Below are 288,358 nucleotides of genomic sequence, written 5' to 3' on the forward strand. Positions count from 1 at the left end.
ATTGATGTATACAGAGAAAAGAGTCGGCCCAAGAATTGAACCCCGTGCCACCCCCAAGAGACTGCTACAGGTCCGGACAACAGTCCCTCCGATTTGACACACTGAACTCTGTCTGAGAAGTAGTTGGTCAACCAGGCGAGGCAGTCATTTGAGAAATCAAGGCTATTGAGTCTTCCGATAAGAATATGGTGATTGACAGAGTCGAAAGCCTTGGCCAGGTCGATGAATACGGCTGCACAGTATTGTCTTTTATCAATGGCGGTTATGATATCGTTTAGGACCTTGAGCGTGGCTGAGGTGCACCCATGACCAGCTCGGAAACCAGATTGCATAGCGGAGAAGGTACGGTGGGATCCGAAATGGTCGGTTATCTGTTTGTTAACTTGGCTTTTGAAGACCTTAGAAAGGCAGGGTAGGATAGATATAGGTCTGTAAAAGTTTGGGTCTAGAGAGTCTCCCCCTTTGAAGAGGGTGATGACCGAGGCATCTTTCCAATGTTTGGGGATCTCAGATGATACGAAAGAGAGTATGAACAGTCTAGTAATAGGGGTTGCAACAATTGCGGCAGATAATTTTAAGAAGAGAGGGTCCAGATTGTCTAGCCCAGCTGATTTGTAGGGGTCCAGGTTTTGCAGCTCTTTCAGAACATCTGCTATCTGGATTTGGGTGAAGGAGAAGTGGGGGAGGCTTGGGCAAGTTGCTGTGGGGGGTGCAGAGCTGTTGCCCTGGTAGGGGTAGCTAGGTGGAAAGCATGGCCAGCCGTAGAAAAATGCTTATTGAAATGTTCAATTATGGTGGATTTATCGGTGGTAACAGTGTTTCCTAGCCTCAGTGCAGTGGGCAGCTGGGATGAGGTGCTCTTATTCTCCATGGACTTTACAGTGTCCCAGAACTTTTTGGAGTTTGTGCTACAGGATGCAAATTTCTGTTTGAAAAAGCTAGCCTTTGCTTTCCTAACTGCCTCCATACATAGGTTCCTGAATTGCCTGAAAAGTTGCATATCGTGGGGGCTAGTTGATGCTAATGCAGTACGCCACAGGATGTTTTTGTGCTGGTCAAGGGCAGTCAGGTCTGGAGTGAAACAAGGGCTATATCTGTTCCTGGTTCAATTTTTTTGGAATGTGGCATGCTTATTTAAGATGGTGAGGAAAGCACTTTAAAAAAATAACCAGGCATCCTCTACTGACGGAATGAGGTCAATATCCTTCCAGGATACCCGGGACAGGTCGATTAAAAAGGCCTGCTCGCTGAAGTGTTTTAGGGAGCTTTTGACAGTGATGAGGGGTGGTTTGACCGCAGACCCATTACGGACGCAGGCAATGAGGCAGTGATCGCTGAGATCCTGGTTGAAGACAGCAGAGGTGTATTTAGAGGGCAGGTTGGTCAGGATGATATCTATGAGGGTGCCCGTGTTTACGGATTTGGTGTTGTATCTGGTAAATTCCATGATAATTTGTGTGAGATTGAGGGCATCTAGTTTAGATTGTAGGTCGACCGTTGTTGATTGTGGCCTTTCTAGGAATTCTCTGTGTGAAGTTGATGGATATTTTGGTAGGAACTGGAACATGCTGTCGTACACATCGATCCAGAGCATCCCAAAAATGCTAAATGGGTGACATGTCTGAGTATTCAGGCCATTGAAGAACTGGGACATTTTCAGCTTCCAGGAATTGTGTACAGATCCTTACGATATGGGGCCATGCATTATCATGCTGAAACATGAGGTGATGGCGGCGGATGAATGGCACGACAATGGGCCTCAGGGAAGGGATCTTGTGCATTCAAATTGTCATCGATAAAATGCAATTGTGTTCATTGTCCGTAGCTTATGCCTGCCTATACCATGACCCTATTGCCACCATGGGGCACTCTGTTCACAACATTGACATCAGCAAACCGCTCGCCCACACAACGCCATACACGCTGTCTGCCATCTGCCTGGTATAGTTGAAACCGGGATTCATCCATCAAGAGCACACTTCTCCAGCATGCCAGTGGCCTCGAAGGTGAGCATTTGCCCACTGAATTCGGTTACAACACCGAACTGCATTACATTTACATTTAAGTCATTTAGCAGACGCTCTTATCCAGAGCGACTTACAAATTGGTGCATTCACCTTATGATATCCAGTGGAAACCCACTTTACAATAGTGCATCTAACTCTTTTAAGGGGGGGGGGGGGGTTAGAAGGATTACTTTATCCTATCCTAGGTATTCCTTAAAGAGGTGGGGTTTCAGGTGTCTCCGGAAGGTGGTGATTGACTCCGCTGACCTGGCGTTGTGAGGGAGTTTGTTCCACCATTGGGGTGCCAGAGCAGCGAACAGTTTTGACTGGGCTGAGCGGGAATTGTACTTCCTCAGAGGTAGGGAGGCGAGCAGGCCAGAGGTGGATGAACGCAGTGCCCTTGTTTGGGTGTAGGGCCTGATCAGAGCCTGAAGGTACGGAGGTGCCGTTCCCCTCACAGCTCCGTAGGCAAGCACCATGGTCTTGTAGCGGATGCGAGCTTCAACTGGAAGCCAGTCAGGTCTGCAGTCTGCAGTCAGGTCTGCAGTCTGACCTGCAGTCACGTCAAGACCCTGGTGAGGACGACAAGCACACAGATGAGTTTCCCTGGGACAGTTTCTGACAGTTTGTGCAGAAATTCTTTGGTTGTGCAAACCCCCAGTTTCATCAGCATTCAATTCTCTGTCAACAGCTCTGGTGGACATTCCTACAGTCAGCATGCCAATTGCACACTCCCTCAAAACTTGAGACATCTGTGGCATTGTGTTGTGTGACAAAACTGCACATTTTAAAGTGGCCTAAAAAAAAAAGATCATCAGCACGAGGTGCACCTATGTAATGCTCATGCTGTTTAATCAGCTTCTTGATATGCCACACCTGTCAGGTGGATGGATTATCTTGGCAAATGAGAAATGCTCACTAAGAGGGATGTAAACAAATTTGTGCACAAAATTTGAGAGAAAAAATATTTCTGTGCGTATGGACCCTTTCTGGGATCTTTTATTTCAGCTCATGAAACATGTGACCAACACTTTACATGTTGCATTTATATTTTTGTTCAGTGTATTTACAGACACCAAGGCTGTACAGTGCATATACTGTATGTATTACCCCAATGCAATTATGCAGTCATACATCCACAGTTGGATTTGACATGTTTTACTGTTTATTGTCAAATTAATTCATTATTGTATTTATTTTTAAGTTAAATAGAAACACCATTTGTATCAGTTTAGATCAGTTTCAATGGGGGACTATTATTTTGAAGGCCAACCGCAAACGCCACTATTGTGGCCAAACCTTATTGTGGGTAGCTTCACACAGGTCTCGTCAAGCATACACGGAGTTAAATGATTGCAAACCAGATAACAGGAATGCCTTTAGTCTTGATTCTAAAGAAAAGGTGGGTGGCTTTACTGGACAAATCGGTTAATTCTATCAGCAGCGATTCGTCACAGAGAAACGGCAAGCTGTTGAGGACTCTTTTCTTCAGCTCTCGATAAGATTTGACACATCAGCGATTTTCTCTCATGCATGAGTATTTTGATTGAAGATTACAAATAATTTCTGATTCGACTACTAAAACAGGGCAGTCAAACGAAGAAACAGTATAAAGCTTTCCATTTATATACGAGACAAATTTAAGTTTGGTAAAATACCAGTAACCTAGCAAACACGATACCGGTTTACCTTTACGAAAAGGAGAAAGGCGACCAAATTGAAGGATTAAGGTGTCAAAATCTCAAGAACGAGTGAAGAATGGCAGCCAGTTTGTCAGCGGAGGAAGAACAGGTAATTTTGAATAGATTGCTAAATATTTGTTCATTCCGTAGTAAGAATGCATGATATGTGTCAAGTTGTTGCATTGTAGTCAGCCTCCACCACTGCAAGTTATATGCTCTTTAAATAGATAAATTGTTGCGAAATCATCGTCACAGACAGGCTTAACGAACACAAACATTGTATCCATCTACATTGTCAACATTGTAGCCTACCTTGAAGATACTTCTAACATGAAATGTCAAAATATTACATTGATGATTTGTTTATGTAAATAATTAAAAATGATCAGATGTAATGTTTTGACTTATGAAAAACACACCATGCAATGGTAATTTGATTTAATAATTTCCGCGAATGTAGACCAAGTGTCTATCAAATGATATAGAATTATAGATCAGTATTAGGGCAAGAATCTAAAAAGCTATGATTTTTCCATTTGCATTGATGCACTTACTTAGCCCACACATCTCCCTTTACATACCACACAAACAACAATATGGCTAGTACAGATGTAGCTCTCAAACTCTAGGCGGCATTCTGCCTTCACCCTACAGTTTTCAGCCATTAGCTTTGCCCATACTCTCTGAAGGGAACTACAATCCCGACGCTGTTTTTATGTTTAAAACGTCAATAATCATTGCTTGCGATACGGCTTTCGAAACATTTGGCCCATATCTTTCATCAGCTAGAAATAATCCTTCAAATAAAAAAATACAGTGTAGCGTCTTTGCACAGATCCATACAGCTATGCTTACACACAGCTGTTTGGCGTACACTGGATAGCTTAAGTCTGTTTTCTGTAAACAAGCGCTGTAACATGGATATATGGCCGTGTGGGAACACTAACCCTACCATTTGAGGTTGTCGGAACAGGCTTGTGGTAATGGCTGGAGCAGAATTAGTGGAACGTTATCAGGTCATTCCATTCGCGCCGTTCCAGCCATTATGAGCCGTTCTCCCCTCAGCAGCCTCCTCTGATTATACCCAATCAAGGTGTGTATTAATTTAGCCTTTTTGTTTTTTTGAATATTACTTCTCGCTGATATGAAAGATAAGGTTCTTATGCTTCCCGAAACAATACCACAAGTGAGACGTGTTCAGATTGAGTGTAGGGGGGCTCTTAACCCCCTTACAGAAGATGCCTTCATCCAATGACTCTTGTGTGTAATGTAATGGAACTGAGTCATGATCAAGGGCTAGTACAGTCGTTAATCACATGCCAAGCTGCTCTCACTGCCTCTTGTGTTTTTCCAACCACGTCCTAAAAGGCAGGAAACGGATATTATATAATAATCTATTGCTAGGAGGGTGAAGAGTAGTACCTCTTTCACATGAGTTTGAGAGAGATCAGCTTGTTTATTCTCTCTCTGTCTCCCTGACTGGTTTTTCCAGCCTGGTGGTAATGATGGTCTTTACACTTTCCAGGCCCTAATACCCTTTCCCCATGGCTCATCTGGACAGCAGGCAGTGAGTCTTAGGGCTGATTTTTATACACTATGGAGACGGAAGGTTCGTTTTACTTCACAAAAGGGGTAATACGCTCCGGCATTCAACATACTTTTTGTGATACCTGAAAATTGAGGTGCACCGTATCATTCCTTGCGAAGACTTGAGGGGCAGTATTGAGTGAGTTTTGCAACGTAAATCCCACCTTGTGTCTACATCATCCCTTCTGGTATAAACATGGAAGCAATGGATGTGTTTCTACTTTAATGCTACTGCTAATCTACTTGCAAGCTTTTTTTGTGCTTTTATTTCAATATTTGCTACGTGCAATTATACATCTACAATCCTTCGATGCAGGTTGTATTTGGACAATAACACAAAAGATAACAGCTAGGTAGATATCACCGATATCAAAAAAAAGTGGAGAAAAATTTGGGACGGATATGTTTGCAATCTGAAAGAGATGAGTGTGGCTGCTGCTGTCGGTGTGTCCCGTAAATTGTCCGACAACTGACTTGGCTTCGTGTTTACGTGAAACGTCGTCAGACAGACACCTACAGTGCATTCGGAAAGTATTCAGATCCCTTGACTTTTTCCACATTTTGTTGTGTTACAACCTTATTCTAAAATGGATTAAATAAATAAAAAAAACTCAATCTACACACAATGGCCCATAATGACAAAGCAAAAAACAGGTTTTTAGAAATGTGTGCAAATGTATAAAAAAAGAAAAAAAAGAAACTTATTTACATACACTACCGTTCAAACGTTTGGGGTCACTTAGAAATGTCCTTGTTTTGGAAAGATTTTTTGTCCATTAAAATAACATAAAATTGATCAGAAATACAGTGTAGACATTGTTAATGTTGTAAATTACTATTGTAGCTGGAAACGGCAGATTTTTATGGAATATCTATATAGGTGTACAGAGGACAATTATCAGCAACCATCACTCCTGTGTTCCAATGGTACGTTGTGTTAGCTAATCCAAGTTGATCATTTTAAAAGGCTGATTGATCGTTAGAAAACCCTTTTGCAATTGTTTCCACAGCTGAAAACTGTTCTGATTTAAGAAGCAATAAATCTGGCCTTTAGACAGGTTTAGTATCTGAAGCATCAGCATTTGTCGGTGTGATTACAGGCTCAAAATGTCCTGAAACAAAGTACTTCTGAAACCCGTCAGTCTATTCTTGTTCTGTGAAATGAAGGCTATTCAATGCGAGAAATTGCCAAGAAACTGAAGATCTCGTACAACGCTGTGTACTACTCCCTTCACAGAACAGCGCAAACTGGCTCTACTCCGTTAGTTAGCACCTCTCCTAAACAGGTCAAGGGCTAGTACAGTTTCTTTCGCCTCCAGAATCTCCAATGAACTTATCTTCTGTGGCAGTCCTCATGAGAGCCAGTTTCATCATAGCACATTATGGTTTTTGTGACTGCACTTGAAGAAACCGGATTGACTGACCTTCATGTCTTAAAGTAATGATGGACTGTCATTTCTCTTTGCTTATTTGAGCTGTTCTTGCCATAATATGGACTTGGTCTTTTACCAAATAGGGCTGTCTTCTGTATAACACCTCTACCTTGTCACAACACAACTGATTGGCTCAAACCCATTAACAAGGAAAGAAATTCAACAAATGACCTTTTTTAACAAGGCACACCTGTTAATTGAAATGCATTCCAGGTGACTACCTCATGAAGCTTGTTGAGAGAATGCCAAGAGTGTGCAAAGCTGTCAAGGCAAAGGGTGACTACTTTGAAGCATATCAAATATACCATTTATTTTGAATTGTTTAACTTTTTGGTTACTACATGATTCCATATGTGTTATTTCATAGTTTTGATGTCTTCACTATTATTCTACAATGTAGAAAATAGTAAAAATAAAGAAACACCCTTGAATGAGTAGGTGTGTCCAAACTTTTGACTGGTACTGTATATTTACGCAAAATATATATTGGGGATGCAGACAATTACATTGATGGAAGCCACAATCTATCTGCAATATTAAAGCTGATCTGCCCCCTTAAATATATATATATATATTTTTAAACAAATACCTAACTCAACAATGTTGATTTGCCATGTATATAAAGCGCTCCGCACGTCATTGTTGTGTACAGTTGGAAAAATGGCACAGTGAGAGACAGGGAAGCAACTGCAGCGAAGTTCTGTATGGCAATACTTTTTGAGAAGTTAAATGAGAAGGTGATGAAATGCAAACTTTGCAAGGTGGATTTGAGCTACAGTGGCGGTACAGGTGCAATGCTGAAAGGGAGGCACCGTGATTCCCAACCCTTTGCTGGCATCAGTGCGATAAGGGACGGAGTGAGAATCCCAGTGCTGATTACAGAAAAGATTGCAGTTGATATGCAGCCATTGTCAATGGTAGAGGATGTCTGCTTCAATACCATAAGGGCATATCTAGAACCAGACTACAAGATGCCATCAAAAAACCAAACCTTGCTCTGCAAGTACAAAGCGCAAGCTCTGTACAGATTGTTGGGACGTCTATGAACATCACTCCAACAAGCCATCACATTTTTATTTATTTATTTTATTTCACCTTTATTTAACCAGGTAGGCAAGTTGAGAACAAGTTCTCATTTACAATTGCGACCTGGCCAAGATAAAGCAAAGCAGTTCGACACATACAACAAGACAGTTACAGTAGAAAAATTAGTCTATATACAATGTGAGCAAATGAGGTGAGATAAGGGAGGTAAAGGCAAAAAAAGGCCATGGTGGCAAAGTAAATACAATATAGCAAGTAAAACACTGGAATGATAGATTTGCAGTGGAAGAATGTGCAAAGTAGAGAGACATAATGGGGTGCAAAGGAGCTAAATAAATAAATACAGTAGGGGGAGAGGTAGTTGTTTGCGCTAAATTATAGATGGGCTATGTACAGGTGCAGTAATCTGTGAGCTGCTCTGACAGCTGGTGCTTAAAGCTAGCGAGGGAGATAAGTGTTTCCAGTTTCAGAGATTTTTGTAGTTCATTCCAGTCATTGCCAGCAGAGAACTGGAAGGAGAGGCGGCCAAAGGAAGAATTGGTTTTGGGGGTGACCAGAGAGATATACCTGCTGGAGCGCGTGCTACAGGTGGGTGCTGCTATGGTGACCAGCGAGCTGAGATAAGGAGGGACTTTACCTAGCAGGATCTGAGTATGAAGCGAGGGCCAGCCAACGAGAGCGTACAGGTCGCAGTGGTGGGTAGTATATGGGGCTTTGGTGACAAAACGGATGGCACTGTGATAGACTGCATCCAATTTATTGAGTAGGGTATTGGAGGCTATTTTGTAAATGACATCGCCGAAGTCGAGGATCGGTAGGATGGTCAGTTTTACAAGGGTATGTTTGGCAGCACGAGTGAAGGATGCTTTGTTGCGAAATAGGAAGCCAATTCTAGATTTAACTTTGGATTGGAGATGTTTGTGAGTCTGGAAGGAGAGTTTACAGTTTAACCAGACACCTAGGTATTTGTAGTTGTCCACATATTCTAAGTCAGAACCGTCCAGAGTAGTGATGTTGGACGGGCGGGCAGGTGCAGGCAGCGATCAGTTGAAGAGCATGCATTTAGTTTTACTTGTGTTTAAGAGCAATTGGAGGCCACGGAAGGAGAGTTGTATGGCATTGAAGCTCGTCTGGAGGGTTGTTAACACAGTGTGCGCAAAGAAAGAACAAAGAAGCGCCAGAAGTATACAGAATTGTGTCGTCTGCGTAGAGGTGGATCAGAGACTCACCAGCAGCAAGAGCGACATCATCGATATATTACATTGATGAGAAGACCCACGTACTGAGAACATGGAGGAGAGGCACACAACAGAGAGCCTAAAACTGCATTCATACCATCGTTGCTAAGTTGAGTGCCATCTGGTAGGTAGCCAGGACTGCGGTAGATTTAACTGCACTGCCCCCTAGCAGTCATACACAGGACCATATATGAATTCATGTCATTTGATGAAATCAGTTAAAATGTTAAGATTATTATATATATTTTTTTTACATTTGTCACATCCCTAGCATGTATACTCAACAAAAATATAAACGCAACATGTAAAGTGTTGGTCCCATATTTCATGAGCTGAAAGATCCCAGAAGTGTTCCATATCCACACAGATGTATGGCTCTCAAATTATGTGCACACATTTGTCAAGATAATCTGTCCACGTGACAGGTGTGACATATAAAGAAAATTATTTAACGGCATGATCACTACACAGGTGCACTTTGTGCTGGGGACAATAAAAGGCCACTCTCAAATGTGCAGGTTTGTCACACAACACAATGCCACAGATGTCTCAGGTGTTGAGGGAATGTGCAATTGACATGCTGACTGCAGAAATGTCCACCAGAGCTGTTGACAGAGAATTTAATGTTAATTTCTCTACTGTAAACTGCCTCAGTCATTTTAGAGAATTTGGCAGTACTTCCAACCAGCCTCACAACTGCAGACCACGTGTAACCACACCAGCCCAGGACCTCCACATCTGGCTTCTTCACCTGCGGAATAGTCTGAGTCCAGTCACCCGGACAGCTGATGAGTATTTGTGTCTGTAATAAAGCCCTTATGTTGGGAAAAATCTCATTCTGATTGGCTGGGCCTGGCTCCCCAGTGGATGGGCCTATGCCCACCCATGTCTGTGACCCTGCCCAGTTGTGAAATCCATAGATTAGGCCTAATGAACTTATCTCAATTGACTCACTTCCTTATGAGCTGTAACTCAGTAAAATCATTGAAATTGTTACAAGTTGCGCTTAGATTTTTGTTCAGTATAAGTTCTATATTGGTATAATTTTCACATATGTATAACATGGCAATCACAACGCGCTTCAAAAGTCAAACGAGCAATACATTATCATGATTAGCCTAGCTATAGTTAGTTCCACCAATAGAGGCCAAGTCTTTGAATGCATACATCCTCCAAAGATGGAGAGGGACAGTTCATGATCAGAAGAAGGTGGTCTTAGAGATGGTTAATGAAGCATCTGGTGATGATCATGTAGAGGGCTACTCTGGGAACCAGCCAGTCATGTAGCTTCTGGACCTCACCTCCTTCACTCTTTGTATCACCCACTTGGGTGATGCCTCAGCAGCTCTGGGTGACAGAAAGCTCACCACCCACAGTTCAGAGTAGTAGCTAGTCGTTCTCACTACGAGCCCTCTGCCTAAGCACTGCATTTCTACTGCATCTCCCATTCCTCTCAAGCTTCATGTGACTCTTCAATTGGTGTTTTAAAAATATCAGGAACCAGCAGCCAGGTGAAACAATAAAGCTGGTACAGTGTGCAGATGCATCATTTAAAAGAAAAATGTATTGCCAGCTAGCCAAGCCAAAAAGAGTTGACCTGCCAGTTCATCTACAGATCTGTGGGTCAAAGCCACCATAAATATACAATAAAACTCAATGTTATCGAAAACAAAAAAGCTGATTTAAAAAAAAAAAAAAAAAAAAGATATGTACATATTTCTCGGCTTAGGCTGCTACTAGGGCGCCATGGCAACTACAGAATTCGTATGCACATGTATAGTAACACGCTAAAATGTATCTTTCCTGGATATGGTCGCATCATGATTACCCTCCGAGGGAATGCCTCGTCTCACATGAAGATATATTGTCTCGGTGTCTGGGTCTCCGGCAAGCACTTAGGTAGCGGCAACTGGCCTGCAATGAGTTGGGAGCTGAACTTGCCTCGCAAGAAGATTCCCGCATCTCCCTCCTGACCAAATGCGCCCACGTCGATCATGGCGAAGCGGTACCTTGCGTTGCAGACTGCCATCAGGACCATTGAGAAAAAGCCATTGTAGTACCCGATTGCCCGAGTTTACCGGAGCTCATATCCAAATATGTTTTCCGACAGCTCCTGCACAAAACTGATCATTCCATTGGCCCTCAAATTTCTGCCCATTTTACAGCAATTGCAATTCAAAAAGACACGTTTGCTTGTAACTGGCATTACACCAGATCGGAAGTTCAAAGTTCGATTCCAGCCCATTTTGCTGCTGAGGAATAAGCAACAAAATCCTGTGTTGTCTCATGCGAGATGTGAGGGGCAAGCTACTGTGAAGCAAGTCGTCAAATCTGGCAGCCAACGTCCAAAAGTATTGAAAATGTCTTTCCTCGACAATGCTTCACATAGGTTGGACAAGAGACCTCTCTTCTCCATTGTCCTCTCATGTAGTTTTCAGTGGACAAATGTAATTTTCTCCCTCGTTTTAGGGTAGTAAGAGCATTTCAAGCTCTTCCAAATTGTAGAGATGTGTTTGCTTCTGTAGCTAGTTAAATCCTTAAGTAGCATCAAAAAGCATAGAACACCATACTATCCATACATGTAGCTAGCTAGTATTTGTAAACAAAGGGCATATAACACACCGGATCCGGAACTTAAAATGTCGTCACTAGCTACAATCAAGCGCTTCAGACCCTCTTGCTTGGTAAGCTACTCGGGAACCCCAAGCCCCTTAGCGGATATACACTACCCAAGGCGGACTTCCTCTCTGGGTGGAACACACTGATGAATAGGACAAAAGTGCGTGGTGCTAAAAAACATCTGACTCCGCCCATGCGCACTCACGTCCATCAGCGGCGTGAGGTGTGTAGAGACTCTTATCTGGGCACTTAATTTCCTCTGCAGGCCCAGCCATGGTGGAGGGCTGGAGGCTTGTAGGCTGGGTTATTAGCGCCTCAACTTGGCTGTGTCCGGTTGTAGCAGGGGGCCTCTGGGGGACTGTGCTAGTATGGTGGATCTTCACTTTCAGGCAGCTGTTGAAAGCATTTCGACTGGACTGGAGTGATACTGCCATTGTGGGGTTAATTTGTGTGTGTTGGGGGAGGGGCAGGTAGTTGTCTACCAGGAACCATCACAGGAAGAAAAAGTGGGGGATAGAAAGAATGCAACATGACACTTCCTGTTTAGTATCAACTCGTGCCAAGTGGGACTGACTGAACTGAACATGATAGGATGGCACTTTCCACATGTGGCTAATGTCGAGAGAAGTGGATCAGCAATAATCATGATCACGTTACGTATGAATCACCCTTAACATTGTTATACTTATCAGCTCAAACATTTAGCAAGACTATAAGGCCTGGCTTGTTTCTTTTAGATTCTGGCCTGTATGTCTTATGCTGTCAACGTAATCTATTTTTTAACTTTCCTAGACAATGTAGAATGAAGATGCTGATGTTTTAAGAGCCAATAATTTAAAACATTTTCAACGACATTAGACTAGAACCTTGCGCTCGTTTCATAGCCTATATCTGTACTATGCAATTCTGGCCATTGCTCTGCACTTCTTTGTTGTGTGCAATACTTGCATCACATCGTGTCCTAGCTTTGGGGTTTTAATTGAATGAACAGGTCAGTCTTCTGGGTGATATGAGTCTTCTCAACACCACATTGCTTTGAAATGGAACTCTTTAGATGAACTCTTTAGAGGAGTCGCATATCTTAAGAGAGCTAGTGTGCCAAAATATTCGATCTAATTCGAATCATGTTTCTGGGATAAGTACAAGGTTTAAGTGGTTTTCCACAGTAAGATTGCATTTGGATTTAAAAAAAAAACATTTTACAGTGTGAGACAAATAATTGTAACGGCATGGGCTACATGTAATTTTCTGCTTCATCTTGTAAACTGGTGACCAGTTTTGATGGAGTAGCCTAAGTTGCAAACCATTATCCTTAGAATTGGTTTAGATGGCGCTCTGCAGGATAATTTAATGGTTACCTGCATTAATCTTTTGATCTCGTGGAACTGTTTAATGGCTGTGTAGGCATTAATTAGCTAGCTTTGGGGTTTCATGTTTTTCACTCTCTCGGAAGCAAGGGAATTTTCAGCTAAATTTGACCCAGTGAGATCAAGCTAGCACGTGACATCATATCAACCAAAGTGTCACCGCCAGAAAGAATGAAAATGTACATGTACAAAAAAGTATTTTGGGATTTGAATTCTTCCTGAGCCTTTTGACACTATTTTTGTCGCAGGTCAAGGTCACCTTGTAATGGAGTCACACTCCCACTAAATATAAATGGCCATATATTTTTTGCAATCAGGGCCAAGTCTTAATGTGATATACAGTGCTTTCAGAAAGTATTCACACCCCTTTACTTTTTCCACAATTTGTTGTTACAGCCTGAATTTAAAATATTTTTTTCACTAGCCTACACAAAGTGGAATAATGTGTTTTGACATTTTTACAAATGAATTTCAAATGAAAAGCTGAAATGTCTTGAGTCAAGTATTCAACCCCTTTTTGGCAAGACTACAGTGGCAAGAATATGTATGTGATCCCTTTGGAATGACCTGGATTTCTGTATAAATTAGTCATAAAATGTGATCTGATCTTCATCTTAGTCACACCAATAGACAAACAGTGTGCTTAACTAATAACACACAAATTATTGTACTTTTCTTGTCTATATTGAATACATAATTTAAACATTCACAGTGTAGGTTGGAAAAAGTATGTGAACCCCTAGGTTAATGAATTTTCCAAAAGCTAATTGGAGTCAGGAGTTTGCTAACCTTGACTCCAATCAATGAGATTGGAGATGTTGGTTAGAGCTGCGCTGCCCTATATGAAAGTTTTGAGTTTGATATTCACAAGAAGCATTACCTGATGTGAACCATGCCTCGAACAAAAGAGATCTCAGAAGACCTAAGATTAAGAATTGTTGACTTGCATAAAGCTGGAAAGCGTTACAAAAGTATCTCTAAAAGCCTTGATGTTCATCGGTCCACGGTAAGACACACTGTCTATAAATGGAGAAAGTTTAGCACCGTTGCTGTTCTCCCTAGGAGTGGCCATCCTGCAAAGATGACCGCAAGAGCACAGCGCGGAATGCTCAATGAGGTTAAGAAGAATCCTAGTGTCAGCTAAAGACTTACAGAAATCTCCGGGACATGCTAACATCTTTGTTGACGAGTCTACGATTCGTAAAACACTAAACAAGAATTGTGTTCATGGGAGTACACCACGGAAGAAGCCGCTGCCGTAAAATATTCTGTGGACAGATGAAACTACAGTGGAGTTGTTTGGAAGGAACTATGTGTGGAGAAACACCTACATCAAAACCTCATCCCAACTGTAAAGTCTGGTGGAGGGAGCATCATGGTTTGCGGCTGCTTTGCTGCCACAGGGCCTGGACAGTTTGCTATCATCGACGGGAAAATGAATTCCCAAGTTTATCAAGACATTTTGCATGAGAATGTTAGGCTACCTGTCCGCCAATTGAAGCTCAACAGAAGTTTGGTGATGTAACAGGACAACGACCCAAAACACAGAAGTAAATCAACAACAGAATGGCTTCAACAGAAGAAAATACACCTTCTGGAGTGGACCAGTCAGTCCTGACCTCAACCCAACTTAAAATGCTGTGGCATGACCTTGAATGCGGTTCACACCAGACATCCTAAGAATATTGCTGAACTGAAACAGTTTTGTAAACATTAATGGTCCAAAATTCCTCCTGACTGTTGTACAGGTCTAATCCGTAACTACAGAAAACGTTTGGTTGAGTTTATTGCTGCCAAAGGAGGGCCAACCAGTGGTTAAATCCAAGGGTTCACATTCTTTTTCCACCCTACACTGTGAATGTTTACACGGTGTGTTCAATAAAGACATGAAAATGTATAATTGTTAGTGTGTTAGTTTAAGCAGACTGTTTGTCTATTTTTGTGACTTAGATGAAGATCAGATCACATTTTATGGCCAATTTTTCATGCAGAAATCCAGGTAATTCCTCGATTCATGTAATTTTTCTTGCCACTATATATACGTTTCGGACTACAAATTTACTGAACAAGTCGCATAAGTTGCATGGACTCACTCTTTGTGCAATAATAGTGTTTAACTTGATTTTTAGATGACTACTTCATCTCTGTACCCCACACATACAATTTATCTGTAAGGTCCCTCAGTCGAGCAGTGAATGTCATACACAGATTCAACCACAAAGACCAGTGAGGTTTTCCAATGCCTCGCGAAGAAGGGCACCTGCTGGTAGAGGGGTGAATTTAAAAAGCATGGTGTGTGTATATAAAGCATATAATTACACTTTGGATGATGTAACAATACACCCAGTCACTACAAAGATACTGGCTTTTTCCTAACTCAGTTGCCGGAGGGGATTTCACCACTAGGCCAATGGTGACATTAAAACAGTTTGTTTAATGGCTGTGATAGGAGAACTGAGGATGGATCAACAACATTGTAGTTATTCCACAATACTAACCTAATTGACAGAGGGAAAAGAAGGAAGTCTGTACAGAAAAAAAATATTTCCAAAACATGCATCCTGTTTGCAACAAGGCACGAAGGCCCCGATTCCAACCTGAGTTAAGCGTAAGTAAATAGAACGTAATTCGCTTTTTATGCACTTTTCTCTTCCTATTCTGACCTTGAACTTAAGCATGCGATTCACCTGCTATTCATTTGAGGTGGGGCTAGAACAAATTAAGGTGTGGTGGAAATCTATCTACAGATAAGCCGTATTTTGACCGTTACTTAATTCCCTCTTTCCACCACCTTTACGCATGTGGAAACTATGAATAAGGTTGATCGAACCTGCCGGTTCCAAGTGGAAAAAGCTTTTTCTTATAATTTTTTATTATAAATAACCGCATTCTCCATGCACTGTAATTTAGAAATTGTTAAGAGCTGGGTAAATTAGTAATCCATTTGGAGAAGGGGATTGGAAAATACACATTTTTCCCTTATTATCCCTGGAGACAAATGTGAAACCAGCCATATGGAAGCGAACTGAAAATCATATCAACAGGACATGTATTGCGGCCCCTTTTCCACAGGATATAAATAGATGTGCCGTTATTCCGAATTTTTATCGTGTGCCCTCATAACGTGTGTGGATGAACATTTGGTGACCTCGGCTTCTGTAGGGCTGGACCTGTCGAGGTTGACGTGCTTTGGAATGTTTTGATTACATGCCAGGGTTTTTCTCAGTTTTATTTTACAATTTGAATTCTGTTAAATACTAGCCACTATCAGGAGCCACAGTCAGTAATACCACATACATTTATTTTTGCATCATTGCATTCCATTTACTTTTCTTTCCTCCGTCACGTCCTTTTCAGTTGTTCCTGAGGTTTTCTAGCAGTAGTGGATCATAGTAGTCCACGTGTCCCAATAACATGTAAGCCTATTTGATTCATTGTGGAACTCAGACCACACGTAGCAGGTTAAACCTGAAGCCTGGCGCACGGTTCATGACGAATGGACCTGTGTTATACAGTTCCACGAGTAGTGAGAATTAGGGTATGATTATTGTTCAATCCCTATTGTATACTTTTTTTTTGTTGCCCCCACCTTCCAATATTTTATGGGTTGAATTTGAATATGAAAATTTTCAGGATGAATCAATCCATTATTTATTTTATTCATCAATTTATTTTCTGTGAAGGCTCTCCAACCCTTTTTTTTTTTATTATTCATACAGACTTTCCTAACCCTAAGATTTGCCTAAACAATCTACAAGATCAAAGTATTTTAAAATCTACCAGTTGGTGTTGAAACAGACAAATATGCATAGATTGCTTCTTTCATTGATCCCTATATTCTGGCCTGTTCTCTCTATGTATTCTATTGTCTGACAAAATTATAACTAAAGATGCACTGTATTTAATGGGATGGCTTAAGCTAAATGTACTGAAAACTCCACGAGAAAATCTGTTGGCCAGCAAGTGGGATGGTTTTTAGCGGTTGAGTTACATTTATTCAGTGTGCAAGGTAGTCACACCTGCAGAGCACGTTACGTCATTGAAAAAGGTACGTCTAAATACCAAATACTGAGAAGTGCATAGGTGCCTTTTCTAAGTCTGGAACGTGGCAAAGCAATTCACTTTTTGTCCTGAATACAAAGTGTTGTGTTTAGGAAAAATCCAATACAACAAACACATTACTGAGTACCACTCTCCATATTTTCAAGCATAGTGATGACTGCATCATGTTATGGGTATGCCTGAAATTGTTCAGGACTGGGGAGTTTTTGAGGATAAAACATTTTACGGAATGGAGCTAAACACAGGCAAAATCCTAGAGGAAAACCTGGTTGTCTGCTTTTCATCGCATACTGGAATAATGGGAAATGTTGCACCATCCAGGTGTGGAAAGCTCTTCGAGACTTAAACAGGAAGACTCACAGCTGTAATTGCTCCCAATGGTGACTCTAACATGTTTTGACTGAATAAATTTCCCAAACTTTCTACAAACCTGTTTTTGCTTGAGAGGATCTGCGGAGGAGAATGGGTGACACTTCTGTAAAAGGTACATGGATTGGACTGCTGGTAAAGTAATTTTCTCTGAATCCCCTTGACGATTGTTTGGGGCATCCGGAATTAAAGCTTGTCCGGAGAAGACAAGGTGAGTGCTACCATCAGTCCTGTGTCATGCCAACAGTAAAGCATCCTGAGGCCATTCATGTGTGGGGTTGCTTCTCAGCCAAGGGAGTGGGCTCACTCACAATTTTGCCTAAGAAAACAGCCATGAATAAAGAATGGTACCAACACATCCTCTGAGAGCAACTTCTCCCAACCATCGAGGAACAGTTTGGTGACGAACAATGCCTTTTCCAGCACGATGGAGCACCTTGCCGTAAGGCAAAAGTGATATTTAAGTGGCTCGGGGAACAAAACATCGATATTTTGGGTCCATGGCCAGGAAACTCCCCAGACCTTAATCCCATTGAGAACTTGTGGTCAATCCTCAAGATGCAGGTGGACAAACAAAAACCCACAAATTCTGACAAACTCCAAGCATTGGTTATGCAAGAATGGGCTGCCATCAGTCAGGATGTGGCCCAGAAGTTAATTGACAGCATGCCAGGGCGTATTGCAGAGACCTTGAAAAAGAAGGGTCAACACTGCAAATATTGACTCTTTGAATCAATTTCATGTATTTGTCAATAAAAGCCTTTGACACTTATGAAAAGCTTGTAATTATACTTCAGTATTCCATAGTAACATCTGACAAAAATATCTAAAGACACTGAAGCAGCAAACTTTGGAAATTAATATTTGTGTCATTCTCAAAACTTTTGGCCACGACTGTATAAGCTTGGCACATCTAGTCACTGGGATTTTTGCCCATTCTTCAAGGCAAAACTGCTCCAGCTCTTTCAAGTAGGATGGGTTCTGCTGGTGTACAGCTATCTTTAACCTCTCTAGGGTACGTGAGACAGTAGTGTCCCACCTCTTCAACAGCCAGTGAAACTGCAGGGCGCCAAATTCAAAACAACAGAAATCCCATAATTAAAATTCCTCAAACATACATGTATTTTACACCATTTTAAAGATACATTTGTTGTAAATCCAGCCATAGTGTCCGATTTTTCAAAAAGGCTTTACGACGAAAGCAAACCAAACCATTATATGTTAGGTGAGTGCCTATTCACAGAATAACACAGCCATTTTTCCAGCCAAAGAGAGGATTCACAAAAAGCAGACAGATCAAATTAATCACTAACCTTTGATGATCTTCATCAGATGACACTTACAGGACTTCATGTTACACAATCCCTGCCACTGAAAAATATCCCCACAGGATGATGCTGCCTCCACCATGCTTCAAGCGTGGTGGGGGCAGCATCATCCAATGGGGATATCCTTGAGTGGTCCATCCAGAGCCCGGACTTGAACCTAATCGAACATCACTGGAGAGACCTGAAAATCTCTGTGCAGCGACGCTCCCCATCCAACCTGACAGCTTGAGAGGATCTTCAGAGGAGAATGGGAGAAACTCCCCAAATACAGGTGTGCCAACTTTTAGTGTAATTCCAGAGAAGACTCTAGGCTGTAATCGCTACCAAAGGTGCTTCAACGAACTACTGAGTAAAGAGTCTGAATACTTATGTAATTGTGATATTTCAGTTATTTATTTTTAAGAACCTGTTTTTGCTTCGTCATTATGGGGTATTGTGTGTAGTTTGAGGTGGAAAAAAACAACAATTTAATCAATTTTATTATAAGGCTTTAACATAACAACATGTGGAAAAAGTCAAGGGGTCTGAATACGTCACGAATGCACTGTAAATCCATGGAAATGTTTTTTAAACATTCAGGCTTAAGTCTTGAGTGTTTAATGTTTGGTGGCTGACTAGATTTGGACTGGATTGAGCATTGTATAGACAGCGGTGGCTGCTCAAATACAGACTAAAATGTACTCCTATTGCTTGAATGGATACTCCGATGGTGTCAACAAAAGATATGTTTTGACCTCTAATGTGGGTGAATATAATTGGGCTGGGAATGGTCAACATTAATGCTCAACTGATGTTTGAACTAGAGCCAAACAGATGCATCCTTTCACCGATATTATCGGCCACTGTTGGCCTTTTACCGATACCGGACGATAATTCCACCAATAACGGATATTCAATAAATATGATGGAAAAAGGGAATCTCATGCTTATCTGAACCCTTGCAGCCGTTCCTATGGTGTCACAATGTAAGAAGTCAACATTTGAAGTATATTTCTTGGATAATTGCTGTTTTGGATGGCAATTTATGAGAACTCTGTGTGGAAAAGATGTTTCTTTTTTAATTTCCCTGCTTTTAACAGTATATCGTCAGATGTGTAGGTATTGGAAAGTCCCCCCCCCCCCCCCCCCAAACAAATCAGAATCGTATCGGACCCAAATTAAAATAAAAAATAAACATATTGGTCGGGCTTTAATATGAACTCTGTCGCTTGCGGTTCGTATATCGTTCAGACTGGTTAAAATGTGCACTCTCTGTCTATTCACTTGATATTGATTGACTCTCCCCTCTACGTGTGAGCCAAAGATAACTTCCTGACTAATATTAACCTAACTACTAATGTCTGATAGCTACTCTCTCTCCCTCAAGCTCTCTCTCCCTCCCTCTCCCTGATATCTTAGGCTTTTAAGGAGAATCAACAGACTTTGGGCAGAGCATATGGGAAGGCTGTGACCTCTTCATAGAGAAAGCAGTCAAGTTTGGCTTCATGCCGAGGGATCGAGATCCGTGAGAGCGGAAGACTTGCATTGAAAAGAAAATGTCTCACAAATGATTGTTTTTATTACAGCATGTGTAACCAGCAGAACCCCCATTTTGAGGAAGTGCGTACTGAATTCCTCAAAGATATGTAAATATTTGCACGTATCGTCTTGATTCACAGAATTTGTGCCAAAATATTTCCTTCGAAGTAGAACTCTTTGTTTAGACCTAATTCTCATGACTGCTATAAACTGTAGCTAAGCAAACAGGCCCAGAATCTGTGTTGGGGACAGTCAGGGTCCATAGACTACTTTTTAGGAGTCCATTCCTGCACCTAGGTACATTTCTAATTCAGGTGAACTGTCTTGAAGTCAGTAATGGGTCCTCCTCTTGGTTCAGCTTCAAGTGTGAACTGTGAAGGTTCAATGTTTTTTTGTGAACCAGAAAGTTCGAGAATATTTATGAATATTGAACCACGTTAATTTTCCTTAGTTTATTCACACACAAAAACCTGTTTCGGTAACATTTTGTTTGGATAGTCCCAAGTACACGGTTTGTAGATCTTCAATAAATGTCAACTTTACAACTATCCCTAGCTGTTACTCTAACCTTAACCCTTATCCTAACCCTAAACTCAAACCTGATTTTAACTGTAACCTTAGGCTGGAGTTAAACAAAGCAACTTTCCCACAATTTTGGGTTTCTTGCAACTGAGTTACTACTTGATTGCTTTGTGAAACACCCCAATGCAACTCATCTGCAACTTGGTTGCATCCAACTTTGTGCTAGTGAAAATAGATTCCTCGACTCTTTGCCTGTCAACTCCCGATGTCGACTCCCATTTCTGGGTGACAAGCTTCGATTCCTCTAGGAATCAACTCCTAAGATTCAGTATTTTTGCATCTGCGGAGACTGAGTATTTAGTAGTGGTTTCTTTGCAGTAATTTAACCATGAAGGCCTGAACGCATTAAGGAAAGAAATTCCACAAATTAACTTTTAACATGCACACCTGTTAATTGAAATGCATTCCATGTGACTACCTCATGAAGCTGGTTGAGAGAATGCAAGAGTGTGCAAAGCTGTCATCAAGGAAAAGGGTGGCTACTTTGAAGAATCTCAAATCTAAAATCTATTTTGATTTGTTTAACACTTTTTGGTTACCACATGATTCCATATGTGTTTTTTTTTTCATAGTGTTGATGTCTTCACTATTATTCTACAATGTAGAAAATAGTAAAAATAAAGAGAAACCCTTGAATGAGTAGGTGTGTTCAAACTTTTGACTGGTACTGTACATCACAACTTAGTGAACTGGAATCGAATCCTGGTATTTGGGCTCTTTGAATAGCATCAGGACTAGCATCCCTTCATCTGCTCTGGGAGTCCAGGGTTCCTGGTTGAATTTTATGTAGAGTCAAACCGATATATAAGTTGACCAATATTATCGCCCGATATTAGCTATACATTTTTTTTTGACTGATTTACATCGAATTTGCATTTAAACCACCAAGATTGTTTACATAGAGTTAACAATAAAGTATCATGTCAAATCAGAGCACTTTAAAATGTACTGATAATCTGATATTAGATATAGGCCCACCTCCTTTAGTTAAACACCACCTGCATCCAGAGGAAATGCTTTGTACATGAGATGTCTTAAAGGACCGGGCCAATGTGACGCTTGCTTTGATTTATCAGTTAAAATAATTGAATGATACACAGGGCAACAAACATCCGAATGAGAATGAAACAACCACATGGTGAAAACTCAACAATGCAGCCACACAGTGAGAGATTTTTATTTTTTTAACAATTATGTAGTTAAGTTAGCTTCCTCCTCCGGATATTAGCGGTTTGAATAGTATTGGAGCCTCTGACATGCATCAGTTTGTCTTTGAAATCCCGAGCTTTGTGAGAGGAGGACAGTGGCATCCTGTCCTTTTCAGCTCTGCTCATCAGTAGCTTTCTGTATTCGTGAAGAGATTCTGACTCCCCATAGTTGACTTCCCCCTCTCGCTGGCTGGGGAAGCGGAACTTGCTCTGAGCGTGAGCTTTCATTAGCCTCTATCTTCTGTGACAGCTCGCTGGTGCTGCCTGGCTGGGCTCGCCCACCAACAAAATTCCGGAAGCCTTTTGGGAGGACATAGATAGAGGGTGTGCACGCTTAAATTGGTCTCTTTGCTAGCTGAAACATAATATAGCTGGTGGTTCTCTAGTGCCTTTTTACACTACTGTAGATTTCAATACTGATAGTGTTATTGAACAATTTTTGTCCAAATGTGTTGGTTAAATATTTAGTTATTCTATTGAATGGGTATAATGGGGAAGTTTGAATGAGCTTTGAATGAGCACCTTCAGGCCTGGTGTCTGGAGTGGAAGATGGCGTGATATGAGAGACAGGAAATTAATGGTCCACCTTGACAGTCAGCTATCAGATAAAGGGATGAAATTCTGAAAAGACTCCATATTGAAATCTAGCACCTAGGTAATGTTATTTTTCATAGCATTCTTCTATAAAACATGATTAACTCTATGCACATGACATTTTACTCTATGAAAAACATTACGTTGATCTTGTTTATCTCGTATGCTTGTTTATTCCATGTGTAACTCTGTGTTGTTGTTTGTGTCGCACTGCTTTGCTTTATCTTGGCCAGGTCGCAGTTGTAAATGAGAACTTGTTCTCAACTAGCTTACCTGGTTCAATAAAGGTGAAATAAAAAATATCTACTCAGCCTTGTAGTTCATGGAGAATGCATAGGTAACTGAGCTGAGTGCTGAAATGGGAATTTTGTGTACATAGTTATATTGGGGTAAATCAACATGAGAAAAAACAGTCCCAGGCATTGTTCATGTAAAATGATGCTGCCGTAATCACTTACCTAAAGGTAATTTTGCTAAACCTTCCTAGTGGCCAAAGGGTGTGTCTGTCTGTCTTTGTGTAAAGTGTGTGTGTGCACATGGGTGTGCGTGAAATCTATAGTGAACAAAAATATAAATTCAACCTGCAACAATTGCAAGATTTTACTGAGGAGCCAGGCCCAACCAATCAGTGAGTTTTTCCCCACAAAAGTGCTTTATTGCACGCTCCCTCAACTTGATACATCTGTGACATTGTGTTGTGTGACAAAACTGCATATTTTTAAGGTCGCCTTTTATTGTCCCCAGCATAAGGTGCTATGTAATCATGTTTAATCAGCTTCTTGATATGCCACACCTGTCGGGTGGATGGATTATTTTAGCAAAGGAGAAATGATCGCTAACAGGGATATAAACAAATTTGTCCGCTAAATTTGAGAGAAATAAGCGTTTTGTGCGTCAAGAACATTTTGGGGATTTGTTTTATTTCAGCTCATGAAACATGGGACCTACAATTTACGTGTTGCGTTTTATCTTTTTATTCAGTGTACATCCATTTTTGTTTTAAGACCCCATTCCTTAAATCAAGTGCAAGAACGCACATAATTTCTTAAAGCTGATGGTGCAATCTTAGATCTCAATAATTTAACCATAACTATTCAAGATTGGAGGACTGCAAGACTGTTTTCTGCATACAAGCTCCGTGTATTTCTTATGGCAGGTTTGATAGAGGTAGGGTTTATGGAATCCAAATTGTTCTGATTAGATGAATAGCCCAGTACTTTTTACTCAACTGCTAGTCCCAGCTAACAAAAGGCTTGGAAGTACAGAAATGTGGAAGGACAACGTGCTATACCTACAAGTTGAACCTCTGTTTTTGTTGGTATCTTATTTTTTTCATGCAGCCAAGTCACCTCTGTCTTCCAACACCCTTTCTCTCTTTATGAAATTAAATGCTCTCTCATGGTAAAGGCCATACAGACACCAACACCACTTCCTCATAGGATGTATCACTTTTAACTTCTTCTTTCACTTCTTCTAGTCTCTTTTATTATCTCTGTGGAGTGAGTACATAGGTTGTGTCCCAAATGGCACCATATTCCCTATATAGTGCACTACTTTTGACCAGGGCCCATAGGACTCTGATCAAAGGAAATGCACTATATATGGAAAAGGGTGCCATTCAAAAGCAGTGTGCTAGGGAATATGCTGCCATTTAGGACACAGTCATGGTGTGTGACCGCATCTCTGTGTTTTTAGGCTACCAAACAGTTTCTGGAGGAAATCAACAAGTGGACCACTCAGCATGGAGTGTCCCAGTTGTCCTGGGAAGTGGCCGTCAAGTTCCTCATGGCGCGCAAGTTCGACGTGCTGCGAGCCATTGAGCTCTTCCACAGCTACAGGGTAAGTGTGTGTATGTAGGTATGCATGCGCTCGTGCATGTCAGTGGTGGCTGGTAACTTGTAAAGTTAGGGAGAAAGATGGTTAATTTATTTTTAAATAAACATTTTAGTTTAAATTTATGTATTTTTTCCCCTCAATTTTGAGGGGGACAATCCTCCTCTTCCTACTTTATCTTGGCAAAGGAAGAATTCTCATTAACATGGATATAAACAAATTGGTGCACCAAATTTGAGAGAAATAAGCTTTTTGTGCATATGGAACATTTCTGGGATCTTTTTATTTCAGCTCATGAAACATTGAACCAAAACGTTACATGTTGCGTTGATGCACTATATATACATAGTATGTGGAAACTTAGCCAAATCCACTATTTTAGCCACACCCGTTGCTGACAGGTGTATACAATCCAGCAGAAAGCCATGCAATCTCCATAGACAAACATTGGCAGTAGAATGGCCTTTCTGAAGAGCTCAGTGACTTTCATTGTGGCACCATCATAGGATGCCACTTTTCCAACAAATCAGTTTGTGAAATGTCCTCCCCACATTCTGAAATTGCATTTTTGTCCCCCCCCCCCCCCTCAGTTTTATCATTGGAATGTGATACAAAACGAGGCAACGGTGTGCATTAGGACCATGCGGACGCCTCCAAGCGGTCAGGAAGGTTGTTTGGAGGTTTTATCCGACTGGATAAAAAAAGTAATAGGTCCTACCCCCCCCCACTTGTAAAACCAGAGTTGCACCCCTGAAGTGGAAACATTTAGGAGCAACATTGTTAGGCCACACAAGCTCACAGAACGGGAACGGCGGGTGCTGATGCGCGTCTGTCCTCGGTTGCAACACTCACTACCGAGTTCCAAACTGCCTCTGGAACAGCCTCAGCAATACTGTTCGTCGGGAGCTTAATGAAAGGGGTTTCCGTGGCCGAGCAGCCGCACGCACACAAGCAAAAGATCACCATATGCAATGCCAAGTGTTGGCTGGAATGGTGTAAATCTCGCCACCATTGGACTCTGGAGCAGTGGCAACGCGTTCTCTGGAGTGATGCTTCACCATCTGGCAGTCCGAAGAACAAATCTGGGTTTGGCGAATGCCAGGAGAACACTACCTGCCCGAATGCATAGTGCCAACTGTAAAGTTTGGTGGAGGAGGAGTAATGGTCTGGGGCTGTTTTTCATGGTTCGGGATTGGCACCCTAGTTCCAGTGAAGGGAAATTTTAATGCTACAGCATACAATGACATTATATATAATTCTGTGCTTCCAACTTTGTGGTAACAGTTTGGGGAAGGCCCTTTCCTGTTTCAGCATGACAATTCCCCTGTGCACAAAGCGAGGTCCAATCCCCCCGTGCACAAAGCAAGGTTTATTCTTATTTACAATGACGGCCAAACCCGGACGACGCTGGGCCAATTGTGCGCTGCCCTTTGGGACTCCCAATCACAGCCGGATGTGATGCAGTCTGGATTCGAACCAGAGACTGTAGTGATGCCTCTTTCACTGAGATGCAGTGCCTTAGACTGCTGTGCCACTCAGGAGCTCCCATCCACTACATAAATGGTTTTGTTGAGATCGGTGTGGAAGAACTTGACTGGCCTGCACAGAGCCCCTACCTCAACCCCATCGAACGACTTTGGGATGAATTGGAACACCGACTGTGAGTCGGGCCTAATAACCCAACATCACTAATGCTCTTGTGGCTGAATGGAATCAGGTCTCCGTAGCACTGTTCCAACTTCTAGTGGGAAGCCTTCCTAGAAGAGTGGAGGCTGTTATAGCAGCAAAGGGGGGACCAACTCCATATTAATGTCCATGATTTTGTAATGAGTTCGACGAGCATGTAGTGTATTCTTGTTCAGTGTATAAGCATGTTAAGTAATACGTCATGATTCTTGAGCCCACGGGTATCCAATTGTTTGCCACGGTAGTCAGTTTAAGCTCTGCTCCACGCGGATCAAGGTAAAGGCTTTCTAGTCACTTGGACAGGTAGTTCTTTGTAAATATACAGTACTGTCGTGTAGCCTACAAGGTTCAATTCACAGCTTCCTACAGGTATTTATACCTTATCTGCTTGGCTATCACGGTATCACTGCAATACCATACATCCTGAAAATCTCCTCAGAAATGGTTTCCTTTCCTTTTCTCTTTCCTTTCAGCTAAACTTCCCTTTAATCACATGACGGTTGAGCGCACACTTGCTGGTAGGACTCATCCATATATTGCCTGCGAAGACATGGATGTCGATTTTAGGCAGCCCCCCCGCACCGCTCTGATTCAGAGGGGTTGGGTTAAATGCGGAAGACACATTTCAGTTGTACAACTGACTAGGTATCCCCCTTTCCCCTTTCATCCTTTCATCAAACCAATGCAGATGAAGGAAAGACCAATCACTGAAGAGTTCTGAGACACACTAGGTCTGGGATGAGGAAATGCTGTCCTGCACTACCACACCTGATTCAACTGATAGTAGTCGCCTACATTGAAGACGGTTTAGGTGGATTTGGATCATTTGAATCAAGTGTGTTAGTGCTGGACTGGAACAAAAGCCTGTAGACTTCACAGGCCTGATGTTCCCTTAACTCTTTTTTTTTTTTTCATGTGTCTAGGAGACGCGTCTGAAAGAGGGCATCGTTAAACTACAGCCTCAGGAGGAACCTCTGCATTCGGAGCTGCTCAGTGGGAAGTTCACTGTGCTGGTGAGTTTAATAGTGTGTGTGTTGTGTTTTTGTGTGTGCAAAGGCGTATGGCAGCTTTGGCAACCCTCTGTGGCATTAAGCCTACAACAACCATCTTAACCATCTCTTCGTTTCACTCCGTGTCAAAATGTTTTCTTCCGCGTCGTGCCTACTGAACACGACCCAGATGCTGAAAAAAGATGAACGCTAAAACAACTCCAGGACCAGACTCATTGCGTTGGTTGTCCTCTATGTCTGGAGCGGGTAGCGGATGTCGATTCCCCTCCCCGGGGCCGTTAGTCAGTCAGTGCAATGGGCCATGCACGGCTCGCAAGACAGAGACGGTAATGTCATGACACATACCGTCTCAACGCCTCTCACTCCCATTCCATTAGGAGGATGCTCTCGTCAGGATGGGGGGGGGGGGAACAGTGCAGGAAATGCTCTGGGATCATCTGTTTTTTCTTTTACGACTGGGATTTATGGAGCTGTGCCGACTAGGCTGCTTTCTGCTGTAGTAGTTACGCAGACAGTAGTAGGTGGGGTGTGGGGGTTGTGGCAAATTTTGGTTAAACTATCCCCAATTCAATGGAATTGCAACCCTCTGCATGCACAGTGCACTCTTCCATCACATGTGCAGTGCACTTTTCCATCACATGTACAGCTGATTCTCAAGATCTTGCACACTGAGATGCTATTGAGCCCACTCTACTACACTGTCTGAGTCAAGGACTACATGCTTTCTGGTAAGTTTTGATTACAATACTGGGTGGGGTATATTTTATATGACATACATGATTTTTTGGTAACTAGTAAATAGTAGCCTATAGCAAAGTGTGTTTAAATAATTTAACTTGTTAATTTTTGCTACCATGTGGGTTTTAGCTTGCTTGCGCCTGCTAACTGAGGAGTGTTAATTCACCTGTCTCCATACATGTTTAATTTCAAAACATTTATCTTACAAAGGAGTTGTTTAATCTAACTGCTTAACTATTTATCTGTACATGGAATTGTATTTGTTATTTTTTACTGATTTCTATTTATTTATTTGAAATCTTTACAGAAAAATGCCACGGGCACTATCTGATGTGTGGAGACATTTCACTGCAGCTAATGTAAAAGGAAAAGCTGTGTACATTTGCAAATACTGTGCCAAATCATATGTGAAGAATGCAACAAAGATGCAGAATCATCTGGCCAAGAGCATAAAGTTCCCTCAGCGCTCACAAAAAGCAACCACTGACAAAAGTCCCTCTACTTCTATTTGATGCGAAAATTATGGATCAGACACCTTATCGATAGCAACAGCTCATGGTCCTCCTGGAATCAGAAGTTTTTTTGGGTTGAAACCTCTGTTTATTCAGTCTTACAAGACAACACAAAACAATATAAATAATATACTCAACTAGAAAAAAGATACCGTACTTTAGACAAGTTAAACACACCGGGCAGAAGGCTACAAAGGTTAAAGGGCAATCTGTAGTACAGAGACAGAGCAAACACCTCACCATTGTTCCTGTAAACAGTCAAGGGATAGGGGTGGAGAAATGCAACCACTCACAGACAGTCATGGCCACAGACCGACCATCCACTGGACCAAAAATAAAGTTTACAAAGCTTTAAAAGAAAAAAGGAATAATCATTTTATGTAAGCGTGAACAAAACAAAAAAAACAGGGCAAAACTAGCTCACATTTTAGTCTCTGACCGGGCAAGATGAACAAGGCATCCACAGGTAACAATCAATAAGCACATCATCAACCTTAATGACCCCCCCCCCCCCCAAAAAAACCCCACAAAGAAATGCTCATCCAACCCTTGAGTCACAGGGGAGTCAAATACAGACTTATTTTTGTTTTAATATGAATGCCATCAGAGGATGGACTGTTTAAAAAAGGACCGGAATGGAGCCCAAGCCCCATAAAACAGTTTGGGGTTCCCACGTCTCTCACCCAAAATGTATACGATGGGGGAGATGCCATCTTGCAGTTCTGAAGTATTAGCCATCTAGCTAAAAGAGTTGTATAAGCAACAGTGTCCGACTGGATTCTTGACAGGGGGGTACCTATGGTCAGTACACCAAAAAGGGCTGTAGAGACTGATCTATAACAGTGTCATATATATCAGAGAAACATTTCAATATTAATTCCCAGAAACCTGACAGTTTATGACAGCCCCAAAACATATGCAACAGTGTGGCTGGTTCCGTTTTACATCTGACACAGGTAGGATCAAAGTTAGAGAATATTCTTCCAAGTTTGGTCCCAGACCAGTGGCTACGGTGAACCACCTTGAATTGAATGAGGCTGTGTCTAGTGCTAAAAGAGGATGAATGCACCCTGTGTAGCACAAGATTCCGAGGTATCTTCCCCAAGTTCCTCCCCCAAATCCTTTTCCCATCGAGTCTTTAAAGGCACCAAAGAAGGGTTCTGTACGTCATTAATGATTGCATATACATCTGAAATTGCGCCCCTAGGAAGCTTGTTCAGCTCAAAGATGATCTCTATAGCTGTATTCGCAGGCCTATGGGGAAATTCAGGTGTGTTAGCTCTGACAAAGTTCCTAGTCTGGAGATAGTGGGATTGGGGGAGGTTGAACTTCTCCTGTAGCTGAGCAAAAGAGACAAATGTATCATCAAAGAATAATTGGGCTAGTGAGGAGAGGCCTAGTGAGTGCCATTTACGTCCTGTAAAATTTGGTTGGAAAACCGTCCGGACCTGATGATTTACCACTTTTCATTGCGGACACTGCTGTTGCAATCTCCTCAGGTGTAGATTCTTCTTCTAGACAGTCATGGGAGTCTGTATCAATTGAAGGCATATTCAGGCCATTAAAGAATGAATCAATCAGCAAAGGGTCTTGAGGAGATTCAGAGGTGTATAGCGCAGAGTAAAATTGTTTAAATTGATCATTGATCTCTTTATGTATAACTGTGGTGGCACCAGACAGGGTCCTTATTTGTGGGATTAAACGTGAGGCCTCAGATTTACGGATCTGATGTGCAAGGAGTTTACTGGCCTTCATACACTCTGTATCGAGCTCGCAAGAGTAAATGTTCAGCTTGCCTGGTAGAAAGCTCATCAAATTCAGATTGGAGTAGTTGGCGCTCTTTATGTAGATCAGAGGAAGGAACCGTAGCATACTTCTCATCCAATGTGGCTAGGGATTCGCTCAGGTTCCGAAGCTGCTGAGAGCGAACTTTGTTTTGGTTGGCTGTAAAATAAATAATTTGGCCAGACTCCCATATGGTAGAGCAGGACATACCTGGCGTTGAATTAGTTTCTAGGAATAAGGTGATTTCAGAAGAAATGAAATTGACAAACTCCTTATCTGAGAGTAAAATGGGGTTAAGACGCCATTGATAACACATAGGAGATCGCTGGGGAAACTCTAGTTCAAGCACTAATGGTGAATGGTCAGAAATAACAATACTCTCGTAAGTACACCGCCGAAGGTTATGCAGAAGTAATCAATGCGGGAGTATGTTTGATGAACATGAGAATAAAAGGAATACTGTCTATCTGTAGGGTGTAGGAAACACCAGGCCTCACACACAGCATATTTCTGAAGGAAAGATTAAGTAGGGCACATTTAGATGGCCTGTAGTTCTTTGTGAGGACTTGTCAAGAACTGGGGACATTGTACAGTTGAACCCCCCCCCCCCCACTCCCCCTAAAATCAACAAATGGGAATCTAAATTAGGTATAGCAGATAAAAAGTAAGAAATAAAACTTGTGTCATCCCAATTGGGAGCATAAGCACTAGCCAAAACAAGTGGGGTAGGAAACAGTTTACCAGTTACTATGACGTATCGTCCCTTAGGATCACCAATAACCTCAGAAGCTACAAAGGGAGTAGATGTATCAACCAAAATGGCAGCACCCCTTGATTTACTATGAAAGTTAGAGTGGAACACTTGACCAACCCAGTCCCTACGCATCCTAAAATGCTCACCAGTCCTCAAGTGAGTCTCTTGTAGAAATGCAAAATTTGCATTCAAACCCTTTAAGTGTGTCAACACCCTCTTACGCTTCACAGGATTGGTAACCCCTTTGATGTTCCACGAAATGTACTTGATCGTATTGTTTTGGCCACCATGAGCACTCCCGTTATACAACTATGTCATTAGAGCATAGAGTGGAAAAGCAATCAGTACCCAAAAACCCCAGATTAACTTGTCTCAGAGTAATAATGTACGCTGCAAGATATTTGGAAAAAGCACAGAAAAAAAACTAAAAAGACAGAACGACAACATTAGAACTAAACAATTCAACCTCCCTCCTCCCCCATCCCAGACAGTACCTCCCCAAACGAGGTACAAGCATAAATAGAACATGTTCTCTTTGCACAGTATGTCTGTGAGAGTGCGGTGTTAAACCCAAACCTACAGTCCTGCTCTTTAAAGTCGCGTTTTTTGTTAGTGGATCAAGCAGCAAAAAGAGAGAAATAAAAGTGAATCTAATGTATATAATTATATTCCCAGTCTTATAACAGGCATTGAGAGAGAAAATAAATAAAATGTATAAAGGCTGTCAACCAAAAACATAATTTGAAGTAAGCAAATCATAGTAAGACAATCAAAAAAAAAAAAAAAATTGCCTAGTTTGACGATAAGACACCTTACAGCTAAGACCAAAAAACTATGTGTGCGCAACGTTGAACGTTTTCTGGGCATAAATGACGTTCAAAACCTTTAAAATTGAAGTGAAGACCCACAAAGTGTAGCCTCGGAGCATTTACTGTTTTACTGGGTCGTTACAAATGGATGCAGTAAACAAATAACCCAAAAATATTTTGAGTCACTGAGACACAATGTAAACAAACTGAGTAGCTGAATATGAGAGCCTAGAAACACAGGAGTTAAGTAAAACCTTAATACAATGAAATTAAAATGACTGAATGCTTGTAAGGCAAGCACACTAGATGATCAAAACATTAGATCACATCAAATAAGCCCGAATGGGTTCGCCAACTCCCCAATTATACAAGAATAGTATGTTATAACTAAACATAATTGTACCACAGGTGGGCTACTTACTATCCACAGTTCGCAAGGAACAATTGCTGATCTATGAGCAAGATCAAGACTTCTTGAGCCATAGCCTCATCCGGAGACTCAAATGTGTAGTATTTACCATCATGAGATAGCCGGGAATCGCAGTCCATACTTCACACGTGGATGGTCCCGTAGGAGTTGTTTGGCCTGCCCGAAAGCTGCGCACTGCCTGGAAACAGTGGGAGAGTAGTCCTGGTAGATAGAGAAGCTCTGTCCTTGAAAGCTCAGAGTGGTATTGCGGGGTCGGAGAATCTCCATCTTCTCATGGAAAAAGTGCACTCGAATGTCACGGGGCCTCTCACCATCCCGGGGCTTTGGTCGCGGCGACCGGTGGGCACGATCAATCAGGGGCTTCTCATCCAAGGCAAGAACATCCTTCAGCAGCCCAGAAACAAAATCAGTGGCGCGAGGCATTTCCGCTGCCTCTGGGACCGATACCAGTCTCCGGTTATTGCGGCGAGAGAATCCCTCTAAACTCAGAACTCTCCTGCACCTTTTTCAAATCCGTAGCTAGGTGTTTCACGTCATCCTCTAGGGATGTCGTTAAATCGGAGACATTAGTAGCGGAGGTCTCCAGTGCTGCAATCGTTGTAGTGTGCAACTCTGTTGTTGTTTTGAGTGATGTGATTGCTGGCACTGTCTCGTTCCGCAGGATGGTTAGATCTGCTTTTAAAGTATCAGAAACCTCCTGTATTCGGGCCTCAATCGTAGCAACTACCTCCGTTTTCATTTCAACTATCTCAGAGCATAGTAGTTTGATGGCCTTGAATGTTCATTTCAGCGCCGCCAAGCTGCACCACCAGGTAAAGTGTGAGTCCCCAGTCCCAGGAGAGGGCGGTGATGAGAGTGGGTATTGTAGGCCGGGTTTCCTTAAAGTCATGTTTTTGGCCTTATGTTTCGTCGACATGCTGACATTCGAAAGCAAAGTAGTCTTGGTTTTTAGGGAGAGGGATCACCGAACTAATATTTGAAAATAAATGCGGTTCTGCTGCAAAATTCACAAACTTTAAGAATACTGCGGGAGCAAACGGAAAACACGTCAGTCGCACATGGCGTCCCTCCAACCCCCATCAGAAGTGTTTTTGATTCAATGGAGGAACGTAGTTGGAGAAATGCTGATGAATGTCTTGCTTGAGCTGTGTATGCGACTGGTTCACCTCTGATGCTAACAGGCAATGTGTATTGGAGTAGATTTCTGAATGTTCTTCGCCCAACATACACCCCTCCAACCAGACATGCTTTTGCTGCATGCAGAGTTTAACAGAGTTCAAGTGAAGGTCGTGTGCAAGGAATAATTAACTACATAATCTCCACCCCTCAACCAATATTCTACAAGAGCACAGACACAAGGGACAACAGACACCGGTCTCTACATTGCAGATGAGCTGAAGGCAGTCATCAATGACCTTGGACCACAGAAGGTATTTGCACTGGTGACAGACAATGCTGTGAACATGAAGGCTGCTTGGTCTAAAGTGGAGATGTCCTACCCTCACATTACACCCATTGGCTGTGCTGCTCATGCATTGAATCTGCTCCTCAAGGACATCATGGCACTGAAAACAATGGATACACTCTACAAGAGAGCCAAGGACATGGTTAGGTACTTGAAGGGTCATCAAGTTACAGCAGCAATCTACCTCACCAAGCAAAGTGAGAAGAATAAGAGCACCAGATTGAAGCTGCCCAGAAACACCCGTTGGCGGTGGTGTTGTCGTCATCATGTTTGACAGTCTCCTGGAGGGGAAGGAGTCTCTCCAAGAAATGGCCATATCAAAGTCTGCCGATATGGACAGCCCCATCAAGAGGATCCTCCTGGATGATGTAAGGGCTTTGGGATGGAGGTGCAATATGGCAGTCGTGCCAACATATCTCATCAACCACCTGGTGGAAGGGACTTTGTGGCTCTGAGGCTCTTTCCCCTGTTGCCTCCATCCTCCAAATCCCACCAACATCAGCCACCTCAGAGCGCAACTGGTCCTTGTTTGGGAACACACACACCAAAGCATGTTAACAGGCTGACCAATACAAGGGTTGAAAAATTGGTGGCCATCCAGGCAAGTTTTTGGCTTTTTGAGCCTGACAACTGACAAGTAACAGTGAAGATGGGGCCTTGGAGTCTGATGTTCAGGAGGTGGACATTGAAGATGTCCAAGGAGAAGACATGGAAGCCTGAGAGAAAGAAAGTCTAGAAACTAAAGCTTTTGTTATCATTTTACAGATGTATGTTAAAAACGTTTTTGGGAGATGCGATGGATCATTGGGGATCATTCAATATTCCCTTTTGTTGTTCATTGAAATCATCCCATGTGAAGAGTCAATTCATTTAATTAAAGTTTAATTTGTAACTCAGTTTTTTTAATTTATATTGGAAGGATTTAATAATTTGCAAATCTCTACTTATGATAAGGTCAAAGGTTTGTTTCTGTCTCCATTTTATATGGTAAATATATTCAATGCAAAAAACATCTACATTTAAATTGTAATATTAATTTGCATATATTTCCATTAATTCACACGGAAAGTTTCCACCTTGAATATTCCCCAAAATGTGCAACCCTACTACCTAGTGTTCATGTTTCCAAGTTTCAAACGTGTTCTCAAATTCCATTGAAATGGCAGCAGCGGTATGAAAACCAGCACATTCATGAGCATGCAATACGACTTTCCTCAGTACGAAATCCTCAACGACCCACTGTGCTGTCAGACTCGGCATGCTCATGGGGCTGATATCGCTGGTCCAAATGTCAGTTGTGAAGCTAATAGCAGTGACGCTATTACTGTGTATCTCCGGTAGGGCAACATCTGAAAAATAGCGCAGTTGGTAGTGTGTACTGGTGCTCGACCAGTCGGCGAAAGCTGACATCACCCCCGACAGAGAACGGTTGATTGTCAAGGGCAATGAATTCCATTATCTTGGCATTAATGGATTTTGATTTTGAGTTGTCTCGCTGAAATGTTCTTACTCTTTCAAATGACTGCTTGACTTGTTGACTGCTCGATCCACACAGCAGACATTGTGGTCTAGGTTAGGAATGCTGTGTTACACATGTGTAGCGCAAAATTTTACGTGGCGTCATTACGTCGTGTACCTACGTTATATAGGTATGCACGTAATCTTTGACATCGGTTTTGCACATCGCCGTTGCACTAGACATCGGGCCGATGTTGGCATTTTTAGCTAATATCGGCTGATTCCGATATGTTCACCGATATATCGTGCATCCTTACTTTTTATTATTGCCTAGTTATTGCCTAGTCAAACTAAGTCACTCAACCTGCTTTTTGGATGCTGGGGTAAGAGTTAATTGTGGAAAAATGTATTGTATGCTCTTCAGTGTTGCAGTTCAGACTATAAACTATTCTATACTACTCAGTTGAAATTCAATCATTTTTAATAGGTCACACAGTAACTCACAGTGAAAGAATGTGCTAATCCAGTGACCGGTGACCTGTTTTAATTTAATTGAATGGGGCCCTGTTTTTCACAATTGTTGTGTCTTTAGTTAGATGTTCCATTCATACTGACAGTTTGTTTCAGAGATGTGAGGTGGCGCCCATTTTAAATCTACTGACTTTGAACGCAGGTGCCTCCCTGTGGCCAAACTTCTCATTGCTTCTCATGGTCATGTCCACATTACCATCCTGTGGTCAAACTGAACACCAGACCCCATTTTAGATATTTTGATATGCAGGCTGCCATGACTTCACATGTATTTGATGATTGCATGTTGGATTCATTGTGCAACTAGTCTAGACTAGAGTTTTGCCTCAAACCTTTCTGTATGCACCTCTACTGTAAACTAGTGATGGGGGGGAAAATCTATAGTTACAATTCCGGATATTATTTTTGATGATATATAATTTTGACAATATCGCAATATTCTTTTTTGCGCTAGTTGGCTGTACCTGCGACAAAATGCCAGTATTTTTCATTCATAGCTTGTTCTCCATCTTTTTTTGGTTTTGAGCACTTTTATTTCCATGACTGATCAAAACTCGTATTCTCATGACTCTCTGTTGTCCCTCTGCAGAAGACATATGGTGAGCAATATGTTTGGAACATCGTAACGCAATATAATCACAGTATCGAATTGCATTACATATAGAATAGTGAGAATCGCAATACGTATCTTATCGGCACTTAAGTATCGTGATAATATTGTATCGTGAGGTCACTGGCAATTCCCAGCCTTACTGTAAACTGTATACACCTCTGGTATTATGCCAATGGAGAAAAATAGAGATGTATACCAAGTGATAAACTTGCGGTGACATTTTAACACTTTTCTATGTTTGAATTACTTTCGTGATGCGTTACTGCTTATTTGCTTCATTTTTTTCTCACCCACAGGTACTATATAGAATCGTATTTGAATCAGGACGTTGGACTTCAGTGCCCCACAGGGCAGCTAAGAAGCACACCCTAATCTCTCCTCACTCTGTCTCTGTTCTGTTCAACCAGAGTGTGCGAGACCCATCAGGCGCCTCCATAGCCTTGTACACAGCCAAGCTCCACCACCCCAACAAGACAGGCAACCATGTTGTCCTGCAGGCTCTCTTCTACCTCCTGGACCGGGCTGTGGAGAGGTGAGAACAACGAGATACATATTTTAGTATTAGCCTATTATGTGTTCTGTTCAATTATGTAGGTGAGACTCAGTCTCTGTCCCAATTGTCTTAGATTACCTAAATGACCAATTGTCTTAATTGATCAAGACCATTGGGTAAAGGCAGGCTTAGTTTTACAACGCAGCAGACAAATTGAGACAGGATGTTGGCATTGCACGGTGACAGTTTGTTGTGAAAGTGTGTGTAATTTTTATGACCTGATGAGAGATTTTAGAATCCTTTTTTACTCCGTTATTGATGAGCAGTTATGAGCACCTATGTCATGAATTATAATGATTTACGTATAGCACATAAGGCATTATAATTAAGCAATAAGGTGTGGTATATGGCCAATATACCACAGCTAAGGGCTGTTCTTATGCACGACTTAACACCGAGTGCCTGGGTACAGCCTTTAGCCGTGGTATATTGGCCATATATCACAAACACCCGAGGTCCCTTAGTGTTATTATAAATTGGTTACCAAAGTAATTAGAGCAGTAAAAATACATATTGTCATATCTGTGGTATACGTGGTCTGATATACCATGGCTGTTAGCCCATCAGCATTCAGGGCATGGACCACCCAGTTTATAAATATGGTTATAATGCATTATGAAGAGGGCATTCTTAGAGTTGTATTCTAAAAAATGAAATAAAAATGTATAAATGGCCACTCCCATTAGCGGGTGCTCTGGTCAGTGGGTGCGCTCGCACCCACCCGCACCGAGACGCCGGCAAGGCACTGCCCCCAGCCCAAAGGGATTTTCCAAGGGCGGGAAAAACCAAGGCCCGCCACATGGAAGCGAGCACACCCGTAACTACCAAGACCAGAACAAACACCGCTCACAGCATCAAAACAAACAATAATCCCATCCACACCCTCACCGCTGATTGGAGGACCTCAAACTTTTATACTGTACATACATTTGTATATATAGTTATTCCAACACTCTTCAAACAGCCACAGATCAACCCATCTTTCCCAATAAATCATAATTCTCCCATTTCCAACTCGCAATACATCCCTCCATTCTCTGATGATGTCTCACTAGGGACTTGAACCTTCCCATCTGCAACATTTCTGCCGAAATTGCCACAAAAATAATATATTCACCCAAGAGCACAATGATATTTCCTATTAACTTACTGTGGTCCTTCACATCCCCCAGCAGTACAGTTTGCAGGTTCAACCTCGCCCTGATATTATGGCATAACACCCGTTCCTGGACCACACACCAAAAACAAGCCGCTGATGGACAGCACCAAAAGAGATGCTCTATTGATCCTGTTTCATCATGGCAGTCTGCAGCGGTCTGACTGTTGAATACCCAGCATTCTTTTTGAAGCAAGAATTTTATATAATAGCTTAAATTTAAAAGAACAAATTGATGGATCAATTGTCGTTTTATATATCAGTTCATAAACCCGATGCCATGGTATTGGGACATCGAAAATCTGTTCCCAACTACAGCATCTTGAATTTTATGCGGCATAGTTGTCAACCCTCTTGACCGTAAGTGAAACTGGTACATTTTATGATTTATTTTAAGACATTTATGACTTTTATTTGGTGGCAGACAAACGAATTATTTGCTTTCTCTATTAAGTAATTTCCTTTTCCATTTTTGTGGCAGAGCTGCGATGAGTTGTTTATAATTTTCTACTGAGAATACCTAGAGCTGGCCGCCCGGCCAAACTGAGCAATCAGGGGAGAAGGGCCTTGGTCAGGGAGGTGACCAAGAACCCGATGGTCACTCTGACTGACAGAGCTCCAGAGTTCCTCTATGGAGATGGGAGAACCTTCCATGTTCATAGAAAGTGTTAAACATTTTCTCTCTCTCTCTCTCTCTCTCTCTCTCCCCCCAGCTTTGAAACTCAAAGAAACGGCCTGGTGTTCATTTATGACATGGCGGGCTCCAACTATACCAACTTTGAGCTGGACCTCAGCAAGAAGATTCTCAACTTACTCAAGGTTAGAAAGTATTGAGGCGGCATATTGTCGTATTTTATCAATATCTGTTTACCGGGCTAATATGTTGACTGATAACAGACAAAAATGTACACTCCATGTGTATGAATGAGAGGCCAGGATTGCGAAGTGGTGTTCCAAAACTGCTCTGTTCTACACCAGGGTGCTTTTCCTGCCAGGCTAAAGAAGGTGTTGATAGTGGGCGCCCCTGTCTGGTTCCGCGTGCCCTACAACCTGCTGAGCCTGCTGCTTAAGGAGAAACTCAGGGAGAGGGTGAGTGCAATGGTACTATCCTCACTATGGGTAGAATTGTATCTTCAAAAACAAGCACTAATTGCAACTATAAAGACCTGTCAAGAATGTGACTGTAGTAATGATCATTTAGCTGACGCTTCCATCCAAACCGACTTAATGCTTTCGGAAAGTATTCAGACCCCTTAACTTTTTCCACGTTTTGTTACATTGCAGCCTTATTCTAAACTCAATCTACACACACTATCCCATAATGACAAAGCAAAAACATGTTGTTATTCAGACCCTTTGCTATGAGACTTGCAATTGAGCTCTGATTCATCCTGTTTCCATTGTTCATCCTTGAGATGTTTGTACAACTTGATTGTTGTCCACCTGTGGTAAATTCAATTGATTGGACATTATTTGGAAAGACACACGCCTGTCTATATAAGGTCCCACAGTTGACAGTGCATGTCAGAGCAAAAACCAAGCCATGAGGTCGAAGGAATTGTCTGTAGAGCTCTGAGACGGGATTGTGTCGAGGCAAAGATCTGGGGAAGAATACCAATACATTTCTCCAGCATTGAAGGTCCCCAAGAACACAGTGGCCTCCATCATTCTTAAATGGAAGACGTTTGGAACCACCAAGACTCTGGCCACCTGGCCAAACCTAGCAATCGGGGGAGAAGGGCCTTGGTCAGAGAGGTGACTAAGAACCCAATTGTCACTCTGACAGAGCTCCGGAGTTCCTCTGTGGAGAAGGGAGAACCTTCAAGAAGGACAACCATCTCTGCAGCATTCCACAAATCAGGCCTTTGTGGTAGTGGCCAGATGAAAGCCACTCCTCAGTAAAAGGCACATTACAGCCTGCTTTGAGTTTGCCAAAATGCACCTAAAGACTCTCAGAAACAATATTCTCTGGTCTGATGAAACCAAGATTGAAATCTTTGGCCAAGTGTCACACCTGGAGGAAACCTGGCACCATCCCTACAGTGAAGCATGGTGGTGGCAGCGTCATGCTGTGGGGATGTTTTTCAGCAGCAGGGACTGGGAGACTAGTCAGGATAGAGTGAAATATGAACGGAACAAAGTACAGAGAGATCCTTGATGAAAACCTGCTCCAGAGCACTCAGGACCTTCTACTGGGGTGAAGGTTCATCTTCCAACAGGTCAACGATCCTAAGCACACGGCCAAGACAACGCGGGAGTCTCTGAATGACCTTGAGTAGCCCATCTAGAGCCTGGATTTGAACCCGATCATACCCAAGAAGACTGAAGGCTGTAATCGCTGCCAAAGGTCCTTCAACAAAGTAAAGGGTCTGAATACTTGTGTAAATGTGATATTTCAGTTTTGTATTTATAGGACATTTGCAAAAAAAATAAAAAAAATAATGTTTTTGCTTTGTCATTATGGAGTATTGTGTGTAGATTGAGGGAAAACAACTATTTAATCAATTTTAGAATAAAGCTGTAACGTAACGAAATGTGAGAAAAGTCAAGGGGTCTGCATACTTTCCGAATGCACCGTATGTGGCCCATGTAGGAATAAAGTCACCTCCTTGGTGTTGCTTGCACCAAGCAATTTAGCCGTCGAGACAATGTTTTTTTCTGATGCAGCATGATAGAGACATGTTCTGGCATGGTGCAGAAGTAGGACCTCACAATGTAGAGCCAAACATGCCCCCTATATCTCTCAGACATTGCTTCAGTAACCCCCTGTCCCTAGTTTGGGAAATCAACAATATTAGAAGCAGATAAACACTCCTGGGACCTGGGCATGATCGTTATGCTCCCTTCCAGTGTATAACACCTGACATTGGAGGGCGAACCGCCGTCCAGCCCTGCAATGTAATTGATACACAAGGCACTTCCTCAGCTGTCAGATGATTTTTATTTTTAATCCCAACCCCTGTCCCCGTAGGAGGCCTTTTCTCTTTTGGTAGGCCGTCATTGTAAATAAGAATTTGTTCTTTACTGACTTGCCTAGTTAAATAAATACATGATTGATGGATGCAAGGCGTTTCCACTGTGACCTTTACTCAGGAACTAACTCCTCCCAGGGAAAGCTAACGTTTGGAATCGCACCCTATACCCATACAGTGGGGTGTATAATGTATGACACCATTGATAAAGATGAGCAATAATGACTGTATAACATAAATCATTCAAATACTGAGCTATATTGTATGCTCCAGAAAATGGTGAAATTATTCTTTAATACTATTACAATTGCCCAGAGAAAGAGATTTTGTTTAACAAGTAATACTTTTTTTCTCAAAAATGTAAGGGTCAAAATTATTAACACCCCTAAAGATTCTTATAAATAAAGAGGTCAAAAGTTTAGTATTTGGTCCCATATTCCTAGTATGCAATGACTACATCAATCGTGTGACTACAAACTTGTTGGATGAATTTTGCAGCTCGTTTTGGTTGTGTTTCAGATTATTTTGTGCCATTTTGGAGTCACCTTTATTGTAAATAAGAATATAATATGTTTCTAAACACCTACATTAATGTGGATGCTACCATGATTACAGATAATCCTGAATAATGATGAGAAAGTTACTGTGGTCAAAGATCATATCCCCAAGACATGCTAACCACCCCTGTTATTGGTAATAGTTAACATGTCTTGTGGTTATGATCTTTGGCCCTCTAACTTTCTCACTCATCATTATTCACTCGACACAATACATTATTTACCATTAATTTCTATTGGGCACAAAATAATCTGAAACGCAACCAAAACAAACTGCAAATGCATCCAACATGTTTCTAGTCGGTCACAAGTAGGGTTGCAAATTTTGGGGAATATTCAGGAGGTGGAAACATATGGAAATATATGCAAATTATTATTAATACCTTTTAAATGTAGATGTTTTTTGCATTGGATATATGTACCATATCATATGGAGACAGAAACATAAACCTTTTACCTTATCATAAGTAGACATAATTGCAAATTATTAAATCCTTCCAATAGAAATTAAAAAAACGATTTAGTTACGAATTGAACTTTAATTAAATGAGTTGACTCTTCACATGGGATGATTTCACTGAACAACAAAAGGGAATATTGAATGATCCCCAATGATCCATCGCATCTCCCAAAAACATTTAACATCTGTAAAATGAAAGTCTAGAAACTACAGCTTTGGTTGTCTTCCTCTCAGGCTTCCATGTCTTCTCCCTGGACCTCCTCAATGTCCACCTCTTGAACATCAGACTCTGAGGCCTCAACTTCACTGTCACTTTCCAACCTTGTTGAGGATGGCTCGTTGTCAGGCTCAAAAAGCCTAAAATTTTGCCAGACTGCCAAGAACCTTGCCTGGTGAGACACAGTAGTGATGACACCATAGGCCTTGTTGATCTCTGCACCAGACAGGATGTTCTTGCCTGCATACTTGGGGTCCAACATGTGCTCTGCGGAGTGTATGGGCTTCAGGCAGAAGTCTTCATGCTTTTTGATCGATTTCAGAACTAGTTTCCTCTGCTTGGAGCAACAGTGAAGTGGGCAGGGCAGTACAGATTTATTCTCTTATATCTGCAAGCCGAGTCTGAACATCAGACAGGATGTCATTGTCTCCCTCAATCTGTGCAATGGCTACTGCTATAGGTTTCAGGAGTTTCAGGCTGCTTACCACTCTCTCCCAAAATGCATCATCCAGGAGGATCCTCTTGATGGGGCTGTCTGATTCATCATTTTCACCTCGAATAGAGGGACTTTTGTCAAAGGTTGATTGTTGTGAGCGCTGAGGGAACTTTATGCTCTTGGCCAGATTATTCTGCATCTTTGTTGCATTCTTCACACATGATTTGGCACAGTATTTGCAAATGTACACAGCTTTTCCTTCTACATTAGCTGCAGTTAAATATCTCCACACATCAAATAGTAACTGTTGCATTTTCATGTAAAGATGAGAAAACAATGAGTAAAAAAAACCAAATACAATTTCATGTACAGTTAAATAGTTAAGCAGTTAGATTAAACAACTCCTTTGTAAGATAAATGTTTTAAAATTAAACATGTATGGTAGAAGAAATGATTGAAACACAGTTTGCTGTAGGCTACTATTTACTAGTTAACAAACACAAAAATTGTGTATGTCATGTATAATATATTCACCCCACCCGGTATTGTAATCAAAACTTACCAGAAAGCATGTAGTCCTTAGCTCAGACAGTCTAGGAGTGTGGGCTCAATAGCATCTCATTAGTGTGCAAGATCTTGAGAATCAGCTGTACATGTGATGGAAGAGTGCGCTGTACATGTGATGGAAGAGTGCGCTGTGCATGCAGAGGGTTGCAATTCCATTTAATTGGGGATAGTTTAACCAAAATATGCCACAAGACCTAGAATTGCCTTCGCTGTTATAAGCTAACTTTTTTGATGAATTTAATAAGCAAAATTCCCGGGCTTAACTTCCCATGGAAGGTTTCTGGAAAAATTACGGAAATTTACCAGAAAGTTTCCAACCCTTTGCAACCCTAGTCACAAGTTCGATGTAGTCATTGTGTGCTAGGAATATGGGACCAAATACTAAATTTGACTACTTTATCTATAAGAATCTTCAGGGGTATCAATCATTTTGACCCCTATCTTTTTGAGAGAATAAAGTATGACTTGTTTAACAAAATCTTTCTCTGAGCAATTGCAAGAATATAATTGTGCATAAAAATTTTGCTCAGATTTAGAATTACTTATTTTATACAGTCACTATTGCTCATCTATATCAAGGGTGTAAATCATTTCGATCCACACTCTACCCCTATGGGCCCAGGTCAAAAGTAGTTCACAACATGGGGAATAAGGTGCCATTTATACTCAGCCCAAGTCACTGTTGATTTCACAAAAAAATAGATGTAACAGATCGTTCACATGCCTCTGATGGACTTGCATCTCTTAAAGCAGATTAGTTAAGAAGGAAGTAGGCCAGTGATTAAAAAAAATATATATACTAAATTGATTTAGTCATAAATGATCTTGTTTAACTATGACTTGAGGAGGTCATGAGATTGAACGCTTGGTGTTATCACATTATTCATTGATGAGATGACATTTGTAAAATGGCTCTAATATGCAATATCAAATAGTAATCCATTTATTGAACAAGGCACGGAGCATAATTCAAAAGCACACTGTTTGATTCCTTGACGTTGATTCATTGACTGTCCCAGTGATTCATTGACTGTCCCAGTGATTCATTGAATGGGAATGAAATCAACCTAAACCCCTATTAATGCATGGAATCCAGTTTAGGACATCCTCAATTCTTAGTCAAGACTGAAACCTACAGCTTACGAATCAGGATGTCCTAAAAAGGATTCTGTGGTGGTCCAGTTTTAATATATATATATATATATTTTTTTTTTAAACGGAGCAAGGACTTAAGATCAGATGTTATCACTTGACTTTGGAAGTTGAAGCCCTCACTCTCTCCTACCTCCTTCTCCTCTCCCAGGTCCAGATGGTCAAAATGTCTGACCTCTGCCAGCACCTCCCCCGGGATTGTCTCCCAGAGCACTTGGGGGGGCTGCTGCCCCTGGATGCCCACGGCTGGAACGAGCAGCTCCTGGCTGGGCAGAACGGCCGTGTGGACCCCGTTGACGAGCTTGTAGGCATCCCACTGGCGGACTCGTCGGTCCACACCCCCGGGCTGGAGGCCATGTGCCTGCCGGAGTTCATGGCCCACCTGGGCAGGCTCCAGCGCTCTGGAATCCACCTGGAGTACGTGGAAATCCGCAAGGAGCAACCGCCAGGGACCTTCCACTGTGCCCTGTGAGTAGATGAGTACAATCACTTCTAAAGGGGTTGCTTTGTGTTGATCTACATTTCCAGGCATTTGAGCTGCATGGGGAGAAGCCTAGAGAGTTCTGGTCCTGTATTCACAAGGTGTCTCAGAGTAGAAGCTGATCAGAGCTTTTCTTGGATCAGAACCCTCCTATCGATTTATAATCTTATTTTTTATTATCTAAATGGCTAAACTGATCATATACCAGCAATCCTACTCTGGCCCTTTGTGAATACGGGCCCCTCAGCCCTCACTGGGTTGAAAAGGATGAGACTTTGGGTTTGTCCATTAAACTACCAAGGAAAGCATCAAACTGTGTGGAAAAACTTTGCATCAGTCCCTTGGAGCAGTAACTTGATACGGATTCATGATATTCTTAAATTACCAATGGTTGATTTATGTCTGTCATTCTCTCCAGTGCTGCATACAACCAGGAGAGGAATCGCTATGGGGATGTCCTGTGTCTTGACCAAACAAGAGTTTGTCTGAAAACTAGACAAAACGAGGTGTGTACTTCTCAAAAGTCATATGACAATGTCATCAATGCAGTTAAAGTGTACAGTATCATAACATAAGAGATATCAGTAACACTTTCTAGGAACCACATGTGCATATATTGCCTTCTATCAAGCACTTGCTGTCACCATTCACAACAGCATAATATGGCTCCATACAGTATTTGTAAATGCACATATACCTGCACATTACATGTGGTTCCTAGAACTTGAAATATGAATTCTATATTTTATTTATATTCATCTTGAATAGGCTGTTAAGAGGACAAAAAAACACACAAAAGAAGTGCGCAATATTGCCATATGTGAATGCTCTCTTTCAGCCTCATAGAATGTCAAAGGACATCTTTGGTTCATGTGTTTGTGAGAAAGCCTCTACTTTTACACTCAGCGGGCTCACCAAAGGCCTCTGATAAACGGCTTAAAACCACCTTGATAGCCCCCTCTTTTTATTCGCTCAATTTATTTGGCATTCATCCAACAGGGCTCTATAATGTTATCTGGATTGCTACTGTACAGCTCTGATGTTTATAGGACCCCTATTCTCTCGGTCGTTGTGACAAAGGCCTGTTTGTTCCCACAGAGATCGGACTACATCAACGCCAGCTTCATGGACGGCTACAAACAGAAGAATGCATACATCGGTACTCAAGGTACAACGATGGCCGTCTATGAAAGGACATCTGCTAGTTTCACCATCAGAGACTTTTGCACTAGTCATTTTGATGGAATATTCATTCATAAGAGGTTCTTTTGGTTCTCAAACTATTGGTGTTTTGGTAACACTAAGGTCGACCGGTATAAAGCATTATAATGTGCTTGATACATTGAAAGACTTGTCATAAGCATGCACACTGTGTACAAAACATTAGGAACACCTTCCTAATATTGAGTTGCACACCCCTTTTTCCCTCAGAACAGCCTCAATTTGTAGGGGCATGGACTATACAAGGCGTCGAAAGCGTTCCACAGGGATGCTGGCCCATGTTGACTCCAATGCTTCTCACAGTTGTGTCAAGTTGGTTGGATGTCCTTTGGGTGGTGGACCATTCCTGATACACACGGGAAACTGTTGAGCGTGAAAAATCCAGCACTGTTGCAGTTCTTGACTCACACAAACCCGGTACGCCTGGCACCTACTACCCCGTTCAAAGGCACTTAAATCTTTTGTCTTGTCCATTCACCCTCTGAATGACACATACACAATCCATGTTTCAATTGTCTCAAGGCTTAAAAATTATTCTTTACCCTGTCTCCTCCCCTTCATCTACACTGATTTGAAGTGGATTTCACAAGTGACATCAATAAAGGATCATAGTTATCACCTGTATTCATCTGGTCAGTCTGTCATGGAAAGAGCAGGTTCATTATGTTTTGTACACTCAGTGTATGACCCCCTGATGATCCAGCCTAAATAATCATTTTGAGTCGGTTGAACATTTTATACATAAAGACCTCAGTGTGTATGAGCCTTGATGTAACAAGTAGATAATTCCTTTCATTCTACTCTACATAGGACCACTGGAGAAAACCTATGGTGATTTTTGGAGAATGGTCTGGGAGCAAAATGTGCTAGTCATTGTCATGACAACACGGTAATTACTTTTCTTACAGCTTACCTTTACCCAGTGGGAGTTGAAATTATATCAAGTCTTTGTCATGGCATGAAGTGGAGGATTGTTGTTAAATGATTCACTGACATTTGGAAATGCTGATATGTGGTGACTGTTGTGAACCAGACCCATATATGTTACAATAGGGCACTTCTTGAATTCTAGAGAGATTGTAATTTACCCTCCTGGAGATAATAAATCTGTGTGTTGCAGGACGAACGAGGGCGGTCGGAAGAAATGTGGTCAGTACTGGCCTCTGGAGGAAGGTGGCCAGGAGGTGTACAGTCACATGGCTGTGGTCAACCAGAGAGTGGACAACCACTCCCACTACAGCCAGACCACCCTGGAGCTGCACAACATGGAGGTACAGTAGCTAGCTACAGGTCTAAAGTGACCTCTGCTCCCTTTACACAAGGAAGAACACATTTCCTATTGCTGATTTGTTAAGGATGAAAATCTGAGATTATCTGTAGCACAGGCTAGCTGCATAGGGATGGCTGTTCCCTTTAGCTGGAACAATTTTCACTGTGCAACACTACCTTGGTGTTGGCTAACATCAAAACTTCCAACACGTTAGAACTCGTGCATATCAGTGATTTTTATTTTATTTTATTTTTACCACAATTTACCACTATTATCATGGTGTGTCTATCCCGTACCTACCAGAAATGTGAGCAGAAGCAGGTGACCCACTTCCAATACCTGAGCTGGCCTGACTACGGCGTCCCCACTTCGGCCTTGACGCTCATCGACTTCCTGGGGGCCGTCAAGAGGCAGCAGAGACAGGCGGTGAAGGGCATGGGGCCCCAGTGGAGAGGCCACCCCCTGGGACCCCCCATGGTGGTTCACTGCAGTGCGGGCATAGGCAGAACAGGTGAACTATTAAATTCTCACTGATGACCACCACTCCTTTCGTCTATGCATGTCAGACTTTACTCCAGTCCTTGAGACCAAAATAAAGACACACAAAATATATTTAGGCTCTGTATTTTGCTCAGTCATGTGACATGGCAAGATTTTATCCTGTATTTTAAGCCTTATCCAGAAGGAGAATTACACCAAAAGGGAAAGCAATTGTCTGAAGATGCAGCTGGACCATCTGCTGGGACAGTTTGATGAAAAAGCTATAAAGGTTAAAAATCCAGGCATGTCACATGATTCCACAAACCACAGGGCCCTAATAAGACAATATAAAGGCTCATACATGCTTATAACAAGTACGTTAATTCCCCCCAGATCACCTCAGTAACATGTAATGCACACAATTAAATATCATCTCTATGATGTGATAGTCATAGGTGTCACCCCCATTTCTCTAATAGGGATTATATTTCTATGGCTATCATCTTGGCTATAATGTATGGAGTCCATAGTGAACTGATGTTATTCCTGCATCTTCCCCACTTTATAATATATCTGTTGATAATGATGTCTCCCGCCTTCCTTCTCCCCAGGTACCTTCTGTGCCCTGGACATTTGTCTGTCCCAGTTGCAGGACATGGGGACACTCAATGTGTGTCAGACGGTGCGGTGGATGAGAACACAGAGGGCCTTCACCATCCAGACCCCCGACCAGTACTACTTCTGCCACAACGCCATCCTGGAGCATGCTCAAAGACAGGGCCTGCTCTCAGCCAGTCAGTGATGCCAAGGGGGTCGCCTCGTAGTTCTCGCAGCCAATCAGTGAAGCCCTGGGTGTTGTTCTCGCAGGCAATCTGAACATCCAGGGGACACTTTGTAGCCAATCAGCATGTCTGCTTCTAGGGATTGCCATCACTTATTCTACCCTTTAAGAGGCCTCTAAGACAGACTCATTCCTCCGGACTCTCTCACATTTTAACGACTAGTAAGACGGATTTGTAGTGTCTCAATAAGTTACGGTCCAAGTTATTGTTGTTTTCTACGCATGGACCACCATTTATTTGTTTTGGTAGTTTGGGCAATGTAAACCCCATGTCCTACCAAATAGAAATCGTTTAGCTACATTCAAGTCTACTTTCCTATATTATTAGTTCTGTGTCCTCACTGAAATCTGTATTTTTATTTTGTCAATAATATCCACATAGGGACGGTGAGCCAATCTTGCATTGTTCTTGGAAAACTCGAGAGGAACATTTCCTCTTGACTTAAACTTCTCCTGGAGCTGATATAAATCGAATGGCTACTTTTAGAAGTCCTGATATGTATGCGGACTTCTCATCTTGCCCTACCCCAAATCCAAGCCTCAACCACGATAAAATGCATAGATGACCTTAAGTTCCACTTAAAGTAATGCTACACCTTAAAAAATTTGCGAGCTGCTAATAATGTTGCCATCTCAATGCATTTCCTGCAGATTGAAGAATTAAGGGCTGCCCTCACAACACAGACTTCATTACGTTATTCACATTGGCTGTTCGAAAACCTTGTGATCATGACATTAAATGTTTGGTCGCCGCAATAGTCGTTACGTATGCTTCAGTGAGACACTGTCATGTACTTCTGTTGAGCCGCCAATGCTGCGATGAACATGATGTAGGAAGGCCATAACCCTGCTTCCGCCTTAAGACCCCAGTCTTAGACCTCACCTCAGTAAAGTGCAATATACTTTCATACACAGCCATGTTGAAGCACTTTGAAAAGGCTCTTCCCATCGTGCTTTAAGATATTGCAGTTCTTGTGGTGGTATAGTGCATTTAAGGTCAAATTGCAATTATGGGAGGTTCTAAACATGTGATATAGGCATAACTTGATTGGACCTTTGACCTTCAGGCTTGTCTGGTTGTTCAATGGACACTTATAGAGACCATCTTGTCATGATTACATGTAGAATATTACCGTTCCCATTGCTGAACAGTATGTGTGCATCATATTACATGATATCTTGTTGGATGAAAGAATTTGTTCTTTGCTACTGAATTCATATTGAATTTGCATGTAGTGGAGCCTCGTTTAAGTCTGCCATCCTCGTGCACTCTTAGTGATTTTATAATGATTACTTTCAATGAAGGACAGTGTGACCAATTGTATTTTTCTATTGTATTAAACAACTTTTTCTTACAAGTATTCAGACTTTAAAAGTATACATTAAAATTGCATTATATTTGCTCTGTTACTATTAGGTAGTATGATTGAGGACAATTGAATCAGATGTTGCTGTATGGAAAAACCATTTGTCTACACATGTACATTTCAAATGCTTCTGTCTTATGACCCAATAATTTTTTTGGCCAATTACGTTTTCCAACCAAAGGAGATTGGGATATGTTCAATAACATTTCAAAGGAAGACCAAACGTGTATTCAGCACATTAAATGCTAAATGTTCATTCCTAATGGATTGTGTGTGCTTTTGTCATATTTTAGTCTGGTTTGTGTCTAGACAAATCATCTTTCTGAAAAATCTTGAGTTTAAATGCACAGTGCAGTCAAATGTGAATTCCGGTGTTATATACAGTGGGGAGAACAAGTATTTGATACACTGCCGATTTTGCAGGTTTTCCTACTTACAAAGCATGTAGAGGTCTGTAATTTTTATCATAGGTACACTTCAACTGTGAGAGACGGAATCTAAAACAAAAATACAGAAAATCACATTGTATGATTTTTAAGTAATTAATTTGCATTTTATTGCATGACATAAGTATTTGATACATCAGAAAAGCAGAACTTAATATTTGGTACAGAAACCTTTGTTTGCAATTACAGAGATCATACGTTTCCTGTAGTTCTTGACCAGGTTTGCACACACTGCAGCAGGGATTTTGGCCCACTCCTCCATACAGACCTTCTCCAGATCCTTCAGGTTTCGGGGCTGTCGCTGGGCAATACGGACTTTCAGCTCCCTCCAAAGATTTTCTATTGGGTTCAGGTCTGGAGACTGGCTAGGCCACTCCGGGACCTTGAGATGCTTCTTACGGAGCCACTCCTTAGTTGCCCTGGCTGTGTGTTTCGGGTCATTGTCATGCTGGAAGAGCCAGCCACGACCCATCTTCAATGCTCTTACTGAGGGAAGGAGGTTGTTGGCCAAGATCTCGCGATCCATGGCCCCATCCATCCTCCCCTCAATACGGTGCAGTCGTCCTGTCCCCTTTGCAGAAAAGCATCCCCAAAGAATGATGTTTCCACCTCCATGCTTCACGGTTGGGATGGTGTTCTTGGGGTTGTACTCATCCTTCTTCTTCCTCCAAACACGGCGAGTGGAGTTTAGACCAAAAAGCTCTATTTTTGTCTCATCAGACCACATGACCTTCTCCCATTCCTCCTCTGGATCATCCAGATGGTCATTGGCAAACTTCAGACGGGCCTGGACATGCGCTGGCTTGAGCAGGGGGACCTTGCGTGCGCTGCAGGATTTTAATCCATGACGGCGTAGTGTGTTACTAATGGTTTTCTTTGAGACTGTGGTCCCAGCTCTCTTCAGGTCATTGACCAGGTCCTGCCGTGTAGTTCTGGGCTGATCCCTCACCTTCCCCATGATCATTGATGCCCCACGAGGTGAGATCTTGCATGGAGCCCCAGACCGAGGGTGATTGACCGTCATCTTCAACTTCTTCCATTTTCTAATAATTGCGCCAACAGTTGTTGCCTTCTCACCAAGCTGCTTGCCTATTGTCCTGTAGCCCATCCCAGCCTTGTGCAGGTCTACAATTTTATCCCTGATGTCCTTACACAGCTCTCTGGTCTTGGCCATTGTGGAGAGGTTGGAGTCTGTTTGATTGAGTGTGTGGACAGGTGTCTTTTATACAGGTAACGAGTTCAAACAGGTGCAGTTAATACAGGTAATGAGTGGAGAACAGGAGGGCTTCTTAAAAAAAAACTAACAGGTCTGTGAGAGACGGAATTCTTACTGGTTGGTAGGTGATCAAATACTTATGTCATGCAATAAAATGCAAATTAATTACTTAAAAATCATACAATGTGATTTTCTGTATTTTTGTTTTAGATTCCGTCTCTGACAGTTGAAGTGTACCTATGATAAAAATTACAGACCTCTACATGCTTTGTAAGTAGGAAAACCTGCAAAATCGGCAGTGTATCAAATACTTGTTCTCCCCACTGTATATAGTTGAAGTCGGAAGTTCACATACACCTTATCCGAATACATTTAAACTCAGTTTTTCATAATTCCTGACATTTAAGGACCAAGTTTGTGAAATCCTGCCATATACAACAGGGTTCCCTGATCCTGTTGGAAAAAGAAAAGGTTTCTCCCTCCCCATATTGACTGATACCATTCAATTCAATAATTTAAAAAAGACAATACAAGTAAAAGTTGTCTAGTAACATTTGAAGGCAGAGTCCAGGTCTCTCCATTCAGAGACATCAGTATCAAGCCCATCTGTCTGGACTTCATCTCTCCATGTGCTGGCTCCCATACATATTTCTGTTCTATTACCAATGGCAGTTAGTACTTGTTTGTGTCAGATATTACCTATCCTATGTTGAAGTTTGAACAGGCTTATAAAACCTACCCAATTATGGTTTCCACATAACGAGTGAGGCTGCCATCTGGCAAAAGCATCTCCAGTCCATCCTGTAGAAATCGGCAGTTCATCAGTGGAACATGGAATGAAAAGGGTGTTGCTATTACTGGACATTTGTGCTGTACCACATACTATGTTGAAGTTTGAACAAGTCAGACTAAATCTACCTAATGCTGTTCTCCCCATCGACGACCGTTGGTGAGCAGGCAAGCTGTGATGCTGGAGGTGAGCTCTTTGCCAGAGCCACATCGATGGGCATAGCAGTGTCGATCAGCTCCTGGGCCATCATCAAAGATACTGGTTGGTCACACAAACACACACAGCACTGATTATATTATCAATGGTGGCGACGATTAGCCTGGTGGTACCAACCTGAATGCTGCGTTCACCTTTCTAATTAAAATGGGAAGTGAAATAGAATGGTGAACACAGCGATCAGGCTATATTATGCACTGGACATTATATGCATCTTAAAAGTAGAAAATAAGAAACATACTGTCTACATAAAGTATGTTTCACAATTGGGTTAAGAAATGTATCAAAGTAATTTGTACAAATGAGCCTGTGAAAGCTGTTGCCGCTGACAGGTCAAGGTTGCTGGCCGGATACTTGCCAACATGTGGCTGACTGTTCAATTCACAGGAATACTTACAGCGAGAGCATGTCTGCATGATGCTGAGGGCCCCCTTACTGGTATTCTCTATGCTCCATGTTTGGCTGAAAACTGGACATCTCTCGAACAACTGCAGCAGGCAATCTTATGAGGTGGTGTTGACTCGGAGGCCTGTGAAAGGGTTATAAAATCAGCAAAAAAAGAAACGTCCCTTTTTTAGGACCCTGTCTTTCAAAGATAATTCATAAAAATCCAAATAACTTCACAGATCTTCATTGTAAAGGGTTTAAGGGCTTGTAAGTAAGCAATTTCCGGTAAGGAAAAGGAAAATACCTGTTGTATTCGGCATATGTGCCAAATATTTAATTATTTAAGTTTATGAATTTGTAAACATTTCTAAAAACCTGTTTTGCTTTGTCATTATGGGGTATTGTGAGTAGATTGGGGAGGGACTATTTTAAAAAATTATATTAAGGCTATAACGTAACAAAATGTGGAAAAATTGAAGGGTTCTGAATACTTTCCGAATGCAGTGAATGTATTGGAGTTGGAGTGCCATCTATTTTCAATTAGGATTTTCCATTCTTGGCTATTTCAATTGACTAGAACTAGATGAATGTATTCAATTGACCAGTATAACATTTACTGAAACAGGGAAGAACTACTTGAACTTGTCCAATAAGAAATGCTAGTTTACTTTTTTTGTTGGCAAAACGTTTTGCCATGCACTAATGAATGTGACCCTGATGTGATTATTGGTCTCTCTCTCTCTCTCTCTCTCTCTCTCTCTCTCTCTCTCTCTCTCTCTCTCTCTCTCTCTCTCTCTCTCTCTCTCTCTCTCTCTCTCTCTCTCTCTCTCTCTCTCTCTCTCTCTCTCTCTCTCTCTCTCTCTCTCTCTCTCTCTCTCTCTCTCTCTCTCTCTCTCTCTCTCTCTCTCTCTCTCTCTCTCTCTCTCTCTCTCTCTCTCTCTCTCTCTCTCTCTCTCTCTCTCTCTCTCTCTCTCTCTCTCTCTCTCTCTCTCTCTCTCTCTCTCTCTCTCTCTCTCTCTCTCTCTCTCTCTCTCTCTCTCTCTCTCTCTCTCTCTCTCTCTCTCTCTCTCTCTCTCTCTCTCTCTCTCTCTCTCTCTCTCTCTCTCTCTCTCTCTCTCTCTCTCTCTCTCTCTCTCTCTCTCTCTCTCTCTCTCTCTCTCTCTCTCTCTCTCTCTCTCTCTCTCTCTCTCTCTCTCTCTCTCTCTCTCTCTCTCTCTCTCTCTCTCTCTCTCTCTCTCTCTCTCTCTCTCTCTCTCTCTCTCTCTCTCTCTCTCTCTCTCTCTCTCTCTCTCTCTCTCTCTCTCTCTCTCTCTCTCTCTCTCTCTCTCTCTCTCTCTCTCTCTCTCTCTCTCTCTCTCTCTCTCTCTCTCTCTCTCTCTCTCTCTCTCTCTCTCTCTCTCTCTCTCTCTCTCTCTCTCTCTCAGATGCCCAGGCTCTGAGTGGTGCCGGTTTCCTGAAGATGATCAACAGGGCTAGACTCCCTCAGCAAGATGAAAGAGTCGGACGGGGTGAGTCTCCCTCCACTGACCACTGTGACACGCACACGCTGTCGCCTCAGTTAGTTTTACCTCGCCTAGGGCCCCAGTCGGCGGAGTATGCTCGTTTTAAAGTGAAATCTTCACCCGGGGCGAATGGACCTACTGTCACTAAAACAAATGGACCCACTAACTATCTCGCACTATAGTCAAACCATTGCAGCTCTAATGCTGTGCGGTTGCCTGTGTCATGGTGTGTTGCCAGTGGTTCGAGGAGAAACTGCAGGAGGTGGAGGCTGAGGAACAACAACTGAGGAAGCTCCACATCATGATGGACTCTCTGGTCGGACACAGGAACGGTACGGAATAGAATAGGTGCTTAATCGTACATTGTGAAATGGAAATAGGCTTCAAATAACATAGTCAGCATTTGGTAAACTCCCTTTTTCCCTATCTCCCAGAGTTGTCAGTGAACACAGCAGGGTTTGCCAAGAGCGTGGCGATGCTGGGTAGGTCAGAGGACAACACAGCCCTATCCAGAGCCCTCTCCCAGTTGGCCGAGGTGGAGCACAAGATGGAGCAGCTGCACCAGTAGCAGGCTGCTTCGCCGAGCTGCTCGCCACCTACATCCGCCTGCTGGGATCTGTCCGGGTACGTACAGAGTCATGGTGGCTAAACAGGCTGCGTCTGAATGTTACAAGCTGTGTAATCCTTGCTTCCTCGTTCCTTGTATCCTTCATTCCTTGTCCCTTTCTCAAAGTACATTGGAGGAAGAGGTCAGAGGTGAGGGACCTTAGATCATCTCCTCCAATGTGCTTGAGTGAGGTTTGGAATTTAGGAAGCAAGAGTTTTCAGACGCATCCATAGGCAACACACCATAGTTAACTGTACATGTAAAACCTAATTTAAGATTAGTCACCTAATTTAATTAGACCTACCGTAAAACTTAAACTAATAGCCCGGGTGTTTATTTGCTTAAATCACTGGACACAACAGGTGGTTATTAGAGACAGGCTTCTATTTGAGCCATGGTCTATTTCCTTAATGCGCACAGCTTTTGCTCATTTACATAGTTGATTGTTTAATTCCAGCATTCACTTCCAGCATTTTTATCAATTTCTTAATATCATGCACCGTGTTATCATTTACACACTGTATCACATTTATTTTGTCTTAGTATGCCTCTATTTAAAAATTTAAAAATAAACTTCCTTGACAGAATAATTATTGTCCCGTTTGACTGCATTTTCAGCAGTTCTTACTTTCGCCACTAGATGGTGATTGGCCGATTTCTTGGGGTCTGTGCTAGAGGTCTTCACGGTCCAAAAAGTTGGACCCGTTCTGAAAGGGACCTGGGGCTTTCCCACCCTGACCCGAAATGCATAAATATTTTCATTATTATAGAGACCAGTTCCGAACGGACGTGGGGCGCCAGGTAGCATAGTGGTTAGAGGTTGCTGGATCGAATCCCCGAGCTGACAAGGTAAAAATCTGTCGTTCTACCCCTGAACAAGGCAGTTCCTAGGTCGTCATTGAAAATAAGAATGAGTTCTTAACTGACTTGCCTAGTTAAATAAATGTAAAAATAAAATTCAAATAAAAACTAGACCCATTCTGAGTGAGGGAAGCAGCAGAAAAGTAATTTTTTAAGCTACTTTTAAATCGGAGCTAATAATGCACGAGAGGAGGGGGAGAGGTGCCACTCTACAGGCGAGGAGGGGCTGTACTGTGAGCGAGTGACATGGGGAGTAGGAGAGAGACGAGACATCAACAAACCAAGCCAACTTGCACTATAGCAGACTAATAGCTGCCATAGCTAGGTTATTTATCATAAAATATGATTACATAGTACCGGTCTTGGACAGCATCAAACCAGGAGAAGCTAGTTAACCCCCCAAGGTTGATGTCCATGCACCCGCGGAAATTGAATTAGCATAACAGAAAAATCCATCAGTTTAACCTAGAGATATATTCAAACTTTGACAGTGTTACTAGAGACATTTCAGTTGCATAACGGACTACATAATGTATTTCAAACAGAGGTACAATAGGATGCGCAAGTACGACATGGTTCTCCCGGATGCAGTGTTAGCTTTCAAGTTGCTAGATACTGCCTGTCTAGATGGTAGGGAGAAACAGTTGGCTTTGACTGCTTGTACTGTGCTGACTTTTGCGTCAATGAAGTCGGCACTAACACATTTTTGTCGCTGAAAACACGTCTATCGCGCCAATAACAGATGGAATGCAAGTGTGTGGCGCAGCATATTACACTGAGCAGCAGAGAAAAGGTGCCAATAAATCACATTCAAGACAACCAGATGAGGGCGCCATTGCCCGGCACAATCACTGGACAGGTATGGAAGGAGATAAAACTGTGCTATTTGTCGAAGCACTTACCATTGGGTTAAAGACTGTCCTCATAAAAATGAACAAGTTCAACTAACAGAGGAAAATGTAAACACAGAGATAGAGCAGTGTAACATTACACTGTTTTCAAACAAATCTGCTTCTGATACTGACATCTTTATAGTTGAATCCTTAGGATCTGCTGTGATTGACACTGCATGTACACGAACAGTGTGTGGTGCAAAATGGCTTGAAAGCTATGTCAATGAACTAAATATGAAAGAAGTACAAAATATGATTGACACACCAAGCAACAAACCTTTCAAATTTGGAGATGGGAGAATCGTCCATTCTACCAAGATACCAGAAAAAATGTATCAGACTAATTGTCACATTGAAACAGAGGTGGTCTCTGCAGATATCCCCATACTATTAAGGAAACCTTCCCTGAAAAAGGCAGGGGCAGTACTAGACATTAAAAAATGACAAGGCAGTGATGTTTAAACAATCAGTGACCCTTGAACTTATTACCTTTGGCCACTATTGTATAAACATTTTAGACAAAGACATCACACATGTAGAAATTAGATTCTGATGGACACAGAGCACATGGAGATTCTGACAGTCAAAGAGAACATAAACACAGAGGAAAAACACAAAGTATTGTTAAAACTTCACAAACAGTTTGGACATGCTACAGTTGACAGACTTCAGAAATGACAGTTCTGGGAATAATGATGATGAAACCACATATCCTGAGGCGGCATTTATTGTAGCTGGGGATTTTAACAAAAGCAAATTTGAGCAAAACGCTATCAAAGTTCTATCAACATATTGACAGCGGTACTCGCGCTGCTAAAACACAAATTACTCATCTCATATGTATATGCTGTATTCTATTCTACTGTATCTTAGTCTATGCCACTCTGACATTGATCGTCCATATATTTATATATTCTTATTTCCATTCCTTTACTTAGATTTGTGTGTATTGTTATGAAATTGTTAGATATTACTGCACTGTTGGAGCTATAAACACAAGCATTTCACTACACCTGCAATAACATCTGCTAAACACGTGTATGTGACCAATAAGATTTGATTTTGTGAGACATGCCAGAAATACAGCACACCTAAGCCCAGACCAACTCTTGGTTTGCCACTGGCTTCCTAGTACAATGAAACAGTGGCTGTATGTCTACATGAGTTAGGACCAAGTGTGTGGTACCTTCACATAATCAACCACTTCACACGTTTCAGTGCTGGAAGCATTGCGAATACAAAGAAACCCCGTGAAATCGTCAAGCACTTCATTCATTCCTGGATAAGTGTGCATGGCCCGCCCCAGAAATTGTACAGTGACAATGGAGGAGAATTCAATAATGAAATAAGAGAAATGGCTGAGAAATTCAACATGGTAGTAAAGACAACTGCTGCATACAGTCCATGGAGTAATGGACTTCTGGAGAGACATAACCAAACACTCAGAGATTATGCTGAAAGTGAAGCAAGACAATGGATGTGACTGGAAAACAGCCCTGGATTGGGCTTTGATGGCAAAAAAACTGGTGTTCATGGCTACAGCCCATACCAACTAGTGTTCGGACAGAACCCTAATCTTCCCTCTACTGGTTGCCAAGCCACCAGCACTAGAAGGGACCAGTGTGAGTGCATGGGTGGGACAGCACATTTCAGCACTACATGCAGCGAGAAAAGTAGTGTTCAGAGAGAATTCGCAGGGCTCTGCGTAAACAGCTTCGACCCACCGATGAGAAGTACGAGACTGGAAATAAAGTGTACTACAAACGAATTGACTGTCAAGAGTGAAAAGGACCGGGAGTAGTCATTGGCCAAGATTGTGTGGTGATATTTGTGAGGCACGGAGGCACCATTGTCAGGGTGCATCCCTCAAGATTGCGGAAAAGTAAATTATCAACAAGATGGAGGGGCTGTTGCTGAGAATCAGCCTCCTACTGAAAATAATAAAAAGGACACATTTACAGACACAAACCTCCCAGATGTCACATCCAATGATATGGACACTGAAACTGACACAGGAAATGGAGCAGAGACCTTCAAACATGACAGGTAATACTGTTGAGGGTTCAAATGAGGAAAACATTCAACAACAGCAACATGTGTTAAGACAACATGGCTGTTCCAATTTGAAAACTGGATAAACTGTTATATACATGGACAGAGAAAGTGGTATTCCACACATTGCAACCGTCATTGGACGAGCAGGAAAAGCCAAAGGGAAAACACAAGAACTGGTACCTTGCAGTACTCTGAACCAGCTACACTTTCTGGAACAACAGGGTCAGCTGACCTGTTACTTGTAGATCATCTCAGAATTGAACCAATGGAAAATTGAGAAAAACAGAATGACATGCAAAATCATGATGTACTTGAAACAAAGGACGTGTCATTTGACTCAGCTAAACTAGATGAGCTCAGTAATTGGATGAAAAATGTAGTGTTTGAGGAAGTCAAAGACATTGGCCAAAAATGTCTTTGAGGTGGGTGTGTACCCTTAAAGAATCCTTAACTGGAATAGTGCCAAAAGCACGTCTCGTGGCAAAAGGTTTTGAGGAGCTGGCTGCTAAAGAACTCCCAAAAGACTCACCGATGTGCGCCTCAGTTACTCAGATTGCTGACGATAGTGATCTGCTAGAAAAAATAGAAACTTAATTCCATAGACATCAAATCTGCAGGGAACAGAGCTGTCAAGAGACATTCACATCCGACCTACGCCTGAAGCTAAGAACGAATGAACACTGTGGAAACTAAAAATGCTTGTGTGTGTGTGTGGCCTGCATCACTCTACTGGTACAACAAAGTCAAGGCAACAATGCTGAGTACAGGTGGAAAATCTCACAAGTGGATCATGTAGTCTTCTATTGGCTGCAATGTGACTGGAGTATTTGCCTGTCATGTTGATGACTTCATCTGGGGTGGCTCACAGACCTTTGATACAACTGTGATTCCACACTTCAAAGCTGTTTTCCTGGTCGGCCGTGAGGAGCATGATAGTTTTTGTTATGTTGGCGTATGCTCTAGTCGGCTGGCCCTCACTACATATTCGTCCCCAGACCCACTGGCTCCAGGTCATCTACAAGTCTATGCTAGGTAAAGCTCCGCCTTATCTCAACTCACTGGTCACGATAACAACACCTACCCGTAGCACGCGCTCCAGCAGGTATATCTCACTGGTCATCCCCAAAGCCAACACCTGCTTTGACCGCCTTTCCTTCCAGTTCTCTGCTGCCAGTGACTGGAACGAATTGCAAAAATCGCTGAAGCTGGAGACTTACATTTCCTTCACTAACTATAAACATCAGCTAGCTGAGCAGCTAACCGATCACTGCAGCTGTATATAGTCCATCTGTAAATAGCCCACCCAATCTACCTACCTCATCCCCATATTGTTTTTATTTACTTTGCAGCTCTTTTGCACACCAGTATCACTACTTACACACCATCATCTGCTCATCATCATCTGCTCATCTATCACTCCAGTGTTAATCTGCTAAATTGTAATTACTTTGCTACTATGGCCTATTTATTGCCATACCTCCTCATGCCATTTGCACACACTGTATATAGACTTTCTTTTTTTCCTATTGTGTTGACTGTACACTTGTTTAGTCCATGTAACTCTGTGTTGTTGTTTCTGTCGCACTGCTTTGCTTTATCTTGGCCAGGTCGCAGTTGTAAATGAGAACTTGTTCTCAAATAGCCTACCTGGTTAAATAAAGGTGAAAAAAATCTAAGAAATTGAGGTTATTACAGCTGACAGAACTCTAAAGTTTCAGCATGTTGGAAAAGATGACTCTCCAAAACGAGTTGTCTTCAGTGATGCTTCCCTAGGGAACCGTACACATGGAGGCACACAAGGTGGACATGTAATCTTGTTATTGGGTGAAGAAGGAAGATTCTCACATCTGTTGGCAGTCAAAAAGCGTCAGAAGGGTTGTCCGAAGCACACTTGCTGGAGGAAACCTTGCTCTTGCGGATGGAATTGACAATGCCATCATTTACATTTACATTTAAGTCATTTAGCAGACGCTCTTATCCAGAGCGACTTACAAATTGGTGCATTCACCTTATGATATCCAGTGGAACAACCACTTTACAATAGTGCATCTAACTCTTTTAAGGGGGGGGGGGGGTTAGAAGGATTACTTTATCCTATCCTAGGTATTCCTTAAAGAGGTGGGGTTTCAGGTGTCTCCGGAAGGTGGTGATTGACTCCGTCATCGTCACCAAATCATCTGGCAACTCTGTTCTCAGAGCTTACCACTGGTGAGACAAAACGGCACATTCTACCTGTAGTTTGTCTCACTAACAACTACTTCTTAGTTGATGCTGTCAAGTCAACCAAGTCTGTCACAGAGAAAATATTTTGTCTTGAGATTGGCAGCATCAAGGAACTTTTTCAAGCACAGAGTATGCAGCGGATCCTGTGGTCGGCCACAAAGGAACAGCTTGCTGACTGTCTGACTAAAAATGGAGCATTTGGTTTATGCTCCTAAAGGCACTCAGTAAATGAAAGTGGCAGCTTGAGTAATAAAAATAAGAACTTCGTCACACAACCCATTTGTAATGGGTAACTTAAACAATACTTGGGACATTTTATTTTGTTGATGTTTTGTCTTTATAGAAAAGTGGGAGATTGTTAAGTTCATGTTTTAAATATCCCTATATTTCTGTTATTACGGTGCGATTACTCTGTTATTAGTATGCCTGCGCTGTAGTCTCACTGTTGATTGACCTGGCCTGAGTACAATGGCAACCATGTACTGTGGAAATACGGTGAAGTAAACGCTGTTAAACTGAAACCTAGTCGTTGTCATTTTAAGTTAACATGGATAAGAGCGTCTGCTAAAATGCTAAAATGTACAAATTAATTTTCTGTCGGTGGCATCTTTTTGTCCAACAAAAAGCAGATAATCAAATACCTGGAGTCTCTGCTACAGTCACAGCAACAGGTAGCAGTTTCTGCTCATTGGAGTAAACCTGGGCCTGTATTTATAGTGTCTCAGAATAGGAGTGCTGATATAGGGCTCCGGGCAGCCGAGCGGAAATGGAGGAAAACTCGCCTCCCTGCGGACCTGGCATCCTTTCACTCCCTCCTCTCTACATTCTCCTCTTCTGTCTCTGCTGCTAAAGCCAATTTCTACCACTCTAAATTCCAAGCATCTGCCTCTAACCCTAGGAAGCTCTTTGCCACCTTCTCCTCCCTCCTGAATCCTCCTCCCCCTCCTCCCCCCTCCTCCCTCTCTGCTGATGACTTCGTCAACCATTTTGAAAAGAAGGTCGACGACATCCGATCCTCGTTTGCTAAGTCAAACGACACCGCTGGTTCTGCTCACACTGCCCTACCCTGTGCTTTGACCTCTTTCTCCCCTCTCTCTCCAGATGAAATCTCGCGTCTTGTGACGGCCGGCCGCCCAACAACCTGCCCGCTTGACCCTATCCCCTCCTCTCTTCTCCAGACCATTTCCGGAGACCTTCTCCCTTACCTCACCTCGCTCATCAACTCATCCTTGACTGCTGGCTACGTCCCTTCCGTCTTCAAGAGAGCGAGAGTTGCACCCCTTCTGAAAAAACCTACACTCGATCCCTCCGATGTCAACAACTACAGACCAGTATCCCTTCTTTCTTTTCTCTCCAAAACTCTTGAACGTGCCGTCCTTGGCCAGCTCTCCTGCTATCTCTCTCAGAATGACCTTCTTGATCCAAATCAGTCAGGTTTCAAGACTAGTCATTCAACTGAGACTGCTCTTCTCTGTGTCACAGAGGCGCTCCGCACTGCTAAAGCTAACTCTCTCTCCTCTGCTCTCATCCTTCTAGACCTATCGGCTGCCTTTGATACTGTGAACCATCAGATCCTCCTCTCCACCCTCTCCGAGCTGGGCATCTCCGGCGCGGCCCACGCTTGGATTGCGTCCTACCTGACAGGTCGCTCCTACCAGGTGGCGTGGCGAGAATCTGTCTCCGCACCACGTGCTCTCACCACTGGTGTCCCCCAGGGCTCTGTTCTAGGCCCTCTCCTATTCTCGCTATACACCAAGTCACTTGGCTCTGTCATATCCTCACATGGTCTCTCCTATCATTGCTATGCAGACGACACACAATTAATCTTCTCCTTTCCCCCCTCTGATAACCAGGTGGTGAATCGCATCTCTGCATGTCTGGCAGACATATCAGTGTGGATGACGGATCACCACCTCAAGCTGAACCTCGGCAAGACGGAGCTGCTCTTCCTCCCGGGGAAGGACTGCCCGTTCCATGATCTCGCCATCACGGTTGACAACTCCATTGTGTCCTCCTCCCAGAGTGCTAAGAACCTTGGCGTGATCCTGGACAACACCCTGTCGTTCTCAACTAACATCAAGGCGGTGACCCGTTCCTGTAGGTTCATGCTCTACAACATTCGCAGAGTACGACCCTGCCTCACGCAGGAAGCGGCGCAGGTCCTAATCCAGGCACTTGTCATCTCCCGTCTGGATTACTGCAACTCGCTGTTGGCTGGGCTCCCTGCCTGTGCCATTAAACCCCTACAACTCATCCAGAACGCCGCAGCCCGTCTGGTGTTCAACTTTCCCAAGTTCTCTCACGTCACCCCGCTCCTCCGCTCTCTCCACTGGCTTCCAGTTGAAGCTCGCATCCGCTACAAGACCATGGTGCTTGCCTACGGAGCTGTGAGGGGAACGGCACCTCCGTACCTTCAGGCTCTGATCAGGCCCTACACCCAAACAAGGGCACTGCGTTCATCCACCTCTGGCCTGCTCGCCTCCCTACCTCTGAGGAAGTACAGTTCCCGCTCAGCCCAGTCAAAACTGTTCGCTGCTCTGGCACCCCAATGGTGGAACAAACTCCCTCACGACGCCAGGTCAGCGGAGTCAATCACCACCTTCCGGAGACACCTGAAACCCCACCTCTTTAAGGAATACCTAGGATAGGATAAAGTAATCCTTCTAACCCCCCCCCTTAAAAGAGTTAGATGCACTATTGTAAAGTGGTTGTTCCACTGGATATCATAAGGTGAATGCACCAATTTGTAAGTCGCTCTGGATAAGAGCGTCTGCTAAATGACTTAAATGTAAATGTAAATATAGGATACATTTAGCCTTTTAGATCATAATGAATAGGATTATATGGATGGAATTTGATCCTAAATCAGATCTTCTACTCTGAGACATGTTTTGAATATGGACCCTGGTAAATAAAGACTTGGTCAGATACACATGATATAGTACATGAGGTATTTGGTATACAAAGGCGTTTTCTAATGGCAAGAATATCTGAATTGATTTGGGAACATGGTTGACAATGTTTGTGTACAGGAGGAGGCTGACTTTTTTTAATACACTTTACCTCGCGCCTATAAACCAACGTAAGAACCTAGAGAGCACTGCAAAGGGAGAAATTTGATACAATCAGGTACCTTTTTTTTTTAAAGCACCCTAAACCTATAGCTCTTCTGTTGTATTAATAATTGTATATTTTAATTATACCTTCCACATATATTTTCTTAATGGCAAAAAATACCTTTGCTCGTGTGATTGTGTGTCTGTACTTCTTGCAAAAGATGAAAACAATAGTTAATTATAGCTCACATGAATGATTCCACTTGTTTCCACTTCTTCACTTCAGAAGAGCAGCCATTGTTCTCATGGTTAATATAAGGATGTACTCATTATGCCGATTCTGTTGCAAAAGGTTTCTTAAATGGAAGTACCTAAGTTTGTCATAACTTTTGTTTTGCTGTTTAGTTATTATATGGTTTACATAATGAATACACCCCTGGTCGCAAAAACAATGACTGATAGGCAGTTTAAACTTTTTTTTCAATTAAACCATTTATTGGGTTAAAATACAAATTATACATTTGTGATGAGCCATCCACAATAACCACAATCCGTAAGGCGCAAATAGCGAAATGACAGAGCAGCAGTGTGATTCACATCAATGCGCTATGTAGCCTAGATATCAATAATAAGTGATATCCGTATCGCCCGTAGGCTATACCACCGCTGTGGTCCTTACCGCTAAGCGTTTATTCAAGTTGGATAATCTTTGGATGCTGACAGTAGTCGCACCATTGGAAGACAACTTGGACTGTAGTTGGACTGTAGTTTACAAAAGCCTATTCCTGCTCTTTTCCCACCATCCATAAAACGTATTTGGTGTCATCATAGTGGTCTCTGATTTATGGTCAGACTCGCGCAGGCAGAACAAATTTAAACGTGCACCTTTTTTCAATGCTGATTTGAATGTCATTGAGAAAACAAAGGTGTCTATTTTTAAAGTAATCATAGAAGTAATCTAGTTTTTCAAAAGTATCTAATTACAATATCTTTGCAGGTAATGTAACGTATTATAGGTACAGTTTTCTTTTCTTTTTTTGTAATCCGTTACATGTAATCTGTTACTCCCCAATCCTGCTCCCATCACACAAAGCAGTGTCTGGAGCTTTCAAGGGGACCTAGATGAATGAGATGCCCAATTCCAAATTGAACACTAGCACCCTACTCCTCTTGCACTTCTTAAAAATCAAGATACAGGATTGGATAGAAGTAAGCAATATTAACAGAACATCCACCTATTCTTCCAAAAGGCTATATGTAGTTATTGCTAAAAGCTATCTTTACCTTTTCAGATTTAGTGTCTAGGGTTAGGGGTCTGGGGGATCATTTAGAATTGAGTCAGACACGTGTATAGCCACATTCAGCATGTCAAGTTTGGGAGGATCCTTAACTGTCTGTAGTCACAAGTTGACACGCCAGTTGAATTTCTCAAGTTTGATTGTATTTCTTTAACCCTATTTTTGACATGATCGGTTCAACTACTGTGCTATTGTAGACACTCGCGGACATAACCATAGTGCAAATGGACATGAGATTTTAACCTTCCAAAATGAATGTAAAGAAAATAAGTTAGAACCATACTAGAAAGATTGATTAAAGTGTGAAAATAATGTAAAATGTTTAAACTACGTTGGTAACTGTTGAAAGGGCAACCACATCTGAGGATGTTCTGTTACATGTTGAGGCAATAGCACACATACCTCCGGATGAGTAGATGATTTGTTGATCTTGGCAGGCTGTAGTTTACAGTAGGTCAAGTAGGCTTTCTCAGCCCCCCTTGAGTCACTGAAAATAGTGGTTCGTTGGAAAAGTGACTATTTTCACCTTCTAGAAAAAGTCATTCATTTCAATGGAAGCTGTCTTTATCTGACAGTTATTGCCGATTTGTGTGATTATTTTGTGGCTAGATGGCATCAAATGTGAAGGGGGGGGGGGGGGGCTGTTGTTCAAGGAAATATTCATACATCAACCCCCAGTGAAATGTTCTCAATGTACATTCATTGGCTAGTTAATTAGGTACACTAATCTAGTACTGGGTCGGACTCCTTTGCCTCCAGAACAGCCTACATTCTTCAGAGCATGGATTATACAAGGTGTGGTGTTCTCACGCTGCTCAATTGGTTACAAGGGACCTAACGTCTGCTAGGAAAACATTCCCCACACCATTATACCACTGCCACCAGCCTGTACCGTTGACACCATGCAGGTTGAGGCCATGGACTCACACTGTTTACGCCAAAACCTGACTCTGCCATCAGCATGATTCATTGTACCAGGCAATAGTTTTCCACTCCTCAATTGTCCAGTGTTGGTGATCGCGTGCCCACTGGAGCCGCTTCTATTTGTTTATAGCTGATAGGAGTGGAACCCGGTGTGGTCGTCTGCCGCAATAGCCCATCCGCGACAAGGAACAATGAGTTGTGCATTCTGAGAGGCTGTTCTGCACACCAGTATTCAAATCAAATCAAATGTATTTATATAGCCCTTCTTACATCAGTTGATATCTCAAAGTGCTGTACAGAAACCCAGCCTAAAACCCCAAACAGCAAGCAATGCAGGTGTAGAAGCACGGTGGCTAGGAAAAACTCCCTAGAAAGGCCAAAACCTAGGAAGAAACCTAGAGAGGAACCAGGCTATGAGGGGTGGCCAGTCCTCTTCTGGCTGTGCCGGGTGGAGATTATAACAGAACATGGCCAAGATGTTCAAATGTTCATAAATGACCAGCATGGTCAAATAATAATAATCACAGTAGTTGTCGAGGGTGCAGCAAGTCAGCACCTCAGGAGTAAATGTCAGTTGGCTTTTCATTAAGAGTATCTCTACCGCTCCTGCTGTCTCTAGAGAGTTGAAAACAGCAGGTCTGGGACAGGTAGCACGTGTGGTGAACAGGTCAGGGTTCCATAGCCGCAGGCAGAACAGTTGAAACTGGAGCAGCAGCACGGAAAGGTGGACTGGGGACAGCAAGGAGTCATCATGCAAGGTAATCATGAGGCATGGTCCTATGGCTCATGTCCTCCGAGAGAGAGAAAGAAAGAGAGAATTAGAGAAATTAGTATTGGACTGCGCTGTTATTTTCCTGTTTATGGCTCGCCTATTTGCGTGCACGATTCTTGCCATTCTCCTTCGACCTCTTTCTACGAGTTGTTTTCACCCACACCAATTTCGGTAAACCCTAGACACTGTCGTGTGTGAAAAGCCCAGGAGGCCGGCCGTTTCTGAGATACTGGAACCTAATTAACTGGCAACTGAATGTACATTGTAGTTTTCACTTTGCATGCAGTTGATGCATGAAAAACGGCTTCCGTTGAAATGAGCAACTACCTGTTTTCTATGTGGAACAGAGTGGTGACATGTTACTTTACCAGAACAATAGGCAATGGGTCTTTAATTCAGTAGACTAGGTAGTAATGAGGTTGGGTTTGTCATCCTGGTTGAGTGAAACCTCCTGGACCTTGGTCAAACCGTTGATCATAAGTTATTTGCTCAAAGCAGAGCAATTGATATGCACAGAAAGTGATTTTAAGATCATGTTTTGACAGCTGAAAGCAAGTCCTTAGCCCTATGCAGTAGACAATTGCTTGCAATTCATTTTGATTCTACTACGCAAATATAAGCTTCTTGCGCAGTGATGCTTCAACTTTGCACAGCAATGTCAACTGTAATTTCAAGGGAATCCATTTTGAGAAAATGGAATCAACTATTCGTTTTTTATTTTCCTGTTGTAAGTAGAAAAACTATTTGTATGTGGAAACCAAACCGTACTAAAGCCAACCTTACTCCCCTTCACCAGAGATTGATAGAGACTTGTATGAATGAATCATTGTTTTTAAGAAATAATGGGATTTCAGAGCATTGACTAGTTTAGTAAAGGAGTCATCCCACATATTCATTCTCAAGGTTGGTCTTCAAGACAGTTGGATCAAACGAACATCTGTTTGTTGCTAAGATTAAAGATGCACAAATCATAATTGTAGTAGTCAAGAAAAAAAGACTCAATGTATGGGATTTTAGGATGTAAACCATAGCTAAGTCTAGTTTAACCTGGAAGATGCCATAGTATGTTTCAAATTAGTCTTTCTATTCCTACTCCTTGGCCTAACTTGATGAGATTGATTTTCTATTTTTAATTTAGAGCATACAATCTACTGAGATGGATTTATTTTATATATGTTTTTGTAAGCCATAGACCAATACACTGATCACATGTTACTTCCATCTTTGTATTACCTCTTTTAAAAAGAGACATACTGTAACGGTAGTCCTCCTCCTCTTCAACCGAAGAGGAGGAGTAGTGATTGAACCAAGGCGCAGCGGGTTGTGATGACATATTTATTTACAGAAAAGACGAAAACACGAACTTGACTATAAACTAACAAAACAACAAAACGGAGTAGACAAACCTGGACATGCGAACTTACATAAAACGCAGAACTCACGAACAGGTACACGACTACAAACAACCGCTACAGTCCCGTGTGGCACGAACATACATACAGACACAGGAGACAACCACCCACAACGAACACTGTGAAACAACCTACCTAAATATGACTCTCAATTAGAGGAACGCCAAACATCTGCCTCTAATTGAGAGCCATACCAGGCAACCCTTAAACCAACATAGAAACAGACAACATAGAATGCCCACCCAAACTCACGTCCTGACCAACTAACACATACAACAAACTAACAGAAATAGGTCAGGAACGTGACATAACCCCCCCCTTAAGGTGCGAACTCCGGGCGCACCAGCACAAAGTCTAGGGGAGGGTCTGGGTGGGCATCTGACCACGGTGGTGGCTCAGGCTCCGGACGCTGTCCCCACACCACCATAGTCACTCCCCGCTTCTGTATCCCCCTCCCAATGACCACCCTCCAACTAAACCCACCTAAATGAAGGGGCAGCACCGGGATAAGGGGCGGCAGCTCTGGGATGAGGGACTCTGGCAGGTCCTGGCTGAGGGACTCTGGCAGGTCCTGGCTGAGGGACTCTGGCAGGTCCTGGCTGAGGGACTCTGGCAGGTCCTGGCTGAGGGACTCCGGCAGGTCCTGGCTGAGGGACTCCGGCAGGTCCTGGCTGAGGGACTCCGGCAGGTCCTGGCTGAGGGACTCCGGCAGGTCCTGGCTGAGGGACTCCGGCAGGTCCTGGCTGGACGGCTCCGGCAGGTCCTGGCTGAGGGACTCCGGCAGGTCCTGGCTGGAAGGCTCTAGCAGGTCCTGGCTGGACGGCTCTGGCAGGTCCTGGCTGGACGGCTCTGGCAGGTCCTGGCTGGACGGCTCTGGCAGGTCCTGGCTGGACGGCTCTGGCTGGTCCTGGCTGGACGGCTCTGGCTGGTCCTGGCTGGACGGCTCTGGCTGGTCCTGGCTGGACGGCTCTGGCTGGTCCTGGCTGGACGACGGCTCTGCAGGCTCAGTCCAGACGGGCAGTTCATGCGGCGTTGGGTAGACGGGCAGTTCAGGCGCCGCTGGGCAGACAGCCAGCTCTGACCGCTCGGGACAGACGAGCAGCTCTGGGCAGACTGGCAGACCTGTAGGGAGGAGACGGAGAGATAGCCTGGTGCGTGGTATAGGCACTGGCTGCGCTGGAGAGGAGGAAAGCTCTGACAGCGCTGGACAGGTGGGAGCAGCTGGAGAGAGAACCCGGAGAGACAGCCTGGTGCGGGGGGCTGCCACCGGTGGACTGGTACTTGGAGGTGGCACCGGGTATACCGGACCGTGAAGGAGGACACGTGCTCTTGAGCACCGAGCCTGCCCAACCCTACCAGGTTGAATGGTGCCCGTAGCCCTGCCAGTGCGGCGAGGTGGAATAGCCCGCACTGGGGTATGCTGGCGAACCGAGGACACCATCTGTAAGGCTGGTGCCATGTATGCCGGCCCGAGGAGACGCACTGGTGGCCAGATGCGTTGGGCCGGCTTCATGACATCCGGCTCGATGCCCAACCTAGCCCTCCCAGTGCGGCAAGGTGGAATAGCCCGCACTGGGCTAAGCACGCGTACTGGGGACACCGTGCGCTTTACCGCATAACACGGTGTCTGACCAGTAGGACGCCCTCTCACTCCACGGTAAGCACGGGGAGTTGGCTCAGGTATCCTACCCGGCTTTGCCACACTCCTCGTGTGCCCCCCCCCAAGACATTTTTGGGTCTGACTCTCGGGCTTTTCGGGCTTCCGTGCTAGACGCGTCCCCTCATAATGCCGGTTCCTCTCTCCCGTTTCCTCCGCTCTCCGAGCGGCCTCCAGCTGTTCCCATGGGCGGCGATTCACCTCCACTTTAGCCCATGGTCCTTTTCCTTCCATGATCTCCTCCCAAGACCATAAATCCTGCTTCGTGCGCTGTCCGTTCCTCCCGTTACACCGCTGCTTGGTTCTGGTTATTTGGTGGGTGGTTCTGTAACGGTAGTCCTCCTCCTCTTCAACCGAAGAGGAGGAGTAGTGATTGAACCAAGGCGCAGCGGGTTGTGATGACATATTTATTTACAGAAAAGACGAAAACACGAACTTGACTATAAACTAACAAAACAACAAAACGGAGTAGACAAACCTGGACATGCGAACTTACATAAAACGCAGAACTCACGAACAGGTACACGACTACAAACAACCGCTACAGTCCCGTGTGGCACGAACATACATACAGACACAGGAGACAACCACCCACAACGAACACTGTGAAACAACCTACCTAAATATGACTCTCAATTAGAGGAACGCCAAACACCTCCCTCTAATTGAGAGCCATACCAGGCAACCCTTAAACCAACATAGAAACAGACAACATAGAATGCCCACCCAAACTCACGTCCTGACCAACTAACACATACAACAAACTAACAGAAATAGGTCAGGAACGTGACACATACAGTGATATCATTGGTTAAGGTGGAAACAAATAAATAAACGTATAGTTTTATGTAAGGAAACTAATTTCCCACACTCTCTTATAAAAATGCTGCTGTCCAATCAATTATAGTTTTACTGATCCCACTTCTAACACCAATTTCACTATTTTGCATATGCATGCTTTTTTTCTCACTTTAAAAAAACTCACAATTGCAGTGATGGCTACACAACAGATTATACAAAACAGGGAAGTTTGTAATTCAACTATTTTTAGTTGGTAGCTAAGACACCAGAGTTTGATTTAACTGCCATAAATTATGGGGAAAGAAGTGTAAAATATATGCCCCCTCCATTTGAAGACCAAATAAAATGATATTGTTCTATTGTATTCTGGGCTTCCTGTGTTAAAGCATTAGCCCTAGTGTTCTCTGTCTTCACCCTGGCTCTGCCACGGATTTGTTTTTAAAATAATAATTTCCTTTTTTAATTTTTTATAATACTAATTATTGGAGAAAAATCTGTATACATATAAGAAGTATACAAACAGACAATGATAACATATGCCAGGGGGTACAACAAATGACAGATTATACAAAGACCTTAAAAGATGCACATATTGATTGTTTTAACAGCTTTCTTATTAGAAGAATGTATAATGGTCTTAATGAACTGCTCGAATTCCTTATAGAAAACACAGGAGTGTTTTTTTATTAGTGAATTTATATTTATGAATATGACATTTTGCCATTAGCACAATTCGATTTTTAAGGTAAAATTGTTTTTCTTTATCTTTATTATGGTTAAGGAAACCGAGCAGCACATTCTCCCATTAAAAAACAAAAGTCATCAAGAATATTAACAATTATAAAACTGTAAATATCTTTACATAATTGTTTTACATGTAGACAATGCCAAAATAAATGTGAAACTGTTTCTGGATGCTCAACACAAAAAGTACAATCAATGTTAATGTCTTTTTTAAGTTTCTTCAGGTAATGATTCGCAGGGTATTACTTATGGATCATTCTGAAGGAGTCCTCTTTGACCTTGTTAACAAGCAAGTATTTGTGTGGTAATAACCAGACTTTTTTCCAACAGATATTAGTGACCAATGTATTCCAGTAACTTGTGACATAAGGAATGGATACAATATCCCTTTGAAATACAGCACGTATAGACCTATTGTTCTGAGGGAGCAAGGAGAAACATATTTTCCCTATTGGAGAGTCAACTGGATTAAGCGAGGGTAGGTCAAGAAGGTGAGGTCTGGCTACACCTCTAAATAACATGAGAGTTCCAGATGGAATAGCATCAAAGACTATGGCAAACTCTCTAGGTGTTACAGGGATATTGTAATAAGATTTTAAAAAGTCCTCATAATTGAGTAACAATCCTTCTGCATTAAAAAGTTGACTCACCAGTAGGATATGATTATTGAAACAGTTCTTACAAAATAAAGACTTGTTTCTATACAAAATGTCCTTATTGTTCCAAATGAAATACCTATGCGGGGAAAAATGATGTTTATATATTAACGACCACGCTAAGAATACTTGTCTGTTGTAACGGCTTTCTTCCTGGGGTGAAGGAGAGGACCAACATGCAGCGCGGCTAGTGTTCAACATGATTTAATAAAGAAGAGACAATAACGTGAACACTATACAAAATACAAAATAACAAATGTGAAAACCGAGACAGTCCTATCTGGTGCAGAACACAAAGACAGAAGACAACCACCCACAACTCCCAACACAAAACAAGCCACCTATATATGATTCTCAATCAGGGACAACGATTGACAGCTGCCTCTGATTGAGAACCATATTAGGCTGAACACAGAAACAGACAAACTAGACACACAACATAGAATGCCCACCCAGCTCACGTCCTGACCAACACTAAACAAGCAAAACACACAAGAACTATGGTCAGGACGTGACATCTGTGAAAAGCAGATGATTTTGCAGGAATCTTATCAAGGTTATAGTTACAAAGTAACATAAAATTGAGGCCACCAAAACGGGAGAAGATATGAGGGATGAAATTCCAAATTGAAGTAGGATTCTTTAAAAAATGTTTAGCCCAATTTATCTTAAAAGTATTATTCAAAGTAGGAAAATCTAAAAAATTGAGTCCACCATATTCATATGAGTTCATAACGACAGATTTCCTAATGTGTACGATTTTTCCAGATGAAGTTGAAAAGCACCTGGTCAACCGCTTTACCTATTTTGTTGTCAAGATATAGGGACTGGGCTGCATAAGTAAGTCTGGAGATACCTTCAGCTTTAGAAAGCAATACTCAACCTTTCAAGGATAAATCCCTCTGCAACCAATGGTTCAACTTCTTTTTGGTTTTTTCAATAATAGGTATAAAATGTAATGAGCATCTTTCCTGTTGATCCTTAGATATGGTAATCCCAAGGTATGTTACTTTTTCCTTGACTGGAATATTGCATATAGAGGGTATCACACAGTCTTTAACAGCAAATAATTCACACTTATTAAGGTTTAGGCAAAGACCAGATGCTTTGGAAAATATATTTATCACATCGACTGCTCTAGGAATCTGGTCAGCATCTTTCAAAAAGAGGGTTGTGTCATCTGCAAGTTGACTTATGATAATATCTCTGTCCTCAATATAGATCCCTTTTATATCACTGGATTTAACAAAACTTGTAAGAAGTTGGGTTGCAAGCAGGAAAAGGTAAGGCGAAATTGGGCAACCTTGCCTAATTCCTCTTTTCAAATCAAATCTAGAAGAAGTGACATGCTTTAATTTAATTGAACTGTTCCCATTCATATAAAGAGTTTTAATAGTACTACAAAAGAATTCCCCAAAACCAAATTTCTCAAGGGAGAGAAATAGAAACTCATGTTCCACTGTATCGAAGGCTTTATAAAAGTCTAAGAAGACAATAAAACTATCTTCGAAGATTAAATCAGAATAGTCAATAAGGTCTAACACCAGTCGGATATTATTAGATATATGTCTATTCCTCATGAAGCCAGATTGGGACTCTTCTATAATTGAGTCCAATACTACCTTCATTCTTTTGTAAATATAGAGGCTAATATTTTGTAGTCATTATTGAGCAGACAGATTGGGCGCCAATTATCGAGTAGAAGCAAGTCTTTCTTGGGTTTAGGGATTAATGTAATCAAACCTGGAGGGAGAGCATTATTTACAATGCTTTCAGAAAAGACCTCCGACAGAAAAGGGGCCAACTGTTGAGAAAAAGTTTTGTAAAACTCAGCAGATATACCATCATTCCCAGGAGACTTACTATGTTTAAGGTGTTCAATAGAATAAATGATCTCTTCAACTATAATAGTGTCATCACACTGTTCCCTCTCAGCCTCCCCAATTGATTTCACATCCCCCAGAGAGTCACAAAAAAAGTGTTGAGGAAACCTCACAATACTTAGAAATATATAAATTCCTGTAGAAGTTGCAGCTAAAGTTAGAGATTAATTTCGAATCATCTATGATGAGGCCATTAATATTTAATTGTTGAATTGTATTCTTTTTAGAGTGGTTTTTTTCTAACCTGAAAAAGTAAGATGAATTTTGTTCACCCTCCTCTAGCCACTTATTCCTAGATCTGACAAAGGCTCCCTCTGCTTTCAGTAAATACATATCATCCAACTTGTTTTGTAGCTCAAACAGAACAGATTTGTACTCCTCTGAGAGACTTTCAACAGGCTTTTGAACAAGAGAGATGATCTTTGTAATTACACTTCATCTTCAGCTCTCCTTGTCTTGGCAAGAATACTCCCATATTTTCTTAAATATTTTCCAACCTCATATTTAAATAGCTCCCAGTTATTACTGTATGAATTGTCATTTATAGCTTTGTTCCAAAAGTGTGTAATTAAATTGTTTCTCCATCTTGACCAACTCATGTTTTAATATAGAGCTATTAAGCTTCCAGTAGGATGCTATGCCAAGGCCATTATCAGAGATAAAATGTTTAATGTCAATATAAATAGCTCTATGATCAGTAAGGGGAGTGGCCAGGATGTTAACAGAAAAACCCTGTTTATCAAAACGTTTAGACACCAGCCAAAAATCTATGCGTGCCTTATTGCTCCATGTGAAAGACTTGTCATTAGGAAACTTTACTCTCCAAATATCTATAATATCAAACCTTTCCATAAACTGCCTCAAACTTGTATTCATAGAAGTGGACTGTCCCTCCGGTCATCTATCAATTAAATTATTCAGAGAAATATTAAAATCCCCACCTACAATAAGTAAAGCATTCGGGAAATTGGTTAGCCAATGGAGAATATGCTTTTCTAAAGAATCAAGTAAGTGATCATTTTCAAGTTTGGAATTGTAACCATAAATGTTGGTAATAATAATGATGATGACAAAGAAAGTGACCAGAAGGGTCCCAGTCGGAGTGCAAAATATTTCCATTGAAATTATTCTAGAGTAATAACTCCAGCAGAGCGTTCCGAACCATGAGAGAGCCATACATCATTACCCCACTATCTCCAGAAGTTGACGTCGGTAGCAAGTGAATGAGACTCTTGAAAAAAACATAAATCTGTTTTAAGCTGTTTGACAAATAAAAATAATGCTTTGTGCTTCACATTATTTCTTAACCCCCTAGCATTGAGTGACACAATAGACAACGACAAAGTGGAATATAGAACAAAGTACTGTGACCTAAACAACAATCGCAAATCGAAAAAGAATAGAAGGAAACCAGCGTTGCATACCATATAGATATAAATGATTGAGTGAGAATAGTTTAGCATAACAAAGCTAACTGCCAGAACAAGAAACAACAAAGAGCTTACTGCCTATACTGCAGGTAAACATATCAGAAGTGTGAGAACAAATAAAATAGCAAATATCCATTACTCCAGTAGTCCTGTGCAGTTAGAACGAAGGTTAAATCACCTTAGAGCTGGGATTGGGATCTGCTCACATCAGAGGTAGCTATCTAGGTAGCCTATGTTGACCATTAGGCACAGTCTATGACAGTCCTCAAGGAGGAAGGTTGATTTCGGATCCGTTGATGAAAGCGCGCCCTCCGATGAAGTAAGCCGCTTTCCCTTGTTTTCGTGCTTTTTCCACAGCTGGCCACAGTTTCTCTCTCCTTTCTCTGTCTGCTTTCGAGAGGTCTTCAGCAAAACGTAGATTGTTATCGTGTAGGAAAGTAGATTTCTGGGCTGCTTTCCAAATGGCATCCCTGTAGATCCGTGATGTGAACTGGAGAATGACACCTCTAGGCTTGGAGTCACCCTGCCTTCTCGTGCCAAGGCGATGTACAGTGTCGACAACATCTGCTAGCTTAGCCTTCTCCACAGGTAGGATAGCTTGGCAGACTATGATGGTCTCTTGCCGCACGTTCTCCCCATCTGCTTCGGGAACTCCATACAGTCTCAGATTTCACCGTCTGGAGTAGCTGTCGAGTTCCGCGATTCTTCTTTGGCACAAGTCCATCTTTCCCTCCTCCTTTTCGACACGCTTTTCGATGTGGGTGACCTTCTTCTTAACATCCTTGATTTCCATGCATGCATGCAAAGTCAACAGTTTTTTTTTAAGCCCTCGATTTTCATTGAGTTGTCGCCAACCATTTTCTCTAAGGCATCGCACCTTGAATTGATGAGCCTGGAAAGAGTGTCGATAACATCATTATTGGCAGTGGCATCTGGGCCCAGTTCAAACATGCCTTTCTTGGAAGCTGGAGGTTTGCTTGGGGTTATAGGCAAAGAAGGAAAATCCTCGTCTGACCCGGTAAGTGTCATAGAGTCTGTCAGACCAGTATAGTTGTGGCAGTTGTCAATCAAAGCATTTGCCTCCTGTGTAACGACATTGGATGATGCCTGAGCATTGCTAGCTGAGGAGTTAGCCATAAGATTTCTCTTTCTGTCAGCGCGCTGTGACATTTTGGAAAATATCATCTTAAATCATCAATAACCTGGTGTTTTTAGCAAGCAAAGTATTAGTTTGGTATGAACATTTTACACTTTTCACTATCTTTCAAAAGTTGGTACGCAGAGCTCGGTAGGAAGCGTGCGTTCAAGCTGCCATCTTGGAGCCTCTACCTCTGCCACGGAATATAGTCATTACTATATTAACAACATGACGTTGTTATCTCTAGGCACATTTATTTTTTTAATGTTTGTTTTTCACTGATTTGTCATCATGCCCCTGTGGTGTTCTGTGCCTGGCTGTGCTAATTACAAACAAACGCGAAAATGAGTTACCTTTAACTGGCGATGCACCCCGATTCTGCCAGTGGCTTTCGGCTATCAAGAATGATGCGGTGACCAAAGATTTTAAGAGAGGGATTTTCAGGCTGAACTGATGGGGAATTCATTTCGACGAGCTGAGAAGTGATGCGACACAATCGATTTTTCCTTCACAACAGAACGGACGATTCGCAGAGGTAACCTAACTTACCGAGGTAAAGATAGTTTCAAGTTTCAAATAGCTTTCAAACCACTTGAGCCACAGACTCCAAATAAGTGTCAAGTGAAACATTTCGCACAACATTGCACAGGTCTTATTTCACGATTTGGACATTAATTCGCTTTCCAAAGCTAATAAACATGTGGAAATGTGAGCAGCATTTTATATTCCTAGTTGAATTAGTTAGGGAGCATAAACAAAGTACAAACTTTTAACAATCGAATTTCAATAGCTACTTGGTCATGTGACCTACTTGACTCAAACAAGGTTCAGAATGTACACTGACTACCCTACACATTGCACACCCTTTAGTTTGTCCATTTTCATCTCACTATTTTACATGATTTGTTCAAATTTTCAAATGTCAATAGCTCCTTGGTCATGTGACCTACTGACTTCAAACAAGGTGCAGAATGTCCACTCAGTGGGCCTACACATTGCACACCCTTTAGTTTGTCAATTTTCATCTCACACGTCTTTACATACATTTTTCAAACTTCCGAATTTCAATAGCTCCTTGGTCATGTGACCTACTGACCTCAAATTACTTTCAGAATGTCTACGGACTGGCGGAGACGAATGCCGCGATGTATCCAGTGCGGTAACGCGACCGATCCCGGAGAAGCTGGCGGGAGCCCCGCGGAGAGTTCCCTTTTCTTTGTGAAGGGCAGGGTGCCCTGTAATGGGTTTGTTCCGAGAGAGGGGCCCAAGCCCTGGAAAGCGTTGCGGTTTCGGCGGCGTCCGGTGAGCTCTCCCTGGCCCTTGAAAATCCGGGGGAGAGGGTGTAAATCTCAGGCCGGGCCGTACTCATATCCGCAGCAGGTCTCCAAGGTGAACAGCCTCTGGCGTGTTATAACAATGTAGGTAAGGGAAGTTGGCAAAAAGATCTGTAACTGTAATTGGCTCTAAGGGCTTGGTCGGTCGGGCTTGGGTGCGAAGCGGGGCTAGGCTCAAACCGCAGCTAGGGGAGCAGTCGCTCCGTCGCCCTCCTCCCACCACCATTGGAAGTTTGTTGCGCTGGCACTTGATGTCGATTGGCTGTAAAACCAGTTAAAGTCCGCTGAAGGTTAGTTAGCGGTAACTGATGTCCAGTTTGTAAGACAGAAAAGCCTCTGATGATACCACCGGGCGTGACTCAGGAGTTTGGGGAAGCACTCAGGCTGTGGAAGTTGGGTTGGGGACTTAGTCTCTGAGCGGATAAAAACGGGCGGGTCACCAGGTGCACAGAGCTTGTTTCAGGTTACCAGGTGCGCAAGGAGGCCTCCATCAAGGCGGGGGGCACTCCGAGTCCAAGCGGGGCGGCCGGACTCGGTGGCTGGGGGCAGCACTCAGGCCATGTATGTTGGAGTGGGGACTTAGTCTGTGAGCAAAAAAAAGCAGGCACTAGGTGCACAGAGCCTGTTTTGGGTTACCAGGTGCACCGAGCCTGTTTTGGGTTACCAGGTGCACAGAGCCTGTTTCAAATTACCACTTGCACAGAGCATATTCCTCAACATTTTCAACGACTATACACGTCTTAGTAATTCCATGGAGCATGCTATACTCTAAGGCCAAGGGAGAGGGCAGGCAGGCGAGCAGGGAGCGTAGGCCTAGAGGCCAGAAGTCAGAGGTCAACAGGTCAATGGAGGCCTGCCTTGAGGTCAGGAAGGCCCAAGTGAATAGGTGTGTGAGTGACACTGTCCTTCAGGGGGTCAGAGCAGGAAAATTTATGTAAAATCGTGTGAGATGAAATGGACAAACAAAAGGGTGTGCCAATGTGTAGGCCCACTGAGTGTACATTCTGAAGCTGTAGCTGAGCTTCTAATTTTAGCTAAATCTGACATTTGGTTTCGAATCCGCTTTGATTTATTCCGGTTGAAACACAATGTAGCAAATAGATGCTCACAAAACCTTATAGTGTGATCAGTATAACATAGAGCGTTCGTGAAATGCACCAAAGCAGGACTACATTCAATAAATCTTGTCCCCTTTCAATACACCAGAAGCTGTCATAGGGTGTATCATTCAGTGCGCGAAGCCATGACTGTCCTTCCTCTGAGGCAATTATGTGTGAAACACATCTCACTGTTCTAAGAATGCCTCAGACATGATAAAAACAAGCCAGATTCCCCCAGGGTGAAATACCCCACTTTTTGATCCTTAGCTTGACACCCTCTGACTTTCACTGTTGTTTTTAGCCACATTCCTTTTATAAGCTTCTCTTTTCCACCTCTAAAAGCCAGTTCACACATTTCCTTTGCTTTTAAGTTAAAAGGGCAGTGCAGTTAAATGGGATTTTTCAATTTAAAAAATACATATTTCCACACAAGTCAAAATGTTGAAAATCATCATAATCAAGAGCTGTTTGAAAATGCGTAAAATTCTTCATGTTTGTATCCTAACGCCCACATGATTCCAAGGGCCAAAGGGGGCTCAGGGAAATACAAATATTTTGAGTTATTTTCATTAAATAAACAAACTGATTTATTAGACAAATGGTGATTTAATAACATTTAATTGGCCACCCTTGGTGCCACCCCCATTCTCATTGGGTCAAAGCGCTGTTCATCTGGCTCAGATTGAATAGGAAAAGATGGTACGTTCGTTCCCGTAAAATTTTTGGGCAGCTCCACCGGGACCATACTTGTGAAATTTTGTTGAGACCATGGTTTAAACCATTGGTCTAAAATGGCTAGCTGATAGGTTTTCTCATAGGCCAACCGGGCCAAATTAGCCCCCATGTTGAGGATGGCCAGCTGAGCAAATAATTATATCAGGAAATAATTCTGTCTCGGCCAGTTAAAATCATCAACATAGTTGGACGTGATCCAACACTTTTTCACTAAAGCATCCTTACCAGAAAATGTGTTTAGACAATTAGCTCACAGTGTAAAGGCGTCTGCATGCTTCCCAGCCAAAACAGTTTGGAAGAGTTTGTGCATATATTATGACGACATTTTGTTCTGGCTTCACTTTTTGATGTGACTGTAAATTAGCCGTAGTTGGCTAGCTATCAAGCAAGGGATAAGAACGTTGCCTGCCAGTAGGAGCTCTATCAGTTCGGTTGCCAGAGACGCGACCCAATTGTTCAGTCTTTTTGTTCTGTATCTATGGACGCGACCCAGTCTTTCGTTCTAAATGTTCCATTTTAACGTTAAATCGAACAGACAGTGAGCCACATTGCCGGGGCTTGCTATATAAAGCAGGCATTCAGGCATCGAGTCATTTAGTTACTGTTCAATTTAACGTTAGAATGGACAAAATGAGTGACCGAAGTGGCCAGGCGCGCCGGTTGCATTATCTCAGAAACGGCCAGCCTCCTAGGGTTTACTGAGAATGGTGCCACAAACAAAACACATCCAGTCAGCGGCGAAAACAACTTATTGTATACGGAGTGTATATCAATTTTAGAAAATAGCCTAGTACATGCACCAACGTTTTTCAAATGTTCAAATCAAAAGTATCTTGCACAGAAAAACGTGGACAGTCGGGTGTATTGCAAATTCAGAACCGCTGGACAGCAACATAATAAACTAAAGCACTGATCATTGGGAATGAGATCAGAATGACTGCTAAGGCTTGATCCATAAATTAAATCATTAGATAGGTAGCCTAGCCTTTCTAGGACACACGTTCCGCTAGCGGAACCCCCCCACAACATTCCGCTGAAAAGGCAGCGCGGGAAATTCAAAAATATTTTAGAAATATGTAGCTTTCACACATTAACAAGTCCAATACAGCAAATGAAAGATAAACATCTTGTTAATCTACCCATCGTGTCCGATTTAAAAAATGCTGTACAGCGAAAACACAACATATGATTATGTTAGATCACCACCAAGTTCAAAAAACACACAGCCATTTTCCCAGCCAAAGATAGGAGTCACAAAAACAGAAATAGAGATCAAATTAATCACTAACCTTTGATGATCTTCATCAGATGACACTCATAGGACATCATGTTACACAATACATGTATTTTTTGTTCGATAATGTGCATATTTATATCCAAAAATCTTAGTTTACATTGGCGCATGTTCAGAAATGCTTCCAAAATATCCGGAGAAATTGCAGAGAGCAACATCTAATAACAGAAATACTCATCATACACTTTGATGAAAGATACATGTTTAACATATAATTAAAGATACACTTGTTCTTAATGCAACCGCTGTGTCAGATTTCAAAAAAACTTTACGGAAAAAGCACACCATGCAATAATCTGAGACGGCGCTCAGAAATACACAACATTTCTCCGCCATGTTGGAGTCAACAGAAATACAAAATTACATCATAAATATTCCCTTACCTTCGATAATCTTCATCAGAATGCACTCCCAGGAATCCTAGTTCGACAAGAAATTGTTGTTTTGTTCGATAATGTCAATTATTTATGTCCAAGTAGCTACTTTTGCTAGCGCGTTCAGTACACATATCCAAACGCTCGTGCAACTCATGCATAACGTCGGACAAAAACTTCAAAAAGTTATATCACAGGTTGAATAAACTTGTCAAACTAAGTAGAGAATCAATCTTCAGGATGTTGTTATCATATATCCAATAACTTTCAACCGTAGCATTCCTTCATGTCTGTAGAAGTTATGGAACGCAAGGCGATATCATGAGGAAAGCGCATGACCAGGAACAAGCAATCTGCCAGACCACTGACTCATTCCCCTCTCATCCGTCCCCACAACACAGTATACACTTCATTCAACGTTCTACCGACTGTTGACATCTAATGGAAGGCGTAGGAAGTGCAAACAAATCCATATCTTCCTGGGATTTGAATAGGCGATGAGTTGAAAAACAACCAGCCTCAGAATTTCCACTTCCTGTTTGGAAGTTTGCCTGCCATATGAGTTATGTTATACTCACAGACATAATTCAAACAGTTTTAGAAACTTCACAGTGTTTTCCATCCAATAGTAATAATAATATGCATATATTAGCATCTGGGACAGAGTAGGAGGCAGTTCACTATGGGCACGCAATTCATCCAAAGTGAAAATGCTGCCCCCTATCCCTAGAAAGCTAGCCTACAAAAATAAAATAATCAATATGTTAAAAACAATTAACATGACATCAATAATGCAGCCACATCCCAAGTCCCTGGTGCCGACACATTCAGAAATCAAACAATTTAGTATTTTGTTAAAAAGCTCTGACGAAGGCCAAGAGAACACTAAACACTTTTCGGTGAGAAAACATAAATCCACTTTTGTTTTCAAAGATGTAGCCTACAATGCAATACTCGTGATTTTTAAAGAGAACAAAAACGACTTTGCCTACATTTGAACACCATCCCAGAAGCTTCGGGGATCTTCCCAATTAGGTAGCCTTGTTTTGTTGTTTGGCTACTTGAAGAGAACTAGGGCCAATCATAGCTGCGGGAAGTAGGTGTGCCGAGGACGCTACAGCACCCCCTGATAAATCACTATTTATCAGGGAGTAACCCCACCTCAAAACATCTTCCAGCATCCACTCACAGCCCACCTCTTCCAATGCATTGTGGAAAAGTGTGCATCAAATTCTACTAGATGTAGAGCTAAAATTGGTATAACATCATGGTATTTAAACCATATTCCATTTTTGAAATGTTTCATACTATTAACACATTTATTTTCCCATATTGAGAATGCGTCATGCGTGATTGCGTCGTTTCCCGCTCTTCATTGATTTCGGCAGTGCGTCCCCATATCTAATCGATCAGCTGTTGTTAAAGCTGCTATTTAGGATGCAAGGATGGGTATTCGGACACGGCCAGTGTCTTTATAATGGAGAAGAAAAAAAAGTTAAAATACCATGGAAATATTTTATTAAACAATTATTTGCTCCATATACAGTACCAGTCAAAAGTTTGGACACCTACTCATTCAAGTTTTTCTTTATGTTTACTAGTTTCTAAATTGTAGAATAATAGTGAATACATCACAACTATGAAATAACACATATGGAATCATGTAGCAATGAAAAAAGTGTTACATTTTTAAAATATATTTTATATTTGAGATTCTTCAAAGTAGCCAACCTTTGCCTTGATGACAGCTTTGCACACTCTTGGCATTCTCTCAACCAGCTTTATGGGGTAGTCACCTGGAATGCATTTCAATTAACAGGTGTGCCTTGTTAAAAGTTCATTTGTGGAATTTCTTTCCTTTTTAATGCGTTTGAGCCAATCAGTTGTCTTGTGACAAGGTAGGGGTTTTATACAGAAGATAGCCCTATTTGGTAAAAGACCAAGTCCATATTATGGCAAGAACAGCTCAAATAAGCAAAGAGAAATAAGAGTCCCATCATTAGTTTAAGACATGAAGGTCAGTCATGCCAGAAAATTTCAAGAACTTTGAAAGTTTGTTCAAGTGCAGTCGCAAAAACGGTCAAGCGCTATGATGAAACTGGTTCTCATGAGGACCGCCACAGGAAAGGAAGACCCGGAGTTACCTCTGCTGCAGAGGATAAATTCATTAGAGTTAACTGCACCTCAGATTGCAGCCCAAAGAAATGTTTCACAGAGTTCAAGTAACAGACGCATCAACATCAACTGTTCAGAGGAGACTGCGTGAATCAGGCCTTCATGGTCAAATTGCTGCAAAGTAACCACTACTAAAGGACACAAATAAGAAGAAGAGACTTGCATGGGCCAAGAAACACGAGCAATGGACTTTAGACCAGTGCAAATCTGTCATTTGGTCTGATGAGTCCAAATTTGAGATTTTTGTTTCCAATTATCTCTGCATGTGTTGTTCCAACCGTGAAGCATGGAGGATTTGTGATGGTTCTTGCTGGTGACACTGTCAGTGATTTATTTAGAATTCAAGGCACACTTAACCAACATAGCTACCACAGCATTCTGGAGCGATACGCCATCCCATCTGGTTTGTGCTTAGTGGGACTATCATTTGTTTTTCAACAGGACAATGACCCAACACACCTCCAGGCTGTGTAAGGGCTATTTGACAAAGAAGGAGAGTGATGGAGTGCTGCATCAGATGAACTGGCCTCCACAATCACCCGACCTCAACCCAATTAAGATGGTTTGGGATGAGTTGGACTGTAAAAAAGCAGCCAACAAGTGCTCAGCATATGTGGGAACTCCATCGAAACTGTTGGAAAAACATTCCAGGTGAAGCTGGTTGAGAGAATGCCAGTCAAATCAAATGTATTTATATAACCCTTCTTACATCAGCTGATATCTCAAAGTGCTGTACAGAAACCCAGCCTAAAACCCCAAACAGCAAGCAATGCAAGTGTAGAAGCACGAGTGTGCAAAGCTGTCATCAAGGCAAAGGGTGGCTACTTTAAAGAATCTAAAATATAAAATATAATTTGATTTAACACTTTTGTCAGTTACTACATGATTCCATATGTGTCATTTCATAGTTTTGATGTCTTCACTATTATTCTACAATGTAGAAAATAGTAAAAATAATGCAAAACCCTGGAATGAGTAGGTGTGTCCAAACTTTTGACTGGTACTGTACACCAAACATGCAAACGAATGACATTCCTTAATTTAAAAGTGAAATCAGAGGCTTGAAACTGTCTGTCTCAGACACTGTCACCATAAAGTGGTATGCCTTTAATTCAATTGTTGACTGTTTAAAAAAACATGTTGAAACCAAAATGTTCAATATAACAACAAAAATTAACTTCCAATAACTCACTTTCAATATACAAGCAAATATATATGTTACATATTAATGCATGGCCACTTATTAACTTTATTTAGTCAATATAAAGTATAATACATTTACAATATACAGTACATTTTCAACAATAAAGTGAAAAAGTCTTAGTCATTAACCAACATGAGAGAAATGATCCCATCAACCTTAGTTAACAGTTACTTACAGTTCAGGTCATACAACACGGGTGCAAAGTTAGTAATTTGTGGGATTTTCAATGCATATTCACTCCATCTTAAATCATCTGAGTTTTGTATAACTGATTAAGGATATTATCTCAAAATCTTTTCAAAAAGCAAAGCAAGGAAAGATGTCATTATATTATCTCAACCCATTCCAGTTACCCAGACCCTTCTGAAATCAAAATTATGGCATGTACGACAACAACTGTAGCAGCCACAAATATTATGCAAAATGCATTTCAGGGAAACTTTCTTTCCACTACTTAATTAGGCATTGTCATTTAGTAAATTATATAATAAAATGGGCCAAATAACGTTTACCTCTAAATTGTTGTTGAATTTGGCCGTAAATCATATACTTATACATAATGCACACATTGTGACTACATTGCAGTAATATATATATATATTTATCGCCCTCCAGGTTCCCTTGGAGAGTTCATCAATGAGCTTGACGCCCTGATAAGTTCCTTTCCTGAGGATGGCTCACCTCTCACAGTTCTGGGTGACTTTAACCTCCCCACGTCTACCTTTGACTCATTCCTCTCTGCCTCCTTCTTTCCACTCCTCTCCTCTTTTGACCTCACCCTCTCACCTTCCCCCCCTACTCACAAGGCAGGCAATACGCTTGACCTCATCTTTACTAGATGCTGTTCTTCCACTAATCTCATTGCAACTCCCCTCCAAGTCTCCGACCACTACCTTGTATCCTTTTCCCTCTCGCTCTCATCCAACACTTCCCACACTGCCCCTACTCGGATGGTATCGCGCCGTCCCAACCTTCGCTCTCTCTCCCCCGCTACTCTCTCCTCTTCCATCCTATCATCTCTTCCCTCTGCTCAAACCTTCTCCAACCTATCTCCTGATTCTGCCTCCTCAACCCTCCTCTCCTCCCTTTCTGCATCCTTTGACTCTCTATGTCCCCTATCCTCCAGGCCGGCTCGGTCCTCCCCTCCTGCTCCGTGACTCGACGACTCATTGCGAGCTCACAGAACAGGGCTCCGGGCAGCCGAGCGGAAATGGAGGAAAACTCGCCTCCCTGCGGACCTGGCATCCTTTCACTCCCTCCTCTCTACATTCTCCTCTTCTGTCTCTGCTGCTAAAGCCAATTTCTACCACTCTAAATTCCAAGCATCTGCCTCTAACCCTAGGAAGCTCTTTGCCACCTTCTCCTCCCTCCTGAATCCTCCTCCCCCTCCTCCCCCCTCCTCCCTCTCTGCGGATGACTTCGTCAACCATTTTGAAAAGAAGGTCGACGACATCCGATCCTCGTTTGCTAAGTCAAACGACACCGCTGGTTCTGCTCACACTGCCCTACCCTGTGCTTTGACCTCTTTCTCCCCTCTCTCTCCAGATGAAATCTCGCGTCTTGTGACGGCCGGCCGCCCAACAACCTGCCCGCTTGACCCTATCCCCTCCTCTCTTCTCCAGACCATTTCCGGAGACCTTCTCCCTTACCTCACCTCGCTCATCAACTCATCCTTGACCGCTGGCTACGTCCCTTCCGTCTTCAAGAGAGCGAGAGTTGCACCCCTTCTGAAAAAACCTACACTCGATCCCTCCGATGTCAATAACTACAGACCAGTATCCCTTCTTTCTTTTCTCTCCAAAACTCTTGAACGTGCCGTCCTTGGCCAGCTCTCCTGCTATCTCTCTCAGAATGACCTTCTTGATCCAAATCAGTCAGGTTTCAAGACTAGTCATTCAACTGAGACTGCTCTTCTCTGTGTCACGGAGGCGCTCCGCACTGCTAAAGCTAACTCTCTCTCCTCTGCTCTCATCCTTCTAGACCTATCGGCTGCCTTTGATACTGTGAACCATCAGATCCTCCTCTCCACCCTCTCCGAGCTGGGCATCTCCGGCAAGGTCCACGCTTGGATTGCGTCCTACCTGACAGGTCGCTCCTACCAGGTGGCGTGGCGAGAATCTGTCTCCGCACCACGTGCTCTCACCACTGGTGTCCCCCAGGGCTCTGTTCTAGGCCCTCTCCTATTCTCGCTATACACCAAGTCACTTGGCTCTGTCATATCCTCACATGGTCTCTCCTATCATTGCTATGCAGACGACACACAATTAATCTTCTCCTTTCCCCCCTCTGATAACCAGGTGGTGAATCGCATCTCTGCATGTCTGGCAGACATATCAGTGTGGATGACGGATCACCACCTCAAGCTGAACCTCGGCAAGACGGAGCTGCTCTTCCTCCCGGGGAAGGACTGCCCGTTCCATGATCTCGCCATCACGGTTGACAACTCCATTGTGTCCTCCTCCCAGAGTGCTAAGAATCTTGGCGTGATCCTGGACAACACCCTGTCGTTCTCAACTAACATCAAGGCGGTGACCCGTTCCTGTAGGTTCATGCTCTACAACATTCGCAGAGTACGACCCTGCCTCACGCAGGAAGCGGCGCAGGTCCTAATCCAGGCACTTGTCATCTCCCGTCTGGATTACTGCAACTCGCTGTTGGCTGGGCTCCCTGCCTGTGCCATTAAACCCCTACAACTCATCCAGAACGCCGCAGCCCGTCTGGTGTTCAACTTTCCCAAGTTCTCTCACGTCACCCCGCTCCTCCGCTCTCTCCACTGGCTTCCAGTTGAAGCTCGCATCCGCTACAAGACCATGGTGCTTGCCTACGGAGCTGTGAGGGGAACGGCACCTCCGTACCTTCAGGCTCTGATCAGGCCCTACACCCAAACAAGGGCACTGCGTTCATCCACCTCTGGCCTGCTCGCCTCCCTACCTCTGAGGAAGTACAGTTCCCGCTCAGCCCAGTCAAAACTGTTCGCTGCTCTGGCACCCCAATGGTGGAACAAACTCCCTCACGACGCCAGGTCAGCGGAGTCAATCACCACCTTCCGGAGACACCTGAAACCCCACCTCTTTAAGGAATACCTAGGATAGGATAAAGTAATCCTTCTAACCCCCCCCCCCTTAAAAGAGTTAGATGCACTATTGTAAAGTGGTTGTTCCACTGGATATCATAAGGTGAATGCACCAATTTGTAAGTCGCTCTGGATAAGAGCGTCTGCTAAATGACTTAAATGTAAATGTAAATGTATATGTCTCTCAAAGCTGTCCTAAATACGATTTGGCAAGAGAAGTATTACAAAAAATACTTGGGGATAAATGCAAAGAGAAATGCAATGTTTTCCACAAGTACAGAGTATAGCCGAAATACACAGCAAAATTACTGAATACTTTATCATGTTTACTTAACAGATTGGGAAAATATATTGTGTTATTGTGTAGAAAGACATGAATTTACAATTTAAATGACTGAAAATGTATGAATTCGGTGTGTTATTAGTTGCTTTGGATATTGTCTAGTCCTATACAATCAGGACTATTTTCCACGTAAGAGAACATTAAACCTTTTAAAATATTTAACCTGTCTTCTATTGAGATTAAAGTCTTAAGTTTTGCTGCAAGATATGACTTGCCATAATTATGTTTTCTTCAAATTATGTAACATTATCTTGAAAAAACTTATTTTTTTCCAGGTTTCTCTTTTTCCCAGTGTTTCCAGGTTGTTGCTCTCAATATCACACCTTTTTTATAGAAAAACAACATGGATGTTCTAAATCTACAAAAATACTTAAAACCACATCAGAAGTCCACTTTTGAGGTATGTGAAAAATCTGAGAAATTTAGATTTTCGAGTCTAGTTACCCTTTAATCAAGCGAGCACCTAGCAAGAGGCTGTGTTTTAGCGGTGTGTTGTAGCGCACCTGTGATGGTAGAGTTTGCAAAACAAATACCTATAGGATTGATGAAAATAATCAGATCATTCTGCCAGGTAAGCATAGGCTACTTTGCAGTTTTTGGGAAAGCCTTTCCATCTACCAGAAGACTGTTTTCATTAACATCATCACTAACTGCTACACAAAGTGGTAGACACTTTGTGACACACACACAGACAGGTGCATTCTCATTGCCTCCAGAAAGTTGCAGGAAACACAAATCACTGATGCTTTCTGTTCATGTCTTATGATAAACTTGGGGAAATGTATACATTTTCAATATTTAGTTGATGCCCTACTTAAAGGTCAATACATTATATGGTTGAATTACATTGTAATGCCTGGATTCCTTGAGGGCCCTGATTATTATATTTGGACCAGAATGCTCTCCACTAGCTACTGTTCCTGCAGTGATGATTCACCATCTTAATCTAATGTTTTCATCATATATCTGCAGATAATCGCCAAAAAAAACAACCAAAATTAGGGAGCCAAATGAACGACTCTCGCGGATGCGATTCGATAGGCGACACTGACTGACAAGACGTTCCTCCCACTTAAACGTCATTGTCTGGCAAGCGCCGACATCCTAGGAAATCTTTCGGTTTACTTGTCTCGATGCGATACCTTGGACATATAACCACGTTGCATGATTTATGAATGCCAAATGGATATAGGAGATTGACTTTATTCCGTCAGTTTGACACCTTTCATAAACTAGTCACCACTTGCTGTTCAGGTGATAATCACTGCACAGTAAATAGCCTACTGTGCGACACGATAGCGCGTAGCTGGCTTTGTGAAACACAGAAAATAAAATACCGGGAGGCGGGAGGCGGGACAGACAGCAGACAGCGTTTCCCTGTCATCGCTCGCTTTGTTTCTGATAGGCGCATATCCCATCAATAGATCGCTAGAACATGCAAACTGTTCATTCTAGCAGGAGGGCACGATGGACTAGTGAACTAAAACTTTTAAATGAAAAGTATGCCTAGTTTGATATGAAGTGGAAAAATGTGCCGGCTGAAAATGAGTCTGTAACCGGCTGATTAACCGAGAGACGACGGGAATGGGAAACAATGAGAAATACAATAATAAATGCAAGAAATATCTGCAAAGTAACAATATTTTGAATAACTAATGTTGGCGAATTTATGGCTATATAAGCTAACTTTAAGCATGTTCATTCACCTTGCAAAATTAATACTATACAGAATAATATAGGCCTACATTTAAGCCAATTTCACTAAAATAATATATTCCTCTTGATGGAATATTTTAATACCATCAAAGCCACAATAAAAAGATCAATCACCAAAACAGGATATACAGTACCAGTCAAAAGTCAAATAGTGAAGACATCAAAACTATGAATTAACACATATGGAATCATGTACAGTTGAAGTCGGAAGCTTACATACACCTTAGCCAAATACATTTAAACCCAGTTTTCACCATTCCTGACATTTAATCCTAATAACAATTCCCTGTTTTAGGTCAGTTAGGATCACCACTTTATTTTAAGAATGTGAAATGTCAGAATAATAGTTGAGAGAATGATTTATTCAGCTTTTATTTCTATCATCACATTCCCAGTGGGTCAGAAGTTTACATACACTCAATTAGTATTTGGTAGCATTGCCTTTAAATTGTTTAACTTGGGTTAAAGGTTTCAGGTAGCCTTCAATAAGCTTTCCACAATAAATTGGGTGAATTTTCGCCCATTCCTCCTGACAGAGCTGGTGTAACTGAGTCAGGTTTGTAGGCCTCCTCGCTCGCACACGCTTTTTCAGTTCTGCCCACAAATTTTCTATAGGATTGAGGTCAGGGCTTTGTGATGGCCACTCCAATACCTTGACTTTGTTGTCCTTAAGCCATTTTGCCACAACTTTGGAAGTATGCTTGGGGTCATTGTCCATTTGGAAGACCCATTTGCGACCAAGCTTCAACTTCCTGACTGATGTGTTGAGATGTTGCTTCAATATATCCACATAATTTTCCTCCCTCATGATGCCATCTATTTTGTGATGTGCACCAGTCCCTCCTGCAGCAAAGCACCCCCACAATATGATGCTACCACCCCCATGCTTCACGGTTGGGATGGTGTTCCTCGGCTTGCAAGCATCCTCCTTTTTCCTCCAAACATAACTATGGTCATTATGGCCAAAAAGTTTGATTTAAAAAAAAAAAAGTACTTTTTCTTGGCGGTTTTGGAGCAGTGGCTTCTTCATTGCTGAGCGGCCTTTCAGGTTATGTCGATATAGGACTCGTTTTAGTGTAGATATACTTTTGTACCTGTTTCCTCCAGCATCTTCACAAAGTCCTTTGCTGTTGTTCTGGGATTGATTTGCACTTTTCGCTCCAAAGTACATCCCTCTCTAGGAGACGGAATGCGTCTCCTCCCTGAGCGGTATGACGGCTGTGTGGTCCCATGGTGTTTATACTTGTGTGCTATTGTTTGTACAGATGAACGTGGTACCTTCAGGTGTTTGGAAATTGCTCCCAAGGATGAAGTAGACTTGTGGAGGTCTACAATTTTTTTTCTGAGGTCTTGGCTGATTTCTTTTGATTTTCCCATGATGTAAAGCAAAGAGGCACTGAGTTTGAAGGTAGGCCTTGAAATACATCCACAGGTACACCTCCAATTGACTGAAATGATGTAAATTAGCCTATCAGAAGCTTCTAAAGCCATGACATAATTTTCTGGAATTTTTTAAGCTGTTTAAAGGCACAGTCAATTTAGTGTATGTAAACTTCTGACCCACTGGAATTGTGATACAGTGAATTATAAGTGAAATAATCTGTCTGTAAACAATTGTTGGAAGAATTACTTGTGTCATGCACAAAGTAGATGTGCTAACCGACTTGCCAAAACTATAGTTGGTTAACAAGAAAAGTGTGGAGTGGTTGAAAAACTAGTTTTAATGACTCCAACTTAAGTGTATGTAAACTTCCGACTTCAACTGTAGTAACCAAGAAAGTGTTTTATATGTCAGATTCTTCAAAGTAGCCACCCTTTGCCTTGATGACAGCTATGCACACTCTTGGCATTCTCTCAACCAGCTTCATGAGGTAGTCACCTGGAATGCATTTAAATTAACAGGTGTGCCTTGTAAATGAATGCACCAGCTTCATGAGGTAGTCACCTGGAATGCATTTAAATTAACAGGTGTGCCTTGTTAAAGTTAATTTGTGGAATTTCTTTCCTTAATGCGTTTTAGCCAATCACTTGTGTTGTGACAAGGTAATGGTGGTATGAAGAAGATAGCCCTATTTGGTAAAATACCAAGTCCACATTATGGCAAGAACAGCTCAAATAAGCAAAGATAAACTACAGTCCATCATTACTTTAAGACAGGACGGTCAGTCAATCCGGAACAGCCGATGTTATGATGAAACTGGCTCTCTTGATTACTACCCCAGGAAAGGAAGACCCAGAGTTACCTCTGCTGCAGATTATACATTCATTAGAGTTAACTGCACCTCAGATTGCAGCCCAAATGTTTCACAGGGTTCAAGTAACAGACACATCTCAACATCAACTGTTCAGAGGAGACTGCTTGAATCAGGCCTTCATAGTCAAATTGCTGCAAAGAAACCACTACTAAAGGACACCAACAAGAAGAAGAGACTTGCTTGGACCAAAAAACACAAGCAATGGACATTTGACAGGTGGAAAAGTGTCCTTTGGTCTTGTTAGCAATTTATGTTATTCTTCAATAACACAAACTCCAAAGAAAATAGGTTTATTCAGAGAGGACAAATCAAGATGTTATGCTGGGACGCAGATGTTCAGTCTCCCACTGTCCTCAGCTTTTCCCCCCAGAACAAAGGACAGGATGCCACTTATAACCTCCCCACTTTCTGCAGGGACCCCCGGCCCTTGTCACAGCAGACGGTGGAAGTGGGCAGGACCCTGACGACTTGGAGGATGCGGTTAAATCATCCCACTCCAGACTCATTGTACAGACCAATGACACCGTGGCCCACATAGCACACTTCGCTCTGAGTTCAGGAGTGACATTCCACAGATTCTGAACAGATGTTGAACTGAAACCCAACTCCTATTTATAATTCACTATTGACCATTAGTACTCTAGTTTTTAGTCCTCTCATACTCTCAAACTTTGCATTGTGTATTTATTTTCAAAATATTCTTACAGTCTGATGAGTTCAAATTTGAGATTTTTGGTTCCAACCCCCATGTCTTTGTGAGACGCAGAGTAGGTGAACTGATGATCTCCGCATGTGTTGTTCCTACCGTGAAGCATGGCGGTGGTGGTGTGATGGTGCTTTGCTGGTGACACTGTCAGTGACTTATTTAGAATTTAAGGCACACTTAACCAGCATGGCTAGCACAGCATTCTGCAGCGATATGCCATCCCATCTGGTTTGCGCTTAGTGGGACTATCATTTGTTTTTCAACAGGACAATGACCCAACACACATCCAGGGTGTATAAGGGCTATTTGACCAATAAGGAGAGTGATGGAGTGCTGAATCAGATGACCTGGCCTCCACAATCACCCGACCTCAACCCAATTGAGAGGGTTTGGGATGAGTTGGACCGCAGAGCGAAGGAAAAGCAGCCAACAGTGCTCAGCATATGTGGGAACTCCTTAAAGACTTTTGGAAAACCATTCCAGGTGAAGCTGGTTGAGAGAATGCCAAGAGTGTGCAAATCTGTCATCAAGGCAAAGGATGGCTACTTTGAAGAATCTAAAATATATTTTGATTTGTTTAACACTTTTTTGGTTACTACTTGAATCCATAGGTGTAATTTCATAGTTTTGATGTCTTACACTATTATTCTACAATGTAGAAAATAGTAAAAAATAAAGAAAAACCCTTGAATGAGTAAGTGTGTCCAAACCTTTGACTGGTACTGTATGTCTATGGTGTATGCACTATGTAGGCACTTGAGCTGAGCCATAAGGGACACTAGGCATCTACCTCCCCACTACCACTATAGATTGGGGTGAGGGGGCAATGAAGCGTATGTTTTTTGTCCCCCCACTTTGGTTCTGAAATAACCATCACCCACTAATTAACTTGTAATTTTAGCAGATTAATGAAGAAATAGCACAACTTTGGATTTCACCCCCCCCCCCCCCCACTCTCAAAATTTAACATTTGGAAGTTATAAAATTCCTCTTTTGTCCTCTCGCTTCGGCCATGCAGTGGACCTCGCAAAAGTGATTGCTGTCCTAGTTATGAAATTATAAACTTTACCTTGTACATCTAAAAATTACCATATACACTGATAGTTTAAAGACAAACTACCAAAATTATTGCTGAGGGTTAACCTGACCAATCAAAATAACATTTATTGTAAGCCCCGTTCAGCAGATATCAAAACTATTGCTGATGTTGAACCTGAACAATCCAAATAAAATATATTGTAATCTCCATTCAACAGGTAGCCTATAGCCAGATGAGAGTCGTGTCTCCAGTAGCTTACTTTTATTTATTTCGGGGAAAACAACATTTTCAACAGTGCATAGATAACAATAACCTAGCAAATTACAAAGGTTGTCACTCGGCACAGTGCACAGTTTGACTAGGCTACTGATATTGCCTTGGGTTGTTCGGCATGCAAAATCACTTGTAGATCAATGACTGTCAACACAGTTACATGCTGTTCGACCCTGAAGGAGAGGACGCATCAGTTGTGACAAAAGATTAGGTAGAAAGAATATGTGCAAAATAAAATGTGAACCGGGCAATTCGTAACCTATGAATCAATTTTCTGACCGATGCATGCTACATTTGAATCAGCTTGGGGTCCGAAGACCGATGCCATTGTATCTTAAACATTTAAATCGGGGACCAATGCATATCGGTGAATCGCTACATCCCTAGCTTTTGGAATAAAGTGGAATAAAGCCCTGGCCCTTATCAGTCAAATATCAGGGTAGAACTCTGTGTTCACATCCATGCTGTGCAAAACAGACTTTTGTTCATTAGCCAACATTCTACTCAGCATTTCGGCTGAGAGTGAATAACTGTTGCTAGACTTCTCCTCAAACCAGCTGTCCAGTGGTCGCTTGCCATCGAAGTTGGCCATGGGTGGCCCGTTAACCGCAAGGGTCAGTAGGTCATTCATCTGGTCCAGCGTCAGCCTTGAGCAGTTGTTCTTGCGCACTTTCTGCAGGGACCCCCGGCCCTTGTCACAGCAGACGGTGGAAGTGGGCAGGACCCTGACGACTTGGAGGATGCGGTTAAGCAGAGGGAAGCGCTGCTTGTACCTGGAGATTTGACTGACCACCTCCTTGAAGCCGTTCATGCCGCAATAGTCAGCTTTGAGGTCCCTCCACTCCACCAGCAGGCTGCCCCGAGTGCCAATTCTGTCCCGCAATGCCTCCCGGACAGCAGAGGGAATCGCTTCAAGGTGGTCAAAGATAAGCAGGATCTCTTCCTCCCCAAAGGCTTGCAGGTCATCCCTGTTGCGTGGCCAGGTGGTGAGGTCGAGCACCCGGCACGCCTTGACCACTGTGCGGCTGTGCATGTCGAGTCGCTGCGACAAGATGCCCTGACTCTTCTGGCAGATCTTTTCGCGGATGGATTGGAACTTGGACTCTGCAACCCGTAAGTTCTTCAGGTCTACGCCATTGAAACTTTCGCGGAAATGATCCTCAAACTCCTGCAGGTACTCCCCAGGGCAGTCCACCAGCTGACCGATATCATGGATGGCCTCTTCGATCTTGGCATCTACCTGAGACACCAGCAGGTAGTCCCCCTGGAAGATGAAAGCAAGGCGTGAAAGGACAGCGATGACATCCAGGAGAAAGTATATTAGCTTGACAGACTGGTAATCCATGAGGAACTGAAGTAGGGTCAAGGCGATGGCTGCTGCATCTGCCCTCTGCGTTTGGCTGCTAATATCCTTGAGGTGCGCCACCACCTCCAGGTAATCTTTGATAAGGGCGATCAGGACATTTGGCTCCCCTATAATCCAGCGGACAGCTCGTATGTCTCCCAGGAACTCTGTCTCCTCAGACAGTGTGGGGGCGGTAGTCCTGAGCTCGGCCATCATGTGAGGAGAGTACCGGTAGAAGCTCAGCAGCTGCTTCAGGTTGTTCTCCAGGTCCTCCAGACAGGACAGCTCCTTCCCACTGATGGCATCCAGCACCTCCAGGTGAGGACGATGGATCATGACCGGCAAGCAGAGGATCCAGGGGAGCATCTTCCGTAAATCAATGTACATATTTGCTCTCAAACTGGAGGAGATGTTGGAGCCATCGAGCCCCAGACCAGCCAGCAGCATGTCCTGAAGCCTCAGACCAAGCACAGCAAAGGCCCGATCAATGGCCTGGAGGTAGCCATCCACACTGTCAACGCTCAGCCTCTGCAGGGAGAGAAACTCTGTGGCAGGGGGTCCCTCGCTGGTGGTGAACTGCACATAGACGGCAACGGTGTCTGACAGCAAGTCTTCGCTCTGCCCGTCCATGATGACACTGAGGAAGGGTGACAGGCGTATCCTCTCTGCCAGGTCTTCCTTAAGTGCCCTGGCAATATGGTGGATGAGGGTCTGGCAATCGCTTTCGTTCATATACTGGTAGACTACCTTGAGCTCGCATTTCTTAAGCAACTCGGCCAGAGCTTGCAGGTCTGAGAAGGGACGGCCTTCCAGGGCCAGATGGTAAGCAGCATTGAACAGCAGCAGCATGTTATGACACATCTCCTCGGTCTTCTCCGGGTGCATGCGGAGCTTGTATAGCTGAAGGCACTTCTTATGTAGGTTGCTTTGGCTGTGCAGCTTGATGGTGTGGATCTTGAACTGCTTGGAGCCGATGATGAAGGCGGAGGTGCGTGAGGACTGGACGGTGTACTGGCGACAAACATGACACCACATCTCATTGAGCGTTGGCGAGTAGCGTAGGAACCAGAACTTCTTGAGCCATTCTTGCTTGAAGCGGCGTATCCGCTGTCCAGTTCCAGCCAACAGCTTGGAGGAGTCGTCAGCAGCCACCATGAGGTCAGCAGTGATGGACTCATCTGCAGATTCCACATCCTGATCATCCTCATCCAGCAGCACGGGAATAGGGGTTATAGCCTCAACTGCTGAAAATAAATGGATATAACATAAATATAATTTAAAAACACCTCAGCAATGCAATACTGTATGCAACACCTGAGAAACAATTGAAGATTTTCTTCCTATTTCTGGAATTTGATCAGACTAATATCCTACCAAATCCACAGAATATCGGAGATTTCAGAAATCCAGCCAGAAATGAATCATTTAAATAATTTGTTTTAAATCTATAAAAAGACATGTGCAAGCATGTTAATCTATTTTGAATCCCCTAGAATATACACACACACAAAAACATTCACTAATGCAAAATCTAAAGCAGGAAATCACTGTGACAATTATTTCACATAATTTAATGTTAACTCACAAACGGTGTTTAACTCAACTTCTTGTTTTAGTTAGCCTAACCAAAATAATGAAAAATGCTTTTCTACTGGTAACGATGTGGATTGTGATATGGGGCATCCACATTTTAATTGAAGGTGAATATAGAAAGTACAGAAAATGTAACATCTGAAATGTTGTGCTACAAAGCAGAGGAACAATCTCACCGAATAACCCTTGTCACAATGCGCCATTTCTCTATATGACCTACCTTGGAGCTCATCTATAGGTGCGAGCTCAGGGTGGAGGGGTACCTCCACCTGCTCCCCTCCCCTCAGACGAAACACCTCTGCCTCCAGCTCCCGAATCCTCCTCTTAAGCTTCACACAGTTGGGGCAAAACGAGGTGGAAGGCCCCTCATGAGTCTGACCAGTGTCGTCTTCTGAATCCTCCATCTTCAGACACTGAACATCAAAGTGCTCTGATGGGTGGAGACTCAGACCTGGCACTTTGCATTCCTCCTGGGCCAAATACGACTCCCCACTCTGGGAGGTGAGTGTGGGGTGGCTGACATGTTGAGCTCTGGCCCGCCTCAGGGAGAAGGTGCTATTCAGGGGAGTTTCCTGGCTCTTGGAGGCCTCCAGAGAAGCTTCCAGGACATCTTTGAAGATCAGGTCGATTTTCTTTTTCTTGGTTTGTGGTTGACCGTCCCCCTCCTCGCTAGTGTGCTTGCTGAAGCTCCGCCTCCCATGCAGAGCTGACCTGAGCATGGGTCCTTTGGTCTCCGCCTGGGCCTTGGATTTCCCAACAGTAAACAGGCCTGCAATACAACAGTGTAGAGTTAGCTGTGTGGAAGTGTAAATGTACGCCTGTGTAAAGTAAAGCTATCTACAAGTAATACGACAATGGATGTGATATAACATACAGCAAAAGGCTGTATCACAACTGTCCGTGATTGGGAGTCCCATAGGGCGGCGCACAATTGGCCCAGCGTCGTACTGGTTTGGCCGGTGTAGGCCGTCATTGTAAATAAGAATTTGTTCTAAACTGACTTGCCTAGTTAATTAAAGGTTAAATAAATAAAAACCGCCTAACTCATTTGAATAAAAGTGTTGACCACTGTCATTAACCTTTTACACTCGTGATAATCGGTCTATATGGATACGGCTACATTTAAATGTTTGTTACAGAAGATGTATAAGCATGGTAACAATCGAAAGGGAACAGCTTGGAGATTATGGGGAAATTATAAGACCTAAGTTGAGGACACAACAGTTCACCTGACACAATACTGAATCCAAATATTACACTGTTGATTTTATGTGCATACTGTACTTTGCTGTATTTGTTGATAACAAAATCTGAAAATATTCTGGATACATTCAGTAACATAAGAATATTCCTGAAAATGTGGGGTAGGTGCAACATAAGACAAAACCATTACATGGGTTTAAGTGAGAGAACTAACTGGTGTCTCCAAGTGGCCACACACCTCTCTTAGGTGTGCACAGTTCCTAAGTAATTTCAATGCACTTTTATGACTCAAATAAGTCTTCAACTACACTGAACAAAAATATAAACACAACATGTAAAGTGTTGGTCCCATGTTTCATGAGCTGAAATAAAAGATCCCAGAAATGTTTCATACGCACAAAAAGCTTATTTCTCTAAAAAGTTTGTTTTTTGTTTACATCCCTTTTAGTGAGCATTTCTCCTTTGCCAAGATAATCCATCCAACTGACAGGTGTGGATTATCAAGTAGCTGATTCAACAGCATGATCATTACACACGTGCACCTTGTGCTGGGGACAATAAATAGCCACTCTAAAATGTGCAGTTTTGTCATACAACACAATGCCACTGATGTCCCAAGTTTTGAGGGAGCTTGCAATTGGCATGCTGACTGCAGAAGGCGTCGTGTGGGTGAGCAGTTTGCTGATGTCAATGTTGTGAACAGAGTGCCCCATGGTGGCGGTGGGGATATGCTATGGGCAGGCATAAGCTACGGACAACACAAACAATTGCATTTTATCGATGGCAATTTGAATGCACAGAGATACAGTGATGAGATCCTGAGGCCCATTGTCTTGCCATTCATCCACCGCCATCACCTCAAGTTTTAGCATGATAATGCACGGCCCCATTTCGCAAGGATCTATACACAATTCCTGGAAGCTGAAAATGACCTAGTTCTTCCATTGCCTGCATACTCCCCAGACATGTCACCCATTGAGCATGTTTGGGATGCTCTGGATCGACGTGTACGACAGCGTGTTCCAGTTCCCGCCAATATCCAGCAACTTCGCACAGCCATTGAAGAGGAGTGGGACAACATCCACAGGCCACAATCAACAGCCTGATCAACTCTATGTGAAGGAGATGTGTCGCGCTGCATGAGGCAAATGGTGGTCACAAGATACTGACTGGTTTTCTGGTCCACACCCCTACCTTTTTTCCCCAAGGTATCTGTGACCTACAGATGCATATCTGTATTCCCAGTCATGTGAAATCCATAGATTAGGCCCTAATGAATTTATTTCCTTATATGAACTGTAACTCAGTAAAATCTTTGAAATTGTTGCATGTTGCGTTTGAAAGCTTGTCATTTGAATGCTTGTATTGCCAACATGATTAGCTAAGTTATAAAATGTGATCTTACAGTGTTAGGCGTTCACAAGCAAAGGTTGGAACCGGTTCAGGGAACAGAACAGAAAACCAGAAAATAACAATTATTTAAGGAACAGAACCCGAACCGAAAGTGATCTATACTGTTCCAGTGACTGGAATCTCTTTAGTCTACCAGACCAATGCAATAGCCAGGTCACCTACTGCACTACTAATGTAAATACAGTGTATAGCCTATTTACTTAACTCCTGTACTGTTCATAATAAGTCTCTATAATTCTATGCTGCTATTGCATTGTATTCGTTTTCTCCACTTACTATGTACAGGGGTAAACAATGTTCATGATACTATTTACTCTTATTTTCTTTTTATCTGCATGCCTCTTTTGTACTGCGTTTAATTTTTGTTAAAATTATTTCTAGTATTACTATGTCACTTATTCGATTGTTCCCTTTTCTCGCCATTGCACCATGTGAGAAGCCTGCAAGTATTTGACATTTAAAACAAAATCTGATTTGAATTAATTGTCATGACTTGTGGACCCAGAGGACCAGGACTGGCCCTCATTATCTGATATAATTTTGCAAACACATCAGTTATAGTAGCCTTTTCCGCAAATTTTTATTCAAATGTTCAAATAAACATAAATATGACACACCGATAATGGCTACAATAAACCTCATGGCTGGATTAGACCTTTTATTTTGTCAAACAGCAGATGATTTCATCCATGGCCGTGTGGTGCCAGGACAACAACGTCTCCCTCAACGTGATCAAGACAAAGGAGATGATTGTGGACTACAGGAAAAAGACGACTGAGCACACCCCCATTATCGTCCTAAAAATTGTCAGACTCCACCCTAGTCATAGGCTGCTCTCTGCTACCGCACGGCAAGCGGTACCGGAGCGCCAAGTCTAGGTCCAAGAGGCTTCGAAACAGCTTCTAACCCCAAGCCATAAGACTCCTGAACACCTAATCAAATGGCTACCCAGACTATTGCTCGTATCCCCCAGAGACTTGTCCGTACATTAACATCCTCCTATCAGGCTGCAAACACGTCAGTTTCCTCCTTAACTTCTTATGGCTGCATCCCGCTACCAGGATCGATATGACAGCAGCCAGATAAAGTGCAGGGCGCCAAATTCAAAAAACAGAAATCTCATAATAAAAATTCCTCAAACATACATGTGTCTTATATCATTTTAAAGGTATTCTTGTTGTTAATCCCACCAAAGGGTCCGATTTCAAATATGCTTTTCAGCGAAAGCACTATAAACGATTATGTTAGGTCACCATCAAACCACAATAAGCACAGCCATTTTTCCAGCGAAAGATAGCAGTCATAAAAAGCAGAAAGAGATAAAATGAATCACTAACCTTTGATTATCTTCATCAGATGACACTCATAGGACTTCATGTTACACAATACATGCATGTTTTGTTTGATAAAGTTCATATTTGTAACAAAAAATCTGAGTTTACATTGGCGCGTTATATTCACTAGTTCCAAAAACATCCAGTGATAGTGCATAGCCACATCGTTTCAACAGAAATACTCATCATAAATGTAGATGATAATACAAGTTATACACATGGAATTATAGATATACCTCTCCTTAATGCAACCGCTGTGTCAGATTTCAAAAAAACTTTACGGAAAAAGCTAATCATGCAATAATCTGAGACGGAGCTCAGACCAATAGCCAAATTAGCCGCCATGTTGGACTCAACAGAAACCAGAAAATACATGATAAATGTTTCTTTACCTTTGATGAACTTCATCAGAATGCAGTCCTAGGAATCCCAGGTCCACAATAAATGCTTGATTTGTTCGATAATGTCCGTTATTTATGTCCAATTAGCTACTTTGGTTCGCGCCTTCGGTAAACAATTCCAAAGTCAGAAACCTCCACTATAGCGTGACGAAATGTCCAAAAGTTCCGTAACAGTCAGTAGAAACATGTCAAACGATGTACTGAATCAATCTTTAGAATGTTGTTAACATACATCTTGAATAACGTTCCAACCGGAAAATTAAATTGACTTCAGAAGAGCGATGGAACGGACGTCCTACTCATGTGAAGGCGCATGGTGAATGCGTGATCAGCCCGTGGAAGTGATTACTCATTCCTGTCTCCTTCGGCCCCCCTTCACATTAGAGTCATCAGACAAAATTCTGTTGACTTGACATCTAGTGGAAGCCGTAGGAAGTGAAAACTAATCTATATCTCGCTGTCATTTCAATTGAGAGCATGGTTGAAAATCTGACACCTCAGAAACAATTCAAACAGGAAGTGGAACTTCTCGGGTTTTTGCCTGCCATATGAGTTCTGTTATACTCACAGACATAATTCAAACAGTTTTAGAAACTTCAGAGTGTTTTCTATCCAATATGAATAATGATATGCATACATTAGCAACTGGGACTAACTCTGGTGGGCATTCTTGCAGTCAGCATGCCAATTGTACACTCCCTCAAAACTTGAGACATGTCGTGGTCATTTCCTGTATTACTAAATGAGGAGAATTATAAACCACACACCAGTCAGAGTTATACTTAATCTTTAATTATATGAGCTTCACCAAAGCCCTTTGACTCTCAGATCAATTCAGTGTCGATAATTAATTCTGAGTGCGCCTATAAAAGAAAACCAGTATCTTTTATAGCCAAGATACACCCCTCTCAACTTACATGACGAACCACAGATCTTAGGAACAGTTCAGAAAGAAAGACTTTTACTTGAGAGAGGAGTATCCCATAGCCAGATAGCATTAGCTATACATTATCGTTCAGTTTGGTCTCTAAGACGAGGTTCTAATCTCGTTCCTGGTACTTCATAGTACAAAAACATTATCTCATCCAATGGCATATATCAATTGTCAACTTTAGATACTCCCATCTCAAGAACACCCCACTCCTGGACAAGCTCACTGAGGGGAGTGACTTGCGCACAGACATTGTGGAGCCAAGAGATAATTGGTTCCCCCTTAATCATCCCTTCACATGGTTTAACAGATACGTACATTCACATATGAAGACAATGTTCCATTCTGACCTCTTCTGATATTCTGCATAGCACCAGATGGTTTAACAGATACATTCACATACGAAGACAAGCCTGACCTCTCCCCTCTCTGGGCCCCAAGTGACTTTTCCCTAGCTGAGAAGGGAAAAGTGCAACTGCCAACAGTATAGTCCAAAAGGAGACATTCTAATGACAAGTATCTCATATAAGCATATTATGTAAATAAAACATCTTATTTATCTATGTTACCTAACTAATTCTGATTCAGCTCCCACAGACATCTGTGAGATTGTGTTGTGACACAAAATTGCACATTTTAGTGGCCTTTTATTGTCCCCAGCACAAGGTGCTACTGTGCAATTAATGATCCTGCTGTTTAATCAGCTTCTTGATATTTCACACCTGTTGGATTGATTATCTTGGCAAAGGAGAAATGGTCACTAACAGGGATGTAAACAAATTTGTGCACAACATTGAAATCTCCTTCGATCAACACTGGCCGTCATAATCGCTCCAAAATAAGTCAATGGAACACAAATAACACTAGTTTTACTAGTGATGGATATTTATTTAATGAAGTCAGTCATATTGAGCAGCCACATGAGGCAAATTGAAATCCATTTCAGGGGGGCGTCTCACCTGTGTCCAGGTCGCGGTCAATGCTGTCCTGCGAGACACTGTGCAGCCGCCTCATATAGTCATCGCTGTACCAAACACGGAGCTTCTCTCCTGTCGACAACTGTCGACACACGCGGAAGTATATGTGCTCTCCATGCTGGAACGCAGTCAGGTTCCTCTCATTCTCATCCGACGAATTCCGTATATACCTGTAATATAGGAACAAAAATCCATAAATATCTGTGAGTCGCATTAGGTCTTAATACAACATAGGTTGTAGCATCAACATGTTTAAAGCAATGGACATACAGTAAACAGGTTCAATTACACCTGATCTTCACACACTTTATTTAGGATGTTAAACACTGATGTCAAACACTGATGTCAAAAATTCACGGCTGATGAAGTTCATCAGTTTCTGTTCAATTCTCATCTCAAAACTGAGAGGCTTATTGATGATCAACATTATTACTAAATTATACCTCATCCAGTTGGCTTTGGTTTCATCACTGCCATCAATGGATTTGTATGTGTTGTTTTCATCGACGATCTAAGAGAATTGAGAATAAGGATGAATAACACCAGCAATAGCAGAATGGTGTGATGTTTAGAAAATGGAGGACAGCTCAAGGATGAGATACGTTCCCTGGAGAAAGATCCCTGACCCTTTTAAGCATTTTTCACGCTGATATGGCTACAAATGTATAACATACAAACAGTTGGGTTAGGACCATTGGTAAAACATTTATAATTAATAAATAAACACGAATGAAATGAATAAGCCATTATAAAAGCGTATAAATGTTGACAAATAATGAAATACGTATTTATAAATAGTTCAGGAAAAGTCCCTGATAATGCTCCAACTCACCATCCATGAGAAAAACCCTGCGGAATAGTCTTTAGACACCAGCTCCCCCTGATATGGGCCAAAGAGCGCCCCCTTGGGGATGCCCGCATCGATGCAGCACACATCCACCTCCTCCCCCCGGACGATCTTTATTCCAGAGGGCACCGTGAGGGCAGCCCGGTTGGGTACCCCCAGTGCCACTGATGTGTCTGGCACAAAGACTGGAGGACCATGGGTGGGGCATTCCTCCAAGAAATACTCCTTGCACTCCTCACAGACTGTAGAATTTTTTTGGGACATTGGTCAGTTTTTGATGGTAGTACACATCAATGTTCAGCATGAAAATTGTTAGAAAGATGATGATGCTTACACCAGAAGTCTACTTTTTGGTGACCCTCACTGGCACCGTGCCCGTGATCGACCTTGAGTTTATTGCTTGGTTCCTCTGACTCACACTCGTCTTTGATTAGGCTGTGGTAAGAAATCACATACAGTACATGATCAATTGATAAGCGTTACATGCCCATGTAGTGTATCTTCAATACAGCATGCAAAGAACAATGCAACACTGCATAGAAGTCAACATACGCATGCCCAAATAGTTCATAATTATCCTTAATAATAGCCTACAGTGGCAAGAAAAAGTATGTGAACCCTTTGGAATTACCTGGATTTCTGCATAAATTGGTCATAAAATTTGACCTGATCTTCCTATAATAGTCACCACAATAGACAAACACAGTCTGCTTAAACTAATAACACACAAACAATTATACGTTTTCATGTCTTTATTGAACACACTGTGTAAACATTCACAGTGCAGGGTGGAAAAAGTATGTGAACCCTTGGATTTAATAACTGGTTGACCCTCCTTTGGCAGCAATAACCTCAACCAAACGTTTTCTGTAGTTGCGGATCAGACCCGCACAACGGTCAGGAGGACCATTCCTCTTTACAAAACTGTTTCAGTTCAGCAATATTCTTGGGATGTCTGGTGTGAACCGCTCTCGAGGTCATGCCACAGCATTTTAAATTGGGTTGAGGTCGGGACTCTGACTGGTTTTCTGGAGTGGTCCAGAAGGCTGTTGGTCTGTTGAAGCCATTCTGTTGTTGATTTACTTCTGTGTTTTGGGTCGTTGTCCTGTTGCATCACCCAACTTCTGTTGAGCTTCAATTGGCGGGCAGGTAGCCTAACATTCTCCTGCAAAATGTCTTGATAAACATGGGAATTCATTTTTCCGTCAATGATAGCAAACTGTTTCAGGCCCTGAGGCAGCAAAGCAGCCCAAACCATGATGCACCATATTTTACAGTTGGGATGAGGTTTTGATGTAGGTGTGCTGTGCCTTTTTTTTCTCCACACAGTGTTGTGTGTTCCTTCCAAATACCTCAGCTTTAGTTTAATCTGTCCACAGAATATTTTGCCAGTAGTGCTGTGGAACATCCAGGTGCTCTTTTGCGAACTTCACACGTGCAGCAATGTTTTTTTTGGACAGCATTGGCTTCTTCCATGGTGTACTCCCATGAACACCATTCTTGTTTAGTGTTTTACGTATTGTAGACTCGTCAACAGAGTTAGCATGTTAGCATGTTCCAGAGATTTCTGTAAGTCTTTAGCTGACACTCTAGGATTCTTCTTAACCTCATTGACATTCTGCACTGTGCTCTTGCAGTCATCTTTGCAGGACGCCCACTCCTAGGGAGAGTAGCAACAGTGTTGAACTTTCTCAATTTATAGACTATTTGTCTTAACGTGGACTGATGAACATCAAGGCTTTTTGAGATACTTTTGTAACCCTTTCCAGCTTCATGCAAATTAACAATTCTTAATCTTAGGTCTTCTGAGATCTATTTTGTTTGAGGCATGGTTCATCAAGCAATGTTTCATGTAAATAGCAAACTCTTTTGTGAGTGTTTTTTATATTGCAGGGCAGCTCTAACCAAAATCTCCAAACTCGTTTCATTGATTGGACTCCAGGTTAGCTGAGTCCCGACTCCAATTAGCTTTTGGAAAAGTCATTAGCCTAGGGGTTCACATACTTTTCCATTATGCATTCAATATAGACAAGAAAAATACAATAATTGGTGTGTTATTTGTTTAACTTCATTAGGGTAGGGGGCACTATTTTCACCTCCGGGTGAAAAGTGTGCCCAAAATAAACTGCCTGCTACTCAGACCCAGAAGCTAGGATATGCATATAATAATAATGTAGATTTGGATAGAAAACACTGTAAAGTTTCCAAAACTGTTAAAATAATGTCTGAGTATAACAGAACTGATATGGCAGGCGAAAACCTGAGAAAAATCCATCTAGGAAGTGGGATGTTTTTATTTTGTAGTTTTCTATTGAATGCCATTACAGTATCCATTGACTTAGGACTCAAATTGCACTTCCTATGGCTTCCACTAGATGTCAACAGTCTTTAGAAATTGTTTCAGGCTTGTATTCTGAAAAATGAGGGAGTAAGACCAGTCTAAATGAGTGGACACTGCAGTGTCCCAGAGGTTTTTTCATGCGCACGACCGAGAGCACGCCTTTCTTGTTTTCCTTTTATATTGACAAAGCTTTTGTCCAGTTGAAATGTTATTGATTATTATGACTAAAAACAACCCGCGGATTGATTATAAACATCGTTTGACATGTTTCTACAAACTTTACTGATACGTTCCGGATTTTTCGTCTGTCTGTTGTGACTGCCTTTGAGCCTGTGGATTACTGAACAAAACACACAAACAAAACGGAGGTTTTTGGACATAAAGAGGGACTTCATCGAACAAAACAAACATTTATTGAGTAAATGGGAGTCTTGTGAGTGCAACCATATGAAGTTCATCAAAGGTAAGTGATTAATTTTATCACTATTTCTGACTTGTGTAACTCCTCTACTTTGCTGGGAACTGTTTGTAATGATTTGTCTGCTGGGCGCTGTTCTCAGATAATCGCATGGTATGCTTTCGCCGTAAAGCCTTTGTGAAATGTGACACCGTGGTTGGATTAACAAGAAGTTCATCTTTAAACCGATGTATAACACTTGTATGTTTTATGAATATTTATAATGAGTATTTCTGTTTTTGAATTTGGCGCTCTGCAATTTCACTGAATGTTGGCCAGGTGGGACGTCAGCGTCCTACACCCCCTAGAGAGGTTAAGCACACGGTGTCTGTCTATTGTTGTGACTTAGAGGAATTTATGTAGGAATCCAGGTAATTACAAAGGGTTCAGATACTTTTCTTGCAACTGTATATGTTGGAGTTCAGGCTTTATTTGAAAAGTTTAAAGAGGAAATTGCATGAATGTTGACCAAAAAGGCTTTTCAGTCAATCATATTTCATGGCTTTTAGAATGAGCTCACAGACCTTGAATTTTCACTCACAGTATTAGTTGTGAGATGATGTTAATGAAGCAATACAGACTATGTGTTTTGAGTTTTGTTTGTGTATTCTACAGTCTTGTAAAGATAGGGGGTGACTGGGACAGACAATGTAACATGCATAACTTTTTTGGAAAGGTTTTCATAAACATGAACCTTACATCAGATCATCTTGAAACTTACGCTGTAAAGCTAACTTTCATCAAGGTTTTATATTGTAAATAATTGGTTTCTCTCTTTTCATTGTCAGTGTCCTTTTTTTTAGCATGATGATATTTGTAACATCAATAATGGTTGTGGATGTGATTGGACAAAGAATTGTTCTTTATGGAGTCGGACGGAAGGATATACTCCAAACACCCGAAAAGGCCCTCATCCCTGTCATTCGCTGGAGAAAGAAACAGAGATTTTGCTGAAAGAGATTGAGGTGCCTTGTGAGGATCAGGTGACGAGTAGCTAATCTGCCTTCCGTACTGTTAGCCAACCTTCAATCACTGGAAAATAAATGGGACGAACTGAAAGCGCGTATATCCTACCAACGGGACATTAAAAACGGTAATATCTTATGTTTCACCGAGTCGTGGCTGGACGATGACATTAATAAACACACAGCTGGCGGGTTATACACTATCGGCAAGATAGAACCGCAGCCTCTGGTAAGACACGGGGCGGTCGGCCTATGTATATTTGTAAACAACAGCTGGTGCACGATATCTAAGGAAGTCTCTAGGTTTTCGAGGTTAGAGTATCTCATGATAAGCTGTAGACCACACTATCTACCGAGATAGTTTTCATCTGTATTTTTCGTAGCTGTCTACATACCACCACAGACCGATGAGTGCGGTTTTAGTGCCAGCAATGAGCTGTATACCGCCATAAGCAAACAGGAAAATGCTCATCCAGAGGCAGCGCTCCTAGTGGCCGGGGACTTTAATGCAGGGAAACTTAAATCAGTTTTACCTAATTTCTATCAGCATGTTAAATGTGCAGAGGTAAAAAAAACTCTAAACCACCATTACTCCACACACAGAGATGCGTACAAAGCCCTCCCTCGCTCTCCATGTGGCAAATCTGACAATAAAATTCTATCCTCCGGATTCCTGCTTACAAGCAAAAATTAAAGCAGGAAGCACCAGTGACTCGGTCTATAAAAGTGGTCAGATGAAGCAGATGCTAAACTACGGGACTGTTTTTCTAGCAGACTGGAATATGTTTGGGGATTCTTCCGATGGCATTGAGGAGTAAACCACATCAGTCACTGGCTTCATCAATAAGTGCATCGATAACGTCGTCACCACAGTGACTGTACGTACATACCCCAACCAGAAGCCATGGATTACAGGCAACATTGCACTGAGCTAAAGGGTAGAGCTGCCGCTTTCAAGGAGCGGGACTCTAACCCGGAAGCTTATAAGAAATCCCACTATGCCCCCCGACGAACCATCAAACAGGCAAAGCATCAATACAGGACTAAGATCGAATCGTACTACACCGGCTCCGACGCTTGTCGGATGTGACAGGGTTTGCAAACTATTACAGATTACAAACGGAAGCACAGCCGAGAGCTGCCCAGTGACACGAGCCTACCAGACGAGCTAAATAACTTCTATGCTCGCTTCGAGGGAACTAACACTGAAACATGCATGAGAGCATCAGCTGTTCTGGACGACTGTGTGATCACGCTCTCCGCAGCCGAAGTGAGTAAGACCTTTAAACAGGTCAACATTCACAAAGCCGCAGGGCCAGATGGATTAACAGGACTTGTACTCCGAGCATACGCTGACCAACTGGCAAGTGTCTTCACTGTCTGATTCTGTAATACCAACATGTTTCAAGGAGACCACCATAGTCCCTGTGCCCAAGAAGACTAAGGTAGCTTGCCTAAATGACTACAGACCCGTAGCACTCACGTGATCACGTGAAACCCTAGACCCACTCCAATTTGCATACCGCTTTCATTGTTCTCATGTTCTGAGCAAGGAACTTAAACGTTAGCTTTTTTACATGGCATATATTGCACTTTTACTTTCTTCTTCAACACTTTATTTTTGCATTATTTAAACCAAATTGAACATGTTTCATTATTTATTTGAGGCTAAATTGATTTTATTGATGTATTATATTAAGTTAAAATGTGAATCTGAAGTGTTCATTCAGTATTGTTGTAATTGTCATTATTACAAATAATAAAAAGAAAATCACCAACAGACTAACATGGTCCAAACACACCAAGACAGTTGTGAAGAGGGCACGACAAAACCTATTACCCCTCAGGAGACTGAAAAGATTTGGCATGGGTACTCTGATCCTCAAAAGGTTCCACAGCTGCACCATAGAGAGCATCCTGATGGGTTGCATCACTGCCTGGTACGGCAACTGCTCGGCCTCCGACTGCAAGGCACTACAGAGGGTAGTGCGTACGGCCCAGTACATCACCGGGGCCAAGCTTCCTGCCATCCAGGACCTCTATACCAGGCGGTGTAAGAGGAAGGCCCTAAAAATTGTCAAAGACTCCAGCCACCCTAGTCATAGACTGTTCTCTCTGCTACCACACGGCAAGTGGTACCGGAGCGCCAAGTCTAGTTCCAAGAGGCTTCTAAACAGCTTCTACCCCTAAGCTATAAGACTCCTGAACATCTAATCAAATGGCTAACCAGACTATTTGCATTGCCCCTCCCCCCCTTCTACACTGCTGCTACTCTGTTATTATCTATGCATAGTCACTTTAATAACTCTACCTACATGTACATATTACCTCGACACCGGTGCCCAAGCTATAAGACTCCTGAACATCTAATCAGTACCCCGTGTGTATAGCCTCGCTATTGTTATTTTACTGCTGCTCTTGAATTATTTGTTACTTTTCTCTTATTATTTTTTTTAGGTATATTCTTAAAAACTGCATTGTTGGTTAAGGGCTTGTTAGTAAGCATTTCACTGTAAGGTCTACACCGGTTGTATTCAGCGCATGTGACAAATAAAATTTGATTAGATGGATATTGATGTATCATATCTTAGCTTCAGAAGCTTGTGCAACCACCACACTGTGTGTGCTTGTTCTGGGGATGTATTCTTCAGACTTTTACGGAAGCAATTGTTGATATCTTGTTCTAGCTAAGATTCTGTTGGAAAATATACTCTGAAATGCATTTCTCATACATGGCAGTACTATTTCTTAGATAGAAAGATCAGAAGAGTGTTTCAACAATCTGTGAATAGTCTTGGAGTGTTTATAAAAAAATGTTTTTAAATGAAAGCCCCCCCAAAATATGCAGACTTCCTCCAGTGTCCAGAAAAGTGGATTGGCAGTGAAAAAGAGCGACCTGGCCCTTCTTATTTTACGGGTTTGTGACTCACTGACATCGGCTCCGGTTAGAGGGTAATAAAGCAGCCCAAGAGTTAAAACATAGGAACTTTATTTAAACACACTAAAGAAGATGAACGTGAGGATGGTTCTCTGAAAGGTACAGAGAACGGAATAATGAATATTCACATACAGGCTAGAATGGATAGAACAGAGAAGTGAATGGACATGAATGAGCTATAACCATGTAATGGCATAGAACTACAATAGCACAATATTGTAATGAAACAGGCAGGGAGCAGGTCTCGAACCCTCGACCTTCTAGCCCGAAGTCCGGCGCGCTATCGACTGTGCCGCAAAAGCATGCTCGTGCGGCAGAGTCGATTTCCGCGCTTATAACCCCAGGGTCGTTACACTATGAAGGACTCTATATAATACACTGCAGCAATAAACAGTAGGCTATTACACAGAAATACTATCTACTAAGCATGTATTACATAGGATATATTGGCACGGGTTTTGTTAGGCCTGAGATGAAGTCTAACACAGGTTGAGGGCATTATCACTTTTATACAACGGGTTACCAACATATTCAAATAATGATTAACATATTTTCATTAAAAAAGTTATTTAGATGAATTTATTCATACTATTTTATCCTTCCACAGGATGCAGTCCCGACACAAATCTAGGGTTGCTACCCAAGCCGGCTGGTTGTTCGTTCTATCGGGTTCGGTTGCCAGAGACGCAACACAGTCGTTCAGTCTTTTTGTTCTGTATCTATGGACGTGACACAGTCGTTCGTCCTAAATTTTCCATTGCCAGACTGGCTGGCAACATTCTTATCCCTTGCTTGCTAGCTACAGCTAACTTAGTAATGTCAAACAGTGCCAGAATAACAACAAAGTAGCTGCATTTGCATGAGCTGTTTTCTAGTGAAATTTATTTGGATGCATCCATAACAATGAGCTAATGACGCGCGATTTCACCTGGCATAGAAAATATGCTCTCTCGTCAGGTCACTGTTGTTCAGAAAAGCTAGCCAACAACACAGCTAACACAATCACTTCAAACTAAAGCTGGAAAGATTGAAAACTAACTGCACTTCTGTTATGGGATTTTTGTGTTTAATGACTAAAATATGTATACATTTGACTTAGAATTATAACTAAACAGAATACTACTAATGAACCTTATTATAATCATAAATGTTGACTGTTATGTGTTCCTTGTTAGAAAGAATGGGTTTATCTTCAGACAGGCTAGAATGATGTCTCTACCCAGGGAGGGGAAAGACCTTGGGTTGGTTGTAGATAGTTTAACAGGTGGCAGACAGTAATGAGAACTCGAACTGTATTGCCATTGTATCCGAGAGGAGGTTGGACATTAAAACCTATGACCTCATCTTTATTATATAACCTGATGTAAAATGTATTATGATCAGTACTCTCGAGAATAAACGCTATTGATTGATTGATTTTAAGACTGGTATCTGTCCATTTTATGCTGATAATTATCTTACAAATTCTTATTTATGGGCAGAGAGTTTTAATTGAATTGGTTAATAAACAGGAATCAAAATTCCTTTAACAACTTCGTTTTACCTTTTTTTCCCCATTTCCATTTCTTTGTATACATCCATAAAAAAAAATATGCCAGTTGATTTAAGATTTCGACTGGCTGAGAAATGCTGCCTGCCTGTCTCGTCCCGATTCCCTGACACGTTCATGGGTAAATAGGCATTTTAACATCATAGATTTAACCGGTGGTAACTTGTAGAAAAGACACCATCTGGAATGCAGTTTTAACTAATCAGCATTCAGGATTAGACCCACCCGTTGTATAATAATTGTTATAAACTGGGTGGTTCGAGCCCTGAATGCTGATTGGCTGAAAGCCGTGGTATATCAGACCGTATACCATGGGTATGACAAAACATTTATTTTTCACTGCTCTAATTACGTTGGTAACCAGTTTATAATAGCAATAAGGCACCTCGGGGGTTTGTGACTTATGACCAATATACCACGGTTAAGGGCAGTGTCCTAGCACTCCGCGTTGCATTGTGCTAAAAACAGCCTTTAGCATTGGTATATTGGCCATATTGCCATATCATGAATAGTTTAAAACGCATACAGAGCCAAGATAAACAACTACAGCTTACTTTGTGTTCACACATCCCATGCACATACCTCTACCTACGATAACACAGTCAGGCTCAGGGTAATATTTATACCCTTGCGGGAGCATGCAACAGCACTGTCTGACCAGTGCAGGGCTAGCTATGAGCATCTGACCAATCACAGAATGCGTGATCAGTGCATGGACAGAGTGTGGGGTTCATGGGGAGAGTCTGATTGGCTGAAGCTACGAGCCAGGAGTGATCGATATCTCTCAGGCGAGGAGGAGGCTAGACTACATGGCGTCAGCCAGATATAAACACCATCACACATGCTGGACATTTTTCCCACAGCACCCTCGGCAGGGGAATTATGTAACAGCCACCCTTAAATATGTATGCAGCATATTTACAAAAATAAAGAATTCCCCTGACGGAATGTCAGTAGTGCCTGTCCCCGCCCACCATGTGTAGTTACCCCATGCAGCCACTCCATCAGCTGCAGGTCAGGTACAGCCAGGGGACAGAGGGCTTAAGGTGTCCATGCGGATAGCACGTTGAAGTAGGGGCAGCCCACTGTAACAAGTCAGGTGCCGGGTGATAGGGACTCCCTCATAGAGGCGAGCCAAGTCCCCAGAGAAATGAGAAACATGGTCGGAGATTAAACAAAGAATGGTCAGACGAAACCAAGACTGAACTCTTTGGCCTGAATGCCGAGCGTCACGTCTGGAGGAAACCTTGCACCATCCCTACAGTGAAGCATGGTGGTGGCAGAACCATGCTGTGGGGATGTTTTTCAGCGGCAGGGACTGGGAGACTAGTCAGCATCGAGGCAAAGATGAACGGAGCAAAGTACAGAGAGATTCTTGATGAAAACCTGCTCCAGAGCTGTCAGGACCTCAGACTGGGGTGAAGGTTCACCTTCCAACAGGACAACAACCCTAAGCACACAGCCAAGACAACGCAGGTGTGGCTTCGGGAACATCACTGGAGAGACCTGAAAAAGCTCTGCAGTAACGCTCCACAGCCAACCAGACAGAGCTTGAGATGATCTGCAGAGAAGAATGGGAGAACCTCCCCAAATAACGGTGTGCCAAGCTTGTAGCGTCATACCCAAAAATAATTAATGCTGTAATTGCTGCCAAAGGTGCTTCAACAAAGTACTGAGTAAAGGGTCTGAATACTTACTTAGTATTTCCGTTTTTTATTTTTAATAAATTAGTAAAAAACGTTTGACCCACTCCGGGATGCTGGCCTTCTAGGCAGAGTTCCTCTGTCCAGTGTCTGTGATCTTTTGCCCATTTTAATATTTTCATTGGCTAGTCTGAGATATGGCTTTTCTTTGCAACTCTGCTTAGAAGGCCAGCATCCCGGAGTCGTCTCTTTACTGTTCAAGTTGAGACTGGTGTTTTGTGGGTACTATTTAATGAAGCTGCCAGTTGAGGACTTGTGAGGCTTATGTTTCTCAAACTAGACACTAAATGTACTTGTCCTCTTGCTCAGCTATGCACCGGGGCGTCCCATTCCTCTTTCTATTCTGGTTAGAGCCAGTTTGCACTGTTCTGTGAAGGGAGTAGTACACAGCGTTGTACGAGATCTTCAGTTTCTTGGCAATTTATCGCATGGAATAGCCTTCATTTCTCAGAACAAGAACAGACTGACGAGTTTCAGAAGAAAAGTCTTTGTTTCTGGCCATTTTGAGCCTGTAATCGAACCCACAAATGCTGATGCTCCAGATACTCAACTAGTCTAAAGGCCAGTTTTATTGCTTCTTTAAATCAGGACAACAGTTTTAAGCTGTGCTAACATAATTGCAAAAGGTTTTTTAAATTATAATTTAGACTTTTAAAATGCTAAACTTGGATTAGCTAACACAACGTGCCATTGGAACACAGGAGTGATGGTTGCTGATAATGGGCCTCTGTACGCCTATGTAGATATTCCATAACAAAATCTGCCGTTTCTACAATAGTCATTTACAACATTAACAATGTCGACACTGTATTTCTGGTCAATTTGATGTTATTTTAATGGACCCAAAAAAAAAAAATTCTTTCAAAAACAAGGACATTTCTAAGTGACCCCAAACTTTTGAACGGTAGTGTATATAAAAGTGAAGGGAATTTTTTTAATGTAAGGGTGTGGGGACTGGCCTTGTATACTATTCAGGCTACCTGTAATTATGCAATCCTGAAGTATTATGCCTTCTGCTGACCTTATAAAAAGATGACAAATTATAACAAATGTGTTATGATAGATTTTTATCATGACTTGAATGTCTATTTCAGACTCTGTAACATCCATAACAGAGGTTGTAGCAACTGTAAAGGTTATTTTTCCTCTAAAGTAATCAAGGAAATTACCATGTTTTCAAAATGATCATTTCGGTGTTCAGCCAAACCTTTCCTTCCATATAGCTATCCCAAAAAGCTTGTTCATGTAACATCCATAATGATTCTTATTTACTTTATTTCTCCAACATGCTAACATGTAGAAGTCCGCTTTCTTGTAATTCCAAGGGGGACACATACATCCAAAGTTTCATTTATATTTTGTTTGTCCATTTTGTGAGATATTAAAGTTGTGATTTTGCATGCAAATGTAGTGTCCACAACACTGGAATCGCCCAGCATCAGTCTACCTGGGGCTGCTGTTGGGCCCGGCTTCTGAGGTAGGCTCGGATTGATAGGCAGATGATGCTGCCATTGTGGACGGAAGGAGGGGAGTGGGCCTACTGTTTGCAAATTCAGTCCCACATCATTAATCTGCAAATAACACGGAAAAACAAGGTGATCTACAACACAAAGTAGGCTGGTTATTATGACCAGTTGCACAGATACAAAGGGCACCTTTGAAAATAATCTGAAATCCTCAAAATGAAAATATTTGGACTATTTTCACAAAAGCAGAACTCTAAATGCACTCACTATAAAGGGGGTAACTCTAATTAGTTTCCGGCTAATTTTGTCCCCCCCAAAAATTTTATTTTCAAACATATTTACATAAGGCAAGCTGCACTCACAAAAGGCAAAAAGCGTTACAGACCAAGCATTTGTCTCATGTAGGGTTTGCATTCTGAGATGTTACAATGTAACAAAGGGGGCAATCTCTGGACATCAAACGTTCGAAGTGACCGCGAGAAACCCCTGTCCAACCAACTGTTGTTGAGGACTATGGCCACAAATCCCGAATTCCAAAATATTGCGGCAGCGAATCGACAGTGCTGATTGGTCGTCAAAGCTGCCGCTTTCGGAAGACGCTCGAGTATTGTCAGTAGAGACGGGTCTACAAATAATGACACTCAAATAACAAACTTACATTTATCGTCGAAGTTTGCTGTTCCTACACAACAACAAGGAAAAGCACAGCAGCATAGTCATACTATGATAGATTCCAGATATTTCCTGGATTCTCGTTTGCATGCAATTGGCAATTTGCCTAACGCTTTCGGAAGCCATTTTCATTGGCCACATTGGCTAGTAATACGACGACTCACCACCTATAGAATCTGCAGGGCTCCAGAGGGTCTGCGTTGAGCACTTTATCTACCGACCCAAGACTCCGTGATCCCCGTCGTTGACGCACCGCCACTCTTTGACTTCACTAGTCCATGGCAATGCAGTTTTTCCTATTAGAAGTAATTACTATGAGTCAGCCGAGTCTCTCGGCTTTGACCACCATCTTTTTATTACAGGAAATGACATGGAAAACGGAAGAAAGCTACTTTAGTTCAGAGAGAAAAGACGCAGTACAAAAATATAAGTTAAATTGACACCTTTCGTGCAACGCGCATTACTAGATGTGCTGTGTGGGCGCGAGAGAAACAACCTTGACAGAATGCTCAGAAACGAACCTATGGAATTATTACCATCAAAAAGTTAAAAAAGTTTTACATTTAGGCAGGGTAGATTGAGAAACTGTCCTCAATTATGTCCTCCAAAAATATTGCTGAAATCAATTTATGGCTGAAATCATTTGAAAACGGTACACAATCAAAACAGACCTTATCAGTTCTCATGGACAATGTCATAATCTAAGCGTGAAAGTAAATTTAAAGTTATATTTAAACTATTTAGTTAAAAGTAAATAGTTAAATGATAGAACAAAATTGAAATGCAATTCTGAAGAAAATATATTGACTACTCCCCCTCCCACCAAACTTAAACACACACTTCAATGACAAGGCAGGTTGCTTTTGACAATTTATTAACAAAATGATAAAATAAATAAATACAAATTGATCAAATGCTCCTAATATCAACTTCTTCCCATATTCCTTACAGTATTTTCTAAACAACGCATACAAATAACTAATCACAGAAGAGGCTCAATACAGGAGGTAAGAAACACCGGATCACTCACAATGTCAGGTGAACAAACAAATGAGAGATCTGTAACAGAAGAGAAGTCAAAAAATAAACACTTCTTTTTAAAATTATGAAAAATACAAACATTTTACAAATATTCCGTTTTGTGTAATTAGCAATTTACACAACTCAGCACACCAGGTGAACCTTTTATTCGTATCGCTACAATGCATCATCTTTCACCAAATGTAGTTTTTTTTAATGATACTTTTTTGCACTCTTAAAGAAGAAACTCCTCCAATTGAATTTACAGTGGATGAGGTAAGACCCTCAAGGTGTTACAACAATAGGGAAGTCACACCATATGAATTATAAGTATTATGGATGATGAAATGCATCAACAATACTAGAAGGCCACAATCATGACTTGGTATAGCATAAGAACAAAAAATCGAGACTATATTAAAAAGCCACAGAATATATAATGCACTGGTGAGAATGTATAAGTGAGCTACTCTCGATTCACTCTGGAATTAACTGGAAATGCCATTGTTAGGCATAAAATATACTACTTTCACTGTAAAACCCACAAGCCCAATAACATACATCTGAGTGAGTCTCAGCTGCCAACTGCTTTTTCTTTCACATCTGTGAACTTATACACTGTACTGAAGCAGAAATTAACTGTTTTTGAGGCTGATATTTATGAAATGCATAAGGGCTTCCAAATATAAATGCACATTTGCTATATTCTTTTGGTGTATTGGTTTTACAGCTTAGTACTTTAAATGAATGTGTTAATTATTATTATTATTTTTTTTTTTACAGGACAATGCACTGAATTTTGCACTCACTGTCCCAAAGTAACAATAACATTAGGAATGGTGCATTAGTGGAGGCAGAAATTGAATCAAAAGAATGGTCCAATTGCACAGAGACTTCATAGTTCACGGCATTAAAATCCTCTGCCATTAGATAATTCCAATTATGAACTGGGTGGTTTGAGCCCTGAATGCTGATCGTCTGAAAGCCGTAGTATATCAGACTGTATACCACAGGTATGTCAAAACATGTACTTTTTTACTGTTCTAATTACGTTGGTAACCAGTTTATACAGTTGAAGTCGGAAGTTTACATACACCTTAGCCAAATACATTTCAACTCAGTTTTTCACAATTCCTGACATTTAATTCCTGACATCCTAGTAAAAATTCCCTGTCTTAGGTCAGTTAGGATCACCACTTTATTTTAAGAATGTGAAATGTCAGAATAATAGTTGAGAGAATGATTTATTTCAGATTTTATTTCTTTCATCACGTTCCCAGTGGGTCAGAAGTTTACATACACTCAATTAGTGTTTGGTAGCATTGCCTGTAAATTGTTTAGCTTGGGTCAAATGTTTTGGGTAGCCTTCTACAAGCTTCCCACAATAAGGGGTGAATTTTGGCCCATTCCTCCTAACAGAGCTGGTGTAACTGAGTCAGGTTTGTAGGCCACCTTGCTCAGTGTCCAGAGCGGTATGATGGCTGCATGGTCCCATGGTGTTTATACTTGCATACTATTGTTTGTACAGATGAACATGGTACCTTCAGGCTTTTGGAAATTGCTCCCAAGGATGAACCAGACTTGTGGAGGTCTACAAATTTCTTTCTGAGGTCTTGGCTGATTTCTTTTGCTTTTCCCATGGTGTCAAGAGGAACTGAGTTTGAAGGTAGGCCTTGAAATACATCCATCAGAAGCTTCTAAAGCCAAGACATAATTTTCTGGAATTTTCCAAGCTGTTTAAAAGCATAGTCAACTTAGTGTATGTAAACTTCTGACCCACTGGAATTGTGATACAGTGAATGATAATTGAAATATTCTGTTTGTAAACAATTGTTAGAAAAATGACTTGTGTCATGCACAAAGTAGATGTCCTAACCGACTTGCCAAAACAATATTTTGTTAACAAGAAATTTGTGTAGTGGTTGAAAAACAAGTTTTAATGACTCCAACCTAAGTGTATGCAAACTTCCGACTTCAACTGTAATAGCAATAAGGCACCTCAGGGGTTTATGGTATATGGCCAATATAGCACACCCCCCTGGGCCTTATATTTAAGCAATAACATTCTTGCCAGAGATGCCATATAAAATGGTGTTTATTTGTAAGAAAAGCTTCAATTTTCTTATACTGAGACATCCATCCACTGTATACTATAGTTATGGAATCATGTTGCCAGAATGGAAAAAGAAAAGTGACTAATTTCACATAAAAACCGAAGGTAATGTATATTAAAAAAGTTTGACAAACATTTGTATAAAAAGAACTTGCATAAGATGGCATAATTTCTGTTGGGATGATTGGAAAGCTGCTGCTAAGGGGGTTTAAATGGGCAATCAGAAGTTGCTACATCCATTTTTGGACTTTGGATAGATTAATGATATGTACCCATTGATTCTTGAAGAATATAAGTTAGAAAGTAAATCCCTCATGAGCTTAGTTTAACTGTCGTTCCCCATCAGAACCCAAAATAAACTTGTTTTACTCCAATGTTTGTAAACAAAGTAACATAAACACTGTAAAGCCTCAAAACATTAAAACTACAATTTTGATATCATGGATGGTCAGTCCTGGCATCCATAGCTCTGTCTATTCATTTTAGAGTGGTTACTTTTTCCAGCTCCATCCCTCAGCTTTTTACCAAAACAGTGGCTGGAAAACGCTTTGTTATTGTTTCAACTGCTAATTGGCCCTTTAAAAAAAAAAATCCCATACAGCAGTTGTCTCAATATCAAATCATTTCAAGGTAACAACTAAGTACCTTACTGTGATTGTTTTCAATCAAAATGCTCAGCAATAAATAAAATAGTTTCTTCGCAAAGAGCAAATTCTCATGCAAAAATTTTGGTAGGACTGTCTGGGAGTGGTCTGAGTCGGACAGGGAAAACTAGCTATTATTGACAGAGGTTTGAAACTTCCTTATTGTCTATTAACTTTACCGCCTAGTGATGTCACCAGGCAGGATGACATTTCAGGCTGTCTTTTCAAACAGCTCTTACACTAAAATGGCATTCTCATTTTCATAGTATTGTTCCAACATCATACTGGAAATATTCATAAAACACAGGAAAAATCACAGTCTATCCAAGTCTATCCAATCAGGGTCCTGTTTCATTTGTTCAAACGCACACAAGCCAACGCTCAATTCATATGACCTGATATTACCAAGCTAACGGCAAGACAGAGACAAAAGAATGGGTGAGAAAAGAAAAAAGGTGCACAAGTAGGGGACAAATAATGATCGCTGGCACTGTCCTGACTGAGTTTTAATGCTGAGGAGACTAGACTACCACAACATGCCTATGTAGAATCTCAACAATAGAGAGGTAAATTCCGGGTAAAAGGATATAATCCAGATTTCTATTTCATATTATATACACACACATCACATATTTTAGTCTGGGAATCCAACCAAAAGTGCATCACAAAAAAAAAATTCTAAAAGTCACACCTGTTTAAGAGTTTGTGAATAATCCTTCACAGATATCGTACCAGTTCCTGTGACATTTGAACAAACTACTGAGTGGTGTACATCTATGAAGAAACCACAGAGATTTGCCCATGCATTTTACAGGTGTTCCCCAATACAGATCATTAAAAATAAATAGAATTCACCTTTTAAGGACAAAAAATACATTACAAAAATACATTTAAGGCAGCTGCTATACAGACTACTTGTAGAAAAAACAAACATATCCAATAGCCTGAAACAAAGTCAACTCCACGTACTTAACTTAAAGCCCAAAGTTCTTTTCCTTATGCTGATTCAATTGTGCTCTATATTTCAGATACATATATTTGCTGAAGATTCTTGAGTTTTGTGGGTGGATATAAAATCACATGGGAATAACATAGGACAAGAAATAGACCAGTGTGTTTGTGTAGTAAGGTAATAATACAAGTCACAGTGCAAGTCAAGAGACAAAATATGCTGTTGGAAGAAAGGCACTCGAGGTACCTAAAAAGGGGAAAGATCAAGTTGCTCTGTAACATACGTTCAGGCTTTACAAAGACAATGTCTGAATATTTTGTTGTATTCAGTATGAAAAACATGGGACACCCAGGAAATCAATTCTGTACGGTCTTGATGTAGATATGTCCTTACGAGTACCGTGTAAGACTCACAAGGCAAAGAACCCCTTTCATTCAATCTATGAGGAAGTACAAGACAGTATAGCCATTGCAGTTGATTGCGTATATTTGTCAAACTATCCCTTTTCCTTGGACATTAAGATGGGTTAAAAGAAATAGAAAAATGAATCTCTATAACAACTTAGCATTCATCATGAGAGGAGAAAAAATAGATGCTATTTATTATATAGCTAACTCAAAAAAAAAAAATATGCAATGTTAAGAAGATGTAGTCCCTTGAATGTTATATATTTGTTAAATTATTTCAAGTCCCTGTTATTTAAACAGAAAACATTCTCCAAAGATATGTCGTTTGGCCATGGATTGAAGTAAACATGATGTACAGTGGGGTCCGAAACTATTGACACCCTTGATAAAGATGAGCAAAAATGACTGTATAAAATAAATATCTCAAATACTGAGCTATATTGTATGCTCAAAAAATTAAGGAAATTACATTATTTCATACTAATACAAATTGCTCAGTGACAGAGATTTTGTTTAACAAGTAATACTTTTTTTCCTCAAAAAGGTAGTGATCAAAATTATTGACACCCCTGTTTTCAATACCTCATCTTGTTAGGATAACGGCACTGAGCCTTTTTCCCACAATGTTTTATTAGTTGGAGAACACATTGGGAGGGATATATTAGAACATTCTCCCATACAACATCCTTCCAGATCCTTGATATCCTTTGTCTGTGCTTATGGACTGCTCTCTTCAATTCATATACAGGTTTTCAATGGGTTTCAAGTCCGGAGACTGAGATGGCCATTTCAAAATGTTGATTTTGTGGTCAATAAATTCAGGAGTGTGCTTGGGGTTATTGTCTTGGTGAAAGATCCACTTTCAGCCTCGCCAAGTTTCAGCCTCCTGGCAGAGGCAACCAGGTTTTGGCTAAAATGTCCTGGTACTGGGTAAAGACAATGGAAATATAGCTCTTTGGCCACACACATTGGTGGGTTTGGCGTTGAAATTAGAATGCATGAGCAGAAAAGACCTCTATACGTATTATAAAATATGGTAGGGAATATTTTATGTTATGCAGCTATTTTGCTTCCACAGGTCCTGGGGCGCTTGTTAAGGTCAACGGTATCATGAACTTTACCCAGTGTCAGGACATGTGAGCCAAAACCTGGTTTCCACTGCCAGGAGGATCTGGAAGGACTCTGTATGGAGGAATGGACTTAGATCCCTCCAAATGTGTTCTCCAACTCATAAAACATTTTAGAAAAAGGCTCAGTACCATTATCCTCACAAGGTGAGGTATTAAAATGCTATCAACAATAGGGGTGTCAATAATTTTGACCCCTACCTTTGAGAAAAAAAAGATTACTTGTTAAAACAAAATCTTTCTGAGCAATTGTATTAGTATAAAATAATATAATTTCCCCATTTTGTCGAGTGTACAATACAGCTCAGTATTTAAATTATTTATTTTACAGTCATTTTTGCTAATCTTTATCAAGGGTGTAAATCATTTAAGACCCAACTCCATGTTGCCCTCTTTGCACTCTATATAATGCAACAGTATAGCATAAACATTTTTTTTTTTACATTTCAATTGAGAAGACCTGAGGCTCGCTCAAAAAATATCCTTCACAGATCTTCTGAATGGCCCCAACCCCAAAAGTTTATGAACAGTCTGGTGAAATTCATGATCGACTTGGTCGAAAAATTTAAAAAACCTGGGTACTGGCCCCACAAACTATAAAACATTAGACAAATAAACTCAGCAAAAAAAGAAACGTCCCTTTTTCAGGACCCTGTCTTTCAAAGATAATTTGTAAAAATCCAAATAACTTCACCAAAAGAAAGATGCCCAGGATCCCTGCTCATCTGCGTGAACGTGCCTTAGGCATGCTGCAAGGAGGCATGAGGACTGCAGATGTGGCCAGGGCAATAAATTGCATTGTCCGTACTGTGAGACGCCTAAGACAGCGCTACAGGGAGACAGGATGGACAGCTGATTGACCTCGCAGTGGCAGACCACGTGTAACAACACCTGCACAGGATCAGTACATCCGAACATCACACCTGTAGAACAGGTACAGGATGGCAACAACAACTGCCCGAGTTACACCAGGAACGCACAATCCCTCCATCAGTGGTCTGACTGTCCACAATAGGCTGAAAGAGGCTGGACTGAGGGCTTGTAGGCCTGTTGTAAGGCAGGTCCTCACCAGACATCACCGGCAACAACGTCGCCTATGGGCACAAACCCACCGTCGTTGGACCAGACAGGACTGGTAAAAGGTGCTCTTCACTGACAAGTCGCGGTTTTGTCACCAGGGGTGATTGTCTGATTTGCGTTTATCGTCGAAGGAATGAGCGTTACACCGAGGCCTGTACTCTGGAGCGGGATCGATTTGGAGGTGGAGGGTCCGTCATGGTCTGGGGCAGTGTGTCACAGCATCATCAGACTGCGCTTGTTGTCATTGCAGGCAATCTCAACGCTGTGCGTTACAGGGAAGACATCCTCCTCCCTCATGTGGTACCCTTCCTGCAGGCTCATCCTGACATGACCCTCCAGCATGACAATGCCACCAGCCATACTGCTCGTTCTGTGCGTGATTTCCTGCAAGACAGGAATGTCAGTGTTCTGCCATGGCCAGCAAAGAGCCCGGATCTCAATCCCATTGAGCACGTCTGGGACCTGTTGGATCGGAGGGTGAGGGCTAGGGCCATTCCCTCCAGAAATGTAGGTGCCTTGGTGGAAGAGTGGGGTAACATCTTCCACCAGCAAGAACTGGCAAATCTGGTGCAGTCCATGAGGAGGAGATGCACTGCAGTACTTAATGCAGCTGGTACTGACTGCTACTTTAGATTTTGAACCCCCTTTGTTCAGTGACACATTATGTAGGTGGAACTTGTGCAGTTTATGTCTTCAGTTGTTGAATCTTGTTATGTTCATACAAATATTTACACATGTTAAGTTTGCTGAAAATAAACGCAGTTGACAGTGAGAGGACGTTTCTTTTTTTGCTGAGTTTATGTTGATGGAGCATTACAAAAAAAATACCAGAGGAAGCGCAAATCTATTGAGCTTTTGGGGATAGGGTCGTTGGTCAATTCTGTTATCCACGTATGTTCCAGCAGTAGGAGAGAGGGAACATTTCTCCTGGACAAGGCCAAATACTCACTCTCAAAGATCAGTTGGGTCATACAAAAATATTTTGTTGGGACTAAATTACATGACAAAAGAAAAAATGCATAATCTGTTTTGTTCCATACGTAACATACAAAAAAGCTTTTCAGCACTTATTTGTTATGCAGCAAGCTTGTGCTTTAATCACCAAAATGGACTGATACAACAAACCCTCCAGTTTCCAGGAAATAAAGATATTTTGATGAGATTGTTGAATAAGCAATTATTTACCAGGGATTGCCAATTCCCAAGATGATATTGAATAATACATTTCGTACTTTATCTTTCCATACAGTTAGTGGACATGTCCCTGCTATATTTGGATACAATAGCATTTTGGCAGTTCAGAATTAAACAAAAACGTACATTTCAAAATATGCAAAGGTCACCTCTTTTAAAAGATAATTAAATGCATAAACTATACCAGTTAAAAACATTTATTAACAAACAACTGTTTTATGCAACAGAAATGCACTTACTTTTGAAGACTAGGAAGACCTGAATGAATATCTTATCCTATAAAAGAAACACACTGCAGATATATTTTTGCGTGTTTGTTTTTGACAATGCAATATTATTGCAATTTCACATTTAGTGCTCACAGTTGACACTGACTCACAAATTTAACTCAATTACTGCACTGGATCTACACCATTTTAAAACTTTAAGATACCATGTGTGATCTGACTCCACTCTCTCTTGAGATGACCGTCTTTGTTGCCTGGGTCTTCCTCAGCAAGGCCCTAACCAGCCAGCTCTATAAGCAGTTTGCCTCATACTTCCAAAGCACATGGATGCTGCTTTACTTCCTTATTTTTTGCCTGAGGTTTTGTGTAAATGGGTCCATAGCTATTGGTCATGTAAGAGTGAGAATGGGGAAAGGGGAGGAAGGTATTGGGATAACTGAAGGCTCTCCTGTTTTACCTATTTGATTTTTAATGACGATCAAACACCTCAATGTTTCCCCACTGTTAACAAATACTGACACTTTTTCAAAGCCCTGTCCCCCTCAGCTTTTTTGCTTATCTTTTGGTTTTACTTTGCTCTCAGTTAATGCCGTAGAAACGTGGTCTCTGTTCAGCACGCAGTCTTTAGACATCTCTAACCTGCATCCCCAGGAACAGAAGATAACCTAAGATACAACCCCCATGAGAGTTCCGAGGGGAACTGTTGCAGGCACGCACTGGTGTGATGTTATAAATTATCTTACTTTTACCATTACTACTGTTCTTTTCTATCCTTAACTTGGCATGACACTGGTACACAAGCCACCCTTTCACCCATGTTTGGGGTATGATAACCTACAGCATCCAATAGCAATCTCAGACTTGGGCTGTAGATCTACTATTTACACAGTCTGAATATACATTGGAATCAAGTATGTATATAGATTGGCAATTTCGGTCACCTTTCAAAAGTGAAAGCTAAAGTCTTATTTTTTATGTTGGGGGGTTTTCAATCCAAGAGATGGAGTGTTAGTCTTTATTGTCCAAACTGTCGAGAAGAGCTTGCAAAGATTGCTGAGAAGGTTCTGAGGTTTTGCTGTTGTTGGTGCTGCTGTTGTCAATGTTTGTGTTCTCTTCCTGTTCCTCTTCTATCACCTCCTCTGTGCTGTTCGTGTTGGTGACCTTGTTCTCAGGTATGGTGTTAGTACAGCTCTCATCCATGCTCATGTCAGTACACACAAGGTCAGTGGTAGCATTGGTTGTGGCCACTGTAGAGTTCACTGCACCGACTACTGCGGTGGCTTCCGTCACTTCCTCAGCGTTATTGACCTCAGCCACAGGTTCAACACTGCTGCCCACTGCAGTCTCGGTGCTGACCTCGGCAGCAGGCTCAACGCAGATGTCAACAGCAGCCTCAGCACTGACTCCTGCTACCTTGTCTGTGGCAACATCAGCTACAACAACCCTCGTCCCGGCTTCAACATTGGTGCTGTTCAGTGCTGTGACCTCGGCCTTTAACCCATCCACAGACTGGATATGGACTTCTGCTACAGCATGGGTGTTGATGGCGTCTACTGCATTTTCAGCTGGGACAATTGCATCCTTGGCCCCGATGTCTTCTGTGATGTCTTCTGTGAAGGCACCTGTACCCTCGGTCTCAACGGTTTGACTGAAATTGAAAGCCTGAATGAGGCGGACCAAGTGTCTGACCTTCTCCAACGAAACTTGCATTTCGTTCTGTCGAGACATGATGGTGTTTTTGGTCTCCATGTATTCCTATTTAGAGGGGAGGAAACAGGGTTGGGCATTTCAGAATAATGGACATAATAAATTAAGTCACTTAAATTAATCCAATAAATTAAGTGACTTAAAGGTAGACTCAGTGATATGACGTAGATAAGGCTCTATATTTAGACCGTTATTTTTTTTATTTTACATCACTGCACCTCATCTGGTGTCAAATGTCTCCATTTGGTTACACAAATACTTTTCAGTCAGATTAAGACTCCCAGGAACTAGTCTAAGCTATATCTTCGATTCACGGTGACACCTATACGTAAAATGTATGCACGCATGACTAAGTCGCTTTGGATAAAAGCGTCTGCTAAATTACATTTATTATGTTGGTTCCTGACAGATCCACATTTGCTTCTTGACAAGCCAGATAGCAAGCTAGATGTCTCCATCTCTGGCAATTTTTGAACTATCTCTAATTATAGCACTACCAGTGATGTTTTTATAAATGTATCATTTTTATAAATGAGCTAAAGTATTAGTATAGCAAGGTAACCGCAAACTAAGACTTTATCCGTTTAGCAAGCATTTTGCTATGTAGCTAGCAAGCTAGCGTAGCTAGCTTTGTTATCAGTGTGCAAATGTATCTTTGGATGCGTTTCTATGACATTTTAAAAATGTATTTAACCTTTATTTAACTAGGCAAGTCAGTTAAGAACAAATTCTTATTTACAATGACGGTCTACACCGGACAAACCCAGACGATGCTGGGCCAATTGTGCGCCGCCCTATGGGACTCCCAATCACGGCCGGTTGTGATACAGCCTGGATATAACATGACACAAGCTAAGAGAGCATCAAAGCCTTGTAAGCAATAGGGGTAGTTACGTGAATTACCTAAGCCACACTATTATTCAAGATCTCAAATACTTCCATCTATTTCAGTACACCCGTCTGAAAACAACTCGCTTATATGAAGGTGGTTTGCGGTTACTATGGAGCTTACCGTTATGGAGTTACTGAGTTGTTTGACCCCTTGTTCCAACTGTTCTCGCTCCAGTTTCAGCTCAGCACTCCACTTCATTAGTTTTTGTTTCTCCTCTTCTTTAGCTTTTAGGAAACAGAAACAAAACACAGACAATGGTGAGACTTTAAAGAAATCTGGTTGTTTGAGATTCCAGTGAAGAAACTCTTTCATCTACCACCGCTTCAGCTGACTGAAACGGAGCCACACATTTGATGTTTGCCGAGGCACAAGGTCTTTAGTGTGCTATTCCTACCTTCTTTATAGGCGATATAGGAATGAACAATAGCCAATGTTCCTGGCCATTGAATTGAATCTTCTTTTTTCAATATCTGGAGAGAAGAGCACAGCTTTGTTGTATTGTGATTGCAAAGTCACGACATTACCTAGACGTGGAAGAGAACAATGCTGTGGTCATCCTTTGGCGATGTCACAAAGAACAAACAAAATGAATCAGATGGGAGTGTAAGATGCCATCCTCCACTAACAAAATGAAATGGGAAAGAATTACTTAAAACAATACTGAATCATGTTGAAGCGTTCAAAGGAAGGAACAGTCATATCGTCGTAATGTTTTCGCCTAGAAATAAGGACTAGCTGATGAAAGCCTGAGGGGAAAACTATGTCTCTGCCAATGTCAATAGATTATCCACTTTGAAAGAGTAGCCAAATTCTCAGATCTATACTACTGAACCACTGGACTGCTGGGCCAAGCCCCTCGATTGTCGGTGCTGCGTTTACCTGCTCATGACATTTGGGACAGATCCACATGCCTTTAGGAATGGTTTTCAGGGGTGGGTCCAGGCAGTCCAGGTGATAGACACAGGAGCATGTGTCACACATGAGCAACTGGCCACTGCGTCTGCACACAGTGCAGAAATCCTCATGGATGTCTCCCTGTCAGGATGAATTGCACCAATCAGTTTCACTGCCTGTCTAGGCCTGACCAATCACGTGTGCAGAGGCAGGGCAGAGGGGCCATGTGTGTTGATTTGAGGATCATCCAATCATATTACGGTTTCTGTGTTGTTTTAAAGATAACACTTAAATAAATAACGTGCGTAATTCCAACACTGAAATGGAAAAAGCCCATTCTAAAAGCCATTGTGGATACCATTCTGCATTTCCTATTTGAAAAATATAGTTTAAAGTATGTAATAAACTACTTTAATACTGCAGTATGTTTTTAATGGCATTTAAAAGAAGATCTAAACTAACTGATCCTACTTAAAAATAAAATAGGTAAAGTAACAATTTCACACAGGCAGCATCACTTGTTCCTTTTTGAGAGTAGGGGGGAGTACTGAATTTGAGGCGAGGAGTACTGTTCACTTTGTAAGATTGCATAAAAAATGAAGGATCAGACAGTAGGGAGTAAATCAATAAAAACGTGTCTGTACTTGTCTAGGTCTTTAGACGTGAGGTACTGGGACATTTCAACTCCACCAAAGTATTTGTAACAGCCTGTGGACAATACCACCAATATAAAAAGGGAGGGGCAAGAGTAGGTGAAGTCAGTATGTTAGGATAGAGCCCCAGAAAGTCCAGGCTGCTGTGCTCTCTCCAGCTGCTACTTACATCCCCAGAGCTGGGGCTGGGTAGGGGGAGAGTGTGGTGGGGATGGACATGGAAGGGGAAGCTCCCCCCTGTGTTGGGCCACTCGGAGGCCGAGGAGGCAGTGAGACAGCTGGAGGGAGAGGTCGGGGTGTGGCTGCCCAGCTTCGGAACGCTGCTGTATTTGGGAGGGCGACCTGGGTGAAATGAGACAGACGAAAAATAAAAAGTGGGAAGGAAACAAACAAATAAACCGTCTGTCCGACATACCTTTGACAGGGGGTCCTCGTTGGCTAATGTGAAAAAGGGAGGGTGTTGAGTTGAGGGTGGAAGAGTAGGAGAAGCACAGAGAGCGGAGTTAGTGCACTAAAACTTACTACAAGCTCTACGCAGACGAAAGAGTGTTGCCATGTCCTTTTTCGTCACAAAAGGGGCGGCTCCTTGTAATACGCTCCAGCATGCAACATAATTTTTTACTACGTGGAAATTGAGACACGCCATTTCATTCCTTTCGCAGTCGTAGGGGCAGTGTTGTCGCTTGGTTCCTTGATCTTATCTATAGGCTATTCATCAAAGTAGACTATTTTTCATTGATAAACAAATATAATTTCAGCGACTATAAACAAAAAAAGAATCCACTCAAAGATGTATTTTGTTTAGAAGTAATAACTAGTGATTACAGGCTATTGTGAAATAGTAGAACCTGCTGTAGCCAACTAGCTAGCCATGTGCTTTTTTCTCCCAGACCAAAACATGATGACGTTCTATTTTTAAATGAAGGGAATGAATACACAAGTAGCATGTCAAACTGGGACAATGTTTAGGTTACACCAAGTACGAATATTTGCCAGGGCATATTTTAATATTATAAATCTGATTATTTCACATGGGGATGTGGGAAGCTAAAAAAGTTAGCTAGCTTGCTATGTTTTTAGCCAGCTAGACATGCTGCCAGCTAACTTATTCTAGCAAGGGAAGCCAACTCTTCCTTGCTTTCACAACATTTAAAGACAAGGCAAAAACTTTGCTATAGCCCCCTTGAATGGAAGTGGGACCGGCAAGGATTTTATGTTACCAAAAGCTGTCCTCTACTCCAAAAATCCCACTCCACTACGGCTGTTGCGGTGACTGTATTACTGCCCTTACGAAAAAAGATTGCAATCAGAGTGCAGTATAACTGCAGTACAATGCAGTCTAACTGCAGTATGTTGCAAATACTGCGTCCAAAATAACACTGTTTTTTTTACTACAGTAATTTTGCAGTGTAATTGCAGTTACAGTGCAGTACACTGCAGTTATTCTGCAATTACTGTCTCCAAAATACCACAGTCGACTGAAGTTACTGCACTTCAAAAACGGCAATCTTTTTTTTTAAGGGCGCCACACTGGCAGTCATGAGTCATGACCGCAGTAAAATTCCACGTGATCGTTGAGTCACGGTAATCTCCTCTTATGCACCCTGGACATGCTTGGTAGTGCCCAACTTGCTAATGACCATCAGGTCGCTCATGGCCTGGTATTCAGAGCTCTATTGTCCCTTTAACCCAACTCACTGTGATTGATCAATTTGAAGAAAGAAGTTCAACAACAGGTTGAAACTTAGTGGAAAACAAGGTCGTTATGGATGTTGTTTTAAAGACCAAGCACGAAAAATAAAACCTGAATTAAAATAATGGGGGGTTTCCAACAGGTCAATCACAAGCTACTAGTAGTTCGCAGCCCACCTATGAGTAGCTCGTCAAAAATTCTGAAAGTACATGTAATTTTCACATGTTCCACCGCAAACTGTCATAAACAAATCTCACAAGTCTCAGACACCGCAAGCTCCCAGCTACTATCTAATCAACGCAACATTATCCCACCCCTGGTTAGCCACTATTGGTTTAAATAAATAATAATTAAGACAATATCTGGCAATTATTTTCAGGCAAAATTGCTTGTGTCGGTCTGTGTGGTGCGCCCGTTTGTCTATCACTCCGTGTGTAGCCAGTTGATGTTATAACCGTCTTGTGGGTTGACAGAAATACTTTCCCCAAAACCTTCTCAAATAAATATTAACCGCAAAGTAGGCTTACCTGGCAGAAGTATATCATGAGTAAGTATCATTTGTATCTATTATTTGCTATTTGCAAACTTTGCCATGAAATGAGAAGCAGCTGTACAGAACCATCGCTAGACCAGCACATTAGATGGCACATTACTCACTCGCTACATGCCCAATTAAAGCGCCAGATGGGCAATTAAAGGGGAATTACACTCACCAAAAATGTGTCTTCAAATCAAATCAAAGTTTATTTGTCACGTGCACCGAATACAACAGTGAAATGCTTACTTACAGGCCTGAACCAACAGGCCCAAACCAATTTTTAAGTAAAAAATAGGTATTAGGTGAACAATAGATAAGGAAATAAAAAACAACAGTAAAAAGACAGTGAATAATAACAGTAGCGAGGCTATATACAGTAGCAAGGCTATAACAGTAGCGAGGCTATATACAGGCACCGGTTATCAAGGCGAGACCCAGATGCAGACACAGGAGGCAGATGGTTGTGGTCTTACTTTGATAAATAATCCAAAGGGGTAGGCAAGAGAATGGTCGTGGACAGGCAAAAAGGTCAAAACCAGATCAAAGTCCAGGTGGTACAGAGTGGCAAACCCAAGAAACCGTTGCAACTGCTCCCTGGACGTTGGTTGAGGCCAATCCACCACTGCTTTCACCTTTCCAGGATCCATCTGAACATTGCCCTCAGCAATGACATATCCCAGAAAGGTGATTGTAGAGCGGTGGAACTCACACTTCTCTGGTTTCACGAACAGTTGGTTCTCCAGGAGGCGCTGAAGGACCTATCTGACATCAAGAACATGTTCTTGGGCAGATCGGGAAAAAAACAGGATGTCGTCAAGGTACACGAAATACAAACCGGTTTAGCATGTCCCGAAGCAGATCATTGACCAAAGCCTGGAAAACAACAGGCCCTGTTGGTGAGTCCAAATGACATAATGTCCACTGGCTGTGTTGAAAGCTGTCTCCAATCATCCCCCTCGCGTATCCGAACCAGATGGTAGGCATTTTGAAGGTCCAACTTGGAAAATATGGTTGCCCCCTGGAGAGGTTCAAACGCCGAGGAGAGGAGAGGTAGGGTGTAACGATTCTTGACAGTAGTGTCATTAAGCCCCGGTAGTCAATATATGGACACAGGGTCTTGTCCTTCTTCTCCACAAAGGAAAACCCTGCGCTGGCAGGAGATGCAGACGAATGGACGGCCCCAATGGCCAGAGACTCCTCTATGTACTCCTCCATAGCTTTGGTCTCTGGTCCAGACAGAGAATACAATCGACCCCAACGTGGTGTACTGCTTGGGAGAAGATCAATGGCACAATCATAAGGACGGTGCGGGGGAAATGAATTAGCATGTGCCTTACTGAATACTTCCAGGAGGTCATGGCATTCTGTGAGGAGAGCAGAGACATCCACAGTCTTGCTAACATCCAGAGAAAGATGACTGAGGAAGGCTGTGCTGCTTGAATGGAGTGGGAATGGCAAAATGGGCTCCAACCCACGATGAAGCTTGTGGTCCAATCAATCATCGGATTGTGCTTTTGAAGCCAGGAAAATCCCAAAACAACTGGAACATGGGGAGATGCAATGAGGAACTGTATTGTCTCACTGTGGTTACCAGAAACCTGTAATTGAACGGGCACAGTACTATGGGTGACTTCCCCTATAGAGCGGCCGTCCAGTTCCCTAGCATCCATGGTCACAGAGAGAGGCTGAGTGGGAATACCAAGCTCTGAAGCTATCGTGGCATCCATAAGACATTCATCAGCCCCAGAGTCAATGAGCACTCGGAGAGACTTAGATTGGTCTCCCAACAGCACAAGAGCAAAAAGGGGTGTGCGGGTAATGGTAATTAGGGAACTCCCAGTCTGACTCACCATAGTACTGGTACCCACTAGAGACAAGGGTTTCCTAATAGGGCAGGTAGCTATAAAGTGTCCTGCCCCTCCACAGTACAGGCAACAGTTATTATTCATCCTTCGTGAGCGTTCCCCAACTGATAACCTAGCTCTTCCCAACTGCATAGAATCAGGAGTATCCAACTCACCCGTCGTAGATTCCCGAGAGAGCTCGGGTGGCTTCGAATCCTCTCGGAAGAGCTGCCTTTGGAAGGTGAATGCGCCATAGCGGGTGCACAAGTGAGCCCGAGACCAGACCTCTCACTCTTGCGTTCCCTTAGGCGTCCATCAATTTTAATGGTACGGGCGATAAGGGAGTCGAGATCCATCGGCAATTCCCGAGCAGCTAGCTCATCCTTTACATCCTCAGATAATCTGTGCAAAAAAGTATTGAAAAGAGACTCCGGATTCCAGGCACTCTCGACGGCCAACGTGCAAAAATCAAAGTCTGCCACACTACGGGAGTTTTGACGTAAGTCAAGCAGTTTACTGGCCGCCTTTCTCCCAGAAACCAGAGACTCAAATACCTTTATCACTTCTGCCATGAATTCCTCCAGATGACCACAAATGGCAGATTGTTGCTCCCAAACTGCCGTAGCCCAGGAGAGCGCTCTTCCCGACATTAGCGTAATAATATACGCTATCGTCGATCTGTCTGAAGGAAACGAAGATGGCTGTAGCTAAAAAATAAGAGAGCAGTGAGAAAGAAAACCCCGGCAGGAAACCAGGATACCCCGAATATCGCTCTGGAGGAGGTAAGCAGGGTTCTCGGGGAACCGGGATAGGCTGTACAAACTCACCACAGATAGGGGGGAAATTAATGGGTGATTGGGGTTTTTCAGAGATGGCAGGTAGCCTCTGAGCTAACTCCCTGATTTGCTCCATAATAGCCTTTAATCCATGGTTGTGGTGTTCCATCAAGGAACTGAGCCCTTCCAAAAGGCCCTGTAACAACTCCTCATGTCTTCCAATGGTGGCTCCCTGCAGGGAGACAGCGTGGCGGAGCTGGTCCAGGTCTGCTGGGTCTGTCATGGCCAGTTCGTACTATCAAGGCACAAGGCGAGACCCAGATGCAGACACAGGAGGTAGATGGTTGGAGTCTTACAATGTTTAATAATCCAAAGGGGTAGGCAAGAGAATGGTCGTGGACAGGCAAAAAGGTCAAAACCAGATCAGAGTCCAGGAGGTACAGTGTGGCAGACAGGCTCGTGGTCAAGGCAGGCAGAAATGGTCAGGCAGGCGGGTACAGAGTCCAGAAACAGGCAAGGGTCAAAAAAGGAGAATAGCAAAATGAGTACGGGTATCCATTTGATTACCTATTCAGGAGTCTTATGGCTTGGGGGTAAAAGCTGTTGAGAAGCCTTTTGCTCCTAGACTTGGCGCTCCGGTACCGCTTGCCATGTGGTAGTAGAGAGAACAGTCTGACTGGGGAGGGTGAGGTCTGACAATTTTTTGGGCTTTCCTCTGAGGTCCTGGATGGCAGGCTGCTTAGCCCCAGTGATGTACTGGGCTGTATGCACTACTGTCTGTAGTGCCTTGCGGTCGGAGGCCGAGCAGTTGCAGTACCAGGCAGTGATGCAACCAGTCAGGATGCTCTCGATGTTGCAGCTGAAGAAACTTTTGAGGATCTGAGCACCCATGCCAAATCTTTATAGTTTCCTGAGGGAGAATAGGCATTGTTGTCCCCTCTTTATGACTGTCTTGGTTGTGTTTGGACCATTCTAGTTTGTTGGTCATATGGACACCAAGGAACTTGAAGCTCTCAACCTGCTCCACTACAGCCCTGTCGATGAGAATGATGGCATGCTCGTTCCTCCTTTTCCTGTAGTCCACAATCATCTCCTTAGTCTTGGTTACCCGGCCAGGTCTCTGACCTCCTCCCTATAGGCTGGCCCTGAGGGGCCCACGTGTTGAGGATCAGCGTGGCAGATGTGTTGCTACCTACCCTCACCACCTGAGGGCGGCCCGTCAGGAAGTCCAGGATCCAGTTGCAGAGGGAGGTATTTAGTAACAGGATCCTTAGCTTAGTGATGAGCTTTGAGGGTACTATGGTGTTGAACGCTGAGCTGTAGTCAATGAATAGCATTCTCATGTAGGTGTTCCTTTTGTCCAGGTGGGAAAGGGCAGTGTGGAGTGCAATAGAGATTGCATCATCTGTGGATCTGTTTGTGCGGTATGCAAATTGGAGTGGGTCTAGGGTTTCTGGGATAATGTGAGCCATTACCAGCCTTTCAAGGCACTTCATGGCTACGGACGTGAGTGCTACGGGTCTGTAGTCATTTAGGCAGGTTGTCTTTGTGTTCTTGGGCACAGGGACTATGGTGTTCTGCTTGAAACATGTTGGTATTACAGACTCAATCAGAGACATGTTGAAAATGTCAGTGAAGACACCTGCCAGTTGGTCAGCACATGCCCGGAGCACAAGTCCTGGTAATCCGTCTGGCCCCGCGGCCTTGTGAATGTTGACCTGTTTAAAGGTCTTACTCAAGTCGGCTACGGAGAGCGCGATCACACAGTCGTCCGGAACAGCTGATGCTCGCATGCATGCCTCAGTGTTACTTGCCTCGAAGAGAGCATAGAAGTGATTTAGCTGGTCTGGTAGGCTCGTGTCACTGGGCAGCTCTCGGCTGTGCTTCCCTTTGTAGTCTATAATAGTTTGCAAGCCCTGCCACATAAGACGAACATTGGAGCCGGTGTAGTACGATTCAATCTTAGCCCTGTATTGGAGCTTTGCCTGTTTGATGGTTCGTCAGAGGACATAGCAGGATTTCTTATAAGCTTCCGGGTTAGAGCACCTTGAAAGCGGCAGCTCTACCCTTTAGCTCAGTGCGAATGTTGCCTGTAATCCATGGTTTCTGGTTTGGGTATGTACGCACAGTGACTTTGGGGATGACGTCCTCGATGCACTTATTGATAAAGCCAGTGACTGATGTGGTGTACTCCTCAATGCAATCGGAAGAATCCCGGAACATATTCCAGTCTGTGATAGCAAAACAGTCCTGTAGTTTAGCATCTGCTTCATCAGACCACTTTTTTATAGACCGAGTCACTGGTGTTTCTTGCTTTAATGTTTGCTTGTAAGCAGGAATCAGGAGAATATAATTGTGGTCAGATTGACCAAATGGAGGGTGAGGAAGAGCTTTATATGCGTCTCTGTGTGTGGAGTACAGGTGATCTAGATTTTTTCCCCCTACGTTGATAGAAATTAGGTAAAACTGATTTAAGTTTCTCTGCATTAAAGTTCCCGGACACTAGGAGCGCCACCTCTGGTTGAGCGGTTTCCTGTTTGCTTATTACCTTATACAGCTGACTGAGTGCGGTCTTAGTGCCAGTGTCCGTCTGCGATGGTAAATAAACAGCCACGAAAAGTATAGATGAAAACTCTCTTGGCAAATAGTGTGGTCTACAGTTTATCATAAGAAACTCTACTTCAGGCGAGCAAAATCTAGACACTTCCTTAGATTTTGTGCACCAGCTGTTGTTTACAAATATGCACGGACCCCCCCCCCCCCCCCCCCCCCCCCCTCGTATTACCGGAGTGTGCTGTTCTATCTAGCCGGTGCAGCGTATATCCTGCTAGCTGAATGTCCATGTCATCATTCAGCCACGATTCCATGAGACATAAGATGTTACAGTTTTTGATGTCCCGTTGGTAGGATATTCGTGATCGTACCTCGTCTAATTAATTTTCCAATGATTATACGTTGGCGAGTAATATTGACGGTAACGGAAGCTTTCCCACTCGCCTTCTCCGGATCCTTACGAGGCACCCCACTCTGTGTCCTCTGTACCTGCGTCTCTTTCTCTTTCCAATAACGGGGAGGTCGGCCTTGTTGGGTGTTCGCAGTATATCCTGTGCTTCCTGCTTGTTGAAGAAAAAGTATTTGTCTAATCCGAGGAGTGATCGCTGTCCTGATATCCAGAAATAATTTTTTTGCTGTAAGATATGGTGGCAGAAACATTATGTACAAAATAAGTTACAAATAACGCCAAAAAAAACACATAATAGCACAATTGGTCAGACGTCGGTAAAACTGCTGCCATTTCTTCCGGCTCCATTTTAAATACCGCTGTGATTTAAGAATTGACGTGGACTCAGAACATCCAATTTCATTGGTTCTCTATGAACAATTGTAATTTTAAGAGTGATTTTTTTTTACATAATTTGGGGAAAAGAATGACAGATTTTATAGGGCCCCCTTTGCAGTTGTTTATTAACCATTATTTTACCAGGTATATTGACAGAAAGGACCCGGAAGGGGAGAGGAGAAGAGAACTAGCTAGACTTTGAAAGCTATAAAAAAATGAAGAAATTGTAGCTCGCGACATGTTAATTTTTTTTTTATAGTAGCTCTCATGCTAGAAAAGGTTGGTGACCCATGGTCTATGCCAGAGCTGGGCAATTCCAGTCTTCGAGTGCCTGATTGGTGTCAGTTTTGTCCCAGCTCCAGCTAACACACCTGACTCCAATAATCACCTAATCATGATCTTCCGTTTAGAATGCAATTTGATTAATCAGCTGTGTTTGCTAGGGATGGAGAAAAAGTGACACCAATCAGGCCCTCAAGGACTGGAGTTGCTCACCCATGGTCTAGGCTATACTCCAAAATTAAAATTCTAGTATCGCCTTTAAGTGTGGACTGTATTATTATACCAGTCCACCTTAAACCAGTCCAAACTTTCTATCCATGAGTCTGGGAGAGAACGTATATAGGTGATGCTGTTGGTTCATTGATTGTGCAGGGCAGTTTACAGAGTTAGCATACAATTATAGTGAATTTGTATTTGATTTTGAATAGCCTAGTAATAGGGATTTTTTAAAAATATTTTCATAATTAATAGGCTGACATATTACCTTTAGCTACAGAATATCTCACCACCGTGCATTTCCGTCTCCTCCCCTCTCTCCTTCATTCCATTCTTGAGAGTGCAGAGGGAGGCTGTCAATAGTTTAATGAAATATGTTTACTTGTGAAAACATGTAACTATCGATGTTCCCGAACAGATTTCACTTGGTTTGCCAAATTAGCAAGGGTAACTACAGGAACAGCGTTGGAGAGCCCATGGCATACAGAGTTGGGAGGAATATCACCTGTCACGCAGGGAGAGGCTGCAGGCTCCTCAGTGGTTGATGGGTGGAGTGAAATAAACGTTGCCTACCAGGCATGATTGAAAAAGCTATTTGCGTGCATAAGGATGACATGTTTTTTCCCCCTGCCCATGTTCCTGCCCATTTGGTAATGGGCCATTCTAAATAGAAACAAATGTTACATATTAGTAAAGGCAAGATTCAATTGAGAATAGTCTGATGGCTGAAAATATGATCACTTGAGAGAACAGCGTGTGCAGCCTGAGGCAAAGAACAGTGCACAAGCTTTTTTTTGCGACTTTCTCAATAGCCTATAGTCGCATCATGCAGCCCAAGACATTGTAAGGTTTGTATCATTCCCAACTAAAGTTGCCAAAAAACTCCCAATCTAGCATATAGGATCTGTTTCAAAAGCTCACGTTTACGCTCACCTTAGCCATTTCATATGCTTACTCGCTCCTTAACTTCTCTAGGATAGGGGGCAGCATTTTCACGTTTGGATGAAAAGCATATCCAAATTCAACTGCCAGCTACTCATCCCCAGAGGATAAGATATGCTTATTATTAGTAGATTTGGATAGGAAACACTCTGAAGTTTCTAAAACTGTTTGAATCATGTCTGTGAGTATAACAGAACTTATTTAGCAGGTGAAACCCCAAGGACAAACCCTTCAGATTTTTTCTTTTTGAGGTCACTCTCTTTTTAATGGATTTTCATTGGGAAGCCAGATTTCTAATTGACCTTCTTGCAGTTCCTACCGCTTCCACTGGATGTCAACAGTCTTTAGAAATTGGTTGAGATGTATTCCTTTGTGTAATGAAGAAGTACGGCCATCTTGAACTAGGGTCACTGGAAGTGTCCTGTTAGATAGAGGCGCATGACCAGAAAGCTAGCTACAGTTTGTTTTAATCCTGTATTGAACACAGATCAACCCGTCTTCAATTTGATCGATTATTTACGTAAAAAAATACCTAAAGTTGTATTACAAAAGTATTTTGAAATGTTTTGGCAAAGTTTACAGATAACTTTTGAGATATTTTGTAGTAACGTTGCACAAGTTGGAACTGGTGTTTTTCTGGATCAAACGCACCAAATAAATGGACATTTTGGATATATATCGACGGAATTAATCGAACAAAAGGACCATTTGTGATGTTTATGGGACATATTGGAGTGCCAACAACAGAAGCTCGTCAAAGGTAAGGCATGAATTATATTTTTATTTCAGCGTTTTGTGTCGCGCCTGCAGGGTTGAAATATGCCTCTCTCTCTTTGTTTACTCTGTTGCTATCCTCAGATAATAGCATCGTTTGCTTTCGCCGAAAAGCCTATTTGAATTCTGACATGTTGGCTGGATTCACAACAAGTGTAGCTTTAATTTGGTATCTTTCATGTGTGATTTAATGAAATTTAGATTTTTATAGTAATTTATTTGAATTTGGCGCTCTGCATTTTCTCTGGCTTTTGGCCAAGTGGGACTGTCAATTACATACTTTTATTTTGAAGGCTAACCGCAAATTCCCCTATTGTGGCTAATCCTTATTGTGGGTAGCTTCACAAAGATGGGTCCGACCACCATTAATAATCAAATAAGAACTGACTTATAAATTAGGGTAGTTTTAGATGATGTCACCTAGCTATAAAGTTTGTTAGCTAACTATAGCTACTGAAATAGATTATATCGTTTTGCTATGTTTTTCGGGAAGAACATTGTTTGCATCCATGAGCTAGCTAGCTTTTTTTTAATGACCAGCACTGGAGGTGCGCGAGACAACTTTACCAGCATCGTAGCACACGTATTGATGAATCGTTGTGACATATGAAATACAAGTGATAGTGTAATCAATATGTACTAACTACGTAAAAAAATGTATGAACTCGTAAATTATTGTGACATGCAGTCATATTCAGGTCCTGATTGGTCAACAAGCTTATTTGACATGTATCTTTTTTGACACGCAAAGACCCAAACAGCGTTCCCTAGAAATCCTGGTTGAGAATGAAACGACTGAACAAATGAACAACGAAACAGCACAGCAAGTAAATTAAAGAAATAGGTTTTGATTATGTTTTCCTGGTAATGGGGACATACGTAAATGCCAACAAAATAACTTTTTGGTCAGTGGTGTGTGTATGTGTGTAACCTCAGGAGCCCCACTCGGGATAAAGAAAAAGCGGTCTTTTTGCAGGGAGACACACACAGGGAGACACACACAACTAGCTAAGGGCACTGCAGTAACTCGGCAGCCGTTTCATGTAAACTAATCCATTATGATTTAATACGGTGCATTCGGAAAGTATTCAGACCCCTTGAATTTTCCCACATTTTGTTACGTTACAGCCTTATTCTAAAATGTATTTTGTAGTTTTTTTCCCCTCAATCTTCACACAATATCCCATAATGACGAAGCAAAAACAGGTTTAGATTTATTTGCAAATGTATAAAAAAAAGAAGGAAATATCATATATCATCAGTATTCAGACCCTTTACTTAGTACTTTGCTGAAGCACCTATGGCAGCGATTACAGCCTCGAGTCTTCTTGGGTATGACGCTACAAGCTTGACACACCTGTATTTGCGGAGTATCTCCAAATCTTCTCTGCAGATCCTCTCAAGGTCTGTCCGGTTGGATGGGGAGAGTCGCTGCACAGCTATTTTCAGGTCTCTCCAGAGATGTTCGATCGGGTTCAAGTCCGGGCTCTGGCTGGGACACTCCAGGACATTAAGAGACTTGTCCCGAAGCCACTCCTGAGTTGTCTTGGCTGTGTGCTTAGGCTCGTTGTCCTGTTTAAAGGTGAACCTTCACCCCAGTCTGAGGTCCTGAGTGCTCTGGAGCAAGTTTTCATCAAGGATCTCTGTACTTTTCTCTGTTCATCTTTCCCTCAATCCTTACTAGTCTCCCAGTCCCTGCCGCTGAAAAACATGCCCACAGCATGATGCTGCCATCACCATGCTTCACCATAGGGATGGTGCCAGGTTTCCTCCAGATGTGACGCTTGGCATTCCAGGCCAAAGAGTTTCATCTTGGTTTCATCAGATGAGAGAATCTTACTCCCCTCCAAGTCTCCGACCACTACCTTGTATCCTTTTCCCTCTCGCTCTCATCCAACACTTCCCACACTGCCCCTACTCGGATGGTATCGCGCCGTCCCAACCTTCGCTCTCTCTCCCCCGCTACTCTCTCCTCTTCCATCCTATCATCTCTTCCCTCTGCTCAAACCTTCTCCAACCTATCTCCTGATTCTGCCTCCTCAACCCTCCTCTCCTCCCTTTCTGCATCCTTTGACTCTCTATGTCCCCTATCCTCCAGGCCGGCTCGGTCCTCCCCTCCTGCTCCGTGGCTCGACGACTCATTGCGAGCTCACAGAACAGGGCTCCGGGCAGCCGAGCGGAAATGGAGGAAAACTCGCCTCCCTGCGGACCTGGCATCCTTTCACTCCCTCCTCTCTACATTCTCCTCTTCTGTCTCTGCTGCTAAAGCCAATTTCTACCACTCTAAATTCCAAGCATCTGCCTCTAACCCTAGGAAGCTCTTTGCCACCTTCTCCTCCCTCCTGAATCCTCCTCCCCCTCCTCCCCCCTCCTCCCTCTCTGCTGATGACTTCGTCAACCATTTTGAAAAGAAGGTCGACGACATCCGATCCTCGTTTGCTAAGTCAAACGACACCGCTGGTTCTGCTCACACTGCCCTACCCTGTGCTTTGACCTCTTTCTCCCCTCTCTCTCCAGATGAAATCTCGCGTCTTGTGACGGCCGGCCGCCCAACAACCTGCCCGCTTGACCCTATCCCCTCCTCTCTTCTCCAGACCATTTCCGGAGACCTTCTCCCTTACCTCACCTCGCTCATCAACTCATCCTTGACCGCTGGCTACGTCCCTTCCGTCTTCAAGAGAGCGAGAGTTGCACCCCTTCTGAAAAAACCTACACTCGATCCCTCCGATGTCAACAACTACAGACCAGTATCCCTTCTTTCTTTTCTCTCCAAAACTCTTGAACGTGCCGTCCTTGGCCAGCTCTCCTGCTATCTCTCTCAGAATGACCTTCTTGATCCAAATCAGTCAGGTTTCAAGACTAGTCATTCAACTGAGACTGCTCTTCTCTGTGTCACGGAGGCGCTCCGCACTGCTAAAGCTAACTCTCTCTCCTCTGCTCTCATCCTTCTAGACCTATCGGCTGCCTTTGATACTGTGAACCATCAGATCCTCCTCTCCACCCTCTCCGAGCTGGGCATCTCCGGCGCGGCCCACGCTTGGATTGCGTCCTACCTGACAGGTCGCTCCTACCAGGTGGCGTGGCGAGAATCTGTCTCCGCACCATGTGCTCTCACCACTGGTGTCCCCCAGGGCTCTGTTCTAGGCCCTCTCCTATTCTCGCTATACACCAAGTCACTTGGCTCTGTCATATCCTCACATGGTCTCTCCTATCATTGCTATGCAGACGACACACAATTAATCTTCTCCTTTCCCCCCTCTGATAACCAGGTGGTGAATCGCATCTCTGCATGTCTGGCAGACATATCAGTGTGGATGACGGATCACCACCTCAAGCTGAACCTCGGCAAGACGGAGCTGCTCTTCCTCCCGGGGAAGGACTGCCCGTTCCATGATCTCGCCATCACGGTTGACAACTCCATTGTGTCCTCCTCCCAGAGTGCTAAGAACCTTGGCGTGATCCTGGACAACACCCTGTCGTTCTCAACTAACATCAAGGCGGTGACCCGTTCCTGTAGGTTCATGCTCTACAACATTCGCAGAGTACGACCCTGCCTCACGCAGGAAGCGGCGCAGGTCCTAATCCAGGCACTTGTCATCTCCCGTCTGGATTACTGCAACTCGCTGTTGGCTGGGCTCCCTGCCTGTGCCATTAAACCCCTACAACTCATCCAGAACGCCGCAGCCCGTCTGGTGTTCAACTTTCCCAAGTTCTCTCACGTCACCCCGCTCCTCCGCTCTCTCCACTGGCTTCCAGTTGAAGCTCGCATCCGCTACAAGACCATGGTGCTTGCCTACGGAGCTGTGAGGGGAACGGCACCTCCGTACCTTCAGGCTCTGATCAGGCCCTACACCCAAACAAGGGCACTGCGTTCATCCACCTCTGGCCTGCTCGCCTCCCTACCTCTGAGGAAGTACAGTTCCCGCTCAGCCCAGTCAAAACTGTTCGCTGCTCTGGCACCCCAATGGTGGAACAAACTCCCTCACGACGCCAGGTCAGCGGAGTCAATCACCACCTTCCGGAGAAACCTGAAACCCCACCTCTTTAAGGAATACCTAGGATAGGATAAAGTAATCCTTCTAACCCCCCCCCCCCTTAAAAGAGTTAGATGCACTATTGTAAAGTGGTTGTTCCACTGGATATCATAAGGTGAATGCACCAATTTGTAAGTCGCTCTGGATAAGAGCGTCTGCTAAATGACTTAAATGTAAATGTTAAATGTCATGTATAAAAATGCTGGGCAGGCCCACTTGCCCATTACTTTGGCTACCATGGCTAGAAGAAGAGATTTCAGTGACATTGAACGAGGGGTGATTGTTGGGGCACGTTTGGCAGGGGCTTCGGTGATGAAGACTGCTCACCTTGCTGTGTTTCAAGAGGAACAGTGGTACTGATTGAACCCAATTGAACACGTATAGGAGATTCTGGAGCGGCACCTGAGACAGCGTTTTCCACCACCAGCAACAAAACAACAAACTATGGAAGAACTGTGGGAGAATGATGTTGCGTCCCTCCAATAGAGCTCCAGACACTTGTAGAATCTACGCCAAGGTGCTTTGAAGCTGTTCTGAGGGCCCTATTGAGACACGTTATGTTGGCGATTCCATTATTTTGGCAGTGACCTGTATATGTCCTGGGCATTGGAGAAGGTGTATGTGCAGTTGTTGAGTGGATACTGACCTCTCTTCCTGGTGCCCTGGTGGAGCGGAGTGTTGAGGTAGGTCACTGCACTCTTCTTCCTCTGCACAGCGTGGATGGGAACACGTATGCGGGAGAAGAAATACAGCTGTGATTTGACTGCAAGTCTATCATGTCACTCACTCAAAAAGAAAAGCTGTTCGCTATTCATACGCTACACAGGGCCAGATCCTACCTTCATTCATTCAGATATGCACATTGAAAACAGTGGGTATTATGCTCGCATTTTAAAAAGCATGTGCACTGGCATCCAATTGAATAAGAAACACATTGTGTATCGGGCTGTTGTAATAATGTGTGGTTACACTATCAAAAATGTTTGATAAGTGGAAGAACAGCAGTGTAAGTCCATACCTCAGGCTCAAACACAGCTCCACTGTACACCGGATTGGCCGTTGTTCTTCGCTTACGCTCCTGCCTCCTCCTCTGAATTTCTATAACCACAGAGTAGTATATTAATACAGGCATTGCAGTATACACTCCTAGGGAATGCGGGTGAATGTAGGAACTGGAATTTACTTCAGGCGAAACTGGCAGTGCTTACCTTCCAAATGGTCATGGGTAACAAGTCCGAGGGACACCATGAAGGCAAGCTTCTGGGGGGAAACAATAAAAGAGTATTAGGACAACCCCCTCCATAAATGGTGCCCTCTGTGAGGAGAATTCCTAACATGAACATATACACTATATATAAAAAAGTATGTGGACATCCCTTCAAATTAGTGGATTCGGCTATTTCAGCCACACCCTTGCTGACAAGGCAATAAAAAAATCGAGCACACAGCCATGCAATCTTCATAGAATTGCCTTACTGAAGAGCTCAGTGACTTTCAACGTGGAACCGTCATAGGATGCCACCTCTCTAGTTCGACAAATGTCTGCCCTGCTAGAGCTGCCCCGGTCAACTGTAAGTGCTGTTATTGTGAAGTGGAAACGTCTAGGAGCAACAACGGCTTAGCGACGAAATGGTAGGCCACACAAACTCACAGAACTGGACCGCCAAGTGCTGAAGCGCGTAAAAATATAGTCTGTCCTCAGTTGCAACACCCACTACCGAGTTCCAAACTGCCACTGGAAGCAACGTCAGCACAATAACGGTTCGTTAGGAGCTTCATGAAATGGGTTTCCATGGCTGAGCAGCCACACACAACCCTAAGATCACCATGCACAATGCCAAGCGTCGGCTGGAGTGGTGTAAAGCTCACCGCCATTGGACTCTAGAGCAGTAGAAACGAGTTCTCTGGAGTGACGAAACACGCTTCACCATCTGGCAGTCCGACAGACGAATCTGGCTTTGGTTGGATGCCAGGAGAAAGCTACTAATCGCCTAACATCAGTACCCAACCTCATTAATGCTCTTGTGGCGGGGCCACAGTGTCTCCTGACCCCTCCTGTCTCAGCCTCCAGTATTTATGCTGCAGTAGTTTATGTGTCGGGGGGCTAGGGTCAGTCTGTTATATCTGGAGTATTTCTCCTGTCTTATCCGGTGTCCTCTGTAAATTTAAGTATGCTCTCTCTAATTCTCTCTCTCTCTTTCTTTCTTTCTTTCTCTCTCTCTCTCGGATGACCTGAGCCCTAGGACCATGCCTCAGGACTACCTGACATGATGACTCCTTGTTGTCCCCAGTCCACCTGGCCGTGCTGCTGCTCCAGTTTCAACTGTTCTGCATGCGGCTATGGAACCCTGACCTGTTCACTGTGATTACTATTATTTGACCATGCTGGTCATTTATGAACATTTGAACATCTTGGCCATGTTCTGTTATAATCTCCACCCGGCACAGCCAGAAGAGGACTGGCCACCCCTCACAGCCTGGTTCCTCTCTAGGTTTCTTCCTAGGTTTTGGCCTTTCTAGGGAGTTTTTCCTAGCCACCGTGCTTCTACACCTGCATTGCTTGCTGTTTGGGGTTTTAGGCTGGGTTTCTGTACAGCACTTTGATATACAGTGGGGAGAACAAGTATTTGATACACTGCCGATTTGGCAGGTTTTCCTACTTACAAAGCATGTAGAGGTCTGTAATTTTTATCATAGGTACACTTCAACTGTGAGAGACGGAATCTAAAACAAAAATCCAGAAAATCACATTGTATGATTTTTAAGTAATTCATTTGCATTTTATTGCATGACATAAGTATTTGATCACCTACCAACCAGTAAGAATTCCGGCTCTCACAGACCTGTTAGTTTTTCTTTAAGAAGCCCTCCTGTTCTCCACTCATTACCTGTATTAACTGCACCTGTTTGAACTCGTTACCTGTATAAAAGACACCTGTCCACACACTCAATCAAACAGACTCCAACCTCTCCACAATGGCCAAGACCAGAGAGCTGTGTAAGGACATCAGGGATAAATTGTAGACCTGTACAAGGCTGGGATGGGCTACAGGACAATAGGCAAGCAGCTTGGTGAGAAGGCAACAACTGTTGGCGCAATTATTAGAAAATAGAAGAAAATAGAAGAAGTTCAAGATGATGGTCAATCACCCTCGGTCTGGGGCTCCATGCAAGATCTCACCTCGTGGGGCATCAATGATCATGAGGAAGGTGAGGGATCAGCCCAGAACTATACAGCAGGACCTGGTCAATGACCTGAAGAGAGCTGGGACCACAGTCTCAAAGAAAACCATTAGTAACACACTACGCCGTCATGGATTAAAATCCTGCAGCGCACACAAGGTCCCCCTGCTCAAGCAGGCGCATGTCCAGGCCCGTCTGAAGTTTGCCAATGACCATCTGGATGATCCAGAGGAGGAATGGGAGAAGGTCATGTGGTCTGATGAGACAAAAATAGAGCTTTTTGGTCTAAACTCCACTCGCCGTGTTTGGAGGAAGAAGAAGGATGAGTACAACCCCAAGAACACCATCCCAACCGTGAAGCATGGAGGTGGAAACATCATTCTTTGGGGATGCTTTTCTGCAAAGGGGACAGGACGACTGCACCGTATTGAGGGGAGGATGGATGGGGCCATGTATTGCGAGATCTTAGCCAACAACCTCCTTCCCTCAGTAAGAGCATTGAAGATGGGTCGTGGCTGGGTCTTCCAGCATGACAACGACACGAAGCACACAGCCATGGCAACTAAGGAGTGGCTCCGTAAGAAGCATCTCAAGGTCCTGGAGTGGCCTAGCCAGTCTCCAGACCTGAACCCAATAGAAGATCTTTGGAGGGAGCTGAAAGTCCGTATTGCCCAGCGACAGCCCCGAAACCTGAAGGATCTGGAGAAGATCTGTAGGGAGGAGTGGGCCAAAATCCCTGCTGCAGTGTGTGCAAACCTAGTCAAGAACTACAGGAAACGTATGATCTCTGTAATTGCAAACAAAGGTTTCTGTACCAAATATTAAGTTCTGCTTTTCTGATGTATCAAATACTTATGTCATGCAATAAAATGCAAATTAATTACTTAAAAATCATACAATGTGATTTTCGGGATTTTTGTTTTATATTCCGTCTCTCACAGTTGAAGTGTACCTATGATAAAAATTACAGACCTCTACATGCTTTGTAAGTAGGAAAATCTGCAAAATCAGCAGTGTATCAAATACTTGTTCTCCCCACTGTATCAGCTGATGTAAGAAGGGCTATATAAATAAATACATTTGAATTTGGCTGAATGGAAGCAAGTCCCCGCAGCAATGTTCCAACATCTAGTGGAAAGCCTTCCCAGAAGAGTGGAGGCTGTTGTAGCATCAAAGGGGGGACCAACTCCATATTAATGCCCATGATTTTGGAATGAGATGTTCGATGAGCAGATATTTATAACAGTGGCAAGATAAAGTATGTGAACCCTTTGTGAACCCTGGATTTCTGCATAAATTGGTCATGAAATTTGGTCTGATCTTCATCTAAGTCACAACAATAGACAAACATAGTGTGGTTAAACTAATAACATACACATTCTTGTATTTCCCTTGTCTATATTGAATACATAATTTAAACATTCACAGTGTAGTTTGGAAAATGTAACCCCTCGGCTAATGACTTCTCCAAAAGCTAATTGGAGTCAGCTAACCTGGATTCCAATCAATGAGACGAGATTGGAGATGTTGGTTGGAGCTGCCTTGCCCTATAAAAAACACTCACAAAATTTGAGTTTGATATTCACAAGAAGCATTGCTTGATGTGAACCATGCCTTGAACAAAAGAGATCTCAGAAGGCCTAAGACTAAGAATTGTTGACTTGCATAAAGCTGGAAAGGGTTCCAAAAGTATCTCTAAAAGCCTTGATGTTCATCAGTCCACGGTAAGACAAATTGTCTATGAATGGAGAAAGTTCAGCACTGTTGCTACTCTCCCTAGGAGTGGCCATCCTGCAAAGATGACTGCAAGAGCACAGCGCAGAATGCTCAATGAGGTTAAGAAGAATCCTAGAGTGTCAGCTAAAGACTAACAGAAATCTCTGGAACATGCTAACATCTCTGTTGACGAGTCTACGATACGTAAAACACTAAACAAGAATGGTGTTCATGGGAGGACACCACGGAAGAAGCCACTGCTGTCCAACAAAACATAGTTACATGTCTGAAGTTTGCAAATGTACACCTGGATGTTCCACAGCACTACTGGCAAAATATTCTGTGGACAGATTAAACTACAGTTGAGTTGTTTGGACGGAACACACAACACTATGTGTGGAGAAAAAAATGCACAGCACACCTACATCAAAACCTCATCCCAACTGTAAAGTATGGTGGAGGGAGCATTGAGGTTTGGGGCTGCTTTGCTGCCTCAGGGCTTGGACAGCTTGCTATCATTGACGGATAAATAAATTCCAAAGTTTATCAAGACATTTTGCAGGAGAATGTTAGGCTACCTGTTCGCCAATTGAAGCTCAACAGAATGGTGTATCTGGTGATGCAACAGGACAACGACCCAAAACACAGAAGTGAATCAACAACAGAATGGCTTCAAAAGAAGAAAATACGCCTTCTGGAGTGGCCCAGTCAGAGTCCCGACCTCAACCCAATTTAAAATACTGTAGCATGACCTCGAGAGCGGTTCACACCAAATATCCCAAGAATATTGCTGAACTGAAACAGTTTTGTAAAGAGGAATGGTCCTCCTGACTGTTGTGCAGGTCTGATCCGCAACTACAGAAAACGTTTGGTTGAGGTTTTGCTGCCAATGGAGGGTCAACCAGTTATTAAATCCAAGGATTCACATACTTTTCCCCACCCTCCACTGTGAATGTTTACACAGTGTGTTCAATAAAGACATGAAAACGTATAATTGTTTGTGTGTTATTAGTTTAAGAAAACTGTGTTTGTATATTGTTGTGACTTAGATGAAGATCAGATCAAATTGTATGACCAATTTATGCAGAAATCCAGGTATTTCCAAAGGGTTCACATACTTTTTCTTGCCACTCTACTTTGTCATGTAGTGTATACTGTATCTATAAATTACTTTATATGTTTACACTACATCTTTGGCAAAGCCTGCCTCCCGTTACAGAGTCATCTGTGAAGAACTTTAAGGTTCTATCAGTAGGCTGACATTCAAAAAAGTATGGTATGTATTTGTTATGCAGGTTTGACCCCAAGTTCAGAATGAAGCATAAGCTCCATCTCCAGTGTACCTGAGGATTGTCCTCTCTCTTTAGTCTGGGTGCTGGAGACAGAGGGGTCCTGCTCACCAACATCTTCTGCCCAAATCCCCCCCGTGCTTTAACAGTCTGGAAACAGAGGGAGGAAAACAATGCTCTTAAAACATGAACGAGGAAAGTAACAGTTATACATGTGGAATTACTTCAATTATGAAAAGAGAACAAGTCACTTTCCCATCCAAACTGTCCTGCTGACCTCACAAAATTAATTAATTTCCCTGAAAATGGACGATTGTAACTTCCCACCCAAACCGTGGTGCTGACCTTGGTGTCGGAGGCGAGGCCGCTGATTTGCAGTGTTTGCACCGATGCCGGGGCCGTGATGACAATGCCCGTCAACATGCCTGTGGGCTGGCCGCTCTTGGCGGCGCAGGGCTGGCCATTGATGATGCGCACCTGGTGGATGAGCCCGGCGCTGGAGGGCAGCGAGGAGGGGCTCAGCTTGTTGGTCAGCATCACCGGGCCCCGCTGGAGCAGCTGGAGCGCCGTCATCATGGGCCGAAGGGGCGCTGGGGCGATGGTCACGCTGTTGGGCTTCGCCCGGACCTGAGTCGGGAGGATAGGGATCAGAGGTTAGCCAATCATTCATCAGGTGTCATATTGGAGCTTAGGGGTCTTCACAAATGTGTGTAAAAGAGATCGACCAGGGAAAGGTAATTCCAATGTGGTGCTCTGAGATATCACTGTAGATGGAGGCATACTATATAATCACTTTTGGCTTTGCTGGTGTTCCTAACTCTTACAAGCAGGAGGTCACGTGTGCTCTTGACGGGGATGGCTGTGTAGTTGAGGAGCTCCGTGGAACTGAATTTATTTTGTCAATGCTATTTACCCATTTTGGGGCATAGTTATACAAGTGAAAGGCAGATTTTTGTTACAACCAAAATTAACAGTTCTAAACTGGATAGCCGCAAATCACAGCGTGCAAAGGATTCACCGCAGACACAACTGTCCAAGCTTAGCAAGGAAATTGAGGCTGCCTACAGGCCAGATATGCCAGACACTGCAACTTGCGAGCCCACTCTGACCTTTCTTGCCTCCGAAATCAGAGCAATTTGTTTGTCCACCCAAAACATTGAACAAGACACATCAGAAATCAAGACCACAATGTAGTGTTGGGTTCTGAGAATATGAAAATATACTTATGTCACTGATGGAGTGCTGAGGTTTAGAGGGTCTACACCAGAAGTTAAGGGTTATAAGAGGAAGGTATATAGTGTGTGCAACTAAGCTTGGAATGTGTTGAAGATTACGTCTGGCATTGATAAGGGGAGAGAGCCATGGATTGGTGATGGAGGGGGGTTGAGGTCAGGTCAGCTTAACTTCTTTGGGACAGGGGGGCAGTATTGAGTAGCTTGGATAAAAAGGTGCCCAGAGTAAACTGCCTGCTACTCAGTCCTAAAAGTTAGAATTTAGATTTGGATAGAAAACACTCTGAAGTTTCTAAAACTGTTTGAATGATGTCTGTAAGTATAACAGAACGCATATGGCAGGCAAAACACCTGAGATCTGTAGTTTTTCAACTCTTTGCCTATCCAAGATACAGTGGAAATGAGGTCATATTGCACTTCCTAAGGCTTCCACTAGATGTCAACAGTCTTTAGAACCTTGTTTGATGCTTCTACTGTGAAGGATGGGGGAATGGGAGCTGAATGAGTCAGAGGTCTGCCAGAACGGCATGAGCATTCACGTGAGAGCTAGCTTGCGTTCCATTGCAATTCTACAGACAAAGGAATTCTCCGGTTGGAACATTATTGAATATTTATGATAAAAACATCCTAAAGATTGATTCTATACTTAGTTTGACATGTTTCTACGAACTGTAATATGAACTTTCGCCTGGACCTGCCCGCGCGTCGTGAGTTTGGATTGTGTACTAAAAGCGCGAACAAAAAGGAGGTATTTGTACATAAATTATGGACTTTATCGAACAAATCAAACATTTATTGTGGAACTGGGATTCCTGGGAGTGCATTCTGATGAAGATCATCAAAGGTTAGTGAATATTTATAATGCTATTTCTGACTTTGTTGACTCCACAACATGGCGGATATCTACAGCCTGTTTGGACTCTGAGCGCTGTACTCAGATTATTGCATGGTGTGCTTTTTCGGTAAAGCTTTTTTGAAATCTGACACAGCGTTTGCATTAAGTAGAAGTTTATCTAAAGTTCCATGCATAACACTTGTATTTTCATCAACATTTATGATGAGTATTTCTGTAAATTGATGTGGCTCTCTGCAAAATCACCGGATGTTTTGGAAGCAAAACATTACTGAACGTAACGCGCCAATATAAACCGTGGTCCCGTGTGGCTCAGTTGGTAGAGCATGGCGCTTGCAACGCCAGGGTTGTGGGTTCATTCCCCACGGGGGGACCAGGATGAATATGTATGAACTTTCCAATTTGTAAGTCGCTCTGGATAAGAGCGTCTGCTAAATGACTTAAATGTAAAATGTAAATGATATTTTTGGATATAAATATGAACTTTATCGAACAAAACATACGTATTGTGTAACATGAAGTCCTATGAGTGTCATCTGATGAAGATCATCAAAGGTTAGTGATTAATTTTATCTCTTTCTGCTTTTTGTGACTCCTCTCTTTGGCTGGAAAAATGGCTGTGTTTTTCTGTGACTATGTACTGACCTAACATAATCGTTTGGTGTGCTTTCGTCGTAAAGCCTTTTTGAAATCGGACACGTTGTCTGGATTCACAACAAGTGTAACTTTAACTTCTTATGGCTGCATCCCGCTAACGGGATCGATATGACAACAGCCAGTGAAAGTGCAGGGCGCCAAATTCAAACAACAGAAATCTAATAATTAAAATTCCTCAAACATACATGTGTCTTATATCATTTTAAAGGTAATCTTGTTGTTAATCCCACCAAAGTGTCCGATTTCAAATATGCTTTTCAGCGAAAGCACTACAAACAAATTATGTTAGGTGTACCACCAAACCACAATAAGCACAGCCATTTTTCCAGCGAAAGATAGTAGTCAGAAAAAGCAAAAATAGAGATAAAATGTATCACTAACCTTTGATGATCTTCATCAGATGACACTCATAGGACTTCATGTTACACAATACATGTATGTTTTGTTTGATAAAGTTCATATTTATATAAAAAAATCTGAGGTTACATTGGCGCGTTACATTCACTAGTTCCAAAAACATCAACTGATTTTGCATAGCCACATCGTTTCAACAGAAATACTCATCATAAATGTAGATGATAATACAAGTTATACACATGGAATTATAGATATACCTCTCCTTAACTTCTCTAGGATAGGGGGCAGCATTTTCACTTTTGGATAAATAGCGTGCCCAATTTCAACTTCCTTCTACTCATCCCCAGAATATAAGATATGCATATTATTAGATATGCATATTATTAATATCTATTATTAGATTTGGATAGAAAACACTCTGAAGTTTCTAAAACTGTTTGAATCATGTATGTGAGTATAACATAACTTATGTAGCAGGCAAAACCCAGAGGACTAACCATTCAGATTTTCTTTTTTTTAGGTCACTGTCTGTTCAATGAGTTTTCATTGGGATACTAGATTTCTAATCAACCTGTTTGCAGTTCCTACCACTTCCACTGGATGTCACCAGTCGTTGGAAATTGGTTGAGGTTATTCCTTTGTGAAATGAAGAAGTACGGCCATCTGGAATCAGTGTAACATTATGTGTACTGTTTGAGAGTTGCGCAAGACTAGAAAAGTAGCGTTAGTTTGTTGTCCTCCTGTATTGAAAACAGATAGACCCGTCTTCAATTTGATCGATTATTAACGTTTAAAAATACCTAAAGTTGTATTACAAAAGTAGTTTGAAATGTTTTGGCAAAGTTTAGAGGTAATTACTTAGATATTTTGTAGTGACGTTGCGCAAATTGGAAGCTGTTTTTTTCTGGATCAAACGCGCCAAATAAAGGGACAATTTGGATATATATGGACGGAATTAGTCGAACAAAAGGACCATTTGTGATGTTTATGGGACATATTGGAGTGCCAACAAAAGAAGCTCGTCAAAGGTAAGGCATGATTTATATTTTATTTCTGCGTTTTGTGTTGCGCCTGCAGGGTTGAAATATGCTACACTCTCTTTGTTTACTGTTGTGCTATCATCAGATAATAGCATCTTATACTTTCGCCGAAAAGCCTTTTTGAAATCTGACATGTTGGCTGGATTCACAACGAGTGTAGCTTTAATTTGGTATCTTACATGTGTGATTTAATGAAAGTTTGATTTTATATCATTTTTATTTTATTTGGCGCTCTACATTTCCCCTGGCTATTGGCCAAGTGGGACGCATATCCCAGAGAGGTTAATGCCACCGCTGTGTCAGATTTCCAAAAAACTTTACGGAAAAAGCAAACCATGCAATAATCTGAGTCGGCGCTCAGAACAATGCCAAATTAGCCGCCATGTTGGAGTCAACAGAAACCAGAAAAAACATGATAAATGTTTCCTTACCTTTGATGAACTTCATCAGAATGCAGTCCTAGGAATCCCAGGTCCACAATAAATGCTTGATTTGTTCGATAATGTCCGTTATTTATGTCCAATTAGCTATTTTGGTGAGCGCATTTGGTAAACAATTCCAAAGTCACAAGGCTATAACGTGACGAAATGTCCAAAAGTTCCGTAACAGTCAGTAGAAACATGTCAAATGATGTGTTGAATCAATCTTTAGAATGTTGTTAACATACATCTTGAATAAGGTTCCAACCGGAGAATTACATTGACTTCAGTTGAGCGATGGAACAGAGCTCCCTCTCACATGAACGCGCGTGTTCAATGCGTGGTCACCTCATGGCAGTGATTACTCATTCCTGTCTCCTTCGGCCCCCCCCTTCACATTAGAGTCATCAGACAAAGTTCTATTGACTGTTGACATCTAGTGGAAGCCGTAGGAAGTGAAAACTCATCCATATCTCGCTGTAATTTCATTGGGAGCTTGGTTGAAAATCTAGCAGCCTCAGAAAAAATCCAAACAGGAAGTGGAACTTCTCAGGTGTTTGCCTGCCATATGAGTTCTGTTATACTCACAGACATAATTCAAACAGTTTTAGAAACTTCAGAGTGTTTTCTATCCAATACTAATAATAATATGCATATATTAGCAACTATGACTGAGGAGCAGGCCGTTTACTCTGGGCACCTCTGTGCACCTTTCATCCAAGCTACTCAATACTGACCCTGCAGCCATAAGAAGTTAATTTGGTGTATTGCATGTGTGATTTCATGAAAGTTAAATTTTTATGGTAATTTATTTGAATTTGGCGCCCTGCATTTTCAATGGATGTTGGCCATGTGGGACGCATGCAGTAGATGGTATAGAGTACAGTATATACATAAGATGAGTAATGTAGGGTATGTAAACATTATATAATGTGGCATTGTTTAAAGTGACTAGTGATACATTTATTACATCCAATTATTAATTATTAAAGTGGCTAGAGATTTGAGTCTGTATGTTGGGAGCAGACTTTTTGGCCTTCCTGTGACATCGGGTGATGTAGGTGTCCTGGAGGGCAGGTAGTTTGCCCCCAGTGATGCGTTGTGCAGCCCGCACTACCCTCTGGAGAGCTTTACGGTTGTGGGCGGAGCAGTTGCCATACCGTGCAGGGCAGGTTCCATAAGGGTAGGTTCCGAGAGGAGGTTTTCCTCTGCGAGATCCAGGTAAAAAACAGGTGTAGGGTTGGTTCCTTCAAGGATAGGTCCCGAGTGGAGGTTTTCCTCTGCGAGATCCAGGTAAAAAACAGGTGTAGGGTTGGTTCCTTCAAGGATAGGTCCCGAGTGGAGGTTTTCCTCTGCGAGATCCAGGAGTGACAATAGAGTGTAGGGTAGGTTCCAAATTAGGATAGGTCCCTAGTGGGGGTATTCCCCTGCGAGATCTAGAAAAGGGACAGATGTCCCAGCTGCAGTGAGTTTTTGTAAGACGAGAGTTCTAGAAGCTAGTGAGTTTTAGGAAGACGAGAGTTCTAGAAGTTAGTGAGTAAAAAATAAATAAAAATAAAGATATTCGAACACTGTTTGAGTTACGTGTAGTAGCAATACGGAGAGAGGTTGGTTTATGCCCTATGGGGAGGGGGAACCATGAAAGATTATGTGGAAATAGGAAGATAAAGTGTGAATAATTTTGGTAATGTGGGTTATCAACAACAGTGATATTTGAGGCGCAATACTGGAATAAAACATTAAGTCATCCGTATTCTCCAGTAATACATTTGTAGACGCTATAGCATAGGTTCTAATACAAGGTATTAAGTGCCGTGACCAATTAATTATTATCCGGGGAAGTGGGCAGCGCTACGCTGGAAAATGGTTAATAGAAGGTGTCTATTATAGACGGGAGTGAAGAAATCTAAAACACCCTAGACACAATCGGGAGAGGTTTGGGAATAACTATATTAAAGGTCGACCGAATAATCGGCATGGCTGATTAATTAGGGCCGATTTCAAGTTTTCATAAAAATTAGTAATCAGCCTTTTTGGACACCGATTATGGCCGATTACATTGCAATCCGCGAGGAGACTGCATGGCAGGCTGACCACCTGTTACCCGAGTGCAGCATCAAAATGACCTTGTGGAGCCAAGGTAAGTTGCTGGATAGTATTAAACGTATCTTATAAAAAACAATCAAGCTTCACATAATCACTAGTTAACTACACATGGTTGATGATATTACTAGGTTATCTAGCTTGTTCTGTGTTGCATATAATCAATGCGGTGCCTGTTAATTTATCATCAAATCACAGCCTACTTCAACTTCGCCAAACGGGTGATTATTTAACAAAAGCACAAATGTACCTAACCATAAACATCAATGCCTTTCTTAAAATCAATACACAAGTATATTCTTTTTAAACCTGCATATGTAGTTAAAAGAAATTCATGTTAGCAGGAAATTGTGTCACTTCTCTTGCGTTCAGTGCAAGCAGAGTCAGGGTATATGCAGCAGTTTGGGCCACCTGGCTCGTTGCGAACGGTGTTAAGACCATTTCTTCCTAACAAAGACCGTAATTAATTTGCCAGAATTTTACATAATTATGACATAACATTGAAGGTTGTGCAATGTAACAGCAAAATTTTGACTTAGGGTTGCCACCCATTCTATAAAATACGGAACAGTTCTGCATTTCACTGAAAGAATAAACGTTTTGTTTTCGAAATTATCATTTTTTATTTTATTTTATATTTTATTTTTATTTTTTATTTCACCTTTATTTAACCAGGTAGGCCAGTTGAGAACAAGTTCTCATTTACAACTGCGACCTGGCCAAGATAAAGCAAAGCAGTTCGACACATACAACAACACAGAGTTACACATGGAATAAACAAACATACAGTCAATAATACAGTAGCAAAAAGTCTATATACAGTGTGTGCAAATGAGGAATGTTTTTCTCGCAAGGTGGGGGAAACATTTCTTTCGCTAAGGGTCCACCAGAAGGCTAGGACCGTCTCTGACTACATATGTGGGTACGCAGACCTCCTTCGATGAGTGCAGATTTTTTGTGACCCACACCCACATCAAAGTTGCCCAACCCTGACATAGTCTCTACACGTTCTTTACTGAAAATGAAACCGGCTGGATCTTATTTTCTATTTTATTTATTTCACTTTTATTTAAACAGGTAGGCTAGTTGAACAACTGAGGCCTGGCCAAGATAAAGCAGTGCGACACAAACAACAACACAGAGTTACACATGGAATAAACTAACATACAGTCAATAATACTATAGAAAAAGTCTATATACAGTGTGTGCAAATGAGGTAAGATAAGGGAGGTAAGGCAATAAATAGGCCATGGTGGCGAAGTAATTACAATATAGCAATTAAACACTGGAGTGATAGACGTGCAAAAGATGAATGCGCAAGTAGAGATACTGTGGTGCAAAGGAGCAAGATAAATACATAAATACAGTATGGGGATAAGGTAGTTGGATGGGCTATTTACAGATGGGCAATGTACAGGTGCAGTGATCTGTGAGCTGCTCTGACAGCTGGTGCGTAAAGTTAGTGAGGGAGATATGAGTCTCCAGCTTCAGTGATTTTTGCAGTTCGTTCCAGTCATTGGCAGCAGAGAACTGGAAGGAAAGGCGGCCAAAGGAGGAATTGGCTTTGGGGGTGACCAGTGAAATATACCTGCTGGAGCACATGCTACGGGTGGGTGCTGCTATGATGACCAGTGAGCTGAGATAAGGCGGGGCTTTACCTAGCAAAGACTTGCAGATGACCTGGAGCCAGTGGGTTTGGCGACGAGTATGAAGTGACAACCAGCCAACGAGAGCATACAGGTCGCAGTGGTGGGTGGTATATGGGGCTTTGGTGACAAAACGGATGGCACTGTGATAGACTGCATCCAGTTCATTGATAATTTGTGTGCGATTGAGGGCATCAAGCCTAGATTGTAGGATGGCCGGGGTGTTAAGCATGTCCCAGTTTAGGTCACCTAGCAGCACCAGCTCTGAAGATAGATTGGGGGCAATCAATTCACATATGGTGTCCAGGGCACAGCTGGGGGCAGAGGGTGGTCTATAGCAAGCGGCAATGGTGAGAAACTTGTTTCTGGAAAGGTGGATTTTTAGAGTAGAAGCTCGAATTGTTTGGGTACAGACCTGGATAGTAAGACAGAACTCTGCAGGCTATCTCTGCAGTAGATTGCAGTAGATTGTTATAGTTAGGGATGGAAATGTCAGGGGTTTTGGTGGTCTTCCTAAGCCAGGATTCAGACACGGCTAGGACATCCGGGTTGGCGGAGTGTGCTATAGCAGTGAATAAAACAAACTTAGGGAGGAGGCTTCTAATGTTAACATGCATGAAACCAAGGCTTTTACGGTTACAGAAGTCAACAAATGAGAGCACCTGGGGAATAGGAGTGGAGCTAGGCACTGCCGGGCCTGAATTAACCTCTACATCACCAGAGGAACAGAGGAAGAGTAGGATAAGGGTACGGCTAAAGGCTATAAGAACTGGTCGTCTAGTATGTTCGGAACAGAGAGTAAAAGGAGCAGGTTTCTGGGCGAGATAGAATAGATTCAAGGCATAATGTACAGACAAAGGTATGGTAGGATGTGAATACAATGGAGATAAACCTAGGCATTTAGTGATGATGAGAGAGATATTGTCTCTAGAAACATCATTTAAACCAGGTGATGTCACCGCATGTGTGGGATGTGGAACTAAAGGGTTAGCTAAGGCATATTGAGCAGGGCTAGGTGAGATCTTGCAGGGCGAGGTGAGATCTTGCATGGAGCCTCAGACCGAGGGTGATTGACCGTCATCTTGAACTTCTTCCATTTTCTAATAATTGCGCCAACAGTTGTTGCCTTCTCACCAAGCTGCTTGCCTATTGTCCTGTAGCCCATCCCAGCCTTGTGCAGGTATACAATTTTATCCCTGATGTCCTTACACAGCTCTCTGGTCTTGGCCATTGTGGAGAGGTTGGAGTCTGTTTGATTGAGTGTGTGGACAGGTGTCTTTTATACAGGTAACGAGTTCAAACAGGTGCAGTTAATACAGGTAATGAGTGGAGAACAGGAGGGCTTCTTAAAGAAATACTAACAGGTCTGTGAGAGCCGGAATTCTCACTGGTTGGTAGGTGATCAAATACTTATGTCATGCAATAAAATGCAAATTAATTACTTAAAAATCATACAATGTGATTTTCTGGATTTTTGTTTTAGATTCCGTCTCTCACAGTTGAAGTGTACCTATGATAAAAATTACAGACCTCTACATGCTTTGTAAGTAGGAAAACCTGCAAAATCGGCAGTGTATCAAATACTTGTTCTCCCCACTGTATATTAAAAAATCGGCCGATTAATCGGTATCAGCTTTTTTTGGTCCTCCAATAATCGGTATTGGCAATGAAAAATCATAATCGGTCAACCTCTAATTCATATGGCGACAGACGGCCCCGATTCTCCAAGCGGAGCTAGAGGATTTTAATAAAGCCATTGAGTCGCTGAAAGAAGCGCACGAGCATTCTACAAATTCGGCTCGAATATGTACTTAGCTACAAAAAGACTGGGTACGTGAGTACATTGATATAATTTGTACTTCGGCGTTGATGGCAGCTTTGAAACCTGTGATCAAAACGGCAAATTTGCCAGAGGAAAACGTACTTTGGGTTGAAGAATCTAGGCGAAATGCCAGGGGAATGGATTCTAGAGGTAACAAATTTTAATTATCTGGCCAAACACTCCTTGCAAACTCAGAAAGCCTTGTTTTTTTTGGGATCTCATGAGACATTTTATGTGGTTTTATTCTGAAATAGATTTACATTTTATATCGTCTTATTCTGAAATAGATTTCTAGAATGTACAAAAGGGTGGAGGGGTAACGAGGAATTAGCAAAGGGGTTACTAAACCTAAAATGAACATTGTGGTGCAGTGGTTATGGAGAATAGTACATGCTAAACAAAAGTTAAATAAACGATACATAAACATCAAGTCAATATGTTTTTAGGTTTCATGGAACATAAGAGTAATCATTGTTCCAGAGGAGGGACTGATGTATATTGACTAATTGATTTGAGAATGTTTTAGTATGTTTATAACGGTTGAAGTGCGCTAGGAGTAGTGACTAGTGTGTTATGGGTTCAATGGACTGATATATGTGCAAATGTATCTGTAGCAGGAGGCGAGGTGTTTGAGACAGAATGTTTACATAGGGCTGTTAAGTGGGATGGAACGTGACTGCAGTGGAGATCTGTGGGGGCTCATTAATTAAGGCCGTGGTGGTAGAGGGGTATCATTCCCAGAGACTATGTATATTGTTACAGGACGTAGCTCATAGGAGGGAGGACAGCTAACTGTTAAGTTAAATTGAACATTACACATACCCAGGTCATGGTGAGAGTAGAAAAGATAGTGGTAGCATTTCAGACACTATGGTAAACTTTCAAGAAACCTGTAACTCAGTGTTTTGTTAGATTGGATATTCTTCCAACTCATTAATCTCTTTCCCAATTTCTAACAGCCGGAAAACACTTGACAGATTACATGCAGTAGTTATTATCACGGCAGTCGCTAGGCTATAGTCATGGACCATGTTAGTAGTAGCAGGGGTTACTTTAGTAGCATTGTTGGGATATCAGTTTATGAGGACTTATGCCACATGGCTTGGTAACTGGGAGACCGATGGGTGTACAGGGGAGGCTATTATTCAAATGTCACAAATTAGTGATCTTGCCATAACAGGAGAGTTTATGTTGTCAGGAAATGACCCATGTGTTGCAGTGTGTATATCCTCAGGTGAAAGCAGCAGATGAGGAGCAGGAGATAACCGAGGGCACGGGCTGAATTCTGGAGATTGAGTGTACATCAAGATATGCCAGGCGGGGGTATTGGGACAGCGTTGGTCTGGTCCACACACAGTACTCCATACAGCACCTGCAGCGGTAAAGATCATCATGTTTCTCCTTGGTAGGTGCATAGTTCTCACGTGAAGTGAGGTCCAGCTGCATAATGGGTGAGTTTGAAATGAAAGAGGAAGCAGAGCTAAAGAGAGAGAGACTAGATTCCACTGTAGACATGCAGATGGGTTGGGTCTGGGAGCTACTTTAAACATCATAGTTGGGTTGGGTTAGCTGTTTATTGGTTAATGCATCATATGATAAAGGATAGATGTTGGGGTAATTGTACTCTAAACAACATTTTGAAGGCATTGATGTGAAAGCATATACAGTGCTGAGTTACCTCAAGAGGATGTAGCGTTGATTAGGGATACGCACTTGCCTATCAGGTGACGTGTCTATCAGGTGGCAATGGAGGAGATGGGGAACAAAGTGAAAATGACATGGCTTGGGAACATCTCTCGAAACCTGGGGCCGGAAAGGTGAAGACTGGGCGAAAGCATGAGGAGGCTTTTTAGGGCATTTATTTTTGTGGAATCCAGCAGTAAAGTATCCTGGAGGCATGGAGTCAGGTAAGGAGAGAGTGGGAATTGTCATGGTCTCAAACTTTGGTTTTCATGCATATATAATTATGCACAGTTTACCACATTGTTAATACTGTTATGTTTTATGTGTCTTTTTGTTGCTTTCCAAGTGTTATGCTATCACTCTCTTAGGAACCAGAAAGAGAATGTGGAGAAACTAAAAGCAGCTCCAGCTGTTGTGTGATGAGAGATGGAAACACGATTGTGTATGGTGTGATCATAGAACAGAGACCATAAGTCTCTGAGTTTGTTATCATTGTTTGTTCATTTATAATCATGTTTTATTTATTTTTTGCTAATGTTCTGTTATCATTGTTTGTTCAATTATTAGTAATTTCCAAGTGTATGTAAGTTGAACAGTAGGAAGCTATTGTTCAACAGGGGGGTTCTGAGAATATGAAAATAGACTTATGTCACTGATGGAGTGCTGAGGTTCAGAGGGTCTACACCAGAAGTTAATGGTTATAGGAGGACGGTATATAGTGTGTGCAACTAAGCTTGGAATGTGTTGAGTGCAGGTAAACGATTACATGTGGCAGGCATTGATAAGAGGAGAGAGCCATGGATTGGTGATGGAGGGGGGTTGAGGTCAGGTCCAGGTCACCTTAAGGGAGAAATAAAAGTTTATGGCCCGTATCACTAGTGTCCTGCCTAGCAGTAAAGAACGATGTGTAGGAGGAGACTCACCCTATGAGGAACCGTTAAATATCAGTGCTTGTGTGAAAATGCTTTAGTCTAATGCAGCTGTATTGATCTTCTGGGCAGAAAAAACTTGTTTAATTTCTTGCGGATTAGTGGGACGCTTTCGACAACATCCGGTGAAATTGCTGAGCGCCAAGTTCAAATTAAATTACTATAAATATTAAACCTCATGAAATCACAAGTGTAATACATCAAAATAAAGCTTAACTTGTTGTTAATTCAGCCGCCGTGTCAGATTTCAAAAAGGCTTTACGGCGAAAGCAAACCATGCGATTATCTGAGGACAGCGCCCAGCACACAAATGCATAAAAAAATCATTTTCAACCAGGGAGTTGCGACACGAAAGTCAGAAATAGCGATATAATATATGCCTTACCTTTGAAGATCTTCTTCTGTTGGCACTCCAAAAGGTCCCAGTTACATTACAAATGTTCCTTTTGTTTGATAATGTCCTTCTTTATATCCATAAACACTCAGTTTAGCTGGCGCGCTTCAGTCAATAATCCACTCGGTTTCCCTCCTTCAAAATGCATACAAAATGAATCCCAAACGTTCCCAATAAACTTATCCAAACAAGTCAATCAACGTTTATGATCAAACAATAGGTACCCTAATATGCAAATAAACAATAAAATTTAAGACGGAGAATAGTTATTGTCTTGACCGGAGAAAAATACCAAAGAACACGCGCTACAGCCAAAATGGGAGCCACCTAGAAAAACTACAATTTATGTTTTTTTTTTTTTACAAAAACCAGCCTGAAACTCTTTCTAAAGACTGTTGACATCTAGTGGAAGCCCTAGGAACTGTAATCGGCACGATTTCGCCCTATTATAAAAGTGCCAGCCATTGAAATCAGTGGTAGGATTTTTGGGACGGTTTGTCCTCGGGGTTTCGCCTGCCATTTCAGTTCTGTTATACTCACAGAGATTATTTTAACAGTTTTCGAAACTTTAATCTACCAATTATATGCATATCCAAGCTTCTGGGCCTGAGTAGCAGGCAGTTTACATCCGGACGTCAAAATACCGCCCCGTATCCCAAAGAAGTTAAGCTTTCATAGTATTTGTAGAGTTTTTTACTCTGAGAATTAGAACCTAACAGTAGGAAATAGAAGGAACATTTATTTGCTGACCACCCGCTTTAGAGAAGCAGAGGACCATGTTGCAACATAGGAGAATGGTGCCATCTCAACGAAAGGTCAGCTATATTAAATCCATAAGGAATTTAAAAAATGACAGGACCATGTTGATAACTTGGATAACAGAGGGCGTCGCTGTAATATTAAAATCTTGGATGTTCCCGAGATGGTAGAAAAGATACAGTTCCTACAGAGGAAAATCCCAAATGTGCTGGAATGCCAGTTTGAGAGTCCACTTGAGATACAGAAAGCACATACAGTGGGGCAAAAAAGTAGTTAGTCAGCCACCAATTGTGCAAGTTCTCCCACTTAAAAAGATGAGAGAGGCCTGTAATTTTCATCATAGGTACACTTCAACTATGACAGACAAAATGAGAAAAAAAAATCCAGAAGATTACATTGTAGGATTTTTTATGAATTTATTTGCAAATTATGGTGGAAAATGAGTATTTGGTCAATAACAAAAGTTTATCTCAATACTTTGTTATATACCCTTTGTTGGCAATGACAGAGGTCAAACGTTTTCTGTAAGTCTTCACAAGGTTTTCACACACTGTTGCTGGTATTTTGGCCCATTCCTCCATGCAGATCTCCTCTAGAGCAGTGATGTTTTGGGGCTGTTGCTGGGCAACACGGACTTTCAACTACCTCCAAAGATTTTCTATGGGGTTGAGATCTGGAGACTGGCTAGGCCACTCCAGGACCTTGAAATGCTTCTTACAAAGCCACTCCTTCGTTGCCCGGGCGGTGTGTTTGGGATCATTGTCATGCTGAAAGACCCAGCCACGTTTCATCTTCAATGCCCTTGCTGATGGAAGGAGGTTTTCAATCAAAATCTCACGGTACATGGCCCCATTCATTCTGTCCTTTACACGGATCAGTCGTCCTGGTCGCTTTGCAGAAAAACAGCCCAAAGCATGATGTTTCCACCCCCATGCTTCACAGTAGGTATGGTGTTCTTTGGATGCAACTCAGCATTCTTTGTCCTCCAAACACGACGAGTTGAGTTTTTACCAAAAAGTTATATTTTGGTTTCATCTGACCATATGACATTCTCCCAATCTTCTTCTGGATCCTCCAAATGCTCTCTAGCAAACTTCAGACGGGCCTGGACATGTACTGGCTTAAGCAGGGGGACACGTCTGGCACTGCAGGATTTGAGTCCCTGGCGGCGTAGTGTGTTACTGATGGTAGGCTTTGTACCTTTGGTCCCAGCTCTCTGCAGGTCATTCACTAGGTCTCCATGTGTGGTTCTGGGATTTTTGTGATCATTTTTCATCACTTGTGATCATTTTGACCCCACGGGGTGAGATCTTGCGTGGAGCCCCAGATCGAGGGAGATTATCAGTGGTCTTGTATGTCTTCCATTTCCTAATAATTGCTCCCACAGTTGATTTCTTCAAACCAAGCTGCTTACCTATTGCGGATTCAGTCTTCCCAGCCTGGTGCAGGTCTACAATTTTGTTTCTGGTGTCCTTTGACAGCTCTTTGGTCTTGGCCATAGTGGAGTTTGGAGTGTGACTGTTTGAGGTTGTGGACAGGTGTCTTTTATACTGATAACAAGTTCAAACAGGTGCCATTAATACAGGTAACAAGTGGAGGACAGAGGAGCCTCTTAAAGAAGAAGTTACAGGTCTGTGAGAGCCAGAAATCTTGCTTGTTTGTAGGTGACCAAATACTTATTTTCCACCATAATTTGCAAATAAATTCATAAAAAATCCTACAATGTGATTTTCTGGATTTTCTTTCTAATTTTTTCCGTCATAGTTGAAGTGTACCTATGATGAAAATTACAGGCCTCTCTCATCTTTTTAAGTGGGAGTACTTGCACAATTGGTGGCTGACTAAATACTTTTTTGCCCCACTGTAGATTCCCCCCCGGCCCGCCGAGAAGAGACCAGAAAGAGGGATGCCGGCCACAGCCCATTATGATCGACATGCTATGTTACCAGGTGAAGGAAGAAATTCTCAGAGCAGCAAGAGAGAAGACAGGTGACATGGCAGGGATCTACAATTATGTTCTTCCTAGACTATTCTAAACGAGTTAACGACCGGAGGATGGCATTCAAACATGTCAAAATCGATCTAAAGTCGCCGAGGATCGAGTTCATGCGTTTTCCTGCTACACTGGAGACCAAACTCAAGGGAGCCAAGATCACACGTTTGACTGACAAGACGAAGCATCAGCCTTCATCCAGAGAAGATCTGCCAGGGAGGACCGCTGAATCCAGAATTATATTGGATGCAGGACTATCAACGTCTGTCTGACAAGTGCCTTTGACTTTGCATTGCTATGATTAGACTCAGCCCTAGAGCTGGATTTGACTGGACTGTTTCTTACCCGTAGGTTCTTTTTTTTTTTTTGGTTTGTTCAACATCACACTAGCTAGCTGGCTAACATTAGCTAGTCAGATAACTTGCTAAATAGCGATTTTCGTAAATTAACTTTATGACAAAAAAATATGCACTAACGTTTGTCTCTACATTAACTAACATATTCCTCTCAATTGTAAATGTTTTTCTTGACTCGTTATGACGTTATAACAACTTACATCTGGTTCCACCGTAATGTTTTGTCAGCCATATTTGTTGAAGAACGCCACAAAGGCAAGGGTCGCTCGCTTCAAAATTCGTCATTGGAACCACTCGATATGATTGGTCATTTAAAACCTTGGGAGCCAAATGCATAATGAGTTTTCTAACTCCCCCTTGTGATGGTCTGGAGCAATGAAGCAATTAACCCGTGGGGAGTGGCTCCAATAATGTATCATCTGCTACAGGAGCAATTGTATATCCCTATAAATAAGATTAAAGTACATATATAGATACAGTACCAGTCAAAGGTTTGGACACACCTACTCATTCCAGGGTATATTTTTTGTGGAACTGTAAGAATGAGCCCAGTGTTGAGGGACTCTGAGATCCCAGGGGCATTACACACCTCAATAGCAGGGCATTAAATCACACATTCACAACCAGGGTTAAAAACAGGTTATCACACTGACAGCCAAAACAACGAGTTTTCACCATAAAGACACAACAGCCGCAAAGGAAGGTATTAACACAGACCAAAGCAACAACATGAGCACACATCATTCTGAAAGCAGAAGAAGACTAGAGGAAAGGGTATGAACAAAGCAGCACAATGCAAACAGTAGCTTGGAGCCATGGAGCCAAGACTGTGACTGCACTGGGTTTGTGTCCTTGTGTACACTGTCGCCCTCTAGTGACGTCTGAGTTAAATGCCTCGTGTCCACTCACACATTGGAAAATATTGGTGGGGATTAGGGTTAGGGGGCAGGTCTTACTAGGATACAACTGTGGTTGAAAGGTGGGTTGAGGCGTCATTCTAGGAGAGACAAACTGAGGAACTTTGACTGGCTGTGCTGAGGTGGGGGTGGTGGTGGCCTGCACCTGAGACAAAACCACAGCAAATACTGTATTCTCTACTGGAGCTGCAGACAACAGTTAGATCTGAAAAAATATTTGAATTCCGCAGGTAGTTTTACAGAGAGAAAGATGAGTTTGTGCCAAGTGCCACCACTGCCTCAAAGCACCTCCTCATTAAGAGACATTCTCAATTTTGGCCATGCATATTTCCATACAAACATGTTCAACCCACCTTGCTCTAAGAGACTTTGTAAAACAGAAGAAAAAAAAGGTTGAATATTTACTGCTTAATTTGAACACACTCTGGGTACCCCAAACTGCCACCAGTTACAAGAGAAAGAGTTTGAAAGAGTTGAACTACAAAGGATGACAATGATAGTACTGTAAAATGTACAGGAAGTGAATGCCCCTTACCACAACTGGATTCTTTGACACCAGTCGCACGGACTCTGAACCCTGATTGATCAACCTGCTGGCCACCTGGAGGTTGACTGGTGTGTTTCGGGAGATGGAGTTGTCAGAGATGATGGCGCCGGGCTTGGAGGTGTGGCTGATGGCAGTGACCGTGGAGGGGGGCTGCACCACGACAGAGGCAGGCATGGTGGGAGTGGCAGCTTTCAGCACTAGAGGTAGAGTCTTAGTGGTGATGACTGGGGTGACTGCCAGCATCTTCTGACAGCGAGAGGAGAGAAAAAATACAATTAAATAAATAGTTGATAAATCAGAGTGCAGAGAGACAGAAGAGAGAGAAATTAGATGAGATGGGGTCAAAAAAAGGGAGTGGAAAAGTGAGCATAATAATGCCAAATCCAACAAATATGAACTAATGTGAAGCCCAGTGACTCACTACTAAGGCTACATTCATTAAACCATTCCCTGGAGGAGGGAATCTTTCCTCCCGATTATATCAAACGCCACAGGAAATCTGCCAGCCGAGCACGTACATCTCACTAAGAGCTGGAGATAAATCTACAATCATGAATGACGGAGGGTTTACAACATGGCTGTGTCTGTCTAGCCGGGAACGTGGTCCGCGAGGTCATGGGAACGAAGAAGTACTACCTGAAAGAACTGGCATGGCTGAAGGTCATCTGATAACGTAGCTAATGCCAGTACAGAGAACCATCCAGAGTATCAGGGACTTTATCTTAGCATGATTCTTCACTCTCTATCTTTATAGTAGTATATGATTGTGAACACTGACAGGTTTGGGGCTTTTCAGGGCAGGCTAGTGTTGCAAACTTTCCCAAACTGCCTAGGTTTTCCATAAATCCTGGTTGGAGGATTCCTTGAATCAGGAGAGAATAAGTTATCCAACAAGAAATCATCCAAATGGTATTTCTGAAAAACCTGGGAAAGTTTCAGGAATGTTTCTAGGCTACTGCAAAGTTATGACACAACAAGCCTTTGTGCAACATAACAAGCAGCTGAGTTGAGCTAAGGTTGACAGTGTCTGTGGACTTGTGTGGCTACCTGCTGCAGGGCCTGGGTGTGTGTGGTCTGCTGTAGGGCCAGCAGAGTGGCAGAGGAGGGGATCTGGAGGACGTGTTTGTCTGCAGCCGGCACCTGCACCTGCACCGTTACCTCTGGCTCCTGTTTCACCAGCAGGTCCTTCCTCAGCTGCTCCACAACGCTTTTCTGGAGGACAGAAGTGAGAGGGGGAGAGAAAGAGGGGGAGTCAAAGAGGGGTGAAGGATGGTGAGAGAAGAGTGGGAAAAGAGCGGTGAAGAGCATGGAGAGTGAGAAGAGGGCGAGAGAGGGAGGGGTGTAGAGGATGGGGAGAGAAGAGGGGATGAAGGGAGAAGAAACAAGATGAAGGAAAGCGGATTGAATAAAACTCCAATTGAGTTTAGTGTCACTGTTCCCTTTAAATGTTCTGTACCCTTTTTTGGCCATAACCCCAACCGGTGATTAACAATGTATTATGGTAACTACTCAAAAGTCTCTTATATCAACATTTGCTAACAACTGGTCGTCAAATCAAGTCACTTTCATTGTTCCACGTTGACATAGTTAAAGGTTAATTCATGTTGAGAATACCGAAATGTGGCTTTAAGACCAAACCAACTTTTGTGACTTAAATTTGAGGCCAGGGGCTCTGACATTTCACTTTGACAACAACTGCAGTTCTCACAAGAGCAAAATACCAAATTAGCATCTGCAGCAATGCCAAGTCATTTCAATAGTTAATTCCGCTACTACGCTAACACAAAACGATTTTCCCGACAGGGAATTAGACCTGCTCTGAGGAGGGGTAGAGACTGGGGAGCAGAGGAACAGGCAAGTATGAAATAAGTACTGTTGCAGTGCACTCTCATTCGTTCTAGTAAATATTAACGCATGGAATAGGCCTTAGGCCATTGAATATGCAGTCACTGTGTCAAACCAATAAGTGTGCGTACTTCCAGAAATGCTTACTTCCAGTTGCTTCTCTTTGTTTTGTTTTGCTCATCATATTAGCTGCAGTATGCATAGAGCTGCCTTTCACACTTTACTTGACACCCAGTGTCATAACACGTTATCTGTGACATTGTCATAACCTGTCATAATATGGTAATAACACTGTCATGACGCATTTAAATCTGTTGTGACATATGGCATTATTTTATGGCTGGTTACAACCCCATACATAAGTGACAAAACCCACAACACCTACCACACCATAGCTTACTTATCAACAGTATGTTTATGTTATATAACATTTTCTGAAACTGACCACATTAAATTATCATTGTAATTGCGCACAAATTGATGTCAGACATCCCTACCCCAATGCTCTGTTGCTGATGACTGGGATGAATACAGGAGCAGGACGAGAAACCCTCTTTTTGACTGATGACTGACATAAGGGCATGCACGTGATAGGCCTATCTGGCTTATATGATTATGATGGTCATAATGCTTCTTGACAGTGTCATAAAGTGTATTTTCTTTGTCCAAGTAAAGTGACCGAGGATGGTCATAACCCGTGATAAACTAGATTCAGCCAGGGGCTGGTCAGGGGGCCAGAACATAATAAAACAAATAGATTAAAAATTAACTTCAAGAAGCCTAAACAGATATAATATTTGACTAAACCTTGATTACATTTGGGGACATTCCCCTCCGTAGGGTGCCGTCTTTTGGATGGGATGTTAAAATGGGTGTCCGGACTCTCAGTGGTGTCATGACTGTCCACGAAAATCCAAAAAGATCAGATTTGCAATGAATAACTTCAATCAGATGGAAATAACTAGTGGGGTTTACACAACTCACGTCCTGATGTAAATCAAGGGATAAGATCCAGGCCTGCGCTCTCCAAATTCACCAAAGGACTGTGCTTTGTCTCAACAGACCTTTTTCCCGCAGAAACTCTAACACGTTCAAAAACAAATACTGGAACAATATTTCTAGTATATAATGTGGGGAATGGTCAGAGGCGATCTATAGTCATTTTGTTTGTTCTTTTGTGATGTCATTATACATTTTATAAAGGAAATACTGTAACTTGGAAAGTATACCCACTACATATTTGAAGTTTCCATACTGTGCGTTGTGATTGTAATATTAAAAATGATTAGTGTTTTTGTTAAGGAAGGGATGTGATTTAAGAAGTTATAAGAGATAATTGTTTTCCATAAGTTTGCACAGTGAGTAATCACCGCCCTGGAATGAGGTCGGGGAGTGTGCCAGCCTGCCGGAACGCCCCTTTCGAGCAAAAGGTATAAATTATGAGTTAAGAAAAAAACACATTGAACCAGAAAAAACGTGAAGCGGTAGCTTAAATGGTTTGAACATTGAATCTCAACATGAGGTTGACAAACTCACCTCCCGGACAATCACTGGTATAGCTAATATAGCTATTAGCTATACCGGACACTGTGTCCAGCCACAGTGTCCGATTTCAAAAAGGCTTTACGACGAAAGCACACCAAACGATTAGTTAGGTCAGCACCTAGTCGCAGAAATACACAGCCATTTTTCCAGCCAAAGAGAGGAGTCACAAAAAGCAGAAATAGAGATAAAATGAATCACTAACCTTTGATGATCTTCATCAGATGACACTCATAGGACTTCATGTTACACAATACATGTATGTTTTGTTCGATAAAGTTCATATTTATATCCAAAAATCTTAGTTTACATTGGCTCGTTATGTTCAGTAATGTTTTGCCTCCAAAACATCCGGTGATTTTGCAGAGAGCCACATCAATTTACAGAAATACTCATAATAAACATTGCTAAAATATACAATTGTTATGCATGGAATGTCAGATTTCAAAATAACTTTTCGGAAAAAGCACACCATGCAATAATCTGAGTACGGCGCTCAGACGACAAATTAAGCCATACAGATACCCGCCATGTTGTGGAGTCAACAGAAGTCAGAAATAGCATTATAAATATTCACTTACCTTTGATGATCTTCATCAGAATGCACTCCCAGGAATCCCAGTTCCACAATAAATGTTTGTTTTGTTCGTGAAGTCCATCATTTATGTCCAAATACCTCCTTTTGGAGCGCATTTAGTACACAAATCCAAACTCAGGAGGCGCGGGCAAGTCCAGGCGAAAGTTCAGACGAAAAGTCATATTACAGTTCGTAGAAACATGTCAACCAAAGTATAGAATCAATCTTTAGGATGTTTTTATCATAAATCTTCAATAATGTTTCAACCGGAGAATTCCTTTGTCTGTAGAAATGCAATCGAACGCAGCTAACTCTCACGGGAGCGCGTAAGACTGAGCTCGTAGCACTCTGCCAGACCCAAACAGACTCAAACAGCTCTCATGCCCTCATCCTTCACAGTAGAAGCATCAAACAAGGTTCTAAAGACTGTTGACATCTAGTGGAAGCCTTGGGAAGTGCAATATGACCCCATAGACACTGTATATTCGATAGGCAATGACTTGAAAAATTACAAACCTCAGATTTCCCACTTCCTGTTTGGATTTTTTCTCAGGTTTTTGCATGCCATATGAGTTCTGTTATACTCACAGACATCATTCAAACAGTTTTAGAATCTTCAGAGTGTTTTCTATCCAAATCTACAAATTATATGCATATTCTAACTTTTAGGACTGAGTAGCAGGCAGTTTACTCTGGGCACCTTTTTATCCAAGCTACTCAATACTGCCCCCCAGTCACAAAGAAGTTAAAGAAGTTAAGTAGGATCATCCTGTTACTCTGCTCACACATCGTATTACGCTACTCTCATCACCGCATTGGGGAACCATCGATACAGCTGGCTAATCCTATCTTCAAAGAAGCATCATTAGGAGTGAATGGAAGGAAAATCAACTCATAAGATCTGTTCAGGACTACACGACAAGTCACCGGACAACTACGAAGAAGGACAACAGGAGAAGAGTTGTTGGAACCATTTCGGACAATCAAATCAAACTTTATTTGCCACATGTGCCGAATACAACAGGTGTCGACCTTACAATGAAATGCTTACTTACAAGCCCTTAACCAACAATGCAGTTCAAGAAAGAGTTAAGAAAATATTTACCAAATAAACTAAAGTAAAAAAATATATAAAATGTAACAATAAAATAACGAGGCTATATACAGGGGGTACCGGAACTGAGTCAATGTGCGGGGGTACAGGTTAGTCGAGGTAATTTGTATATGTAGGTAGGGGTAAAGTAGATAATAGATAATAAACAGCGAGTAGCAGCAGTGTAAAAACAAATGGAGGGGGTCAATGTAAATATTCCAGATGGCCATTTGATTAATTGTTCAGTGGCAGGTAGCCTAGTGGTTAGAGTGTTGGGACAGTAACCAAAAAAATCTGTCGTTCTGCCCTTGAACAAGGCAGTTAACCCACTGTTCCCCGGTAGGCAGTCATTGTAAATAAGAATTTGTTCTTAACTGACTTGCCTAGCAAAATAAAGGTTAAATAAATAAAAGTCTTATGGCTTGGGGGTAGAAGCTGTTAAGGAGCCTTTTTGTCCTATACTTGGCATTCCGACATCGCTTGCCGTGCGGTAGCAGAGAGAACTGTCTATGACTTGGGTGACTGGAGTCTTGGACAATTTTTGTGACTTTCCTCTGACACCGCCTAGTATTTAGGTCCTGGATGGTAAGAAGCTTGGCCCCAGTGATGTACTGGGCCGTATACACTACCCTCTTTAGCACCTTACAGTCAGATGCCGAGCAGTTGCCACAGTGATGCAACCGGTCAGGATGCTCTCGATGGTGCAGCTGTAGACTTTTTTGAGGATTTGGGGACCCATGCCAAATCCTTTCTGTCTCCTGAGGTTTGAAAAGGTGTTGTCGTGCCCTCTTTACGACTGTCTTGGTGTGTTTGGACCATGATACAGTGGTTCCTCCTTTAAAAGTTGCGAGCTTGCACCACAGGACTTAAGAGGTACCTAGTGTCACAGCTTCATTGCTCCAGACCACCGCAAGGGGAGTTAGAGCACTCATTATGCATTTGGGTCCCAAGGTTTTTATATGACCAATCATATCGAGTAGTTCCAATGATGAATTTGACGCAAGCCCCCCGTCGCTGGTGACTTTCTTCAGCAAAGATGGCTGACAAAACATTAAGTGGAAGCAAATGTAAGTAATTATAACATAACGAGTCAAGCAAAAGACGTACAATTGAGAAGAATATGTTAATGTAGTGTCAAACATATTTTTTTGTCACAAAGTTAATTTACAAAAATAGCTTTTTTTAGCAAGTTAGCTGACTAGCTAATATTAGCCAGCTAACTAGCTAGTGTTATGACATGAGTATGAAATTGTAATTCATGTTTAATGTTTTAGGGACTCCTGAGAAAACCAGCAAACCAGGCTGTCGTCTTGGGAAACAGTGGATGTAAAGAATCTAGCTAGCTAAAGCATTTACTGCAAATTGAATGTACAATTGTGTAAGCTTGCTTTGCTTATACTTGCCATGCAATGCAGCTGAAGTAACATAGCTAGCTAACTATTTACTTGCTTATTGTGTAGTGGAGGATAAAAATAAATGCTTGCCTATGGATGTGTAGCTAGCTATAGTATGTAGCTGATCTGCGTATGGACCCTAAAACGTTTGGTATGAATATTAGTTCAGAACCTATGAGCCTCAGCTATCATAGTTGTTGTATTGACTTCAAGACTGAATGGCATTAATGAAGCCTATGGATTGAGTAGAATATAATAACTTTATTGTGCCAAGGATGCAAGTCCTATATACATGCAGTTATTACCACACATGAGATCCCCACGTTGTATATTCACTGATCATGTACTCTTCCTTGGCAAATAAAGGTGAGGTTCAGGTATGAATCTCTGTGAGACATTCTTTTTCAGTCATATCCAATACCAGGTGTATCAAATTCCATTCTTTGAATGATGGTGTGTCTGCAAGTATGTATTACATTTATACACTTCAACAGTGTTTACCACTCCTGCTCCTGGGACATCAATGATTACACATTGTAACTATGCAATAGACTAGAGACATGATTTAAGTAAAGGCTGATTTGTAATTCATATATACAGAAAAAAAAACAGTACACTACACTTCCTATGCATATCTAACTCCCTTCATCTGCATTAATCTGAGGACACAGGATAGTATTTCAAAGAGATACTTAATTTCAACCAGTGGGGAATGTGAAACACTTTATTGAAAGTTCATTATCCAGGTGTTATAAATACATAATAAATGCATTATAAATATTATAATTGTAATATCATATTCTAAAATACAAGTTCAATCTGTACACTTCAATGCACATATGGTGTGCATTATAAAAAAAAAAGAGAAAGAAAGATGAGGTGGAAAGAGAGGTGTAGAAGACCGAAAGGGAAAGAGGTAAGAGCAGAGGAGCAGGGAAGACAGCATATGATTAATGAATTACAGTGCTACAGTGCTAGTGTCTCTAGCGGTGTCTCCTAACCAGCCAGTTGGCCCGAAGGTTATCTTAAGAGCGGGTGAGGTGGCGATGATGGAACTGGCTTCCTCTCTCACATCAAAACATACCTGCAGACGAGAGACAGATGGATAGAGAGGGAGCATGATTAAGCCTAGTTTTTTTTTTATTCTAACACAGTCAGTCATCATAACATACAAACATATCAAGATAGCTAGCTAATATGAAGTTAGGTAGCTGGTCAAATGTAATTAACTTAGCTAGCTATCTATACAGTATGTAAACTAGCTAGCTACGTTAGCAGCTCAATTGAGTTAAAATGCACTGTAGCTAGTTACTGTAGCTAATAATACATTGTTTCTACAACCTTGAATAGGTTCTCCCAGCCATGTGGACGATTGAAAACAGGGCAGCAAACTTTGTTTGTCACCAGAGCGGTTTAGAGCATATTACTATTGCCTGTGAATAATCCGACCGTCATACAAACTTGCTGTGCTGTATTCTTGACGCACAACTGAATGTGCTGCCATATCCTGCCAGCAAGCCCACAAGCGAGCCACTCAGGCAGACAATGAAACGTGGAAGAGGGCGAGGAACGAGATGGGAGTAACAATCCAGGCTATTTAACAAGTGGAAAGGGGGAAAAGTAGCATTATTATCATTAACCCTGCATTATAATTATATAAAAGCCCCTTAGATATTTAGTGTTTCGACAGCTGGAGGCATTTTGTTTTACACAAGCGTACTGTAGCAGGCTGTGAATTCTGGAAACAATGTTTCTAGGAAGGGCTATTAGCTGAACAATAGACTATTCAACCTTTACTAAAGAATTGTCTAATAGCCGAGCTAGGTGTGAAACCCCCCCCAACTTGCAACAAATAAATGTTTTTGACCTTTCTAAGGCACTGCATGCATCTCAGTGCAAAAGGGATTACTACGGTTCCTGGTTTGAATACAGGCTGTGTCACATCCGACCGTGGTTGGGCGTGCCATAGGGCGGTGCACAATTGGCCCAGCGTCATCCGGGTTTGGCCAGGGTAAGCCACCTTGGAAAAAATAATTTGTTCTTACCCGACTTGCCTAGTTAAATAAAGGTTCAACTTAAAAAACAACTGGCGACAACCGCAGCGCAATCAATAGGAGGTGAACAGTGGCTGGTGCAGAAAATATAGCTAACTTGTTATGCAAGTGTTGCACACCAACAGATGGAGAAAACCTACACCAGTCGAGCAATTCATTTCAACAATAATCTTCATTTGACTTTACAAACAACAAGAGGGCTTAATTGGAGTCTATTTCTTCGGAGCTTAGTTATTATTAAATAACTGGCTGAAGCAGGTTCGATACCCATGCCGGCCGCCACCGGGAGACCCATGAGGCGGGTTTTGTTTTTTATTTAGAATCCTCCAATCCTCTATATGTAATTATCAGCGGAGTCACGTCATATTTTTCAATATACTGTAGGCGACATGAGTCTCACTAGTGTTGAGTAATGTGCTGTTAAAAGTGGTGTAGGTCTTATTTATTTAAAGGGCATATTGAAGTTAGAAGCAATAGGATTTGAAGCAAAAGCATATTTTAGCACCGTTTCGCACTGCTTTGAGACAAGCATGGCGACTGGTCTTGATAAATCAATGAGATTTTTATTTTCACTTAATCTCCATTTGGGTATTGGTTAGACTAGAATTAAAAAATGAGGGTGCCGAAATGCTCTTAGTGTAACCTTTATTTAACTAGAAAAGTAGGTTAACTTCACTAGGGTAGAGAGCAGCATTGGGAATTTTGGATGAAAAGCGTGCCCAAATTAAACTGCCTGCTACTCAGCCATAAAAGCTAGAATATGCATATAATTAGTAGATTTGGACAGAAAACAATCTGAAGTTTCTAAAACTGTTTGAATGATGTCTGTGAGTATAACAGAACTCATATGGCAGGCAAAAACCTTAGATATTAACCTTAGATATTAATTTATTATTGGTGGAGAATCACATCATTGAAAAAAAAATTTTTAGATACCCTGTAGGCCTTCCATAGGCGAAATGAGTATTGGTAACACTACAATTAGGGTGAGGAAATGTTATGCCCCTTAGAAATAAATTTAGAATCCTCCGATCCTCTTATGTTGTCGCCTACTCCCGACCGCCACGTTGAACAGCGCAATATTTTCGTGGGGGGGTTTCGTTTAAAAAAAAATGCGGAATAGAAACACCATAATATTAATCAAATTCATTAAGCCAAATTTCTTAAAATCAATCCCATGTACTATGTTATTACAAAAAAGGTTTTAAATTCCCTAGTAATGCCAATATGGCAGACTATCAAATGCTTCTCAAAGATGTCCTCTGATGGTCAACCTAGCACTAAAAAAATGTCTGACAATTAAATAACGTGCCATAGAATGCTGCTGCAGCCCGCAATGTGGGAGGAACCACTGTAGTTCGGTCCACTACACCCCGTTGATGATAATGGGGGCCTGTTAGGCCCAACTTTTCCTGTAGTCCACGATCAGCTCCTTTGTCTTGCTCACATTGAGGGAGAGGTTGTTGTCCTGGCACCACACTGCCAGGTCTCTGACCTCCTCCCTATAGGCTCTCATCATTGTCAGTAATCAGGCCTACTACTGTTGTGTCATCAGCAAACTTAATGATGGTGTTGGAGTCGTGTTTGGCCACGCAGTTGTGGGTGAACAGGGAGTACAGGAGGGGACTAAGCACGCACCCCTGAGGGGCCCCAGTGTTGAGGATCAGCGTGGCAGATGTGTTGTAGTCTACCCTTACCACCTGGGGGCGGCCCGTCAGGAAGTCCAGGATCCAGTTGCAGAAGGAGGTGTTTAGTACAAGGGTCCTAAGCTTAGTGATGAACTTTGTGGGTACTATGGTGTTGAACGCTGAACTGAAGTCAATGAACATGGGGCGGCAGGTAGCCTAGTGGTTAGAGCGTTGGACTAGCAACCGAAAGGTTGCAAGATCGAATCCCCGAGCTGACAAGGTCTGTCCTTCTGCCCCTGAGCATGGCAGTTAACCCACTGTTCCTAGGCCATCATTGAACATAAGAATTTGTTCTTAACTGACTTGCCTAGGTAAATATATAAAAAACAGCATCCTCACATAGGTGTTCCTTTTGTCCAGGTGGGAAAGGGCAGTGTGGAGTGCGATTGCGTCATCTGTGGATCTGTTGTGGTCTAGGGTATCCGGGATGATGCTGTTGATGTGAGCCATTACCAGCCTTTCAAAACACTTCATGGCTACCGATGCGAGTGCTACGGGGCGGTAATCATTTCGGCACGTTACCTTCACTTCCTTGGGCACAGGGACTATGGTGGTCTGCTTGTAACAGAGCCATACAAGCGTGCTGCTTGTAACAGAGCCTTTCCATGGCTGCCCCATTCCCCGAGACATGCCCCGCGAACCCAGGTATTTCACGTAAATACATTCACGATTTCTTGCTCAAAGCGGGCGGCGATTCGTGTGCAAAGTATATGTTTACTGCTGTGGTGTGATGTGCGTTTTTGATGTTTGGAAAAGTGTGGCGCTAAGTGAGTGACAAAGGAAATGGTTGCATATCCCAGAACCAATGTGTGTCTGTGAGCAAGGGTTGTGAGAGAGAGCTTTCAAATTTTGTGCAGATGAGGGATATACATTTTGAAATGAATTATACATCTAATTTATTTATTGTCCTATGATGAGGGAATGGTCCCTAACCCTATACCCTAGACACCCACCTGAATGACCCATACACTAAAGAGAAGTCACTATCTGTTTTATGGGCTTGCTGTAAGCTGCCTATATGTAGCCAAAACAGAAAGATAAATGCGGTCAGAGACCTACTGAGCCTGCCTGGCAAGGTTGGTCCTACAAAGCCAAAGCCCCCTGTTGGGGGGGGGGGGGGGGGCTTTGCATAATATACAAGGAAATTCTCAAAGCTGCTAATGAGAACCTTGACGACCTTGTACCTAGCCGGTGGGGATTCCGGTGAGGTGCCTCCACCAAGGAAGTGGCAGTGCTGGCAACACTAGCTGCAGTAAGAGGGGTCACACTATTGTGGCCCTGGTGGCACAAAATAATCAAAGGAATGCACAGAGATGTTTGGGGAAATGGTCACAAACGGGGGACCAGCGTCTGTGTTTCAGGGGAACAGGGTGGATCTGATCTCCATCACCTTGGACTTGACAATGGCACATTTTTTCACATTTTTGCTCGATCTTGCATGCTCTCTCAAAAAGCTGTAACTGTATATTCATTCATAAATTAGGTCCTTTCTTGAGTTGGGCTCTGGGATGTAACAACCTTTGAGCATCTGAGCTTATGGTTGAGTGTGGGGGAAAGGGGTTGAGTCTATCCCACATCTGTTGTAAGGGGGTAAGGATGTGTCATGACTTGCCCTTTTGGGTGAGAATCATAGGTGCCAGATCCCCCCCCCCACCACCAGTTTTATGATGGTCGTAAATACCTTATAGAAACTCAGCCTTTGGGTTTGGCAGGAGTGAGGGGAAAGAAACCTCTTTGTTACAAGGAGATTCCTCCCACCAAAACGGTAAAATCAAGAGGTTGAATAGTGAAACAATATTTCTGTAATCCAAACAGTTGGAAATGGAGGGGGGGCTTAAACAATCCTGTCGAATTTGTTCTAATTTGTGATGTAACTAAGGACAGTATAACAACATCTCTGAATGTGTATATTTCCCAGTGGTCAGATTCACATCCAAATGTTGGGGAACTTATACTTATATAAATATGAAACTATTTGTGAAAAGATTAAACGTGATGTTAGCCATATAAATGAGAGAATTGTTTTTCATGTAAAGTCTTAACCAGTCAGCGACCACACCTGCGTAAGCACAGACATTATGTCGGCGTCATGGAACACCCCCTTTTCGCAATAAAATCCACTTCTAATGAAAATGTACATTAGACCAGACAGCATGAAGCGGTGGCTACATGGCTGAGAAATGGTTAAGAAATCTACAAAACTAAAGACCAGAGAACGTGAGGACATGCGTCCCCACAATGAAATGGTTACCACTCTATAGGCCAGCGAGACCAACAGTGGGAGCTGAAAGGTACGGAATGGCTAGACACTCAAACTTTCTTGAGTGAAGAAAATGAAGTCTACACAGGAACATTCAGTCTGCAGATGTTTAAGTACTTCATCTACAAAGTATTCGCATTTCCATGAGCATAGTTCTCAGCTGTATGTATGTAGTGGGTCCATTCTGTCCCCACCCCTTTCCATTGTCTACCAAGCCGTCATATTGGGTTTAATCCACAAGGGACTTTTCATTGCATTATGTAGCAAACAATGTGTAAGGTATTCTGTTTGTGTGTTTATGTAATTATGTGCGATTATTTAGTTAGTTAGTAAATAAACAATTTGGGGAAACTCAAAAGGGGTGACGATATTAATTAACAGTAATTTTGATCCGAATGTGCAAATTGTCCAAACAGATCCACAAGGTACATCGAATATTTTAAATATGTTATTGGACCATAAACAGATTTTGGCTCATTAACCTTTACGGACCAAATAATGATGATCAACGCTTCTTTGAAAATATATATTACAAATTATCAATCCTACAAGCAATACAAGACTCTATTATTATGGTGGGAGATTATAATACTGTTTTAAATTCCTCAATGGACCGCGAAGGAAATAACACTACATACTATCACCCTCATGCTCTTAAGGAAATCATGAATGTCATGGATATATTGGAACTAATAGATATATGGAGGCTTAATATACATGGCGGAGGCCCAATCAAGCTAGTCATCTTGACTTCTTTCTTATGTCATTCTCGTTGGCACCAAAAGTTTTTTTTTAAGTGTTGAAAGTAGGGCTGGACGATATGGACTAAAAGTAATATCTCTTTTTTTTTTCAAAGGTTTGGACGATTCACGATGTATATCTCGATTAGAGGTTGACCGATTATGGCCGTTTAATTAGGGCCGATTTCAAGTTTATAACAATCGGTAATTGACAACAATTTTGGATGCCGATTATGGCCAATTACATTGCAATCCATGAGGAAACTGCATGGCAGGCTGACCATCTGTTACGCGAGTGCAGCGTCAAAAGGACCTCGTGGCTACAAGGAGTCAAGGTAAGTTGCTAGCTAGCATTAAACTTATCTTATAAAAAACAATCAATCTTCACATAATAACTAGTTAACTACACATGGTTGATGATATTACTAGGTTAACTAGCTTGTTCTGTGTTGCATATAATCAATGCAGTGCCTGTTAATTTATCAACGAGTCACAGCCTACTTCAACTTTGCCAAACAGGTGTTGATTTAACAAAAGCGCATTCGCGAAAAAAATCACATTCGTTGCACAAATGTACCTAAACATAAACATCAATGCCTTTCTTAAAATCAATACACAGAAGTATATATTTTTTAAACCTGCTTATTTAGTTAAAATAAATGCATGTTAGCAGGCAATATTAACTAGGGAAATTGTGTCACTTCTCTTGCGTCCAGTGCAAGCAGAGTCAGGGTATATGCAACAGTTTGGGCCGCCTGGCTCGTTGCGAACTGTGTTTCTTCCTGACAAAGACCGTAATTAATTTGCCAGAATTTTACATAATTATGACATAACATTGAAGGTTGTGCAATGGAACAGCAATATTTAGACTTAGGGTTGCCACCCGTTCGATAAAATACGGAACAAATCTGTATTTCACTGAAAGAAAAAACGTGATAGTTTCAGAATTTGACCATATTAATGACCAAAGGCTCGTATTTATGTGTGTTATTACAATTAAGTCTATGATTTGACATTTGATAGAGCAGTCTGAGCGGTGGGAGGCAACAGCAGGCTCATAAGCATTCATTTAAACAGCACTTCACCGCGTTTGCGAGCAGCTCGTAGCAGTGCTTGAATCACAGCGCTGTTTATGTCTTCAAGCCTATCAAATTCCGAGATTTGGCTGGCAATACTAAAGTGCCTATAAGAACATCCAATAGTCAAAGGTATATGAAATACAAATGGTAGAGAGAGAAATAGTCGACGCGTCATAATTCCTATAATAACTACAACCTAAAACTTCTTAACTGGGAATATTGAACCACCAGCTTTCATATGTTCTTAGGTTCTGAGCAAGGAACTTAAACGTTAGCTTTTTTACATGGCACATATTGCACTTTTACTTTCTTCTCCAACACTGTGTTTTTGCATTATTTAAACCAATTTGAACATGTTTCATTATTTATTTGAGACTAAATAGATTTTATTTATGTATTATATTAAGTTAAAATAAAAGGGTTCATTGTTCATTCAGTATTGTTGTAACTGTCATTGTAATTGTCATTATTACAAATATATATATATTTTAAATTTTATATAACATTTTATAAATTTTATATATATAAAAATCGGCATTGGCTTTTTTTTGGTCCTCCAATAATTGGTATCGGTGTTGAAAAATCATAATCGGTCGACCTCTAATCTCGATTTCTTGTTTTTCTCTAAACAAATTAAAAAAGGCCAAGACATAATTCTTAATTGAATTTTCTTAATATATATCTTTTTTTAAATATACAAGGGCTCAAAGCCTATTTGTGCAACACAAATGAACAACACACACCCACATGTCTATTCTATTCTTTAGGAATGTTTGACCACTATCTATTTGAATATGTAATTTATATAATAATTTTGATTTAAAATGTATTAATTATTTAAATTTGTCATTATTAAAACAGCCTGTGGTTATTTGCTATTGGATTGGCAGAATGACACAACTACTAACACATTAGCCTACAGCTGGACTGAACATAACTTTTTTGAATGCACTTTAATTATCCAATGTCACACTTACCGATGGCGAGGTGAATGGCCTGTGCCCAAAGCACTGCAGGCGGGTCCAGTTGTTCAAGCGCAATGCTTTTATCATGTTGCTCCCGCTGTCAGTTGTCATGCACACCTATCAGTATTCGCTCATCTTCCATGATGTTTAGAGAGTCTTTGGGGAAGTAAGATGTCTGGAGGCAGACATTGTGCAATTTCTAGTCTTCATTTATGTAGTGGACTGTCAAACTTAGTTATGGCTCTGACGTTCTGCTCGACCATAGATTGGCTGTGGTGGAAAAATAAGAAACACTAGCCAGCTTCTCTGCGACTCTTTCTCGGGTAGCAGAGTATAATCGCGGCAGGGCTTCTTCCGTGAAATACTTGCGGCTTGGAAGCTGATATTTGTGGTCAACTGTACCTAGCCGATTTTTAAAGCCTGGCTTTTCTACTGTAAAGAATTGAACCATGACTTTCGCTATGTAATTGGTCACTGCGTCCGTTATCTCCTTCCACCTCAAACTTTTCTTGTCATAAGCGATAACGTTTGAAAATGAAACGGCTATGGTAGTTTGTCTTTAAGTTTGTGAAAGGCTGTCTAGGGTTGTGATTGGTGGATAACCTCTGCATGTGTTGTCAAGCAATTGGGACATGATTCGACACTGGGCTGACAGAGAAGAGACAGTGAGATGCTGCATTTGTAAATTGTCACAACATTATAACAGAACCTCGATTCTTGCGATACAGGCATTTTCAATATCGTGCAAAAAAACTCAATATATCGCCCAGCTCTAATTGAAAGGGGATAGAATGTGGTCGGACCATCAGATAATTGGCATATACATTACTCTTACTGAATTTCCACATGGGCGAGGATATTGGAAATTGAATAAAAGCCTATTGGATGATAACTTGTTTTTAACTAGGACAGAGGAATTTATAACTGAATTTTTACGACATAACATAGGTACAGCAAATCCGCTTATTGTATGGGACTTATAAATGTGCATTTAGAGGTCATGGAATTCAGTACTCATCTCTAAAACAAAAGCAAGTTAGGTCAAAGGAGTCCTTACTTACAAAGGAAATAGAAGATCTAACAGAACAGATTGATAGCAATAAAAACTGTACCATAGAGGCTCAGAGTAAGTTAGAAGAAAAACAAAAATAAATGGAGGAACTCATTCAACAAAGATCAAGTGTAATATATTATAATAATAAAGCAAACTGGATGGAATATGTGGAAAATGCAACAAACATTTTTTTTCTCTTCAACATAGAAATGCTACCAAAAATAATTTACTGAAACTTGTTAACTTCTTTGATATAGGGGGCAGCATTTTCACTTTTGGATGAATTGCATGCCCATAGTGAACTGCCTCCTACTCTGTCCCAGATGCTAATATATGCATATTATTATTACCATTGGATAGAAAACACTCTGAAGTTTCTAAAACTGTTTGAATGATGTCTGTGAGTATAACATAACTCATATGGCAGGCAAAAACCTGAGAAAAAAGAGAGTGGTCGATGTTAAAGTCATCGCCTATTCAATTCCCTGTAATATATGGATCTGTTTGCACTTCCTACGCCTTCCAATAGATGTCAACAGTCAGTAGAACGTGGAATGAAGCTTATACTGTGTTGTGGGACCGGATGGGAGGTGTTTGAGTCAGTGGTCTGGCAGAGTGCCAGTTCTTGGTCACGCACTTTCCTCATGATATCGTCATGCGTTCCATTACTTATAGAGACTGAAAAGAATGCTCCGGTTGGAACGTTATTGGATATATATGATAACAACATCCTGAAGATTGATTCTCTACTAAGTTTGACCAGTTTATTCGACTTGTAATATAACTTTTTGAAGTTTTTGTCCGACGTTTGCCTGCATCTGCGCGAGCGTTTGGACACATTATAGCAAAATTAGCTAATTGGACATAAGTAAATGGACATTATCGAACAAAACAACGATTTATTGTGAAACTAGGATTCCTGGCACTGCATTCTGATGGAGATAATCAAAGGGAATATTTATGATGTAATTTCGTATTTCTGTTGACTCCAACATGGCGGGGAAATGTTAAATCTGAGCGCCGTCTCAGATTATTGCATGATTTTTTTTATTTTTTTTTATCCCATTTTCTCCCCAATTTTCGTGGTATCCAATCGCTAGTAATTACTATCTTGTCTCATCGCTACAACTCCCGTACGGGCTCGGGAGAGACGAAGGTCGAAAGCCATGCGTCCTCCGAAGCACAACCCAACCACGCCTCCAACCCGGAAGCCAGCCGCACCAATGTGTCGGAGGAAACACCGTGTACCTGGCCCCCTTGGTTAGCGCGCACTGCGCCCGGCCCGCCACAGGAGTCGCTGGAGCGCGATGAGACAAGGATATCCCTACCGGCCAAACCCTCCCTAACCCGGACGACGCTATGCCAATTGTGCGTCGCCCCACGGACCTCCCGGTCGCGGCCGGCTGCGACAGAGCCTGGGCGCGAACCCAGAGACTCTGGTGGCGCAGCTAGCACTGCGATGCAGTGCCCTAGACCACTGCGCCACCCGGGAGGCATGATGTGCTTTTTTTTCTTTTTTTTTTATCTGACACAGCGGTTGCATTAAGAACAAGTGTATCTTTAATTATATGTAAAACATGTATCTTTCATCAAAGTTTATGATGAGTATTTCTGTAATTTGACGTGGCTCTCTGTAATTACTCCGGATATTTTGGAGGCATTTCTGAACATGGCGCCAATGTAAACCGAGATTTGTGGATATAAATATGCACATTATCGAACAAAACATAAATGTATTGTGTAACATGATGTCATATGAGTGTCATCTGATGAAGATGTTCAAAGGTTAGTGATTAATTTTATCTCTTTCTGCTTTTTGTTACTACTATATTTTGCTGGGAAATGGCTGTGTTTTTCTGTGGCTATGTACTGAGCTAACATAATTGTTTGGTGTGCTTTCCCCGTAAATCCTTTTTGAAATCAGACATGTTGGCTGGATTCACAACATGTGTAGCTTTAATTTGGTGTCTTTCATGTGTGATTTCATGAAAGATAGATTTTTATAGTAATATATTTGAATTTGGCGCGCTACATTTTTTCTGGATTTTGGCCAAGTGGGACGTTAGCATCCCACATATCCGAGAGAAGTTAACTTCTTTGGCTGGGGGCAGTATTGAGTAGCTTGGATGAATAAGGTGCCCAGAGTAAACTGCCTAATACTCAGGCACAGAAGCTAAGATATGCATATAATTTGATAATTTGATTTGGATAGAAAACACTCTGAAGTTTCTAAAACTGTTTGAATGATGTCTGTGAGTATAACAGAACTCATATGGCAGGCAAAAACCTGAGAAAAAAATCCAACCAGGTAGTAGGAAATCTGAGGTTTGTAGTTTTTCAACTCTTGGCCTATCGAATACAGTGTCTATGAGGTCATATTGCACTTCCTAAGGCTTCCAACAGTCTTTAGTGGTCTGTGGTCACCACCTGCAGAATCACTCCTTTATTGGGGGTGTCTTGCTAATTGCCTATAATTTCCACCTTTTGTCTATTCCATTTGCACAACAGCATGTGAAATTTATTGTCAATCAGTATTGCTTCCTAAGTGGACAGTTTGATTTCACAGAAGTGTGATTGACTTGGAGTTACATTGTGTTGTTTAAGTGTTCCCTTTATTTTTTTGAGCAGTGTATTTTAAAAATTAAAAGGTGTGTGTATATATTTTTTTTTTCTTCAGTTCTGCACACAAATTTTCTATAGGATTCAGGTCAGGGCTTTGTGATGGCCAATCCAATACCTTGACTTTGTTGTCCTTAAGCCATTTTGCCACAACTTTGGAAGTACGCTTGGGGTCATTGTCCATTTGGAAGACCCATTTGCAACCAAGCTATAGCTTCCTGACTGATGTTTTGAGACGTTGCTTCAATATATCCCCAACATTTTCCTCCCTCATGATGACATCTATTTTGTGAAGTGCACGAGTCCCTCCTGCAGCAAACCACCCCCGTGCTTCACGGTTGGGATGGTGTTCTTCGGCTTGCAAGCCTCCCCTTTTTTCCTCCAAACATAACGATGTTCATTATGGCCAAACAGTTCTATTTTTGTTTCACCAGACCAGAGGACATTTCTCCAAAAAGTACGATCTTTGTCCCCATTTGCAGTTGCTAATCTTCCTTGCTGAGTGGCCTGTGACCAAATTTTATAGGTCACATACACATGGTTAGCAGATGTTAATGCGAGTGTAGCGAAATGCTTGTAATGCTTGTACACATGTTACTGTCAAGTTTAACACAACAAAAACACTATCTTTGGGCTACACTGAACATTATTACATTGTACACTTTCTGCCTGTGAACATCTGTCCTACAATGTGCCACCAAAGAAACTGTGTGGTGTTCCTTTCACCTCTATAGTGGCATGCAGCTTAAGCCAGGCCCAGCTCCAGCTACACGTGATCTCTGAATCCACTTGTTGAATAAGAAACACCTCATTTTCACCTAATTCTCTCATTCTGAAAATTAACCACATACTGTAGAGGGAAAACTTTAGTTAACAGATAGTGGTTAGTTCGTTAGCTAGTTAACATTTCAGATTGCCAGGGTCCAGTAAGCAACTAACGCGTTATAACTTGAGGAACGGCAAGGAGTAGTATACCAGTAAATACTATAGGGAATTGGTTAGGTTACTAATGTTAGCTCATCTGATTTTGTAATGTTAGTTAGGTAACGTTAGCTGTCTGACTTTATTAGCAAGCAAATTTTCACACCATAAACTAAATTATTTGATCAGATGAGTTGGCTAATGTTGCTCAACATTTCTCTGGCTAGCTAACTGAGAATTCCATAGCAAGATACTTAACAATGCTAATACTTGTTCCACCACAATTTCTCCCTCACCTCAAACTTTCCAAACGCCAGTTGTTTTTCGGTTACAGCTCATGAAGTACGCTTCATCACCTTCTCACCCCCATCTCCATGGTCAGGCTTCTCACCTAACCTTACCTCTTCGTTATCGTTCAGGGGACGAGATGCTGTAACTGACAAGCTGACTTTCCAGAGTGCGCGCTGATGCTGTAACTAGTCAAGTGGTTGTCTCTTCTTTCTTCAGTCACGTGCTGCGCTGCATTCTGTTGTTATGCAAACGACTGGCTGAGCCTTGGATACAGCCAGTATTGCTCCAAACGCGCATCACTCGTTCGCTTACAGACAGTAGTGATCCCACCCCCCCAGTTTGCATCCCTGCATGTTTGTTTTTTCGCGTCAACCAAAGATAATAAGAGGAGACAAGATGAGTTTGTCTGTTTGCAGTATGCATGTTGAAGGTGGTGTGTTGTCTACGATCATTCGCTTCCCTTCATTCACTTCCGGAAGTTTACATGAAAACATTAATAAAACTGTAAATACATTAAGCCCCATACATACATACATACATACCGTACATACTACAGTAGAAACAGAAACACCATATACAGAAAGTAAGGTACTTTGATAGGAATGTACAAGTCCAATGTTATTTGTAAGAAAAACAATGGAGGCAATGCGAGCGCCAGCCAGAAAATGTGCCAGTTCGTGCAAGACTGCGCAACTGTCTGCATACAAATGTCTGCATATGTGCAGAAAAAAATGGGGAAGAGCTCTCCCTGAAGAGGGGCATTTGACCGGCTCAGTAAAGCCTCAAACATAAATTGTCCGCAACACTGAAATGGGCTACTTCTATGTGAATTAATGAGGCAGAACACACCTCAATTCAAACTGTTGTTAGAAAATACAACTTCTTAGAAAATTATTTGAAATTGATCAATTGAAACATAGCCTATAGATAATTAGCACAGTGAGTGCATTCTGACATGACGTGCATAAAACAACTCACGCTGGGGCTACCGTTAGAGATATTTGGAACTCAAGTAAGAAAAAGTTAAACAAACTAAATTAAACGTCTTGGCTGGGATTTTTTTATTTTTTTATAAATCTGGGTTGAGACACTTGTGTAAATATATGTGTCATGACAGTGTTATGACCATATTATGACAAGTTATGTCAGCTGTTATCACATGGCCATGACCATGTCATAACGTGTTATGACGCTGGATGTCAAGTAAAGTGTTAATGAAAAGTGGAATGCTCCTTATGTGGTTTAGCAGGGCCACTGAAAAAAAGGGAAATTCAGCAAATCCCTAGTCTGCCTTTCATGCTTCAGTCTGTTGGCAATTCTTTGTGAGACCGTTTCAGAGAGACATGGCTAGGTGTTCTTGCCAAGAATCCAATTACCATGTTAATCAAGAGTGATTTAAACAGTAGCCAAGGGAAAAAAGCAGACGATTTACTGTGTTCGTCCTTTTAACAGGACCTGGTATGGGGCAGCCCTAAATACTGTTAATCAACAACTGCAAACAAGACAGCCCTTCTAGGAAAATCTGGGGGAAGACCATCTTTCTGGTTGGTTGAGTATAAATACTAGCCCATCGAAGGGCAACCCTCAAAGATGTGATTACAGGACGAGCCCGTTTCAGACACTTGAGAGCTACACTTGAGCTCCTAGTAACCTTTGTTAGACCCCTCCAGGGAAGGGAGCCGGCCAGGAGGGCTCAGCTGGACGCAGAGGGAGGGAAGCTCTTATCTGCAGGGATAAAACCCAGCACATAGTCCATATAGCACATATAGGCCTACTACAGCCTGGCTACTTCAGACATCGCCCATCTCAGACACCAAAATACCCAATATACAGAAGATACACAGAGTCATAACCAGCCCATAGCATAGTTCTTCCATTATGCTCTAGAGGTAAAACCTGAAATGCACACTAGCCCTGTTGGACTGGACTCCGCGCAGTGTCAAGTGTGTGTGTGGGCTCATTGCCTGAGAGGTGACAGGAATATCAGTGTGACGCCTATGGACCGCAATAAATCAAAATACACCCGAGTGCTGTAGTAACACAACAGGTCAGCATGCGCAGACACAAACGTGCCGACTCCATTCCAGAGACATGTGTCTGTTGCTTAGCAACACGGTGCAGCACAGTGCAGCACAGGTGTAAACTGTAAACTCTTTCCTCAGTGAGACAGGAGAAGAGTTGTACTGGTGAGGTAGGCCTACTAAATTTGTGAACTGAGATTATTAACACCTACCACCCACAAGTGGATAAAAAAGCCACAGCCATCTATAAGAATACCAAAGACACCGACCTCTACAACGTGTAATACTGGCTGTATCACCAGTTGGCTGTTCTAGCATGACTTAAATTTTAAATGCAGCTGTTTTGATCTCAATATCAAATCATTTCTGAGTAACAATTAAGCACCTTACTGTGAAATGGTCAAAAATAAATACAAATAGCTTCTTAGCAAAGAGCAATTTCTAAAACAAGAATTTAGCTAGGACTGTCTGGGAGTGGTCTGAGTTTGGAGGTGGAAACTAGCCGTTATTGGCAGAGAGGTTTGGAACTCTGTTTCTTATTGGTCTATTAACTAATTTACCACCTGGTGATGTCACCGGGCAAGCCAAAACTCCATCCCAGCAAAACAGGTTGAAATTTCAGGCGATCTTTTCAAACAGCTTTTACTCTAAAATGGCATTATCATTTTCACAATATCACACTATTATTCCAACCTCAGTGTGGAAATATATATAACACACAGGAAATCACGTTTTTGACTGCACTGGGCCTTTAAGATTTGTAGAATTGCTCGTACAATATGCGTATTATTATTACTATTGGATAGAAAACACTCTCTAGTTTCTAAAACCGTTTGAATTATTTCTCTAAGTGAAACAGAACTCCTTCTGCAGCCCACTTCCTATCCGGAAGTGAGATTTCTGAAAGCGAGGTCTCTGTTCAAGAGCTTGCCTATAAATGGGCATGACACTTAGGACTATACATACACGTCATACACCTTCCCCTGGATGTCAAGAGGAAGTGAGAGCAGAAATGAGTTGTTAATGTGTGAAAGTTAAATATTTTAAAAATATATATTTTGAATTTCGCGCCCTGCACTTGAGCTGGATGTTGTCATAAGTGTACCGGCACCGGGCTGCAGCCATAACAGGTTAACAGGTGTGCCTTGTTAAAGTTCATTTGTGGAATTTCTTTCCTTCTTAATGCATTTGAGCCAATCAGTTGTGTTGTGACAAGGTAGGGTTGGTATACAAAAGATAGCCCTATTTGGTAAAAGACCAAGTTAATATTATAACAAGAATAGCTCAAATAAGCAGGGAAACGACAGTCCATCATTACTTTAAGACATGGTCAGTCAATACGGAATATCTCAAGAGCTTTCAATGTTACTTCAAGTGCAGTCGCAAAAACCATCAAGCGCTATGATGAAACTGGCGCTCATGACGACAGCCACAGGAAAGGAAGACCCAGAATTACCTATGCTGCAGATGATAAGTTCAATAGTTACCAGCCGCACAAATCAGCAACTGCACCTCAGATAGTAGCCAAGAAAAATGCTTCACGGAGTTCAAGTAACAGACACATCTCAACATAATCTGTTCAGAGGAGACTGCGTGAATCAGGCCTTCATGGTCGAATAGCTGCAAAGAAACCACTACAAAAGGACACCAATAAGAAGAAGAGACGTGCATGGGCCAAGAAACACCAGAAAATGACATTCGACCGGTAGACCATTAGACCTGTCAAAATAAAGGTTGTGTGTCTATTGAAAATGAGTGGCTCACTATAACTCTACAATGTAGAAAATAGTCAAAATAGAGAAACCATTGAATAACTAGGTGTCCAAACTGCTGGCTGGTACTGTATATACACAGTGCATTCGGAAAGTATTCAGACACCTTCCCTTTTTCCACATTGTTACGTTAAAGCCTTTTTCTTTTTAATTGAATAAATACATTTAAAAATCCTCAGCAATCTATACACAATTACCCAATAATGACAAACCGAAAACAGGTTTAAATATTTTAGCAAATGTATAAAAAAATACTAAACAAAAACGGCTTATGAGACGGCTTTTGAGACTCGAAATAGAGCTGAGGCACATCCTGTTTCCATTGATCATCATTGAGATGTTTCTACAACTTGAATGGATTCCACCTGTGGTAAACTCATTCAATTGGACATGATTTGGAAAGGCACACACCTGTCTATATAAGGTCCCACAGTTGACAGTGCATGTCAGAGCAAAAACCAAGCCATGAAGTCGAAAGGAATTGTCCGTAGAGCTCCGAGACAGGATTGTGTCGAGGCACAGATCTGGAGAAGGATGCCAAAAATGTCCACAGCATTTAAGGTCCCCAACAACACAGCGGCCTCCATCATTCTTAAATGGAATTAGTTTGGAATCACCATCGTCTTGGAACACCTTACAAAATAATTTTAAACTGGAAGAACTTGTCCCGATTGGTGTTTTTAAATCACTGATGAAGGATTTTGAGGCTGATTCCCTGACCTGTCAATGTTTTTAATTTGCTGTTTTTGATTTTGTTATACTCTTGTGAATTTAATGGTTTTTACTAGATTACTTGTAGTTTTTCATGTTGTCTGTCTGTAATTTTTGTAATGACTTGGTGCTGCCTATCTTGGCCAGGACACTCTTGAAAAAGAGATTTTAAATCTCAATGAGCCCTTCCTGGTTAAATAAAGGTTAAATTAAAATTAAATTAAAATCACCAAGAATCTTCCTAGAGCAGGCCGCCCGGCCAAACTAAGCAATCGGGGGAGAAGAGCCTTGGTCAGGGAGGTGACCAAGAACCCTGTGGAGATGGGAGAAGGACATCCATCTCTGCAGAACTTTATGGTAGAGTGGCCAGAAGGAAGCCACGAATCAGTAAAAGGCACGACAGCCCGCTTCGAGTTTGCCGAAAGGCACCTAAAGGACTCTTAGACCATGAGAAACAAGATTCTCTGGTCTGCTGAAACCAATATTGAACTCTATGAATGCTAGCTTTGCACACTCTTGGCATTCTCTCAACCAGCTTCACCTGGAATGCTTTTCCAGCTGTCTTGAAAGAGTTCCCACATATGCTGAGCACTTGTTAGCTGCTTTTTCTTCACTCTGCGGTCCAACTCATCCTAAACCATCTCAATTGGGTTGAGGATGATGATTGTAGAGGCCAGGTCATCTGATGCAGGACTCATCGCTCTCCTTCTTGGTCAAATAGCCCTTACACAGCATGGAGGTGTGTTGGGTCATTGTCCTGTTGAAAAACAAATGATAGTCCAACTAAGCACAAACCAGATGGGATGGCGTGTCGCTGCAGAACGCTGTGGTAGCCATGCTGGTTAATTGTGCCTTGAATTCAAAAGAAATCATTGTCACCAGCAAAACACCCCCACACCATCACACCTCCTCCTCCATGCTTCACGGTGGGAACCACACATGCAGAGATCATCCATTCACCTACTCTGCGTCTCACAAAGACACGGGAGATGGAACCAAAAACCTCAAATTTGGACTCATCAGACCAAAAGGACAGATTTCCACCGGTCTAATGTCCATTGCTTGTGTTTCTTTGCCCAAGCAAGTCTCTTCTTATTGGTTTCCTTTAGTAGTGGTTTCTTTGCTGCAATTCGAACATGAAGGCCTGATACACACAGTCTCCTCTGAACAGTTGATGTTGAGATGTGTCTGTTACTTGAACTCTGTGAAGCATTTATTTGGGCTGAAACTTCTGAGGCTAGTAACAATTGAACTTAACCTCTGCAGCAGAGGTAACTCTGAGTCTTCTTTTCCTGTGGCGGTCCTCAAGAGAGCCAGTTTCATTATAGCGCTTGATGGATTTTGTGACTGAAATGTTCTTTATGTTTTAAAGTAATGGTGGTCTGTCGTTTCTTTTTGCTTATTTGAGCTGTTCTTGCCATAATGTGGACTTGATCTTTCACCAAATAGGGCTATCTTCGACCACCCCTACCTTGTCACAACACAACTGGTTGGCTAAAACGCATTAAGGAAAGAAATTCCACAAATAAACTTTTAACAAGGCACACATATCAATTGAAATGCATTCCAGGTGACTACCTCATGAAGCTAGTTGAGAGAATGCCAAGAGTGTGCAAAGCTGTCATCAAGGCAAAGGGTGGCTACTTTGAAGAGTCTCAAATATATTTGTCACTTTTTTGGTTACTACATGATTCTATATGTGTTATTTCATAGTTTTGATGTCTACATTGTAGAAAATAGTAAAAATAAAGAAAACCCTTGAATGATTAGGTGTGTCCAAACTTTTGACTGGTACTGGAATCTATATACAGTTGAAGTTTGAAGTTTATACATACACTTAGGTTGGAGTCATTAAAACTTGTTTTTCAACCACTCCACACTTTTCTTGACAATAAACTATAGTTTTGGCAAGTCGGTTAGGACATCTACTTTGTGCATGATAAGTAACTTTTTCCAACAATTGCTTACAGATTATTTCATTATAATTCACTGATCACTATTTCAGTGGGTCAGAAGTTTACATACACTAAGTTGATTGTGCCTTTGAACAGCTTGGAAAATTCTAGAAAATGATGTCATGAAGCTTCTGATAGGCTAATTGACATCATTTGAGTCAATTGGATGTGTACCTGTGGATGTATTTTAAGGCCTACGTTCAAACTCAATGACTCTTTGCTTGACATCATGGGAAAATCTAAAGAAATCAGCCAAGACCTCAGAAAAGAAATTGTAGACCTCCACAAGTCTGGTTCATCCTTGGGAGCAATTTCCAAACGCCTGAAGGTACCACGTTCATTGTACAAACAATAGTACGCAAGTATAAACACCATGGGACCACGCAGCCATCACACTGCTCAGGAAGGAGAAGCGTTCTGTCTCCTAGAGAATAACGTACTTTGGTGCGAAAAGTGCAAATCAATCCCAGAACAACAGCAAAGGACCTTGTGAAGATGCTGGAGGAAACAGGTACAAAATTATCTATATCCACAGTAAAACGAGTCCTATATCAGCATAACCTGAAAGGCCACTCAGCAAGGAAGAAGCCACTGCTCCAAAACCGCCATGAAAAAGCCAGACTATGGTTTGCAACTGCACATGGGGACAAAGATCGTACTTTTTGGAGAAATGTCCTCTGGTCTGATGAAAGAAAAATGGAATTGTTTGGCCATAATGAACACCGTTATGTTTGGAGGAAAAAGGGGGTGGCTTGCTAGCCGAAGAACACCATCCCAACCGTGAAGCATGAGGGTGGCAGCATCATGTTGTGGGGGTGCTTTGCTGCATGAGGGACTGGTGCACTTCACAAAACAGATGACATCACCATACTTTACAGTTGGGATGGGGTTTTGATGTTGGTGTGCTGTGCCTTTTTTCTGCACACATAGTATTGTGTGTTCCTTCCAAACAACTCAACTTTAGTTGAATCCGTCCACAGAATATTTTGCCAGTAGCGCTGCGCAACATTGGGTTGTTGTGGCTTCTATGGTGTCCTCCCATGAACACCATTCTTGTTTAGTGTTTTACAAATCGTAGACTTGTAAACAGAGATGTTAGCATGTTCCAGAGATTTCTTTAAGTCTTTAGCTGACACTCTAGGATTCTTCTTAACCTCATTGAGCTTTGTCATTCTTTTGTAACCCTTCCAAACTTTATGCAAGTCAACAATTCTTAATCTTAGGTCTTCCGAGATCTCCTTTGTTTGAGGCATAGTTCACATCAGGCAATGCTTCTTGTGAATAGCAAACTCAGATTGAGTGTTTTTTATAGGGCAAGACAGCTCTAACCAACATCTCCAATCTCGTCTCATTGATTAGACTCCAGGTTTGCTCACGCCAATTAGCTTTTGGAGAACTCATTAGCCTAGGGATTCACATACTTTTTCCAACCTACACTGTGAATGTTTAAATGATGTATTTTTCTTGTCTATATTGAATACAATAATGTGTGTTATTTTAAGCACATTAGGTTTGTCTATTGTTGTGACTTAGATGAAGATCAGATCAAATTTGATGACCAATTCATGCAGAAATCCAAGTAATTCCAAAGTGTTCACATACAGTGGCAAGAAAAAGTATCTACTACCCCAGTCAGAAGAACTAATGGATACCATTTTATATCTCTGTGTCCAGTAAGAAGGATGTTAGAGGTAGTATTGCAAGCCAATGCTAACTAGTGCAATGGCCGGAAGTCTATGGGTATCTGATCCTTCATACTGGACAGAGAAATAAAACTGGGATCCACAAGTTCATCTGACTCTGGGAAAGTAGATCCCGAAGTATCCCTTTAACTAAAAGAGCCACCACTCTATATATATTGAATAGATTCCAGGTTCTTTGAATTGTTCCAGAGAACAGTCAGTGTGTCACAAACCAAATTGATTAGTCAGCTCCCTTGACAGGATGGAGAAAGCAGCAGGAAAACAAGTCATTGTGCAAGTCACACTAGGTGAGTCTCACAGTGGGCAGAATACTGCTAACAGAGACAGACCACATTGGGAAGAGAACACACATTCCAAATAATAATGTGCTTTCATTTCTGCCTCAGAGCATCCATCACAAGACATTAACCGTGTAAACAGTATGTTTGTGTGCGTGTCTATTCCGTGTTCACTTGCCTATGCACACAGCTCTGCACAGAGGGAGTGACAAATTACTCATTGGGATTTATAAAGCCTTAAACTAAATAAACATTTAAACATACATGATTCATTTGTGCGTATCTTCGAATATGATGTTCAAAGAAACAAATGAGTCTGTCTAAAAGGACAACTGGTTACACATTTTAATTTGTAAAAATCATGTGTTTCAAACACATATCAATATAGGTGTGTCTGCTCTCATATAGGGCAACCTGGGACAGCCTTATGTTGTGTCAGCATCATCTCCTGAAATACCTGCTTCTCGCTAAGCGCTGTGATCTTAGCCTGAAGTTCGTGGAGCTGCTTCTTCAGATCAGCATTCTGCAAAGGAAGGCAAAGCTCTTTTTAGGGCACTTTCATACCAAGTTCCAATAATTTACATCCAGGTTCACTTGAAAAGTCAGTTTGGTTCATTTCAACCAAAACTACTTTATTTCAAATTGGAATATTTATGTCTCCACACTGATGTTTCACATGCACATACATCTCCAAATGAATGGAAATCAGTACAAACATTTATTTTATCAAGCTATCAAAACACCATTTGGAGCTAGTCACAATTTTGTGGAAACATTACAAATCAAATCAAATCTTATTGGTCGCACACACATTTATCAGATGCTATTGCCGGTGTGGGAAAATGCTTGTGTTCCTAGCTTCAACAGGGCAGTAATAATAATGGAATTAAGAAATATTTAATATTAGGACGAGCAATGTCATAGTCTGGAGAATAAATACAGTGTGTGTGTGTATATACACTGCTCAAAAAAATTAAGGGAACACTAAAATAACACATCCTAGATCTGAATGAATGAACTATTCTTATTAAATACTTTTTCTTTACATAGTTGAATGTGCTGACAACAAAATCACACAAAAATGATCAATGGAAATCAAATTTATCAACCCATGGAGGTCTGGATTTGGAGTCACACTCAAAATTAAAGTGGAAAACCACACTACAGGCTGATCCAACTTTGATGTAATGTCCTTAAAACAAGTCAAAATGAGGCTCAGTAGTGTGTGTGGCCTCCACGTGCCTGTATGACCTCCCTACAACGCCTGGGCATGCTCCTGATGAGGTGGCGGATGGTCTCCTGAGGCATCTCCTCCCAGACCTGGACTAAAGCATCCGCCAACTCCTGGACAGTCTGTGGTGCAACGTGGCGTTGGTGGATGGAGCGAGACATGATGTCCCAGATGTGCTCAATTGGATTCAGGTCTGGGGAACAGGTGCGCCAGTCCATAGCATCAATGCCTTCCTCTTGCAGGAACTGCTGACACACTCCAGCCACATGAGGTCTAGCATTGTCTTGCATTAGGAGGAACCCAGGGCCAACCGCACCAGCATATGGTCTCACAAGGGGTCTGAGGATCTCATCTCGGTACCTAATGGCAGTCATGCTACCTCTGGCGAGCACATGGAGGGCTGTGCGGCCCCCCAAAGAAATGCCACCCCACACCATGACTGACCCACCACCAAACCGGTCATGCTGGAGGATGTTGCAGGCAGCAGAACTGTTATGGGATTTTTGTGTTTAATGACTAAAATATGTATACATTTGACTTAGATGTTACTGTATGAATGAAACTTATTATAATCATAATGCTGAATATTATGTGTTCCTTATTAGAAAGAATGGAGTTATCTTCAGAGAGGCTGGAATGCTGTGTTCCTTACAGGACATTCTGTCTCTACCCAGGGAGGGGAGAGACCTTGAGTTGGTTGCAGATAGTTTAACAGGTGGCAGACAGTAATGAGAACGCTAACTATACTGCCATTGTATTCTAGAGGAGGATGGACATTAAAACCTATGACATCATCTTTATTATATAACCTGATGTAAATTGTACTATGATTCAGTACTCTCGAGAATAAACGCTATTGATTGATTTTGAGACTGGTTTCTGTCCATTTTATGCTGATAAGAATTTGTAAGATACTTATGTATGGACAGAGTGTTTTAATTGAAATGGTTGATAAACATAGGAATTAAATTCCTTTAACAAGAACGTTCTCCACGGCGTCTCCAGACTCTGTCACGTGCTCAGTGTGAACCTGCTTTCATCTGTGAAGAACACAGTCTTGGTGTTCTCTGGCAAATGCCAAACGTCCTGCACGGTGTTGGGCTGTAAGCACAACCCCCACCTGTGGACGTCGGGCCCTCATACCACCCTCATGGAGTCTGTTACTGACCGTTTGAGCAGACACATGCACATTTGTGGCCTGCTGGAGGTCATTTTGCAGGGCTCTGGCAGTGCTCTTCCTGCTCAAAGGCGGAGGTAGCGGTCCTGCTGCTGGGTTGTTGCCCTCCTACGGCCTCCTCCACGTCTCCTGATGTACTGGCCTGTCTCCTGGTAGCGCCTCCATGCTCTGGACACTACGCTGACAGACACAGCAAACCTTCTTGCCACAGCTCGCATTGATGTGCCATCCTGGATGAACTGCACTACCTGAGCCACTTGTGTGGGTTGTAGACTCCGTCTCATGCTACCACTAGAGTGAAAGCACCGCCAGCATTCAAAAGTGACCAAAACATCAGCCAGGAAGCATAGGAACTGAGAAGTGGTCTGTGGTCACCACCTGCAGAACCACTCCTTTATTGGGGGTGTCTTGCTAATTGCCTATAATTTCCACCTGTTGTCTATTCCATTTGCACAACAGCATGTCAAATTTATTGTCAATCAGTGTTGCTTCCTAAGTGGACAGTTTGATTTCACAGAAGTGTGATTGACTTGGAGTTACATTGTGTTGTTTAAGTGTTCCCTTTATTTTTTTGAGCAGTATATATATATATATATACACATACACACACACACACACACACAGTACCAGTCAAGTTTGGACACCCATTCTCTCCATTGTAGAATAATAGTGAAGACATCAAAACTATGAAATAATACATTTGGCATCATGTGATAACCAAAAAAGTGTTAACAAATCAAAATATATTCTGCTTGAGATTCTTCAAAGTAGCCACCCTTTGCCTTGATGACAGCTTTGCAGACTATTGGCATTCTCTCAACCAGCTTCATGAGGTAGTCACCTGGAATGCATGTCAATTAACAGGTGTGCCTTGTTAAAAGTTCATTTGTGGAATTTCTTTCCTTCTAAATGCGTTTGAGCCTATTCAGCTGTGTCGTGACAAGGTATGGTTGGTACACAAAAGAGTCCTATTTGGTAAAAGACCAAGTCCATATTATGGCAAGAACAACTCAAATAAGCAGAGCGAAATGACAGTCCACCATTACTTTAAAACATGAAAGTCAGTCAATATGTAAAATTAAGAACGTCAAAAATGTGCAGTCGCAAAAACCATCAAGCACTATGATGAAACTGCCTCTCATGAGGACCACCACAGAAAAAAGAGCCATAGTTACCTCTGCTACAGAGGATAAGTTAATTCGAGTTAATTGCACCTCAGATTGCAGCCCAAATAAATTCTTCACAGAGTTCAGGTAACAGACACATCTCAACATCAACTGTTCAGAGGAGACTGCGGGAATCAGGCCTTCATGGCCAAATTGCTGCAAAGAAACCACTACTAAAGGACACAGATAAGAAGAAGAGACTTGCATGGGCAAAGAAACACCAGCAATGGACATTAGACCGGTAGAAATCTGTCCCTTTTGTCTGATGAGTCCAAATATGAGATTTTTGGTTCCAACCACCGTGTCTTTGTGAGACGCAGAATAGGTTAACGGATGATCTCCGGATGTGTGGTTCCCACCGTGAGTCATGGAGGTGGTGTGATGGTGCTTTGCTGGTGAAAGTGTCAGTGATTTATTTAGAATTCCATGCACATTTAACCAGCATGGCTACCACAGCATTCTGCAGCGATACGCCATCCCATCTGATTTGCGCTTAGTGGGACTATCATTTGTTTTTCAACAGGACAATGACCCAACACACCTCCAGGCTGTGTAAGGGCTATTTGAACAAGGAGTAGAGTGATGGAGTGCAGAGTGAAAGAAAAGGGGAATATCTAGTCAATTGTAGAACTGAATGCATTCAACTGGAAAGCAGCCAACATGTGCTCAGCATATGTGCGAACTCCTTCAAGACTGTTGGAAAAGCATTCCTCTTGAAGCTGGTTGAGAGAATGCCAAGCGTGTTTAAAGCTGTCATCAAGGCAAAGGGTGGCTACTTTGAAGAATCTCAAATATTTCAATTTGTTTAACACTTTTTTGGTTACTACATGATTCCATGTGTGTTATTTCATATCTATGTCTTCACTAATATTCTACTGTATATACAGTGCATTCGGGAAAGTATTCAGACCCCTTCACTTTTTCAACATTGTTACGTTACAGCCTTATAATGACAAAGTAAAAACAGTTCGTTTTTTGTGCAAATTTATACAAAAATAAAAACTGAAATATGACATTTATATAAGTATTCAGACCCTTTATGCAGTACTTTGTTGAAGCACCTTTGTCAGCTATTACAGCCTCGAATCTTCTTGGGTATGACACTACAAGCTTGGCACACCTGTATTTGGGGAGTTTCTCCCAAACACAGCAGATCACAGTAGACTCAAGATTGGGTAGGAAAAATATTCCATTCAAAATCCAATGCTAAGGCAAGGGGAACAGCAACACTTATTTAAAAGAAAGTACATTTTACTGCTGCGGACATAATCTCAGATCCACAGAGGCATTTTGTTATGGTATCTGGTTCTTTCTTTCACACCTCTGTTTAAATTATAAATGTTTATGCTCCCAAATGGGATGATGTTGATTGTATTAACAAACTTGTTTCTTTGCTGCCCAATCTCAACTGGCACTATTACATTTTTGGAGGCGACTTGAATTGTGTGATACACCCAGTCTCGGACCACTCAAACCCTAGATCAACATCTCCCTCAAAATGTCCAGCGCTATGTCTGCATTTATAAGCTAGGCAGGATGTGTAGATCCATGGAGATTACTTTTTCCCAGTAACAAATCATTTTATTTTGTTTCACATGTGCACCACTCCTATTCTAGAATAGACTACGTCTTCGTAGATAAAGCTCTTCTCCCCTCTGTTAAGTAGAATACACTGCCATTGTTATTAGTGACCATGCTCCTCTGTCGCTCGACCTCTCATTCTCATTGAACGATACAGACCCCCCCCCCCCCCCATGGAGACTTAACTTACTTTCAAACAATTCATTCTGCACCATTCTATCGAATGCAATTGCTGTCTTTATTGAAACAAATAAAACCGAACCGATCTCTCCATCTACACTTTGGGAAACACTTAGTTGTTCTTAGAGGCAAAATAATTTCCTATTCCTCTCTTCTCAATAAACGGAAAACTAAAACAGCTGATCAACGCAATTCTGGAATTAGACCAACAATACTCCGCCTCTCCATCACCCTAACTTTACAAAGAAAGGCTGAGTCTTCATACTCAGTACAATTTAATATCCACAGATAAGGCTGAGCAGCAGCGACTTGTTCTGTTTAAGAATATAGAGAAAAGGCTGGTCGACTTCTAGCTCATCAACTCAAGTGCAAATCTGCCTCACAGCTGATCCCTCAAATTCACAACACCTCAGGTGTCTTAACAGTTAGTTCTTCTGAAATCAACACTACTATCAAATTTTTATTCTGATCTATACACATCAGAAGCACCTGAAGACAATTCAATTATGAATGATTTTGACAATTTGGAAACTCCTACCATTACTACAGAGAAGAGAGGAAATTGATCTATCTTTGCAGATAGAGGAGATTATTAATTCAATAACAGCAATGCAAAGTGGGAAATCACTGACGCAGATGGCTACCCAATTGAATTCTACAATATGTTTGCTGCCAAACTGCACCCCCACCTGCTTGAAATGTTTGAAACCGATACAGACCGATCTCACTTTTAAATGAAAAAATATTTGCGGAATTGCTTGCCTCTCGATTAGAATCGACTATGACAGACATAGCAGATCAGACAGGGTTTATTAAGGGTCGACACTCCTTTTCTAACATTCGATGTCTGCCTAATGTCATACTCTCCTGCATCTTCGGATGTTCCTGAAGTGGTTCACTCTTTAGATGCGGAGAAGGCATTTGACAGGGTAGAATGGGAATATTTATTCTCTGTAATGGTAAAATTTGGCTTTGGTGCGAACTTAATTACCTGGGTCCGACTTTTGTACTCATCACCCAAGGCATCAGTTCACAGTATTTCCCATTATCAAGGGCCACACGCCAGGGATATCCAATGTCCCCTCTTATTTGCCCTGGCGATAGAACCCCTTTCCATTATGCTAAACGCCACACCCTCAATACATGGTATCTACAGATAGGGACTGGAACACAAAGTTTCCTTGTATGCAGATTACTTGCTTTTATATATCTCAGACCCTGAAGCGTGTGTCCCTGTGGTAGTGGGCCTAATGCATAGGTTTGGTGTGTTTTTGGGTTATAAATTGAATTTCTCAAAAAGTTAATGTTTTCCTATTAATGAATTAGCATTACAAATTCCACGGGATACTATTCCATGTCATATGTCCAAGTCCGGCTTTAAATATTTAGGGGTCCAATATCACCCATACCTTGTCTTCCCTCCATTATGAGAACTCTATTCCCCTAATCAGCAAACTTCAACTAGAATTTCAGAGATTGAGTACTCTCCATTTAACTTACATTTTACTTACTTTACTATATGTAAAACCCTTTCTGAAGCATTTGATATAAAGTTGCAGCCAAATGCAGAAATGTTTTTTTCGGAGTACCAAACAATCATTCTCTGACAAATAGACAGCTGCATGCCATTGCCTTTGCCTCCCCATTAGCCTGCAGAAGGATTTTATTGGATTGGAAATCTATCAATCCTCCCTTAGCATCAGATCTTGCAGGCTGTTCCTAAAATCAAAATGTTTAAGTATACCATTTGAGGGTCAACCAACATTCATTGTGAATAAAATATCACACACACAACACCGTTCAAAAGTTTGGGGTCTCTTCGAAATGTCCTTGTTTTTGAAAGAAAAGCACATTTCTTGTCCATTAAAATAACATCAAATTGTTCAGAAATACAGTGTAGACATTGTTAATGTTGTAAATGACTAATGTAGCTGGAAACAGCAGATTTTTTTATGGCATATCTTCATAGGCGTAACTATAAAACACATGAAGATTTAACAGTGAGTAAAACTATAAGATGCATCAATCTGAGCAAAAGCAAGGGCAATATTCAGTAAACACCGAACATACAGTTGAAGTCGGAAGTGTACATACACTTATGTTGGAGTCATTAAAACTTGTTTTTCAACCACTCCTCAAATTTCTTGTTAACAAATAGTTTTGGCAAGTCGGTTAGGACATCTACTTTGTGCCCATTATCAGCAACCATCACTCCTGTTCCAATGGCACATTCTTAGCTAATCCAAGTTTATTATTTTAACCTCTTAGTGAATAAGCTGTATTCACTTTGGGAAAAAATCGTGCCCAAATTAAACGGCCTCGTACTCTGTTCTAGATCATACGATATGCATATTACTATTACTATTGGATAGAAAACACTCTGAAGTTTCTAAAACTGTTTGAATTATATCTGTGAGTAAAACATTACTCATTTGGCAGCAAACTTCCAAACAAGAAGTGAAAATTCTGAAAATGGGGCTCTGTCAGGCCTTGCCTATTTAATTGCCTTTTATTTGTGGATCTGTATGCACTTCATACGCCTTCCACTAGATGTCAACAGGCAGTAGAATGTTGAATGGGGTGTCTAGCTTGATGTGAGACCGAATGAGAGCTTTTGGAGTGACAGGTCCGCCCTATTGGCAGTATTTAGCCGCGCACCAGGGAACCCCACATTGTCTTCTGAAATGCGTTAGGTATACACGACGAAATGCTCCGTCTTGGAATTTATTGGATACATATGAGAAAAACATCATAAAGATGGATTTTCAACCGAGTTTGACCAGTTTATTCGACGTTTATTGTGACTTTTGGAATTTTTCGTTCCATGCGCCAAGAGTTGATGGACATGTTCGCGCCACAATGCTAGCCAAAGTTGCTAATTCGACAGAAGAAATGGACATTCTAAAACAAAACAACGATTTATTGTGGAAATACATTTACATTTTACATTTAAGTCATTTAGCGGACGCTCTTATCCAGAGCGACTTACAAGTTGGTGCATTCACCTTATGATATCCAGTGGAACAACCACTTTACAATAGTGCATCTAACTCTTTTAAGGGGGAGGGGGGGGGTTAGAAGGATTACTTTATCCTATCCTAGGTATTCCTTAAAGAGGTGGGGTTTCAGGTGTCTCCGGAAGATGGTGATTGACTCCGCTGACCTGGCGTCGTGAGGGAGTTTGTTCCACCATTGGGGTGCCAGAGCAACAGTTTTGACTGGGCTGAGCGGGAGCTGTACTTAAATACGACTCCTTGCACTACATTCTGATGGAAGATCAACAAAGGTAAGAGAATATTTAAGATGTTATTTCGTATTTTTGTGGTATATGTTGGCTCCAACATGGCGGAGAATTGCTGGGCGCCGTCTCAGAATATTGCATGCTGTACTTTGTACTAAAGTAATTTTTTTAAATCTAACACAGCGGTTGCATTAAGAACCAGGGTATCTTTCATTTGCTGTACAACATGTATTTTTTAGTAAAGTTTATGATGAGTTCTTTGGTTAGATTACGTGACTGTCCAAAATTTCTCCTGACAATTTGGTGCATTATGGCACCGTATTCACAATCTAAAACCAGGATTTGTAGCTATAAATATGCACATTTTCAAACAAAACATAAATGTATTGTATAACATGATGTTAAAAGACTGTCATCTGATGAAGTTGTTCAAAGGTTAGTGATTAATTTTATCTATATTTGTGGGTTTTGTGAAAGCTATGTTAGCGGTGAATAAATGGCGTTGTGTGTTTGGCTATTGTGGTGAGCTAACAAATATATATTGTGTTTTCGCTGTAAAACATTTTAAAAAATCGGACATGTTGGCTGGATTCACAAGATGTTTATCTTTCATTTGCTTTATTGGACTTGTTAATGTGTGGAAGTTAAATATTTCAACAACAAAAAAAATTGAATTTCGCACGCTGCGAAATATTGTGGGTGTTCCGCTAGCGGAACCCCAGGGCGAGAAAGGTTAAAAAGGCTAATTGATCATTAGAAAACCCTTTTGCAATTATGTTAGCACAGCTGAAAACTGTTGTTCTGATTAAAGAAGCAATAAATCTGGCCTTCTTTAGACAAGTTGAGTATCTGGAGGATCAGCATTTGTGGGTTCGATTACAGGCTCAAAATGGATAGAAACAAAGAACTTTCTTCTGAAACGCGTCAGTCTATTCTTGTTCTGAGAAAGGAAGACTATTTCATGCGATATATTGCAGATAAACTGAAGATCTCGTACAACGCTGTGTACTACTACCACCTTTACAGAACAGCGCAAACTGGCTCTAACCAGAATAGAAAGAGTGGGAGGCCCCGGTGCACAACTGAGCAAGAGGACAAGTACATTAGAGTGTCTAGTTTGAGAAACAGACACCTCACAAGTCCTCAACTGGCAGCTTCATTAAATAGTACCCGCAAAACACCAGTCTCAACGTCAACAGTGAAGAGGCGACTCCGGGATGCTGGCCTTCTTGGTGTCCTTTAGTAGTGGAGCAATTCGACCATGAAGGCCTGATTCACGCAGTCTCGTCTGAACAGTTGATGTTGAGATGTGTCTTACTTGAGCTCTGTGAAGCATTTATTTGGGCTGCAATTTCTGAGGACGGTAACTCTAAATGACCTTATCCTCTGCCGCAGAGATAACTTTGTGTCTTGTGGCAGTCCTCATGAGAGGCAGTTTCATCATAGCGCTTGGTGGTTTATGTGACTCAACTTGAAGAAATTTTCCCAATTGACAGACATTCATGTCTTAAAGTAATGGACTGTCCTTTCTCTTTGCTAATTTGAGCTGTTCTTGCCTTAACTTCTCTAGGATAGGGGGCAGCATTTTCACATTTGGATGAAAAGCATACCCAAATTCAACTGCCAGCTACTCATCCCCAGAAGATAAGATCCTGTTTGTTAGAGGCGCGTGACCAGGAAGCTAGCTACAGTTTGTTTTAATCCTGTATTGAACACAGATCAACCCGTCTTCAATTTTATAGATTATTTACATTAAAAAATACCTAAAGTTGTATTACAAAAGTAGTTTGAAATGTTTTGGCAAAGTTTACAGGTAACTTTTGAGATATTTTGTAGTCATGTTTCACAAGTTGGAACCGGTGTTTTCCTGGATCAAACGCGCCAAATAAATGGACATTTTGGATATATATCGACGGAATTAATCGAACAAAAGGACCATTTGTGATGTTTATGGGACATATTGGAGTGCCAACAACAGAAGCTCGTCAAAGGTAAGGCATGAATTATATTTTGATTTCTGCGTTTTGTGTCGCGCCTGCAGGGTTGAAATATGCTTCTCTCTCTTTGTTTAGCATCGTTTGCTTTCGCCGAAAAGCCTATTTGAATTAAGACATGTTGGCTGGATTCACAACCAGTGTAGCTTTAATTTGGTATCTTTCATGTGTGATTTAATGAAAGTTAGATTTTTATGGTAATTTATTTGAATTTGGCATTTTCTCTGGCTTTTGGCCAAGTGAGACAGTAACATCCCGCCTAAACTCAGATTTTTGGATATAAATATGAACTTTACAGAACAAAACATACAGTGGGGAGAACAAGTATTTGATACACTGCCGATTTTGCAGGTTTTCCTACTTACAAAGCATGTAGAGGTCTGTCATTTTTATCATAGGTACACTTCAACTGTGAGAGACGGAATCTAAAACAAAAGTCCAGAAAATCACATTGTATGATTTTTAAGTAATTAATTTGCATTTTATTGCATGACATAAGTATTTGATCACCTACCAACCAGTAAGAATTCCGGCTCTCACAGACCTGTTAGTTTTTCTTTAAGAAGCCCTCCTGTTCTCCACTCATTACCTGTATTAACTGCACCTGTTTGAACTCGTTACCTGTATAAAAGACACCTGTCCACACACTCAATCAAACAGACTCCAACCTCTCCACAATGGCCAAGACCAGAGAGCTGTGTAAGGACATCAGGGATAAATTGTAGACCTGTACAAGGCTGGGATGGGCTACAGGACAATAGGCAAGCAGCTTGATGAGAAGGCAACAACTGTTGGCACAATTATTAGAAAATGGAAGAAGTTCAAGATGACGGTCAATCACCCTCGGTCTGGGGCTCCATGCAAGATCTCACCTCGTGGGGCATCAATGATCATGAGGAATGTGAGGGATCAGCCCAGAACTACACGGCAGGACCTGGTCAATGACCTGAAGAGAGCTGGGACCACAGTCTCAAAGAAAACCATTAGTAACACACTACGCCGTCATGGATTAAAATCCTGCAGCGCACGCAAGGTCCCCCTGCTCAAGCCAGCGCATGTCCAGGCCCGTCTGAAGTTTGCCAATGACCATCTGGATGATCCAGAGGAGGAATGGGAGAAGGTCGTGTGGTCTGATGAGACAAAAATAGAGCTTTTTGGTCTAAACTCCACTCGCCGTGTTTGGAGGAATAGAAGGATGAGTACAACCCCAAGAACACCATCCCAACCGTGAAGCATGGAGGTGGAAACATCATTCTTTGGGGATGCTTTTCTGCAAAGGGGACAGGATGACTGCACCGTATTGAGGGGAGGATGGATGGGGCCATGTATCGCGAGATCTACACCAACAACCTCCTTCCCTCAGTAAGAGCATTGAAGATGGGTCGTGGCTGGGTCTTCCAGCATGACAGCGACCCGAAACACACAGCCAGGGCAACTAAGGAGTGGCTCCGTAAGAAGCATCTCAAGGTCCTGGAGTGGCCTAGCCAGTCTCCAGACCTGAACCCAATAGAAAATCTTTGGAGGGAGCCGAAAGTCCGTATTGCCCAGCGACAGCCCCGAAACCTGAAGGATCTGGAGAAGGTCTGTATGGAGGAGTGGGCCAAAATCCCTGCTGCAGTGTGTGCAAACCTGGTCAAGAACTACAGGAAACGTATGATCTCTGTAATTGCAAACTAAGGTTTCTGTACCAAATATTCAGTTCTGCTTTTCTGATGTATCAAATACTTATGTCATGCAATAAAATGCAAATTAATTACTTAAAAATCATACAATGTGATTTTCTGGATTTTTGTTTTAGATTCCGTCTCTCACAGTTGAAGTGTACCTATGATAAAAATTACAGACCTCTACATGCTTTGTAAGTAGGAAAACCTGCAAAATCATCAGTGTATCAAATACTTGTTCTCCCCACTGTACATGTATTGTGTAACATGAAGTCCTATGAGTGTCATCTGATGAAAATCATCAAAGGTTAGTGATTAATTTTATCTCTATTTCTGCTTTTTGTTACTCCTCTCTTCGGTTACTCCTCTCTTGTTACTCCTCTCTTCACAGTTTCTGTGACTTGGCTCTGACCTAACAATCGTTTGGTGTGCTTTCGTCGTAAAGCCTATTTGAATTCTGACATGTTGGCTGGATTCACAACAAGTGTAGCTTTAATTTGGTATCTTTCATGTGTGATTTCATGAAAGTTAGATTTTTATAGTAATTTATTTAAATTTGGCGCTCTGCAATTTTACTGGCTTTTGGCCAAGTGGGATGTTATCCCAGAGAAGTTAATATGGACTTGGCCTTTTACAACAACAAAAAAACTACCTTGCCACAACACAACGGATTGGCTCAAACGCATTAACAAGGAAAGAAATTCCAGAAATTAACCTTTAACAAGGCACACCTGTTAATTGAAACATTCCAGGTGACTACCTCATCAAGCTGGTTGAGAGAATACCAAGGATGTGCAAAGCGGTCATCAAGGCAAAGGGTGGCTACTTTGAAGAATCTCAAATATATTTTGATTTGTTTCACTTTTTTGGTTACTACATGATTCCATGTGTGTTATTTCATAGTTTTGATGTCTTCACTATTATTCTACAATGTAGAAAATAGTACAAATAAAGAAAAACCCTTGAATGAGTAGATGTCCACATTTTTCACTGGTACTGTAAACTCTCGGTCCCAGCTTTGATGCACCTGTACTGACCTCGCTTTCTGGATGATAGCGGGGTGAACAGGCCGTGGTTTGGGTGGTTAATGTCCTTGATGATTTTTTTGACCTTCCTGTGACATTGGGTGACGTAAATATCCTGGAAGGCAGGCAGTGTGCCCCCAGGGATACGTTGGGCAGACTGCCCCACCCTCTGGATAGCCCTGCGGTTTCGGACGGTGCAGTTGCCATACAAAAGGGGTGATACAGCCTGACCGGATGCTCCCAATGGTACATCTGTCAAAGTTTGTGAGGGTCTTAGGGGCCAAGCCAAATTTCTTCAGCCTGTGGAGGTTGAGGAGGCACGGTTGAGCCTTCCTCACAAGACTATCTGTGTGGGTGGATTCATTTCTGATATTTCAGTGATGTGTACACCGAAGACTTGAAGATTTCCACCTTCTCCACTGCGGCCCCGTCGATGTGGATTGGGGCGTGCGCCTGCTGCTGTCTCCTGAAGTCCACAATCAGCTTCTTCGTGTTGATGTTGAGGGAGAAGTTATTTTCCTGGCACCACTCCGCAAGGGCCCTCACCTCCTCCCTTTAGGCTGTTTCATCGTTATTAGTAATCAGGCCTACTACTGTTGTCATCTGCAAAAGTTTATTTATTTTTTTACCCCTTTTTCATGGTATCCAATTGGTAGTTAGTCGTCTCATCGTTGCAACTCCTGTATGGACTCGGGAGAGGCGAAGGTCGAGAGCCGTCCTTCCTCCGAAACACAACCCAACCAAGCCGCACTGCTTCTTGACACAATGCCCACTAAACCCCGTAACCAATGTGTCAGAGGAAACACCGTACACCTGGCGACCGTGTCAGCATGCACTGCGCCTGGCCCACCACAGGGGTCGCTAGTGCGCTATGGAACAAGAACATCCCTGCCGGACAAAGCCTCCCCTAACCCGGACGATGCTGGGACAAATTGTGCACAGCCCCATGGGTCTCCTGGTCACGGCCAGCTGTGACAGAGCCTGGACTCGATCCCCGAATCTCCAGTGGCACAGCTAGCACTGCGATGCAGTGCCTTAGACCACTGTGCCACTCAGGAGGCGTGTCGTCTACAAACTTGATGGTTGAGTTGGAGGCGTACGTGGCCACGCAGTCACGGGTGAACAGGGAGTACAGGAGGGGGCTGAGCACGCACCTTTGTTGGGCCACTGTGTTGAGGATCAGCGTAGTGGAGGTGTTTCCTACCTTCACCACCCGTCAGGAAGTCCAGGATCCAGTTGCATACGAGCTTAATGATGAGCTTGGAACGTGCTATGGTGTTTACGGCTGAGCTGTAGTCAATGAACAGCATTCTTACAAAGGTATTGCTCTTTTCTAGATGGGATAAGGCAGAGTGCAGTGCAATTGCGATTGCTTCATCTGTGGATCTATTGGGGCGGTATGCAAATTGCAGTGGGTCTAGGGTATAAAGGTAAGGTGAAGATGAATTGATCCTTACCTAGCCTCACAAAGCAATTCATGATGACAGAAGTGAGTGTTATTGGGCGATAGTCATTAAGTTTGTTACAGTACCCAAGAAAGTGCAGGTAACCAATGGTGGTGATAGCAGACTGTGATAGGGAGAGATTGAATATGTTCGTAAACACTCCAGCTAGCTGGTCTGCGCATGCTCTGAGGACGTGGCTAGGTATGCCGTCTGGGCCCGGCAGCCCTGCGAGGGTTAACACTCTAACATTTATTACTCACGTCAGCCACAGAGGAGGAAAGCCCCCAGTCCTTTAGGAGCAGGCCGCGTCGGTGGTCCTCAAAGCGGGCAAAGGTGTTTAGCTTGTCTGGGAGCAAGACATCGGTGTCCGCGACGTGGCTGGTTTTCCCTTCGTAATCCATAATTGTCTGGAGTCCTTGCCACATACTGAATTGCGACTCCAACTCTCTGTACTGACGTTTTGCCTGTTTGATTTTATGTTTTTATGGAGGGCATAACTGGACTGTTTGTATTCGACCATATTCCCAGTCACCTTGCTGTGGTTAAATGCCGTCGTTCGCGCTTTCAGTTTTGCAAATAGTGCCATCTATCCACGATTTTTGGTTTGGGTAGGTTTTAATCATCAGTGGGAACAACATCCCTTATACACTTCCTTATGAACTCGGTCACCGTGTCAGTGTATACATCAATGTTATTCTCAGAGGCAAGCCAGAACATATCCCAGTCCACGTGATCAAAACAATCTTGAAGCATGGATTCTGATTGGTCAGACCAGCGTTGAATAGACCTCAGCATGGGTACTTCCTGTTTGAGTTCCTGCCTATAGGAAGGAAGGATCAGAATGTAAGTCGTGATCTGATATGCCGAAGGGAGGGCGGGGGAGGGCCTTGTAGCCATCCTGGAAGGAAGAGTAACAACGGTCGAGAGTTTTTAAAGCATGAGTACTACAGGCAATTGGTTGATATAAATGCTACCGGAGTTTTCTTAGATATACTTTGTTAAAATCCCCAGCTACAATAAATGCGGCCTCAGTATATGCGGTTTCCAGTTTGCACAAAGTCCAGTTTAGTTCCTTGAGGGCCGTCGTGGTATCGGCTTGGGGAAGAATATACATGGCTGTGACGATAACCGAAGAGAATTCTTTGGGGAGGTAATGCGATCGCCATTTTATTGTGAGGTACTCTAGGTCGGGGGAACAAAAGGGCTTGAGTTCCTGTATGCTACCACAATCACACCATGCATAGTTAACCTTTTGTGGGTTCCAAATATCTCTAACGGTCACCCCAGCGTAAGTCGTTTTATGCACGTGATGTCAGAATGCACTCACTGTTTCAAAATGTGACTGTTACGCAACAGGACAGTTAACACACGCTGCATGCTAATGATCTATAGGCTGTTTTTGTCAATTTAGAATTATTTTCCAACAGGTTGTATTTTCTAACAAAAATTTGAATGAGAGGTGTTCCGCTTCCTCATTAACTCACAAAGAAGTAGCCCATTTCAGCTGCTGTACGGATGAGGACAGTATATCCGGAGAGAGCCATGATTACGTGAAACAGAGTATGTTACAGTCCCTGATGTCTCTCTGGAAGGAGCTCCTCGCCCTGAGCTTGTCTACTTTATTGTCCATGGACTGAACATTAGCAAGTAATAGACTCGGAAGCGGTGGATGGTGTGCACGGCTTGAGTCAGACTACAAGTCCATTCCGAATAAGAAATAACTACTAAATATATTCTCCAAAGTTGCTTAGGAGCTAGAAACAGAGCTGCAATTTCTATCGGCACCATCAGTCTACTGAAAACAAACAAAACCACACAATTATTAACTGAAATTGCATTTACCTGTGGGTCCTGTTTCATCTGGGTGACCAGTTTCTGTAGAAGAAAGAGATACATGTGGGTAGGATAACAAAAGCATTCAGGGACATTCCACAATACTACTTCAGCCCGTGGACAGTGAAACCTATATGCAAAACATTAAACTGTATTAAACCCAGTGCACCTGTCCCATACCCAATTGTGACAGTGGCCATCATTCAGTCTGAAAAAATAGCATATACAACACTTTGTATTTTCATCATTATAGTATATGATTATTATAATTTGAATATCTGATTAGGTTATGACTTTATAAAATACTGAAATATGACTTCTTACATGTAAATTTCATACTCGTACATTTTACATACAGTATTTACATTCAACTTTATAAAGACATACTATAGGCCTACAGTATGCAGAGTTAAAAATTGCCTACTCATCCTGAAGATAACTAAAACAAATCGATAAATGAAACAGAGTTGATAAGAGCTGTAATCGACAACAAAGTATAAAAATAACCCTAACACGCTAAAGAACCACATACCTTCATTAACTGGGTGCTAAACGTCTGGTTCCTATTGCTATGAGGTGACGTGGGACATTACTAGGCAGAGGACTTACTAAGCTGGCCTTTCAAAGCGCTGTGGCCAGGTCTACTCTATGTGGCTGACCACTCCTCTGGGAGAGTCCTGTTCAATGTGCTGGGAGTGTGGTTATGGGACATTAGGGACTGAGCTCAATTGAAGATACTGGCCTGATCCCACTGGTGCTCAACAGCAAGGAGGCTGAAGACCTGGCCTGCGTAGTGAATAGGGTGTCATTTGGGATGAATCCATTATCTAGCACACTCATGCTTACTCACTAACAAACATGTAATGAAAATGGATGCTTGAAGTTGACACAAATAGTGCATTCGGAAAGTATTCAGACTCAACTATTTCCACATTTTGTTACGTTACAGCCTTATTATGAAATTGATTAAATTGTTTATTCCCCCCCCTCCATCTTCACACAGCACAGGCTGTACACACTCCAATAGTCTCTCATTCACAATTTGACAAGGACTTGATAATGCCTCGAATTTCATCGCGGCTTCACCTTTGTGGCCGCAATACACCCTAAAGAAATACATGCCTTTTGCGGCCCGGACTGCTGCGTTGTGCCCTTCTCCCCATGTGTGCTGCTCAATCTGAAGCGTCTCTCACTCACATAGCGCTCCGTCACGTGATCGGGTCTTTCTCACAGGCTACATTAAAGTGAAGACAGGCAAAATCAGGGACACAACTACACGCGTCCTTATCCAATTCCGAGGTGCATATTAAAGATAAGATAATACTTTTCAACAAGATGAGTAGCCTAACGAACAGCAAAAGCACTAGCCTGTCAATCTACTGTCCCCCAATAGTACAAAAGTCGACCTATTCTGTGCGAGAAATAAATATTCCAAACAGTCTGGGACAGTTGTGGGATGCGATAGATCCCAAACGAATACAACCACTAAAAAAACTTTTTTTAATGCAATGTGACTGATGCAACAGATCAGAACATTTAGCTTAAAATGTTGATCAACTATTAGGCTTTTTCTTCACATTATGAGCGCAGCAATGTGCACATGATAGTAGGCTACAAGCGCGAATGTTCCATTATCAGGAAAACACCATTATCGAAAGTCACCACAAATGCAATTATGCATGTAATGCTTTTATTATAAAAAGGTGATTTTTTTTTTTAAATTATCTTCCCAAAACTTGAAACTCACACGCTGCTTATATATGCCAGTTAGGCTCTACACCCCTTGTAAAGCAGATTAATGTGCTTAATTAAGAAGTTATTTGGCCACTTTAGTTGTGATACAAACTTTATTAAAACAAAGTCTAGGCTACATGAGGTGTGCGACTATGATTAGAAAAAGTCACAAAACAAGGCATTGTTTCTTATGCTGGGCATCATTCACAAGTAATACATATATTTGATAGGCTAATAGTCACCCATCAGGCTATTCTTAATTTAATCTGGTCTTCACACATACAGTGGGGAGAACAAGTATTTGATACACTGCCGATTTTCCTACTTACAAAGCATGTAGAGGTCTGTAATTTTTATCATAGGTACACTTCAACTGTGAGAGACGGAATCTAAAACAAAAATCCAGAAAATCACATTGTATGATTTTTAAGTAATTAATTTGCATTTTATTGCATGACATAAGTATTTGATACATCAGAAAAGCAGAACTTAATATTTGGTACAGAAACCTTTGTTTGCAATTACAGAGATCATACGTTTCCTGTAGTTCTTGACCAGGTTTGCACACACTGCAGCAGGGATTTTGGCCCACTCCTCCATACAGACCTTCTCCAGATCCTTCAGGTTTCGGGGCTGTCGCTGGGCAATACGGACTTTCAGCTCCCTCCAAAGATTTTCTATTGGGTTCAGGTCTGGAGACTGGCTAGGCCACTCCAGGACCTTGAGATGCTTCTTATGGAGCCACTCCTTAGTTGCCCTGGCTGTGTGTTTCGGGTCGTTGTCATGCTGGAAGACCCAGCCACGACCCATCTTCAATGCTCTTACTGAGGGAAGGAGGTTGTTGGCCAAGATCTCGCGATACATGGCCCCATCCATCCTCCCCTCAATACGGTGCAGTCGTCCTGTCCCCTTTACAGAAAAGCATCCCCAAAGAATGATGTTTCCACCTCCATGCTTCACGGTTGGGATGGTGATCTTGGGGTTGTACTCATCCTTCTTCTTCCTCCAAACACGGCGAGTGGAGTTTAGACCAAAAAGCTCTATTTTTGTCTCAACAGACCACATGACCTTCTCCCATTCCTCCTCTGGATCATCCAGATGGTCATTGGCAAACTTCAGACGGGCCTGGACATGCGCTGGCTTGAGCAGGGGGACCTTGCGTGCGCTGCAGGATTTTAATCCATGACGGCGTAGTGTGTTACTAATGGTTTTCTTTGAGACTGTGGTCTCAGCTCTCTTCAGGTCATTGACCAGGTCCTGCCGTGTAGTTCTGGCTGATCCCTCACCTTCCTCATGATCATTGATGCCCCACGAGGTGAGATCTTGCACGGAGCCCCAGACCGAGGGTGATTGACCATCATCTTGAACTTCTTCCATTTTCTAATAATTGCGCCAACAGTTGTTGCCTTCTCACCAAGCTGCTTGCCTATTGTCCTGTAGCCCATCCCAGCCTTGTGCAGGTCTACAATTTTATCCCTGATGTCCTTACACAGCTCTCTGGTCTTGGCCATTGTGGAGAGGTTGGAGTCTGTTTGATTGAGTGTGTGGACAGGTGTCTTTTATACAGGTAACGAGTTCAAACAGGTGCAGTTAATACAGGTAATGAGTGGAGAACAGGAGGGCTTCTTAAAGAAAAACTAACAGGTCTGTGAGAGCCGGAATTCTTACTGGTTGGTAGGTGATCAAATACTTATGTCATGCAATAAAATGCAAATGAATTACTTAAAAATCATACAATGTGATTTTCTGGATTTTTGTTTTAGATTCCGTCTCTCACAGTTGAAGTGTACCTATGATAAAAATTACAGACCTCTACATGCTTTGTAAGTAGGAAAACCTGCAAAATCGGCAGTGTATCAAATACTTGTTCTCCCCACTGTATATACTAAATAATGTGTGTGTGACATTTGATTCGATTTAGAATGGGCCACTATCATGCACCTGTATCGAAACAGGGGCAGCAGGAAAAAAAGACATGTCATCTACGCACTTAAATAGCGAATGGAGGACGCTTTTCCCCGTGGTTTATTTTCATGCCAGCCAGGTAGGCTATACTCCTGTGGTAAATATAAGCAATGTGCTTATTATTAGGAAAGTTGAGAAATAAATAAATATAGTAGGCCTAGCCTATAGAAAGATGATGGGACCCTCTTTTTAGTAGCGGCCATCATTCTGTTTACTCCCGCAATTGTACAGCCTATTGAAATTTTGTGCAACATGAGCTCATGGGTGTGAAGTGTTTGATTAGATTTTCAATAACATTTGCATTGATGTCAGAGTGATTAGACTGACAGAGTGCTGAGTACCAGGCAGTTAGCAAGTTTGGTAGGCTACTAATGTCCATCAGCAGCATCAGAGCTTGGAGAAGCCTAATTACCGTGACTAAAAGGTAATGTGGAATTATACTGCCATCATGACTCGTGACCGCCGGTGTGGCGGTAATACGGTCATCGCAACAGCCCTAGATGTGACGTTTGGCTTTCAGGCCAAAGAGATCAATCTTGGTTCCATCGGACCAGAGAATCTTGTTTCTCATGGTCAGAGTCCTTTAGGTGCCTTTTGGCAAACTCCAAGCAAGAGTTTGCCAATTTCGGCTTCCTATTTCGCAACAAAGCCTCCTTCACTCATGCTGCCAAACATACCCTCGTAAAACGGACTATCCTGACGATCCTTGACTTCGGCGATGTCATTTACAAAATAGCCTCCAACACTCTACTCAGTAAATTGGATGCAATCTACCACAGTGCAATCCGTTTTGTCACCAAAGCCCCATATACTACCCACCATTGCGACCTGTATGCTCTCGTTGGCTGGTCCTCGCTACATATTCGTCACCAAACCCACTGGCTCCAGGTCATCTATAAGTCCAAGGCAGTTAACCCACTGTTCCTAGGCCGTCATTGAAAATAAGAATTTGTTCTTAACTGACTTGCCTAGTTAAATAAAGGTAAAAAAAAAAAAAAAAAAAAAAAAAAAAAAGTCTTTGCTAGGTAAAGCTCCGCCTTATCTCAGCTCACTGGTCACCATAGCAACACCCATACATAGCACGCGCTCCAGCAGGTATATTTCACTGGTCATCCACAAACCCAACACCTCATTTGGCTGTCTTTCCTTCCAGTTCTTTGCTACCAATGACCGAAACGAATTGCAAAAATCACTGAAGTTGGAGACTTATATCTCCCTCACATCTATCACTCCAGTGTTAATTGCTAAATTGTAATTACTTCGCCACTACGGCCTATTTATTGCCTTACCTCCTTACTTCATTTGCACACACTGTATACAGATTTTCTATTGTGTTATTGACTGTATGTTTGTTTATCCCATGTGTAATTCTGTGCTGTTGTTTTTGTCGCACTGCTTTGCTTTATCTTGGCCAGGTTGCAGTTGTAAATGAGAACTTGTTCTCAACTGGCCTACCTGGTTAAATAAAGGTGAAATAAAAAATGTATAAAATACATTTCAAAAACAGGGATGAGGTGAGTGCCTTGGCGGAGTGGTGCCAGGAAAATAACCTCACCCTCAGCGTCAACAAAACAAAGGAGCTGATCGTGGACTACAGGACACAGCAGAGAGAGCACGCCCCCATCCACATCAACGGGCCGCAGTGAAGAGGGTAAAAAGCTTCAAGTTCCTCTGCGTGCACGTCACTGAAAACCTGAAATTCACACCAACAGCGTGGTGAAGAAGGCGCAACAGCACCTCTAACCTAAAGAGGCTGAAGAAATTTGGCTTGGCCCATAAGACTCTCACAAACTTCTAAAGATGCACCCTAATGTAGCTGTTCTTGTCTATTGATGTTCTGCATGTGTCATGTTTCATGTGGACCCCAGGAAGAGTAGCTGCTGCTTTTGCAACAGCTAATGGGGATCCTAATAAAATACCAAAATAATTGAGCATCCCGTCAGGCTGTATCACCGCCTGGTACAGCAATTGCACGGTCCGCAACTGCAGGGTTCTCTACAGGGTGGTGCCGTCAGCACAACGCACCATCGGGGGCACACTGCCTGCCTTCCAGGACATCTACAGCACCCGGTGTCACGGGAAGGTCAAGAAGCTCATCAAGGACTGTTCACCCCACTATCATCTAGAAGGCGAGGACATTACATAAACAGCTTCTAGGCCATCAGACTATTAAACAGCCAAAACTAGACGGCCTCCGCCTAGTACCCAACTCTGTCCCTTAGTCACTGTCACTAGCCAGCTACTCAGGGACGGTTGCCCTACGTGCATAGTCATTGAACACTGGTCACTTTAATAATGTTTACATACTATTTACATATCTACTGCTGTACAACATTTTTGGCATTTAAAAATGTTTCATTATTGTGTGCTTGTTGGATATGTACTGCATTGATTGATAGAAACATAGCATGTCTCTGCACCTGCCATACCATCTGCTAAACTGTGTAAGCGACCAATACATTTTTACTTTATTTGATAGGACTAATAGCGGTGATTCAACTTGACAGTTAGCCAAGTTGATTAGAGTACTTTGTCTTCATTTGCAGGCCTAACAAAGAGCCTGAACACTGAGCTGATGAACAAGAGAACACCTTGTTTTTTTCCCCTCCTACCTGATGGACTTGTATTTCCACTTTCAAGGCCTCCTGTAATGTTTGTAATTCCATCATTGAGCCAGTCAGTGTGCCAGTCAGTCCGGGGGAACGTTCAGCCTGTGTACAGAGACAGAAGGAGAATGGTAAAAACATCAGACAACAACACCTTTAATTCTCACAGTTGAATCAGTGGTTTCAAGCTTGCAGTCATCGCAACCAGAGAACATTCAACATTTCCAAAGCTCTGTCACACAATCCATGATGGAAACCATTTTAATGTCAATATGCGGAGTTCAAACAATTACACTGTCCCCATCCGGTTCGGAACAAAATACTCTGGAGGTGATAATCATGGCTTGGGTTTAATAGTCTAGTCTGCATGTTAAAGAATACAGTCCATTGAATACAGTACATTACATAAGTCCTGAAGGACATACAGTGCATTCGGAAAGTATTCACACCACTTCCCTTTTTCCACTTTGTTACATTACAGCCTTATTATAAAATGTATTAAATAAATTATTTTCCTCAATCTTACACACAATACCCCATAATGACAAAGCAAACACTGGTTTAATTTTTTTTGTAAATGTATTAAAAAAATATAAAAAACAGACCTTAATTACATAACTATTCAGACCCTTTGCTATGAGACTCGAAATTGAGGTCAGGTGCACCCTGTTTCCAATGATTATCGTTGAGATGTTTCTACAACTTGATTGGCGTCCACCTGGGGTAAATTCAATGGATTGGACATGATTTGGAAAGACACACACCTGTCTATATAAGGTCCCACAGTTGACAGTGTATGTCATAGCAAAAACCAAGCCATGAGGTCAAAGGAAATGTCCATAGAGCTCTGAGACAGGATTGTATCGAGGCACAGATCTGGGTAAGGGTACCAAAACATTTTTGCAGTATTGAAGGTCCACAAGAACACAGTGGCCGCCATTCTTAAATGGAAGAAGTTTTGAACCATCAAGACTCGTCAGAGATCTGGCCACCTGGCCAAACTGAGCTATCTGGGGAGAAGGTCCTTGGTCAGGGAGGTGACCCAAGAACCCGATAGTCACTTTGACAGAGCTCCAGAGTTCCTCTGTGGAGATGGGAGAACCTTCCAGAAGGACAACGATCTCTGCAGCACTCCACCAATCAGGCATTTATAGTAGAGCGGCCAGACTGAAGCCACTCCTCAGTAAAAGGCACGACATCCCGCTTGGAGTTTGCCAAAAGGCACCTAAAGAACTCTGACCATGAGAAACAAGAAAAGGTTTTACGAAACCAAGATTGATCTCTTTGGCATGAATGCCAAGCGTCATGTCTAGAGGAAACCTGGCACCATACCTACGGTGAAGCATGGTGGCAGAATCATGCTGTGGGGATGTTTTTCAGCAGCAGGGACTGGAAGACTAGTCAAGATTGAGGCAAAGATGAAAGGAGCAAAGTACAGTGTCATGATACTCCTGGTCAAGGATCAAAGGCCTCAGATCAGCTTGGTAAATAGCTTACAACAACCAGACCCTCTTAACCACAGAAGAGGTTTTGACACCTTAACACTCGGTCGTAAATTAGGCAGGAGAGGAATCTCTCCCTTTGCTCCTCAGTATTGGGAAAGGAAGGTCTTTGTTACAGAGACATTTTGCCGCCCAAAACTATAAACACCCAAAGAATGAACTTTGGAACAATATTTATAAGATAGGAATGTGCTTTTGGTTTTCTAAAGAGATAATGGTTTTCATTGTCTGTTGCACATTAACTAAGCCACGCCCCTAATGAGGTCAAAAGAGCATGTCAGTGTGATGGAACCGCCTTTCCGACCAGAGTGCTTAAAAGGACTCGCTAAGAAATAACATATAAGACCAGCAGACAGACAGCGTGAGCTGAATGTTACAAATGGTTGAAATTCTAAGACTCAACACGAGGTGAGAAGATAACCTCACCTATCAGACCAGAAAAGTGTGGAGCGTTGGCCACACATTAAAATGGTTAGAAACTCTGGAACTCTCAACACGAGTGAAGATAAAGACTAGACCAGAACATTTGACAGTCTGCAGCTGTGCATGTAAAGGGTTCTAGAACTGAACTGTCTACCCGAGAAAGGAAGGAGACGAGCCCATCTCAGACAATCATTGGTCCATCTGAAGAAATATCCACTACAAGCCAGAACACCTAAGGACATTGTGACCTCTGGTGGACAACAAGAGCCTTACATCCATCGAGCCACTTCCCATAGAAGGATCGATTGGTTTCAGAGAGACGAAGGACAAAGACATCTACACGTAAATACATTACATTCCTTACCCCAAACAGGCGGTGGTTTGTGAGCAAAGTATTATTATTATTATTTTGAGGGTAGTTTCCAAATGTATGATACATTTTACTCTCAATCTCTTATCTACCCCTCCCCCTCCATATGTGTAACAAGCCATCATAACTTTTTAGTCCACTGGGGACTTATATCATGTAAGTGTGTATGTGTATTCTGTGTTATTATTTAGTTAGTAAATAAATAATTAAATCAAATTGGTGTAGTACTGAATGATCAGAAAAGGCTGGGGTTCTTGTGGATTCAAGAGGTCTGCGATGTTCAAAATGAGACCGATATGAGGTAATGATTAATAAATGACTGTTGTTGATGAAAGAGATATCTATACATCTATAGAGTTTAATTTGGGAGATGGTAACTCATAAAAAGACTTTCCTGTGGTGCCCCAAATTCGCAATGAGTTAATTGTTACATGATTAATTTAAATCGAGTAACAATTAAACATAGTTGATTCGATAACAGTGATCACGTTAATGATAGCCACGACAACAGAGATCCTTGATGAAAACTTGCTCCAGAGTGCTCAGGACCTCAGACTGGGGCGAAGGTTCACCTTCCAACAGGACAACAACCCTAAGCATACAGCCAAGACAACGCAGGAGTGGCTTCGAGACAAGTCTCTGAATATCCTTGAGGTGCCCAGCCAGAGCCCAGACTTGAACACGATCGAATATGTCTGGAGAGACCTGAAAATAGCTGTGCAGCGACACACCCATCCAACCTGACAGAGCTAGAGAGGATCTGCAGAGAAAAAAAGGGAGAAACTCCCCAAATACAGGTGTGTCAAGCTTGTAGCGTTATACCCAAGAAGACTCGAGGCTGTAATCGCTGCCAAAGGTGCTTCAACAAAGTACTGAGTAAAGGGTCTGAATACTTACGTAAAAGTGATACTTTTTTATTTATACATTTGCAAAAATATCTAAAAACCTGTTTCTGCTTTGTCATTATGGGGTATTGTGTTTGTAGATTAATGAGGGGGAAAAAATGGTAATCCATTTTAGAAAAAGGCTGTAACATAACAAAATGTGGAAAAAGTCAAGGGGTCTGAATACTTTCCGAATGCATTGTACATCCTGGCAAAAAAAAGCAAGGTTATGAGTCGAACACCCTGAAAAAAAACAGCTATTCACTTTTTGTTTGAGTCTTTTAGGATATTTATCAACATAACCTTGGATGTACAAAAGGCTGAATGTTGTAACCTTGTGAATAGTAAAGAATAGTGAAGGAATGTGATAATTAACTCCCACCCTTACCTTCACACCGTCTCCAGGTTGAATACCATCCAATTGAAGCATTAAAAGAGCCGCTGTACGCAAAACAGAAAACACAGTAACTGACCTTTACTCCAACAGCAAAGAAACAATTCACCTTTCAGTAACAAAACTAAAAATAAGTTGTTTCTATTAGGGCACACGTCTTCAAAAGGTTTCGGAACAGAAAACAAAAATGAGCCTTAAGTCCAAGAAGTCCCTCCCGTGTTGCTGTCCATTTTCCCCCGTTTGGTGCCTAATGAACCTGACCCTGATAAAGAGGGTCGCCTATGGGCTTCTCAAAAGACCGTCCTCCGTCCCCTATTCTCTGTGACACGGAAACCGATAAGCGGTCGAGAAGGAGCATGTAAATTCGTTAGAAGGCAAACGTAAGTGTCCTCCCCTCCTTGATAGCCACCTTTCATCAAGGATACTCAAGTGTATCCTATCGTGGAAGAGTTTTGAAATCTGCCACACCCCCTTTGAGTCAGCTTTTGTTTTGTCAGAGGAGAAAAACATACACACGTTTAAAAACAATATGCTACTTATTGTTTTAAATCGATAAAATGTCTTGCACAACTAACTTCTTTTGTTTTTATCACTTTACACATTTATTTAGTTTGGGATCCACCCCTGTAAAACGTCATTTACCTAACGACGCGTGAACGGAGAAGGACCGCCTCATTTCAAGCAAGCTCATTTCCATCCACATTCACTTTCCTCGATTCACTTTGACCATTTTCAATAGGAGGCGCGAGAGGACGAAGGATAGAGGACGCAGGAGGTGAGAAAATCTGATACATGGCATATGACTTGTGTTCACTGCTACTCTGACCCTAATTCCAACTGCCCACCTGGCAGATCTAAAGGGACTGTAATCAGGCTTGGGCGGTATCCAGATTGTCAGACATTCATACCGACCTTGTGCCATCCCGGGATTTTTGGTAATACCGGAAGATGCTGATTTTGGAAGACGGGCACTGATGTTGGGCGATAAGGCCTGGCTCACAGTCGCCGTTCCAATTCATCCCAAAGGTGTTGGATGGGATTGAGGTCAAGGCTCTATCCAGGCCAGTGAAGTGCTTCCACACCGATCTCATCAAACCATTTCTGTATGGACCTCACTTTGTGCACAGGAGCATTGTCATGCTGAAACAGGAAAGGGCCTTCCCCAAACTGTTGCCACAAAGTTGTAAGCACAGAAACATCTAGACTGTCATTGTATGCTGTAGCGTTAAAATTTCCCTTCATTGGAACTAAGGGGCATAGCCCAAACGATGAAAAGCAGCCCAAGACCACCAAAACCTTTACAGGTAGCGTTCTCCTGGCATCCGTCAAACCAAGATTCGTACCGTCAGACTGCCAGATGGTGAAGCGTGATTCATCACTCCAGAGAACGCGTTCCCACTGCTCCAGAGTCCAATGGCGGCAAGCTTTACAACACTCCAGCTGCATTGTCCATGGTGTTCTTAGGCTTGTGTGCAGCTGCTCGGCCATGGAAACCCATTTTATGAAGCTCCCGACGAACAGTTCTTGTGATGACGTTTCCAGAGGCAATTTGGAACTCGGTAGTGAGTGTTGCAACCAAGGACAATTTTTACGCACTACACCACTCGGCGGTCCCGTTCTGCGAGCTTGTGTCTCTTACCACTTCGCGGCTGAGCAGTTGTTTACCCTGGACGTTTCCACTTCACAATAACAGCACTTACAGTTGACCGGGGCAGCTCCAGCAGGGCATACATTTGACAAACTGACTTGTTGGAAAGGTGGCATCTTATGATGGTGCCACGTTGAAAGTCACTGAGCTCTGCAGTAAGGCCATTCTACTGCCAATGTTTGTCTATGGCGATTGCTTGGCTGTATGCTCGATTTTATACACCTGGCAGCAACAGGTGTGGCTGAAATAGCCAAATCCACTAATTTGAAGGAGTGAAAAACATACACTACTTATAAAAAGTATCCAGCTGGAAAATATTTAGTTGCGCATTCCATACTGTAATTAGATTGTTGTGCTGCATTCGCCAGGCAGTCAGTGACTCACAAGGCTCCGGTCTCTCCTTGTTTGTGTTTGTAATGTGGGGGGGACAACCGGTAAATTTCATAATGAAAAATAATGTGAGGGATCAAATGATGACTGCTTTATCTCATAACATATTGCACATGTTTAACTGCAGGTATTTACTTAAAAAGTAGCTACCAATATTAAAAACTTCAAAGAAATAGTTATCAGAATTCTGTGTTAATGCAACCTGATACCATTAACTGGGTTATTTGGAAATAGCCACAAGATGGTTTATCAATACCGTTGTAACTATTTCTTTGAAGTTTTTATTTTATAAACTTTGAATATTTGTAGCTACTTTCTAAGTGAATACTTGCAGTCAGTCAACTTGTGCAATACATTAGGAGATAAAGCAGATTGTGTTCCTCATTTCACCGGTCACATAGACAAAAGGTTAAAAAAAATATCTTGCTGCTTTTTATAAACGCAGATCTAAAATGTAACTCATTGTATTTTCTGCTTGGCTTCAGACTAATTTAAGCACTTCTCCACTCGGATGAAAAATGTTTGCTCTTGTCATTCATCAGTCAGACAGCGCTCTGACTGATGTGTAGCTACTGTTCTCCAGTAAAATGCAAGATTACCTTCAAGCAAAACATTACGAAATGTAGCTGGCTTCATTCTTTCTATGATAAACAGAAATACGATGGCTATGCATCGTCTTTTTCATTGTAAGCTAATAGTTGCATGCCCCGGATCACTCTATTGAAGCAAAAAAATATGTCAAAGTTCAATATAAAACGTAAGTGAAATGGTTTAAAAACGCAGATTGTATGATGGTCTGTGTTTTGAAAATGCTGATTTCTGAAAGCTAATGTGACCCCTGGGTATATACACGATATACCGGCCAAGCCTAACTGTAATGATGATATGAATCTGCGTAAAGCTCATTGTTTCAAAGTATTACTTTCAAAGTGACGGCACTTTGAATCCTGCACAACCACCTTGGTTTATGGAACTACTTGCAACGTCAAAGAAAGCCAATAATTCTGTCTTCTACTGAATTAGAATTTTTGTTCTTAGCATGCACAAGAGTAAATAAAACAACTTGGAAATGACATTCGCAGGGCACTGACGTGAAGCTCACAAAAGCATACATTTGGCTGGTTCCGTGGGACAACAAACAAACAGTGAGAACCGGGAAACCAGCGAGTCCGCCCGAGGCAATGTCACAGCCGTCCAGTCTGATTGATTTCCGGGCCAAAGCTGCCAGCCAAGAGAACAATTACAACAGGAGCTGTTGCAGGACTCACCACCTGGCAGTGTAACTGGTCTCCACTCTCTCAGACTCCCTGCAAGACAGTAGATGCAGAGCCCACTAGGCCTACATGAGACTCCCCACCACAAATTGGGCTTTCAGGATGGCTAAGTCACCCCAAAATTGAAAAACTACCAGAGCAACCGAGCCAAGTTCACCTGTAAAGTGAAGAACAGGGCTCCGGGCAGCCGAGCGGAAATGGAGGAAAACTCGCCTCCCTGCGGACCTGGCATCCTTTCACTCCCTCCTCTCTACATTCTCCTCTTCTGTCTCTGCTGCTAAAGCCAATTTCTACCACTCTAAATTCCAAGCATCTGCCTCTAACCCTAGGAAGCTCTTTGCCACCTTCTCCTCCCTCCTGAATCCTCCTCCCCCTCCTCCCCCCTCCTCCCTCTCTGCTGATGACTTCGTCAACCATTTTGAAAAGAAGGTCGACGACATCCGATCCTCGTTTGCTAAGTCAAACGACACCGCTGGTTCTGCTCACACTGCCCTACCCTGTGCTTTGACCTCTTTCTCCCCTCTCTCTCCAGATGAAATCTTGCGTCTTGTGACGGCCGGCCGCCCAACAACCTGCCCGCTTGACCCTATCCCCTCCTCTCTTCTCCAGACCATTTCCGGAGACCTTCTCCCTTACCTCACCTCGCTCATCAACTCATCCTTGACCGCTGGCTACGTCCCTTCCGTCTTCAAGAGAGCGAGAGTTGCACCCCTTCTGAAAAAACCTACACTCGATCCCTCCGATGTCAACAACTACAGACCAGTATCCCTTCTTTCTTTTCTCTCCAAAACTCTTGAACGTGCCGTCCTTGGCCAGCTCTCCTGCTATCTCTCTCAGAATGACCTTCTTGATCCAAATCAGTCAGGTTTCAAGACTAGTCATTCAACTGAGACTGCTCTTCTCTGTGTCACGGAGGCGCTCCGCACTGCTAAAGCTAACTCTCTCTCCTCTGCTCTCATCCTTCTAGACCTATCGGCTGCCTTTGATACTGTGAACCATCAGATCCTCCTCTCCACCCTCTCCAAGCTGGGCATCTCCGGCGCGGCCCACGCTTGGATTGCGTCCTACCTGACAGGTCGCTCCTACCAGGTGGCGTGGCGAGAATCTGTCTCCGCACCACGTGCTCTCACCACTGGTGTCCCCCAGGGCTCTGTTCTAGGCCATCTCCTATTCTCGCTATACACCAAGTCACTTGGCTCTGTCATATCCTCACATGGTCTCTCCTATCATTGCTATGCAGACGACACACAATTAATCTTCTCCTTTCCCCCCTCTGATAACCAGGTGGTGAATCGCATCTCTGCATGTCTGGCAGACATATCAGTGTGGATGACGGATCACCACCTCAAGCTGAACCTCGGCAAGACGGAGCTGCTCTTCCTCCCGGGGAAGGACTGCCCGTTCCATGATCTCGCCATCACGGTTGACAACTCCATTGTGTCCTCCTCCCAGAGTGCTAAGAACCTTGGCGTGATCCTGGACAACACCCTGTCGTTCTCAACTAACATCAAGGCGGTGACCCGTTCCTGTAGGTTCATGCTCTACAACATTCGCAGAGTACGACCCTGCCTCACGCAGGAAGCGGTGCAGGTCCTAATCCAGGCACTTGTCATCTCCCGTCTGGATTACTGCAACTCGCTGTTGGCTGGGCTCCCTGCCTGTGCCATTAAACCCCTACAACTCATCCAGAACGCCGCAGCCCGTCTGGTGTTCAACTTTCCCAAGTTCTCTCACGTCACCCCGCTCCTCCGCTCTCTCCACTGGCTTCCAGTTGAAGCTCGCATCCGCTACAAGACCATGGTGCTTGCCTACGGAGCTGTGAGGGGAACGGCACCTCCGTACCTTCAGGCTCTGATCAGGCCCTACACCCAAACAAGGGCACTGCGTTCATCCACCTCTGGCCTGCTCGCCTCCCTACCTCTGAGGAAGTACAGTTCCCGCTCAGCCCAGTCAAAACTGTTTGCTGCTCTGGCACCCCAATGGTGGAACAAACTTCCTCACGACGCCAGGTCAGCGGAGTCAATCACCACCTTCCGGAGACACCTGAAACCCCACCTCTTTAAGGAATACCTAGGATAGGATAAAGTAATCCTTCTAAACCCCCCCCCCCTTAAAAGAGTTAGATGCACTATTGTAAAGTGGTTGTTCCACTGGATATCATAAGGTGAATGCACCAATTTGTAAGTCGCTCTGGATAAGAGCGTCTGCTAAATGACTTAAATGTAAATGTAAATGTAAAGTCAGTCATGTTAAACATGGGAGGACAACGTGCAGGATACTTTGCAACTAAACGTGGTTTGATCAAACATGAATTTTCATACATGGTTCTGATCATAACAGACAGTAATAGTATAGAGGTAGCAGTGGGTGGCAATACTATCCCTTGGCAACTTTCAGTTTCCCTTCTTCTGAACTAAACCACCCGTACAATCCATGATTCCTAATGACACAGATTGGTTTGAAACCTACTAGTGTGAAACGTAATCAGGAAAGCTTACCTAGTACATTAGGTGGGCTACAGTTACTGTCCATGATAAAATATTTTATTTCCTGTATAGAGGTTGATTCTAAGCAGCTAGAAGAGCTGTGCATGTACAGTAAGAGTATGTGTGATTAAGCTAGAATCACTTCCAATGGCCATTCTACAGCATGGAGCCAGCCTACAGACCAACAGCAGAACAGAGTGACATGATTAAAAAAAAAAATTACTTGGTTTATATACGCTTAAACAAAAACCTTTAAAACATGAAACAATTAACGGTTTTACTGAGTGACAGTTCAGAAGGAAATCAGTCAATTGAAATAAATTCATTAGGCCATAATCTATGGATATCACATGACTGGGCAGAGGCGCAGCCATCAGAATGTTTTTCCCCCACAAAAGGGCTTCATTACAGACAGAAATACGCATCAGCTTCATCAGCTGTCTGGGTGGCTGGTCTCAGACGATCCCGCAGGTGAAGAAGAAGGAAGTGGAGGTCCTGGGCTGGCGTGGTTACACGTGATCTGCGGTTGAGGCTGGTAGGACCTACTGCCAAATTATCTAAAACGACATTGGAGGCAGCTTATTTGTAGAGAAATGAACATTCATGCTGCATGAACATTCATGCTGCCAAACATACCCTCGTAAAACTGACTATCCTACCGATCCTCGACGATGTCATTTACAAAATAGCCTCCAACACTCTACTCAGTAAATTGGATGCAGTCTATCACAGTGCCATCCGTTTTGTCACCAAAGCCCCAAATACTACCAACCACTGCGACCTGTATGCTCTCGTTGTCTGGTCTTCGCTACATATTTGTCACCAAACCCACTGGCTCCAAGTCATCTATAAGTCTAGGTAAAGCTCCGCCTAATGTCAGCTCACTGGTCACCATAGCATCACCCACCCGTAGCACGCGCTCCAGCAGGTATATTTCACTGGTCATCCACAAAGCCAACACTTCCTTTGGCCGTCTTTCCTTCCAGTTTTCTGCTGCCAATGACTGAAACGAATTGCAAAAATCACTGAAGTTGGAGACTTATATCTCCTTCAAGCATCGGCTGTCAGAGCAGCTTACAGATCGCTGCAGCTGTTCACAGCCCATCTATAAATAGTCCATCCAACCAACTACCTACCTACCTCATCCCCATATTTGTTTTTTTCTGCTCTTTTGCACACCAGTATTTCTACTTGCACATCCTCATCTGCACATCTATCACGCCAGTGTTAATTGCTAAATTGTAATTACTTCGCCACTACGGCCTATTAATTGCCTTACCGCCTTACTTCATTTGCACACACTGTATACAGATTTTCTATTGTGTTATTGACTGTACGTTTGTTTATCCCATGTGAGACTGTGTTGTTTTTGTCACACTGCTTTGCTTTATCTTGGCCAGGTTGCAGTTGTAAATGAGAACTTGTTCTCAACTGGCCTACCTGGTTAAATAAAGGTTAAATAAAACATTTATTAAATAAATAAATGTAAAAAACAGGGATGAGGTGAGTGGTTTGGCGGAGGTGGTGCCATGAAAATAACCTCACCCTCAGCGTCAACAAAACAAAGGAGCTGATCGTGGACTACAGGACACAGCAGAGAGAGCACGCCCCCATCCACATCAACGGGCCGCAGTGAAGAGGATAAAAAGCTTCAAGTTCCTCTCCTCCCCCATTGTTTTCCAAGCAGAGCAGGCAGGCCTGTTGCCTTACGACTCCAGACTCCACACAGACAGTGTGTACACATGCTGCTTCAGAGACAGTTAAAACATTTTTATTTTAACTTTATTTAACCAGGTAGGCCAGTTGAGAACATTTCGTAATGTCACTGAAGACCTGAAATTCACACTAACAGCGTGGTGAAGAAGGCGCAATAGCGCCTCTAACCTAAGGAGGCCGAAGAAATTTGGCGTGGCCCATAAGACTCTCACAAACTTCTAAAGATGCACCCTAATGTAGCTGTTCTTGTCTATTGATGTTGTCATGTTTCACGTGGACCCCAGGAAGAGTAGCTGCTGCTTCTGCAACAGCTAATGGGGATCCTAATAAAATACCAAAATAATATACAAAATAGCCTCCAACACTCTACTCTGCAAACTGGATGCAGTCTATGACAGTGCCATCCGTTTTGTCACCAAATCCCCATATACTACCCACCATTGCGACCTGTATGCTCTCGTTGGCTGGCCCTCACTACATATTTGTGGCCAGACCCACTGGCTCCAGGTCATCTATAAGTCTTTGTTAGGTAAAGCTCCACCTCATCTCAGCTCACTGGTCACCAGCATCAGCTGTCAGAGCAGCTTACCAATCATTGCACCTGTACACAGCCCATCTGTAAATAGCCCACCCGACTACCTCATTCCCATATTGTTATTTTTTTTTCTTCTCCTTTGCACCCCAGTATCTCTACTTGCACATTCATCTTCTGCACATCTATCGCACGTCTATCACTCCAGTGTTTAATTGCTAAATTGTAGTTATTTCACCACTAAGGCCTATTTATTGCCTTAGCTCCCCAATCTTACTACATTTGCACACACTGTATATAGACTTTTCTATTGTGTTATTGACTGTACGTTTGTTTATCCCAAGTGTAACTCTGTGTTTGTGTCGCACTGCTTTGCTTTATCTTGGCCATGTCACAGTTGTAAATGAGAACTTGTTCTCAACTGGCCTACCTGGTTAAATAAAGTTAAATTAAAAAAAATTACTGTCTCTGAAGCAGCATGTGTACACATGTGTCTGTGTGGAGTCTGGAGTCGTAAGGCAACGGGCCTGCCTGCTCTGCTTGGAAAACAATGGGGGAGGAGCAAACGGGCCGAGACCATTTTGTGGGCTGTAGTGGAGCAGGTTGAGAACTTCAAGTCCCTTGGTGTCCACATCACTAAACTAACATGGTCCAAGCACACCAAAACAGTAGTGAAGAGGGTATGACAAAACCTCTTCCCCCTCAGGAGACTGAAAATATTTGGCATGGGTCCTCAGATCCTCAAAAGGTTCCACAGCTGCACCATAGAGAGCATCCTGATGGGTTGCATCACTGCCTGGTATGGCAACTGCACGGCCTCCGACCGCAAGGCACTACAGAGGGTAGTGCGTACGGCTCAGTACATCACCGGGGCCAAGCTTCCTGCCATCCAGGACCTCTATACCAGGCGTGTCAGAGGAAGGCCCTAAAAATTGTCAAAGACTCCAGCCACCCTAGTCAGACTATTCTCTCTGTTACCGCATGGCAAGCGGTACCAGAGCGCCAAGTCTAGGTCCAAGAGGCTTCTACCCCCCATATTTTACACTGCTGCTACTCTCTGTTATTATCTATGCATAAGTCACTTTAATAACTCTACTCACATGTATATATTACCTCAATTACCTCGACTAACCAGTGCCCCCACACATTGACTCTGTACCGGTACCCCCTGTATTTAGCGTCGCTATTGTTATTTTACTGCTGCTCTTTAATTATGTTACTTTATTTACTTATTTTAACTGCATTGTTGGTTACGGGGTTGTAAGTAAGCATTTCACTGTAAGGTCTTCACCTACTGTATTCGGCACATGTGACAACTAAAATTTGATTTGAACCGGCTCCTCTGCTGTCTGACCCTGGTGCAGCTGTAAGCAAGCCGGTTGGATCTGCTGGCTAGCGTGCAGTCTATAAAATGACTACATGAGCATAAATATTGATTCGTTTTCCTAACATAAGGGCCTCAACTCAAATTTAGCACTATTTGGACCTCCTTTGCACAATGCCATGCTACCAGATGCATTGTCTTTGTCTGAAAATGCATATTATTTCAGCATGAACGAGTGTTTTATAACTTTCATTTACAAGAGCACAAATCGCCATGTTGCGCAGTGCAGCCGCGCGCACACGTTCAATTCGCGTTCGTTAGCCAGGTAGCTAGTAAATTGTTGTTACATATTTGGTGCAAGCTAATGAAAAACATCTGATTATTTGCTAGCTAATGGCAAGGAGTCAGACTTCAGTTCCATTTCACAGTTTAAAACTCCTTTTCAAATAAAATATCACTACAGTTGATATGCCTTGACATCCTCGTCAACTACAACTAACGACGTTAGCCGGTTATTTCAGCTTGCGAGGCTAGCTAACACAGGGAGAGTTTTCACAGCATCCAGTCACTAGAGAGCAAGCTAGCTCTAAACTAGTTAGCGATAGCTAACTACATATGGCACAAAACTGTAGCAAACAAGCTAGCTGTCAATCTAGGTAAGTAATTATAAAATAAAACAGTAGCATAACATAAGAACAATATTTTGGGGATGGCTTCAAATAATAACAAAATCCTTACAAATAGGCACGCTTTGGTGGTTACAAGTTAGAATCGGCCCCTTTCTAGCTAGCCATGTCCACTGCCCTCCAATAGCAGTGCACTCCGCTAGCTAGACTAGTGTTCCCAACCAGGAGTACTAGGACCCCCGGGGGTACTTGAAGACTCATGAGACCATAGGCCTACTGGTAAAAATGCACATGAGAGTATTTCAGGGGTACTCCGTGCAGAGTAAAATTCAGTTGGTGGTACAATAACCGAAAAGGATAGGGAACCACTGAGCTAGAGAATATCATCCAACTCCTATAAGAAATAGCTATGAACAAAAACGGTATCCTTCAAACCGTCCTGCCCATCCTAACACACGATTAATTACGGGTACAGGGATCAAACGCATGTGAAAACAACCAAAGTTTCTAAACAATGAAAATGAAACTTATAATAATAATTTTCAAAAATCCCTGTGTACTTACCCTTCACTCACATGAACAGCAGCAGTCCTCTCCTCAGATATTAATGAAATATTTACAAACAACCCAATACTCTACCGAATCACCGATACAATTGATGTGAATATTCAAATATCCTCCATTGATTAGTCTGAGATCTCCGTAGTATTTGTTTAAATTCAATTTGTCCAAAAAGAGAGAAACTGAGATACAAAACAAGAACTCTTCTTCAATCTCATTCACCACAGCCTGAGCACAACAGTTATCCATGCGCTCATGAGGAGTGAGAAGAAAAGGGTAGGACAACTATTTCTAAAAGGTAACAATTGTAGCCGTTGTATCCCAGATTGATTAATTCATTAATAGTATATGGTTAGTTATACATTTTGAGTCGAGGGTCGTCGCAAGGTGAAACGAAAATGTGTTTGAAAAGCGAACTATTTTTTGTCATGGTGCGGCGAATTTATTTCACTTTGCCTAAGGAACAGGGGTACTACGCCTTCCATTGCCTAGGGAAAAACCCCGGATGTAAACTCGGTGAAACTCATCTGGAGAGAAGTAGCACTCGGGTCGTCACTAGTTACCACAGTCACAAAGTCTTAATCTCCGTCTATTTCTACTAGTTATCTTCTTAAAATGTGATTTTAAACTTAACCATGCACTATGCCTAACCCTGACCTTAAATTATGACCAAAATGAGCAAATTTATGTTTTCATTAAATTGTACGATACAGCCAATTTTGACTTTGTGACTGTGCTATCTAATGCAAACCTAGCACTCTGCAAAGAAATTCGCGGAGCAATTTGTTGCTGCTTACACTTGCCACGGCCCATATCCTGCGCCTCACTGTCGAAGGATGAAAAAGCACCACTTACTTTCATATCTTTTACTAGCCAGCTGGTGATGGCTGGCTGTGGATGTGAGGCGTGGGCAAGCGACACTTTACAAGTGCGCCATGATTTTATTCTAATTAGAAAATAGTTGTTTATGATATGTCATATCATCTATATTTATTAAGTATTGTAGAACGACATACTATTATTATTATTATTATTATAGATAATGTAAATTGTCAAAAATAATACTGATGTTACAAAAACTGATGGATTCCATAATAGGCCTATATGTAACGGATGTGAAATGGCTAGCTAGTTAGCGGGTACGCGCTAGTAGCGTTTCAATCAGTTATGTCACTTGCTCTGAAACCTAGAAGTAGTGTTGCCCCTTGCTCTGCAAGGGCCGCGGCTTTTGTGGAGCGATGGGTAACGACGCTTCGTGGGTGACTGTTGTTGATGTGTGCAGAAGGTCCCTGGTTCGCGCCCGGGTATGGGCGAGGGGACAGTCTAAAGTTAAACTGTTACATATACAATACACAGGTTTATGATACAAGACATAGTGGATAACAGGCTAACAATGGTGTAAAGTACTACTCCATACATTTTACCTGACACCCAAAAGTACTCGTTACATTTTGAATGCTTAGCAGGACAGGAAAATGGTCCAATTCAAGTACTTATCAAGAGAACAACCCTGGTAATCCCTATTGCCTCTGATCTGGCAGACTCACTAAACACAAATGCTTGGTTTGTAAATTATGTCTGAGTGTTGGAGTGTCCCCCTGGCTATCGATAAATAATTAAACAAAAATGTGCCGTCTGGTTTGCTTAGTATAAGTAATTTCAAATTATTTTTACTTTTGATAGTTAAGTATATTTTAACAATTATATTTACTTTTGATACTTAAGTATATTTAAAACCAAATACTTTTAGACTTTTACTCAAATAGTATTTTACTGGGTATCTTTTCCTTGAGCCATTTTCTATTAAGGTATCTTTACTTTTACTCAAGTATGACAATTGGGTACTTTTTCCACCACTGCAGGCTAAGCACGCTACCAGGCTAAACATACTACCCTGTACTTACAAGTTACAGTAAAAACAAACTGATATAACATAAATCTCTTTTATATCCTCTCATGCATGTAATTTGATTTGTTTGTCCCTGCATGAGTTAAAATATCTATACAACTGTAATATTACAAAAGGTTTGAACCGCTTGGTGTAATGGCTAATGTATTGGGCTGACAGCCGTGAGGACCCAGGTTCGAGGCCTGTTCGGGCTACCCCCTGGCCTGAATACTTTACACTACAATAATCAAACTTTAAAACATGCTATAGCAAGCGTCTTGTCCCCTTGGCCATTATTGTCTCTGGACCGTAAAATAATTCTGTGCGCTCTGAAGTCTAATTTGTCATTAACCTAAAATGAAAATCTCGGGGCCACAATTCAACAAAATTGGACTGCTGCGTTTACTTGACCACACTAATGGGAAATTAGAGTATTATGGAGAGTAAAACACAGGACATTCTCTTTCAATAAACTAATATATAGACTTAGTGTCACCTGTTTTATAATTAAAAACATTGAATGGTAAATTAATGAGGCTACAAGTTGCTAGTCAAGTGTTCAAATTATTTTCACCATCATGGGCAATGTGGTTGTAGGGATAATACTGTGTCATATTGATTGGTTTGAATTGGGCAAATAATGACGCACCATTGCTAATTTACTTTTTAAACACGCCCAAAAGATTCCAAGAGCAGGTGATGACCTTTGAATAAAAGCAAACGGCACCTCATTCAGGAAACACATTTCCATTTGTTATAATGCATGCATGAAGGATCTCCAAAATAATACAGTTGTAATTGAATGGCACACTAGTAACTAACTAAAAACGTATTGACTTTTTTTGGTCCTCCAATAATCGGTATCGGCGTTGAAAAATCATAATCGGTCGACCTCTAGTGCCAAGCTTATAGAGATGTACCCCAAGAGACTTGCAGCTGTAATTGCTGTAAAAGGTGGCTCTACAAAGTATTGCTTTTGGGGGAGTGAATAGTTATGCACACTCAAGTTCTGTTTTATTGTCTTGTTTGTCTCACAATAAAAAATATTTTGCATCTACCAAAGTGGTAGGTATGTTGTGTAAATCAAATGATACAAACCCCCCCCCCCCAAAAAAAATCCATGTTAATTCCAGGTTGTAAGAAAACAAAATAGGAAAAATGCCAAGGGGGTGAATACTTTCGCAAGGCACTGTATATTTTGGTATGGGTGGCCCCAGCATGATTCAAACCAATAATCCTGGCATTGTAAGCAAAATGCTTTACCAACTGAGCCACAGAGGACCAAAACTAACTTAGAGCTATAATCCGCAGGTGAAACAATAACAAAGCGGCACCCACCTCTGTTTTGGTAAAAAGCTGAGGTACGGGCAGGGAGAAATGCAACCACTCTCAAATTCATAGACAGTGCTATCGACACAAGGACTGACCATCGATGATATAAAAATGATGCAGTGTTTACATTTACTTTGTTAACAAACATTGTTGTAAAACACACTTCTATTTTGGGTTCTGATGGGGTACAGCAGTTTAACTAAACTCATGAGGCATTCATTAGTTTATAAGTTATGTCCAAAAATCGATGTAGCGACTAAGGATTCTAGATTTAACTAACTGAAAATATCAAGCTGGATTTTGTTAATGTCCCATTAAATTTGGTTCAGTTTACTGTTTGGTTCAACTTTGAATTGTTATGAGCTACACATAGGATGAAGTAAAATTATAACTTCTGAGTTCAATATTACACTTTACATAAAGCCTTCAGGTATAGTGCTTTCAGAAAGTATTCATACCCCTCAACTAATAAAAATAAATGGTGTTACAGTCTGAATTTAAATTGGATTAAATGTACACTACCGTTCAAAAGTTTGGGGTCACTTAGAAATGTCCTTGTTTTTGAAAGAAAAGCAAAGTTTTTGTCCATTAAAATAACATCAAATTGATCAGAAATACAGTGTAGACATTGTTAATGTTGTAAATGACTATTTTAGCTGGAAACGGCAGATTTTTAATGAAATATCTACATAGGCGTACAGAAGTCCATTATCAGCAACCATCACTCCTGTGTTCCAATGACACGTTGTTAGCTAATCCAAATGTATAATTTTAAAAGACTAATTGATCATTAGAAAACTATTTTGCAATTATGTTAGCACAGCTGAAAACTGTTATGATTAAAGAAGCAATAAAACTGGCCTTCTTTAGACTGGTTGAGTATCTGGAGCATCAGCATTTTTGTATTCGATTACAGGCTCAAAATGGTCAGAAACAAATAACTTTCTTCTGAAACTCGTCAGTCTATTCTTGTTCTGAGGAATGAAGGCTATTCCATGCGAGAAATTAGCAAGAAACTGAAGATCTCGTACAAGGCTGTGTACTACTCCCTTCACAGAACCGTTCAAACTGGCTCTAACCAGAATATAAAGAGGAGTAGGAGCCCCGGTGCACAACTGAATAAGAGGACAAGTACATTTAGTGTCTAGTTCGAGAAACATAAGCCTCACAAGTCCCCAACTGGCAGCTTCATTAAATATTACCTCTAAAAGTCTCAATGTCAACAGTGAAGAGGTTACTCCGGGATGCTTGCCTTCTAGGCAGACCCTAGCCTGAAGAAGTTTTAACCTCTATCAGATCGGTGTCCCTGAACTGGGACGCTTCTGGCTCAATATGCAATAATGACTAGAAAACGTTGCATACAACAGCCAACTTTCCGGGACAAAGACATGTCTTATATGGGCAGAAAGCTTAAATTCTTGTTAATCTAACTGCAGTGTCCAATTTACAGTAGCTAATACAGAAAGAAAATACCATGCTATTGTTTGAGGATAGTGCACAACAACAAGACACTTTTATCACGGCAACTGGTTTGCTACATTCACCTCTGAAGGTAAATAATGCACTTACAGTTGGGAGAACAAGTATTTGATACACTGCCGATTTTGCAGGTTTTTCTACTTACAAAGCATGTAGAGGTCTGTAATTTTTATCATAGGTACACTTCAACTGTGAGAGACGGAATCTAGAAAATCACATTGTATGATTTTTAAGTAATTAATTTGCATTTTATTGCATGACATAAGTATTTGATACATCAGAAAAGCAGAACTTAATATTTGGTACAGAAACCTTTGTTTGCAATTACAGAGATCATACGTATCCTGTAGTTCTTGACCAGGTTTGCACACACTGCAGCAGGGATTTTGGCCCACTCCTCCATACAGACCTTCTCCAGATCCTTCAGGTTTCGGGGCTGTCGCTGGGCAATACGGACTTTCAGCTCCCTCCAAAGATTTTCTATTGGGTTCAGGTCTGGAGACTGGCTAGGCCTTAGTTGCCCTGGCTGTGTGTTCCGGGTCGTTGTCATGCTGGAAGACCCAGCCACGACCCATCTTCAATGCTCTTACTGAGAGAAGGAGGTTGTTGGCCAAGATCTCGCAATACATGGCCCCATCCATCCTCCCCTCAATACGGTGCAGTCGTCCTGTCCAGAAAAAGCATCCCCAAAGAATGATGTTTCCACCTCCATGCTTCATGGTTGGGATGGTGTTCTTGGGGTTGTACTCATCCTTCTTCTTCCTCCAAACACGGCGAGTGGAGTTTAGACCAAAAAGCTCTATTTTTGTCTCATCAGACCACATGACCTTCTCCCATTCCTCCTCTGGATCATCCAGATGGTCATTGGCAAACTTCAGACGGGCCTGGACATGCGCTGGCTTGAGCAGGGGGACCTTGCGTGCGCTGCAGGATTTTAATCCATGACGGCGTAGTGTGTTACTAATGGTTTTCTTTGAGACTGTGGTCACAGCTCTCTTCAGGTCATTGACCAGGTCCTGCCGTGTAGTTCTGGGCTGATCCCTCACCTTCCTCATGATCATTGATGCCCCACGAGGTGAGATCTTGCATGGAGCCCCAGACCGAGGGTGATTGGCCGTCATCTTGAACTTCTTCCATTTTCTAATAATTGCGCCAACAGTTGTTGCCTTCTCACCAAGCTGCTTGCCTATTGTCCTGTAGCCCATCCCAGCCTTGTGCAGGTCTACAATTTTATCCCTGATGTCTTTACACAGCTCTCTGGCCTTGGCCATTGTGGAGAGGTTGGAGTCTGTTTGATTGAGTGTGTGGACAGGTGTCCTTTATACAGGTAACGAGTTCAAACAGGTGCAGTTAATACAGGTAATGAGTGGAGAACAGGAGGGCTTCTTAAAGAAAAACTAACAGGTCTGTGAGAGCCGGAATTCTTACTGGTTGGTAGGTGATCAAATACTTATGTCATGCAATAAAATGCAAATTAATTACTTAAAAATCATACAATGTGATTTTCTGGATTTTTGTTTTAGATTCCGTCTCTCACAGTTGAAGTGTACCTATAATAAAAATTACAGACCTCTACATGCTTTGTAAGTAGGAAAACCTGCAAAATCGGCAGTGTATCAAATACTTGTTCTCCCCACTGTAAGTGCATTATTTACCTTCAGAGGTGAATGTAGCAAACCAGTTTCCGTGATAAAATGTGACCGATTCAGGAAACTAGGCGTAGGGTCCTTTTTTCTCAATTTCCGCCTGACTGACGTGCCCAAAGTAAACTGCCTGTTTCTCAGGCCCAGAAGCCAGCATATGCATATAATTGCTATCATTGGATAGAAAACACTTTGAATTTTGTAGAAATGTTAAAATTATGTATTAGACTCTAACACAATTGATATGGTAGCAGAAAATCCAAAGAAAAACCAACCAGACTCTTTCTTTTTTTTAGATCCCATGCTCTTTCAATGGAAAGCAATGGGTCCTATACAATTCCAGCTCCCAGATTACAATTCCTATGGCTTCCACTAGATGACAACAGTCTTTGTTCAAGGTTTCAGGCTTCTTTCTTCCAAAACGAGGAAGAATTTTGAGTTTTGGTACCGGGAGTCACAGTTGGAAATCAGTCTGTGCGCGCGCGACGAAGAGGATGCGCACTTGCTAATTTTACTTTTCCATTGAACATACTTCTTTCCGTATGAAATATTATAGTTTATTTACATTTTAGGGTACCTGAGGATTTAATAGAAATGTAGTTTGACTTGTTTTAACAAACTTTATCTGTAGCTTTTTGGATTCCTTTGTCTGCATGTTGAATGAGTGGATTACTGAAATCGATGGCGCCAACTAAACTGACTTTTTGGGATATAAAGAAGGATTTTATCTAACAAAACGACCAAGCATGTTGAAGCTGGGACCCTTGGGATTACAAACAGATGAAGATTTTAAAAAAATAAGTGATTATTTAAATCGCTATTTGTGATTTTATGAAGCCTGTTCTGGTTGAAAAATATGTTGATGTTGGGCGCCGTCCTCAAACAATCGTATGGTATGCTTTCGCTGTAAAGCTTATTGTAAATCGGACAATGCAGTTAGATTAACATGAATTTAAGCTTTTAACCAATATAAGATACTTGTATGTTCATAAATGTTTAAAATTACGATTATTTATTTGAATTGCGCTCCCTCCAATTTCACCGAATGTTGTCGACAGGTGTCCCGCTGACGGGACGCCGTGCCCTAACTTGCCTAGTTAAATAAAGGTTAAAGTTTAAAAAAACTGTGTTCACGTGTCAATTTATTATGAAAGATATCACCATGAACGCCTTGACGTCTACATGTACAGTGCCTTCGGAAAGTATTCAGACCCCTTGACTTTTTTGACATTTTGTTACGTTACAACCTTATTCTAAAATGGATTAAATCGTTTTTTCCCCTCATCAATCTACACATAATGACAAAGCAACAAGAGGTTTTTAGATTTTTTTGCAAATGTATTACAAATAGAAAACTGAAATATCACATTTACATAAGTATTCAGTTTCTTTACTCAGTACTTTGTTGAAGCACCTTTGACAGCGATTACAGCATTGAGTCTTCTTGGGTATGACGCTACAAGCTTGGCACACCTGTATTCGGTGACTTTCTCCCATTCTTCTCGGCAGGTCCTCTCTAGCTCTGTCAGGTTGGATGGGGAGCGTTGCTGCACAGCTATTTTCGGGTCTCTCCAGAGATGTTCGATCGGGTTCAAGCCTGGGCACCTCAAGGATATTCAGAGACTTGTCCCGAAGCCACTCCTGCATCGCCTTGGCTGTGTTCTTAGGATCGTTGTCCTTCTAGAAGGTGAACCTTCACCCCAGTAGGAGGTCCTGAGCGCTCTGGAGCAAGCTTTCATCAAGGATCTCTCTGTACTTTCCTCCGTTCATCTTTGCCTCGATCCTGACCAGTCTCCCAGTCCCTGCCACTGAAAAACATCCCCACACCATGATGCTGCCACCACCATGCTTGTGCCAGGTGGTGCCAGGATTCCTCCAGATGTGAAGCTTGGCATTCAGGCAAAAGAGTTAAATCTTTGTTTCATCAGACTTTTACTGAGGAGTGGCTTCCATCTGGCCACTCTACAATAAAGGCCTGATTGGAGGAGTGCTGCAGAGATGGTTGTCCTTCTGGAGGTTTCTCCGATCTCCACAGAGGAACTCTAGAGCTCTGTCAGGGTGACATTGGGTTCTTGGGGACCTTCATTCCTGCAGACATTTTTGGTACCCTTCCCCAGATCTGTGCCTCGACACAATCCTTTCTCGGAACTCTACGGACAGTTCTTCAACCTAATGGTTTGGTTTTTGTTCTGACATGCACTGTCAACTGTGGGACCTTATATAGACAGGTGTGTGCCTTTCCAAAATATGTCCAATCAGTTGAATTTACCACATGTGGATTCCAATCAAGTTGTAGAAACATCTCAAATATGGTCAATGGAAACAGGATGCACCTGAGCTCAATTTCTACTCATAGCAAAGGGTCTGAATACTTACGTAAATAAGGTATTTCTGTTGTTTTTTAAATTTTATTATACATTTGCTAAAATATACAACAGTTTTTTTTGCTTTGTCATTATGGGGTATTGTGTGTAGATTGCTGAGAAATGTGTATTTATTTCATCCATTTTAGAATAAGGCTGTAACGTAACAAAATGTGGAAAAAGTCAAGGGGTCTGAAAATTCTTGCCAGAGGCACTGTACATGATTTTGTAAAACATATTTTTCATTGCCAGAGTAATCTAATCAATTTTATTTGTCGATTTATCTAAAATAGGCATATCACCTCAATACAATTGATTTGCAGCCAGCCACCATTACTGTGTAGATATGCCTATTTCTCAAATCAATACGCACACAAGGGCTTCTTTGTTGGAGGTAGCCCTATTCACAAATAAGAGGTACCCTAGGTCTCTAGTGGCGCATTAGGTCTCTAGTGGAAATCTCTGACTTCCGACTTCAGTGCGTTCAAGACAACTAGGAACTCGTACGAGTTCAAACTATGAAAAATAGTTTTGAACGGTCATTCAAAGCAGAATTCCAATTCAGAAACTCGGGCATCTTTCTCTGACCTGAAAATCACTTATGTCCTTAGGCTATACATTTCTGTGGAGATTTTTATGGTTAAAAGGCTTGAATTGAATTTAAAATATTAGTGGTAGGCTATGCCTACAGCAAAAGACCAAAAATGTCAGTGCAGTTGCATTCTTCAAATTTGCCTAAACAGAACCGAAAACACCCCAGCCTGTTTTGATCACAGATCATGATGAAGCCTGAACATTTCAGCTATATTGGTCATTGATTTAGCCCACAATCGCCTACAGATTTGATACACATGAAGACCTATATTTAATCTGGATTTGACAAACAATAGTCCAACTAGGATCCTTTGACTTTTCCCCAAGTTATATTTGTTCCCATTTAGGCTAAATATAGTCCTATTAATAAGCTTTTAATGTTTTCCTATTTTCCTATACCAATTTGGGTTTCCAATCTCTCCAAAAGAATGTGGTGATCAATGGTATCAAAAGCAGCACTAAGATCTAGGAGCACGAGGACAGATGCAGAGCCTCTGTCTGACACCATCAAAATGTCATTTACCACCTTCACAAGTGCAGTCTCAGTGATATGATGGGGTCTAAATCCAGACTGAAGCGTTTCATAAACATTGTTTGTCTTCAGGAAGGCAGTGAGTTGCTGCGCAACAGCTTTTTCTAACATTTTTGAGAGGAATGGGAGATTCTATATAGGCCGATAGTTTAGTTTTTTATATTTTCTGGGTCAAGGTTTGGCTTTTTCAAGAGAGGCTTTATTACTGCCACTTTTAGTGAGTTTGGTACACATCCGGTGGATAGGGAGCCATTTATTATGTTCAACATAGGAGGGCCAAGCACAGGAAGCAGCTCTTTCAGTAGTTTAGTTGGAATAGGGTCCAGTATGCAGCTTGAAGGTTTAGAGGCCATGATTATTTTCATCAATGTGTCAAGAGATATAGTACTAAACAACTTGAGTGTCTCCCTTGATCCTAGGTCCTGGCAGAGTTATGCAGACTCAGGACAACTGAGCATTGGAGGAATACACAGATTTAAAGCGGAGTCCGTAATTTGCTTTCTAATGATCATGATCTTTTCTTCAAAGTAGTATATGAATTTATCACTTCTGGAGTGAAAGCCATCCTCTCTTGGGGATTGCTGCTTTTTAGTTTGCTTTGCGACAGTATCAAAAATACATTTTGGATTGTAATTATTTTACTCAAATAAGTTGGGAAAATAGGATGATCGATCAGCAGTGAGGGCTCTTCGAAACTCCACGGTACTGTCTTTCCAAGCTAGTCGGAAGACTTCCAGTTTGGTGTAGCGCCATTTCCATTCCAATTTTCTGGAAGCTTGCTTCAGAGCTCGGGTATTTTCTGTATACCAGGGAGCTAGTTTCTTATGACAACGTTTTTTGTTTTAGGGGTGCGACTGCATCTAGGGTATTGCGCAAGGTTAAATTGAGTTCCTCAGTTAGATGGTTAACTGATTTTTGTACTCTGACGTCCTCGGGTAGGTGGAGGGAGTCTGGAAGGGCATCTAGGAATCTTTGGTTTGTCTGAGAATTTATAGCACCCCTTTTGATGATCCTTGGTTGGGGTCTGAGCAGATTATTTGTTGCGATTGCAAACGTAATAAAATGGTGGTCCGATAGTCCAGGATTATGAGGAAAAACATTAAGATCCACAACATTTATTCCACAGGATAAACCTAGGTCCAGAGTATGACTGTGGCAGTGAGTAGGTCCAGAGACATGTTGGACAAAACCCACTGAGTCGATGATGACTCCGAAAGCCTTTTGGAGTGGGTCGGTGGACTTTTCCATGTGAATATTAAAGTCACCAAAAATTAGAATATTATCTGCCATGATTACAAGGTCCGATAGGAATTCAGGGAACTCAGTGAGGAACACTGTATATGGCCCAGGAGGCCTGTAAACAGTAGCTAAAAAAAGTGATTGAGTAGGCTGCATAGATTTCATGACTAGAAGCTCAAAAGACGAAAACGTAGTCGTTTTTCTTTTTGTAAATAGAAATTTGCTATCATAAATGTTAGCAACACATGCGCGGGGTATATGGTCACTAGTGTAACCAGGAGGTGAGGCCTCATTTAACACAGTAAATTCATCAGGCTTAAGCCATGTTTCAGTCAGGCCAATCACATCAAGATTATGATCAGTGATTTGTTCATTGACTATAACTGCCTTGGAAGTGAGGGATCTAACATTAATTAAGTAGCCCTATTTTGAGATGTGAGATATCATAATCTCTTTCAATAATGGCAGGAATGGAGGAGGTCTTTATTCCAGTGAGATTGCTAAGGCAACCACCGCCATGTTTAGTTTTGCCCAACCTAGATCGAGGCACAGACACGGTCTCAATGGGGATAGCTGAGCTGACTACACTGACTGTGCTAGTAGCAGACTACACTAAGCTGGCAGGCTGGCTAACAGCCTGCTGCCTGGCCTGCACCCTATCTCATTGTGGAGCTAGAGGAGTTAGAGCCCTGTCTATGTTCGTAGATAAGATGAGAGCACCCCTCCAGCTAGGATGGAGTCAGTCACTCCTCAACAAGCCAGGCTTGGTCCTGTTTGTGGGTGAGTCCCAGAAAGAGGACCAATTGTCTACAAATTATATATTTTGGTAGGGGCAGAAAACAGTTTTCAACCAGCGATTAAGTTTTGAGACTCTGCTGTAGAGCTCATCACTCCCCCTAACTGGGAGGGGGCCAGAGAATTACTTGATGCCGACATATCTTTCTAGGTGATTTACACAATGTCCGTACTGTGAGACGCCTAAGACAGCACTACAGGGAGACAGGACGGACAGCTGATTGTCCTTGCAGTGGCAGACCACGTGTAACAACACCTGCACAGGATCGGTACATCCGAACATCACACCTGCCATCACACCTGCCAGACAGGTACAGGATGGCAACAACAACTGCCCGAGTTACACCAGGAACGCACAATCCCTCCATCAGTGCTCAGACTGTCCGCAATAGGCTGAGAGAGGCTGGACTGAGGGCTCACCAGACATCCCCGGCAACAACGTCGCCTATGGGCACAAACCCACCGTCGCTGGACCAGACAGGACTGGCTAAAAGTGCTCTTCACTGAGTCGCGGTTGTCTCACCAGGGGTGATGGTCAGATTCGCGTTTATCGTTGAAGGAATGAGCTTTACACCGAGGCCTGTACTCTGGGGCGGGATCGATTTGGAGGTGGAGAGTCCGTCATGGTCTGGGGTGGTGTGTCACAGCATCATCGGACTGAGCTTGTTGTCATTGCAGGCAATCTCAACGCTGTGCGTTACAGGGAAGACAGCCTCCTCCTTCATGTGGTACCCTTCTTGCAGGCTCATCCTGACATGACCCTCCAGCATGACAATGCCACCAGCCATATTGCTCGTTCTGTGCGTGATTTCCTGCAAGACAGGAATGTCAGTGTTCTACCATGGCCAGCGAAGCGCCCGGATCTCAATCCCATTGAGCACATCTGGGACCTGTTTGATCGGAGGGTGAGGGCTAGGGCCATTCCCTCCAGAAATGTCCGGGAACTTGCTGGTGCCTTGGTGGAAGAGTGGGGGGAAATCTCACAGCAAGAACTGGCAAATCTGGTGCAGTCCATGAGGAGATGTACTGCAGTACTTAATGCAGTACTTATTTACACATGTTAAGTTTGCTGAAAATAAACGCAGTTGAGAGCGAGAGGACGTTTCTTTTTTTGCTGAGTTTATATAGTTCATTAGTACACCCTTGTGGTTGAATGTATATCTATTGTAGGTCCTATGATACAAAAATGAATAATGTTGAACTAACAAATACCATCAAGGGATACCTTACAATTTTCAACAATGAACAAGCTCTGAAAACCAACCTGGCAATATTTACGATTATATATTTAAAACTTAGATTTTTTGTCCTCACATGGCAATCATAGACTGAAATACTGAATTCTGGTGTGTGGAATAGAGCGGAGGTGGGTGCTATGTGGGTGGGAACCTGTCTGTCACTTGTTCTCAACAAAAAGAGGGAGACTGAAGTCCACGCACTGCTGCTCTCTTTGTTCTGAGTGCTAGTGTTTTTAGCTAATCTGTGTATCTCACATTATGTTCCCAGTATGATCGTTTTCTTGCTCTTTCTTAACAGATAATGACAACATGACAATAACAGTTGCTGTAGATGATGTAATGAAAAGTTGGAGGGTGGTTGGTAATGGAGGACATCAGGTAGATCCACGTCTGGGTGTTGGGCAGAACCCCTAGGTCCTGGAGAACCGGAGCAGAGTAAAGGGAACAGGGTAGGAGACAGAGATGTAAACAAGCAAACACACAAGTTACAGGTTGATCGGGTATGTAAAAATACAGTTATTAAATTATTTAATTTAAAATGTTTGATTAGACATGCAATAATGTTAACGGCAGACAGAAAAAAAAGGATACCTGTCTGTATTTTTTTTTATGTCAGTGGGGTTGATGAGGGAGGTGTGGGATGGTCTCTGGAAAAGATAAGAGAGAGGTGAGTTGTGAGAGAAACTCCAGGGTGGTGTTATGACCTGTAACGTCCTGACCAGAGTTCTTATGTGTTTTGCTTGTTTAGTGTTGGTCAGGACGTGAGCTGGGTGGGAATTCTATGTTGTGTGTCTAGTTTGTCTGTTTCTGTGTCCAGCCTAATATGGTTCTCAATCAGAGGCAGCTGTCAATCGTTGTCCCTGATTGAGAATCATATATAGGAGGCTTGTTTTGTGTTGGGATTTTGTGGGTGATTGTTTCCTGTCTTCTGTCTTTGTGTTCTGCACCAGATAGGACTGTTGTCGGTTTTCACATTTATTGTTTTGATGTTTGTAGTGTTCACATATTCTTTATTAAATTATGTTGAACACTAGCCGCGCTGCGTTTTGGTCCTCTCCTTCATCCCAGGAAGAAAACCGTGACAGAATCACCCACCAAACTCGGACCAAGCAGCGTGGCAACGGGCAGCAGCAGAGAAAGGAGGAATGGACATGGGAGGACGAGCTGGACGGTAAAGGACCCTGGGTAGAGCCAGAGGAGTATCGCCAACCCAAAGCAGAGCTGGAGGCAGCAAAAGCGGAGAGGCGGCGTTTTGAGGAGCTAGCTCGGCAGCGGGAGCCGGATCTGGGTTACACCACTTGGGAGGAAATAAACAGGTGGTCGGTTGACCCAGGGAGAGTGCCGGAGCCCGCTTGGGATTCCATGGAGCAATGTGCAGAGGGATACCGGCGAATGAGGTTAGCACGACAGCGCGGTAGGAAGCCCGAGAAGAAACCCCAAAAATGTCTTGGGGGGGGGGGGGGGGGGGGGGCTAAAGGGTAGTGTGGCGAAGTCAGGTAGGAAACCTGCGCCCACTTCCCATGCTTACCGTGGAGAGCGGGAGTACGGGCAGACACCGTGTTATGCGGAAGAGCGCACGGTGTCTCCTGTACGTGTGCTTAGCCCGGTGCGGGTTATTCCACCTCCCCGCACTGGCCGGGCTAGATTGGGCATTGAGCCAGGTGTCATGAAGCCGGCTCAACGTATCTGGCCTCCAGTACGTCTCCTCGGGCCGGCATACATGGCACCAGCCTTACGCATAGTGTCCCCGGTTCGCCAACACAGCCCAGTGCGGGTTATTCCACCTCCCCGCACTGGTCGGGCTACGGGGAGCATGCAACCAGGTAAGGTTGGGCAGGCTCGGTGCTCAAGGGAGCAAGTACGCCTGCACGGTCCGGTATATCCGGCGCCACCTTCCCGCCCCAGCCCAGTACCATCAGTGCCGACACCACGCACCAGGCTTCCAGTGCATCTCCAGAGCCCTGTTCCTCCTCCACGCACTCTCCCTATGGTGCGTGTCTCCAGCCCAGTGCCTCCAGTTCCGGCACCACGCACCAAGCCTCCTGTGCGTCTCCAGAGCCCTGTACGCACTGTTTCTTCTCCCCGCACTCGCCCTGAGGTGCGTGCCCTCAGCCCGGTACCACCAGTGCCGGTACCACGCACCAGGCCTATAGTGCGCTTTGAGAGACCAGTGTGCCCTGTTCCTGCTCCACGCACTCTTCCTATGGTGCGTGTCTCCAGCCCAGTGCCGTCTGAGCGATCCGTCTGCCCAGCGCCGTCTGAGCCATCCGTCTGCCCAGCGCCGTCTGAGCCTTCCGTCTGTCCCGAGCCATTAGAGCCGCCCGTCTGTCCCGAGCCGTTAGAGCCGTCCGTCAGTCAGGAGCCGCCAGAGCCGTCCGTCAGTCAGGAGCCGCCAGAGCCGTCCGTCAGTCAGGAGCCGCCAGAGCCGCCAGCCAGTCAGGAGCCGCCAGAGCCGCCAGCCAGTCAGGAGCCGCCAGAGCCGCCAGCCAGTCAGGAGCCGCCAGAGCCGCCAGCCAGTCAGGAGCCGCCAGAGCCGCCAGCCAGTCAGGAGCCGCCAGAGCCGCCAGCCAGTCAGGAGCCGCCAGAGCCGCCAGCCAGTCAGGAGCTGCCAGAGCTGCCCTCCAGTCAGGAGCTGCCCTCCAGTCATGAGCTGCCTTCCAGTCATGAGCTGCCTTCCAGTCATGAGCTGCCCTCCAGTCCGGAGCTGCCCTCCAGTCCGGAGCTGCCCTCCAGTCCGGAGCTGCCCTCCAGTCCGGAGCTGCCTCTCTGTCCGGAGCTGCTTTTCAGTCCGGAGTTGCCCCTCTGTCGTGAGCTGCCCCTCTGTCGTGAGCTGCCCCTCTGTCGTGAGCTACCTCTCTGTCGTGAGCTACCTCTCTGTCGTGAGCTACCTCTCTGTCGTGAGCTACCTCTCTGTCGTGAGCTACCTCTCTGTCGTGAGCTACCTCTCTGTCGTGAGCTACCTCTCTGTCGTGAGCTACCTCTCTGTCGTGAGCTACCTCTCTGTCGTGAGCTACCTCTCTGTCTTGAGCTACCTCTCTGTCTTGAGCTACCTCTCTGTCTTGAGCTACCTCTCTGTCTTGAGCTACCTCTCTGTCTTGAGCTACCTCTCTGTCTTGAGCTACCTCTCTGTCTTGAGCTACCTCTCTGTCTTGAGCTACCTCTCTGTCTTGAGCTACCTCTCTGTCTTGAGCTATCTCCTCTATCTAGGGGGGTGGCTTGGTGAAGGTTCCTAGACCAAGGTCGGGGGCGAGGGTCGCCACTCAAAGGACGCTAAGGAGGGGGACAAAGACAGTGGTAGAGTGGTGTCCTCGTCCTGCGCCGGAGCCGCCACCGCGGACAGATGCCCATCCAGACCCTCCTCTTGAGTTTTAGGGGTGCGTTCGGAGTCCGCACCTCAGGAGGGGGGTACTGTAACGTCCTGACCAGAGTTCTTATGTGTTTTGCTTGTTTAGTGTTGGTCAGGACGTGAGCTGGGTGGGAATTCTATGTTGTGTGTCTAGTTTGTCTGTTTCTGTGTCCAGCCTAATATGGTTCTCAATCAGAGGCAGCTGTCAATCGTTGTCCCTGATTGAGAATCATATATAGGAGGCTTGTTTTGTGTTGTGATTTTGTGGGTGATTGTTTCCTGTCTTCTGTCTTTGTGTTCTGCACCAGATAGGACTGTTGTCGGTTTTCACATTTATTGTTTTGTTGTTTGTAGTGTACACATATTCTTTATTAAATTATGTTGAACACTAGCCGCGCTGCGTTTTGGTCCTCTCCTTCATCCCAGGAAGAAAACCGTGACATGACCACTGGAGTCATACACCTTAACAGCACCTACCTGGAAGCAGAGGTTACTTAACGTTACCCAGTGATTAGCTTTGACATTTACTATTTGGAGAAACTCCTGGGCCACTGCTGACAACATGGCAATGCCACCCACAAACGAGGTGGCAAATGCGAATAGTTATCATCTGAGATTTTTTATATTCACCTGAACGGATCGTGACCCCAGCTAGGAGCAAAAGAGCAGCAAGGTCTCGCCTTCCTTTCATCCTTCTTCCAAGCCAAGTAATTCGACCGGATGTCGAAGCACTTGGTCCTCTTCTTGATTCTCCTCTGGTGGTTTTCCTTCTGTTTCTCCTGCACCTTGTCCATGTTCAGTCTCACCTTCATTGACAATAGAAATAAATACAATTATATTTCATCTTATTAAAAATACATCTCTTACATATCTCTTGGAGGGCCTGAAAATAAATTAACAGCGGGCAATCATTTTTCCTGGTCAAATTCCTCCAAATCCTTCTCAGCCCATGCCTGAAGGTGGTCCTCGAAAGCGTTCTGATCTGGTTTGACAACTTCCACGACATCAGGTGGCGTTTCAGTGATCTCAAAGTACATTATACAAAAATAGCAATAGACAACACTAAGTCAATCTGAAATGTTTAATACTACAGTATATGCAATAATTGTATATACAATTGCATTGTTTACCTCAGTAAACAGCTGCGGCTCCCGTCCCTACAGAAAGCGATAGGGTGAGTACTCTGGAGGCCTGGATGCTGCTGTTGTGTGCAAAGAGATCTAACTTTGCAAAGCATCAAGCTAGCGAACTGTTAAATGCTATTTTCATACAAATATTAACACTAACACATTTTATCAAGACATCCAATATTTACATAATTACCTGAACTAAACTGAGCCTTTGTCCATAGAAAATAAAACAAATAGGATTTAGAACATTGTTGAAATAAATGACAGAAAGTTCAGACACCATCTTAATCCCTTCTCTTACATGTAAACCGTTAGTAACCTAGCCAACCTCCATTACTTACAATGGGGAAAATACCAACCAGTTTTTCACTCGGTTAAAACTCCCTTCAATTGTATTCAAACATCACCAAACTCATGGACTATGTAGTTTACCATGCTACCTCAATATTTTGAAAGTCATATTACACTTTTGCACAATACATACCTGAATTAATAGGGTAAAATGATGAGACGGAGACACTTTCGTTTTCAGTAGTAGGTGTTCTCCAAGATTGAAGAAGAAACCTCCAAGAACTCACAATGGCTCCCCATTGACATCACAGCTCCACCTAACGGCAGTAATCATACACATTACTTTAAATGCAAATACCTGGGAGGCGTAGAAAATGATAGAAGGGATGGCTCCATAAAATAACAAACAAAATAAAACATACATATGTGTGTGTCACATACATATACACATGGCATATGCTTGGGTATCACCTTGACATCTCTGATCTGCTTGCCTCAATAAATGAATGCTAGAACATTGGTAGCCAGGATTAACTATTTGTATCTAGTCTCTTAATAATTGCATAACGGTGCAAATGTAACCGATGTGAAATGGCTAGCTAGGTAGCGGTGGTGCGCGCTAGCAGCCTTTCAGTCGGTCACGTCACTTGCTCTGAAACCTTGAAGTAGTGGTTCCCCTTGCTCTGCAAGGGCCGCGGCTTTTGTGGAGCGATGGGTAACGATGCTTCGTGGGTGACTGTTGTTGATGTGTGCAGAGGGCCCCTGGTTCGCGCCCGGGTCGGGGCGAGGGGACGACATAAATTAAAACTGTTACACAAGTTAGACATGTTATCTTTTGTTTGCATGGGAGCATGTCTTTTGTCGGTCCTGTGAATGTTGAGTGATCACACATGCCTCAGCACGCATATAAGGTTACTTTGCCTGCTTGCAAATGTGTGCTAAAAGTGGGGATGTTTCATAGTATTTTTGATGATCTTAACTTCCCACCAACAGGGAACCCAATTGTTTGTTTTTTCTTCAGAAAACCACAGAACCACCTCTGCAATATAGGCCTACACTCAGAAAAAAAGGTGCATCTACAACCTAAAAAGATTCTTCATGCTCCCCATAGGAGAACCCTTTTTGGTTCCAGGTAGAACCCCTTCTGTGCATAGGTAGAACTGTGGCCCACTTATTAATAAGGGAGCGGGTCAATACAGCACACACATATAAAGTGAATCGATTGAGTGCTCTACGATAATGATTGCTGGTTGACGAATCACCCTCAGATGATTTGTTGAGAGCCCGAGACAAAAGTACAAAGATCTTTTATAGCCAAGATACACCACTTTCAGTCTACATGACGAACAACAGATGTATGGAATGGGTAACAAGGTTAAGATTTGTATGAAAGATACTTATAATTCACAGCAGACAGTATCTGCTGTAAAAACAGTACTCTTTGTGTACAGACCAGGGTCTGGCCCTGGGGTCATCTCTCCCTGGTACCTTATAGAAGAGAAACATTAACTCATGCTCTGGAATGCGGTCTCTTTAGGTTTTATCACCCAAAAGACATCATAAATCTCCTGTCAGTGTTATTTCCCAGAGGCCCACTTTCAGTTCACACAGACACAATAGAGTTATAATAATCCTATATTCTGTTGCATAAAACAACCATTTGATGCAATAAAAGTATTATAACATAATCTTGTAATTTCCAACATACCCTGCTGAGCTCTCAAATACCGTGCCCGTCTCTCACGGTCACTGCTATCCAGATTCCTTGGGACGTCCCTACCCTGAACCCTACACTAGAACCCTTACCTAACCTAAACTTAATGAAGTAGAAATGTAAAATGGTTGACGTAGGGATATCCCAAAGATCCCGAATAGCACGGACCCTCTGGGAGAGCCTATGAACTCCTCTATTCGCTGAAAGCCGTGGACACCTCTTATTGGTTGTCTGATGTAGGCTACTGGGAACAACAGTCTGATTGGCTAACCACATTTAGATCTGTTTACAGTACCAGTCAAAAGTTTGGACACACCTACTCATTCCAGGGTTTTTCTTTATTTTGACTATTTTCCACATTGTAGAATAATAGTGAAGACATCAAAACTATGAAATAACACATATGGAATCATGTAGTAACCAAAAAAGTGTTAAACAAATCTAAATATTTTTTTATGTTTGAGATTATTCAAAGCAGCCAAACTTTGCCTTGATGACAGCTTTGCACACTGTTGGCATTCTCTCAACCAGCTTCATGAGGTAGTCATCTGGAATGCATTTCAATTAACAGGTGTGCCTTGTTAAAAGTTCATTTGTGGAATTTATTTCCTTCCAAATGTGTTTGAACCAATCAGTTGTGTTGTGACAAGGTAGGGGAGGTATACAGAAGATAGCCCTATTATTATGGCAAGAACAGCTCAAATAAGCAAAGAGAAACGAAAGTCCATCATTACATTAACTTCTCTGTGCTACAGATCCCTTTTACGGGATCACTTTCCTAAACAACCGCTAGAATTGCAGGGCGCCAAATGCAAAATAATTACTAAAAATATTTAGAATCATGCAATCACAAGTGAAATATACCAAAACACAGCTTAGCTTGTTGTTAATCCACCTATCGTGTCAGATTTTGAAAATATATTTGTAAAGGCTGTCATCATCTTCTTCCTCTGAAGAGGTGTAGCAAGGATCGGACCAATACGCAGCGTGGTAGGTGTCCATGTTGTAATATGGAAAACCAGTGGTGGGCCTGCAAGGCCTTCTCTGCTGGCCTAAACATCATCAGAATATAAAAAAAATATATATATATATTTTCCCACAAATATGTATTAAATTATTCCCCAGAGTAAGAGTTATACTCTTCATTTCATAGCTTTCCTCTTGGTTGCACTGCTTCCAGCCCCAGGTTGAGATTTGGAGTGCTGGTCTTTATGTTAGATCTTTTATCCAATCATATTCAGCCATCATGTGTTGCCAGGGGTCTAAAATCTGCCCTCAGGCCTTCAGAATCAACAGTGCGGGCGCTTGTAGCATATAGTGAATGGAAATGAAAATTTAGTGTCAACCAATCAGCTTTAGAGTTGGCTATTGTACGCCTGCTAGCTGGCTCCAGTGTTACACAGGAGCCAGCTAGCAGGCGTAGTGCGTGCACGTCTTTTGATTGGATTACCAATATTGAGAGGCAGGTCCTATGGGCAGGTCTATGCAGATCTAGGAAACTGAATTTGATAAACGAATTAATTTGCGTACTACTAAGCTTTTTTTTCAACCCACAATGGCGGAAGGAGGAGAAGATATCGATTTGGTCGAGGATATAATTATAACGCCATTCTCAAGACAAACTTTTCAAGAAAAGTTAGACATTGTAAGTGTCAGGTTTTGGCCAAGACTGTTCGGGTTTTGGTCACTAGATGTCCCCATTGCACCTTTTTTGTACCTTTTGTTTTTCTTGCTCTTATTATTGTTTGCACCTGTAGGTCATTCCCTTGTTAGTATTTAAACCCTGTGTGTTCCTTTGTTCCTTGCTCAGTGTTTGTAAGTTAGCACCCAGCCCCAGCCCAAGCCTTGTTTTATTCAGAGATTTCTCTTGTTGGATTTTCCAGAGGTTCTCTGGTTTAGTTCTTGTGTATTATTTGAGTAGTCTTTTGAGGTTTGTTTTTCCCTGCTGTTTTTTACCACTTTGTGAAGTTTCTTTTGTATTTTGGAGGATTTCCATTTTGTGCCTTTTGGCTTTATTTTTGGACATTGTGGATTTAGTTTCTTTGCCTGAAGATTTTGTTCTTTATTAAACCACTATCGCTAGTACTGCTGTGTCTGCCTCATCTTCTGGGTTCTGACGATTATTAGTGACTGTTTCTCGCACCGGGTCCTGACAGAAACACTGAGCCATTATAATGAACCCAGAGGCAGCCAGTACCCAGGATCTTTTTTCCATGCTGTCCCACCACGAGGGGACTGTCCAACGCCACGAAGCTGCTCTGGTTCAGCAAGAGGCCTTAATGGATAGACATTCTCAACTTCTGTCAGAGATGCTGACTTCCATAAAGCAGATTTCGGATCGACCTTCCCCGGCAACCGCTTCTGCTCCAGTTCATCAGATTCAAGTGCCCCTGGCAGTTAACCCCCTGGCTGAACCTCGTCTACCGCCTCCCCAACGGTTCTCAGGGGATCCGAGTGTTTGTAAGGGGTTTTTCACCCAATGTTCTCTCTCCTTTGAGCTGCAACCATCGTCGTTTCCCACCGACCGGTCCAAGATAGCATATATCATCACCCTGCTGTCGGGAAAAGCCCTAGGCTGGGCTACTGCTGTGTGGGATGCCCAAAGTCCCTGCTGTGCCAGCTACTCTACCTTTGCTGAAGAATTCAAGCGAGTGTTTCAAGGTCCTACCAACGGCCCTGACTCAGCCAAACAGCTCCTGACTCTCCGCCAAGGTCGGCGCAGCGTGACGGACTATGCCATCCAGTTCCGCACTGTGGCAGCAGCAAGTGGCTGGAACGACGAGGCACTCACAGTGTGTTTTTTGAAGGGTCTTTCTGACACCATCCAAGATGAACTGGCCACTCGGGAACCACCGGACAACCTCGAGTCCCTTATCAAGTTGGCTTCACGCATAGACCAGCGTCTGAGAGAGAGAGAACTCAACCGTAGACCGCTCACCCTAGCTCCTATCGGTTCCAGCTCCGAGTCTCCACCTTTATCCTCGCTGGCTCCACCAGAACCCATGCAGGTTGGACGCATCTCCCAGGCTGAGAGAGACCGCCGGATGAGGGAGCGATGCTGTCTATATTGCGGCAAACCGGGCCATTTCCGCTCCACGTGTCCCGGGCTCCAGGGAAACGCACTCTCTCGTGCAGGCCTGGGAGGACTGTAACGGGAAACATAACCTCCTCCCATCCATCCAACTCCCGCCTATTCATTCCAGTTACCCTTTCCTGGGACGACCATGAGTTTTCTCTTCAAGCCTTGGTAGACTCTGGAGCCGCAGGTAACTTCATGGATGGGGTCTGGGCGAAAGAGAATGGCGTTCCTTCTGAACCTCTGAGTGACCCCATAAGGGTTACTACGTTGGATAGAAGCCCTTTGGGATCTGGACTTGTTACTCGTACCACTACCCCCTTGCGACTTTCAGTTTCCCAACACCAGGAAGTGATGAACTTTCATCTGATCTCCTGTTCCGAGTTCCCTCTCGTCCTTGGTTATCCCTGGCTTCACAGCCATAACCCTCACATCGACTGGTCTGTGGGCACTATCAAGCAGTGGGGTCTTACGTGCCAAGCCACTTGTATCTTCCCGAGTTCCCCGAGTTCCCCTTCCGAGTCTCTAGAATCCATCGACCTGTCCCGAGTTCCCGAGTGTTACCATGACCTCAAACTGGTATTTAGCAAACAGAGGGCCACCAAACTACCACCCCATAGACCTTACGATTGCACCATCGACCTGTTTCCGGGGACCTGCCCTCCCAGGGGTCGGATCTTTTCCCTTTCTCCTCCCGAACGAGCTGCTATGGATACCTACATCAAGGACGCTCTGGCAGCAGGCCTCATGCGTCCATCTACCTCGCCGGCGGGAGCAGGGTTTTTCTTTGTGGCCAAGAAAGACGGTGGATTACGACCTTGCATCGACTACCGGGGACTCAATGCCATAACCGTCCGTAACCGCTACCCGCTACCCCTTATGGCCACAGCCTTTGAGCTGCTCCAGGAAGCAGTTGTCTTCACTAAGCTTGACCTGCGGAACGCATACCATCTTGTGCGGATCAAACCCGGGGACGAGTGGAAGACCGCTTTCAACACGCCTACTGGTCACTACGAATACTCGGTGATGCCCTTCGGCCTGACCAACGCTCCGGCTGTGTTCCAAGCGCTCATAAACGATGTGCTTAGGGATATGCTTAACATCTTCGTGTTTGTTTACTTGGATGACATCCTCATCTTTTCGAGCTCCCTTCAAGAACACACTAAGCATGTCAGACAAGTGCTCAAACGCCTCCTAGACAGCCATTTGTACGTTAAGCCGGAAAAGTGTGAATTCCATTCCTCTCGAGTACAATTCCTGGGATTTATAGTGGAACCCGGTCGAGTCCAGATGGACCCCAAGAAGGTAGGGGCGGTAGCGGATTGGCCCACCCCCAAGTCTGTTAAGGAAGTTCAGCGTTTCCTGGGCTTCACCAACTTTTACCGCAAGTTCATCAAGAACTTCAGCTCGGTGGCAGCCCCTCTCTCAGCTGTAACCAAGGGTGGCAACACAAGGTTTCTGTGGGGAAGAGAAGCTGAGACGGCCTTCCAAGGACTCAAGCAGCGCATCCTCTCTGCTCCCATCCTGACACTACCAACGGCGGATGAACCTTTTGTGGTGGAGGTAGACGCATCAGAGGTTGGGGTTGGAGCTGTCCTGTCTCAGAGGGGTGAAGACAAGAAGCTTCATCCTTGCGCCTTCTTCTCTCACCGGCTTACCCCGGCCGAGAGGAATTACGATGTGGGGGATCGTGAACTCCTAGCGGTTAAGATGGCATTGAAGGAATGGAGACACTGGCTCGAGGGGGCTTCTCAACCGTTTCAAGTGCTTACGGACCACAAAAATCTGGAGTATATCCAGCAGGCGAAGCGGTTGAACTCCAGACAAGCTCGATGGTCTCTTTTCTTCAGCCGATTTCAGTTTATCCTCACCTATAGACCCGGGTCGAAGAATCTCAAACCGGACGCCTTGTCACGAATCTACTCTCCTGCCATTCGAGAAGATACTGACATGACTGTCCTTCCGGCCGCTAAGATCGTGGCTCCGATCTCGTGGCAAGTGGAGGATACCGTGAAACAAGCTCAAGCCATCGAACCGGGCCCTGGAGGAGGTCCTGCTAATCGGTTGTTTGTTCCCAAGGCAGCAAGGTCCCAAGTCCTTCTGTGGGGGCACTCCTCTCGCCTCACCTGTCACCCGGGCGTAGGTCGCACCTTGGAGTTCATCCAGCGTAAGTTCTGGTGGCCCACCATAAAAGAAGACGTTGCCACTTTCGTCAAGGCCTGTTCCGTGTGCTGCCAGGGCAAATCTTCTCACCTCCGCCCTCAAGGACTCCTTCACCCTCTATCTATTCCCCACCGACCCTGGTCCCATATCTCGTTGGACTTTATTACTGGCCTTCCTCCGTCCCATGGTAATACTACGATCCTAGTCATCATCGACAGGTTTTCTAAGGCGGCCAGGTTTGTTCCCTTGACCAAATTACCTTCTGCCAAGGAAACAGCTGAGTTGGTGATTAACCATGTGTTCCGAGTCTTTGGGATTCCGCAAGATATGGTTTCCGACAGAGGTCCCCAGTTCGCCTCAAGGTTTTGGAAGGCCTTCTGCCAACTCATAGGGGCCACGGCCAGTTTATCTTCAGGGTACCATCCGGAGTCCAATGGCCAAACTGAGAGGATGAATCAGGAGCTGGAAACCACCCTCAGATGCATGGTTTCCAACAACCCGTCCACATGGTCATCCTTCATTGTTTGGGCCGAGTACGCGCACAACACCTTGTGCTCCTCCTCCACTGGTATATCCCCGCATGAGTGTCAGTTTGGCTATGCGCCTCTATTGTTCCCGGACCAGGAGGCAGAAGTCAGAGTGCCTTCAGCCTCGAGGTTCATCAGACGCTGTCGGCTTACGTGGAAGAAGGCACGTCTTAATCTTCTGCGTTCCTCTCAGCAGTACCAACAACAAGCCAACAGACGTCGCCGTCCAGGTCCTACCCTGTACCCCGGCCAGAGAGTATGGCTCTCAACTAAGAATTTACCACTACGGGTGGAGTCTCGCAAGCTGTCCCAGAGGTTCATCGGTCCCTTTAAGATTGCCAGGAGAGTCAATCCCGTTACTTTTCGCCTGCACTTACCCAGATCCCTTAAGATCAATCCAACATTTCACATTTCTTTATTAACCTTTTGTCAATAGGGGGAGCTGTTAGCATTATTTTTTTTTTTACATTTCCAAATTAAACTGCCTCGTACTCAATTCTTGATCGTACAATATGCATATTATTGTTATTATTGGATAGAAAACAGTCTATAGTTTCTATAGGAGTTGAAATTTTGTCTCTGAGTGGTACAGAACAATTTCTACAGCACTTTTCATGACAGGGTTCAGATTTCAGAAATTTTTACCTCTGATCTGGGGTCTGTTTATAAGGCCACAGTGAATGCTATGAAGAAACCGACACTACCTACGTCTTCCTCTGGGTGTCTGTACGTCATCACGTTTTCAATGAACTCTATGGGACGTTCACAGCCATTATAAATGACAAAAATGTACAGAGACCCCTCTTTCTCAACGTGCGCCTCAAGCGTGAAGGCCATCGGACCTGCCTCGTTCCAAATCGTTTTCTAACCAGCAGTATTTCTCCGGTCATGTTTTCAGTCGTTATAGTTGTTAAAAACATCATAAGGTAGTGAATTTTAACCGTTTTATAGCAATTTATATCCGTTTAGTGCGATTCTGAGGAATTTATTTGTCGTGCACTTTCTAGCTTTGGGAACGTTTCGCGGTCTCGGTCGTTGTTAGTGGACATTTCGAAGGACAGAGGACATCTATCGACCAAAAGACGTTTATAACATAGAAAGGATACATTGCCCAAGAATATGATGGAAGATCAGCTCAAAGTAAGCAATATTTAATATGATAAACCGTGTTTCTGTCGAAATATTTTAAACGCATACATCGCCATTTTGTTTGGTATAGCTTCACTTGGCCAACCCTGTATTGAAAAGTAAGGATAATTTTAAAAATGTAAATCAGCGGTTGCATTAAGAACTAATTTGTCTTTCGATTCCTGTCAACCCTGTATTTTTTAGTCAAGTATATGATTAGCTTTTAATTAAACTAGATCACTCTGATAGATGACGTCAGACATATTGAGGCTTGATTTCCTAGTATTTTCATTGTGTAACCACGGTTTTGTATGGCTAAATATGCACCTTTTCGAACAAACTGTATATGTATGTTGTAAAATGATGTTACAGGAGTGTCATCGGAAGAATTCTGAGAAGGTTAGTGAAAAAATTAATATCTTTTGGCGGTGATTACGTTATAGCGCTCTTTGGCTGGAATCGATGCTCTGGTAACGTTTTCACATGTAGTATGCTAACTTATCGATTTATTGTGTTTTCGCTGTAAAACGCTTAGAAAATCTGAAATATTGTCTGGAATCACAAGATCTGGGTCTTTCCATTGCTATGCTTTGTCTATTCTTATGAAATGTTTTATGATGAGTAAATTGGTCATACACGTTGCTCTATCTAGTAATTCTAGTCGATTTGCGATGGTCGGTGCAATTGTAAACTGTGATTTCTACCTGAAATATGCACTTTTTTCTAACAAAAACTATCCTATACCATGAATATGTTATCAGACTGTCATCTGAAGAGGTTTTTTCTTGGTTAGTGGATATCAATATCTTAGTTGAGCCGAATTGGTGATAGCACCTGAAGGAGTAAGAAACTGATGGAGTTAGAATAGTGGTGTATTTTGCTAACGTGTTTAGCTAATAGATTTACATATTTTGTCTTCCCTGTAAAACATTTTAAAAATCTGAAATGGTGGCTTTATTCACAAGATCTGTATCTTTCATCTGGTGTCTTGGACTTGTGATTTAATGATATTTAGATGCTACTATCTACTTCTGAAGCTATGCTATCTATGCTAATCAGTGTGTGGGGGGTGGGGGGTGCTCCCGGATCCGGGTTTCTGAGGCAGTAAAAGTTAAAACCTGTTGTTTTTTCTCCCCTTATCCCGGCAGGCAGACCTCCCCCTCCGCCCCGTGTCATCGGTGGCCAGTCGGCTTATACCGTCCACCGGATACTGGATTCCCGCCGGGTGCAGCGGTCCTGGCAGTATCTGGTGGACTGGGAAGGCTACGGTCCCGAGGAGCGCTCCTGGGTTCCTGCCAAGGACATACTGGACCCTGACCTCATTCGTCAGTTCAGGATCCTCCACCCTGAGAAGGCTGGTAGGAACGTCAGGAGCCGTTCCTAGGAGGGGGATTCTGTCAGGTTTTGGCCAAGACTGTTCGGGTTTTGGTCACTAGATGTCCCCATTGCACCTTTTTTGTACCTTTTGTTTTTCTTGCTCTTATTATTGTTTGCACCTGTAGGTCATTCCCTTGTTAGTATTTAAACCCTGTGTGTTCCTTTGTTCCTTGCTCAGTGTTTGTAAGTTAGCACCCAGCCCCAGCCCAAGCCTTGTTTTATTCAGAGATTTCTCTTGTTGGATTTTCCAGAGGTTCTCTGGTTTAGTTCTTGTGTATTATTTGAGTAGTCTTTTGAGGTTTGTTTTTCCCTGCTGTTTTTTACCACTTTGTGAAGTTTCTTTTGTATTTTGGAGGATTTCCATTTTGTGCCTTTTGGCTTTATTTTTGGACATTGTGGATTTAGTTCTTTATTAAACCACTATCGCTAGTACTGCTGTGTCTGCCTCATCTTCTGGGTTCTGACGATTATTAGTGACTGTTTCTCGCACCGGGTCCTGACAGTAAGGAGAGGTCGCCCGACGCCACAAAGCCTGTCACAGGCGGGAAAGCCACTTTCAAAGTTTCAACTACGAGCGCTGTCAATGGCTCACAGGCTCCGAGAAGCACTGCAAACTGTACTGCTGGGAATGCCTATTATTTGCAAGTGATCGATTTGGTGTTTGGAGCCACACTGGCTTTGCACACTTGAGTTGTCTAACCAAGGCAGCAACGAGACACCAAAGTACGGCTGGGCACTTACAAGCAATTGTGCTTTTGAAAACTTTTGGGGACACCGGAGTGGATCTGCAGCTCAACTAACAAGCGCGCAGGGCAACGGAGCAACGGAGCTGCACAATGAAAAGGTGAAGGGAAATATTGAAAAGACTCATTGATTGTGTCATGTTTTTGGGTAAACACTGTTTACCCAAAAATGTCAATTTGTCAATTTCAAGGTGACGCAACGCCTGGTTATACTGCGTTTCTGTCTAAATGTATAGTGTCTAGAGCCATGTCATCATAATGATGGTAATAAGAGGTGGATTAATTCGGGTGGGACTGTGTAGTACCTCACTGAAGGCCCAGGCCCACGCCACGCCACTGTGGAAAACTGAACATGAACACAAATACAAAAACAATAAACGTGAACAAACCGAAACAGTCCCGTGTGGCACAAACACTGACACAGGAAACAATCACCCACAAAATACCCAAAGAACATGGCTGCCTAAATATGGTTCCCAATCAGAGACAACGATAAACACCTGCCTCTAATTGAGAACCAATCTAGGCAACCATAGACTTACATAAACACCTAGAATGAACACAACCCCATAAATCTACAAAAAACCCTAGACAGTACAAACACCCTAGACGAGACAAAAACACACAAACCACCCTCGTCACACCCTGACCTAACCAAAATAATAAAGAGAACAAAGATAACTAAGGCCAGGGCGTGACAATATTTTACAGCGAAAGAAATCCAAGCTTTTGTGAGAGTAGCTTTTAATGCTACAACAGCTAGCCCCAAATTAGCATGATCACGAAAGTCAGAAAAGCAATAAGATTAATCGCTTACATTAGATAATCTTCGGATGTTTGCACTCACGAGACTCCCAGTTACACAACAAATGTTATTTTTGTTCGATAAATATTACTTTTATCACAAAAAAACGCCATTTGGGTTGCGCGTTATGTTCAGAAAACCAAAGCCATGTTCCGTTCGACAAATTCCAAAAAGTATCCGTAATGTTCGTAGAAACATGTCAAATGTTTTTTATAATCAATCCTCAGGTTGTTTTTAACAAACATAATCGATAATATTTCAACCGGACCATAACCTATTCATTAAGAGACAAAAGGAAAATGGAGAGCTCCCCTCTGGCGCGCAGGCACTATTCAGAGGACACCTGACTACACCTGACTATAAAAGCCTGAAACTATGTCTAAAGCCTGGTCACAGCCCAAGGAAGCCATTGGAAAAGGAATCTGGTTGATACCCCTTTAAATGGAAGAAAGGAGGTCCAGGAAACACAGATTTAAAAAAAATCACTTCCGGGTTATATTTTCTCAGGTTTTCGCCTGCAGAATCAGTTTTGTTATACTCACAGACAATATTTTGACAGTTTTGGAAACTTTGGAGTGTTTTCTATCCCAAATTATATGCATATTCTACGATCTGGACCTGAGAAATAGTCAGTTTACCTTGGGAACGTTATAAAAAAAATATGACCCCTAGCGTCAAGAGGTTAAGACATGAAGGTCAGTTGCAAAAATCCTCAACCTCTATGATGAAACTGGCTCTCATGAGGACCACCACAGGAAAGGAAGACATAGAGTCACCTCTGCTGCAGAGGATACGTTTGTTAGAGTTACCAGCCTCAGAAATTGCAGCCCAAATAAATGCTTCACAGAGTTCAAGTAACAGACACATCTCAACATCAACTGTTCAGAGGAGACTGCGTGAATCAGGCTTTGAAAATGCTGCAAAATTGTCGAATTGCTGCAAAGAAACCACGACTAAAGGACACCAAGAAACACCAGCAATGGATATTAGACTGGTGGAAATCTGTCTAATAATTGGAGATTTTTGGTTCCAACCGCTGTGTCTTTGTGAGACACAGAGTAGGTGAACGGATGATCTCCGCATGTGTGGTTCCCACCATGAAGCATGGAGGAGGTGTGATTGTGTGGGGGTGCTTTGCTGGTGACACTGTCTGTGATTTATTTAGAATTCAATGCACAATTAACCAGTATGGCTACCACAGCATTCTGAAGTGATACGCCATCCCATCTGGTTTACATTTACATTTTACATTTAAGTCATTCGCTCTTATCCAGAGCGACTTACAAGTTGGGTTTGCGCTTAGTGGTACTATCATTTGTTTTTCAACAGGACAATGACCCAACACACCTCCAGGCTGTGTAAGGGCTATTTGACCAAGAAGGAGAGTGATGAAGTACTGCATCAGATGACCTGGCCTCCAAAATCACCCGACCTCAACCAATTAAGATGGTTTGGGATGAGTTGGACAGCAGAGTGAAGGAAAAGCAGCCAACAAGTGGGAACTCCTTCAAGAAGGAAAAGCAGCATATGTGGGAACTCCTTCAAGGCTGTTGGGAAAGCATTCCAGATGAAGCTGGTTGAGAGAATGGCAAGAGTGTGCAAAGCTGTCATCAAGGCAAAGGGTGGCTACTTTGAAGAATCTAAAATCAAAAATATATTTTGATTTGTTTAACACTTTTTTGGTTACTACATGATTCCATATGTGTTATTTCATAATTTTTATGTCTTCACTATTATTATTTTACAATATAGAAAATAGTAAAATAAAGAAAAAACCCTGGAATGAGTAGGTGTGTCCAAACTTTTGACTGGTGCTGTACAGCGAGATAAGATAACATACCATCCCACGAGGTGTTGAGGGAATGACAAATTACCTATAGATTAGATATAATCTTTTCTAGGCCATTAGCGATAACAGGAAATTTATAAGCCGTAGGCTACACTATAGCTCAAGGTGGCTACATGGGAATGTTGGCTTGCACAGGAAACAAACAGTACGTTTCTAACATTATGGTTGAGATTTAATTAATATAAACTATGCACCTTATGACTTTCATTAACACACAGGCGTCACGCATATGTTAGTAAGGCGTTGTTATGACGACATGTTAGTTACACGTTCAATGGTAGGCGACAGCCACACGGAGGTACTGTTGCCTAGGTTTATTAACACGCCTTTTAGGGCCAAGTCTAAATCAAGTCTCAAATGCCTTTTGGCAATGGCTTTCTGCCTGCTGTGGGTTAGGTCTATAAACCTTGTAAATGATTTGAAGAGACTCCCTTGTTCATTATCCAATACTTGTATGAAAAAAGCACTTCAGGCACTATTTAAATCAAAATACATTTCCTTTTAAAATGTAGATAGTTTACATCAATAAAAGTAATTGTACCAGATATGAAAAAAAAGCAAACATAACATTTTAAAGTACATGTTGCAATGCCTACCAATCAGACTCTCCTTCAATTCAGCTTTATCTTCCTGTGGTATGAGGACATCTGATCAAGCCAGAACAGGCAGAAAGATGGGTCCAGCTGTGCAGCCATTATGTATACATTGTCACCAAATGGAAGTTTGGTGACAGTTGTTGCCTGTTCATCTGAGTGCTCCATTCTGACATTCACAAACACCCCCTGGAATCGGCGTTTGAGTGACTGCTGCCATGCTTTTACTAGACTGACTAGGTGACGACTTGTGCTCAGTATACTTTGCAGATGATAGTTGAGTGACAGTACACAAGGAAGGGCAGCACTGAGAGTCACCACATTCTCCCCCTGAGTAAGGTTGGTGGCCTGGACAAAAGGGTCCAATAGCTGGCACCATTCCCTTGGTGATAAGCAGAGCTCCTTGTGTTCTTGGGCCTCAAGTAGAGTATTGAGACTTTGTTGATTCCGATTGGTGGCTGCTTTAACAAGCCGGAGGATAGAATTCCATCTGGTAGACACAGCAGCAGGGACACTACTATTGACTCCAAACTCAGCTTCAAATGCTTCTTTCAGACCGCAGGTAGTATGTAGTAAGCTGCAAAGTTTAGTTATCTTAGCCATCATACTGTGTATCATTGTTGTTTCCTTTAGTCCATCTCTAATCACCAGTTGTAATGAATGGGCAAAGCAATGTAAGATCTGTTGCCTGCAGTTGGTTTGGATAGCTTCAACATCAGCATTGTACTCTTCACCAAATTCTTCCCATAGGCTGGGGTTATCCACATCATCATGATCATTGCTTGCATTGGGGAAACAAACTGTGAAGGGCTTTTTCATACTTGCAGCGTTATCACATATGACATAATCTAATTTATGTTTTATATGAAAATTATCACATATTACTTCAAATGTATCACTGATTCTAAAGTAATACTGCAAAAAAAACACAGCAAAGGAATACACTTTTTGACCTAAATGCAGAGCCTTATGTTTGTGGAAAATCCAACACAACACATTATTGAGTAACTGCCTCCTTATTTTCAACTATGGTGGTGGCTGCATCATGGTATGGGTACGCCTGATATCGGCAAAGTTTTTCAGGATAGACAGACACTGATTCTGTCTTCTCTAGGGCACTTTTGATTGTAGCCTCTTTGTTCAGTGTTAAGTAATGCAGGCGCCTGATCAACATGGGCCTACTTACTGGTCTATATTTGTCATCTACCACTGACATGAAATGCCTAAAGTGAGGGCTGTCCACTAAGGAAATGGTCAGCTTTTGCAGTATAGCCTCTGTTATGGCCTTCTGCCTGGGGTGGCCCTGGCTGTACACATGGTGGTCAAGAATGAGTCAATGCTGCTTTGTCCTTCTGTCCCTGCGCTGGCCACCTTTGCTTTGCAGAATTCAGTGAACCTGCAGATGAACAACATGATGGATAGTTGTTGCTGACTTGATGACTTGATATGGAAGTACAAGGACACAAACAAATATATATGGTCGATGGGATTTTTCAGCAGAAGTGTCCAAGAAGTTGCATGCTTTGAACTCTCGTTTTATACTAAGTTACTTCCTAGGACCAGGCTACAACAGAAAGTATATTAAATCTCAGAGTGATATGCATATCGCCGAGATGTAACTTAATTCTTTTTTTTTTAAATTTAATTTCACCTTTATTTAACCAGGTAGGCTAGTTGAGAACAAGTTCTCATTTACAACTGCGACCTGGCCAAGATAAAGCATAGCAGTTCGACACATACAACAACACAGAGTTACCCATAGGATAAACAAACATACAGTCAATAATACAGTAGAAAAAAAGAAAACAAAAAGTCTATATATAGTGAGTGCAAATGAGGTAAGATAAGGGAGTTAAGGCAATAAATAGGCCATGGTGGCTTAGTAATTACAATATAGCAATTAAACACTGGAATGGTAGATGTGCAGAAGATGAATGTGCAAGTAGAGATACTGGGGTGCAAAGGAGCAAGATAAATAAATAAATACAGTATGGCAATGAGGTAGTTGGATGGGCTATTTACAGATTGGCTATGTACAGGTGCAGTGATCTGTATAATTTATTTAATTGATGAATGAAATTGTAAATGGGGATGGGTAGGCTTTTTCATACGTTATGTCTTGCTATCTCTGGCACTGTGAAGGCTTTTCAGCTGTTGAACTATGGCAAGGTCAAACTAATTTCTACATCTCTTTCTTTTAGTCAAGAAGCGATGAGCCAGAGCAACCAATCAGCATCACTGCAGTTGTTCTACCCACCACCCACACTGCTCTCCCTCGACAAGCAACCACATCCTCTTCTCCTGTTCAACTAATTTGCCGCCACACTGAAAAGGACTGTACATACATACCTCTGTGCCCATCTCATTGCAACATGATCCATCCAAGGCTAAAGCTGGACGCTTCAAATGTGAGAGATGTAAACAAGATGCTACAGTAGTGTGTGTGTGTGTGTGTGTGTGTGTGTGTGTGTGTGTGTGTGTGTGTGTGTGTGTGTGTGTGTGTGTGTGTGTGTGTGTGTGTGTGTGTGTGTGTGTGTGTGTGTGTGTGTGTGTGTGTGTGTGTGTGTGTGTGTATGGATGGAGTTCCAAGAAAATACATGAGAAGATGTCAAAGGAGATAGTGATGAGAGTGAGAGCATACAGTATGGAAATAAAGACCCCTTGGGATCTAAAATGTGTGTGGGGTGACCTCTTGTGTCTAATTTTTGTCCGTTTGAGGATACTACAGTCGCCCCCTGGTGGAGATTCTAAGACACTGCGATTTAAGTCTGAGCAGAGGTTGACGAAAACCTTCAAAGGTGGTGGTGCTATCTTGAATACGAGGCAGATGTTTGAGTACAGAATGAAATGCTGTAAACTTAACAGGCTGAACTTGCTGAGTACACTTTTTGAGAAAGGGGTTCCAAAATGTTTTTTTGGCTGTTACAAAAGGAGAACACTTTTTGGTTCCAGGTAGAAGTCTTTTTGGTAGAACCCTCTGTGGAATGGAGCCCAAAAGGGTTCTACCTAGACTCAGAAGGTTGTTCTACCTGGAACCAAAAAGGTTTCTCCTATGGGGACAGCAGAAGAATCCTGTTAGTTTGTAGATAGCACTTTTTTATCTGAGTGTAGACCTATATTGAAGTAGTGGTTCGGTGGTTTTCTGTAAAAAATGTAATTCATTGGTGGTGATGAGTTAAGATAATCAGAAATACTATGAAACATCCTCACTTTTAGCACACATTTGCAAGTAAATTCACAAACGTACCAACAAAAATATAAACGTTTATGTATTTAAATCTAAAATATTGCCCGGTTGGTTTTCACAGCTGTTTCATATGGTGTTCATTATTGTAAGTTGTAATGTATCCCTTGATGTTATCTGTTAGTGTGTACTAATGTGTACTAAGGGTGTGTACTAAGGGTGTACTAATGAGCTATGATTTAAAAAAAAATCATATTAGAGGACTATTAGAGGAAATAATATTTCAGTGTAGATAAGGAAAGGCCTGTTTAAAATGAAAACAAACCAGCCAGACAAGCCAGTACGAATCAAATGTTTTTGCATATGAATGGAGTAGAAATTAGCTGACTTTGTAATCTGTAAGGTAACTAACACTAATGTGTGTGTGTGTGTGTGAGTGGGGGGGAGGGGGGGGTCATTGAAATTATATAATGTTTCACCCTGATGCCTGTTTATTCATAAAAGCTGATTGTGGTAATTAACATTAATCGCAATGGTTAGCCTATGCAAATAAATAGGAATACATTTAGCCTTAATGGTAACAAATATGACGTGGGGGAAAGTCAGGATCCTAGTCAGGCTTTTGTTCATCATATCTAGATTAAATATAGGTATTTGTGTGAGTCATCGGTAGGCGATTGTGGGCTAAATCAATGACAAACAGCTGAAATGTTCAGGCTTCATCATGATCTGTGATCAAAACAGGCTGGGGTGTTTTCGGTTCCGTTTAGTCTAAGGTTATGCGTAAGAACGCAACTGCACTGAAATGAATAGCCTGATTCAATGGGATTCTCCTGAATAGTAAATGTTTTTTTATCTGTTAAGCTGTTTGGTCTATGCATAGACCTATACCAATTCTAACTTTTTGGTATTTTGCAGTAGGCATAGCTCTAAATTGCAGAGCATTTAATAAACCAACCACATTTTCCTGTGATGTTGAGGCTGAACAAGACCTTTGATAGGCTAGTAGACTGTGGAAATAATCGTGTGGTTAATCATTGTTATAGCCTAGATCGCTTTATATAATCTGGACCGTTATTTTTCCTATGGCTAAATAAACAAGTGCTAGCATATGCTTTTTGCCCATCTCTATAACAAGGGTTAGGCCTATATCCTCACATACCCCCTCAATTCGAACCTTGCTTTTAACCATAAGACATCTCCACAGAAATGTGTGGCCTAAGGATTGCATGGTGACAGTGATTGTGTCAGTTAATCCGGTAAACTGGGTAGTGGGGGGGGGGGGGGGGGGGGGAACAAGGTCAAATCATGACATCAGTGATTTTCAGGCCAGAGAAAGATGCCAGGGTTTCTGAACTGGAATTCCGAGTTGGATGATCATTAAAAAAATATAAAAATATATCCCAGGCTGAGCTAATTTTTTTCCGAGTTCCCAGTTGTCTTGAACGCACTGAGGTCGGAAGTCAGATTGTCGACTTCCGAGTTGTTTTGAATGCGCCACTAGAGACCTACTGTAGGCTACTTCTTATTTCTGGATAGGGCTACCTCCAACAACGAAGCCCTTGTGTCTGTATTGATGTGAGAAATAGTGTAACGGTCTTCTTCATCTTCCTCCTCCTCGGACGAGGAGGAGCAGGGATTGAACCAAAATGCAGCTTTGCGATTTGACATGATATTTATTAAACAAAACAGAAAATACGACGAACACTTGAATAATTACAAAACAACAAACGACGTAGACAGACCTGGACGTAAGAACTTACATGTAACGAAGAACGAACGAACAAGTACTGACTACAAACAAAACGAACGAACGAACGAACGAACGAACGAATGATACAGTCCCGTATGGTGCAACATCGACACAGACACAGGAGACAACCACCCACCGACAAACAATGTGACAACACCTACCTTAATATGATTCTCAATCAGAGGAGATGAAAACCACCTGCCTCTAATTGAGAACCATATTAGGTACCCATTAACCAACATAGAAACAGAAAACATAGACTGCCCACCCAAACTCACGTCCTGACCAACTAACACATACAAAAACTAACAGAAAACAGGTCAGGAACGTGACAAATAGGCATATCTACACAGTAGTGGCGGCTGGCTACGCTATCAACTAGCCTACATTTTTGTATTGAAGTGACAGCCCTATTTTATCTAAAATTGCCAAATGAAATTGATTAGATTACTCTGGCAATGAAAATATTTTTTACAAAATCATGTACACATTTGGTGAGATCTTTAATAATAAACTAAACAGACACTTAAACTAACATGACGCGTAACACATATAGATGTTTAAGGCGTTCATGGTAAAATGGTTCATAATAAACTTACAAGCAAACTGACACGTGACATGTCAGTGCCACGTTACACAACGTGAACACTACGTCTACATGATGTGTATGTGTCACGTGACGTGAACGCGTCGGCAGTTTGACACCTTAGGAAAAAAAACTTGTCTTCATTGACAGTCCATGTTAATTAATGGCGGTATTTTATGGCGCTAGAAAGACATTAGGTGACTTCTTGAGAGGTATCAGTAGCTTCACGAGGATTCATTATTGCCCTTATCACCCCCCATTGACGTTCAGGCGTAATTTAGGCCTTTAATCACCCCCAAGACAGGCTGTGCCTCGCTCAGCAGCAGCCCGGCTAGGTGGTAGCATTGGCTGTAGCGGCTAGGTGGTAGCATTGGCTGTAGCGCCTCACGTCTGCGTCTGTCTCCCGTACCTGTAGTTGCAGGGAACAGAAAACATACAATTAAAGGATGTACTGGCCAACAAGAGTCACACTCACACACTGGAAATAAGCACTTTCCTTTAGTAATGCTATAGAGAGCAGTATATGAGTTGAGCTCTTGATAAAGTTGGGTGGGTGCAGCCTCTTGCAGCTGCTGCGCATGATGTGTAAGTCGAGAGGTCCCAATCCCAATCACGCTGAAGGTAAGTTCCGGTACCTTTTAACTCTAGTTCTGGGGCGTGTTTAGCTATTCGTTTTGGTAGGGAGGAGGTGATGGTGAATTGGCAACAGCTGTCTCAAATCACACCCCATACAGAACCTGTCACGACTTCCGCCAAAGTCGGTCCCTCTCCTTGTTCGGGCGGCGTTCGGCGGTCGACGTCACCGGGCCTTCTAGCCACCGCCGATCCACTTTTCATTTTCCATTTGTTCTGTCTTTGTCTTTCACACCTGGCTTCACTCAACCAATTACTTGTTTATTATTTAACCCTTTGTTCTCTATGTTTTGGTTGTGAGTGATTGTTCTTTGTACATCGGTCCGATTTTGTGGGCTCGCTATGTTGCTTTGTATTTTTGTAATTTTGAGTAAAGTACGTTGATTACTCATATATGCTGTCCTGCGCCTGACTCTCTACACCACTACACACAGGACCATTACAGAATCACTCACCCAGAATGGAGTCAGCAGGAGCAGACGCCCTCCCTGTGGCAGTGGAGGAGCGCATTCAGCAGCACGTTTTCCAGCGCCTCCACCAGCCCCACTACAGCAGGTCCCACTGTCCACCCCTCCTTCACCCGGTCCCAGCGGGATTCGACTCGCGCTCCCGAGGGAGTATGATGGGACTGCTGCCGGATGCCGGATGCCGGAGCTCTACCTGGCGACCGTCCACCCGGCTCCTTCGGGGCGTGAGAGCGTGTCCGCCCTTGTCTCCTGCCTCTCAGGCAAAGCCCTGGAGTGGGCCAACACCGTATGGAGTGAAGGAGACGCGGCGTTGGACCATTACGCAGAGTTCACCTGCCACTTTCAGGCAGTGTTTGACCACCCGCCTAAGGGTCGAGCGGCGGGTGAATGTCTGTTCCACCTGAGGTAGGAGACGAGGAGCGCGCAGGATTTCGCCTTGGACTTCCGGACCCTGGCCACCAGCGCGGGATGGAATGACAGGGCCCTGATCGAACACTACCGGTGCAGTCTGCGCGAGGACGTCCGTCGGGAGTTGGCCTGCCGAGACACCACCCTCACGTTGGATCAGCTGGTGGACCTGTCCATCCGGCTGGACAACCTACTGGCTACCCGCGTACGTCCGGATCGGGGCCTGTTAGTTTCATCCCCCAGCACCTCTGCTCCGACGCTCATGGAGCTGGGAGGTGCTGCGCTTAGGGCGACCGGAGGAAGGGCCATTCCCTGCACCATCTGTGGCCGCAGAGGGCACACTGCTGGTCGGTGCCAGGGGGGTTCCTCAGGGAGTCGAGGCAGCAGGCAGGGCACAGTTTTCCCCGCATTCCCAGCATAAGGCACTCGTAGATTCAGGTGCAGCTGGGAATTTTATTGATCGTTCATTTGCCCATAGTTTAGGGATCCCCATTGTTCCTGTGGATATGCCCTTCCCTGTGGATGCCCTAGATAGTCAACCATTAGGGTCAGGGCTGATTAGGGAGGCCACCGCTCCACTAGACATGGTTACGCAGGAGGGTCACAAGGAGAGAATCAGTCTCTTCCTTATTGATTCTCCTGCGTTTCCCGTGGTGCTGGGCCTACCCTGGTTGGCCTTTCATAACCCCATTATTTCTTGGCAACAGAGGACTCTCAACGGGTGGTCACGAGAGTGCTCAGGGAGGTGTGTAGGGGTTTCCGTCGGTGCGACTACGGTGGAAAGTCCAGACCAGGTCTCCACCGTGCTCATTCCCTCAGAATATGCCGATTTGGCTCTCAGAAGGCGACTCAATTACCACCCCATCGACAGGGGGATTGTGCGATACATCTCCTGGTAGACGCAGCAATTCCCAGGAGTCACGTGTATCCTCTGTCACAGGAGGAGACGGCGGCTATGGAAACATATGTCTCCGAATCCCTGGGGCAGGGATACATTTGGCCCTCCACTTCACCTGCCTCCTCGAGTTTCTTTTTGGTGAAGAAGAAGGATGGAGGTCTGCGCCTGTGTATTGACTATCGAGGTATCAATCAGGTTACTGTGAGGTACAGCTACCCGCTGCCTCTCATCGCTAGTGCGATCAAGTCAAGTCAATGCACAGGGCGCTCTTCTTCACAAAATTGGATCTCAGGAGCGCTTACAACCTGGTGCGTATCCGGGAGGGGGACGAGTGGAAGACGGCATTTAGTACCACCTCAGGGCACTATGAGTACCTTGTCATGCCATACGGGTTGATGAATGCTCCATCAGTCTTCCAGGCCTTTGTTGAAGAGATTTTCCGGGACCTGCACGGGCAGGGTGTAGTGGTGTATATGGACAACATTCTGATATACTCTGCTACATGCGCCAAGCACGTGTCCCTGGTGCGCAGGGTGCTTGGTCGACTGTTGGAGCATAACCTGTACGTCAAGGCTGAGAAATGTCTGTTCTTCCAACAGTCCGTCTCCTTCCTAGGGTACCGCATTTCCACGTCAGGGGTGGAGATGGAGAGTGACCGCATTTCAGCCGTGCGTAATTGGCCCACTCCCACCACGGTAAAGGAAGTGCAGCGGTTTCTAGGGTTTGCCAACTACTACCGGAGGTTTATTCGGGGTTTTGGTCAGGTAGCAGCTCCCATTACCTCACTGCTGAAGGGGGGACCGGTGCGGCTGCAGTGGTCGGCTGAGGCGGACAGGGCTTTTGGTCACCTGAAGGCTCTGTTTACCTCGGCTCCCATGCTGGCTCATCCGGATCCCTCTTTGGTGTTCATAGTGGAGGTGGACGCATCCGAGGCTGGGATAGGAGCCGTGCTCTCTCAGCGCTCGGGCACTCCACCAAAGCTCCGCCCCTGTGCTTTCTTTTCAAAGAAGCTCAGCCCGGCGGAGCGAAACTATGATGTGGGGGACCGGGAGCTGTTGGCTGTTGTCAAGGCTCTGAAGGCGTAGATACATTGGCTTGAGGTGGCTAAAGACCATTTTCTCATCTGGACTGACCACCGCAATCTGGAGTACATCCGGGAGGCGAGGAGACTGAAACGTCGCCAGGCAAGGTAGGCTATGTTCTTTACCCGTTTTGTTTTCACTCTGTCCTACAGACCAGGTTCCCAGAACGCTAAGGCAGACGCACTGTCCCGTATGTATGACACAGATGAGCAGTCCATGGATCACACTGCTATGTGTCCCGGTGGGCCTACGATGGGAGTGGAGTTGACAAGATGACCATGACTGTCACAGCCAGTACAACTTTCTTCTGACATTTGTTGACGTTAGAGGTAGGCCTTATATCAAAATTGGAAACGAAGACATCTGGCTCTTTTACCATCTTGCAAACTGTATCAGAGCATCAAGTGTAGCAGCACCATGCTCAGAGACAGTTTCTCCCTCCAAGCAATAAGACTGTTGATGAAAACTGAACTGACTCTTTGCAGCTATGGTAACTACTGTACTGTACTTAATATACTGTCTTTATCTACTTATTTCGTTGAATTGTGCATACTAATGTAAGGGCCAGCGCCGGACAGGAGAAGCAGGTACGGGGAGTCAGACATTTATTCGGGAACAGACATGGAACAAGACAGGAACAGCGTCAGCACATGGGTAACACGGACATATGACAAACAATGCAGCAGCGGGGAACAGAGCTGGGGAACTGACAAATATAGGGGAGGTAATAAACAGGTGATTGAGTGAGTCCAGGTGAGTCCAATATTGCTGAAGCGCGTGACGAGGGTAGGCAGGTGTGCGTAAATGATGGTGGCAGGAGTGCGTAATGCAGGGCAGCCTGGCTCCCTCGAGCGCCAGTGGCGGCGATATGAGGAGGTAGCACGGCAGCGCGACAGACACGAGAGGCAGCACCAACATTTTTTGGGGAGGAGGCACACGGGGAGTGTGGCAGAGTCAGGTTGGAGACCTGAGCCCACTCCTCGTGCTTATCGTAAGCAGAGTGTTACTGGTCAGGCACCGTGTTATGCGGTTAAGCGCACGGTGTCACCAGTACGCGCTCATAGCCCGGTGCGCTATAGGCCAGCCCCCCGCAAGTGTCATGCGAGTGTGGGCATCCAGCCAGGGCGTATTGTTCCGGCTCAGCGTGTCTGGTCTCTGGTACGCCGTTTTGGCCCAGGGTATCCTGCGCCGGCTCTGCGTGCTGTGTCTCCGGGGCGCTGGGAGGGTGCAGTGCGTCCTATGCCTGCGTTCCGCTCGTGCCGGGCGAATGTGTGCATTGAGCCTAAGGGAGAGGTGCGAGTGGAATGCACCAGATCTCCAGTGCTCACCCACAGCCCAGTTCAACCTGTGCCTGCACTCTGGAGGGTCCGGGCTAAAGTGGTCATCCAGCCTGGAGAAGTGGTGCCAAGGCTGCGCACCAGAGCTCCAGTGCTCCCCCACAGCCCGGTCCTTCCGGTGCCTCCTCCAAGCACCAGGCCTACTGTAGGTCTCCCCAGCCTGGTGGGTCCTGTGGCAGCGCCAGGCTGTCTCTCCGTCTCCTCCCTCCATGTTCTCCCGTCTGTCCTGAGCTGCCAGAGTCGCCCGTCTGTCCTGAGCTGCCAGAGCCGCCTGCCAGTCCGGAGCTGCCAGAGCCGCCCGCCAGTCCGGAGCTGCCAGAGCCGCCCGCCAGTCCGGAGCTGCCAGAGCCGCCCGCCAGTCTGGAGCTGCCAGAGCCGCCCGCCAGTCCGGAGCTGCCAGAGCCGCCCGCCAGTCCGGAGCTGCCAGTCAGTCCAGAGGCGCCCGTCAGTCCAGAGGCGCCCGTCAGTCCAGAGGCGCCCGTCAGTCCAGAGGCGCCCGTCAGTCCAGAGGCGCCCCTCAGTCCAGAGGCGCTCCTCATTCCAGTGGTGCCCTCTACTAGGGTCTCCAATCCAGGGTCGGTGGCGAGGGTCGCCGCTCCTAAGGTGTCACAGAAGTGGGCCGTGACTATGGTGGAGTGGGGTCCTCGTCCCGCTCCAGAGCCGCCACCGCGGTAAATGCCCACCCAGACCCTCCCCTATAGGTTCAGGTTTTGCGGCCGGAGTCCGCACCTTGGCCAAACTCCTAAATCCCCAAAATTGGAGAATTAAACAATATTTCCACTTTTGAGAATGTGGGAATGGTCCATAGACACTTAAGGGACAGTTATGACAAGTGTGTTTCATTTGGTGATCTCATGAAGGACAGGAAACACATAACGGTATCTCTTAAAGTGTACATTTCCCAGCTATCAGGTTTACATCTAAATATTGTGAAAAGTATGTGATTAAACATGAAACTATTTGTGAAAAGATGTAATGTGATGTAACTAGCTTCTCACGAGTCACCATCCCGGATCCGGGAGCACCCTCATCAGTAAAAAAGCTGACTAGCATAGCCTAGCATAGCGCCACAAGTAAATACTAGCATCTAAATATCATGAAATCACAAGTCCAAGACACCAGATGAAAGATACACATCTTGTGAATCCAGCCATCATTTCCGATTTTTAAAATGTTTTACAGCGAAAACACAATATGTATTTCTATTAGCTAACCACGATAGCAAAAGACTCAACCGCATATTTTCACAATTTTTTTACCGCATAGGTAGCTATCACAAATTCGACCAAATAAAGATATAAATAGTCACTAACCAAGAAACAACTTCATCAGATGACAGTCTTATAACATATTTATTGTATAGCATATGTTTTGTTCGAAAAATGTGCATATTTGAGGTATAAATCATAGTTTTACATTGCAGCCACCATCACAAATCTCACCAAATCAGCTAGAATAACTACAGAGACCAACGTGAAATACCTAAATACTCATCATAAAACATTTATGAAAAATACATGGTGTACAGCAAATGAAAGACAAACATCTTGTGAATCCAGCCAATATTTCAGATTTTTTTAAGTGTTTTACAGCGAAAACACAATATAGCATTATATTAGCTTACTACAATAGCCTACCACACAACCGCATTCATTCAACGCAACGTTAGCGATAGCGAATAAACCAGCAAAAGATATACATTTTTTCACTAACCTTCACAATCTTCATCAGATGACAGTCCTATAACATCATATTACACAATACATATATGGTTTGTTCGAAAATGTGCATATTTAGCGGCACAAATCATGGTTTTACAATGTGAATACGTAGTCAAAATGCAGAAATATTGTCCGGAGAAATCTTGGAGAGGCACCTAATCTAATCAAATAACTAATCATAAACTTTACTAAAAAATACATGTTGGACAGCAAATGAAAGATACACTAGTTCTTAATGCAACCGCTGTGTTAGATTTTTTTTAATAACTTTAGTACGACATACAGCTTACGTTATAGCGAGACAGCGCCCAAAATCAGGGCGGAAAATACGTCTAAACATTTTCGACAGAAATACCAAATAACATCATAAATGGTTCCTACTATTTGATGAGCTTCCATCAGAATAGTTAATAGTTAACTAGCCTAATAGTTAACTAGCTAACATTGAACCTATTTGGTTAACTTTAGCTAGCTATGACAATCGGTTTGTATTGCTAAGAACATTACTGAATGTATTATGATTATGATTCATTGTTTAGCTAGCATGTCTAAACAAAAGACTCCACTTCGCCAGATGTGTGTCTGACGGTGATTACGGCTATCTATTGTATAATAATTCCAAAATATTTGTATCTGGAATTTGTCTTTCAGCATCAGTAGAACACGATTGACTCTCCTCCACCAGTCATACAAGGAGAATGGTCTAATGCCTCCCATCAAAAAGAGAGCTGGCCCAAGCAAATACAGGTTACACCTGAAGCATGAGGACTTACAGCGAGTTGTGAACTTCATCAACAACAACGCAGAGGATAATGCAATAGTATTACCAGGACGCCACCCAGGACACAAACACTTGGTGGAAAGCTGCTGCCATCTCATGTGACAAAAGCAGCGTTGTGGTGTCTCTACAAGGAATCGATGACAACACTTGGTGCAGTGCCTTGCAAAAGTATTCATCCTCCTTGGCAGTGTTCCTATTTTGTTGCATTACAACCTGTAATTTAAATTGATTTTTATTTGGATTTCATGTAATGGACATACATAAAATAGTCCAAATTGGTGAAGTGAAGCAAAGAAAAATACTTGTTTAAAAAAATTCTAAACAATATAAAACCGAAAAGTGGTGCGTGCATATGTATTCACCCCCTTTGCTATGAAGCCCCTAAATAAGATCTGGTGCAACCAATTACATTCAGAAGTAACATAATTAGTTGAATAAAGTGCACCTGTGTGCACTTTATCAAGTGTCACATGATCTCAGTATATATACACCTGTTCTGAAAGGCCCTAGAGTCTGCAACACCACTAAGCAAGGGGCACCACCAAGCAAGCGGCACCATGAAGACCAAGGAGCTCTCCAAACAGGTCAGGGACAAAGTTGTGGAGAAGTACAGATCAGGGTTTGGTTATAAAAACAAAACTGAAACTTTGAACATCCCACAGAGCACCATTAAATCCATTATTAAAAAATGGAAAGAATATGGCACCACAACAAACCTGCCAAGAGAGGGCTGCCCACCAAAACTCACGGACCAGGCAAGGAGGGCATTAATCAGAGAGGCAACAAAGAGACCAAAGATAACCCTGAAGGAGCTGCAATGCTCCACAGGGGAGACTGGAGTATCTGTCCATAGGACCACTTTAAGCCTACTTTAAGCACGCGCTCGAGCAGGTATATTTCACTGGTCACCCCCAAAGCCAATTCCTACTTTGGCCGCCTTTCCTTACAGTTCTCTGCTGCCAATGACTGGAACAAACTGCAAAAATCACTTTAGCTGGAGACTCATATCTCCCTCACCAACTTCAAGCACCAGCTGTCAGAGCAGCTCACAGATCACTGCACCTGTACATAGCCCATCTGTAAATAGCCCATCCAACTACCTCATCCCCATACTGTTATTTATTTTATTTATTTTGCTCCTTTGCACCCCAGTATCTCTGCTTGCACACTCATCTTCTGCACATCTATCACTCCAGTGTTTAATTGCTACCTCCCTTATCCTACCTCATTTGCACACACTGTATATAGATTTTTCTATTGTATTATTGACTGTATGTTTGTTTATTCCAATGTACCAAAATGTACCATTTTCATCGGCAGGGACTGGGAAACTGGTCAGAATTGAAGGAAGGATGGATGGCGCTAAATACAGGGAAATTCTTGATTGGAGCCTGATTTGAGACTGGGACCGAGGTTCACCTTCCAGCAGGACAATGACCCTAAGCATACTGCTAAAGCAGCACTCAAGTGGTTTAAGGGAAAACATTTAAATGTATTGGAATGGCCTAGTCGAAGGCCAGACCTCAATCCAATTTTGCCTTGAAGAATGGGCAAAAATCCCAGTGGCTAGATGTGCCAAGCTTATAGAGACATACCCCAAGAGACTTGCAGCTGTAATTGCTGCAAAAGGTGGCTCTACAAAATATTGACTGGGGGGGGGAATAGTTATACACGCTCAAGTTTTCAGTTTTTTTTTAATTATTTCTTGTTTGTTTCACAATAAAAAATATTTTGCATCTTCAAAGTGGTAGGCATGTTGTGTAAATCAAATGATACAAACCCCCCAAAAATCTATTTTAATTTGAGGTTGTAAGAAAACAAAATAGGAAAAATGCCAAAGGGGTGAATACTTTCCCAAGGCACTGTATGTAAAGCACAAATAATTATTTAATTTACCTCCAACATGATTGGCACTACTTTTATTAATCTCACATCATTTTTTTTGTGTTATTTCTTCTTTCACAACTTTGATGCTCTGGAGCCTGGTGTTGTTGTAGCCAAGGAGCGTTCGGACTCAGTCGGGACCAGGTTTCAGCTGCTGCGCAACGCTGACATCCTTCCTTCCATAGATGGTCTGCCTGTACAAGCACCACCTGGACCGGACACAGCTAGACAAACGTATCTTTTTGAGAAGATCAGGGAGTTTTGCGGCGAAGTGTCATGCCTGCTGCCGCACTTCCCCCCTTGCGCTCATGGGCGCCAGCCTCCCCAGCATTATGCACTCCTGCCACCATCATTGTGCAAACCGCCCCCGCTCTGTTCCCCGCTTCAGTATTGACTTTCGAATGTTGTTGTTTGGACCGTGTGCTGACGCTGTGCCTGTCTAGTTTCATGTCTGGTCCTTATTAAATGTTGACTCCCCGTACGTGCTTTTCATCTCCAGTATCGGTCCTTACAGAATGCAGCAGCCTTCTAAAGAAGCATCGGGGAGTGGTGGCGTTGCGGTTGGTGGTGACGTTGTGTCCAAGTGCCGCCGCCAATGGAACCGGGGGTTCCTAAGCCAGCTCATCGTGCTTCCACGCCTTAACCTCTCGAGCTAGCTTTCTTGTCCCCGTTGACTCGGCAGGCACCCATGCCATCCCACGTCAGGCCTCAGCCGGATCACCAGGGTTTTACTCCTCAGCCGGCTCGCCAGGTTGTCTACGCTTCAGCCAGCTCATCAATCTTAGTCCTGTATTGACGCTTTGCATGTTTAATGGTTCGTCAGAGGTCATAGCGGGATTTCTTATAAGCTTCCGGGTTAAAGTCCCACTCCTTGAAAGCGGCAGCTGTACCCTTTAGCTCAGTGCGGATGTTGCCTGTAATCCATGGCTTCTGGTTGGGGTATGTACGTACAGTCACTGTGGGGAAAACGTCATCGATGCACTTATTGATGAAGCCAGTGACCGATATGGTGTACTCCTCAATGCCATCGGAAGAATCCCTGGACATATTCCAGTCTGTACTAGCAAAACAGTCCTGTAGCTTAGCATCTGCTTCATCTGACCACTTTCTTATTGAGCAGGAATCAGGAGGATAGAATTATGGTCAGAATTGCCAAATGGAGGGCGAGGGAAAGCTTTGTACGTGTCTTTGTGTGTGGAGTAAAGGTGGTCTAGTTTTTTTCCCTCTGGTTGCACATTTAACATGCTCGTAGAAATGAGGTAAAACGTATTTGAGTTTCCATGCATTAAAGTCCCCGGCCACTAGGAGGGCTGCCTCTGGTTGACCATTTTCCTGTTTGCTTATGGCTGTATACAGCTCATTGAGTGTGGCCTTAGTGCCAGCATCGGTTTGGTGGTATATAGACAGGGATGAAAAATACAGATGAAAACTCTCTTGGTAAATAGTGTGGTCTACAGCTTATCATGAGATACTCTACCTCAGGCAAAAATACCTAGACTTCCTTAGATTTTGTGCACCAGCTGTTGTTTACAAATATACATAGACCGCCACCACTTGTCTTACCAGAGGCCACTATTCTATCCTACAGAAAAAGCTTAAAACCCGCCAGCTGTATGTTATTCATGTCGTCGTTCAGCCTCGACTCTGTGAAACATAAGATATTATATTATTCCTCCAGTAAGGGGTGAGTAATCGCTGTCCTGATATGTAGAAGCTATTTTCAGTCATAAGACACAGTGGCAAAAACATTATGTACTGGATCGTAAAAGGGCAGCCATCTCCTTCGGCGCCATTCAGAGTTCATGTATATATACTGCATTCTACTGTATTCTAGTCAATGCCACTACGACATTGCTCATCCTTATATATTTCTTAATTCCAATCTTTTACTTTTAGATTTGTGTGCATTGTTGTGAATTGTTAGATACTACGTATTGTTGGAGCTAGGAACACAAGCATTTCACCACACTCGCAATAACATCTGCTAAAAATGTGTATGCAACCAATACAATTTTATTTGAATATATCATAGAATCATGTAGACGTTAAATGTATCTTTACCTGTACAGAGTCTGATAGGATAATGTAGGAAATAGTCGGAATGGCTTTATCCTAGCAGGTAGAACTGAGAAGCTATGAACTGTCAGTGCTCTCTGAGTGGAGGGAGGTCGTGAAGGGGGTGCGATGGATCTCTCATGTCTTTGAGGAGTAAAATGATGGCTTCCTATCTACATTCTGTTAAAGTCACCATCCATGGCCAAAAGCGTGAGGGTAGAGCTGAGCAGCAGGGTGGCAAAATATATCCATCTGCATTGTACTCACATAAGCTCATTCTCTAGCGCTTTGGTGCTACTGACAAGCTGAACATCACCATACTCCAGCACAGCATACTTGAATACATGAGCCCTTGTAATATTGTTATAAGATTGTTATAATATTCTTATAATCTATATACTGTATATCAGCGCCATGTCACCAGGTCAAATTCCCGGTACATGTAAATATTATTGGTGATGCTTGTTCTGATTTTACAGCCCATTGTAACAAAATTATTTACAAACAGAAGCAGAATCACCATTACTTTCACGATCGTCATAATGATTGGACCAAGATGCAGCGTGATATGTTTCCATCCCTTTTATTATGAAGAGAAAACACAAAGAACAAAACAATAAAGTGAACAAACGAAACGTGAAGCTAAATATAATGCTCACAGGCAACTATAGACAAGATCCCACAAAGCACAATGGGGAAATGGCTACCTAAATATGATCCCCAGTCAGAGACAATGATAAACAGCTGCCTCTGATTGGGAACCACACCAGGCCAACATAGACATACAATTCCCCTAGATAACCCACCCTTAATCACACCCCGACCTAACCAACATAGAGAATAAACAGCTCTCTATGGTCAGGGCAGGGCAGTACGCCCCCCCCCCCGCTCCCAAAGGTGCGGACTCTGACCGCAAAACCTGACTCAATAGGGGAGGGTCCGGGTGGGCATCTACTGTCGGGGGCGGCTCCGGTGCGGGGTGAAGTACCCACTCCGCTCGTGGACACGTCATAGGAACCGGACCGTGGCTCGTCGCAACAGGTTCCGGACTGTGGACCGTCGTTGGAAGTTCCAGACTGTGGACCGTCGTTGGAGGTTCCGGACTGTGAAACGTCGCTGGAAGCTCTGGACTGGGAACTGTCGCCGGAAGCTCTGGACTGGGAAATGTCGCCGGAAGCTCTGAACTGTGGAGGCGCACTGGAGGCCTGATGCGTGGGACCGGTACAGGTGGCACCGGGCTGATGACACGCACCTCAGGGTGAGTGCGGGGAGGAGGCACAGGACGTACTGGACTGTGGAGGAGCACTGGCGACACAGTGAGTAGAGCCGGCGCAGGATATCCTGGACCGAGGAGGCGTACTGGAGACCAGGAACGCTGAGCCGGCACAACCCGTCCTGGCTGGATGCTCACTTTTGCACGGCAAGTGCGAAGAGCTGGCACAGAACGCACCGGGCTGTGGATGTGCACTGGAGACACATTGCGTATCTCCGCAAAACATGGTGCCTGACTGATCCCACGCTCCTCACGGCGACTGTCTTGCTCCAGACACCAAACCATCCACTCTACCTCATCACTCCCCTCAACTATCTCACAATACTCCTCGCTCAGTCTATCCCAATATTCCTCTTCGCTCTCAGACTCGCCCCTCGGCTTCGCCGACCACTCCGTGTGCCCCCCCCAAAAAGATTTAGGCTGCCTCTCGGGCTTCCGTTGTGGCCGCGAACCCCGGTGTCGTCGTTGTCCTTCCTTCACAGCTTGCGTCTGCTTCCATGGAAGGCTTTCGTCTCCTGCCATTATCTCCTCCCAAGTCCAGGATGTCTTTACCTCCTGGATAAACTCCCAAGCCCAGGATACCTGCTCCTCCTGGCCAAGCTGCTTGGTCCGTTTGTGGTGGGATCTTCTGCCACGATCGTCATAATTATTGGACCAAGATGCAGCGTGATATGTTTCAATCCCTTTTATTAGGAAGAGAAAACACAAAGAACAAAACAATTAAGCGAGCAAACGAAACGTGAAGCTAAATATAATGCTCACAGGCAACTATACATAGACAAGATCCCACAAAGCACAATGGGGAAATGGCTACCTAAATATGATCCCCAATCATAGACAACGATAAACAGCTGCCTCTGATTGGGAACCACACCAGGCCACCATAGACATACAATTCCCCTAGATAACCCACCCTTACTCACACCCCGACCTAACCAACATAGAGAATAAACAGCTCTCTATGGTCAGGGTGTGACAATTACAATAACAACACAGTAACATAACAATAGGGTACCGAATCAGCCAACAAATCATGGAAACAACCTCACTAGTAAGTCCTAGCAATAATCAGTGCAGTAGGTTTTTAGTGTGTTACTGGCTAAGGGCACAACGCTTATACTGAAACATGCCTTATTGCATCATACATCTATGGCTGGATGTGAATAATGTGAAGTCAGTAACATCTGTCGTGGGGCTTGCCTAGTGTGTAATCTTGTATTATGCCTTAGTGATTTCTTAGCTGATTATGGCCCACTTCTCATATGAAGTTCGTGATAAGTATACTGATCCATATATAACACTGGATTAGGATATGTCTTAACAAGTGTCATTCTGTTCTTAGGACAAAGAAGATCGTACATTTTTCCTGATCAAAGAGAGGTTTTGAAAGCCTTCTTTGACCAGGGATTGACCTGGAGAGGGTCGCCTGAGGCAGCCAACAGAACTGGACTGTCGGAGAGTGTGGTGGAGGTGAGGGTCATTAGTGTTCTGTTTTGTATTCTGTGAACATAAGAAATGGTTTTGTATTTTTGTAATATCTCCCTGGGTTCTGGGCAAAACATTTGTCTTAAGACTACTTCCTATGGCCTTACTGATGATTCACCTTTTATATTAGACATTAATTGAAAGCATCCTAACCTTCTGCTTCCTTGGGTGGTATGGTATGGTTCGGCAGTGTCAAGTCTCAAAGCATCCCATCACTCTACAAATCAAGAACCATCCATAAATCCAGACAATTTTACTAAGACACACCCACTATATGACCAGTACCAACTCCTGCTGTCAGGTCGAACGTTCAAAACCCCACTCTGTAGAACAAACAGGGCACACAAGTCATTCATATCAACCAGCATCAGGTTCCTAAATCCAGGAAGACTAAACCGTAACTCACCACCTACAGTACACCTCTATCTATTTGTCTGTCTGACCTTGTATTGGAAAGTATGTCCTGTGATATTTATGTTGTATGTTGTATGTGAAGTGAAGTGTTGAATGTCCTGTGATGTGTTACATGTGTGCCATTATTCCCAAACAAATGCCGCTATGGAACAATGAAGTATTCATTCATCCATTGTTGTCTGGCTATTGGATTCCCTCACCTGGTCACAATGCACTCCATACCTCTTCCCCTTGGCTAGCTATCAGAGGGTTATGACTTCAAATTCATTAAAAAAATAACATGCAAATCCTGGATCCTATCCTCTGCTGTTGTGATAATAATGGTGTTTCTTGTGTTATTTAAACTTTTCCAGTAGCTATTTGTGTTTTTCCTCTAGTTTCATATTGCCTGGTAAAAACAGATTCAGAACACCCCTCGCTGCCCCTCTGGTTGTGACACAATACAGATAATTCATAATGTATGATGGCTTCTTTTTCAATTTTTATTTAATTTTTATTTAACCTTTATTTAACCAGGTAGGTTAGTTGAGAACAGGTTTTCATTTACAACTGCAACCTGGCGAAGATAAAGCAAAGCAGGGTGACACAAACAACAACACAGAGTTACACATGGAATAAACAAACGCAATAGAAAAACGCAATAGAAAAAGTCTATATACAATGTGTGCAAATGGCGTAAGGAGGTAAGGCAATAAATAGGCCATAGTAGCGAAGTAATTACAATTTAGCAAATTAACACGGGAGTGATAGATGTGCAATTAGAAATACTGGTGTGCAAAAGAGCAAAAAAAAGTAAATCAAACAATATGGGGATGAGGTAGGTGGTTGGATGGGCTATTTACAGATGGGCTGTGTACAGCTGCAGCGATCGGTAAGCTGTACAGATAGCTGATGCTTAAAGTTAGTGAGGAAGATATAAGTCTCCAACTTCAGCGATTTTTGCAATTCGTTCCAGTCATTGGCAGCAGAGAACTGGAAGGAAAGGCGGCCAAAGCAGGTGTTGGCTTTAGGGATGACCAGTGAGATATACCTGCTGGAGCGCGTGCTACGCGTGGTGTTGTTATGGTGACCAGTGAGCTGAGATAAGGTGGAGCTTTACCTAGCAGAGACATATAGATGACCTGGAGCCTGGAGGTGTGGACTCGAGTCACATGACTTGGACTCGAGTCAGACTCGAGTCACAAATATGATGACTTGCAATTCGACTTTGACTTTAACACCAATGACTCGTGAATTCACTTGGACTTGAGCCTTATGACTCGACCTAATTTGATACCCTCCCCAAGCCCAAATATTAAAAATGATGCTATTAAAAAAGTGTGTAAAAAAGTGCGCAGCGCATAAACTCTTCATTTAACGGATTACAGTTTGAATCGGACAGTAGCCAATCAAATTGTGCCAGCTGAGAAAAAGTTGTGCGTGGCAGTGCAGAGGAACTTCGGCGGGTGAATTCGGATGGAGCCCTTGGAAAGATGATACCCCAAATTATTATTTTCGGATATAAAGACGACGCTGTATCAACAAAAAACGGATTTCAACTTGCAAAACATGTGGGAAGAGGCACAACAATTTCCAACTTTGTTCGACATTTGAAGCTGCACAAAGAACGGTAAGTCGTGGCTAATATAGCCGACAGCTATATATTTTATTACTTTACTAGTGTATCATGTAGGCTAACATAACGTTAAATCAATGAGCCTCCACACAGTCAGTCAGTGCGGGAATGTGATCAGTGCACCGAAGATTGAGCTACAACTGGCTAGGCCTGATGTTACTGCTGTTCCTATAACCATTGACATACGTTAGCCTACTGTAACCACACAGAGAGAGAGTGTGTGTGAGTGTGTTTGTGTGTTAAGGTTGGGCGATTGTGTACAAGGCTACATCGCCCGATTGCGCCACATAGCGATCCTCGATAGTTGATCACTATGGGGGGGGGGGGTCTTTCTCATGGTTACCCATGTATTTCCATGGAAATATAACATTTATTTGGAAAGTAATAAATATATAGATATTTTTAAAAGCATTCATGATTTGCGTAAATGTAATATACTAACTATTACTCTTGTTAAAAATATGAAATGGTATTACATTTGGTGAAGAGCACATTATGACTTGTTTAGGACTCGAAACTCAAAGTTTAGGACTTGAGACTTGACTTGATACTTGACGATCCTGACTTGAGACTTGACTCGGACTTGCCTGTCTTGACTTGAGACTTGACTTGGGACTTGAGTACTAAGACTTGAGACCTACTTGTGACTTGTAAAACAATGACTTGGTCCCACCTCTGCCTGGAGCCAGTGGGTCTGGCGACAAATATGTAGCGAGGGCCAGCCAACGAGAGCATACAGGTCACAGTGGTGGGTGGTGTATGGGGCTTAGGTGACAAAACGGATGGCACTGTGATAGACTGCATCCAGTTTGATGAGTAGAGTGTTGGAGGCTATTTTGTAAAGGACATCGCCGAAGTCGAGGATCGGAACGATAGTCAGTTTTACGAGGGTATGTTTGGCAGCGTGAGGGAAGGAGGCTTTGTTGCGAAATAGGAAGCCGATTCTAGATTTAATTTTGGATTGGAGATGTTAAATATGAGCTTGGAAGGAGAGTTTACAGTCTAGCCAGACACCTAGGTATTTGTAGTTGTCCACATATTCTAGGTCAGAACCGTCCAGAGTAATGATGCTAGTCGGGCAGACGGTTGCGGGCAGTGATCGGTTGAAGAGCATGCATTTAGTTTTACTAGCGTTTAAGAGCAGTTGGAGGCCACGGAAGGAGTGTTGTATGGCATTGAAGCTTGTTTGGAGGTTTGTTAACTTCTCTAGGGTAGGGGGCAGCATTCGGAATTTTGGATGAAATGCATGCCCAAATTAAACTGCTTACTTCTCGGGCCCAGAAGATGTGATATGCATATAACTGGTAGATTTGGATGGAAAACACTCTAAAGTTTCCAAAACTGTTAAAATAGTGTCTGTGAGTATAACAGAACTGATTTGGCAGGCGAAAACCTGAGAAAAATCCATTCAGCAAGTTTTTTTTGTTTTTGTTTTGTAGTTTTCT

General features: G+C 42.7%; 3 protein-coding genes across 8 annotated transcripts; 1 reads left to right on the forward strand and 2 right to left on the reverse strand.

Annotated features, from left to right (window-relative positions):
* Positions 1-3,410: 3,410 nt before the first annotated feature.
* On the forward strand, positions 3,411-50,254 carry LOC139540397 (tyrosine-protein phosphatase non-receptor type 9-like). Its single transcript, XM_071344192.1, has 13 exons — positions 3,411-3,797; positions 24,333-24,476; positions 27,080-27,169; positions 36,669-36,793; positions 38,684-38,789; positions 38,949-39,059; positions 44,483-44,799; positions 45,231-45,318; positions 45,911-45,980; positions 46,844-46,922; positions 47,154-47,304; positions 47,607-47,814; positions 48,395-50,254. The coding sequence occupies exons 1-13, from the start codon at positions 3,765-3,767 to the stop codon at positions 48,583-48,585; spliced, it is 1,713 nt and encodes a 570-aa protein (XP_071200293.1). The 5' UTR covers positions 3,411-3,764; the 3' UTR covers positions 48,586-50,254.
* Positions 50,255-94,552: 44,298 nt separating this feature from the next.
* Positions 94,553-117,088, reverse strand: LOC139540398 (zinc finger protein 862-like). 2 transcript variants are annotated; one of them, XM_071344194.1, is made up of 8 exons: positions 116,879-117,088; positions 116,024-116,147; positions 104,958-105,058; positions 104,609-104,865; positions 104,220-104,287; positions 103,759-103,946; positions 97,738-98,286; positions 94,553-97,165 (listed from the first exon to the last, which is right to left on the reverse strand). In XM_071344194.1, the coding sequence occupies exons 2-8, from the start codon at positions 116,086-116,088 to the stop codon at positions 95,007-95,009; spliced, it is 3,387 nt and encodes a 1,128-aa protein (XP_071200295.1). In that variant the 5' UTR covers positions 116,089-116,147; positions 116,879-117,088; the 3' UTR covers positions 94,553-95,006. The 2 variants fall into 2 exon arrangements, with proteins under 2 accessions (XP_071200295.1, XP_071200294.1); XM_071344193.1 differs by having other exon boundaries at positions 94,553-97,168.
* A 483-nt stretch (positions 117,089-117,571) lies between these two features.
* On the reverse strand, positions 117,572-233,955 carry LOC139540420 (PHD finger protein 21A-like). Of its 5 annotated transcripts, none has more exons than XM_071344222.1 (17): positions 233,496-233,955; positions 222,930-222,982; positions 219,369-219,467; positions 213,067-213,099; positions 196,978-197,043; positions 169,006-169,170; positions 167,947-168,201; positions 150,597-150,878; positions 150,306-150,401; positions 145,272-145,323; positions 145,082-145,161; positions 144,710-144,770; positions 129,794-129,966; positions 128,957-129,112; positions 128,472-128,547; positions 128,198-128,301; positions 117,572-127,233 (listed from the first exon to the last, which is right to left on the reverse strand). In XM_071344222.1, exons 2-17 carry the CDS (start codon positions 222,969-222,971, stop codon positions 126,487-126,489), a joined length of 2,487 nt encoding a protein of 828 aa, XP_071200323.1. In that variant the 5' UTR covers positions 222,972-222,982; positions 233,496-233,955; the 3' UTR covers positions 117,572-126,486. The 5 variants fall into 5 exon arrangements, with proteins under 5 accessions (XP_071200323.1, XP_071200324.1, XP_071200322.1 ...); XM_071344223.1 differs by having other exon boundaries at positions 145,272-145,320; positions 167,947-168,204; XM_071344221.1 differs by having other exon boundaries at positions 167,947-168,204.
* Between the last annotated feature and the right edge of the window lie 54,403 nt (positions 233,956-288,358).

The sequence above is a fragment of the Salvelinus alpinus genome, chromosome 15 (assembly GCF_045679555.1).
Source record: "Salvelinus alpinus chromosome 15, SLU_Salpinus.1, whole genome shotgun sequence".
NCBI lineage: Eukaryota > Metazoa > Chordata > Actinopteri > Salmoniformes > Salmonidae > Salvelinus > Salvelinus alpinus.

Bases quoted from the DNA above. Each gene is read 5' to 3' on its own strand.
- LOC139540398 (XM_071344193.1), bottom strand. From the start codon at position 116,088: ATGGCAGCATCATCTGCCTATCAATCCGAGCCTACCTCAGAAGCCGGG. The intron at 104,288-104,608 runs GTGAGTTGGAGC...CAATTCTCTTAG, and splicing joins CAGGGTTTTTCTCATGGATG to ATCGTCGATGAAAACAACAC. The intron at 98,287-103,758 runs GTGAGACGCCCC...GTTGTATTGCAG, and splicing joins TGACCGCGACCTGGACACAG to GCCTGTTTACTGTTGGGAAA.
- LOC139540397 (XM_071344192.1), top strand. From the start codon at position 3,765: ATGGCAGCCAGTTTGTCAGCGGAGGAAGAACAG. The intron at 27,170-36,668 runs GTGAGTTTAATA...CTGTTCAACCAG, and splicing joins GTGGGAAGTTCACTGTGCTG to AGTGTGCGAGACCCATCAGG. The intron at 47,815-48,394 runs GTGAACTATTAA...CCTTCTCCCCAG, and splicing joins TGCGGGCATAGGCAGAACAG to GTACCTTCTGTGCCCTGGAC.
- LOC139540420 (XM_071344221.1), bottom strand. From the start codon at position 222,971: ATGCTTCAATTGGATGGTATTCAACCTGGAGACGGTGTGAAG. The intron at 145,162-145,271 runs GTAAGCACTGCC...CTGTGGTTATAG, and splicing joins TACCCATGACCATTTGGAAG to AAATTCAGAGGAGGAGGCAG. The intron at 128,548-128,956 runs GTAAACGCAGCA...TCTTCTCTCCAG, and splicing joins GTCCCAAATGTCATGAGCAG to ATATTGAAAAAAGAAGATTC.